The sequence below is a fragment of the Chiloscyllium punctatum genome, chromosome 39, assembly GCF_047496795.1.
Source record: "Chiloscyllium punctatum isolate Juve2018m chromosome 39, sChiPun1.3, whole genome shotgun sequence".
NCBI lineage: Eukaryota > Metazoa > Chordata > Chondrichthyes > Orectolobiformes > Hemiscylliidae > Chiloscyllium > Chiloscyllium punctatum.
The window spans coordinates 38,159,030-38,361,144 of record NC_092777.1 but is presented as its reverse complement, the minus strand read 5'-3'; the positions used below and the strand labels follow the sequence as shown (position 1 = coordinate 38,361,144).

Genomic DNA, 202,115 nt, shown 5'->3' with positions numbered 1-202,115 from the left:
GCTATGCTTTTCCAGCGCCACACGTTTGGACTCTGATCTCCAGCATCTGCAGTCCTCACTTTCTCCTAATCCTTATTTTAAAGCTCCATTCTGTTAATAAGGGCCATCAGTCTGTTTACCTTCCCTATTACCCTGCACATGAACATAATTGGAAGTTACCCATCTACCGCCTTGCTTCAAGAAATATTTTGAATTGTCGTTTCATGTACTGTTACAGGATAGTTCAACGCCAACTGATTGTTTTGACCTGATGTACCAAATTCACCACCTAGTGGGAGAGTTTGGTAATTAAAGAATTATGTCAGAACAGAATAAAACCAAGGAAGCATTATTTTATCCTATTTTTGTTCTTATCTTTATTTTCAATATTTGTAATTATATGATCTGATTGTTGGCTTTCAGTAGTAGTGATTGGGGGTGATCGGAACAAAAACATTGAAAATATGACGACAAATACTGTGCTATGAAACACAAAGTATTTAGTAAACTGTATTGCTAATTTGAAATCTGATTGTACTCATTTAAGGGAATGATAGTCTCAGCCTTTTAAGAATATCATTGTCTAAGATGAAAGCAAAATAAAGCAGATGCCAGAAATCAAATGAAATTGGGAAAGTGCTGTAAAGGCTCAGCAGCTCTGACAACATCTGTTCGTGAGAGAAAGACTGAAATGCTATGTTTTTGACTTTTGATTTATTTGTTTATCTAAACTACACAACATAGTACCATGCAAAAGACCATACACTGGTGAGCAACATATTCTGGAAGGATACAGTGCCTCATTTACATGCTTGCTGGCCACTGCCCTTTGGTTTGAGATTAGATTCCTTACAGTTCTTGTCCTGGTGTTTGGGAAATCTTTTTAGGTAATATAAAAGCAGCCTCTTTTCATCTCTACTCCCAGCTTCTATCCATCACACTTTTCCCCTCAACCACACAGACACTATCTTTTCTCTCGACTGTACCTTGCAAATCTTGTGAGCATTGCAGCAACAAATATTGATCAGAAGCTCTTAATTTATTCCAACATGAATGTCAATTCTAGTCTAATAAGAGCAGATGGGTGTTCCAATAAATATTCTTTTCTTATGATTCTCTACTTAATGCAATCATATTTCCTTTTGTGGAAACTAAGTCGCAAGGAAAACTTAGAACAAATTGAGAACATGCCTGAAAATGAATCTCTATCTAGTTTCTTAGCCCTCTCTAATGTGATGCCTTTTCATAAAACAGTGTTTTCTTGTTTGTCTCATGCAAGAGATTAATTTCTTTGAGAGTGTAAGGTAAAAATGCTATATGCTTTCTCCAAACATTTGTAAACAGAAATGAATGAAATTGCCCTGCCTGCATTGCAATCTAGATACATATTTGGTAATAAATTGGAATAAGCCAGCAAGTGTAAGAGAAAGGAATGTTTGAAGTGAAAAAAAAAGCTGGAAATTCAGAGTTCATAGTTTGAAAATAAAATTAAATATAGAAGAGACGAGACTGAAGATGGTTAAACAAGCAACGTGAAAGGATTGAGTGTCACAATGCATACTAAACAATATGTAGTGGCTGTAACATTTTATCTTGCACTCTGTTCTTTTACCCTGATACACTTGTGTTGTACAATCTGCCTGTAAAGCACATAAGACAGTCAGGACAACACTTTTCACGGTAGCTTGGTTCCCGTGACAGTAATAAATCAAAACAAATTAAATATGTTCATGTATTTTATTCCTGTGTTCTGAATGTTACTATATAATAAATTGATAAACTTCCACGATTCAAGAAATAATCGTCGAGATGAGCTCTTTATAAGCAGACTAATAAAGGAATCTTTAGAAAATGGATGAGATTTTCTATCCATGTCAATTTGACTGAAGATGTAATTCATGTATATCTCCTGACTAAACTTACCATTAATGTACTTGGTGTGTTTTTTTTTGTTGCATGGAAATTTATTGAAAAATTAAGGAGATGCAGAGATATCATTTTTTTAAAAAGTCTTTGCAGAGACACTGGGATCACTGCCAATTGGGGCAACCACTTTTCCCACTAAGAAATCTTCCATTTCCGGCTATATCAACATTGTATAAGCACCATTCATTGTTTCATTCCTTTAGTTTTGACTAGTCTCTGATGTCACAAAGCTGGTCCCTTTTTTCTAAAAGCTATTCCTTTCCTCAAGGATACTGTGTCCTTGATTTTTTTCAGAGGGGTTATAAACGGACTGGGCTCCAATTAGACTAGTTTGCTACAGAGATGAAAAGGATTTTGAGAGCCCTTTTGTTTGAGACTTAAGGCCAAAGTGGTCATGTTTTCAAAGTGACCTATATAATGGAAGGGGGGTGGTCAGCTCTCTAATCCAGAACTATTTGGGAGTTCAGCAGGGGACTGTGTGAACAGGCTGACTCTCTTTCTGGTAAAAACAATAACTGCAGATGCTGAAAAACTTTTTCCTGATGAAGGGCTTTTGCCCGAAACATCGATTTCGCTGCTCCTTGGATGCTGCCTGAACTGCTGTGCTCTTCCAGCACCACTAATCCAGTATTTGACTCTCTGCCCTTCTAACTTCAACATGGAAGCATCTGTTCCATTTATTTATACTGTGTTTTATGGGGGTTTGCTTAGTTGGACAGTTGTGTAGATTCAGAACAGCATAATTAAGTCTAGTTTGGATAAACTGAGTTCTATGCGGGTTCTTTATTCTGTTCTTTGTGTTTCATTATGTAGTTTTATGTTTTTTTTCTGTCTGTTTTAAATCTAGTAGTCAGCCTAGCAAACTTACTCTGGGTAATTGTCACCTGTACACTTACCGAAACAAATTGGAAAGTTATGGTCTAAACTGCCTGCTTAAGAATTTTTTAGTGGTCTGGCCTAGTCCATAACACTGATTATTCTGGGTGCAAGGCAATTAGTAAAAGCAGTAGTATTAAAAAATGGTACTTAAGTCTCAAAGAAAATACTTTCAATCTGGTCTTATGAGCATTTGTGGGGCCCACTGGTTGATTAGGACACTGTCTTCTGTTCTTGTTGCCAGACTATGGTCAACAGAAATAGGTTATATCCTCTTCTGATTGTAATTCTGATCATCACAAGACTTTTCTTACATTGAGTTCAGCCTTATACCATATTAGAGAAGTCAAAAGTTTATCCTTTCATAAAGTGAAAAGCCAACTTAGCTTCATTGATGGGTTTACTGTCATTTTATTATTGATTTGATTCATGTATTAATATTTCTTAATTGCCCATTACTGTTTTGGAAACTGATATGATCCTCATGTATGGCATTTTTGTTATTTGGCAAGATACCCTTTAGCGAACATATTTGCATGACATAGTTCTTTATCTTTACTGATGTCTTACTATAAAGCATGGTAGACTGAAGCGATTATCCAAGCTGCCACCATCATTCATAAGTGAAAATTTAAATTGACTAAATTATGTTTCACTCTTTGACATTTTCCAAATTCACGCTTTCGCACTAACGTACAAGTTTACCTTTGGTTTCAGTTAGCCTGTCATGTTCCTCAGTCTAATTTTTTTTGGGGCACTGTTCCATTGATATAGAAATGGCTGAACAATTTGAGTACAAAACATGGTGGTTTCATGAGTGGAGAGTGTGGATTCCAGATGAAAGGCATATGCCCCAAACGTCGATTCTCCTACTCCTCAGATGTTGCTGACCTGCTGTGCTTTTCCAGCACCACACTCTCAACTCTGATCTCCAGCATCTGCAGTCCTCACTTTCTCATATGGTAATTTCATGAGCATGAGAATAAATCAGATGGTTTTTATTTCAAAGTTGTAATTCTTTCCTGAGTGCATGGAACTTTGAATACTGCAGGGATGTACTCAAACATATATTTGCCTATATTTAAATGTAAGACCATAAGACATAGGAGTGGAAGTAAGGCTATTCGGCCCATGGAGTCCACTCTGCCCTTCAATCGTGACTGATGGGCATTTCAGTGCCACTTACCCGCACTCTGCCTGTAAGCCTTAATTCCTTGTGAGATTAAGAATTTATCAATTTCTGCCTTGTAGACATTTAACGTCCCGGCCTCCACTGTGCTCCGTGGCAACTAATTCCACAGGCCCACCGCCCTCTGGCGGAAGAAATGTCTCCTCTGTTTCCGTTCTAAATTGACCCCCTCTAATTCTAAGGCTGTGCCCACGGGTCCTAGTCTCCCTGCCTGACAGAAACAAATTTCCAGTGTCCACTCTTTTTAAGCCATGCATTATCTTGTAAGTTTCTATTAGATCTCCCCTCAACCTTCTAAACTCTAATGAATAAAATCCCAGGATCCTCAGCCATTCATCTTATGTTAAGCCTACCCTTTCAGGGATCATCAGTGTGAACCTCTGCTGGACATGCTCCAGTGCCAGTATGCCCTTCCTGAGGTGTGGGGCCCAAAACTGGACACCATATTCTAAATGGGGTCCATCCAGAGCTTTATAAAGTCTCAGTAGCACATCGCTGCTTTTACATTCCAACTCTCTTGAGAAAAATGACAACATTACATTTGCTTTCTTAACCACGGACTCAACCTGCAAGTCAACCTTTGTATGTCTCAATGTACTAAGTAGAACATTATCATAACATTAAGATAGTACCTAAGATTAGTAGAAAAGTAAGATTTGCATTTACAAATTGCCTTACATCACCTTTGGATGTACTTGAAGCATTTTACAGTCAATGAAATGTTTTTGAAGTGTAGTCATAACATAATTTTAGAAGACACAAATTCAAATGTGCATACATAAAGGTTCTACAACCCTGCTATAGGAATTTGTGAAGCTTGAAAAGATTCAGAAAAGATTTACAAGGATGTTGCCAGGATTGGAGGGTTTGAACCATAGGAAGAGACTGAATAGGCTGGGGCTATTTTCCCTGGAGCATTAGAGGTGGAGGTGTGGCCCTATAGAAGTTTATAAAATCATGAGGGGCATGAATAAGTGAGGTCTTTTCCCCAGGGTGGGGGAGTCCAAAACTAGAGGGCATGGATTTAAGGTGACAGGGGAAATATTTAACAGGAACCTGAGGGACAACTTTTCCACGCAGAGGAAGGTACGTGTATGGAATGAGCTGCCAGAGAGATCAGTGGAGGCTGGTACAATTTCAGCATTTGAAAGGCATCTGGATGAGTAGTTGAATAAGAAGGGTTTAGAGGGATATGGGAAAAATGTTGGCAAAGGGGACGCTGGTTGGCGTGGATGAGTTGAATTGAAGGGTCTGTTTCGATACTTTGTATGACTCTAAACAGCAATGTGATAATGACTCTGCTGCTCTTTGACCTCACGACATTGGATCTTATGTGATCATTTGAGATGGGGCATGAGATGTGTATTGGTTGGAGTAAGTCTGCTTAAAAAAATCGGAGTCCAAGGAAAGTGCCTCCAGTTACACTGAAGTTTCTACTTAGATTTTGTGGTCAAGACTCTGCAATGAGACATGAACCCCACAAACTTCAGATCCAGAACTGAGCCGTGACTGATGTCATTTTTACAGTCACATTCTGCAGTTTCATTCAATTAATCTTGCAGCTTGTACTATTGGACACCAGCAGCCAAGTGGTTGTCCTGCAGCTGGTGTTATATTTGGAACTGAGGAGCATTGACAATATTTGACCTGACTTTTGTGAGGCCATTTGTCTGTGAATTGCCACCTTTGTTTTCTTTGACTGCTGAAGCTGACTACAAATTCAGGATTCACAGTAAATGGAAACAAACATGAAAATCATGATGTTTAGATTACTTACAGTGTGGAAACAGGCCCTTCGGCCCAACAAGTCCACACTGCCCCGCCGAAGCGTAACCCACCCATACCCCTACATCTACATCTACCCCTTACCTAACACTACGGGCAATTTAGCATGGCCAATTCACCTGGCCTGCACATCTTTGGACTGTGGGAGGAAACCGGAGCACCCGGAGGAAACCCACGCAGACACAGGGAGAACGTGCAAACTCCACACAGTCAGTCACCTGAGGCGGGAGTTGAACCCGGGTCTCTGGCGCTGTGAGGCAGCAGTGCTAACCACTGTGCCACCGTGCCGCCCACAGACTGCCACTTGCTGCTTTGTGACAGCTGGTGGTTTTTACACTGTACTGTAGCCAATCCTTACCATCCACATCTCTTTCCTTTCCCCTCACCAAGTCACAACACCAACCAGAACCAGCATGAAATCAGTAGATGTTGTAAGAAATTATCCTCTTCCACTCTCGTGTTACTGGTAGAAACCACATATAGAGTCATTGCATTGTTCAATGAGAAGTAACCTCCAAATATGTTAGATTAAATGCATTCAATATTATTTGACATGGAACAATATGCAGGGTTGCAGGGTAAAGCTCGAGAATGTCACTGATTGAAATGCACATTTCAGGAGCAGTGCAGACATGATGGACTGAATTGTCTCTTTTCATGCTGTAAATGTTCTGTCGTTCTGCAAGATTTTAAAATAATTTCAAATTTATTACTTTTTAAATTTCCTGTTTGGGCTGCTGATGCGAATTATTTCATGTGATTAGCTATTTGGACTGTTCAAGATGACTGGAGCTCCACTCTGAATCCGCATCAAAAAAATGCTGCAGTCAATTTTGTTGTGAGATGAGTTAAGTTCCAGTCACAAAGATTGCAAGCCATTTCGAAAATGTTTTCTCTCATATCAATGATGAACATCTTTGTTTCACTAGGTGGAAGTGAGTACTGCAGATGCTGGAGATGAGAATCAAGAGTGTGCTGCTGGAAAAGCACAGCAGGTCAGACAGTATCCGAGGAGCAGGAAAATCTACGTTTTGGGCAAAAGCCCCTCATCAAGGATGTTTCACTGCCAGCCCAATTTGTCATGCTTTCCTCTGGCAGTAAAAGATATTGTTTGTACAGTACAGAGCAGCTGCACCTTCTAAATATCAATCCTTTATAGTCTCACATGTAAATATATACAATTAATACTAACTTGCTTCAGTATGTTGATACCATGAAGCAAATTGAAACTAACTTTTGATTCTTACTCATTTCAACTTTAGAGAATTTGTATGTCTGAAACTTTAAATGTTGCACAGTTGGTTCATTAATATCTATTTTACTCAAAATATCTTAAACAAATTGGATGTTTCTAAAATAGTTATTTGGTAAATTGCACACTTTACTGATTTTAGATTTGACAGTTTTTCTCCTGTAAACATTTCAGATCCATTCATGGGATTTTGGTGATGTTGGCTTGGCCAGCATTTATTGACCATCTCAACTGGCCCTGGAGAAGATGATACTGAAGCTGTTTTCTTGAGCACTGCAGCACACTGGAGAGGCCTGTATTCTATATTATATCAGGATACCCCACATTGCTGTTAGGAGGGGAGTTCCGAAGTTTTGACCCAGTGATGATGAAGGAATAGATGACATAACTGCAATGTGGTTGATTCTTAACTGCCCTCTGTGCAATTAGACATGGGTAATAAATACTGGTCTGTCCAGCAGCACCCACAATCCCATGAATGAATTAAATAAAGGTCAGGAGAATGTGTGGGTGAGAGGGAAACTTGGTAATTTTAGGTGTTGGAAACTTTCGAAATTTGTATTATCTACATAATTATCAAAAGTAGGAAATCATGATAATCCATTGAGTCAACTCTGATTTCCCATCTGTTTGTGCAGAAGCAAGAATGGTTGCTATGGATTTGAGGTCACTTACTTGGGCAGTTGATGGGAGGAAGAGGGTAAGGAGAGATGCGGCAGTGGTAACTGAAGGAGCAGGTGAGGGGAGGGAAGAAGAGGGGGAGAGAGGGGGAGGTGAGGGGGAGGGGGAAGAGGGAGGGGGAAGGGGAAGGGGAGGGAGCGGAGGGGGAAGGGGAAGGAGGAGGTGATGGGGATGGGGATGGGGAGGGGATGGAGGAAGAAGAGCGAGAAACTTCGCTCGGAACCAAAGTTCCGGGAAGTTGTGACACTCGGAGCCGAAATAGGAGACGGACAGAAACCAGGAAATAAAGAGCAACAACAAGAAGAGCGATGGCTCGAGAGCCCTGGTGAGGGTGAGGGTGAGGGTGAGGGTGAGGGTGAGGGTGATGGTGATGGTGATCGTGATCGTGATCGTGATCCTGATCCTTTAATGAGGAATCTTTGCAGCACCGGGTTTGTGAGATCTCTTTAATAAGGGGCACTGCTCGATACCTGTCTTCACTCAGAGTTAAGCCCTGCAGAGATTTAAAAATTCTCATCCTCTTCAAATGCTCATGTCACCCCCCCATCTCTACTATCACCTAATCCCTCCATCTCTGTAATTTATAGATCCCTGAACCACCTGCCGTGTTCCAGTTCTGACCTTTGCATATCCCTATTGTTTTAAATTATTGCCAAACCTTTGCCTGATGTACGTATTGCTGCCAAATTACGAAACTCTGAAATTCCATTCCTAAATTTTCTCTTACTTTAGTATTGCACATATCTCATTTAATTGCTGCTTAAAATCGCCCACCTTGATCCATCTTTTTGGTCATCTGTCTGTAATGTGCCCTTATGTATCTCCGTGTCATATTATTTTGGTGATCCAGAGATGTGCTTTGACAGTCTGTCACTTTAAAGAACACATTATCCCAGTGGTCATATCAGAATTGTCATTGCTAATTTAAATGCAGTAAGATCCCTTCAAGAGCAATGAACTGAATTATTTGTTTTGATCATGCCCTTATAATTAAGTCTGAATCGTTAACATCCACTTGAAACATGGGAACAGACAGACGGGGATTGGGTATGACATGTCAACTAAGTGACAGCATCCTGAATTTTGCAGCCACTTCTTTGTGCTGTCTGGAGTTGTTCAAATCTTTGTACATTCAAGAAAGGGACTTGGAACTCATTTTGTGGCACAGACAAAGGGGTAACCAAATATGTCATGGGAAAATGCTATTAAAATCTATTTCAGTGCTATTTAAATCCACAATGTGAGCATTTTAATCTGATCAATGTTTGGATATCTGTAATAGCCATTCCCTTGTTCTATAGGTTAGTGAAATATGATTCCACCTGCCATCTAGCACAGGAAATTGCTGAAAGTATTCATGAACGTAATAGACAGAAGAGGACAGGAGGTAATCCTTCAAAGGTAAGTTTAAATGTGGTTGCTATTAGTTTGTTGTTCCTTTTTATTTGAACATTGCCTGCACAGTTGATATCCTTTGCATTAAGTGAGAAAACACTACCTTTTAATTTAAATATAGTGGTTGATATGTGTATTTCTATTCACGTTATTTTTGGTTTCTGTGTTTCTCATTTTTAAAACTAAGCAATATGTGGCTATGATAATGTGGCACCCCTGAGGTATCCTAGTTAACAGATCTCACAACACCAGATTTTAGTCCAATAGGTTTATTTGGAAGTGCTAGCTTTTAGAGCGCTGCTCCTTCATCCGTGACTAGTTACCTGATGAAGGAGCAGTGCTCCGAAAGCTAGTACTTCCAAATAAACCTGTTGGACGAAAACCTGGTATTGTAATTTATAACTTTGTCCACCCCAGTCCATCACTGGCACCTCCACATCATGGGTTTTTCCTAGGTAGGGATGTAAACTAATTACTTTTACCTGTAAAACATCCAGTCACCGAGATCTACAGCACAACAGTCCACTGCATCCATGCTGGTCACAAACAACCACCTATCCATTCTAATCCCTTTGATTCTGGGATCTGCATTAATAATTTATAGCACCAGTGGAATCAACTGCAATTTGTCTGATTCACTGGCTCCATTCTGAAGTGAGAGGGGACCACCTATTGGTTAGTGGTTTCTCACTTCCAATTCTAGTCACTAAGGACACATGGACCCTAAAGATGTTGTTAAACTTGAAAGGTTTCAGAAAAGCTTTACAAGAATGTTGCCAGGGTTGGAATGGTTGCGCACCAGGCTGGTAGGCTGGGACTATTTTCATTGGCGAGTCAGAGATTGAGGGGTGACCTTTATAGAGGTTTATAAAATCATGAGTGGCATGGATACAGTGAATAGCTAAGGTCTCTTTTTCCAGGGTAGGGGAGTCCAAAACTAGACAACACAGGTTTAAGGTGAGAGGGCAAAGGTTTAAAAGGGACCTGAGGGAGAACCTTATTACGCAGAGGATGGTATGTGTATGGAATAAGCTGCCAGAGAAAGTGGTGGAGGCTGGTAAAATTACAACATTTAAAAGGCATCTGGATGGGTATATGAATAGGAAGGATTTAGAGGGATTTGGGCCAAATGCTGGTAAATGTGATTAGATTAATTTAGGATATCTGGTTGGTATGGACGAATTGGACTGAAGAGTGTTTCTGTGCTGTACATCTCTATGATCCTATCCTTGGAATTATCATTACCTTAGGGCTATTTACAAATTTCTCAAACCCAGGATTCAAGGCAATTTAATCTATCATTGACTACAGTTCAGCCTTCAATACTATTATCCCCTCGAGACTGATTATTAAATTTAGTGATCTCAGACTAAGCCCCATTCTCTGTGACTGGATCCTCAGCTTCCTGACCCACGGGCCACAATCAGTGAAGATTGGGGACAATATTTCATTGTCACTAACACTCAACGCTGGAGCCCCCCCCCAAGGCTGCATACTCAGCCCCTTACTGTATCACTGTATACCCCCGACTGCGTCACCAAATACCTGAACAATGCCATTTACAGGTTCACTGATGAAACCACCATAGTCAGTGGAATCTCAATGCCAGCAAAACCAAGGAATTCATTATTGACTTTCAGCGGGATGTTACTCATGCCCCCCCTACACGTTAACAACACAGAGGTGGAACGAGTGAAGAGTGTCAAGCTCCTGGGAGTGGTTATCCACAACGAGCTTCCTTGGATTGTGGACGCACTGGTCACAAAGGCCCAACAATGTCTCTTCTTCCTCAGGCAGCTGGGGAAATGTGGCATAATGGCGAATACCCTTGCCAACTTTTATAGGTGCCCCATCGAGAGCATTGCGTTTGGGTGTATCACTACCTGGTATGGCAACTGTGCCATTCAAGATGAGAGATGGTTACAGAGAGTGGTGAACTCGGCCCGGGCAATCACAAAGGCCAACCTCCCATGTATAGAATCCATCTACCAGGCCCGCTGTCAAGGAAAGACCGTCAGCATTCTTAAAAATCCATCCCACACTGGCAATGTCTTTCAACAACCTCTACCATTGGGGAGAAGGTACAGAAGCCTGAATACACACACCAGCTGGTTTTGTAACAGTTTCTACCCTACTGTTGTTAGAATACTGAATGAACTCACAAATTCTTAACATTCGCCTGTACTTATGTTTTGTTTTTGCTGCTGTTTACCTATTATTTACTATCTATGCTGCTTAACTCCGTGATCTGCCTGTTTTGCTAGCAAGACAAAGTTTTTCACTGTGCCTTGGTACACGTGACAATAAATTCAATTAAATTCACTCAATACCACAAGACTTTAATACCTGGGCCCTGGGATGGATGGATTCTGTGGGCCAAATAACGTTTTCCTTGTTTGAAATTTTCAGCATTTAATGGCCACAATGTTTCTTTCAGATCAACAATGAAGTTAATGGTGCTGAGCTTTCTTTATCTGCAAATGTTACAACAATTTTGGGTATGGTTAAACACCATTTTTTCACAAGTTACTGTCCAAATTGTTTGCAGTACAGTGGATAAGAACTAAATTTGTCTCAGAACTTTTGAAGTCTTTTAAAACTTTCTAGGAACTGCACTATGTAGTGACACCTTGTCCAACAAACCGAACACAGTAGGCAACTGACGGCAGAAAATGTTAGTGTAGAGAAGTATTGAAAGCAAAAGGAGTGAGAGCAGAATCTTTGCTAAGAACCCTCTCCGCCTCCCTCAACTCCCCACCCTGCCTCAGCCACTGCCTCATCTTCTGCCCTCCCATCTTCCACCCCCTCCCCTCATCTTCTGCCCCTCCTCCTCTATACTCAAAGGCCTGTGGCTCCAGGGTTGGTCAGTGAGTCATCTGAGGATCCACAAGCCTCAAAGTCAGGAACTGAAGATGGTAAATTGCACAATTTTGCAGTGTGCCTGCTTAAATAGTTGTGTTGTTGTCTGCCTGTTTATCCAGGTCCCAGGTGCTCAGTTTCTGTCACTATAGTTGGGTTAGCTCACAGTTTAAGTAAATTGCCATGCAAATCAACCTGAAGTATGCAAAGGCAATTTTAACAAATAGATGTCCTACTGCAGCAAATTAATAACTGATATGTTTGTATGCAAGTTTCATATCCTATTTTACCTCCATGGTTATTATACCTTTTACTGTAAAACAAGGCAGTGCTCAGCAATAACCAGTTCATCTGGAAGTCTTTTATTTTGATTTGAATGTTTCTTATATGGCTGAATACTAGGATGGTATGGAAGTGAGGAAAGTTTAATTTTCTGAGAATTCTATTCTCTTTTGTTTCCCCTACTCTGAGCAAAGGGTTTAATTACACGTGTCAGTTTCTGGGATTTCAGCCACAAATGTTTCTGGAAAATGATGGGTGAGATATTTATTGTTGCTTCCAGTATGTGCACAGTAATAGTTATTCCATTAAGTTGATGTTTGGGATATATTTCAATTCCTGGGGTCCTTTGAAATACAGCATGAGCTGTGCTGAGTCAAAGACCAATAAAAATATTCCAGTTTGAAGTTAACTGCTGATTTAAGGCTATTAATGATAATTGCTGCACACTGATTTCCATGTTCCTTTGTGCTGCCATATTATTGTTGAATCTCTGGCCTGAAAGCAACAGGAAAGTTGATAGTGGGTGTGAAAGATTTGCTTGTATGCATATTTTAAGCCTTTCTATGTTTTGGTTGATTTTCTTTAAGAAGTGGATAGTTGCCATATATTTAAAAATAAACCTCATCATATCTTTTCAGGTATGAAATTGTGATTTGAAAACTTCTAATCGGCAAATGCAGCTGGTTTTAGTTGACTGTAGAAATGTAATCCTTGGCAGAGAGCACAAGAATTATATTTTCACCCCTAATCATGCATACAGACTATATTTTTGCAAAAATATATTCAATTGTATGTCTATAGTTTAGAAGACAAAGAAAAGCGATGTACAGATTTTCAGTTCAATTCACATTACACAATTGACATCTTACACAAATACGTCCAGGTACAGAGTATGTTTAAAAAGAAACCACTGATTCTATTTGGTAGAAAATACAGACGGATGCTTTCCAGACACATCCATCTTGTACTAGACTTTGCAGCAGTGCTGCCAAATGTTAGAATAATTTCAACCTTAATTGCACAGGATTTTCATGAATGTAGCAACTGAGTGCTTCCAGCATTCATGCAGCACGTTGTGCGCATTGGCTGGCTGAAGTAAGTTAACTGATCAGAATGTTATTTGTTGAAGCAGTTTATTATTTAGTTATGTATCGTTAAGATGTATATGCTTTTATTTTAACGTAACATAATCCCCAAATGAAATGAGCATTAATCCAGGACTAGAGTTAAGTGCATGTGCAGATAGTGTTTGAGGTGAAATGCACATTTTTAAAGTAACCATATGCTGAGAAGTAGGTTAACTCTGTTGATACAGCTTCAATCAAAGCCAATTAAATCAAATTGTGTCGGAAACTTGAAGAAGAGTGACAAAGCATCAATTTAAAGTAAAAATCAGATGGAACTGCTAAGTCATCAGCATTCACAAATGGTAATGGTTATTGATCAGTCCAAATTCCTGTGGTTGACATCACTTCTTATTCAAAATATAGTGTCATTAATACTAGATTCTTGAAAGATACAGAAGACCAAAGCAGGTAGGTGTAGTGACATGACACTTTGAATATTTCAAAGCAGTCATTTCAATAGGCTGAGAAGTGCAGATGGAGTTTAATTCAGATAAATGTGAGGTGCTGCATTTTGGGAAAGCAAATCTTAGCAGGACTGATACACTTAATGATAAGTTCCTAGGGAGTGTTGCTGAACAAAGAGACCTTGGAGCGCAGGTTCATAGCTCATTGAAAGTTGAGTCGCAGCTAGATAGGATAGTGAAGAAGGCGTTTGGTATGCTTTCCTTCATTGGTCAGAGTATTGAGTACAGGAGTTGGGAGGTCATGTTGTGGCTGTACAGGACATTGGTTCAGCCACTGTTGGAATATTGCGTGCAATTCTGGTCTCCTTCCTATCGGAAAGATGTTGTGAAACTTGAAAGGGTTTCGAAAGATTTACAAGGATGTTGCCAGGATTGGAGGATTTGAGTTATAGGGAGAGGCTAAACAGGCTGGGGCTGTTTTCTCTGGAGTGTCTGAGGCTGAGGGGTGACCTTATACAGGTTACAAAATTATGAGGGGATTGGATAGGATAAATAGACAAAAGTCTTTTCCCTGGGGTGGGGGAGTCCAGAATTAGAGGGCATAGGTTTAGGGTGAGATGGGAAAGATATAAAAGGGAGGGGCAACTTTTTCCCACAGAGGGTGGTGCGTGTATGGAATATGCTGCCAGAGGATGTGATGGAGGCTGGTACAATTGCAACATTTAAGAGGCATTTGGATGGGTATATGAATAGGAAGGGTTTGGAGGGATATGGGCCGGGTGTTGGCAAGTAGGACTAGATTAGGTTGGGATAACTGGTCGGCATGGACGGGTTGGACCGAAGGGTCTGTTTCCATGCTGTACATCTCTGTGACTCTATTGACAGAATATGTCCAATTTATTCAGCTTTTCTTCAAATAAAAACCCTCTCATCCATGGGGCTAATTACATGTGTTTTACTGCACCACCTCGAATTCTTCCTTTGATACGAAGATGATAACTACACCAGATCTGGTTCCACCAGATATAGTTTCACCAAAACCCTTATTTTGTTGCAAGAGTTATTAATGCGTGTACTCCAATCTATTTGCAAGAAAGACGACCGTGACTTTTGCCTTCCTACTTGCTTGTTATATTCACATGCTAAAATTCTCTGCATCTACGCCTTTCTGAAAATCAACATTTAGAAGGTCAATGCCTTTGCAAAATGTTTTTCTTGCTCCTGATATGAAAGGGGCAGCGCTATGGCTCAGTGCTTAACACTGTTGCCAGACAGTACCATAGCCCTGGGTTCAATTCCACCCTCTGGCAACTGTGTGGAATTTGCATCATAGCAAGTTTTGAGAAGATTTATAGCTCAGGTTGAGGTTCTGAATGTAGATTTGCGTCACCATACTAAGTAACATCTTCAGTGAGCCTCTGGACGAAGCACTGCTGGTGCTTCCTGCCTTCTATTTATATGTTTGGGTTTCTTTTAAGTTGATGATGTCATTTCCTGTGGTTCAAATACCGTGCAAGAACCGTAGCAAACACTACACTGGACAAACAGGCAGAAAACTAGCCACCAGGATACATGAACATCAGCTAGCCACAAAATGACATGACCCTCTCTCATTATGTATCCTTACATAGAGATAAGGAAAGACACCACTTCGACTGGGAAAACACGTCCATCCTAGGACAAGCCAAACAGAGACATGCACGAGAATTCCTAGAAGCAATGGCATTCCAACCGGAACACTCTCAACAAACACATTGACTTGGATCCCATTTACCACCGCCTGAGAAAAAAACAGGAAATGACATCACGCTCCACGTTTTGTCATTTATATAAATTATTTGGATGCGAGCATAAGAGGTATAGTTAGTAAGTTAGCAGGTGACACCAAAATTTGGGGTATAGTAGACAGCGAAGAAGGTTACCTTAGATTACAACAGGATCTTTATCAGATGGGGCAATGGGCTGAGAAGTGGCAGATGGAGTTTAATTCAGATAAATGCGAGGTGCTGCACTTTGGGGAAGCAAATCTTAGCAGGATTTATACACTTAATGGTAAGGTCCTTGGAAGTGTTGCTAAACAAAGATACCTTGGAGTGCAGGTAGGTAGGATAGTGAAGGCGGCATTTGGTATGCTTTCTTTTATTGGTCAGAGTATTGAGTACAGAAGTAGGGAGGTCATGTTGCGGCTGTACAGGGCATTGGTTAGGCCACTGTTGGAATATTGCGTGCAATTCTGCTCTCCTTCCTATCGGAAAGATGTTGTGAAACTTGAGAGGGTTCAGAAAAGATTTACAAGGATTTTACCAGGGTTGGAGGATTTGAGCTATGGGGAGAGGCTGAACTGGAGTGTCGGAGGCTGTGGGGTGACCTTTATAGAGGTTTACAAAATTATGAGGGGCATGGATAGGATAAGTAGACAAAGTATTTTCCCTGAGGTGGGGGAGTCCAGAACTAGCGGGAATAGGTTTAGGGTGAGAGGAGAAAGATATAAAAGGAACCTAATGGGCAACTTTTTCATGTAGAGGGTGTATGGAATGAGCTGCCAGAAGAAGTGGTGGAGGCTAGTGCAATTGCAACATTTAAAAGGCATTTGGATGGGTATATGAATAGGAAGGGTTTGGAGGGATATGGGCTGGGTGCTGGCAAGTAAAGGACTAGATTGGGTTGGGATATCTGGTCGGCATAGACAAGTTGGACCGAAGGGTCTGTTTCCATGCTGTACATCTCTAACACTCTATGTCACCACAGGAAATGACATCAACCACCCAAGGAAACCCAAACATATAAAAAGCAGGAAACATCAGCAGTGCTTCGTCCGGAGGCTCACTGAAGATGTTACCTAATATGGTGATGAAACGTCTGAAAATGAAACCTCTAGCTCAGTGAGCAAACCTACATCCAGTTTGCATCTTCTCCCTGTGGGTTCCCTCTAGTATCCTCTCTCAGTCCAAATATCTGCGGGTTAAGTGAATTGGCCAATCTAAATTGCCTATAGTATCCAGGGATGTGCAGACTATATGGATTAGACATTGGAAATGCAGGGTTACAAAGTTAGGATAAGAGGTTAGGTCTGGGTGTGGTGCTCTTCAGAGGGTAAATGTATACCTGATGGGCCAAATAGTCTGCTTTCACACTCTAGGGATTCTCTGCTTCTATGGAAGTGAATGACTTACCCATACTGCACTCCATCTGCCATTTGTTAACTACTTACTTAACCTCTCTCTGTCTCATTGTAGCATTTTTATATCTTCCTCATTGTTCGCTGTCCTAATCAGTTTGTATCATGAGCAAGTCTGGATACATTACTGTTAGATATTTTTAGTCTGACTCATTAACATTTAATATAGATTGTAAATAGCTCAGGCCCAACATGACCCAATAGCTTTGCTAACTTGATAATTTCTGGTTTCTCCCAATCTGCTAATTCCTGTCCATTATCCTGTCCTCCCATGTTAATTCTTCACAAGCACTTCTATTTTCTGTATGAACGTTTTGAGCAATGCCTTATCAAATGTTATTTGCATGTCAAAGTATTCTACATTAACAGCCTTCCCTCAATCCACCTTTTGGTCCACCTTACCTAACTCCAAAAAAACCTAATAAATTTATTGAGAAATCTTTCTGTTTTGAAATGCCCAAAATACTATCATTTATTAGATGCATTGTTAAGACTTGCTGAAATTTTCTTCTGAGTAATGACAGGCCAGCTGGTTGAGTGCGGCCTGTGTATCTGTTATCTCTGCTGCTACTTCTTCTGGATCCGCAAGGTGTAGGTTATTAGATTCTTGAGGTTGTTAGCTTTTAGTCCCTTAAGTTTCTCCACCAATACTTTATCATTGTTTATAATTGCTTATTCTTATTAAACATTTGATTACTCTACATTTCCAATGGGTAGTTCATGTCTTCTACAGTGAAGATAGATACACAATAACTATTAACTGTAAACCGAAAGAACTGCGGATGCTGTCAATCAGAAACAAAAACAGAAGTTGCTGGAAAAGCTCAGCAGACCTGGAAGCAAATGTCTTTCCATTTAACGCCATACTCCCTGTCGCTTTCACTTTCCCTTCCCCCCCAACTCAGAAGTTTAAAGTCCTACTGACCACCCTATTTATCCTCTTCACTCGAACATTGGTACCTAATCGGTTCAGATGGAGACCATCCCAACTGTGCAGATCCCCCCTGTTCCAAAACTGATGCCAATGCCCCATGAAGTGGAATCCCTCTTTCCCACACCAATCCCTTAGCCAAGTGTTTACTTGCCTAATTTTCTTGACCCTATGCCAATTGGCACGTGGCTCGGGCAGTAAAGGTAAATAAAGGTAATTATGAGGGCATGAGAGAGGAACTGACAAAAATAGACTGGAAGCAGAGGCTTGCGGGGAAGACAGTAGAGCAAAAATGGCAGGAGTTTGTGGGTATAATTGAGGGCACTGTACAGAGGTTCATCCCCAAGAAAAAAAAGATTATCCAGGGATGGATTAGACAGCCATGGCTGACAAAGGAAGTCAGGAAATGTATTAAAGAAAAAGAGAGATCCTATAAAGTGGCCAAGAGCAGTGGGAAATCAGAAGATTGGGAAGGCTACAAAAACAAACAGAGGATAACAAAGAGAGTAATAAGAAAGGAGAGGATCAAATATGAAGGTAGGCTAGCCAGTAATATCAGAAATGATAGTAAAAGTTTCTTTCAATACATAAGAAACAAACGACAGACAAAACTAGACATTGGGCCACTTCAAACTGATGCTGGAAGCCTAGTAAGGAAATAGCAGGAGAACTTAACAAGTACTTTGCGTCAGTTTTCATAGTGGAAGACATCAGTAATATCCCAACAATTAAAGGGAGTCAGGAGGCTGAGTTGAGTATGGTTGTCATTACAAAAGAGAGTGTGCTAGAAAAGCTAAAAAATCTTAAAATGGATAAATCTCCTGGCCCCGATGGGATACATCCTAGAGTTCTGAGATAGGTGGCTGAGGAAATAGCGGAGGCATTGGTTGAGATCTTTCAAGAGTCACTGGAGTCACGAAAAGTCCCGGATGATTGGAAGATCGCGGTTGTAACCCCATTGTTCAAGAAAGGATCAAGACAAAAGATGGAAAATTATAGGCCAATTAGCCTAACCTTGGTTGTTGGTAAAATTCTAGAATCCATCATTAAGGATGAGGTTTCTAAATTCTTAGAAGAGCAGAGTCTGATTAGAACAAGTCAACATGGATTTAATAAGGGGAGGTCATGCCTTACAAACCTGTTGGTATTCTTTGAAGAGGTAACAAGTAGGTTAGACCAGGGAAACCCAGTGGATGTGGTCTATCTAGACTTCCAAAAGGCCTTTGATAAGGTGCCACACGGGAGGCTGCTGAGCAAGGTGAGGGCCCATGGTGTTCGAGGTGAACTACTGGGGTGGATTGAGGATTGGCTGTCTGACAGAAGGCAGAGAGTTGGGATAATTGGTTCTTTTTCAGAATGGCAGCCGGTGACGAGCGGTGTCCAGCAGTGTTCAGTGTTGGGGCAACAGCTGTTCGCATTATATATTAATGATCTGGATGAAGGGACTGGGGAAATTCTAGCAAAGTTTGCAGATGATGCGAAGTTAGGTGGACAGGCAGGTAGTACTGAGGAAGTGGGGAGGCTGCAGAAGGATCTAGACAGTTTGGGAGAGTGGTCCAGGAAATGGCTGATGGAATTCAACGTGAACAAATGCGAGGTCTTGCACTTTGGCAAAAAGAATAAAAGCACAGACTACTTTCTAAACGGTGAGAAAATTCGTAAAGCCAAAGTACAAAGGGATCTGGGAGTGCTAGTCGAGGATTCTCTAAAGGTCAACATACAGGTTGAGTCTGTGATTAAGAAAGCGAATGCAGTGTTGTCATTTATCTCAAGAGGGTTGGAATATAAAAGCACCATTGTGCTACTGAGACTTTATAAAGCTCTGGTTAGGCCCCATTTGAAGTACTGTGTCCAGTTTTGGTCCCCACACCTCAGGAAGGACATACTGGCACTGGAACGTGTCAGCGGAGATTCACACAGATGATCCCTGGAATGGTAGGTCTAACATATGAGGAACGGCTGAGGATCCTGGGATTGTATTCATTGGAGTTTAGAAGATTAAGGGGAGACTTAATAGAGACGTACAAGATAATACATGGCTTGGAAAGGGTAGATGCTAGGAAATTATGTCCGTTAGGTGAGGAGACTAGGACCAGTGGACACACCCTTAGAATTAGAGGGGGTAAATTCAGAACAGAAATGCAGAGACATTTCTTCAGCCAGAGAGTGGTGGGCCTGTGGAATTCATTGCCGCAGAGTGCAGTGGAGGCCGGGACGCTAAATGTCTTCAAGGCAGAGATTGATAGATTCTTGTTGTCTCGGGGAATTAAGGGCTACGGGTGAATGCGGGTAAGTGGAGTTGAGGTGCCCATCAGCCATGATTGAATGGCGGAGTGGACTCGATGGGCCGAGTGGCCTTACTTCCACTCCTATGTCTTCTGGTCTTATAAGACTAGATCCAAAATAGCTTTATTCTCTGTTGGTTCCACATTGTATTGTTCCAGGAAATGCCACTAAATCATTCTAAAGCCTTACTTTCCAGATTACCTTTGCCATTGGTTCTGTCCTTATACAAACTCCACGATAATTGATTACCTAACCTTTTCTGACCTGATGATTACTATCTCCACAAATACTCATTCTATTCCTAATCTTATAAGCCAAGGGCATTTTGATTGCTGTGTCATCCTTTTCAATCAGAATTATGTTGAAAAGGCAGGCAGAATGAAAAAGAAATGTAGAAAATGCGTATTTCCGAACCTTGGTGTATAATTTGGTCCAAGAGTCAGGGATAGCCCGAAAGGACATTTTGAAGTTGGAAGTGATTTTAAAGTAGCATATTGAGGAGCAATAGGTTAGATATGATCAAGATATGAACCTCCTCACAGATGAGAATAGTTTACTGGTCTTGGAGTGGACAGAAGAATGCTCATCAAATTGATTGATGTTGCAGACTTTTCAAAATAATCAAAATCCCAGCTTCGAGAAACAGGCAATCAAACTGATCTTTGTTGCTGGAGGTGGCAGCCTCTTTTGTTCTCAGTCTTGTTAAGGTAGCAAAAGATGTTTGCTATCATTTGCTAAATGTTGTACAACTCCATTTTGAAAAACTGCTCTCTAAAGTGATTTTTATTTCTCTTGAATTATCTAATTCCTAAGGGCTTGATTGTTGTCTCACACTAATCTCTTACCCACTTAGCCATTAACAAGGGACAGTTTCTAAGTAATCCCTACCTCTATCATGCAGTCGATGAAGGTACCTCATTGCTGGGATATTCTGTTTAATCTTTACATAGACAGTTGGTTTGTAATCATAAGATTCAGGTTTAGAAATGTCTTGTTGTAGAACCTGTGCTCAAGTCATACCCACGTCAGAAATAATAGACCCACATTGTCCTGTCTTTGTCAGCCCAGCAAGGTTCAATGGAATATTTCTTGAGGACAGAGAGAGCTATTTTTGTAATCAATAAGTTTCTTTAGACTTTAAAAGGTTATTATACACTCATTTCTTATTCTACAAAACCATGTCTCTAATAGATGAGTTGAGGGGTGGCACGGTGACTCAGTGGTTAGCACTATTCCCTCACAGCACCAGGACCTAGGTTCGATTCCAACCTTGGGCGACTGTCTGTGGAGTTTTCACATTCTCCCCGTGTCTGCATGAGTTTCCTCTGGGTGCTCCAGTTTCCTCTCACAGTGCAAAAAGGTGCAGGTCAGGTGAATTGGCCATGCTAAGTTGGCCATAGTGTTCGGTGTAGAGGGAAATGGGTCTGGGTGGCTTACTGTTTGGAGAGTCGCTGTAGACTTGTTGAGCCAAAGGGCCTGTTTCCACACTGTAGGGAATCTAATCTAATCTTATCTAAGCCACTATCTTAATTTGTGCCTTTGGTGTGTCTATTTGATTGCAAATTGTATGTACTTTAAGATAAAGAGCCTTCAATTCTGTTTTGTACTACTGTTTTTTGCAGAGACATTTCTTTTGTGAAGGAAAATTACTGTTAAATACTATCCTTCCTGTCTCATCAATTTTACCATATCGTTGCATTGGTCAAATGCCTAACTTTTCTTTTCAAATTTCTAAATCTTTCTTCACCTGAGCCCTCCCTGCCCCTTTCAGTTTTGAGGAGACAGGGAGGTCTGCAGGGAGATCAGAGTTGAGAGTGTGTTGCTGGAAAGATACAGCAGGTCAGGCAGCATCCGAGGAGCAGGAAAATCGACATTTCGGACCAGAGCCCTTCCTAACCTGTGCTTTTCCAACAACATACTCTCAACTCTTTAAGTTTTCAGTCTTCTCTGAGGCATCAGTGTCCTGGCAGTCACAGAACTAATTTCCATTCAAACTCTAAAACGTTGAACAAAATTACAGCTGGTGCAATGCTAGAAATACCAATTACTAACTTTTCCGTCAACTTTTTGTTTATACAGCATTCTGTTCCTTGATCATTCTGTGCTTCACACTCCCATATATTACAAATTGCTTTCAAATCTCACACCAAATGCTAATTTACTTATGTCGGTAAGGAAAGCATATTTCTATTATCTGTTGTGAAATATTTTATGTTGTTGAATTTTTGTTGTTTGGAAATGTGACAAAATTTCTCATGTAGTTATTTTAGATTTCAGTAACTTTTGTATTTCAAAAGTTCCACACAGTGAGCAATGAAGTGGCTAGGCCTGTAATACTCATACTTAGTGAAACACAATATGCTACTGATCATTTTAAAAAGATGCTGATGTGTGGGACACATTGAAATAATTTTGTATCCAGAATAAAGATGATGCCAGGTGAATGGTGTGGAAGATGCATGGTTTTTAACTCCCAGGTTTGCTTGACATTATAATCTTATGATAAGATTTGAATTATATACTTCTCTGGCATTGACTTGAAAGGCCAAAAGAACACTTTGTGTACTGTAGCCATGCTTTGACTTAATGTGCTTGTGATATGTTTGCTTTTGGTAAAAAGTGGGCCAGTCATTTTACTTAAATTGTAAAATATTCTAACATGAATTTGAGTCAGTGTGATTACGTTAAGGGAAGGTCATGCCTGACAGATATGTTAATTCTTTGAGAAGGTAACTGGTAAGACAATTGAGAACCAGTGAACCTGATCCATTTCGATTTCCAGAAGCCTTTGACAGGAGGCTGCTAGATATGATAAGAGCCCATGGTGTCAGGGGCAACCTACTGGCATGGACAGAGGATTGCTGACTGGCAGAAGGCAGATAGTGGGGATAAAAGGGTCCTTTTTAGGCAACCAGTGACAAGTGGAATTCTGAGGGGTTACTGTTAGGACCTCATTATATGTTTTCTGTGGTTGAAGGAACTGAGGGAATTGTTGCTCAATTTGCAGATAATGCAAAAGTTTGTGGAGGGACAGGTAGTGTTGAGGCTGCAGAAGGACTTAACAGGCTAGGAAAGTAGGCAGATAAATGACAGATGGAATACAATGTGGTCAAGTTTGATGTTTGTGCACGTTTTTTGGAAGAATAAAGACTATTTTCTAAATGGGGGGAAAGGCTTGGGATATCTTAAACAGAAAGGGATTTAGAAGTCCCAATTAATGATTCTTTAAATGTTAATATTCAGGTTCAGTGGGCAGTTGAAGGGTTTAGAATACAAAAACAGAGATCTATTGCTGAGGCTGTTTAAGGCTTTTGTCAGGCGGCTTTTGGAATATTGTGAGCAGTTTTGGGCCTGTGTCTAAGGAAGGATATGCTGGCCTTTGAGGAGTTCCAGAGGAGGTTTACAAAATGATTCAGGGGGTGAAGGGCTTGTCATAGGAGGAACAGTTGATGACTCTGGGCCTGTACTGTCTGGAGTTTGAAGGATGAGGGAGATCCAATTGAAACTTAGAAAATGCTGAGAGGCCCGGATAGAATGGACATGGAGAAGATGTTTCCACTGATAGGAGTGACCAGGACCCAAGGGCACAGTTTGAAGGGTCTGAGGTAAGGAGGAGTTTATCAGCCAGAGGGGTCATGAATCTATGGAATTCATTGCAACAGAAGGCTGTCATTGAGTGCATTTAAGACAGCGATAAGTTCTGTCTTATCTGATAAGGTGGTCAACAATTATGGGGAAAAGACATGATAGGCTGAATGACCTAATTCCGCTCCTATATTTTATGGTCTTATGTAGTTTCTGGAGCCTCTGGTAAAAAAGAATGCTTAACTCTAGTCCTGATTTGTATTATATTTAACTGAGATTAACTCTGTAGTAACTGCTCCTATGACCTACTCGAAACAATTACTCTCACTAGCTGTGAGACCAGGTTTCTGGTTTTGACTTTGCGTAGTCTGATCATTTCTTTCCCTTAGTCTTATCATATCTGCGTTCCTTGTCATGGACACTAGGTGTCCTCATTCACATCGATGCAAATCAAATGAGGCTACTTATTTTTGCAATTACTTAACTGAAAGGCATGTTCTACATTTGCAGCTTTCCATTCATCGAGTTTGGTGTTGTTAAATCTGGCTGTTCAGTAACATTATCACCCCGAATAATCTGCCTCAATTTTATAAATTATGTTCGCAGACATAGAATCATGAAATGGATCTTATGTCTTTTGGGCATTTTAAAAATGAAGTAATTTAATGACCAGTTCAAGTTGTGGTTTGGTTAACAAGGATTTGGTAAGAAAATGATCATTTCTTATTTGGAATAGGTGAAAAGTCTTTTTCTGATCTCCTCGGCAAGTGAGTTGTGGCTGTTGAATTGTCATCATTCTTATGGTTTTTGCATGCTTGTTTTTCTTGAATCGAATGCCTAAAACTGTTCCCAAAGTCAGCCCTTTCTCCCAGGACCCAGGCAATGTTTTTACCTGTCCAATATCCAGATTATTTGTAATGAGAACAAAAAGTCAACTTTTGTCATGGTATTTTGATGTATGGTTTATTTGAGGTGTCCTGACCCTTGACTTTGAAATCAATAGAATAAAAAAATCTTTGGTGGCTCGGGATATTAATTAGCACAGAATTAATTAAACAATAAACGAATAAGTGAATAGAAGTAATTGCATATTGTAGATTTGTAACAGATCCAAACTTAACTCATTCTTCAAAAGATTTTTAAAAAGTTGTGCATGCTTTGTGTTTGTGAAAGACACTTGTGGAGGACAACTGTTAAGTAGATAAACACTTTAGGAGAAAAGCTATGTTAAAATTATCCTGATAAAACATAATCAGTTAATTCTACAACAGAAGGAGGAAAAATGTTTCAACTGGGAAACTACTGATAAAGAACAGAAGACTGTATTCTGATTTCAGGAAATGCACAAGGGGTCAGTATAGCTTCATATCAAAAGGTGTAAGGACACCATTCATTGAAGACTTGAGAATGAGGAAAGTGTTAGTGTGTTAAGAGCTGTAAGTTATAATTTATGCAAAGATAAAGTTCAAAACCAAAGAAAGGCAGTTAATAATTGATTATTCATCTTTGATAATACTGAATAATCGAACTTCCTTCCAATTAAAGACCGCTTTAAGTGTAAACATAACTAGAAATATCAGTGGTCCAAAATGGTGTATTCATGCCACCTGTTTTTCCATGTTGTTCAGATTATCACACATATCATTTTCTACTATTTGAGATAAATGCATTGAGGCAATTTTTTTTTAGTTTTGTTTAAACACTTTAATAGCTTGCTGATTAAACATGTAACTTCCCCAGTTTAAATTTATTTTCTAAAATGAGATTTTGTTGTGCAAATTATGAGACCTAATTGTAACAAAATTTAATTCACAAATTGTGAAACTGCAAAAATTATTATTCCTCAAAATATTTCATCAAAGAAAAGAAACTATTTTGTGTATTGACTTTGAATGCATTAGTTTTCTTCAGGGGGTGCATTGTTGTAACATAATGTGATTTTTATACTGAATGTTGCTTTGCAATTAGGTGTCATAATGTTTTATATCTAAACATTTGCATAAATTCATTTATTTCTTTCAGTGGTAATATTCATACATTTGATTTGTTATCTGGCTTGCATTATTATTTTGTGGAAAACTGGAATGTAGGCACGTGAATAGTATTCTGCCTGAGAAAATATGTCATCTCTGCCCATTTGCACTTCTATTGTGAGTTAGTGGGAGTGTATGGGGGATGGGATATTAACCCAGTTTGTTGAGATCATTTGTTACTGATTGTTTTTGGCAATCTCAAAGAGTTGGAAGGTTGAGAATGCTTCAGCTGGTTGTTTGGGTTCTTTTAATTTTGAAAAGATTATTCAAATTTCTTATTTGTTTCATTTGGTCTCCTACTTGGTAGGTGCCAAATGGCAAAAATAATTCAAGATGGAATATATGCATTCAAAAGCCTGACTCTTTTCAGATTATTTTTACATGATCATATTTGTTGTAATATACATGAATGGTTTTCAAATGTGGAGTTGCAGACAATATTTTATTTTCTCCTCCTGCAGCTGAATGTGACAATTCGGACATCTCTACAGAGGCTCCAAGAGCAGATTAGCCAGTTGAAAGATTCTTTGTTGCGCAGTTTGTCGACACGCCAGATGTATCCTTTCCAGACCTGTTCTTTTACAGGGCTATGCAGGTCCACATTGTAACAAAATATAGATAATATCTATAAAATATTACATGCATAAAATGCACTATGTGACTGTCTCTTTGTTAAAGTAGCAAAAGATCATGACTGAATAATCTGTGTAGCTATTTTTCCACATAATTGCCTTCTAAATGGTTCAAAAGATAACAAAATAGGATGCAAAACTAGTGAATTGTCTCTGCCTTTGTAAAATATTTCAACTCAGGAATTGAAACAAATGCTTTCTAACAATAACTGTTGTTTTTTATTCTGGTAGTCAGCAAAGGAAAGTTAAAGTGAGTTAATATCTAATCTTTTCAACTTGTTTATATTCCAAAACTAGCTTTGTGGTTTGATGTTCAGAAGAAAAGTATATCTGAGAAGCACAGAATTTATGATTAATGAGAACATGCAACTGCTGTGTGCATTCATATGGTGTTTTCATTTAATTTTTAAAAATTGAATGTATACAGATCTTTTAAAATTTAAAAATAATTTTGAGTGTATTCCTTAAAGTGTGATGATTAGCTTAGGTAATTGAGCTCAAAATGGACATGCCCAGAGTAGAACTTGTGGTGAATTGAGCACAATTACAATCTGCTTTGAATGGTGTCCACAAGAATCCTGCTCATGCACTGTATTCAAATAGCCTGTACAGCAAAGAAAAATGTAGTGCATCGATAAAATTTTAAAGGAGCAGAACCTCTGTGGTATATAAATACACTTTGATGAAGGCAGGAGGACAAGTTGGGGAGACTTTTTTTATGCATGGCAATAGGATGTGTCTTTGTATTGATAAACAGAGGGAGAGATGATATAAGTATATTCATTCTTTAATAATTCATGTTCAGTACACAATTTGAAGCAGACAGACGTCAAAATTTGGTGGATGATTTGTTAACGAGAGAGCGACAACTTCAGACTTCGTTCAAGAATGATGGTACAGAGCCTAACGTAATGAGGTATGACTTGCATTGAGCTTTATTACATTTGAAAACTTCCTCTCCGTTTGGGTTTGCTGCAGTGTTAGCAAGTTCTTTTTTGAAAGCTTTTGCTATCCTAAAAATATTATGAAGTAGTTTTGTGTTTTTATTAAAATATTGAGTGATATTTTAATTAATATTTATCTGTCAAAAATTCACTTTGTCAGTGACTAGTGAACAGCTTAGTACTGAAAACTTAGTGGAATCAATACTCTGGTGCAGAATGGAAACAAAGGATTTTGAATGTAATCAATTCAGAGCAGCCAATGAATGTCATTATTGTTGTTTGCTGCGTTACTCTTAGTGTGGTTATGAGTAAAACTGAATCCTCTTTGATGCCATCGAGGTATATAGCAGGGATGGATTCAACAGGAAACTACATAATAAGGGACAAAGGAATTAGAAGCTTTGTTGGGAGTTTGGGATGAAATAAAATAGAAGAAGACTCGTTTGAGGTGAAAATATTGATGATGAGTTGGGCTGAATGGTACCTTTTTCTGCTGTTGATTCATGTTAATTATGTAAGCAAATGCACCACCCAGTTTGGCAAATCTAGGTCCACACATTAATTAATTATATAATCATAGAATCCAAACATGCAGAAGCTGTCTCTTCAGCCCATCAAGTCTGCACTGAAAAAAAGAACTTTAAGTGTATGCTAGTCCCACATTCCAGTATTTGGTCATAGCCTTGAATGGTATGACTTTTTAAAAGTTATCCTTCCTCAACTACTTCAGGCAGTGCATTACAGGTTTCTGCTATCCTTAAGTGAAAAATCTTTTCCACAAGTCCCCTCTAAATCTGCCTTTAAAATTACAGAACAATCTCGATTATCCAAACAAGATGGGCAGGGAGTATTTCATTCAGATAGCGTTTTCATGGGACCTTGAGATCTTGTTCAGATAATCCGGGATTCTGATAATTGACATTTGGTTCATCGAAGTTGTTCTGTATACCCTATTATTATTGATCTTTCAACTAAGAGGAACAGCTGCTTTCTATCCACCCTGACCATACACCTCATAATTATATACATCTCAATCAGCCTTCTCTGATCTCAAGCTAACAACCTGAGCTTTTCCAGCCTTTCTACATAGCTAAAAGGCTCCATCCCAAGCAATATCTTGATGAATCTGCTCTGCAACCCCTGCAGTGCAAACACATCCTTCTTATCGTGTGCACACACAACTGCACACAGTACTCCAGCCATGGCTTAATCGAGGTATGCAGGTCCTTGGCCTCCTCCATCGCCAGACCATGGCAACACGACGCCTGGAGGAAGAGCGCCTCATCTTCTGCCTAGGAACCCTCCAACCACAAGGGATGAATGCAGATTTCTCCAGCTTCCTCATTTCCCCTCCCCCCACCTTATCTCAGTCCCAACCCTCTGACTCAGCACCACCTTCTTGACCTGCAATCTTCTTCCCAACCTCTCTGCCCCCACCCCCTCTCCGGCCTATCACCCTCACCTTAACCTCCTTCCACCTATCGCATTCCCAATGCCCCTCCCCCAAGTCCCTCCTCCCTACCTTTTATCTTAGCCTGTTTGGCACACCCCCCCTCATTCCTGAAGAAGGGCTTATGCCCGAAACATCGATTCTCCTGCTCCTTGGATGCTGCCTGACCTGCTGCGCTTTTCCAGCAACACATTTTTCAGCTCTGATCTCCAGCATCTGCAGTCTTCACTTTCTCCTCCTTAACCAATGTATAGCTGTTAAACTCCAACATAACTTTGGTGCTCTTATAATCTGTGCCACCATTGATCAAGGAATCTTCATTCCTGAATTATCCTGTCCTCCCACCTTCAGGGATCTGTGGGCAAGCACTCCAAGATCCCTCATTTCCTCTGAGCTTCCGAGTGTGTTGCCATTCATTGAATACTCCCTTGTCTTCTTTCTTCTTCCAAAGTGCATCACCTAATTTATCAAGGTTAAATTCCATCTGGCATTGATCTGTCCATTTGACCAATCTGTTTCTATCTTCCTGTAATGTGAGCCATTCTTTGTTGTCAACTACCCGCCAGTCTTCTTTATACCTGCTAATCACACACTCTCAAGTACTCTCACACTCTTTCTTCTGTATTGTTTATATGTATTATGAGCAATAAGGGACCCAACACCAATTCCTGTGGTATGCAACTGGTCACAGGCCTCCAGGCACACAAACTGCCTTCAGTTTCCTACCACTAAGCCAATTTTGGATATAACTTGTCAAGTTACGCTGGATCCCATGTGTTTTTAACCCTCTTTATCAGACTTTGATGTGGGATTAGTGTAAGGCTTTGCTGAAATCCATAGAGAGTCATATAGCACGGAAACAGATCCTTTGGTCCAACTCATCTATGCTGATCAGGTTTGCCAAACTAAACCTATGTTTGGCCCATATCCCTTCAAATCTTTCCTAATCATGTACCTGCCTGAACATCTTTTAAATCTTTTAACTATATCCATCTCTACCACTTCCTCTGGCATTTCAGTCCATATATGCACCACCTCCTGTGTTGTGGAAAAAGTTGCTCCTCAGGTCCCTTTTAAATGTTTTCCCTCTCAGCTTAAACTTATGCCCTCTCATTTTGAAATATCCTACCCTATGGAAAAGGCCTTTGCTATTCACCTTATCTATGCCTCTTGTGATTTTATAAACCTCTTTTAGGTCACCCTTCAAACTCTTACCCCACAGAGTAAAAAGTCTCAGCATATTTAGCCTCTCCTTATAATTCTAACCCTCCAGTCTTGATAACATCCTTGTAAATCTCTTCTGAACCCTTTTCAATTTAATAACATCCTTCCTATAGCACGGCTACCAGAACTGCACTCAGTGCTCCAAAAGTAGTTTTACCAATGTCCTCGAGAACCTCAAAATGTGTCCCAAGTCCCATACTCGGTGCTCTGACCAAAGACGGCAAAAGACCAAAGACACCACTCTCACCACCCTGTCCACCTGTGATGCCACTTTCAAGCAGCTATGTACCTGAACCCCTAGGTTTCTTTGTTCCCCAACGCCCTACCATTAACTGTGCAAGTCTTGCTCTGGTTTGTCTGACCAAAATGCAACACCCCGCATTAAACTCTAAATCTGCCAATCCTCAGCCCATTGGCCCAGCTGATTAAGATCACATCATACTCTTAAATAACCTTCTTCGCTGTCCTCTATCCTACCAATTATGGTGTCAATTGCAAACTTACGAACCATGCTTCCCATATTCTTATTTGAATCATTTATATAAATGACAAACAACTGTGAACCCAGTACTGATCCTTGCAGAACACTGCTGCTCAGATGCATCTAATCCAAACAACAACTCTCTACCACCACCCTTTGTCTCCTACCATCAAGCCAATTTTGTATCCAATTGGCTAGCTCTCCCTGGATCCCATGTGGTATAACTTTACTAACCCGTCTATCATGCAGAACCTTGTTGAATGCCTTGTTAAAGTCCATGCAGACAACGTCTATGTCTCTGCCCTCATCTATTCCATTGGCCATGAAAACAAACCTTCCAGCTCAGCGAACAAACCTACATCCAGAACCTCAACCTGAGCTACAAATCTTCCCAAAACCTGCTCTTGGCCATGTCCTCAAAAAACTCAATCAAGTTTGTGAGATGTGATTTACCACGCTACCCTCACTACACACCTGATCAGCACCTTGAAAAATTAAGTCAGATTTGTTAGGGATAACTTCTGTATGACAAAGCTTTGCTGATTATCCTGATCAAACCTTGCCTGTCCAAATGAAGATTAATTCTATCCTTCAGAATTTTCTCCAATAGTTTCCCTACCACAGATGTGGTAAATAATGGGTTAATCTATTTTGAAGGAGATAGTAATTTTAGACAGGAGAACTGTTGCTAGCTTCAAATAGTGCCATGGGATCTTTAATATGAAAACCTCAGTTTTAACATCTTTGAAAGATAGTGCCTCATGCAATGTAATGCTCTCTCAGAGCTGTAATGAAGCATCCACGTATTGATTTAAAAAAAAAGCTTAGCTACTGCAGTGTTCCCAAGCAGAGTCTGAGAATTTTATGTACTGGTATGCGAATGGTCCAGATCCGTTTACACAACAGGACAGGCCGCACACGCTTAGACAAGTGACCTTGTTAAAATTTAGAGGGCATGCCATCCAGGGGATCAGAAGTGCACTGACCTGCCACGGAAAGCCAGGAGTCACAAGTGCAAGTACAGTATGGTCTTACAGTTGGGGAAGCCTAGGCCCCATGGAGGGTTCCAATGTTTTGGTGTCCCTGAGCCCCAGTGTTTTGGTGTCCTTGTGTTTTGTTGTTCCAGTATTGTGTGCCTTTAGTTGGTCAATAGCTGCTTCAAAAGCTGGCCCCAGGTGGTCAGAGGCAGTTGAAGAAGCACCTAAGGCATCTGAAACACAACTAAGAAACCAGAGGATTGTTTAAAAAATGGCCAAAGCCAATGTGAAGGGCTGAAGAAGGGCTCATGCCCGAAACGTCGATTTCCCCTGCTCCTTGGATGCTGCCTGACCTGCTGCGATTTTCCAGCAACACATTTTCAGCAAAGCCAATATGAACCAGGAAAAAAGAAGGAATCTCCTCAGATCTATGGCAACTGTCAACAGACAAAGAGGCACTGGGGGGTGAATTGATTCTGTGTGCAGGTTTCATGTAAGCAAAGCTATGAGAATCTCTGGCAGAACTGAGAAAGAGTACGTGGTCAGCCAGGGAGATGGATAACTGCCCAGGAGACACGACTGAATCACCAGGAGGTAAGCAATTGTTCAGACACTCCGAGTCAGAGTGAGGTTAGCAAGAGTTGAAAAGTGGGAACTTCTGAGAGTGGAATCCCTGTGGAGGATGATCCAAATGTTAACAGGACTTTTATGATTCGTATAATGACTGGTGTATGGGTCGGTTGCTGTGACATTCATGGGATTTTTCTTGGTCACATTTGCCATTAAATGTGCATGGTATTGTGCTTAACAATACTTTGTTGGTTAATTTATGTTAACCTTGTGTTAGTTTTTGCTGTTTGAAGTTAAGTTAAATAATTTATTGTTCATGACTTGCTGATTTTGGTTATTAGAGTGCAACAGATATTCTAAGCTATTTTACTTTTTTGATTTGGTGTAGTAAAGTTGGTGTCTGATTGTACAAACCCATGAAATCTAATGGCCTTTATTCTATTTGTAAAGATCTGGAATTCCCAAATGTATCTACTTCAAAAAAAAAGTTACTGGTCCCTTACTAAAACATAACTAGGAGAGGTCTGGTTTAGCATTTTAATAGTACATTATGTGATTAATTATGGAGTGGAAGCTTGACCGTACAACCTTTTTGCCTCAACCTATCTTTGAGGCAAACTAACATTTCATGGTTTTTTTTAGTAAAATGATGTGCTGTGGTTTTGCTTGACTGCAAAATTCTACAAAGTCAGAAGCTGAGAGTACTGAATATATGCTAAGTGGTTATAAAACTTATTTAAAAGCTATTTATACAAACAGATTTCAATATTCCACTGTCCATTTTGCCAAGTACGATGATATAAATATTTCAACAAATTTGGAACAGTAAACTGTTCGGATTTGATCCAGTAATACTTAGTATATTGGAAAGAGGCAAAGCGCAGAGTTTACTATTTAACCTCATTATCTTGCATTAACTTGTTGATTGGTAAGTGTGCAGTAAACCGAGACGTGAGATTCATGAGACTGATCACGTCTTTGTCTTTTGTGTTCAAAGCCAAGTCTAAAGTGAAAGTCGATGGAATTTGAGCAGCCTCGTTGTTATTTTCATAGGCTATTAATCAACAGAAGAATGCCTGTAAATAAATTTAAAAATTGACACTCAATATAAAGATCCATGAGAATGTTTGTGCAGAAATATGGGGCAACACATGTATAAATTGAAAGAAGAAGCAAGTGACCTTCATTTCACTTGTATTTGAAAGCCAAAGTACTGCAGATGCCAAAAATATTAAATACAAACAGAATAAATTTAAAATACTCAAAAGATCAGGCACCATCTGTAGAAAGAGAAAAAGATGCCATGACAGGGCAAACACCTTTCATTAGTTTGAATGACTTTTTCCAAAATTGAAAAATTCAAAATAATTTAATTTTTATCTATTGCTTTTCCGTTCCTGGTTTCTAAGATCTCTGATTAATTACTGCCCTTTCTCATTGAGAATCCGGTGATCTGACCAGCCTGATTCCACTACTGTGCCTTAATGGAAACCTCTCCCTGTCACTCTCAATGATGCCTATTGCACCTAATTCACTTCTAAATAGGATCCACAAAGGAAAAGCTCCTCTTCCACATTTAATGTTAGCTAATGAGACTTTTTAACCTGAGTAGAGTTTTCCTCAATGGGACAAAACTGGCCATTTATATACAGTTTATTTCCATTGAAAAATGCTTGTGTTCAGAACCTGATCATTTGGTTTAAACTTTAATTTTCATGGCTGAAAATCTTCACCATTTTGTTTTACAAGGTAATGTACACAGCATTGTGAGCATCATTCAAGGAGGAGAGAGAGTAGATGTGAGGATCACTGGGAGAAAGAGCCTTGGAACAGGGAATTCTATGTCTTGGAAACATGAGGAGTGCAGTCTTGGAAATTGTGAGCATTGTGAGAGCAGATCTAAAGCAGGAGCTTAACTGACACAGCTTGGAGCAAGGGGTATGTGGTTGAAAAAAAGCGAGAATCATGAGAGAAACTGGGAACTTAAATAGAGTGTGGATGGTGGCTAGTCTTGGAGTTCAGGCTCCAGCAACCTTAAGTAAACGGAGTTGAACACAATAAAAAATGTTCTGTTTGACCTGTTCTCAATCATCTTTAGCAAAAACCACTCTATCACCTTCACTTCCCTCTACAATCAAATAATGAACTTAAATTGCCATGAACACAAAAAAGCATTATACTTCACACCGCATGTTTGCAAGATTTCCAAAGATTTGTTTAAAACATTCCTTTAAATCCTAATTTTAGTTCATGTGTGAAGGAAATCTCCCATTGTGTGTCATGAAGTTTCAGTTTGTCTTTTCCCACTGTCTTCTAAGTGACAATGTAGCAGCTGAGTTGTTTCAGTTCTGCAGTTTAAAATGTTTTAGTATAGTGAACTGGCTTGTTTGAGTAACTTAAAGTATTAGTTGTACAGTAACTATGTGAAAACAGGTTATATTCTTGGCAGATTAGAATTTCTCTAAATTCTTGGCTATTAAATGCAAGTATTTTTGTGTTCACGTGAGTGAAATACTTACTTCCAATACTTAATTGTAGTATCAAAAACTCTCACATCAGATGAAATGCAGGTTAGATGGCAGAGTAAAGCTAGTCTGCCCCTATAATAGGCCCAAGTCCCTTAGTTAGATGAACAACAACTACTGTACTGAAGTGTTTTATCAATCATTGTGTGATGCTAATTTGCTAATTAACTTGAAATGTTGGACAGTTTTGTGAAATAAGTGCATGTGTATTGTGGACTGAATTAAGTTTCCAAACTTATTTTGCAGACTTATGCTTGCATAACTTGCATAGAGAGGCAACTTTTCCCATCATTCTGGGCTGAAGTTGAGCCCACACCCCAGAGGTGAAAGGTCTGGATCTAATCTATCGCACTACTTGCTCAATAGTTTTTACTGAGCTAGTTTCATGGTACATTAGTGAATTATTCATGTGCTCTAATCTTATTATTGTAATAGTGCCTTGCTAGGGTAGTCCCATATATCCTTACAGGCATACAATTAGTAAAGATCTCCTCTATTGAAAAATTACTTTTCTAAAACTAGAATTGGTGGAATATTTAATTTTCAAGCCCATATATTCCCTTGCCCCCTTGAAGTTTATTGTGTTCACTTATGGTAATGTCTAATCAATGCGAGATCCCTTCCAGATTATTATTGAGTATCCAGAAGTTACACAGCTGGCAACAACGTTAAATTATTTATTTAATGTGCTGTATAACTAACTTAAGTGGTAAAAGGCAACTGGAAAAACACAGCCAAATTTGGGTCAGCTAAACAGAGTGCACTTGTTTGAAGTCTGATCTGCAGTTTTTCCCCTGAATGTGATGTATGACTGGAGATTGTCAAAAGTTAAACTAATAAATTGAATTTCAGGAGATTAATTCATTCTTATTAAGATTGGCAAAAAGCTCAAATATTTCATTTAGTTTGAATGCTTTGTTCAGTTAATCACACATTTTGTATCAACTGTTATGAAAATGACTCATAGTTTACAGTTTACTACTGTTCACTGAGTTTACATCCGCTTTCTAAAACCTGTTGTTTGCAATTTTCATTTAAACTGGCTATGCACATTTTTCTATTGAATTCCATTTGGCAATTATGCCAAATATTGTCTTATGATTAGAAAATCCTGATGCAGCCTTACTTACTTATATCTAGTAAAGAAACAGTAAATCTTAATGTGTGGCCTCCGTAAGAAAAAAAGCTGCGGTTGAGTTATCATAGACACTTGGAAAGCTTTTTTTTCAGGGAAGATTTGCAGTGAAACAATACTTCATGCAAGATTAGCTGCTGGTTATTAAGCAGCGACACAGCTCTCTGATTCCATTCCTCTCGTCTTTTCTATTTGAGTAAATCTCAAAGCCTTATAATTAGTTAAAGCTGATCACAAAAAAAATTCTGAAATCATCTACACACTCCACTGCTCTGTGACCATTCCAACGATTTAAGTGATTAACATGGCAAAATCAGTGGGAGGCTAATTGGATAAGCTTTAATCTTTACACCACTAAAGAAAGCGTGGTAAGATCAGAGCATAAAAAGGAAGTACAATAGTGTTTACTGTAGAACAGTTACCAAACATGTCATAAGGATTACTGTTATCAAGTGATATTTGTCATTTATTTTTGATGGATTTGTAACAGGTTATTCAGAAATAGACAGTGATGCAGATTGCTGCTAATTGCTTTCCTTATCATGTAGACTCCTTAACTTGAAATTGGCAGTATATGGTTAGGATTTTGGGGAAAGTATAGCAAATTAAGGAACCATGCAAATGTTCCATTTTAAATTATTCATTGTTTATGCATTGTGTAGCTTTGCTTTTGGTTTTTTTGCTGGAACATCAAGAGGACAGGAAAGTACAGAAAATAGAAAAAGGTTTGTTTTTGGAAACAAGCTCTTTGCTCTGATGGAGACTGAACTCTCTATGCACTGACCAATGAATGGACTTCATTTTCAAATGTTGCCAGTGTATACAGCTGCTTTTAAGTATTAAACCTAAACCTGCTTGAAGTTCTGATGAATTGAATCACTGAGAAGCCATTTTTCACATTTTTCTTCAATGTATCAAACACTATCATATAACTAGCTACTGGAAGTACTATTTAATTTACTAGGCTCGGCTATAAAGTGCAATTTTTATGTGAGCACTAACAATTTTGCATTTAATAAATTGTAAGTGTCCACAAAGGTAATTAATTACTCAGTAGTATAGATGGTTCACCAATAATTGTCAGTATCCTTTGGATAATTTGGAACACATTTACTTTTGTGTGTTTTTCCACAATGTGTACCATACCTTGTCACTGACCCTCTATTCATTTTTTGACTACTCCGTAAGTTATAACTCTTAACATGATTGAACAGTTTAACCATATTAGCTTAATCCCTTCAATGAAATAAAAAATATGTTATATCTATCAGTTGACCACCTTGTGTATGATTTGCATATTTTTTGATATTTTACAGTTTGACTTCAACTTTTTGTCTCTTCTTTACTTGCATGCTATAAAGGTGATTTCTTGTGTAACTATAAATAGCATTCTTTTATAAACTCAAACACAACATTTAGGCAATTTCCTTTATAAACTTTTTTTTAATTTGTAACTTGCTATCCCATTGTTGTCATCCCCTGAGCAAAAGCTTATTTAAGCATACACTTCTGCATTTCAAATCCATTTCAAATACTTAATTTGAAAGTGAAATACCTTATACATTGTTTCCAGTTGTGAGGAAGATCTTAGAACGTTGACTGTGTTGGAAGCTGCCCATTTTGTTTTGCATGGAAATAATTATAAATATTTAAAATGCCTTAACTTTGATTTTTCATTTCATTTTTGCAGGCATAGTTAAAATGATCACTGAAGTTTTTATTAAAATTTTATGTAATTTTCAGGTCTAGCCTTATGAGTGGAGATCAAGGTACAGGTCCTATCAATCCTTGGTTAATGGAAGAGTCAGAGGAGACGAAGGACCTTGATTTTCATGAAATCAAGCATCAACAGCAGAGGATCATACAAGGTAAAACTCATCCTTGTTAAGAAACATGTTCCTACTTTTTGTGCTTTGTTTGGAAGAGTTCTAAAAATGTTGGCCTCTTTTGCAAGTTTGAGTATTGGTGATGTTATAGATATTTATAAGTTTGAACTTCCTCATTAATTTCAACAGCCTGAAAAGTGACATTTTTGCAGTTATAGAATTTTTAGTAAATGATAGCTGGGAAATAATTTAATATTATCTTTCTGTGAAAATAACACAAAAAAATTACAATAAAAATGAATTGTATACATTTAAAAATAAACTGTGTACCTTAAGTTAAATTATGAGCTACTGAAGCTCTCTAATGCTAGAAAATGATTTTAATTTAGGACTTATTTTGAGGTTTCTATAAAATCTAAAGCTTCAATGCTTGTGTGTTTATTGTTGTAACACTGATTACTACAAGGCAATGATCTTATTGTTGTATTTTATTAACTTAATCTTGTAGCATCTTGGCTGATATATTGTGATATCATGCATTATAAATATTTTTGAGCCACACATTGATTATGAGCTATAAACTTGTAAAAGTAACTTGTATATTTTGAATTGGCTTGAGTTCCAAATTCATTTAGTAGCCATGCCACTGTGTGACTATACAAAGCAAAATCTGTATGTGGCGCAAAGAATAAATGCTAATAACTAGCAGAGCTGATTTAGGTTTTATTCTAATCTGGGTAACCTAATTAGAGTTGAAAGAAACCATTTGGGAAATTAGTTTCCAGACTATTTGACTCATTTGCAAGAATAATAAAGTAATTCATGATGGTGAGCTTTTGCAGATCTTGAAATTGACATACTGTACTGGTTCTGTACTCAGTGGTAGATGGTTCCAAAGAAACTGACCAATTAGATGCCACAGCCTTAATGCATTTGGATTGAATTACTTGGAAGGTGCAAGTGTCTTGCATCTAGGTAGACAACTGTGTGGAACAACTGAGCTGGTGATGACCATTATAAGCAATTTATAGTGCACAGAAATATAACAAAACATAATGTGTAACTACAACATAATGCCATGTTGGATCATTTAACATTGGGTAAAAAACTATTTAAGGTAGCCTCAGTGTTCTGGTTCTATACCAATTGTAGCATAGCCTCAATCGATTTGAACACATCAAAATTTAACATGTTCAGGGACATTGCAGGACCATGTTTAAAGCTGTACTGTTGAAATTAATGGTATTTCCAAATAACTATTAGAAATATTATTCTGTGTTGGAGACTGTACAGTTCTGTACTTGTTTAACTGTGCATGTATAGAGCTATACTATTCTTGGACACCATGCCAGTGCGGAGCAGGTAATAAATTGATCGTTCAAATTGCACCAGATTCAAGCTCATGCTGATGTCATTCAAAAGAACTACACAATAATTCACAACCATACAGTTAATGACAGCCCTTAGTACCAAGTTTATTCTGTCAAAATTTTCACTTTGTCTCTTTTATAAAATGTTGTTTACATTTTTGAAAGAATTGTTGAAGGAGATAATCGTATGAGCATTTCCCAAAATGATATGGTGAATAAATTTGAAGAGTCTTAGTACAAAAGTAGTTTTCTTCAACAACTACGACAGCTGTATTTCACATGAAAATTTTAAGCCTGCTGTTAATATCAAATGGCAAATGTGCCGATACAGCCAAAATCTACACCAACGAGAACTTTTATTATGCAGTCCAAAGCACACGGGATGTGGAGAATTATGGAAGTTTTTAAAATTATTTTGTGGGAAATGGGAATCTTTTTGGCAAGGTGAGTATTTATTGCCTAATGCTGGTTACACTTCAGAAGATGGCAGTGAGCCACTTTCTTGAACTGCTGCAGCCCATCTAGTTTAGACATTACAAGGGTGCTGTAGAGAGATCCATATTTTTTGATCCAGCGACAGTGAAAGAGCAGTTATATACTATAATTTGCATTTAGCTTGGTGTGGAATTGCAGATGGTGATGTTCCTAGGCGTCTGCTACCCTTTTTCTTTTAAGTGTTAGAGGTCACAAAACACACTAACTGTATTGTTATCATTTGGGAGTTTGAATTTTAAATGAGAGCAAATGGGTTTTGCTTTTATATCTGAAAATTTGTTCTTTGAAAAGGTCAAAGTCATTGTTGAATAGTGAGTTTAAACATCATTTCCAAGTGAGTTCATGACTTAAGCAAAATGATCTGAAGGATCAGGTAAAGTTCTGGGTGGCACATGAGAGAATGACAGAGGTGCATGCTAGAGTTTTCAAAATCCTTGGTATGAGCATAAGCTAATAGTTGAAGTTGGACTAAGGGAGAAAGAAATTATGTCTAAAATAGAGTTAACAGGCATTAAAGTATGTAAGTTCATAGAGTATAGTGAATAACGTTGGTGAGTTACAGACTCAGACTCCACTGGTGGCAAAATGATGTTATGGCAATAGAAACCTTACTCCAGGAAGGGCAAGTCTGGGTGTTAAATATTGCTGCATATAGCTTTTTTTCTGGAAACTTAAAAAAGGAAGGAAAGGAAGAGGATTAGTAGGTCTAAAAGGTCATCTCCTTGAGTTTATTAATTGGGACATTGAGCAAGGAGGTGATGTTGAACTTGTAAAAGGCACTTGGTAGATCTCTGCTGCAGGATCAGGTAAAGTTCTGGGTTCCACATGATAGGAAAGATACGAATGCATTGGAAACAGTGCAGAAATGATTTACAAGAATGGTTCCAGGAATGAGAAACTTCATTTACGAGGATAGGTTGAAGTTGGGACTGTTCTCTTTGGAGAGAAGAAGGCTGAGGGGTGATTTGTTAGAGGTTTTCAAAATCGTGAGCAGACTGGATAGAGTAGATGGGTAGAAGTTGTTCCCATTTGTAAATGGAATAAGAACCGGAGGGCATAGATTTAAAGTAATGTGCAAAATCAGCAAGGGTGATATGGGAAAAAACATTTTCACTCGGTGAGGAGGTCGGATGTGGAATTCACTGCCTGAAAGTATGGTGAAAGTAAGTTCAATTGAGACATTCAAGAGGGCATTGGATGATCATCAGGATAGAAATACTGTGCAAGGGCATTAGGGGAAAAAGCAAGAGATTGGCGTCAGGTTATGATGCTTGTTTGAAGAGTCATAGAGGTCCACAGCACAGTGAAAGGCCTTTTGGCTCACTGCATCCACTCTGGTCAAAAACCACCACCTAACGACAGTACAGACGCAATATACTGAATGGTTGCCTTCTGTGCTGTAACAATTCTGTGATTCTGCTTGCACAACAAGAAGTATGTCTCCAATACTAGGCTTTTTAAAAAAATCACTATCATAACAGAAATATTTGCATCAACTTGGGCTGCTATTGAGCAGAAACTGAACTGGCTCAATCATATGAATTCTGTAGCTGCAACAGCAGGTCAGAAATTAGGAATTCTGCATTAAATACTGCACCTCCCAAAAGCCCAGCCAACCATCTACAAGGCATGAGTGTGATCGCAAATTCTCCATTTGTCCACATGAGTTGAGCTTATAACAGCATTTGGGAAGGTTGACATTTTGTGAGACAGTACAGCCTATTTGATTTTCACCCACCCATCACCTTCAATGTTCACTCCCTTCACCACTAACACAGAGCGGTAACAATGGCTAGCACCAACAAACAATCTTTGACAGCACCTTCCAAACCTATACTCTCTACCCCAAAGAAAGAGGGTAGATTATATATATGGGAACACTGCAAATTCCCTTCCAAGGCACATGCAATCCTGATTTGGAACCATATTGATATTCATTCACTGTCACTGGGTCAAAATCCTGAAACTCCTTCCTAACCGCAATGTAGGTACACCAACACCACATGAATTGCAGCAAATCAAAAAGGCAGCTCACCACCATGTTTTCCAGGGTAATTAAGGATGGGCATTAAATACAAGTTGAGTCAAATCGCTCTTCCCCCTGCAACCCTTCCCAACCCCCAATGTTTTGTGAAGAAAATAAAGTGTAGACTATATTTTTGTTTCTGTTTGAAATATTGGCTTTATGATGGTTGCACACCAGAGCTTGGATATTGTTTTAATTTTCTACCTCTCAATTAATTAAGACAGTGATTGTCTCGGGGCTTATGGAAAGCTGAGAGAGGATCTTGTCTTTCAAGAGTTGTCATTTTTTTTTTACAGATGGAGTTTTGTTGACACATGGTGAATCTGTAATGTGTACTGCCTTTATAGTTAAACATGTAGTGGGTCAACTGTGAATGAAAATTGAAATTGTGACTTTATACAAAACATTGATTAAGCATAAAAAAAACATATTGTCGGCAGAATCTTGGGTGAATAAAATGTTTAGCCAGTTTCCTTTTTGATCAGGTAATTTACTTGCCTTTATTGCACTTTTTTCAAAATTCAGAGCAAGATGCTGGCTTGGAGGCTCTGGTCACAGTGATAGCCAGGCAAAAGCAGATGGGTCAAGATATTGGAAATGAACTAGATGAACAAAATGGTGAGATTCTTCTTTTATTAAAGGTTATATTAATTCAAGTTCTTGTGTGATAAGTTTGGCTAGTTTGCCTTTCACAATTAGGTTATTCCTGTGTTGCACTGTTCATGATAACTGTTGCAAATATTTCAAAAACAAGAATGCAATATTGTTATTAAAGCTTCTGTTTATTATGTCTCTATGCCTATAATGTACCTTCTCTATGACGTTCACGAGAACAACCCGGGATTTCTTTTATACCTTTACTGATTTTCTTTCCTTTTATGGAATAGATTCCTGTCTCACATTTAAGGTCAATTTTGAAGCTTGCAATATTAAGAATTACAGACCTCTCTGAGGCATACCAATCAGTGATGTAGCATATTGGAGTTTTAGAATGTCGCAGTCACAGGCTTGATTGATCCTTTTCATGTGAAATCTTGAGGATACTGAAAGGAGTTTACAGTGGTGATCTTAATGTGAAGAACGTGGAATTTAAAAATGTAGGTGATTAAAATGTGTACATCTTAAATATTAAAAACAAATATTGAAAACGACATTTGGAATGTTTCCATAGACCCTGCCTTTTACAGTTCTGCATCTCACCTTTTACAACAACATGCCTCGGTGACAATCCTTATAAAGGTACTTCTCATAATCTATATAAAACACCCTGGCAAATTGTAGTACCCCATCAGGCATTCTACCACTAGGTGGCACTGTGTGGATCCTCAATAGTCCAGTTGGGAAAAGAAAATAAGATTTACATTTTTTTAGGATCTTTCTTGACCTTAGACCTTGTCAAGTTCATATATAGACAAATTTTTGTAGTGTAAATAGCTACTAATATGCCTGACATAACAGGAAAGGCAACGGAAATGGTATTTTGGCTGGACTGTTAATCCAGAGACCCAGGTAGATTAGATTAGATTACGTTACATTACAGTGTGGAAACAGGTCCTTCGGCCCAACAAGTCCACACCGACCCGCCGAAGCACAACCCACCCACACCCCTACATTTACCCCTTACCTAACACTACGGGCAATTTAGCATGGCCAATTCACCTGACCTGCACATCTTTGGACTGTGGGAGGAAACTGGAGCACCCGGAGGAAACCCAAGCAGACACGGGGAGAACGTGCAAACTCCACACAGTCAGTCACCTGAGGCGGGAATTGAACCCGGGTCTCTGGCACTGTGAGGCAGCAGTGCTAACCACTGTGCCACCATGCCGCCCACAAATGTTCTGGGGACCTGAGTTCGAATCCTAAAGTGGCAGATGATGGAATTTGAATTCAATAGAAAAAACTGGAATTAAGAATCTAATAGTGATGATAAAATCATTGTTGATTGTTGGAAAAACCCATCTGGTTCACTAATGTCCTTTTTGGGAAGGAAACTGCCATCTTTAATTGAATGTGACTCCAGACCCGTATCTGTGTGGTTGACTCTTAGCTGTCCTCTGGGCAATTAGGGATGGGCAAGAAATGCTGGCATCATCAGTAATGCCCTCATTATGAATAAAAACAAATTATGGACTTTCAAAAATTAAGAAGTACTTGTCACCTCTGCACTAAAACTCACTTCCTTATACTGGAAATCTATTGGGAAGGTGAAAACTATTTCGTAAATTTCCCATCTCTCTTTTCCTGCAAGATGGCCAGATTTCATCTTCCCTCCCCAAATACATTTCAATAGATTGAGAAGGGTAAACAATCTCCACAATTTCCCAGGGCATGTACAGCCTAATCTCTCTAAATATTCCAGTAGAGATTTATTCCAAAGTTTTCTTCCCTCCACTTTACCAGCTATGTTTGACTTTAGGATACTGTCCTCTGACTTCTCTCTAATTCTTTCCATTGATCCCAGACAACTGAGGCATGAGTCTCATTGCTCTCACTCTGTCACACCCTCTTTTGTTATTCTCATATCTCATAAAACAGAGGTGGGGAACCTTTTCATTTTGGAAGGCTGCATTATGTTAGTTGTAATCTAATAAAGCCGCATCCAAATCTTCAAAATTCACATTATTTTGTAAAAATCTAACTACTATGTGCTAACTAACTAAAAAAAATGAAAAAAAATGTTAATTCTAAAGTTAAATAACCTTTTAATGACTTTGTTGTGACTGCGTTTTGTAGGAAAGCATTTGAATATTTGGTTGCAGCGTGGAGGTCTGTAGTTTTAGCTGATCCTCTAGATGGGTATCCAGCGTCTTGATTTTGGTTAAGTAGGAGAATGTAGATTCGCAGCAATAAGTGGTTGAAGAGCAAGAAAGCATTTTTCGTGCATGTCGCCGAAGGCATGGGTATTCTATTGCATTTTACCATATTTCAATCAGATCTTTCTTAGCGTCAAATAAGGACTTTAAAATGTCATCTTCTGAGGCTCAATCAATTCCATCTGTAGTTCTTTAGGAGCCTTGGAGGCATCAACTAGGTGAGGTTGAAATGCTAATTTGAGTGTGATGTCATGATTCTCAAAGTCAGAGAACCTTTCATTGTATTCTCCAATTAATAAGTCTATAACAGCTGCATATTCTTAAAATGATTCGCAAGAATCCTCCTGTTCATCAATGACCTTTGCTAACTGGGGAAAATGTTCATCCGAAATTTCCTTTTTGAAGAAGAAGAGTTTTGAAAAAAGATAGCTTTTTTTTTGAAATGCTTGGATTTTTTTTTGCCACATATCATATATAAACCTAGTTTTAACTTGCAAAGAAATATTCAAATCATTTTGCTTTGACATGATATCACACAGAAATGCAGCATTTCTATAGAAATTTTCTTGCACTAATTCGCATTGCTGACTCTGTTCTTCATAAAATATAATTGTCTGTTCTCGCAAAGATAAAATTTATGCTAACACTTGTCCCTGCAGGTGTCGAAATAGCTCTTATGACTTACCAATTTTTTAATTGTGGCGGTCAGTCTGTGAGAATTATTTCGTTGAATTTTCTTTTACTCTCTGGTATTTTAAATACATTCATTTTAAGATTAAAATAAAAATAAAGGATGAAAAAAACATATTAATAAAAAATAAAAGATTTGTTCTGCAAAATTTGGATTCATTCAAAAGGCCACACACATTGGCCTAGAAGGTTGCAGGTTCCCCACCCCTGTCATAAAACAATCTCTCTCCCAATTCTTCCAGATTTCATAGTAGACATTTTAAATGATATTAAACCAAGTAACCTCCTCCTTGTTTTCTGGCATCTCAGTGCCATCTGATAATTGCCAGATCTCAACACAATCTGACTGCTGCCTCGCAGTTCCTGCAATGATGGTGACCAACACAATGAAACCAATTACTGCTCTCCTGGCAACCAGGTATTGCAAGATAACTCCTGTTTCACTACACCTACAGACTATTTACTACTATTTTGCTGTGTATCCTCGAAAATTCCTTAGAAGTAAGGAATACGATTGCCTTTATACAGTAATGCACAATGGTAAAAGGTCAGTGAATTGTATCTTTTAGAAAATCACCATAATTTTTTTTCATTTGAGCCTTTGAGATGCTGCTATTGTCACTTCCACAATACGTAATGTAATCAAAATTTAATTTGTTGTTAACTCATAAAAAGTCATGGACGAAGTAATATATCACCTTTTTATTTGGTTGTAGTTCTTGAGGCAAAAAAAATCTGCGAGTGCTTCTACTTATCAATGTCAGGAAGTGGCACAAAAGCCGTACCATCCACAAACCACGTCGATTCTGCTAAATGATGTATCCAAGATTCCCTACCAAATATGATTTTACGATTACTTCCTTGACCTATCTGCCAAAATAAACTTTTCTTCTGCTCTGTTATCCGGCTTATATATTTTGTATCTAATTGGAATCACCAAATGCTGAAGATCAGTAGGGTTTGGTGGTGCTAAATTAGTATCATTCCTTTTTCGTCAAATTATTTTCTTCATGCTTCTTGTTGTCGGTAAAGATGCTAGGACTGACTGAGGGACATCAGCTACACATTCATTAATAAGAACACTAGGTACTTCCTGCGATTCCTCTGCACAACGTTTTAAACTTGTTTTCATTTTCGCAACTTGGACACTTGCTGCGGAAGGAGAATGTGTGTGTCCATTAATTGTTTTTATCACAGTGCCACTCTTGGTGTGGATCTGTCCATTACATCGGCCCCTTTGTTCACATCGCCAAAACTTAATACTTGAATCACTCTTGGATACTTTATCCAAAATATATTAAAACCATTGTGGTAAAACTTCTTATTTCCACGTTTACTAATAATTTCTGTTTCCATACTAAAAATTCCTGTTCCAAAAATACAAGCTTTAAAAAAAACTCTCCTGTAACAAAAATAAGTTGTTACTGAAACAATGCAAACACTACCTTAACCAATATAATGACAATTTTATATGCCACCAATATTCACAATATACGACTTGCGGTGGCAAATCGTCTTTAGTGGCCAATGGGCGGTGGCTAAGCAGCCTCAGTGGTCAAAGGGCTGTGGCTAATCGTCGGCAGCAAACCTGCTGTGGCAAATGGTCCCATCCCAATGTGCATTGAGGAATCCATCCTTCCATTCTCTTAGTGAGTTCTGACACCATTTCACTATTATGTTTTAACAAAATGATTCAAAAATTGCACTATCATTCTCAGTTGAGAAGGGCCATTTTCAGAGTCAAAATTTGTTATAATCCAATCTGATGATAATATTCAACTAGTCAGATTTCAGAGTAAGACTTAGCTTGATATGCCTTGAGTTTTATTTTTGCTCTTTGTTTATTATGGTGGTCAGTCATTGAATGTATTCACAAGCGATTGCCAATGTACGTTTAACAAAATAACAGAAAAGAAATTGCACAAACAAGAGAAAAAAAATCTGTCATTCACGATACAAAGATTTGATCATTTTATTTTCAGCAACAACTTTATAGATACTGTCTTTAGTGAGCAGTCATCCTTTCTCAATTTAAATTTCCTTGTTTGTATGGATGTATTGGTTTCTTGCCAGCAAATTTCTGCATTCAGAAAACACTTTTTTTCAGTTAATATCTCTTTGAGACCCTTAAGCAAATTGCTAATACTATTCATTATTTCTTAACATAGAGTCATAGAGATGTACAGCATGGAAACAAACTCTTTGGTCCAATTCATCCACGCCATCCAGATAGACCCATTTCCCAGCACTTGGCCCATATCCCTCTAAACCCTTCCTATTCATATACCCACCCAGATGCCTTTGAAATGCTGCAATTATATCAACCTCCTTCACTTCCTCTGGCAGCTCATTCCATACATGTACACCCTTTGCGTGAAAATGTTGCCCTTTAGGTCCCTTTTAAAATTTTCTCCCCCTCACCCTTAACCTATGCCGTCTCGATCTGGATCCCCCACACCCCCCCCCCCCCCCCCCCCCCCCCCCCCCCCCCCCCCCCGGGAAAAGACCCTGCTTATTTGTCCTACCCACGCCCCTCATGATCTTATAAACCTCTATAAGGTCACCCCTCAGTACCAGCCTGTTCAGCCTCTCCTGATAGCTCAAATCCTCCAACCCTGGTAACATACTTGTAAATATTTTTCTGGACCCTTTCAAGTTTCACAACAGCCTTCCAATAGGGAGGAGATCAGAATTGCACACAATATTCCAAAAGTGGCAAAACCAATGTCCTGTACAGCTGCAACATGACCTCCCAACTCCAATACTCAATGCTCTGACCAGTAAAGGAAAGCATACCAAACACCACCTTCATGATACTATCCACCTGCGACTCCACTTTCAAAGAACTATGAACATGCACTCCAAGGTGTCTTTGTTCAGCAGCACTCCCCAGGACCTTGCAATTAAGTGTATAAGTCTTGCTCTGATTTGCTTTTCCAAAATGCAGCACCTCACATTTATCTAAATTAAATGCCATGTGCCACTCCTCAGCCAATTGGCCCATCTGATCCCATTGTACTCTGAGGTAACCTTCTTCGCTATCCATTGCATCTCCAGTTTTGGTGTCATCTGCAAACTTACTAACTGTGCCTCCTATGACCTCATCCAAATAATTTACATGAATGACGAAAAGCATTTACCCTCGTGGCAAACCACTGGTCACATGCCTCCAGTCTGAAAAGCAACCTTCTACCACCATCTTTTGCCCTCTATCTTTGAGCTAGTTCTGTATCCAAATGGCTAGTTTTCCCTGTATTCTATGAGATCTAACCTTGCTAACCAGTCTCCCATGAAGGACCTTGCTGAACGCCTTACTGAAGTCCACATAGATCATGTCCACCGCTCTGCCGTCATCAATTCTCTTTGTTACTTCTTCAAAAACATCAATCAGTTTAATGAGACATCTTTTCCCATGCACAAAGCCATGTTGACTATCTCTAATCAATCCTTGCCTTTCCAAATACATGTGAATCCTGTCCCTCAGGGTTCCCTCCAACAACTTGCCCACAACCAATGTCAGGCTCTCCAGTTTACAGTTTCTTGGCTTTTCCTTACCACCTTTTTTAAATAGTGGCACCATGTGAGCCAACCTCCAGTCTTGCAGAACTTCACCTGTGACTATCGGTGATACAAATATTTCAGCAAGGGGCTCAGCAATCACTTCCCTAGCTTCCCAAAGAGTTCTCGGGTACACCTGTTCGGGTCCTGGGGAGTTATCCACCTTTATACATTTTATGACATCCAGCACAACCTCCTCTGTAATATGGGCATTTTTCAAAATGTCACCATCTATTTCTCCACATTCTACAACTTCTATGTCCACACTAAACACTGGTGCAAAGTACTCATTTAATATCTCCCCCATCTCCTGTGGTTCCACACATAGGGCCCTTCAGAGATCAGCAAGGCAGCCCATTCTCTCCCTCGTTACCCTTTTGTCCTTAGTGTATTTATAGAATCCCTTTTGGATTTTCCTTAACCCTATTTGCCAAAGTTATCTCCTATCTCCTTTTTTCCCTCCTGATTTCCCTCTTTTTTTTTGTAAAAGAAATATTTTTATTGAAATATCTTTCTTTACAAAATTAGAAAGTTACAAAAATAAGAAAATTTAGCTACCTAACATCAAAAACAGCAATAAACAACAAAACAACTCTATAAAAGAAATCAACGCTACACTTATTACAAATCAATAAACAAATAAGTAACACCACTCAGCGCAACAAGACCATAGCTCTCAACCTTCAATTATTAAATCAACATTTGTTCAAAATTCTTCCTCTCATGGCAATAAGTTGATCAGGCCAAATCATCATGGCTCAACAAAAGCCCGAATCAAAATGGCGGACAGATCTGCTTCCAAGGGCTGCCATGTCTTGTAAATGTTGTCCGTTTTCTGGCACGCCATACTTGTAAAAAAGTCTAAATTATGTCACCCTAATACACCTGGAGGGGTTCTCAGACACTCAAAACATCAGAATGTCTTTCCTCACACAACAAGTAAGAATGTTAAAATGTTTTTCCTAAGTACATCTAAGGGAGATAAATTTGGCAAACCCGGGAGCAAAGAGGTTGGGCCCACTTTGATTGACTTTGTTCCCTAAGATTCTCTCAATTACTCCTGCCACAGCGCTCCGATATGCACGGACCACAGACAATGAGTGAGGGGACATTTGCATTTGGGGCACACTGAGGACGCTTCCTGCTTAAATTTTGCAAGACGATCTGGGGCCAGATCAGCCCTATGAAGAACCTTTAACTGCATAGTATGGGTCCTGTTACGTATCAAAATCTTCCCCTCAGTCTCATATATGTCCTCCCATGTTTTCAAAGTGATCTCAACTCCTAACTCTTTCTCCCACACCCCATGTAGACACTTGATGTCACCCAAGGAACTCCCCTTTAACAAATGATAGAGAGTACTCACCAAAAGAGTACTCTTAGCCTGAAGAACCCTCTTTTCCGTATCACATCTAGTAACACTCAGTCAAGAATGTGGTCGTCTTTTGCATAAAATCTCTAATCTGAAAGAAACTGAAGAGGTCCCTACGCAACAGTCCATATTTTCCAAGCTATTTGATCAAATGACATCAATGTTTCACCCTCAAACTGATCACCCAAACAAGAGACTCCCCTATCTGCCCAAAGTTAAAACCCGGGATCGATTGTCCTTGAACAGAAACCCGGCATGCCAACTATGGGAGTAAGAAAGTTTCAGACACATTACCCTCCATCTGCCACATTGTTCCCATGCTTTAAGCATGTTAGTAACTATTGGATTACGGTAATGTTCCACATCTGTTCTCATTTTGGCTAAAAACAATAGGTTGTGAAGAGGGAAAATCTCAGCAGGTCTGGCAGCATCTATAAGGAGAGAAAAGAGCTGATGTTTCGAGTCTAACTGACCCTTTGTCAAAGCTAAAAAAAAAGGAGAAATAGGGTGCTATTTATACTAGGCTGAGAGAAGGTGAGTCATGGCTCCAGAAGCAAAAGTAGCAATAAAGAGGTGATAATGACAGTGCATAGAGAGATTATAGGGAGATAGGAGCTGTGAATGACCAAGGCTGAAGCCAGTGCTGTGTCACAAAATATGTGGGGTTGGGGGATGGGTGAAGTAGAGGTAAGATGGAAAACAGGGAGAAGGGTAGCAAAGGTGGAAGCGGAGAGGAAATTACAGAGCAAAATGAAACAGCGGGGAAGATGGGATATTCATCTGAAGTTGTTGAATTCAGTGTTGAGACCGGCAGGCTGTAATGTGCCTAGTCGGAAGATGAGATGCTGTTCCTCCAGTTTGCGTTGAGCTTCACTGGAACATTGCAGCAGACCAAGGACAGACATGGGCGTGGGAGCAGGATTGTGTGTTGAAGTGGCAAGCCACAGGAAGGTCCGGGACCTGATTGCGTCAAGTATTCCTGATTTCCCCCTTAAGTATACTCCTACTGCCTTTATATTCTTCTAAGGATTCACTCGATCTCTCCTGTCTATACCTGACATATGCTTCCTTCTTTTTCTCAACGAAAACTTCAACTTCTCCAATCATCCAGCATTCCCTACACCTACCAACCTTGCCTTTCACCCTATCAGGGATATACTGTCTCTGGATTCTCGTTTATCTCATTTTTGAAGGCTTCCCTTTTTCCAGCTGTACCTTTAGCTGTGAACATCTGCCCTCAATCAGCTTTTGAAAGCTCTTGCCTAACACCATCAAAATTTGCCTTTCTCCCATTTAAAACATCAATGTTTAGATCCGGTCCATCCTTTTCCATCACTATTTTAAAACTAATAGGATTATGGTCACTGGCTCCAAAGTGCTCCCCCACTGATACCTCAGTTACCTGCTCTGCCTTATTTCCCAAGAGTAGGTCAAGTTTTGCACATCCACATACTGAATCAGAAAATTTTCTTGTACACGCTTAACAAATTCCTCTCCGTTTAAACCCGTAACACTATAGCAGTCACAGTCTATGTTTGCGAAGTTAAAATCCTGTACCATAACCACCCTATTGTTCTTACAGATAAGTGAGATCTCCTCACAAATTTGTTTCTCAATTTCCTACCCACCATTTCTCAATTTCCCACTCTATAATAAAATTCCAATAAGGTGATTATCCCTTTCTTTCTCAGTTCCACCCAAATAACTTCCCTGGATGTACTCCCAGGAGCATAGTCCCTAAGTACAGCAGTAATGCAATCCCTTCTTTAAAATGCCACTCCCCCTCCTCTCTTGACCCCCCCCCCCCTTTCTATCCTTCCTATGGCATTTGTATCTTGGATCACTAAGTTGCCAGTCCTGTCCATCCCTGAGCCAAGTCTCTGTAATTGCTATGATATCCCAGTTCCATGTTACAAACCATGCCCTGAATTCATCTGCCTTCCCTGTTAGACTTCTTGCATTAAAATAAATGTGGTTTACTTTATCAATCCTTCCTTGTTCTCTGCTTTTTCATGCCTGCCCTGACTGTTTGACTTGCTCCTTTTCCCAACTGTGCCAGTCTAAATTTTATCTCTTTCCACACTATTTCCCATCACCTCTTTCTTCCCCCCCCCCCACCCCACCACTTTACGAGTATAAATCCTCCCGACCAGCTCTAGCAAAGCTCCCAGCCAGTATATTAGACCCCTTCCAATTCAGGTCACTTCTACCACAGAAGAGATTACAATGATCCAAAAATACGAACCGTTTTCCTCTGCACCAGCTCCATAGCCATGCAGTTATCCTCTCTATCCTCCCATTCCTACTCTCACTGGCTCATAGCACAGGGAGTAATCCAGATATTACTACCCCTTGAAGGCCTCCTTTTTAAATTCCTGTCCAAGTTTTTTTTTGTTCTCCTTTCAGAATCTCATCCTTTTCCTTTCCTATTTGTCAGTTCCAATGTGTACAACAACCTCCTGCGGGTTCCTCTCCCCGTTGAGAACATTCTGCACCTTCTGTGAGATATTCATGATCCTGGCACCAAGGAGGCAAAACACCTTTCTGATTTTTTCACTGCCAGCTACAGAAAATGTTGTCTGTGCCTCTGACGAGAGAGTCCCCTATTACAGTCGATTGCTTGGAACCTGCCATACCCCTCATGACATTCAAGCCATATTCTGTGCCAGAAACTTGGCTGTTCATGCTACATTCCCCTAACAGTTCATCACCCCCTACATTTTTCAAAACAGCATACTTGTTTGATATGGGGATAGCCACTGGACACTCCTGCATGAGTAGTCTCACTCTCCTCCCTTTCCTGGAGTTAACCTATCTACCTGACTGTATCTGTGGTTTTTCTCCCTTGCTATAACTACCATCCATCACACTCCCTAGCTCCTGTAAATTTCTCATTGCCTCCAACTGCCACTCCTACCGATCTATGCAATCTGATAGGATTTGCAACCAAAGACACTTCCTGCAGACATAATCATCAGTAACATGGAAACTCTCCCTAAACTCCCATGTCCAACAGGAAGAGCACATCACTCTACTAAAGGCCTTTGCTCCTTCACAATCTCAGACCCAGAAAATAACACTGTCTTATTGTTCTTAAAAGAAACACTGCTCCAGGTTAACCTCATACTTATGGTTTATATTTTTAAAATTGAATCAAGAGACAGATATCAATGAAACATATAATCAAGAAAGAACCCAGTCTACTCACTGTTGTAGATTTACGGCAACGTTACACTTAAAAACTATACACCTATCTGCTCCTGTGCTGTGAGCTCTCCCACACAAGTTTCTCCACTGTGAATTTTGCTGTTTGTTAATTTTTCCGAGATGCACTCTGATGTCCAGAGATATTTGATCTCAAACAGCAAAGACAGTAACTGTACAGATTCACTGCTGTGTTAGACAGCAGGGTAGGTTTCATTCTCAGACCATGTGGTCCCTGTCTTTGTCTTCCTCTTTATTAAAATGCCGTTGTTTTGATCTTTCCCTCTCCAAGTTCCAAAACAATGCAACAGCATGTAAAACAGTAATTGCTGTTCCTAGGATTCGAGGAAATCACTTCCAACACCTAAAATACCTCAAAAAGAAAGCAGCTCTGACAGCCATAAGTTTTCCCTGTCCTCCACCTAGGATTAGAGTCGAAGACTGTGGTGCTGGAAAAGCACAGTCGGCCAGGCAGCATCTGATGAGCAAGCGAATCGACATTTAGAGCATAAGCCCTTCATCAGGAATGAAGGCAGAATTCTTCTGCTCCTGCTCCTCGGATGCTGCCAGACTGGCTGTGCTTTTCTAGCACCACACTCTTCGACTCTGATCTCCAGCATCTGTCGTACTCACTTTCTCCATCTTGGATTACCGATGGGTTCTTTAAATTCCTCTTCCACATCATAGAGTCATAGAGATGTACAGCATGGAAACAGACCCTTCGGTCCAACTCATCCATGCCATCCAGATATTCCAACCCAATCTAGTCCCACCTGCCAGCACCCGGCCCATATCCCTCCAAACCCTTCCTATTCATATACCCATCCAAATGCCTCTTAAATGTTGCAATTGTACCAGCCTCCACCACATTCTCTGGCAGCTCATTCCATACACGTACCACCCTCTGCGTGAAAAAGTTGCCCCTTAGATCTCTTTTATATCTTTCTCCTCTCACTTTAAACCTATGCCCTCGAGTTCTGGACTCCCCGAACCCAGGGAAAAGACTTGGCCTATTTATCCTATCCAATCCCCTCATAATTTTGTAAACCTCTGTAAGGTCACCTCTCAGCCTCTGGCGCTCCAGCCTGTTCAGCCTCTCCGTGTAGCTCAGATCCTCCAAACCTGGCAACATCCTTGTAAATCTTTTCTGAACCCTTTCAAGTTTCACAACATCTTTCCGATAGGAAGGAGACCAGAATTGCATGCAATATTCCAACAGTGGCTGAACCAATGTCCTGTACAGCCGCAACATGACCTCCCAACTCCTGTACTCAGTACTCTGACCAATAAAGGAAAGCATACCAAACACCTTCTTCACTATCCTATCTACCTGTGACTCCACTTTCAAGGAGCTATGAACTTGCACTCCAAGGTCTCTTTGTTCAGCAACACTCTCTAGGACCTTACCATTAAGTGTATCAGTCCTGCTAAGATTTGCTTTCCCAAAATGCAGCACCTTGCATTCCGCTGAATTAAACTCCATCTGCCACTTCTCAGCCCATTGGCCCATCTGGTCAAGATCCTGTTGTAATCTGAGGTAACCCTCTTCGCTGTCCACTGCACCTCCAATTTTGGTGTCATCTGCAAACTTACTAACTGTACCTCTTATGCTCGCATCCAAATCATTTATGTAAATGACAAGAAGTAGAGGGCCCAGCACCGATCCTTGTGGCACTCCACTGGTCACAGGCCTCCAGTCTGAAAAACAACCCTCCACCACCCTCTGTCTTCTACCTTTGAGCTAGTCCTGTATCCAAATGGCTAGTTCTCCCTGTATTCCATGAGATCTAACCTTGCTAATCATTCTCCCATGGGGAACCTTATCAAACGCCTTACTGAAGTCCATATAGATCACATCTACTGCTCTGCCCTCATCAATCTTCTTTGTTACTTCATCAAAAATCTCAATCAAGTTTGTGAGACATGATTTCCCACTCACAAAGCCATGTTGACTATCCCGAATCAGTCCTTGTTTTTCCAAATACATGTACAAACTGTCCCTCAGGATTCCCTCCAACAACTTGCCCACCACCGAGGTCAGGCTCACTGGTCTATAGTTCCCTGGCTTGTCCTTACCACCCTTCTTCAACAGTGGCACCATGTTTGCCAACCTCCAGTCTTCTGACACTTCACCTGTGACTATCGATGATACAAATATCTCAGCAAGAGGCCTAGCAATCACTTCTCTAGCTTCCCACAGAGTTCTCGGGTACACCTGATCAGGTCCTGGGGATTTATCCACCTTTAACCGTTCCAAGACATCCAGCACTTCCTCCTCTGTAATCTGGACATTTTGCAAGATGTCACCATCTATTTCCCTACAGTCTATATCTTCCATATCCTTTTCCACAGTAAATACTGATACAAAATATTCATTTAGTATCTCCCCCATTTTCTGTGGCTCCACACAAAGGCCGCCTTGCTGATCTTTGAGGGGCCTTATTCTCTCCCTAGTTACCCTTTTGTCCTTAATATATTTGTAAAAACCCTTTGGATTCTCCTTAATTCTATTTGCCAAAGCTGTCTCATGTCCCCGTTTTGCCCTCCTGATTTCCCTCTTGAGTATACTCCTACTTTCTTTATACTCTTCTAAGGATTCACTCGACCTACCCTGTCTATACCTGACATCTGCTTCCTTCTTTTTCTTAACCAAACCCTCAATTTCTTTAGTCATCCAGCATTCCCTATACCTACCAGTCTTCCCTTTCACCCTGACAGGAATATACTTTCTCTGGATTCTTGCTATCTCATTTCTGAAGGCTTCCCTTTTTCCAGCCGTCCCTTTACCTGCGAACATCTGCCTCCAATCAGCTTTTGAAAGTTCTTGCCTAATACCGTCAAAATTGACCTTTCTCCAGTTTAGAACTTCAACTTTTAGATCTGGTCTATCCTTTTCCATTACTATTTTAAAATGAATGGAATTATAGTCACTGGCCCCAAAGTGCTCCCCACTGACACCTCAGTCACCTGCCCTGCCTTATTTCCCAAGAGTAGGTCAAGATTTGCATCTTCTCTAGTAGGTACATCCTCATACTGAATCAGAAAATTGTCTTGTGCATACTTAAGAAATTCCTCTCCATCTAAACCTTTAACACTATGGCATCCCAGTCAATGTTTAGAAAGTTAAAATCCCCTACCATAACTACCCTATTATTCTTACAGATAGCTGAGATCTCTTTAGAAGTTTGTTTCTCAATTTGGGGGGGGGGGGGGGGTCTATAATACAATCCCAATAAGTTGATCATCCCTTTCTTATTTCTCAGTTCCCAAATAACTTCCCTGGATGTATTTCTGGGAATATCCTCCCTTAGCACAGCTGTAATGGTATCCCTTATCAAAAATGCCACTCCCCCTCCTCTCTCGCCTCCCTTTCTATCCCTCCTGTAGCATTTGTATCCTAGAACATTAAGCTGCCAGTCCTGCCCATCCCTGAGCCATGTTTCTGTAATTGCTATGATATCCCAGTCCCATGTTCCTAACCATGCCCTGAGTTCATCTACCTTCCCTGTTAGGCCCCTTGCATTGAAATAAATGCAGTTTAATTTATTAGTCCTACCGTGTCCCTGCCTGCCCTGACTGTTTGACTCACTTCTGTTCTCAGCTGTACCCGTCTCAGATCAATCTCTTTCCTCACTATATCCCTGGGTCCCACCCCACCCCTACCCCCACCTTACTAGTTTAAATCCTCCCATGCAGATATAGCAAATTTTCCTGCCAGTATATTAGTCCCCTTCCAATTTAGGTGCAATCCGTCCTTCTTGTACAGGTCACTTCTACCCCAAAAGAGATTCCAATGATCCAAAAATGTGAATCCTTCTCCCATACACCAACTCCTCAGCCATGCATTCATCTGCTCTATCCTCTTATTCCTGCCCTCACTAGCTCATAGCACTGGGAGTAATCCAGATATTACTACCCTTGAGGACCTCCTTTTTAAATTTCTGCCTAACTCTCTGTAATCTCCCTTCAGAGTCTCAACCTTTTCCCTTCCAATTTCGTTGGTTCCAATGTGGACAATGACCTCCTGTTGTGGGCATCCTTCTGAGACTTTTACTGACTTTTAAGCCACTCGAAACTTCGTTCAAACCCATTCTACTCTGGGAACAGCTAAGCTAATAGCATCTCTGCTACTGAAGACATTTTTTCTCTCACGGAAAGCTCCACATTGCCTGACTATTTCTGGATTTTTCTGTCTCTGTGTCACTAGGCTCAGTATTAGCAGTGTTCATTTTACTCTTTATTTTTTGATGCACTGAACTATTCACCTTGAGGATTAAATAATCTCAAACCAAATTTCAGACACTCCTTCATTACTGGCAGAACTAAAGAAATGAAACTTGACAGTGTCTCTTTAATGTACAATATAGAAATACAAATCCAGCTTAAAAGTCTATACGTTGTTTTTCCTTTTCATAATTCAAACTTCCAAATAGTAGTAATACATAATGAATCTTTGTCTTGAGATCAATTAAAAATGTCAATTCCTAGAAATATGGGAGTGTTTGTGTCCACTGCACATTAACTAGAATTGAAAGTTTCGCTTGTTTATTACCAGTGAGTTGAAGATGTGGCATTTCTTTTTGATTGACATAAACTTTTCTTCATGAGATTTCCTGTGTCATGGTACTTCTATTTGAACAAAACTTATGGCAAAAAAGTGAAAGTCAGTTTGAATCCAAATGACAACAATTGCACATTAATTATTAATTTTACTTATTGAATATATCAGTGTAGACTTTTTAACATCTTTATTTGGTTTCTGCCTGTGTTGCCTTTTAAACAAATTTGGAATCTTAATTTAGACAGATCCCTTGCAGTTGGTATTCGAGTTGAGTAAAACCTTTGAATATGTTCAAGATTGTTGTTTGCAGGCAAATGCAATGAATATAATGAAAGACAGACATTTGCATGTATAAGACTCTAATTGACATAGCCAGACATTTGCAAATGCCAAATCCGTTGAGACACTATGTAGAGATTAACTTTCAGGAAATAAATGAGTTGGTTTAGAATCTGGCAGAATCTTTGTTTCCTAGTATGATGTCATTGCCGATCACAAACACCCGGGGCTGGTGAACAGCTTCAATTTAGCAATAAACCTGATTTTGTTGCATTCTTGAAATTTCATATTGGCACAGCTTCATTAACCTATTTATGTGTTCTATTAGGGATTGAAGCATTGTACATTATTCATTATTGTTTCGTTGCTGAGCAACAGACCATCTGTGTTGTTTCTAATATTTGTAAGTAATGAGGTAATTTGCAAAGAAAATTTACTTTATAAAATTTTGGCCAAAAAATGTTTTTAAAAATTTCTTGTACTTCATTAACTCCGATGTAAAATTAGATTCACTTAATTATTGAAAAGCATAGGCCATTTCCTTTTTAGAGATATTTCATCAGACTTGTGCTCTCTGGTCTAATGAATTACAAATATGGAAAGCATTATAGAATAAAATAATACATAGCAAGTCATATTTTGAAATTACAAAAATATGACAAAATATATTCTAACATTCCTTTTTCACTGAGCCAAGATAAAGTCATACATAGTGTAGTATTAGGACTGCATAGAGAACTATTGATAATGCAATCAAGATCTTGAAGCACGAGAAATATTGCAGTCTTCATCTCACAAGTCACCTGCCTCTTTTCTTGTTTCTAATTGTGTAAAATCATCCTGATTTTCACTTTGTTTTTGCTATGGTTTTAGTTGAAACCTAGATTTAAATGGTTCCACTTTATTTTGTGAGCGGTCCACAAGTTGAGAGAGGTGACAGATGTGAGGAGTGTAATGTCTCTTGTTTGTGCCAGGATTGGAGGGCTTGTGCTATAGGGAGGGGCTGAATAGGCTGGGGCTTTTTTTCCCCTGGAGTGAGGGATGCTGAGGGGTCACCTTATAGAGAGGGGCATGGATAGGGTGAATAGCCAAGGTCTTTTTTTCACAGGGTATGAGAGTCCAAAACCAGATGGAATAGGTTTAAAGTGAGAGGGGAAAGATATGAAAGGGACCTAAGGGGCAATGTTTTCACACGGAGGGTGATGCATGTATGAAATGAGCTGCCAGAGGAGGTGGTGGAGGCTGGTTCAATTACAACATTTTAAAAGGCATCTGGATGGATATATGAATGGGATGGATTTTGCGGCACAGAGGCCAAATACTGGCAAATTGGTACGAGATTAGTTTAGGATATCTAGTCTGCATGGATGACTTGGACCGCAGAGTCTGTTTCCATGCTGTGCATCTTTTTGACTCTGAGTAGTCCAACGTCAGATAAAATTACTTGGTGCATTTCGGAGTCAATAAATTTCATTCCAATGTAAATTACTTTGGGATGAAGCGAAGTTGATCTGCTTTTCAAGTCTATGTATCTTGCCATTTGGTGATAATGTAGTCATGAAGAACTTTGCCACCAACACAGTAGAAACTACATTGTCAGCCTCAGAGCAGTTCACCTACTGCAGACAATGACACTGAGTTGGTTGAGGCTTGAGAAAGAATGTTCCATTTGGAACATTGACTGGAGTTCTGTGGAGGTGACAGAAACCATTGGTGACTCCTCAGATACTGAAGTAGTTTATATCCATATGCAGCAAGACCTGGACAACAAGCAAGTTTGGGCTGATGAGTGGCAAGTGGCTGTTGGGTCACAGAAGTGCCAGGAAATGACCATTTACAACAAACAAGAATTTAACACCCACCCCTTGATGTTCATTGGCATAACCATCACTGAATGCCTTACAACCAACATCTTGGGAATTACCATTGATTAGAATCTGAAATGGACCAGTTATATAAACGCAATGGGTAGGAATAATCGGAGGCTATCAATTCTGCAGTGAGTACTTTACTTCTTGTCTTCTTAATGGACGTATGTCATCTATAAAATATTTTCAGGGATAATAATGGAATAAGTTCTGCTTGCTTGAATTAGTGCAGCTTTGACAACATTCAAGAAAACATCCTTTGACAGTACCTTCCAGAACAGCAATCTCAACCATCTAGAAGGACAAGGGCAGCATAGGAATGGGATCAATTGCAAGTTACTTCAAAACCATGCACCATGCAAGTTTTCTTTGACAGTCGTTGGTTAAACTCCTAGAACTTTCTCCATAACGATACTGTGGGTGTAACTGCAAAACCTGGGCTGTGGTGGTTTAAGAAAGCGACTCACCACCATTTCCTAAATCAAGACTGCCCTAGTCACTGTCGCCGACATCCCATTAATGAAAATCCTGCCGCCAGGCAGAAAGTGTGTGGGTCGGTGGGACCAAAGCCATTTTTTGCTGGCAGCAGCCAATTAACTGGCTACCACAGAGTCTGCTATCCTTTAAAAGTTTGTGACCCATTCCCAAACATAGCTGGCTACAAGCACTGGTAGCTGCTACTTGGGAGATGAATGGGACCTCAAACTTCATGTAACTGAAGTCTCGGGTGTTAAGGTCAAGCAGACAGGCATGGATCCTGAGAATAGGCGGCAGCATTTGCCATTAAGGGTATTTCCATGAGTCCAAAAGTGCCCAAAAAAGAGGACCTCTCTCAGGAATCCACTGGGAAGCTACCAAGGTTTACCTATTGATCTTGCCAGATAGCCCTAGGCCAGTGCTTGCTGGTAAAATGACAGCTGAGGCAGGAAGAAATCCTAATTGTCCACTTAAATGACCCAAATATTTGCCAGACAGGCCATCTGTCAACTTTCCCTCTGCTGACAAAACACTATGGTGGGAAGAAGGAAGTCAGTTGTGCCACGTAGCTCCTTCCAGTGACATTTGCTCATTCTTCCTGCCTCCGAGCAGTTCCCCAAAGGGCTGATAAAATTCATCCAGTTACTCTTTGTCTGTCCACAGATTCTGTGTGAATGGATGATTATTTCCACATTTTCTGTTTTAAAATGTTAACTATGGCCAGTTTTGTTTCAATGACCCTGTAGTTGGTTGGCATTTATGCCCTCTAAAATGCAAAATGTTTTCCGTAATTCTGAAGTAAATGGGATTTGTTGGATAAATCTCAGAAAAACATTTGCTGCCTTTTACTGCTGTTCCAGTTGGAACAGTTCTCCTCTCTTTATAAGTTGCTCAACAACTGGCAGCAGATATTCATTCTTGCCACTTTTTATAAAGGCCATTGGGTTTTCATCAGTTGTTTCTTATAATGTGTAATCCGTGTACTAGGTGCCAGCATCCCTGCTGAATTCTTATTGAGAGTCTAGAGACCCTGATAGATTTGGTATGTCTCAGATTTAATAGGTGGAATGTGAAATGTGGTTCTGCATTTTCTATTTTCTGACATAACCTGCTGCTTTCAGTTAATACTTGGACTGTCATTCAGTGACTCTGCATATATCCTAATCCCTTCTTGTATATTCATTCTATTGCTAGCCTGTTTTTGTCTAAAATACATTTCAATATCCAGATTTTTGATAACTTATGTTATTATAAAAACTTGGATGGTGTCCCAAAACCCAGTCTTTTTTCTTTAATCAATCAGTAATGCGATACTTTCCAAAGTCACCTTGCATACTAATAGGTGCCAATAGCTTTACAGTGTTATTGGATGTACCTGGAAATAAATAACTAGTTCCACAAATATCAGCCATCAACTATGAACACATAGTGCCCAGTCCAGGCTTAGAGATACAATTCCAGAATAATCCTTTGTGATGTGAAGAAATAAACTCTGAAATTCCTTCAGAAAATAACTCTTGCAGTCAGTTTGGTTTCTTGTATTACTCTTGCTTTACTGGTGTATGTGTGAAAATCTTGTCTTTTAAAATGTCGTCCAAACAGCTATTGAAGTTGATCTTGGTACTTCATGGAGGATATTACTAATTTCCTTACAACTAGTAGAAAATAACAGCATTAATTTTAAAGATTCATTAGCCATCAGACTTTTTGATTTGAGGGGGGAGAAAGCGTTAGTGTTGTGTTCTGCTGCTATCATTGACATAGTACTTTTCCGTTTTACATTTTAATACATTTAAAGTCTTGTATAATTGCCCTTCCATCCAGGGTTTCAAACTTGTTTCTTTGTATCATCATTACCATTAGAGATTCTCTATTGACGTCGTTGTATAACTCTCAGAATTGTGTCTTTCTTTCTCATGTCCCAACTGAATATATTGAGACATTATAATTCTATTCCAGAAATCTGTTTGATGATACTTTTGCCAATCTTTACCTATTCTTACATTTTGTTTACAGAGTGAGCCATTAGAAACCTGCACCTTCTAACTTGACTACTGCATAGTTTCAGTGAGTGTTTCGTTACACGTATGCAACTGAACACCACCTGATAATTACCCTCCACCTGCATATTGGGTGCATTTGCTACACAATTTGTATCCTATTGTCTGCTAAAATTCAAGAAGTTTCAAATTAAATAACACCTCACAATGTATGTATTTTTAAGAATTGCATTCTGTGTGATAGTATTGGATAGATCATTCATGCATGATAATTGCTGAACATGAAGACCACCAATGACATTTTGTATTTGTCATTGCACAGTTTCAAATTTACTTAGTGTCATAATCCTTCGGCGAGAGGAATAGTAAAGATTTGTAAGTACTCTGTACTATCGTGTCAAAATATTTGCTACAAAATATTTTTTCTTGCAATGACTTGTTCTCATACATATTCCAAGAGATCACTTGCTTATTTCAAGAGATTTTCCAAAACACTGTATATATATTTATATTGCCAGAGGCAGTTTTATTAGCATTGTTCAGTTGTCCGGTTAATTGTGACTCCAAAAATGTGTATTTATATGGAATAATATTTTGGCTAGCTGTCAGTGTCTGGGAGGTAAAATCCCTGGAGCTGAATTGTCAAATTATGCTAAATGATTGTAAACCATACTTGTCCCTATTTCTTTTTTTCGTAATCACACACTTGAATGCATCATCATTTTAAAGTGCAATTTGCATAATAAAATAGAAAATGAAACCTTAGATTTATAGTTTTAAATTTGAAGTTGCAAATTTTTTTATCATATACATTTTTAATCTTCTTTTGGTTAGACTAGTTGAAGTTTGGTTACATTTCATGTACATTTACGAGAACAAATAAACTCTGCTGATGATTAGCCATGCCTTAGATATAAATATACTAGCAAGAAGGAATAATTCATTTTGGATGAGCTTTACAAACAGCTGTTTCCAATTGAGACAATATACATTGAACTGACTTATTTTATTGTGTATAATTTACAGTAATTATATAATAAATGATTTAGCAACTGTATGCCACTACCGAATCATAAAATGTGTAACCTTTCATAACATGATTGATTTTAACATCTTAATTGCGTAGCCAGTTAAATATGCTGCAATGACTGTTTCACCCATGGGAATTAGAAACCCTGTTCGTTAAAGGTTACACTGGATCTGGTTTATAGATTTGTCATTTGTAGTTTAAATATGTATTGCTTGTCAAGCAGAAAAAGAACATAGTTTTTCTATTTTTCGACTGTGTGAGCTATTTATTTACATTATTTTGAATAGACTAAGTTGTTTGCCTTGTACAGTTAATTAGAGATTGGAATCTCAGTTAAGTTCAAAGTGATGTATTTTTGCATATATTGCCAACATGAGTGGTTTTCAGTTGTGTAACTAGTAGAACATTGTAGAGCTTTTAACTAAAAGAATACACAAATCTAATTATTGAAAGTTCCTGTTGAAAATTCAGATTTTGGTGAAGAAGTCCTTGCAACATTTTCAAAGAAGCTATGTGTATCCAGTGGCTGGTAACTGCAGCTCTGGAGTTGTGTACTCTTTGTTTGTACCTTTTTATCTATAATCCAGATGTTGAATACATGAGTGAACATGATGGTATCATTCGCCTGTTGTCATCAAAGCTTTTCTCCGTGCATGTATTTTCTGCATGTCCACATGCCTCCAGCAGATTAGTATATATATATGTTGATTACAGCTGTTAGTTTATATCTCCATATTGTATAATTTTAGCACTTGGGTTAGGTATTTCTTTGAAAATTTCAAGAGACCTAGTCTACTTGAAAGTTCTGTAGGTGGTGGAGGAAAATCGACGTTTCGGGCAAAAGCCCTTCATGATGAAGGGCTTTTGCCCGAAACGTTGATTTTCCAGCTCCTCGGATGCTGCCTGACCTGCTGTGCTTTTCCAGTACCTCTCTAATCTGGACTCTGGTTTCCAGCATCTGCAGTCCTCACTTTTGCCTAGTTGATTTTAACTTTACTGCGAATCCTCTTGCAAGAATGCCTACCTTGAAGAAGTTCTCCTCCTCTCTCCACAAGAATCTCAGTGAGTCTTTCTCTCACTGCAACCCCCAGCTCATCTCCTCTGCCATTCCTGATGAAGGGCTTTTGTCCGAAATGCCGATTTTTCCTGCTCCTTGGATGCTGCCTGACCTTCTGTGCTTTTCCAGCATCTACAGTCCTCACGTTTGGCTAGTTCTGTAAGTGGCATTATAATCAGCAGTTGCAGTGTTTCAGGTCAGTTGCTGTAATTTAGATAGAAACATTTTGCTGCCAGTGCAAAATCTTGGTACCCCCTTTCCACAGAATTGTCTGTTTTTAAAATTAGAATCAATTTTTCCTGCACCAAGAGCTTTAGTTCCCAAGTCAGCTGAAAATAGCATTCACATAATTAAATCTTCTACAGCAGGATAATTCAAATGTATGAATGAATTGTAAAAATATTCAGTCAAGGTTTGATTCAAAGGACTCAGCCTTTCCTAAAAGCTTGGGCTTGAATTTTCTAATTTATTGTCGAGTTTTGAGGCAGTGAAGATTGCCTAATTTCATGGGTCCATTAGTACTGCTTCGTCAGTTCTACCGAGAGAATAGTTTCCTTTGGATTACAACAAATGTTACTTTGCTCTTTTTTGAAAAAAGGGAACAAATGTCAAAAGTTTTCCATATATTTGTCTCTTGCAAGAAAATGAGGAAAAATCTCTTTTGATTCAAGGCATTTCTGATCATGTGCCATGTTATATAAGTTATAAAGTATAATAAGACCATAAGACATAGGAGCAGAAATTAGGCCATACAGCCTATTGGGTCCTGCTCTGCCATTCAATCATGGCTGATAAGTTTCTCAAACCCATTCTCCCGCTTTCTCCTTGTAACCCTTGATCCTCTTGATACTCAAGAGTCCATCTATCTCAGCCTTAAATATACTCAGTAACCTAGCCTCCAAGGCCTTCTGTGGCAATCAATTCCAAAGATTTACCACTCTCTGGCTAAAGAACTTTCTCTTACAATATTGGCTAGGTGGCAAATGGATATAAAGGTTAGAAAGGAAGTTAGAAACAAAAAAGCAGGAGTTGACAGACGTTTTGGTAGGACTTTGATTGGCAAATGAGGGTGCAGGTATGTGGCAGATGGACATATAATTTTTCAGTGCCAGCTATCGTGCAGATTATCCACTGGTGTTCCAACTGTGAGTGTTTTTATGAAAGTAGGACTTGGCAACCTTCTGACAAATGATTAATTTTAAAAACTCCTGTTCATGAGTTGTCATCTCCTTAGAGGGTAATGTGTTATTTTGAAGAAGACTGCTGATCCACATTGGATGTGGAGTCATACAAGTGAAGGAGGCAGCATCACATTGGAAAGCCAGTCATAGCTGCATCATTTAGTGTGACCAGTTCATAAAGGGTGCATAGCTAAGAGGAATACTCATCCATCGGTACAAATTTGCTAATGGGTGAGCAGAGTAAGGGCGTGCATGTTGTCGGTTGCGGAGATATAAATCTCCGAGGACCATAGGGCCTGTTATGGGGTGTACTGTAAGCATTATGAGTGTCGCTAACCAAAAGCAAAGAAAGAGTGACATGGACTTATGTGACTAGAAATTAGGCTGATGATCAACATTCTCGGGAGCAGATGTGGAGATCTAGCATGAGAAGGTCAGAAGAGAGAAATGAAGGGCAGCAAGGCAGTAAAAGACCCTCAACATTAAGTGCACTGCTGATGAAATAGCCACCTGCACATTTCACTGAGTCCATGCCATAGGAGACTGCTCCCAACTAGGCAGATGGTCACTAAAATTTGGCCCCTCATTGAGGGAGATCACATAATTCACAGGATATCATGTGTAGTGTCTTTGCAAGCATCAGTACATTACTACATCTGACAAGTCATTGCTGTATTTGCAAAGCAGAGCAGTACAGTTTCAAATAAATTGGACCTCCGAGTTCCAAAGGTAGTGGGATTTGTCTCTGATGAACTCCCATGGCAGTAATGCATCATTAGTTGCAGCCATGAGGCCACTAAGGTGCTAAGTGAACAGACAATGACATTAAGTGGAATGGCTTAAATATTCAACTGGTATGTGACCACTCCAAGAGATTGATATATCTAGATATGCTTGATGCCTCCATGGCAAAAGAATAAGGGGCCAACATACCAATAGGTAAGTAGGGAAATCGTCTCTTTCCTCATTCTAATTTGTTTATTTGTTGAAGTTCATTTAATTACCAAATGCAGCCAATTGATATCCTTCTCATTTCCTGAGTTTAAAGTGATTTGTCCACCTGTAGAGTGGTGCAGGATTGTTTGTTTGTTTCTACAAGTGCATAAAATGTCAGACTCTCAGCACAAACATGACCCGAATCTTAATGCTTCAGTTTCACATCTTCGAGCTCGTAAATTGATAACTGTTTAGCGAGGACTACTCTCTTTCAGCAGGAGTTCATTCGACAGATGAGGTTTGTCGTGAGGGACATGTTAGTGACTGCTTGTGTTTCCCATTCCCTGATCCAAAGAATGTTTGCCGGTACGTTTTTTTGAGGAGCATTGTTTTTGCTCAAAGGATTACATTGCAGTGTTATGATTTTTGAAAAGGATAATTTGGGACAAAATTGGGCCACACTCCATAATGGTGTTCTTCTGTGCTCTCATTGTATGCTTAAGGAAGGAAAAGCCGAAAGAGTCAGTGAGCTTGTGTCACTAACCTTTGGCAGGGAGAGTGAGAGTTTTGCATTGAAGGAGGATTGAATGAGTTAAGTGAGAGTGGAAAAAGGATGGGATTCTGTCATGGTTGCATACTTTGTTGGAAGGATCTAAGATTTGAATGAGGAGATTGCAGGGAAGGGAAGATAAATTGCATAAGCAAAGGAGTGTGTAAGCAGTAGGGTTCTGAGGTTCAGAGTTAGCATATGTGATTACTGGAAATGACATCAAGGAAGCTTCTGAGGACCATGCATTCCTGTAACTTCATTTGAAATATGCTTTCAGCTGTACCTTCTCCTGCCACGTGGTCTTCCACCAAAAAGAAATGAAAAAAGCAGGGGCATGAGTTAATGAAGGGAAACAAAAAAAAAGAGACACAGAGAGACACATATCCACAAAACTTAAGAGTGGCCATATTCTCCATTTACCATGTGCATTGTTACAGGGGATTGACTAGTTGATACATGCATTGCTTATGGCACACTGACCAACAACATGCTCTCAGGTGAGGGCAGGAGATAATTAGACCAGGGTAAAGGCATAACTTGATCTACAAGTTGTACAGTTTTATCCTTTTTAATTATGTAATTTTATATTATATTTACAATTGAAAAGCATACAGCAATTTAGAAGAGATTTTGATGTATCAGTTAACAATCTGGAAGATGTAAAATCGAAGCATTACAATACAACTATTTTTTGAAGGACGTAACTAACAATGTGACAAAATGTTGCAGTTTCCAACATATTAGAAATTCGGACAGAGTTTATAATGAGCAAAATTAACAACAGAATGTTTTTTTTAAAATATCTGCGTCCTAGATGTTAACATTCAGGCATCTGTCTACAAATAAATGTCCTAAAGGCCGTGTTGTGCATAAAACATAGAATTATTGGCAGTTTTGTTGCATAAGTGCAATAACTATAGACAGATGGATTTTCAGGAACTTGTTGATTTGCTGAAAATGAGAGTATTTATAAACAGACCTTGAAGTCACTTATTTATGTAGCTGGTAATGAGAGTTTATACTATGTGTTAATGTAAGTATTGAAGAGCTGTTCTTAGTTTAATTTGTTGTGAAATAACATATTGCGATTGTTGAATCTACACATGAAAATAATCAAGAACAACAATGTCTATGGTGGATAAGAACATAAAATACTTCCAAAATGCATTACTTGGTATGTGAGCATTACAAAATAATAGCAGAAAGTTTATTGAGATATATTTAGCAGTTCCTGATTAACCAAAGAAATCAAGAGAATATTCAATTAACAGTTTTTATGATTCAATGCAATCTATGATGGGGTATTAAAAACTTCACATTTAACATGCAATGTATTCATTGAAATCAGTGACATAAACCACAAACACAAATTGTTCTTCAGATACCTTTTCTGAAAGTATTCTATTCTGGAAGAGCTGACTTTAAAAAGTTTTTGCAGAAGCATACAACAGATTCATGCTTAGTTGCAGAAATTGTTGGAAATATGCTTAAAATCAACAGTTTCCAGGTGGCTGCCATTTGGCATGATATTTTTGGAGAGATTAGGCATTTCTTGTTCCTTTGAATCAGTTATGTTTTCATAAATGGAATCCAGAGGCAATAAGAATCAGAGTAGTCTGTGATTCATGAGAATGTTCCAGTGATCACTAAATTGGAAGGTACCATGGACACTCCACATTTTATTTCCCCCCTCTCTTCCTGACAGCAACTTTAGAAAACCTCAATGTACATTTTAGCACAGAGTGAAAAGCATCAAGAAGGACTGTCTAGGAAACTTAAATGATGAAGCCATGATAGTTATTTTGGTCTTTGTTACGTAACTTAAAATTTGATTAATAGATCTGATATGTACTTTGAAGCTTCTACCGTGTAAGTCACTGTAAGAATCTACTATCTGTCAGGGTCAGCAACAAATTTTATGACTACAACAGTAAAGAAGGCATTGTCTTTTGAAACTTGGAGGTGAACAGGACAGATCTTCAAGAAACAAAAGAGTTTCGTTCCTCTATTGGACAAGGACAAATTACTGCTCGAACTTCAGTCATTCAGGCAGCAGCTGTTCATGTTTAGAAAGAAGCTCAAGTCGCAATTAGAACAGAAGAACATGTTGTCACTCTTCTGATGACAGGCAGGCTCCACATTTTACACTTCAAATCTATCCAAATGTTTCTTCATGGGTTGAGCTTGGCTACTGTCACTCCTTCTAACATCAACTCATCTGTAAAAGACAATACAATAGAGGAAATAAATTCTATGCCAATTATAGGTAGCATCAAAGGGGCTAACATGACCGGAGAACTTAAGTCATAAATACCTGCAGAGAAAAAAAATGAAGAAACCTAAGAGACTAGATGAAAAAAAATTGAAAGAACTACAGGTGCTGGAAATCGGAAACAAAAACCAAAATTGTGGAAAAACCGCACTGGGCCCGAAACATTAACATTGATTTCTCTTAACGAGTTTTGAGAAGATTTGTAGCTCAGGTTGAGGTTCTGGATGTAAGTTTGCTCACTGAGCTGGAAGGTGTGTTTTCAGATGTTTCATCACCATACTAGGTAATATCATCGATGAGCCTCTGGTGAAACACTGGTGTTACGCCCCGCTTTCTGTTTATGTGTTTAGGTTTCCTTGGGTTAGAAGAACCAAAGGCACATACATACACCAAACCCCACCAACTTCATCACCAAGGACAACATCGTCAAGCTAGTGGACCTCTGCCTTAACACCCACTTCATTTTTAATAACAAAACTTACAAACAAACCAACAGAACACCCATGGGATCTCCGATATCAGGGTTCTTAGCAGAGGCAGTAATGCAGAGACTCGAACAAACAACTCTGCCAACCATCCAGTCCAAACTTTGGGTCTGCTATGTGGATAACACTTTTATCAGCACTAAACAAAACCAATTAGATGAAACTTTTAAGACCATCAATAATATCCTTACTAATAAAATTCACAAAAGTGGAGGAAAACTACAATAAACTGCCATTCCTAGATATCGCAATAGAGCCACTAGCCAATGGGGAATTTCAAACAAGCATCTACATAAAAACAACACATACGGACCAACTACTGAACCACAGAAGCAATCATCCCAACATCCACAAACGAAGCTGCATCAGAACATTATTTCAACGCGTCACCACACATTGCAGCACAGAGGAACTATGAAGAGCAGAGGAAAATCACCTATACAGCGTACTCAAAAAGAACAGGTACCCAATGACCACAGTCTGCTGATCTCTCAGTAACAAACCCAAACAAGCAGACAAAACGTATCCAGAAACCCTAGCTACTCTCCCCTACATCTCGGAAATGACTGCAAGACTACTCAGACCCCTTGGCATTATGGTAGCCCACAAACGCGCCAGCACACTAAAACAGCAGCTAATGAACAGCAAAGACTGTATATGGACAACAAGCAAAACAAACGCCGTTTACAAAATACCTTGAAAGAACTGTGACAAACAGGCAGAAAACTAGCCACCAAGATACATGAATATCAACTAGCCACAAAAGGACCCACTCTCACTAGTATCCTTATATACAGATGAGGAAGAACACTACCTCGATTGGGACAGCACATCCATCCTAGGACAAGCAAAACAGAGATACACATGAGAATTCCTAGAAGTATGGCATTCCAACTGGAACTCTATCAACAAACACATTGACTTGGACCCCATTTACCACCCTCTGAGAAAAAGAACAGGAAATGGCACCAGAAACTCAGGGAAACCTGAAACATGCAAGTAGAAAGGGGGGCATAACACCAGCACTTCACCAGACGCTCACTGATGTTACCTAGCATGGTGATGAAACATCTGAAAATGAACCTTCCAACTCAGCAAGCAAACTTACATCCAGAACTGATTTCTCTCCACTGATGCTGCTGAGTTTTTCCAGAAATTTCTGTTTTTGTTTTTGTTTTTGTTCTGAAGCGACTAGAAGTTGACAAGTCACCAGGACCTGGTGGCTGACATCAGAAAATTACAAAACGTTATTACTGCACAGGATAAGGGTTTGTGGACTTGCATCCATATATTAATATGGATAGGGAGCAGAGAGTAAAGATTTTCAAGTTTGTTGGCTGTGACAAGCTAATGTTTCAAGAATCCGTGCTGGAGCCTCGCCTTTTCACAAGCTCGATGAATGACTGAGATGAAAAGGCAATGAGTGGTGTGTCTAGATGTGTTGGGAATGCAAGCTGTGAGGAGGACGCAAAGAGCTATAGCCAGGTTAAGCAAGTGGGCAACAAAATTGCAATTTGAAATAATGTAGGGAACTGTGAGGTTTTACATTTTGATAGGTTTGAAAAGCAAATTAAAAATATAAAATATTTAAGTACTATATTGATGTTTAGAGAGATGTGGGTATACATGTGTAAGGAAAACAAAGATAACCCACAAGGAGCTATTGTGAATCTTTGGTTAACCCAGAAGTTAATGGGTGCACCGTGCATGTATATTCAAGTGTGAGAGGGGTTTGATCTCACAGATAATTGAGGGAAGTGGGAGCAGGCAGAGAAGTGTGGTTGAGGCAGAAGATCAGTCATGACTGAAGTTGAATAGTGGGGCAGGCTTGAGGAGCCATATATTTTTCTATTTTGTTTTAATGCATTCATGTGCATAGTTAGAGAAGAAGACTGTTATTAGCCTGAAATAATTTTTTTAGATGGTGCAGAGGTCCAGATATATTTATTGATTTTCAAAATGGATATTCTTCTGGATAGATTCCAGAATTGGGAATGACATCTGAAAAGAAAGTCAGCAAATAATATGTAACAGAAGATGACTTGCAGGCTAACTCATTTTGAAGTTTATAATTATTTTTCAATAATTGCATCAATTTATTGAATTTTGATTCTTTTTTTTAAGATGTAGAATTAAAGAAAATTATAGAGTGGAAGTAGTGTATGAGCCTGAATTGTGATTTTTCTTCCTGAGAACCAGTTTTGCTGCATGCTTCAATGCTCTTAAATATTCTTCTCTCAAACGACTACCAACTTCCCTTTCAAAACTGCGGCTTCAACAGGTAACACCTTAAACCAAGGATCTGTTCACCTCTGGTAGATGTTAAAGATTTGATCAAGTCCAGCGTGGACCTTGAATGAGCCCTTCCTTTTCTGGGGCAAGCACAGGACCTGCCATCGGAACAGGCAGCTGCTATATTGGTGGAGGTAACGTTGGCAAGGTAGGCCCAGCAGCGAAAGATGGTGCCTGAGGATTGGCGACTTCATTGTTTGTTGGGTCAGATGCTGGCGGCAATGAAGTGGTGGCGGAAGGGCATCATAACGACATTGATGCGGGCCTAATGGCAAGTGAAGCGACTTTAATGTTGGTTGGTTAGGGGCAGGCAGTGGCGAGGTAGTGATGGAGGAGTATCGGTCCAGCAGTGAAAGATGGTGCCTGACGATCAGCAACTTCAAAGTTGGTTGGTTGCGGTGTGATAGTGGCAATGTGCTGGAGGAGGGTTGGCAGCGTAGGCGTGTTGATGGTGAAAAGTTGGCTCAGGATTGATGGATTCCCTTGAAGCTATATCTTTTTCTTTTATTTTTACTTGTTCTTAAATTATTCAAAATGGTGCTGAATTGTGGCAACAAATGAAAACTTATTATATTCTTACTGTAAAATAGATGGGACAACATAATCATTAATTCATTGAAGATTTCCCAGCACCATTCTAAGAGTGGGGAAAATGCTTCAGTGTCCTGAACACCATTTTTCTCTCAAGTCATAAACAGAAGATCTTGTCGCTATCTCATTGCTTGTTTGTTTACTGCACACAAGTTGGCTGTGTTGATGTACTACGTTACACTAGAGAATTGACTGGAAAAATACTTTACTTGGATATCAAATATTTGAAATGTCCCAGTGGTGCCATATAAATGTTCTTTATGTTTCTTTCTTTAACTGTGTACTGTCATTGGTATTTTTATGAATTTATTTGTTAATTTCTGTTGCTTCCATATACTTGTTTGAATGCATCACAGAGATTATGCGGCTCAGAAGTAGGCCTTTCAACCCAACTCGCCAAGCCTGATTCATACGCTTGGCCCAAGTTTCCAATATAAAGGAGCGGCAATAGGTCATTAAGCCTCTCGAACTGGTTCTAACATTCAGGAGGTAAAGGCTGATCTGATTTGGCCTTAACTCCACTTCCTACCTGCTACTGATCATGACCCACATTCCCTCTAATTTCCTTTCTGTCTGTGCTGGTCTCCGAGGTACATGCACGGCAGCAATTTCTGAAACTTGATGTCAGTGTTGTGATTGGCAAGCCAATGCCAATTTTCATGTGCAGACCTTGGACTAGCTGTGCATTTGTGCAGCTTAGAAGCAACATTGATGATAAGCGTTGATTACCTTATGAGATGTTCCAGTATTTTATGGAGCAGACATTTCAGATTCTCCGGCAACTCTCAAGAAATTTGAATCTCAAGGAAATATCAATTAAACATGCGTACTCACAGACATCTAAGGAATTCACGCATTTCATCTATCCCTTTGTTTAAAGATGGATCTTCAATAAGAGATGCTTAGCATTCCAGCTGATGTACCTTTATGTTTCTCTATGGACAAAAGAAACTCCATGTGTGTTGAATGAATATGACTGAGTCCCATTGACCTTTCAATTTTTAGGAGTATAGTATACTTTAAAAGGAAATTAACCCTTGAAATTCCCTCATCCAATCTAGACATCTGAAGGCATCAAACAACAAAACAGGATGTGCAGTCAACACAGCAATTTTTTTTGGAAAATGGCTTTGAACTTGCACATGTTATATAATGCCATTTTATTACCTGCTTTTTATATAAGAGTAGAAGCTGTCCTGCAGAGTTCCCATTACAAAGTCATTGAACTAACTGCAAGTCAACAAAGCAGACCAAGTTAAAACATAGGAATACGTTGAAACTGGTAGACTGTTCTCAAAACTATTCCAATTTCAAGTTCACACGAGAACTAAACTCTTGGGAATTCAACTATGAAAGACATCTCAACTTGCTGACCATCCTGAGCTTTACAAATGTTTCACTTCAACTAAGGCATCAACTCACCTAACAAAGTATAGGCCTGCTGAAATAAAAATGACTGAGACAGTGATACAAGCTTTATAATGTTGTTAGGGAGAATGACTGAAAGACTTAGCACATATAGAGTTTTGGAAGTCCATGTGCATAAATCACAAAAAGCTAGCAATAAGTTCAGCAGGTAATAGGGAAAGCTAATGGAATGTAGCTTGCTTCAAAAGGAATGGAGTATCAAAATAGGGAAGTCCTGCTCAATCGGACAAGGCACTAGTAAAACCAAACCTAGAATATTGTGAACAGTTTTGGGCCACTGATCTGAGGAACGTATGCTGGCATAGGAGTCAGCCCAGAGAAAGTTTACAGGTTGAATAGGTTGGGCCTGTGCTCATTGGAACTTAGAAGAATGAGAGGAGACCTAAAAACATAAAAGATTCTTGGGGATCTTGATAAGTTACATGCAGAGCAGTTGCTTTCCTTTGTGAGTGCGTCAAGGACCAGAGGGCATAATTTAAGACAGATGGAGAGGAACTACTCCCAGTGGATAGTGAATCTATGAAATCCTTTTTCACAGAGAGCTGTAGAGTCCTGGGGTCACTAGGTATATTCAAGGCAGAGATAGACAGGTTTTCAGTTAGTAAGGGATTCGATGGTTATGGTAAAAAGGCAAGAATGTACAGTAGAGGATTATTAGATCTGTCATGATCTTATAGAAACTAGGAACAGGACTCAGCCATTGGGCCCTTTGAGTCTGCTCCACCATTCAATGTGTTCATGGCTGACCTCATTTAATGGCAGAGCAGACTCAATGGGTGAATGGACTACTTATGGCCTGCATCTTCAGGTATAATAATCTTCCTTATTTTCAAACCTATATGGATCACTTTCCAGGACTCTTTTTGTAACCTTGTCACAATTAGCTTTCTAACCAATCTTCATGTTGTCAGCAAATGTGACTACAAACAATTAGTATTTTTGTAAAAGGTCAGAACAATACCACATACTTATTAAACTCCCAAAGTTATATTTTATCTCAAATTGCACTCAGTCATCAGCTGATATCTTTGTGTGCTTGACAAGACCACCTGTATTTATAGTAGCTGAAATTGTACAGAGCTGAGTCAAGCAGGCTAGGGAAGCAAATTTGAACTGACTACCTAATTAACGAAGAAACTACCTCTCCAGAAGGAGATTATTCATCCCTGACTAAGACAGAAAGGAATTTGACTTTAACAGTGAGTTGTACTTATATTTTAGAAGGAGATTAACCCTTTGAATTTCCAAGTTTGAGTTGCACTCAGTCACAAGCCCCTCTCTTTGTTTTGCTGTATGTGGTTTGCTAGACCTCCTGTATCTGTATGTTGCCATCTTAATTTTTTATCATAACTTTCTATGCCCTTTTCCTCCATATACATGTCTAGCTTCCCCTTAAAAAGATCCATTATATTCACTTCAAACATTTTTTGTAATTCTAAACTTCACATTCCCACTGCTGTTTTTGGAAAAGAAGTGTCTTCTGAATTCCCTATTTTCTTTTTTTTTGGGACTGTCTTATATTGAAGGCTGCTAGGTTATGCTCTTTCCCACAAGAGGAGACATTTTCGTTGTATCCGTTCGATCAAAAGCTTTCATAATTTCATCTTTCAACATTTTCTCAAGAGAACAGAGATCCAGTCTGTCAATCCTTTTCTGACATGTACTTTAAACATTTTTATATAATTCTAAAATGTGTTCCCTTCTTCAATTTTATCTCTTTTTGAGAAATAAAGCTGAGTGCTTGGTTTAGGTTTGTTATGGCCTTGATAAACAGTGGAGCAACTTTTCATAATTTGTGTATTTGTATTCCGAGATTCCTTTGTTCCTCTACCTCACTTGGACGTGCACCTTCCAGGTAATAAATATCCAAACCTTCCAGGGTATTTCTGCTGGAGGCCGATAAGCTTTTTGCAATAATTTAACACCACCATTCTTTTTAAATTTTAGAAATTACCTTTAGGGGCTTTATAGGTGTACAGAAACATACGCTCCTGGGCAGCCTAATATGTACAATATTAAATAGGTAACTTTGATGTCATGTGTTATTTGATTAATAATGTGATTTGTTTGTGACACATAAATGACACCTTGTTTGAACAAATTCAGAACACATTTGGAGATTTTCACCAACTGTAGCAAGTGGTTTGATTTTGCTAAAGTGTGTTGCTGCCAAAGCAGACTCAATATGAAGCATTGATAGGTTTAGCTGGGAGTTTGTAAATGTCCTGCTCTTGAATGAGAAACCACCTTCACAGTAGTTTTAAAGAACTTTCATTAAAATTTATTGAACTTAATTTAGTTTGTCATGCAAGGACTCCATTTTCTTATCGTGTTTCTTGAATTGTAACTGAGTTGCGTGATGATATTTCTTCCTAGTGGACATGGGTTAATTGCTGCAATCAAGAAATGATTTGATAATAATCAAATTGGGAGTATAATATTTTACAACTAGTAAAATATCAGCGTGGAAGTGATATATGGGATAGTCAAATGAATTTCCGTTACTCAATGTCATAACTGATAATTTGGCTAGTCGCTTCTCTCCTGCTGCCTACTGCAAATCTTCCTCACTGGTCAGTATACAAATTGGAATTTCTATACTTCAGTGCACTGTCAGATTGACTTTATCAGCAACTTCATTCCTGAAGAAGGGCTCATGCTCAAAACGTCGATTCTTCTGCTCCTTGGATGCTGCCTGACCTGCTGCGCTTTTCCAGCAACACATTTTCAGCTCTGATATATTTATTCACTGTGCAAGCTTAATGCTGGAAAAGTGCATATCAAAGCCATTCTGCAGAAGAACAACAACACTGGTCAGATCATTTCTTATTGTTTTTCATATACTCTTAGGACCAGTGGTGACCACTTTACAGTTTTCTGAAAGATGCCCCGACTGCCTTAGACTACCCCAGAATGGTGAGATATCTTGAAAGGTTGTACAACAGGTGAAGCTAGTTACAGTGCTGTAGCAACAAAAATGATGTTTGCCACTAACACGATGATACCTTCAAGCCAAAAAACCCTCTGGTAATCACATAAATTAGGAATGTGGTGCATGAATTTCATTTTGTGTGATACCAGGCATGGAGGACATACAGCCCAGAGACTGATGGATCGTATCAAAAATATATACTTTCAGCATTTTGCAACGAGCAAGACACTGATTGTATCCAATCACCCTGCACTTGCAAATTATGCAACACAGTTTCTAATATTCTGCTTTGGACAACATTTGCTGGATAATCCGGAATGTGCGGTGCACTTGCATGTACGAGAAGCTACGCATAGTAATACACTGTGTCTTGGTTTTTGCAGATGGAACAAGTTCAGCCTGTTTGAACTTGGTGAAGTAGGTACAGCCATTTAATGTCAAAGTGTGGCGCTGGAAAAGCACAGCAGGCCAGGCAGCATCCGAGGAACAGGAGATTCGACATTTCGGGCAGAAGCCCTTCAGCCCACATTCCTGACGAAGGGCTTATGCCTGAAATGTCATTCTCCTGCTCTTTGGATGCTACCTGACCTACTGTGCTTTTCAGCACCACACTTTTCAACTCTGATCTCTAGAATCTGCAGTCTTCACTTTCTCCCACAGCCATTTAATAGTCCATTTCTCAGGACAATGCTTTGACAATCACAGTCAGTCTGCCTGGTTTAAAATTTAAATAAAGCCTAGTTGTCAATCAGTATTAATGGGTGCATTTTCCATGGCAGTGCCTTTTCCAATCAGTGTCCACTTGCTAACCAGTCAGCACTCTCTCCTCATGCAGTATAAATGTTGAATTTCCCCTTGACAAGTGTCTTGATGAGTGCAAGACAAAAAAATTCAACAAAATGTGCCATTTTTCTACAATACCTAGTATATCACTGTCTGTTAGACTCACCTTCCTCAGCCGTAATTAAGAAATAGACTGCTTTTTGTATGTGCAAAGAGATTTATGGAAGCAAAGCAATAGGTAGAACTTAGTAGTATAGTGCTATTGTTTGTCCTGAGTATTAGAGCAGGAATAATTTAAACAGATGCTTAATCCGATCAATGAGGTGGGGGAACTGAAGGAGAATAAATCCAGCGTTTCATAATGTATTTTAGAATGCTTAAAAATTACTTCTAAATGTTTATACAAAAGCCTTTTATATGAATTTTTACTTTAACTTTTAATTTTGTTTCAGTAAATTTTGAGTTCATGAAGAGCATTGTTACTATTGCTAGTTCAGACAGTAATTAAAACAAAAATGACATGACAGGCTTTGCTATTTGTGGGTTTGGTCAGTAATCCCCCCTTTTTTTGTGCTCTTACTATTTAAGTTACAAAAATGAAAGAACTGAGAAAGCCCAAGTAACTGGAGCGGGGACATGGAGCAAACCGAATTTGATTACTATCAGTAAAGGGAGCAAAGTTTCAGACGTGAAATCAGCCCCAAGGTGAATAAAGGAAGCTGATTTCTTCAACTGCAGAATTTTTTCCACCATTCATTTTATAAATTGGCAACTCAGAAAATAAGAATGTAAAATCAATTTTGCACCTATATTTGTGAATCTACAAGTTTTTTTTCCAATTTAATTGAAATGTAAAAGCTGGAATACTTCTCACACAGTTATAGGGGTTTTGACTTTTACTCGCACTATTATGCCATGTAAATAGGGGTTTTATTTTGAAGAGTGAAGGATTAAAGTTGTCCTGTTATTTCTTTGCGTCCGCAACAAGCGCTGTTCCCTGACTGCCAACCAAAATGCTGTGAAATATTGCAAATGCTGGAGATCTGAAATGAAAACAGAATTTATGGCTGTTGACCTTTCATCAGATTTTTGATTTGCTTCCTTTTCCTGATGACTACAAGACCGAATTTATGCTTCCCAAATTTGGTGTCAGGTTTGACCACAGGATGAGTTTTTGACTAAACATCAGTGCTAGCCCAAAACCACCTAATTCCAGCTCTGTAACCTCACTGGGTCTTGCGATGCTGAAACCTGCATCCATGCCTTTAGTGATCTTTAGACTTGATGACGAGTGCACTCCTGGCCAGCCTTACATGTTGTATCCTTTGTAAACTTGATGTTATCCAAAATTTTGTTTAGTCCTAACTTCTACCATGACCTGCAGTTGCTCCTGGTTTAGAAAATGGTTTGAGTTCAACATTCTCATCCTTATTTTTGAATTCCTCCACAGTTTAACTCTCCTTAAATCTGTAATCTCCAACTATGCACTTAGCCAATAAATCAGCACTCTTCTAATTCCAACTTGTTGAGCATTCCTAGTTATAATTGCGCCATCATTGACAGCAGTGCCTTTAGTTGCTGCAGACCCAAGCTCTGGAAGCTTCTCTTGAAGTGGCTTCCCCTCTGCATCTCATCCTTTTTCCTTCAAGACTGTATTTTAATTTTGCTTCTTTTAATCTTGCTTTCACTGATACCGTTTAATATCTCCTTATGTGACAAATTTCCTTTGCATTTCCCATTTTCTTATGTTAAAGGTGCTTTCTAATTGGATGTTCTTGGTTGATGTTTGTTCTTTGAGGCCAGTGCCATCAAATGGCTTATACGAGCTGCACAATGAATACTGAGGACTCTTGACTGAGCTGTCTGTATTCTTTGTTACATTAATTTCGTAGATTTGTTTAGTACGAATTGAACATCAATGACTGATATGGTACTGATATTAGCATTGTTGGTGAAGGTACCACAGTCTTGGTTGAGCTTTAGTGATAACATTTATACCTGTAAACCAAATAGTGTGGGTTTAAATCTCATTCTGGGACTGAGCACATAATCAAGCTAACATTTCAGATGCAATACTGAGGGAATACTGGACTGTCTTTGGGATTCGTAGTTAAGCTGACTCCTCGGGTAAATGTAATGACCCCATTGTGCCATTTCAAAGAAGAGTACAGGAGATATTCCTCAGTTAACTTCACAAACAGTTTGTATGATCATTATCTGGATGCCTGAAACACACTGTCAGTGGAAGCAGGCACCTGAGCAGCATTTAAGGTATATCTTCATAGCAACGTGAACAGAGGGATACAAATCATGTTTGGGCTAAAGGGCCTGTTCCGTGCTGTATTATATTGTATTATTGTATCATTGTATTGCAGGTGGGAGGTAGATTACTTGCTACATGCAATTTGCCTGCTGTGTTTTCTGCGATAGAAATGAGATAATCAAAGGGTTGGTCCAAAAGCGTTTTGGGGTAGCTGAAGCTCATGAAAGGGATTATTTAAATGGAAGTCTTTATTTGAGTTTGTGAAAATTCTAATTTTCAACTGACTTAAGTATTACTAATCTTTTAGAGAGGAATATCTGTATCCTTAATAATGCCATACATTTGTTTTGTTGTTTGAAAATTTCAATTGGAAATAAAGGATATTAATTGCTTTTAACTTGTGGTATTGCTGTGTGTGAATACTTAAAGTTGCTAACTAATGAGAACCAGATATGTGTCCAAAGATACTGCGGGAAATCAGAATGGAAATCTCAGAGAGAGTGGCCATTCCTGCTCTGCTAAATTGACAGCTGCGATGAATAAGAGAATTGCTGTTGTTATATAGTTTTTCAAAAAGTGGTGTAAGGATAAACCCAGTAACTGTAGACTAATCAGTTTATCCTTGGTAGCAGGAGAACATTTAGAAATGATAACGTGGTGCAAAACCAACAAGTATATAAGTAAATACTATTTTGGACCCTGATTTCCCGAAGGCAAAATAACTAATTTAATTGGGAATTTTGTGAAGCTAACAGGCTGATGATGGTACGGTGGTTGAAGATATGCTTGTTTGAGCATGTTACCTGGATAGGTTACTCAGGGCATGTTAAAGACCAGAAAGTCTGTAGTCTCACTTGGATAACCGGCTCATGCCCGAAACGTCGATTCTCTTGCTCCTTGGATGCTGCCTGACCTGCTGCGCCTTTCCAGCAACACATTTTCAGCTCTTCACTTGGATAACTGTATGACTGACCCTTCTGACCACCATGGTGGCATTTTTTCCACTCTGACTGCTCCCCTCATCCCCAAGCTTAACCTGGCCTAACTCTCTATCAATCAATTACCTGGCCAAACCAACCTAACCACCATCCAACAGCTGAATACCTCATCCCAAACCAACCTGACCAATCCTTATCCCCCCAGTCTGATCTGATTAGCCTACATCACCTGACTAGCCTCCAACTGGGCAAAACCTCACAAACCAACCCAACTGACCTGACAATGTCCTCTCCACCCACCTGAAACTCTGCCCTGTATGTAGAAATGTGGGATCATCATGATAATCTAACTCTGCTGCTTTGCACGAGTTTGGGTCATTGTGAATCTAGACACACAGCAGTGTAGCTAACTTTCAACTGGCCCTATGGTGCACTTAATTGCCTCATGGCTGTTAGGGACCCAAAATCCCATTAAAGAATAAACACCTCCTTGTAACTTTGTAACTGCAAAAACCTGAGGTCCACATGTATGTTGATAACACAGTAAGGGGAGACAACGGCCGAGTGATATTATCCCTGGACTGTTAATCCAGAAACTAGGTAACATTCACTGGTTCGAATCCTGCCACAGCATTTGGTGGAATTTGAATTCAATAAAAATCTGGAATTAAGTCTCATGGTGACCATGAAACCCTTGTCAATTGTTGGAAAAACCTATCTGGTTCATTGATGCCCTTTTAAGAAATGAAACATGCCTGGTCTAGATTCCCAGCAACGTGGTTGACTCTTAACTGCACACTGGGCAACTAGTGATGAGCAATAAATGCTAGCCTAGCTAGTGACACCCATAATCCATAACTGATAGAAAATTTCATGTTCATATGCAGCAAGTGCATGCATAATTGGGTTGATAAGTGACTAGTAACTTCATGTACATAAGTACCAACATAAGTACCAATGATCATTTCCAACAGGAGAGAATCTGCCTATCTCTATTGTCAATCAGTGATATTACCATTGCTGAATCCTCCACCATCTACAACCTGCGATCTACTACTGACCAGAAACTGAATTGGTATAGCTGTATAAAGACTGTGGCCACAAGAGCAGGCTAGAGGCTAGGAATTCTGTGGTGAGTAATTCAAATCTTGACTCCCACAGTCTGTCTACTATCTGCAAGGTACTAGTCAGGAATGTGATGGAATACTCTCCACTTGCCAGCAAGCTTGATGTCATCCAGAACAAAGCTAGTGACTTGATTGATATACCATCCATCACTGATACAAAGCAGTAGCAGTGTGTATTGTATACATGATGCACTGTTATGATTTCATCTGATGTTATTACTGAACAAGTCAGATCTCAGGTTAAAATCTGGCTTGATAGTTTTGTTGTTTGAATGTGGTTGTCTTTGAAACACAAATGCAAAATGTTGCAGATTCAGATGTAGCAATAAAACAAGTTAATTATACAAAAGAAATATAAACCAAATAGAATAAACCAAATTATTTACATATACACATGTTTAAACATTTAATATTTAAATAATTGCACTAATCTCATGTATCCCATTACAGGACTGAAACGCCAGAGAGAATTACCTTCACAATAGGGTTTGATGTAGTTGTGGCTGCGGTTACCAGCCATGAGACCCTGATAGTCTTTTCATTCATTTGTTGTACGACTGAGTCAGACTTTCTCAGCTTCATATAATATCTTCATGGTTTTAACAAAACATTTCTGGTCTGCAACTTTTAACCTAAACTCCTTGAACAGGGGTAACCTCTTTCTTAACAGTCATAAGCTAACTCCCTTTCTCAGGAGCAGCTGTTTCAAATATCTAGCTTCAGCCAACACTTCTACAAAACTCCTCAAACTGAAACTAAGAAGCTTTGTTCTAAGCTATGATGTTTCCCTTAAACTTAAAAACAGTATTTCGGAATATTTTATCTGAAAGCCAATGCAATACACTGTTTACTTTGTTTCCTCGTAAACTCTCCCAATGTAAACAAAAGCCGGTTGCTATCCATGAAGTCTCTCTCTCGCTCTCTCTCTCTCAAATCCCACCTTTTAGAAAAGTCACTGTGGTTACAGAAATACGAGTTAATGATTAAGTCCCTTTGGGCACACAAATAACCCATATACTACTAATTCAAAAGTCCAAACGTTATATTGAAATGTATATAAGTCTCACACCTTAGAGCACACGGCTAACAAGGTACTTTTGGCAGTGTCTTACAAACCCATGACTGGTACCCCCCAAGAAGGTTCGACACGGCAGATGTATAGGAACACTACAATTTGCACGCAGCCATACACCATCACAGAATTTAATATCACTTTTACTTAAATATTGTATTTATTGTGGGCCTATTAACAAGTAAAAGTTAGTTGAAATGTCAATGGAAATAGCTGTAGTAGCTTGGAGTCTATGTTCAAAATGAAACACGTGTTATTTATTAGCTAATTTTGCACATAAAAGATATTTTTAAATATAGATAGATCATCTGTAGTACATCCATTGCAGCTGTTGTTAACAATAGCTTGCCTGGTGTTTTTTGTGACCTGTTGAAAACTCCTGATTGATGGTCAAGAGCTCCAGCTGAGATTCCTGTTAGGACAAGAAGCCAGGACAGATTTAGCAGATTATGGAATCTGTCAGGTCTCTATTCACTTTCTACAGAGACATTGTAGGGAGAATAATGGCTATTTCTCAATGAATTACAAGGCTGTAATCGAGGCTCAAATGATGTCATATAACGTAATTTTGAAGTTTCTGAAGTCGATGTTTGTTCTTAACTGTGAAATTAGTGTGATTCGTTAAATTTCATAAGATATCATTATTTTAAAACATACAGAAGCCTGGGAATTTGCTCAATGTTCTTTTCTCCTGAAGACGCTGGTTTTTCTTTTGTGAAAGGTTGTCATAGGTGTTGGCAGTTTTTGTAATCTTATCTTAGCCGTTCTTTGTTTGTGAACTTTTGTATCAGCAGGCTGTTCACTGAAAAACCCACTTTCATTCTTAATTTATATTCACAAATATATAGTTTCTAACATAGGCTGGATCTTAGATTGTTTTTTTTAGTCAGCCTCTGATTTTAAAGTCAATTGTAGCTACTGTAGTGAAACCAATAGTTTGGCACAGATTGGGAACTGAATCTCATACATTTGCACTTGCGTGGTTTAGCCTCACACTGAACATTCAGTCTTTGGGAAAGTAGTCAATTTGTTTTATTTATATTACTCCTGCAGTCAGTGTCTTAACTTGCAGTTGCAATTTTAATGAACACTTTGTAACAGAAGAGGTCGCACTTTCATGGTAGATCATGACTTCACTAGGTTAACATTTATTGTGAATTTTATGAATATCTGCTTAGAAATAAAGATATTCTGCATTATTAATGCTGACCATTGGCATTCCTGACTTTAAAAAATGAACCCCAAATAATGAGTGTCTTGTTGAATGTCAAATACCATTAAGCTTTGATTTCAGAAAAAATTGTTTGAATTCTGCAAAATATTTTTTCAAAATATACATTTATTCGTAACATTTCTAAGAGGGATTTATAAAATGTTTTTTTACTTGAGAGTTACAGAATTTGCTACAAGATTCAATTGTCCCCATGTAGCATGATCCAATTTTAGGAGCCTCGATGCAATTGCAATAGTCTGAGGATACATTTCATGTCGGGGGCTCAGCCTGCAGGCAAAACATTTCAAAGTTACAATTACTCAGTAGAATTCGCCTTTACTCCATGCACCACATTCTACCTTGAAGTGCCTCAATACTATGCAGCAGCTTTTGATATTAAGAATGTTCATTCAATGTCAGGTATATGCAGAGAGGTTTTAGATGCTTCTGAGTGTTACTTGCTTTACATTCCTAACTGTGTCATTGCAAGGGGAGAATTCTTAACGTACATGTTTTTACAAAAGTTGTATCATGATTAGTCAAATTCTGATAACCCAAAACTCCAGTTGTGATAAAATTGTCAGCCATTCCTGCCAGCACAATAGTAAATCTAATGAAATATTACTGATGAAAAGCTGAAGTTCCAAGCTGACAACTGCAGGTAAGTTAAATGGGTGCTTACTTGTTGTATAGGTAAAAACAATGACTGCAGATGCTGGAAACCAGATTCTGGATTAGTGGTGCTGGAAGAGCACAGCAGTTCAGGCAGCATCTGAGGAGCAGTAAAATTGATGTTTTGGGCAAAAGCCCTTCATCAGGAATAAAGGCAGAGAGCTTGAAGCGTGGAGAGATAAGCTAGAGGATGGTGGGGGTGGGGTGAAAGGAGCATAGAGTACAATAGGTGAGTGGGGGAGGGGATGAAGGTAATAGGTCGGGGCGGGTGGAGTGGATAGGTGGAAAAGAAGATAGGCAGGTAGGACAAGTCATGGGGACAGTGCTGAGCTGGAAATTTGGAACTGGGGTGAGGTGGGGGAGGGGGAAATGAGGAAACTGTTGAAGTCCACATTGATGCCCTGGGGTTGAAGTGTTCCGAGGAGGAAGATGAGGCGTTCTTCCTCCAGGTGTCTGGTGGTGAGGGAGCGGCGGTGAAGGAGGCCCAGGACCTTCATGTCCTCGGCAGAGTGGGAGGGGGATTGAAATGTTGGGCCACAGGGCACTGTCCCGGAGATGTTCCCGAAAGTGCTCTGCTAGGAGGCGTCCAGTCTCCCCAATGTAGAGGAGACCGCATCGAGAGCAACGGATACAATAAATGATATTAGTGGATGTGTAGGTAAAACTTTGATGGATGTGGAAGGCTCCTTTAGGGTCTTGGATGGAGGTGAGGGAGGAGGTGTGGACGCAGATTTTGCAGTTCCTGTGGTGGCAGGGGAAGGTGCCAGGATGGGAGGGTGGGTTGTAGGGGGGCGTGGACCTGACCAGGTAGTCACGGAGGGAACGGTCTTTGCGGAAGGCAGAAAGGGGTGGGGAGGGAAATATATCCCTGGTGGTGGGGTCTTTTTGGAGGTGGCGGAAATGTCGGTGGATGATTTGGTTTATGCGAAGGTTGGTAGGGTGGAAGGTGAGCACCAGGGACGTTCTGTCCTTGTTACGGTTGGAGAGGTGGGGTCTGAGGGCGGAGGTGCGGGATGTGGACGAGATGTGTTGGAGGGCATCTTTAACCACGTGGGAAGGGAAATTGTGGTCTCTAAAAAAGGAGGCCATCTGGTGTGTTCTGTGGTGGAACTGGTCCTCCTGGGAGCAGATATCGCGGAGGAATTGGGAATACGGGATGGCATTTTTGCAAGAGGTAGGGTGGGAAGAGGTGTAATCCAGGTAGCTGTGGGAGTCGATAGATTTGTAAAAAATGTCAGTGTCAAGTCGGTCGTCATTAATGGAGATGGAGAGGTCCAGGAAGGGGAGGGAGGTGTCAGAGATGGTCCTAGTATATTTAATGTCAGGTTGGAATGTGTTGGTGAAGTTGATGAATTGCTCAACCTCCTCGCGGGAGCACGAGGTGGCGTCAATGCAGTCATCAATGTAGCGCAGGAAGAGGTGGGGAGTGGTGCCGGTGTAATACAGAAGATCGACTGTTCTACATAGCCAACAAAGAGACAGGCATAGCTGGGGCCCATACGTATGCTCATGGCTACCCCTTTGGTCTGGAGGAAGTGGGAGGATTTGAAGGACAAATTGTAACGGGTGAGGACCAGTTTGGCCAAACGAGTGAGAGTGTCAGTGGAAGGGTACTGTTGGGGACGTCTGGAGAGGAAAAATCAGAGGGCTTGGAGGCCCTGGTCATTGCAGTTGGAGGTGTAGAGGGATTGGAGATCCATGGTGAAGATGAGGCGTTGGGGGCCGGGGAGCCAGAAGTCTTGGAGGAGGTGGAGGGCGTGGGTGGTATCGCGAATGTATGTGGGGAGTTCCTGGACTAGGGGGAATAGGACAGTGTCGAGGTAGGTAGAGATGAGTTCAGTGGGGCAGGAGCTTGCTGAGACAATGGGTTGGCCAGGGTGGTCAGGCTTGTGGACCTTGGGAAGGAGGTAGAACTGGGCAGTGCGGGGTTCCTGGACTATGAGGTTGGAAGCTGTGGGCGGGAGATCTCCTGAGGTGATGAGGTTCTGTATGGTCTGGGAGATGATGGTTTGGTGATGGGGGATGGGGTCATGGTCAAGGGGGTGGTAGGAAGAGATGTCCTCGAGTTGGCGTTTGGCTTCAGCAGTGTAGAGGTCAGTATGCCAGACTACCACTGCACCCCCTTTATCTGCTGGCTTGATGGTGAGGTTGGGATTGGAGCAGAGGGATTGGAGGGCTGCCCGTTGTGAGGGTGAGAGGTTGGAGTGGGGGAGGGGGATGGACAGGTTGAGGCAGTTAATATCCCAGCGGCAGTTGGAAATGAAGAGGTCGAGGGCAGGAAATAGGCCAGCGCGGGGTGTCCAGGTGGATGCAGTGTGTTGGAGGTGGGCGAAGGGGTCCTCGGAAGGTGGGCGGGAGTCCTGATTGTGAAAGTAAGCTCGGAGGCGGAGGCGACGGAAGAAGTGTTCGACGTCACGGCGTGTATTAAATTCATTGATGCGTGGACGGAGGGTAATGAAGGTGAATCATTTGCTGAGGACTGATCATTCGTTCTCAGTGAGTGGAAGGTCTGGAGGGGTGGTGAAAACTCGGCAGGGCTGGGAGCTGGGATCTGGTGTAGGTGTGGAGCTGGGAGTAGGGGCGGAGCCAGTAACTGGAGTGGGTGTGATGGTGGGGGGAATGGGGGTGGAGTCATGAGCAGGGGTGGTGTTCCCCTCAGGGTTCTGGGGGCTGGGAATGGTGACAGTGGGATCTGTGGGGGGCGTGTTAGCAGAATGCAGGTGAGTGGCGTTGGTGGGGGCGGAAGTGGTGGCAGACACGGCAGTAGGGGTGGTGTTGTATGTTATGTAATCAGAGCAGACTTTGGCCATGCTAGAACAAGCCATCATTTGACATCAAGATCTCAAGCTCTGCAAAATTTGCTAATTCTTTGAAAAGTTAATCTTCAATTAGAGACAAAGTAAAGTTGATACAGCAAGTGGAAAGCTGTGGTGCAAAACAAAAAGTGGACAATGCAAAGGAGCAGAGATTTGGCCATCAGTTTGTCTACCATTCTGAAGCAGAAGGTGAACATCTTCGAACAGATGAGCATGCATTCTCTACATCAAAAAGGAAGAGCAGACCAGCTTAGTACTGGATGGTTGAAGAAGTTGTGCCAAGGTGGTTCGAGGTAACTGGTGTAGAGATTGATCCAATCCAGTGTGAAAATGAAGTCATTTCCTAACAAAGAAGCTGGGCCACAAGGAATTCACCTGCAGTGTTGGATGGCTGAACTTATTCAATGGCAGCTTATCCGCTCAACTGGTCTCCCCCACCTCCTGAATGAGTATGCACCAAGAGACCTTTTAAATGTGGACTAAACTGGATTGTCTTACCACCTTTTACCAAATTGTGCTCCAGTGTTTAAAGGTGAAACATGATGATGACTTACAAAGAAATGAACATGCTAATGTTGTGGTCTGCTGTAGTCGCCGACTGCTTCTGCCTTGCTGGGCTATAAATGGACTATTAATGCGAGATGTGCCAAGAGTGAGATGGGGTGGGTGAGGCAAACTAACCTGATAATGAGGCTCTTCTCACTTGCCTGCAGTGGACTGGCTTGGAAATTCCAGCAGTGGGAACCCTGGAAACAAACACAATAGTCAACAAATGAGTTGACAGATGAGGCAGTTGTGGGATGTAGTGCATTCTTGAAGCAAGGAGCATGAGCAGGCCAAGATCCCTGAAGTGTTCAATGATTACCTTGCTAGCTGAAGCCAGCAGAGGCCATAGATATACTCTGGATTTCACACAGCAGCACGAAAATATGGAAAAGGTGTTTGAATACATTCAGTACGTGACAGACTGTATCACGCTCATCTGGGGACAACATGCTAAGCAATAAAATATTTAATGAGTTTTTCCAGAGCTAATCACCAACATTTTTTCAATGTCTTTTACTTTACAAGGTCAGGTCAGTGTAATGTGAACAATTTGAAAATAAAGTTAATTTTCACTGTCACGTCTTTTTGAACATCAAGCACGCTTGTAGGCAAGTTGAGTTCCATCGGGGCTTCTTTGGCTCTCAAACCTTCCTTTTAACAGGTTTGTGGGCGGTCATCTATGATTTGACAGTGTGATTTTGCTGTGCAACTAGAACTCCTCAGTTATTTTTTGATGTCTACACAGCAAAAGCATTAACATCAGTTTAGTCATAAGACCAACGTCATTTTGAAAGCCATTTTATTGATAAATTTTACTTCAAAACACAAGTTTAGTATAGATCACATATTACAGATGTTAAGTTTTGTTTCGTTAAGTGTTTGAGAATCATTGAACTACCATGACTTTTAATCAGTTGTACTCTACTCAGTGAGCTTTAGCAGCAGTAGATGTATGTGGTCACCCAATTCATTTCAGCACACAAGGCTGGTGGATCAAAACATTATACTGCTACCTTTACATTGATACATCACAGCTTTTAGCAGTTACTGACCATGGATAATGGTTCTGTTTTCTATCATGTAAGTGTTTGAATTATTTCAATGGCATTAATTATTCTAAAATTAAGTTTCTCTTGAAATCTCACATTCAATACACTTCATTAAATATGCTGGTATAGAACTGATTGGAATCATTTTTTTAAAGTGTTGGCTTTTCAAATTGGTTATCATTTTAAATGCCACTTTGTATGTGGTATTTCTTCTACTTTTTCAGACCAATCCAGATAATTGCTCATTTGTAAAATATTTCTAACAATAAACATTTGAGTGTTTTATGATACAGCCAAGTAAAATACTGTGCAAAAATAAGTTGGTGGATAAAAGGAAACCAAAGATGTGGTTGAACTTTCTAACCTAGGCAAATTGGCAAATAAAATTGGTATTGAAAGATTTGGGTTTAATAGCTTTGACAGCACTTTTCACATCTATCATCTCTTCACCTGAAATGCCAAGGGGAACAATTGCATGGGAATGCTATCACTTGCAAGTTCATTTCTGAGATTCTCTCTGTGATTTGGAACTGTTGGAATTTCTTCACTATTTCTGTATCAAAACCGTGGAACCCACTCCCTCATCATATTGAGTGCACATCGCAACGATGCACTGGCTAACACCTTCCCAAAGGCAGTTGGGAATGGGCAATAAATGCTGACCTGATCTGTGAACTGACATCCCATAAATTAATTAAGAACTGCAACATTTGGGACAAAGTGTTTATTTCGCAGAGTTGGTACAAATAGGGGTGGACTTAATAAATTGTTTGAATTGGAAGGGTATCGAGGTTAAACTCTACACATTCATGATTGAAGCCATTGGGGAAGACATATAATTTATACTTCTGAACAAAATCTGAGAGTGTTTGAACAAAGAGTCGTATTGATAGAGATTGATGAAGAAAACAATTGATTCCACGACCCCCCCTTGCAATGTTGGAGTATGTTGGGTCAAGTGATGGTAGAAACTAAGAAAAATAAATAAGTGGTCTCAACTGTACATGATGTTTTGGCCTTGCTTTCCACCAATTCACTTCTAATCACCTTCTCTATCACTCTTTTATAGTTCATGACTCCAACATTTTACCAATAGGTGCCACAGTGGTTCAATATAATATGGAAGTTTGATTCCAAATGCTTGGGCTTTTAAAAGCAATGTAAAGGAGTATAATAATTGTTGAAAATTCTCTTGTTTCTCAGTTCTGAGATACTTTGATAAATAGATTCATTAGTTAATAGCAATCATATTTACTCCAGTAATATGTTGAATTTAATTCCATCTCACATCAATTCAACAATATAGTGACAAATGTGATCTGAAATTTAAAGGAATATGTGTTTGACAGTATTTTAGATTTTTAAAAAAATATTCCTCCTTTACAGCTGAATTAAAGTTCACTATGTTATATGTTGAACTGATGTTCCCAGTAACATTAATTGTAAATGGGAGTTACTGATATTTCTCAAACAGGGCTGACAATTGTACACACAATATTAAGAAACCAAAGATATGAAGTTGGATGATTAGGACCATCTGAATTGGTTGACAGAATTAGCTTGTTGCTTATCTTCCATCTTGACAAACCAAAAAGAAAAAAAAATGTAAAAACGGTTCGCAAATAAGTAGCTGCAACTGAATAATGCATAAATTCTGTATGTACCCTCAGCATAAATGAATACAATGCTACCAGTTAGTTTTAGTTGCAAGTTAAATCAGAAGTTTGGACTAAACTTCAGGCCAACATATTGCACTGTGCATTTGGATGAAATGCTGCATAGTTGTATCTTCTCAAAACAAATTCTATAAACTTTGTTATATTGTGTTCATAATTACAACAAAATGTTTTCTTTGGTTATTCTTTTGGTTGTGAGGGAAAAGAATGCCCAATTTAAATGTTCTACATGAAATGAGTGATACTACTTCAGATGTAAATATCGTGCTTCTGATTTTATATTTCAATCACTATCTGGATTAGCTTTAAATGTTAACTTTTCCAAGGTCAAGGACTTGAAATATAGAGTTTAACCTGAAACACATGAGTTATCTCTGATTTGAGTAGTCGCCCACTAATTCAAATTGTATAACCCTTGTTTGGCATCGTAAAATTGGTAGAAGGAGTCTTTGTCCTGTTGTTAGCAAAGGGATTTTGAATAGTTTGTCTAGATTGTATAATGTGTCCTTCATATCAGATAATCCTGACTCTGCAAATAGGGTTCTCAGCAGGCTTGTTATCCATGTCTTTGGACATCTATAATGCAATGGTGAATGAAAATGCAACAGTCTAAACAAAATCTTGTTTCCCCAAATTAATTTATCTGACTTAGTTAAAATGCAGTGTGCAAAACGTGCTTGAAACAATCTTGTTGGCTACAGAGGGTGAATAAAGCTTTTTTGTTGCATGTCAGCAATTGATGGAGGATGCTCTTCATATTATTGAAGTGACCAGTTGCACAGCAGGAACTCATTAGTAGCTATTCATTATGCATGACACTGGAGATAATCCTTCTTGTTAATGTTTCAATGGAGTTATGTGGTTTTACAGTGGCTGTAGTTAATGGGAGACCCTGGAATGAAGAGTTATTAGCACCAAGAAACAGGTTTTATTTTTTTTTAAAAGGAATCTTTACTGAAGCGTTTTATGTTAAACTTTGTACTGTGCTGCGCTTCTTTGTGAGTGCTAATTGTCTGTAATTAAACACTGGTCGTGACTGTTTTTGAGTACTTGTTGTAAAAGGTGAGGAACAAAAAGTTTTCACTGTATTAAATATGCATGCAATCTTAGCTCAATATATTAGCGGTTTTGCATACATTGCTGAAGCAGATTAATCCTTGGAAGGCACCAGAAGCATATACAGCATCAATGAAAAGTAGTGTTGCTGATAGTCTGTGCATCTGGCTGCCCATCTATAGCAAATGATCAAAAGAAAACACATGAACAAAACTTCACGGATCATTTCAAATTTTTACTGTCCTCTTTGTTTACTAACATCCTTTAGCTTTATCCAAGCTCCTAAATGTGCCAACTTTTGCTGAGGGATAGTCTTACAGACACTGGCAATCTTCTGGTATCTCACAAAACTAATCATTCCTGTGTACCACTCCATGAGGAATTCTTTATTTTTACATTTTCAACTGTATGGATATCAGTTTTCAATACATTATATTTTCTTGGGCTTTGACTGGAACATAGAATGAGTAGTAGGAAACTGATCAAATCTGATGTGTATAATTAGTGTTTTAGTCAACAAGATAAGTTTGTGCTTAGTAAGGCTGTTTTCTCTTTCAACACTTCTGGAATTATAAACATTCCTATCTTTTTTTGCCTGCAGGTAATGTACTAATGATTCTGTGATTTTGATCATCAGTGAATCTCAGTGCTTAGCCTTTCTGGTAATGGTGTTGCTTCTGTTTCTCTAGTTGCTGAAAATAATAAAATTATAATTCACAGAGGGCAAATAGGGAGTTTCAAGTGGAGTCATTAAATGCTGCATCAGATGATAATGGCGCTTACTTTATTCAAAGGTTTTACTGTTGATGTAATTGGCACATATCAGTACATAGCACATTTAGACAGGGAGTGACAGCTGATAAAGAAATTGAAAATCAAAAGAAAGCCACGAATAACTTAGCATTGTTTAGGAAGTAAAGTTTTCCACATAGTTGTGAACGCTGCTTATATTGTTACAACACAGGGATAGCAAACCAAACCAAATCAACCTCACTGTCACTGGAATCAAAACACTGAAATTGAAATATTCATTAATCCTCAAAATTGACCAATTGTTCTTAACCAGAGTTCACAATAACAAATCGTGAACACTAAACTTATTGCTTAAAATTCACAATCTATTATTAATAATGTAACTTTATGAGAACACAGATAAAGAGCAAGATAATCAAGTTTATATCCTTGATCCAGCAATCATAACCCAACACACAGTCTGACACATTTAAGGGTTAATTTAATAAAAAAGAAAATAAAGTAATTGTAATATGTCACTTCAGTGAACCATTTCAAATGATGGACACTAGGCCAATGTGAAATTCTTGAACAATGGTTCCTTCACAGGCAAGTAGAACTGTGCTTCCTGCTTGAATTCTGAAGACAACAATCATTGCAAGCAGCTTCAGCAAATTTCCTGAAATGTTTCCCCATTTCCTGGGATTCTTTTCCCAGAACATTCAGCAACTAATAACTCAGTAGAACACAAGAGAGCAAGAGCAAAAACAGCTGCAGTATCTGGAGCTTCCACAAATCACTCTCTTACCAAAACCCAGACCCAACTGTGCTTTTCTTGCTTTCAAATCCACGTTCTCTGTGAGTTGCTGGTTAGCATAGGTCCTCCCTTAATTGACCAATTTGACATCCAACTGCCATCCCTGAACATAGCAACAGCTTAGTGCCAGTTTGCCTACAGTAGCTTTCAAACAGTAATTAAATTGCATTATTTTCTAGACCAGTTCTCAAAAGCAAACATTGGTCTTTGTTCTCTTCTCCTTTAAAACAAGCTGCTGTTCAGAGTTCAACTTTTGCCCTCCATCCTTCGTTTCAAACCAAAGGAAAATAAGAAAGTGAGGATCTCAACAATATGCTATCTGCTAGAAAACATATTGCAAAATAAAACGCACCTTCATTAGCTGACAATTTACAAATTTTGAAAATATATTTATACAGCACATTGCACAACCTAAGGCCGTCAAAGTGTTTATCGGTTGTCGTCGCTTACAGTCAGACCACCATTTACTGTGAAGGGACAAAAATAGAACTTACTGGCAAAACTCAGCAGAGTCACTGAACTTGAAATGTTAACTCTGCTTTCTTTCCGTAGATGCTGCCAGACCTGCTGAGTTTTGCCAGCAATTTCTGATTTTGTTTCAGATCTCCAGCATCCGCAGTTCGTAGAATTAGAGACTGCTTTCAGTGCAGGAAGAGACCATTCAGCCTATCGAGTATACACCAACCCTCCAACCAGAAAGTCCCACCCAGACCCAGGCCCTCACCCTGCCTTCGAAACCCCACATTTACCATGGCTAACCCACCTAACCTGCACATCTGTTGACTGAGAGGAAACTGGAGCACCCAGAGTAACTCATGACAACACAGAGAGAATGTACAAACTTCACACAGACAGTCGCATGAGGGTAGAATGGAACCCAGGTCCAAATTCTTTATTTTGTTTACTATGAAAAGGATTGGGACCTGAGCATACTTTTTTCTTAGGAGCTGCATCTGATGGAAATCAATTTTGTCATTGGAAGATAGCAGCTCTGACAATGCAGCATTGCCTCCATGCTACATTCAAGTGTTAGCCTAGAATATGTGCTCAGATCTAATTGAAAGTTGAATCCACAATCTTCTCCCTCAGAACATTATATATCCTATTATATCCTGTTATATCCTATTCATGCATTGGATGTAGGTGTCACTGGGTAGTCCAGCATTCATCGCCCATCCCTCATTACACAGAGGGTAGTTAAAGATTGTGGGGCTGGAGTCACACAGATGTAACAAGGGCCACCATGGTGGCTCAGTGGTTAGCACTGATGCCTCACAGTGCCAGTGACCCGGGTTCGATTCCCACCTCAGGTTGCTGTCTGTTTGGAATTTGCACATTCTCCCCATGTCTGTCTGGGTTTCCTCCAGGTGCTCTGGTTTCCTCCCACAATCCAAAGATGTGCAGGTCAGGTGAATTGGCAATGCTAAATTGCCCATAGTGCTACGTGAATAGTCAGAGGGAAATGGGCCTGGATGGGTTACTGTTCAGAGGGTCGTTGCGGACTTGTGGGCCAAGTGGCCTGTTTCCATACTGTAGGGATCTAATCTAATCACTGATTCAAATCCAATACCTTAAAATAGACACTTTCTACTACTCACATGTGAGGCTTGTGGTCCTTTGCAGGTGAGCTGGTAGGCATGTGATGGTATAAAATCACCACTTTGCTGTAAGCCTCCAACTTCACCACTTTTAAATGGGTGGAAGAGAAAGCATTAGGTGGCCCATCCACCTCTGGGCCAATTCATATCCTTCAATGACATGTTAAGAACCATACTAGACCTGTTCCTGCCTTGTTGCAATATTTCACAAGGTGGGTGGACATGGAGGCCCAATTCAGAGCATACTAGGACCCACAACTGGAATTCCTGGCAAAACTGGCAGGAAGAGTACCTCCTTTAGATCCATTAGTGCTCTCCCAATCCCACACAAGGCCTCATGTCAGCTCTGTGTTTTATTTTCAATACTGTATCACTGATCCTGCACCGTGGCCTCCACAACCTTTGGAAAAGCTTCTAATCCTGGCCTTGGTGAAAGCTGTGGTGACTCCCCAACTAACCTGTCAAGTTGACACTGATCATTACTGGAGGCTGGATGTATTCCCAGCAATGACTGCTACTACACATTTCCTCCCCTATCATCAATAACGTTTCAACCTCTTGCTCAGTAAGAATATATCTACCTCTACCTTACAAATACTTAAAGACTGTTCTTCCATTGCCTTTTATTGAAGAAGTTCCAAATATTCATGATCATCTGCGAGAGAATTTTTTTTAAAAACTGCTTTCAGTTTTATTTTTGAACAGTCACCGCCTAGTTCTAGATCTTTCCACATGAGGAGACATCCTTTCCATTTTACCCCGTCAAAATCTCTCAGGATCTTGTATGTTTCATTGAAATTGTCTCTTATTCTTCTAAATTCCAAAGGTTACAATATAAGTCTATCAGAACTTTTCTCACGTGGCAACATGGCCGTTCTATTCTAGTCAACTTACTCTGGTCTGCTTCCAATGTTGTTAAACACATGTCATGAGCCCAGCTGATGTCATTACTGGACAGGCCAAATCCTGACTTGACAGATCATACTTTGATTTATTTTGGTTTTAATAAAGTTGTCTTTTGTTGAAGGATAAACATACAATACTGCACGTTTTTGTATCATTAACAAAAGACAAGAAGACTGCAACTTTTCACTTTAATGTCCTAGATGAAGGAACTGAGCGTATTCTGGCAGACTCTACAAAGATAGTTGGAGGGCAGGTAGCATTGCAGAGGTGGAGAGGCTCCTGAAGGATTTGGAGGTTAGGAGAGTAGGCAAAGAAGTGGCAAATGGAGTACCACGTGGGAAAGTGTAAGGCCGTGCACTTTGGTAGGAAGAATGGAGACATGGACTATTTTCTGAATAGGGAGAAAATTCAGTCTGAAGTGCAGAGAGACTGGGAGTTCTCTCAGGATAAACGTGTAGGTTGAGTCAGTGGTTAGGAATGCAATGATGGCATTTATTTTGAGACAACTTCAATGTAAAAGCAAGTACCTACTTCTGAGGCTCTATAAGGCTCTGGTCAGACCACATTTGGAGTATTATGTGCAGTTTTGGGTTCCATACCTCAGGAAGGATGTATTGGCCTTGGAGTGTATTCAGGGGAGATTCACAAGAATGATCCAGGAATGCAAAGCTTAACATATGAGGAACATTTGGAGTTTAGAAGATTGAGCGGATATCTAATTGAAATGTACAAAATACTGAATGGCCTGGACAGAGTAGATGTTGGGAAGATGTTTCCATTGGTAGGCGAGACGAGGACCCGAGGGTATAGTCTTAGAGTAAAGGGAAGACCTTTTCAAAGGGAGATGAGGAGAAACTTCTTCAGCCATGGATGTTCAACTATGGAATTCATTGCCACAGAAGGCTGTGGAGGTCAGGTCATTGAATGTATTTAAGGCTGAGATAGATAGGGTCTTTGAGTATCAAGGGGTAGGGGGAGAAAGCAGGAGAATGAGGATGAGAAACTTATCAGGCATGATTAAATGATGGAGCAGACTCGATGGGCTGAATGGCCTAATTTCTGCTCCTATGTCATTATGGTCTTGAGATAAAATAGAATAAAACAATGTATCTACTTTTAAAACCAACTCAAAAGTATTTTTAAACACACAGTAAAAGTATAATCCCATTAATCCAAAAGACCACTTCATAATTTGAAAAAATGCAAACAAAGCAGCCTTTGTATGATTTCCCAAAAAAAACACTTCTGATACAGTATGCGAAACATGACTGGTACAATACTCCAGAGTCCCTGTATCTGACACCTCATTATCTTTAAGACGCTTGTGATCTCAATATTTAGGCAGAGGTATAGGTAGTGTCTTCCTGGTGCACAACAGGTTCAATATACTCCACTTAATGTGATAAGACCCTTAAGATAAAGGAACAGAACTAGGCCATTTAGCCCATTGAGTCTACTCTGCTATTCAATCATGGCTAATATGTTTCTCATTGTGACCTCTGATCCCCTTACTAATCAAGAACCTATCTATCTCTGTCTTAAATAAACTCAATGATTTTGCCACAGAAGGTAATGGAGGCCATGAGTTCCATAGATTAATCACTCTCTGGCTGAAGAAATTCCACCTCATTTCAGTTATAAAGAGTTGTCCCTTCTCTCTGAGGCTGTGCCCTCAGGTCCTCGTCTATCCTTCCGGTGAAAACCTCTTCTCCATGTCCACTCTTTCCAGGCTATACATTTCAGTGCAATTCCCCCTCATCCTTCTAAGCTCCATTGAAAACAAACCCAGAGGCCTCAACCATTCCTCATGACAAGACCTTCACCCCAGATTCATTCTTGTAAATCACCTCTGGGCTCCCTCCAATCCCATCATTCCTTAGATACAGGGCCCAAAACTCAAGATAAAATCTCTTCAGGGTTTTATCAGAACATGTCTATTCTTGGGCTAACATTAACTCTTTATTCCAAGGCAATCTAATTCATTATATCTTTACCCTCTCAGGAGTATCAGTGTTCGCACTTCTCTTATTCCAAGAATTTCAAAGAACTGGCCAAAGCTCAAGTCAAACTGAAACCCAAGTCTCTTTTCCTAAGCTATGGATTGTTCCTTTGAACTGAAAGTAAAAGTTTCAGACTTTTCTAACAAACTTTGAGACCCTATTATTTATTTTGATGTATTACAAAACAATCAAGACAAAAAAAAATCCCATTCACTTAAAACCAGGCTTCAAAAACTGTTTTAAAAAAGAAATTGCCATGGCTACAAAAATAGTTGCAAATTAATTGCAAGTAACCCACAAGTCAGTAACTTAAAAACCAGAAACTCAAACTTGCAATAAATGATATTAAACACCCAGTTTACATACTTAAATAAGATGACCAATATGATAAATATACTCCAGGTGTGGTTTCACCGATGTCTTTTATGACTGAAATGTAACCTCCCTAGTTTTGTATTCACTTCCACATGCAACAAATTGTAACATTCTATTAGCTTTCCTCATTACTTCCTGTGCATGTCTGCCAGCGTATCGTCAATCGTGCACTAGGACACCCAGATCTCTCTGCATCTCAGAACTCTGCTCTTCCACCATTTAGATCATATGCTTTTCTTATTCTTCCTTCCAAAGTTTCTTTCCTCACATTCTCTTCCATTTTCCAGACCTTTGCTCACTCATTTTTCTATCTTTTTTTTGTAACCTCTACTAGTGCTTCTTGCATTTTAATATCTGTCTTTGTATTATAAGCAAATTTAGCTCCTGTAGTGATCCCTGTGGTGCACCATTTGTTATTTTTGACTAACCTGAAAAGTATCCATCAATCCTCCACTCTTGTTTCCTGTTAGCCAACCAATCCCCTATACAGTCCATTTTTCCATAATAACCTTTGCTGTGACACTCTTATCAGCCTTTCTGGAAATCTAAATATAGTAGATCCACTAGTTTCCCATTAATCAAAACACATGTTACCTTCCCTGCTGTAAACTCCTTCATAAAAGCTTCTGACATTTACTCTACAACAGATGCTGATTTCTGTTTCTTACCTTTTTGAAAGAAGTCTCAAACATTCACTATTTTCCAATCTAACGGAAATTTCCCAATAGGAATTTTGGAAAGATTGAAACCAATACATCAACTATCTCACTAGCCACTCAGATCCTGGTATGAAGTACAGTGGGGCCCAAGACTTGACAGCCTGCAACTTGAACAGTTTGCACAGTACTGCATCCCCAGTGATTGTAATGTTCTTGAATTCCTCTGTTACCTGAAATAAGGATATTTTTCGGATGTTATCTATATCCTGTCTTGTAAAGATCTTTGTAAAAGTAAATTTCATGAATGGCTCAATGATTAGCACTGCTGCTTCACAGCGCTAGGACCTCAGGTTCGATTCTATCTTTGGGTGACTGTCTGTGTGGAGTTTGTACGTTCTTCTAGTGCCTGTGTGGATTTCCTCTCACAGTCCAAAGATGTGTAGGTTAGATGGATTGGCCATGCTAAATTGCATGGTGGCGTCCAGGGATGTGCAAGCTAGGTACATTAGTTATGGGGTAGATGCGGGAGCATCACAGGAATATGGTGGGGTCTTGGGTCTGGGTGGAATGCTCTTTTGGAGGGTCAATGCAGACTCAGTGGGCTAAGTGTTGATTATCTCTACCGTGAGGATTATATGATTCTGTGAGAGTAAAGTGCCTGTTTACTTCATTAGCTATTTTCTTGTTTTCCATTACTTTTCCCCAGACTCACTGACAATAGGACCAACACTCATTTTTAATTTTTTTTAAAGTTTTCTGCACAAACTCATTTTTAAAGTGCATATATATGTCTACTTAGAGACCATTTGGAATCATAGGTACAGCAGATTCCATGGAAATCGCCTGGTGAATTGAAGATTCCAGTGGACAATTCCCCTCCATCTGGAATCCTCTGAGAATGCAGAAGGTTTCACTTCCATTAAGCTAATGAATACCCAAAGAACTTAGGCACCTTAAAACCCAGTCTCATTCCTGGATGACTACTCAGTTGGTCCTCGTAGTTGTCACTCTCCTCCCACTAACTTCATCTTCCCCATCAATCCTTTACACCCTTCCTCTGAGATTCTCATGTTCTGACAAATTCATCCCTGACCCTGAAATTCAGACATGCTGGGGATAACATTGCCATGACATCAAAGAAAAATGGCATAGGATCTTTTTCATCTACTTACAGGAATTGATGTTTGCTCATCATCCAAAAGTTTACTCATCTGACAGTGCAGCATTGTCTCTGTACTGTGCAGGAAGGTTAGTCTGGGTTGAAAGGGACTCATTTGGCTCCTTCTCACACTTCTTGGTGGGTGGCATAAATTAGCATTGTTAGAGGCCTGGAAGCAAACCTTCTCTTAGCTGGAGAAGGTGCATGAACTGAATAAGACTTGAGGAAAGAAATGGGACTTTAAGAAGCATATAGCTCTTTGAAGCTTCCACTAATGCATATATTTCTGCTGCACTTGTCCAGATATTGAATTTAAATTCTGGACTTCAAAAACCTTTTGTAGTATGTTGCATAGAATCGTTTTGTTATTATTGTTATTTTGTTCTGATATTTTATTCTATGAAAATTGAGTGGGTGGGAACACGAAGGTGGTCTTATGAAATGTGGAACATGTGCAGAGTTCACATTGAAGCAATTATGCTCTAAATTGGGGCAGCTACAATATGAAGTTAGTCCATTAGTGTAATGTTCTAAGCATTGCCAATGTAATTTGAAATTTATATAAACAAAAACATGTGTCTTATCCATGCTGTTGATAATACCACAAAAGTGGCTTAGTATACGCAAACCTATGCAATTACAATTTATTTATTTTGTCTATCTGTCAGGTGATAGAAAAAAATGGACAGTTTGACCTGTGACACCGACTACTTGTATGCATTTATTTTTATTCAATTTCATCCGTGTGTGTGTGTGTGTGTGTGTGTGTGTGTGTGTGTGTGTGTGTGTACATATATATGTTCTATTTTGCGTTCTAAATAAAATAAACATTTTGCCCAGCATATTTCATGTTCCAATTGATATCAATGCAAACATGGATAATGTAACTTGCCTGCTGAATATAATGGTGTATCTGCTCATCTATAGGAACCCTTAGATTGTAGATTTTGTTTGTTATTTCCCTTTGTCTGATTGTCTCTTGTTCTGTGCTTCACTTTAAAAATCTCTATCTCTATCTTTTGCTTTAATTCAGTGTTTTAGATTTAGGGAAATCTCATTTCCGTCAGCAATGACTAGACCAACCACTTCGGTTACAGATTTAGCTCACTTCACCTCTTGTGCACATGGCAGTGTTACTGGTTCAAAGAGCATTAACAGAGATTGGGAACAGGGCACCTGTACTGCCATTTAGTATGCCATTTGGTGAACAGAGCTTGCCTAATGAAAATGAATGGTATTTAAATTGTTATTTTTTAATGGTTTCTTAAATGTTAACTTGCTGCTTTTGTTTACTGGTTTAGTTATAGGTGAATTTATTTGTAACTGAACGCTAAGATCTGGCTGAAGAAGTACAAAGCTTTTGCACAGCTGATGTCACCAGTAACATTATGTGATAAATAGTTATCTCATACATATTTGACCTTATTGTATATTTGTGAAATTGCAGCCTTACTGGAATAACTTTCTGAGAAACCAACAATAATTGGAATGCTAAAGTAAAATTCCACAGACCAAGAATTGAAACCAGAGAAACTAATAACTGATAAACTTAAAAACAAACTCAATGTAGATCACAAAATCTGCAAATTTACTTCTTAAAAATTTAATAAAAGTATTTGAAACCGGAGCTCTGACCTTTTGCAAGTAGAATATTGCATAGGAAGTTGTTGCTTATTACATTGCTTCAAGAATGAGATTCTAAAAATTTTAATTATGACTGTCATGTGAGTTTAATAGTATTATAAAATAAACTTCTTTATAACAGCTCCTCTGTTTATTCTATTTTGTGTTTATTAATATATTTGTCATGTAGACCTGTTTGAATACTGTATTCTATTTATGAATATGTTCCTCATTGCAACCATGAAGTAATGTAGAATTTTAAGGTATGCAAGAAAGAGGGTGCCATCCCATTGAAAATGTGGATATTTGATAGATATGCTGATTCTATAACGATCTAAATAAATTTACATTTTTCAATGAGATAAATTGATCTGATTCACCAAGTAGATTCTAACATCGAAGTTATGGTCCTTGCGGCTCTCAAAGTAAATTCCTTAAACAAAAAGCACATGGATTTTTGATCCTTCACATTGTTGCTAAATTTCTAGTAACAAAAAACAGCTGAAAGTAGAGCTATGTCATGGGCTTTGAACTTAACAGAATAAATTCGCCAGTCTGAAATATTATGGCTACTCTACTGGTAACAGACAAAGCTTTACAAAAGCTGTATACATGTTTGTGTGGGTTAGATTTTGGACATAGGCAAGGCTAAAGTTCATGTAAATATTGTTTAATAACAGTTTAAGAAATCAAGAAAAAGCTTTAATTATCAAAGCTGAATAGTGAGCCTAACATAGCAGCAGCCAGAGTAAAATGTTATCATATGGGAAGAGCTTTGAAATGTATCGACGGAGTTGTTAAAATGGTTGCAAAAGCAATTTGCTAAAATATCACATGTATTTTCTGAAACCACAATATCCAATGTATTCAAAGAGATCTAGAGATGCACATGACTTTGATGGGTCGCGCTTCTTGAAGAGTGTTTCAAGGCTGAGAACAGTTGTTGACTAATGTCATTGGAGCACTTGACTTGAAACATGAGATGTTGCTATAAATTTCCACTTTTGGTAAGTGGTCTGTGTTATGTGGTGAGCAGTAATTTTGCAAGAATTGCAAAGCAAAAACTTGGCACTCCACAATCTTAATCAAAAATTTTACTTTCTAAAAGCATGACAAGGTGATATTAAATCGAGGTCCTCTCTTTTTAATATAAGTCTGAAATTGTTGTTTGTTTACAACATCAATAGTAGACTTTTTGAGCTGAAGCATTTTATTTATGATTATTTTTCAATAAATATATACATCAGTTTTCTCATTATGTTACTCACTCGTATTCTGAGACTTATAGTATTTTTCTACGTTCACTGCAGTTTTCACTGAAACCTATAGACTGCAGTAGTTCACTGGAATGCAGCGAATGCATGGATTCAGTTGACAACTGAAAAATATACCTTAGATTTTCAAAGGTACAAGCCTCTTAAATCCTTCCATCTGACATTATAAGATTCACAACTTTGTTTTCTCAAAAATCTCTTGTTCCCAAGATTTCTCTTATAAACTGTTTACCCAGTTTCTGTTGAGGCTGACATTAACATTGTTGTGCTTGCTCGAAGTTTTCCAATTTTGATGCTCTTGATATTGGCAGTTTTGTTGACTCCACCTGCGGTATCCAAGATCAGTAACAAAGCACTGAACATGTAACTCTCTGGCTTTGGTGCAAACATCTTCCCCTTCCTTTCCTTTCTTCTCTTCTCTCTAACGCCTCCCCCCTCCCCCATCCCCCAAAATAAAAGAAAAACTTGCGCAAGATAGATCAGCAAATATTTCAAACAACTGACCATGTTACATTGTCTTCATTTTACGACATTTTTTTCAATTACTGTCTGTTTCTGATCCCGCATGCCTGACTTCGGATATTTCTTCCTTGGAAGCAAATACATTCATCAACCTTTTCCCAATGGGTGTATTGAACTGCTGCCATCCAGTTCTAACTTTATTATCTATACTTTTTACATTATAGTAAAGGTCTCCACAACATACTAGCAAAATTCATGCTGAGACCATTTCTTACATCTAAGGTTAGGCCTAAAGGGACTTAGGAAAGTGGGTATGCCAGTTGACAGACTATTTCATCTGATGAGTTCCAAACTACTTCTTGTCTGTGAAAGCATTCTGCGTTGTTTCTGGGACCTTAGATCATTTGTGTTTGCTTCCAGAATTTTTTTTCTAAAACATCCTCTAAAACAGCTGAAAAAATCTTTGGATCTGTCACTGTGTGGTATTTTCATTTTGTTGAGATAGAATAAATTAAATATTTTTCTTGTTATTTTGGCTCAATTTTAGTTGCCTTGCTACCGAGTCTGTAGGCTTTAGTTCGATGTCATTGGTAACAACATTGTGCATTTATTTCTTGCCTTCATACAGTGAAATGTTCCAAGCAAATACGTGAGCACACAGGCTGGCAAATGAATTTGCTGCTGAAGACCACCAAAATGTCTGGAAATGCAGCAACCAATCTGAGCAAAGTGATCCCTGTAAGAACTGTGGGATCTTTGAAGAGCTGCTCTTCCAGTTTTGAGTTGGTTGTTTCTCACGTAGACTGAGATTATGAGCAGCCAGTGTGGAAGACAGGCAGTCTTTCATTAGAAAAGCAATGAGAAGGTGAGTGGCAGCAGTCAGCAAAGTTCAACCCTTGGAAGAGAGGAGGTGGGGATTGAGAGAGATCTGAAATCGCACATTGGAAATGCAGACGGTGCTAAGGAAAGAACAGTTTTTTCACATTTTAACAAAGAAATACACAGCTAACTGGTGACCAGCTTTAATTTTTTGGAATGGTGATGACTATTGAGGATATTATTGTTGAATTCTTCTAATATTGCTTCAATATGAGTTGAAATGCCCGATGTGCCAACACAAATATGGAACATATTATTACTATATCTCCGCATCACTTAATAAACAAGATGACAAAATGAAGGATCCTGTGACAGGCAGTCAACATCATTGAGAAGAATAGATGAGGGGAAGACCCGTGAAAAGGGATGAGGTCAGGTCCTCGCTATATATTTACTTTTCTTTAACTTAGAGGAAATAATGGAAACGTGAGCAATTAAAGGTAAGTTATGGTAAAGTAGTTTAGCTTTGTGAAATGCATCTCTTGTGCAATATGGCAAGTCAGGGAAACCTCTGGTATTCAGGGTGACCATATGTACAGGACCTGTATCCAACTGCAGCTGCTGGAAATCTGTATTTCAGATCTGGAATAGCAGCTGATGTCATTGCAATATCTGCAAAGTCTTTGTTTATATCGAGGTATATAATGAGATTGTCACCCCACAGGTAAAATTGTACAGATGAAAATGACATGAATGACCACCAGACAAATCAAAAGCACCAGGCAGGTTGTGCAGAAGTCCTCTGGGGCCATCTCTGGATACTGCCTGGGGAAATTAATTTGCAGGGAAATGTAGTGAGAACCAAATCTGCAGTACTCAGCTGCACAGGCTGGAGAGAAAAAAAGTAAAAGTAATAGTGATCAGTGATTCTGCTGAAAGTGGAACAGAGAGACACTTTTGCAGCTGCCAGGATGGTATAATGCCTCCCTGGTGCCAGGGTCAAGGATAATATTGAGTGGCTGCAGGACCAGGGAATGAGTTGGGACTAAAGTAGCAATTTGTGTGTGGAGTTGGCTGAAGTTTCAAATGAATACTTTGCATTCATATTCATGATAGAGAAGCATGATGTAGGCATAGAAATCAGGAAGGGAGACTGAAATACACTTGGAGCAAGTTAGCATTGAGAGGAAGGAGATATTAGTGGTTTTATCAGGCTTGAAAGTGGATAGGTCCCCAGGCTGAAATTAGAGGCCTTCCAGACTGCTGTGGGAGTCAAGTGGGGGAGATTGCAGGGACTCTGACATTAATTTCTTCTGGGCACAGAAGGGGTGTCAGATGACTGGAGGACAGCTAATGTATCATATTCAAGAAGGGAGATAGGAGTAAACCAGTAAACTATAGGCCGGTTGTAGGGAGACTATTGGAACGAATTCTGATGTGCAGATCTTAGCAGGACTTATACATGTATTGTTAAGGTCCTAGGGAGTGTTGCTGAATAAAGAGTCCTTGGAGTGCAGGTTCATAGCTCCTTGAAAGTGGAGTCGTAGGTAGATAGGATAGTGAAGAAGGCGTTTGGTATGCTTTCCTTTCATAGTCAGAGTACTGAGTACAGGAGTTGGGAGGTCATGTTGCAGCTGTACAGGACATTGGTTAAGCCACTGTTGGAATATTGCGTGCAATTCTGGTCGTCTTCCTATTGGAAAGATGTTGTGAAACTTGAAAAGGTTCAGGAAAGGTTTACAAGGCTGTTGCCAGGGTTGGAAGATCTAACCTGCAGGAAGAGGCTGAACAGGCTGGGGCTGTTTTCCCCGGAGTGTCGGAGCTAAGGGGTGACCTTATGAAGGTTTACAAAATTATGAGGGGCATGGATAGGATAAATAGACAAAGTTTTTTCCTTGGGGTGGGGGAGTCCAGAACTAGAGAGCATAGGTTTAGGGTGAGAGGGGAAAGATATAAAAGAGATCTGAGGGGCAACTTTTTCACACAGAGGGTGATACGTGTATGGAATGAGCTGCAACAGGAAGTGGCGGAGGCTGGTACAATTGCAATATTTGGATGGGTATATGAATAGGAAGGGTTTGGAGCGATATGGGCCGGGTGCTGGCAAGTGGGACTAAATTGGGTTGGGAGACCTGGTTGACATGGGCAGGTTGGACCAAAGGGTCTGTTTCCATGCTGTACATCTCTATGACTCTGAGAAGCATGGATTAATTAAAGATAGTCGCGTGGTTTTGTCATGAGAGGTCATGTGTAAAAAATTGGATTGATGTTTTCAAGGACTAGATGTCTAGATAAGGGTAGTGCAGTTGATGTAGTCTAGAGGACTTCAGTAAGGCTTTTGACAAGGTCCAGCATGGCAGGCTTGTTCAGAAGCAAAGAGCCCATGGGATCCAGGCCAGTTGGGCAAATTGGTTCCAAAGTTGGCTTTGTGAAGGGTGGCAGAGGATAATAGTCGAAGGGTGAGTGTGTGACTGGAAGCCTGTGCCCAGTGGTATACCACAGGGTTCGGGGCTAAGTCCCTTGCTGTTTAATTTTGCAGATGACATGAAAATTGGTAAGTAGTAAGGAGGAAAGCCTTAGCTGACAGGGCGATATAGACCTGCTGGTTATATTATAAATTAATCCCGAAAGATATGAATGAATGCAATTTAGAGGCCGAGCAAGGCAAGGAAATGTAGGAGTGGTAGGACCCTAAGTAATACAGTGGATCAGAGGCAGTATGTATAGCCATAGATTCTTGAAGGCAGCAGGACAAGTTGATAAGGTGGTTAAGAAGGCATTTGGGGTACTTGCCTTTATTATTCAAGGCACTGAAGGCAACAGCAGGGAGCATGAACATTAGCTAGGTCACAGCTAGAATATTATGTAAGTTCTGCTTGCAAAACTGCAAGAAGGATAAGGTTACACTGGAGAGGGTGCAAAGGAGATTCATTCGGATGTTGCCTAGTCTGGTGTGGTTCAGCTATGAAGAGAGATTAGATAAACTGGGATTGTTTGCCTTGGAGGAGAGAGGCTGAGGGAGGTTTTGATTGAGCAGTACAAAGTAGAGGGGAAATAGATAAACCTTAGTAGAGGAATCATCAACTAGAGGGCACAGTTTTAAGATGAGGACCAGGAGATTCAGAGGTAGTTTAATGGAAATGGTTTTCACCCGGAGGATGATACATGTCTGGCACTCACTCACTAAAAGGTTGGCAGTGGCAGGAAGCATCAAGGTACTTAAGAGCTATTTAGATGAGCACTTGAAACACCGTAGCATATAAGGCTGTGGACCAAATGCTGGAAAACTAGAATATAGATACTTCATGATTGGCAATGATGTTATAGGCCTTGGGGCTGTTTTCCATGTTGTCAAAATTCTCTAATTCTCTTAGCGAGTTTTGAGAAGATTTCTGGCTCAGGTTGAGGTTCTGGGGGTAGGCTTGCTCGCTGAGCTGGAAGGTTCATTTCCAGACGTTTCATCACTCTAATGTCTTCAATGGTCCTCCGGGCGAAGCATTGCTGATGATTCCTGCTTTCTATATAGATTACATTAGATTACTTACAGTGCGGAAACAGGCCATATATATATGTTTGGGTTTCTTTGGGTTGATGATGTCATTTCCGGTGGTGATGTCATTTCCTGTTCTTTTTCTCACAGGATAGTAGATGGGGTCTAACTTGTTGTGTTTGTTGACGGAGTTCTGGTTGGAATGTCATGCTTCTAGGAATTCTCATGCATGTCTCTGTTTGGCTTGTCATAGGATGGATGTGTTGTCCCTGTCGAAGTGGTGCCCTTCCTTATCTGTCTGTAAGGATACTCGTGAGAGAGCGTCATGTCATTTTGTGGCTAGTTGATGTTAATGTATCCTGATAGCTAGTTTTCTGCCTGTTTGCCCAATGTAGTGTTTGTTACAAACCTATGACTGCCAGACTACTCAGACCCCTTGGCATCATGGTAGCCCACAAACGCACCAACACACTAAATCTTGAAAGACCCCATACAGCCAACAAGCAAAACTAATGTCATTTCCAAAATACCGTGCAAGAACTGTAACAAACACTACATTGGGCAAACAGGCAGAAAACTAGCCACCAGGATACATGAACATCAACTAGCCACAAAACAACATGAACCTCTCTCACTAGTATCCTTTCATACAGATAAGGAAGGACACCACTTTGACTGAGACAATACATCCATCCTAGGACAAGCCAAGCAGAAACATACATGAGAATTCATAGAGGCATGGCATTCCAACCAGAACATTATCAACAAATGCATCAAGTTAGACCCCATCTACCATCCCCTGAGAAGAAGAACAGGAAATGACATCACCACAGGAAACGACATCATCAACCCAAAGCAACCTAAGCATATAAATAGAAAGCAAGAATTATCAGCAGTTCTTCGCTCAGAGGCCCACTGAAGATATTACCTAGTAGGGTGACGAAATGTCTGGAAATGAACCTTTCAGCTCAGCGAGCAAACTGACATCTGTAATTCTCTATTTTGAACGTGAGGGGGGAGTGGGGGCTCCATTTTGGTTAAAAAAAGATGGATAAAAGGAGGATTGAGGTCCTCCTAGCTGGGAAATAAATTTAAAAGCATGACCTCAAAGGTAGAAGTCTCAGGATTGCTACCAATTACCACGTGCCTCTGAGATCAGGAACTGGAGAACAGACTGAATGGCTAAGTGTCTGGAAGGTTGGTGTATGGGAGGGAGATTTCAATTCTTGAGGGTTTGGGACTGATTCTGGAGATAATGGGATCTGTTCACACTGAAAGAGTTGCACTCCAGCGGGACTGGAACCAATATCCTTGTAAGAGTGTTTGATCATACAGCGACTGGGGGTTTAAACTAGATTAACAGGCGGATGGGAGCTTGAATGGGGAGATGAGTGAGAGTAGAAAAGATGGAAAATAAAAGATTGAAATGTAGAAAGAAAAATATAAGGCAAAGCAAACAAAGAATGCACCAAATTGGGCTGGATGAGAAAAGAAATGTGTGAAAGTATCAGAAGGACAAGTCTGAAAGTGATATATCTGAATGTACAGAGCATTCGCAGTGAAGTAGATGAACAAACAGCATGATAGTTGTAGTTACCCAAATATTCATTCGGTAGGAAGGACAGGCAAAACTTGAATGTGGAAAGTAATCATTGTTACTGAAAGATGAAATCATTGCAATAGCGAGACATGATATTGGTATAGGAAGTCTAAATGTGGAATCACTCTAGATGGAGCTAAGCAGCAACAATTGGCAGAGGACATAGAAGAAGCGTTAGCAAACTTATGGATGACACTCAGGTCGGTGGAGTTATGTATCGTGCTGAAGGATGTTGCAGGTTACAGAGGGACATAGATAAGCTGCAGAGCTGGGCTGAGAGGTAGCAAATGGACTTTAATGCGGAAGGTGTGTGGTGATTCACTTTGGAAGGAGCAACAGGAATAAAGAGTACTGGGCTAAATGTAAAATTCTTGGTAGTGTAGATGCTCAGAGAGATCTCAGTGTCCATAGATCCCTGAAAGTTGTCACCCAAAGTGATAGTGTTGTTAAGAAGGTGTGTTAGCTTTTATTGGTTAGAAGGATTGTGTTTCGGCCTCGCGAGGTCATGTTGCAGCTGTACAAAACTCTGATGTGGTCACACTTGGAGTATTGCATACAGTTCTGGTCACCACATTATAGGAAGGATGTGGAGGCTTTGGAGAGGGCTCAGACGAGGTTTACCAGGATTTTGCCTGGTATGGAGGGAAGGTCTTGTGAGGAAAGGCTGAAAGACCTGAGGTTGTTTCGTTAAAGCGAAGACAATTGAGAGGTGACTTAATTGAGACATACAAGATGATCAGAGGTTTAGATAGAGTGGATAGTGAGAACCTTTTTCCTCTGATGGTGATGGCTGGCATGAGAGGACATAGTTTTAAATTGAGGGGTGATAGATATAGGACAGGTGTCAGAGGTAGTTTCTTTACTTCAAGTAGGGGTGTGGAACGCACTGCCTGCAACAGTAGTAGACCAGCCAACTTAGAGGGCATTTAAATGATCATTGAGTAAACATATGGATGAAAATGGAATAGTGCAGGATAGATATGCTTTAGATTGGTTCCACAGGTCAGCGCAACATCGAGGGCCAAGGGGCCTGTACTGCGTTGTAATGTTCTATGTTCTGAAACATAAGTATGTTGTCTATAGGCATCCAGAGGGTAGCAGTGAGGTAGGGAATGGTATTAAACGGGAAATTAGAGATGACTGCTACAGTAGTCATGACTGATTAAAAAGTCCCACGTGAAAGACAATTGCACAAAATAAAAACATATGGAATTGTGTTAATATACTGATAGATTGCAAATTGCTTAGCAAATGGAAAATGGAGAATCAGAATACATGAGTAATTTTGGGAGTAAATGGCAGTGACAAGTGGGGTACCACAGGGACGAGTGCTTATCTCCAGCTATTCACATTATCTATCACCAATATGAAGGAAGTAAGCAAGTGTAATACTTCCAGGTTTGCTCATGACACAAAACTAAGTGGGAATGAGAGTGATGAGGGTGACTTCAGGAAGATTTATATATGTTAAATTAGTGGGCAATATCATAGCAGGTACAGTCTAATATGATAAATGTGCAATTCCCTACTTTAGTAGGGAAAGCAAAATGGCAGAGTATTATTTAAATTACTTATATGTTGGGAAAGGCTGATATACTCAGGAAGCTGCGTAGCCTTGTACACCAGCAAGCCGTTAAGAAGGCAAATATTATGTTGACCTTCATTGTAAAGGGTTTGAGTACAGGAACAAGGAACTCTTACTACAGGTGTATGGGGCCTTGGTGAGACCACACATGGAGTATTGTGTACAGTTGAGGTTCCCTTCGGTAAGAAAATATATACTTGCTATCAAAGAATTGCAGTAAAGGATCACCTGAGCTGGTAGCTTTGCTGAATGAGAAGAGATTAGATTGACTGGGCCTGTATTCACTGGAGGTTTAGAAGAATGCGAGGAGATCTCATTGAAATGTATGAAATTCTGACAGGATTTGGACAGGATACACGGATGCTATGTCTGTGGCCAGAAGGGGTCGCAGTCTCAAGATATGCAGTAGGCAATTTTGGACTCAGAAGAGAAGAAATTTCTTCACTCAAAGAGTTCTGAACCTCTGGAATTCTCTAAATGTTCTGGTGACGAAGTCACTAAAAGTACTTGAGAGAGTAACAGATTTTTAGAAGTTGAAGATGCCAAGACATATGGGGTGAAAGTGTGGGAGCATTGTATTGAGATCAATGATCAGCCATAATTACATTGAATGCTGGAGCCGGCTTGATGGGCAGAATGGCCTACTTCTACTCCTATTTTCTACCTTTCTTGGTGAGCATGAGAAAAGAGTATTTGAAATCCAAGAAGTAGTCCCCAAGAATCAAAGAGTAGATGCCAAGAGCATTTCAAGAAGAACCATTAATACAGTGCAGGGGTGAGGGAAGTGGTGTGTTTTATTTCAACTTTTCAAACAAACTCAGGGACTTCAGCAAACAACCTAGATGACCATTTCATTGCATTGTTGGAGATGCCATGATTCCAATACCCTATCCACCAGTTCATGTCCTGTTAAAAGAAAGTAAACTGATGTTTGAAGAACAGCAAGGAATTCTTCGAGTCAGAGTCCTCCTTCAACAGACACCATCAAAAAAATAATTGATTATTTCATTTATTGTAGGATCCAGCTGTTTACAAACAGCTTTTCTTTGCATATGTAATTGTAAGATATAAGCAGTCCTTTGATCATGAAGTACATCTGAGAAATCATAATAACATCATAGAATGCTATATCATTACAATTTGTTTTTGTTCACTGATCTGCATTGAAGCCTGTATCTGACCTGAGAACAGTTGATGCTGACAAGGTGGGAAAGTAAGAACATTTATGAACGTGCAAAAGAAATATAGTTTTAAAACATACAATTGTTTTATCCTGTATGTGACAGCTTCTTGCATGTTTTCTTCTTTGTCTTTATTTTGTACTTTTAGTGGTTTAGATACTGTGCTGACGTGTGATGCTAATTTACTTTATGAACCATGAAATGGGACTTGAATCATTTCATGTTTTGCAGGGTGACACTTTGATAATGTAAAATCTCTTTAGGACAAAAGAAAGGAAGATAGCTTAGGTCTCATTGCTATTTTGTGACTCATTTCCACCTATCATTACCACATACCAGATTCTCAGGTACTGTCAAAAGAAAGTGGGTGGTTCAATTGATCTTACTATTCGAGACGTACAATGACCGTGCAATAAAACCATCCAATATAGAGCAGAATTAGGCCATAATTAATTAATATGTAAATATTTTTCAGAAATTTCCAATAATTAAGTTAGATCATCCATGCATATTCACTTTTATGTAATCTATCACTTAATCAAGTACTTGTGTGCTTTATATCTAAAACGCATAAGAATAATAAGCCCAGATGGGAAATAGTTTGAGAGTCTAGATTATTCCTAATAGAAACAACATGTGTTCTTAGTTTACACTTTCTTTTCCCAACTGCTTTAACTTTTCTGCAGCTTTTGCAGATCAATGGAAGCAAAATTATTTCTAATTACTTTGCTGAAAGATGTGCATTAATACCATAATGAAAGGTTATTTTTACCCAGCATGGAATAGATGAATATGTTTGCGACCTTTGGTGAAGCTGTTAATGCTCATTCATACTAATGCATTGTGACTAAGAGATTCAACCTAATTACTGTTAACTGTTATTTAAAACACTAAAAGAATGTTCATGTAAATAGTTAGAACTGTGGGATATCAGGCTATGGAAATCATGCTGAAGTTCAACAATACATCAAGGCCAGACCATACCCAGAAAGGGTTGAGCACAAATCAAAAATGCTGTTCCTTATATTAAAGGTGACTTATAAGGAAAGACCTGGAGATGTTGAAGTTTCACATTCCAGAAAAGTGGTTCTCAAATTTTATTGGGGCATTTCTGAGGATATGGTCACCAGAATGTCTTGCATGAATCTTTCTTTAAACTGCTAATGACCAGATTTTATAGTGGTAGTGGCGATGAAACTGCAGTCATGGGCTGTCATTATTCTACTGAAACCAGCAGCACATTTGAGAGTTTTTGATAATGCAGAAATACAGAAGTTGATGTGGGAGACTCTTGGTCTGTTCCCCTGTGAGTGCGATTTTGTTTTGCTTGACCGTACTGCCGTCCATGGGAAATCTTTGAATTTCCAATGTTGTACGTTAGTTTCTCTGCAACAACCCTTGAAAAAGTAAAAGCCAGTTGAATCAGGTATAAGTTGGCTTTTAAAAGCATAATAATTTAATTACTTGGCATGAATACATTACCTCACCTCCCATATCTGGAAGGAGAAGAAAAAGCCAGTGGATCTCTGAGACCCCACAATCATGACCACCTTCACGAAAGGACCGATTACAGTAATAACAGGGGTATTCCTGATGTCTGCTACAAGGAAAGTTATTGCAAGAATCCTCCACAAACACCGCCTCCCAATCACTGAAGAACTTCACTAAGAATCACAATGTGGATTCCATGTATCATGAGGTGAGATGAACATGAGCTTCATAGCAAGAAAACAAAGCTAAGTGTGGAGAGCAGCAGCAACCTCGATACAAGCCTTCTTTGACCTCACAAAGATCTTTGACAATATCAACTGGGAGGGATTATAGATCATCCTTCTCAAATGTGACTGCTGGTCAGAAATTTGTCACCATCCTCCACCTGCAGCGCAATGGCATCCAAGTCCTGATGCTCACTGATGATACACACAAGCCCAACCTGAGTACAGACTGTGTGTTCAAGCAAGGTTGTGTCTCTGTTTTAATCCATTTTTCCATCTTTCTCTGTGCGCCATTTGATTAAATGAAAAAATGATTTTATTGTCACATGTATTTTGTGAGAAAAACAGTAAAATATTGTGCAAAGCTTTTCCATTATCACCACGATCCTGCACCATTTTGAATGGCTTTAAGAATAAGAAAATACAAAGATCTTGTTTGAAGAGAGTCCATCAGTCCTGAGCCGGCTCATCATCAATGTTGCCTGCGCCACCATTCTTCCTCCACTGCCCAACCAACATTGAAGTTGCCATTTCATTCCATCTCCATGAAGTTTTCTGTTGGACTGGAGCTAATCTACAGGATGTGTGGAAAATGTTTCAACCAAAATTGCATCTAGTCCAGAACTGAGAGGACTTCTGTCATTGAGGTACAGCATACCATGTGCACACTCGAGCTGAGCTCCAAAACACTGTTGATGAATTCACTAAAGCATATGAGCCACTTGGTCTTGGACTAAATGTCCAGAAGACCACGATTCTCAATTAGCCTGCTCCTGCCATGCAGCACTGCTGCCTGATTATCAAGATTCATAAACAATGTGGATAAATTCTTAGAAACCTTGGGAGTCTCCTCTCAGTGAGGGCAGGCATCAGTGGCCATCCGAGAGCAAGAGTATTTGATATCAAAGACTTCAAACCCAGCACCACGTTTGTGGTCCATGGGTCAACAGTATTAATTGCCCTCCTATGTGCATCAGACAATTGAATTATGTACAGCAGACGCTTTAAATCCCAAGAAGAACATCACCAGTAAAATCACCTTTGTAAGATGCTGCAAATCCACTGGCAAGAAAGGCACTGCAGTTTCATTGTCTCCTATCAGGCCAACACCAAGACACTGGTTTAGGTCAGTTGGATGAGTTGGTTGGGCCACATTGTTGCATACCCATCACAAAAATCTTAAAACAACTCTCTAAGATTTGTCATGGCATGGGGGGAACGTTGCCAAGAGGGGAGAAGAAATACTTCGAAGATGTCGTCAAAGCTTACCTGAAAACTTCAGTATCACCACCAACTCCTGGGAATCTTTTCTCCAAGGCAGCTCAAACTGGAGAAGAAGCATCTGAGAAGCTGTGAACCATGTTTACCGTCTCCAAAAAGGTGAAGGCCAAATGTAGACAGCTGAAAGAGCATGTAACAATTCAAACATTACACCCATCCATCACATGAGACATCAGCCACCTCATCTGTAATAGGCTGCGTGGATCTAGTGTTGGACTATTTAGTCACCTTAAGGCCCACAGCACCACAGTGGAAGTATTCCTCGAACCCGAGGGACTGCCAAAGAGGAAGAATTTAATGATTACTACTAAACCGATCTCTGATAGTTAATTTTATATTTGTCAAAGTCAAATTCGACAATAATAAGAAAAATGTCCACACTTCGTTATGTTTTTTACAAAGTTGGTTCAACTTTTATTTCATTGTTTGTCTCAAGCCGGCCAAGATCAGTTATTTTGAAATTTTACGTTAAAAATGAGGGAATTAAATGCTTTGAACTTCCTGGTTTGCTGTTTCTGAGAATATTTTATTGTGATTAGATGTTTACCTTGTTTAATGACTTAACTGCTATTGCACGCTGAGCAGGAGCAGACACTGGACGGCTGAGTCAGTGAAGTAATATATTTGGTTGTTTGTGAGACCTGAAACACTCCTTAGGTCGTGTTTCCCACCCACCTTACTCCTCTAACCAAAAAAAAAGCTTCTGTACCAGATTGGTAAGGTAACTTTTTAATGATTTTCTTAATTTTACTGCAGTCTCTTTGGAGATTTAGAACAGTGGGGATGGCAGTTAGGGCAGTTGAGTGTTCCTCCTGCAGAATGTGGGAGACAAGGGTCACCACTAGTGTCCCTGCTGACTTTATCTGTGGGCAGTGCACTCAACTCCAGCTCATCAAACTGTATTAGAGAGCTGGAGCTGGATGAGCTTTGGAGCATTCAGGAGGTGGTGGGGGGGTTATTGAGAGGAGTTACAGGGAGGTAATCATATCTCAGGTACGAGAAAAAGGCAGATGGGTTATTGTCAGAGGACGGAAAAGAAACCAGCAGGCAGTGAAGGGAACCCCTGTGACCGTTCCCACAATAACAAGTATGCCATTTTGGACATTGTGGGGTGGCTGGTGGTGGTGCGGCTTACCGGAGTAAATCATGGGGTACAGGTCTCTGGCACAGCATCTGTCCCTATTGCTCAGGGAACAGGGGAGGTGAGCAGAGCATTAGTCATTGAGGACTCCATAGTTAAGGGGACAGGTTCTGTAGGAACAAGAGAGATTCCCAATTGGTGTGTTGCTTCCAGGTGTCAGGGTTTGTGCTGTCTCACATTGTGTTTTCGGGATCCTTTGGGTGGGGGGGGAGTGGGGGGAAAAGAGAAGCAGCCCCAAGTCGTGGTCCACATGGGTACTAACGACATAGGAAGGAAAAAGGGATGGGGATTTAAGGCAGAAATTCAGGCAGCTAGCGTGGAAGCTTAGTGCTAGAACAAATAGAGTAGTTATCTCTAGTTTGCTGCCCGTGCCATGTGCTAGCGAGGTGAGGAATAGGGACAGAGGGGAGTTAAACACGTGGCTACAGGGAGGTGCAGGAGGGAGGGTTTTGGATACCTGGATAATTGGGACTCATTTTGGGATACGTTGGACCTCCACAAACAAGATGGTCTACACCTGGACCAGAGGGGTACCAGTATCCTGGGAGTGGGGCGGTCGAGAAGAATTTGCTAATGCTATTCAGGACAGTTTAAACTGATACAGCAGGGGGATGGGAACCTAAATTATACTTCTAGTGTCCAGGACGTTGAGAGTAGTGAGGTCAGAACTAAGTTTTCAAGGTCATAAGAGTTCACCAGCAAGCAGGAAGGTGATTTGAAGTATGTTTACTTCAATGCTAGGAGCATCTGGAATAAGGTGGGGGAGCTTGCAACCCGGTTTGGTACCGGGGACTTTAATGTTGTGGCCATTTCGGAGACATGGATAGAGCAGTGACAGGAATGGTTTTTGCAAGTTCCGGGATTTAGATGTTTCAGTAAGATCGAAGAAGATGGTAAGAGAAGGGGATTTTGGCTTTGTTAGTCAAGGACAGTATTCTGGTAGCAGAAAGGATGTTTGAGGATTGGTCTGCCAAGGTTAGAAAAGGAAAGGAGAGGTCACCCTGTTGGGAGTTTTCTATCGGCCTCCAAATAGTTCCAGAGATGTAGAGGAAAGGATAGCAAAGATAATTCTGGATATATGGGAGAGTAACCGGTATGTTGTTATAATGGGACTTTAACTTCCCAAATATTGACTGGAAATACTATAGTTCGAGTACTTGAGATGGGTCAGTTTTTGTCCAATATGTGCAAGAAGGTTTCCTGACAAAGTATGCAGACAAGCCAACAAGGGGTGAGGCCAGATTGGATTTTGTACTGTCCAATGAACCTGGCCAGGTGTTAGATTTGGAAGTAGGGGAGCACTTTGGTGATAGTGACCAAACTTCAGTTATGTTTACTTTAGCGATGGAAAAGGATAGGTATATACCACAGGGGAAGAGTTATTTTGCCGTGAGGCAAGATTTAAGAACAGCTACTGCATGTCCTTGATAAGTATGTACCTGTCAGGCAGGGACGAAGTGGTCCAGCAAGGGAGCCGTGGTTTACTAAAGAAGTTGGATCTCTTGTCAAGAGAAAGAAGAAGGTTTATGTTAGGATGAGATGCGAATGCTCAATTAGGGTGCTTGAGAGTTACAAGTTAGCCAGGAAAGACCTAAAGAGGGAGCTAAGAAGAGCCAGGACGGGACATGAGAAGTAATTGGCAGGTACGATCAAGGAAAACCCTAAGTCGGTATATCAGGAATAAAAGAATGACTAGAGAAAGATTCGGGCCAATAAAGGATAGTAATGGAAAGTTGTGCATGGAATCAGAGGAGATGGGGAAGTGCTAAATGAATATTTTTCGTCAGTATTCACACTGGAAAAAGAGAAGACTGAGATACAGGCAACTAGACTAGACAGGATTGACATTAGTAAAGAGGAGTGTTAGCAGTTCTGGAAAGTGTGAAAATAGATAAGTCCCCTTGGCTAGATGGGAGTTATCCTCGGATTCTCTGGGAAGCCAGGGAGGAGATAGCAAAGCCTTTGGCTTTGATCTTTGTAGTCATTGTCTTCAGGAATAGTGCCAGAAGACTGGAGGATAGCAAATGTTGTCCCCTTGTTCAAGGAGAGTAACCTTGGTAATTATAGACCAGTGAGCCTTACGTCAGTTGTGGGTAAAGTGTTGGACAAGGTTATAAGCGATAGGATTTATAATCATCCAGAGAGGAATAAATTGATTAGGGATAGTCAACACGGTTTTGTGAAGGGTGGGTTGTGCCTTGAGTTCTTTGAGATGGTGACCAAACAGGTGAATGAGGGTAAAACGGTTGGTGTGGTGTATCTGGATTTCGATAAGACATTTGACAAGCTTCCCCAGGGTTGGCTTTTACACAAAATACGGAGGCATGGGATTGAGATTGATTTAGCGGTTTGGATCAGAAGTTGCTGAGCTGAAAGAAGACAGAGAGTGGTGGTTGATTGGAAATATTCATCCTGGAGTTCAGTTACTATTTACGGTGTACCCCAAGGATTTGTTTTGGGGCCATGCTGTTTGTCACTTTTATAAATGACCTAAATGAGGGCGTAGAAGGATGGATTAGTAAATTTGCTGGTGACACTAAGGTCGGTGGAGTTATGGATAGTGCTGAAGGATGTTGCAGGTTACAGAGTAGATAAACTTCAGAGCTGGGCTGAGAGGTGGAAAATGGAGTTTAATGCAGAAAAGTGTGAGGCAACTCATTTTGGAAGGTGCACCCGGGCTAATGGTAAGATTCTTGGCAGTGCAGATGAGTAGAGAGATCTCTGTGCCCATGTAAATAGATCCCTGAAAGTTGCTACCCAGGTTGATAGTGTTGTTAAAAAGGCATAATGTGTGTTTAGCTTTCATTGGTAGAAGGATGGAGTTTCAGAGCCACAAGGTCATGCTGCAGCTGTTCAAAACTCTGGTGTGACTGCACTTGGAGTATTGCGTCACCACATTACAGGAAGGATGTGGAAACTTTGGAGCAGGTTTAGAGGAGATTTACTAGGATATTGCCTGGTATGGAGGGAAGGTCTTTTGAGGAAAGGCTGAGGGACTTGAGGCTGTTTTCATTAGAGAGAAGAAGGTTGAGAGGTGACTTAATTGAGACAAATAAGATGATCAGAGGGTTAGATAGGGTGGACAGTGAGAACCTTTTTCCTGTGATGGTGATGACTAGCATGAGAGGACATAGCTATAAATTGAGAGGTGATGGATGTAGGATAGATGGCAGAGGTAGTTTCTTTACTCAGTAGTAGGGGTGTGGACTGCCTGCAACAGTCGTAGACTTGCCAACTTAAAGGGCATTTAGATGGTTATTGGATAGACTTGTGGATGAAAATGGAATAGTGTTGGATAGATATGCTTCAGATTGGTTCTACAGGTCGGGGCAACATCGAGGGCTGAAGGACCTTTACTGCACTGTAATGTTCTATGTTCTATATCTAGGAGAAAGTGAGGACTGCAGATGCTGGAGATCAGAGCTTAAAAATGTGTTGCTGGAAAAGCACAGCAGGTTAGGCAGCATCAAAGGAGCAGGAGAATCGATGTTTCGGGCATAAGCCCTTCTTCAGGAATGAGGAGGGTGTGCCAAGCAGGCTAAGATAAAAGGTAGGGAGGAGGGACTTGGGGGAGGAGCGTTGGGAATACGATAGGTGGAAGGAGGTTAAGGTGAGGGTGATAGGCCGGAGAGGGGGTGGGGGCAGAGAGGTCGGGAAGATGATTGCAGGTCAAAAAGGCGGTGCTGAGTCTGAGGGTTGGGACTGAGAAAAGGTGAGGGGAGGGGAAATGAGAAAGCTGGAGAAATCTTGAGTTAAAGTGTTCAGCCATGGGGCGGTTGGGTTGGTTGGTGCGGGTGTCCCAGAGGTGTTCTCTGAAACATTCTGCAAGTAGGCAGCCTGTCTCCCCAATGTATAGGAGGCCACATCGGGTGCAGCGGATGCAGTAAATGATATGTGTGGAGGTGCAGGTGACTTTCTGACTGATATGGAAGGATTCATTAGGGCCTTGAAGGGAAGTGAGGGGGGGAGGTGTGGGCGCAACATTTGCATTTCTTGCGGTTGCAGGGGAAGGTGCCAGGAGTGGAGCTTGGGTTGGTGGGGGGTGTGGATCTGACGAGGGAATCGCGGAGGGAGTGGTCTTTCCGGAATGCTGATAGGGGTGGGAAGGGAAGTATATCCTTAGTGGTGGGATCTGTTTGGAGGTGGCGGAAATGATTCCCGGCACTGTTTTTCATCACTGACTGCAAAATCTAGACTGTTCTGGTACAGCATTTTGGAATGGCATAATTTTTGCAACATTCATTACTTATGCTCATTCAGTTAAATAATATGTTTGTTTATACATTTAGCATCTTTATGCTTGCCTGGAAACCTCATACCTTTCTTACCCCATTATTCATCTGCAATCTGCTTCAATCCTGTAGTTCCGGCTACATATTTTCTTTCTGATTCTGTCTTTCCATTCAAATCTCACATCCTTCACCCATTATTAATCACGGAAGTCACACCTTCTGAGCTAACCAGAGGGCACATATGTAATTTAATTGACCAAAAAAAACTGCTCAGTAGATGAGGGAAAATGTTATTCCACAGCATGTTGTTATGGTTTAGAATCAACTTCCTGATAGTGTGGTGGAAGCAGTGGTAATTTTCAAAAGGAAATTGGTCATACACTGGAAAACGAAAATGTTGCAGTATTACTAGGAAAGAGCAACTTTAACGAGCTTTCTCTACCATTCGCCAAACAAGTTTAGTGTCAATTTAGAGTAGTTGGTGAAGAAGATTGAGTAAAAGGCAACAATAACAGATAAGGAGGTGGCAAATCTGGAAACTGGCCTCTCTATGCTCCCAATAATTTAAGGGATGATCTCATTATAATTTTTAAAATGTAATAGTTAAATGACATAAAAATGAAATAAACCAATGCCAATTTGTTTTTCAAATGCATTGAATGAACCCAGAAGGATTGGTCAAGGTTAGTTTAAATACTGATTATGAAGCACCTAATACCACAAAATTTGTTTAAATCAAAGACTAAGGGCTAGACTTGCATTTTCAATTCAGGGTTCCATCCCTCCCAAAATAAAACACACCAACAAAAAAAGCCTCAGAATGATGGCATCTGGTTAGCGCCTCAATGTCAACATGCCAGTCTCTGATCAGCAAAATTGGCAGCTGACCTGTAATGTCTTTTACATTAATTTTGTTTATTTGTTCATGGTTTGTGGATGTCACTGGCTGAGCTAGCATTTATTACCCATTTCTAATTGCCCAAAGCATAGTTACGGGTCAGCCACATTGCTCTTTAAGTGAAGTCCCTCCCCAAAGGACATTAATGAACCAAATGGATTTTAATGACACACATGAATGATCAGTGGTCATTGAATCCATACAACTTTGCATGTCATGAAATGGTTCATTTTATAAAAACATGCTTGTCTTTGTGTATAATGCATATTCATCAGATGGAGCCAGTAATTGACAGTATACAATATAATACATCTATTACTAAGGTTCATAATGATCCTGCAGTTTTTGTACTTTAGCATCAGATTGTGAGTGAGTTTATTTTTTTCTCAAAATGAAATCCAACTTAATTGACGACATCTGTGTTCTGATTATATTGAGATTATATTTAGAAATATTGAAGTGATTCAGTGAACAAATAAAGGAAAGATGGGAGGTCATCATGAAGTATTGTGATTCAACAGATGGAAATAACATTCGAACGACAAAAGAAGCCATTACAATTTGAGTGTCCAACCCATCACCAAAATCACAAACCTCCCAGCTCAGGTAAAAGTCATGGTTCATTGAGGGTTGCGCTCAAACATTATGACCAGTTGGTCTGTTTGTTTTGTTGACAATTAGTACCATTTTACAATTAAAAACCCATCTTATTTTGCTGAATAAAAGATGTGGTTCACAAATGAATTATGTGGAGATTAATAAACTAGAGCCATTTAATTATAGCTTCGGATAATATCCAGTATAAAGCTTATCGGTAGTGATCATCATAACCATAATTTGATGTGGTTCTCTTGAAACTGAGATACACCAATAAACACTGAAGATTTTATTGATATTCATGTAATTTTGCGGATGTAAGTTTGCTCGCTGAGCTGGAAGGTTCATTATCAGATGTTTTGTCATCATACTAGGTAACATCTTCAGTGAGCCTCCGGACGAAGCACTGCTGATGATTCCTGCTTTCTATTTATCTGTTTGTGTTTTTTGAGTTGGTGATGCCATTTCCTGTGGTGATGTCATTTCCTGTTCCATTTGGTAAATGGGGTCAAGGGGTCATGAGTAGTCTGGCAATCATTTCCGAGATGTCTTTGATGTAGGGGAGGTTGGCTAGGGTTTCTGGACCCATTTTGTCTGCTTGTTTGGGTTTGTTGCTGAGAGATCAGCGGTCTGTGTTCATTGGGTACCCTTTCTTTTTGAATACACTGTATAGCTGATTTTCCTCTGGTTTGCGTAGTCCCTCTGTGCTGCAGTGTGTGTTGGCTCATTGAAATAATGTTCTGATGCAGTTTAGTTTGTGGATGTTGGGATGATTGCTTCTGTTGTTCAATATTTGGTCTGTATGTTTTGTTTTCCTGTAGATGCTGGGTTTAAGTTGCCATTGGCTGTTTGCTTTACTGTGACATCTAGGAATGGCAGTTTGTCGTTTTCCTCCTCTTTATTGAATGTTATGCCAGTAAGGGTATTATTGTATGGTCTTGAACATTTCCTCTAATTTGTGTTGTTTAGTGATGACAAAAATGGCGAACCCAAAGTTTGGGTTGGATGTTTGGCAGAGCTGTTTGTTCGAGTCTCTGCATTACTGTCTCTGCTAAGAACCCTGATATTGGAGATCCCATGGGTGTTCCATTGGTTGGTTGACCCTATACAAACAATGAGCAAAACTAATGTCATTTCCAAAATACCGTGCAAGAACTGTAACAAACACTACATTGGAAAAACAGGCAGAAAACTAACCACCAGATACCCAAACATCAACTAGCCACAAAATGACATGATCCTCTCTCACTAGTATCCTTACGTACAGACAAAGAAGAATACTACTTCAACTGGGACAACACATCCATCCTTGGACAAGCCAAACGGAGACACGCACGTGAGTTCCTAGAAGCATGGCATTCCAACCAGAAATCTATCAACAAGCACATTGACTTGGACCTCATTTACCACTGCCTGAGAAAAAGAACAGGAAATGTCATCACCAACCCAAAGAAACCCAAACAGATAAATAGAAAGTAGGAATCATCAGCAGTGCTTCATCTGGAGGCTCACTGAAGATGTTACCTCGTATGGTGACGAAATGTCTGAAAATGAACCTTCCAGCTCAGCGAGCAAACCTACATCCAGAACTTCATCTTGAGCTACAAATGTAATTTTGTATTTTAGCTTATTTTGACATGAAGTATTATTCTTTGCTAACACTGATAAAAAGTGTACTTCTGTTATATGTGTATGGTGACATCCTAATTGATGGGTTGCCAATGGTTAAGGAAATTTGAAACTCACATTAATAACCAGAAACAACAGACTTTCTTTAATTTTCAATCTTGCTTATTTCCAGCACTTCCTTAAGTTTTTGAAAAGTCAAGGCTCAGTCTTTTTTTCCTGATCTGCGTCATAGAGATGGGGGTAATATCAATTAGATCAAGAGGTTCAATTAAACAGCAAGGAGTTTTTTTTAATGCCAGCTATTTTATCAAAGATCTAAAGAATAGGTCTTTTGAATGCCTTGACTGCTTGACAGCTCCCGTTTACAGTCCTTTTGACATCTTTGACAAGATCTCTTGGCAGGTTCTTTTGACAGTTGGTATTGACAGGTCCATTCATAGTCCTATTGAGTTTTACAGTAATACATTTGTGAAATTTGATAAACATTTTCACCCAATTTTAAAACTCCAAAGAGCACCAAACTTCCACAAAAGGGCACCTTGTCTTCTCCAGAGATGACCTGGGACCAGATCAAAGGCATACTCTAGCTATCTGAACGTGTCCACAAAATTCAAACTTGCTTTTACAAGGTCTGTCCTGCACTTTTTGGTTTCGCACTTCCAAAACCTCACTTCATTGATAGCAACTGATGACTAAAGTGGCCAGCTGCCTCTGTGAACCTTGCATACTTGAATTCTGATGCATCCTCAATCCAGTCTCTACAAAATTGGGAAATGCCATGATAAGATTTCTGTTTTGGCAAAAATCCAGGCCTAATTTTCTGCTTTGTTTTCACATTTTTTGCTCAACAGAAATCATTAAAATGAATCACTTCGTGGTTTCAAAATGTAGTCCTTTGAATTATTTTCATAAGTACTTATAGGGCACCTTGTAAATGTTTTTCTGTGCTTGAGATTTAATATAATTATCTAGTATGAAATAGTAATTGCAAAAGGAGGCCATTAGTTTGTAATCACTCTTTTAAAGTTAGTTTCACCCCTCCGCTCCTTCCATATTGCCTTGAAATTCTCTTTCCTTCAAATATTTATCCAATTCTCATTTGAAAGCTATGATTGGTTCACACCTCATCACATTGAATTATCACAAGTAACGTGCAATCAACTTGTAGCCATCCTCTAAATGTGGAAACTTTTTAGTGTATCCCTAGTATCTATATTTTGAATTTTAAGAAAAATGTTAATATTCCATGATGGTTTGTTTTGTTAATAGTCTGTTTTATGTGGAAAATCCAGCTGTTGGTGCAAGCACCAGCTGTCAGTATACTTCATTTCTTCAGTGACGGATGATCATGCAGGAGGATAAGCGATTATGACTTCATTGTAAGTTTATTGAGAAAATATCTGCAGCTGGTTATTGGGAAATCCTATATGTAGCGTACATATTATGTACTATAAAACAGGTTGGGTCAGCTTCCACTTTATTTTGGGGATCATCACATTTGGTGCATAAATAGAATTTATGGAAATTTGCACCATTTTTGCACTGGTTTGCAGTTTGTAGCACACATTAATGTTAATTTAATGTGCCGATATTCAAGTACACGCAATTGCCTGAAGCTCTCAGCAGCAACCAGTACCAGTACACTTACATTGTTATGTTGATTAACTGTTGAAGTAATTTGAGAGGCAGAAATCACTTTCTTGGAATAAGCAGTCATTACTGTGCATAATATTTCCAGTGCTCAGATGCTGACAGTTTTGCTTTGTAGCTACACAGTGTTGACTGCATGTAAATGTCTTTATAATACTTTGAGTTTTCTTTATTCCACTGTGGCCTGTTGAAAAAATTCTAAGTTATAGACAAGTGCATTATATGTGAAAATTGTATTAAGGAGAAATTTGGAGAATCCACGCTAACCTCTGGACGAAAAGGTTTGCATGTGTTTGTGATTATACTAATGCTGTAGGTCACATTTTATAGCTAGTTTGTGCTATTGCCGTTTTGGACCCAGTGGCCATTGACCATCTGCTTTTGAAATCCATGAAAGTGGATCTACATGTGTGAAAGCTTTTCGTTTTTTAAAAAAAGTACCTTTTACTTGTATGCGTGCCAGCAAAATCTTCTCATGCTTTAATAAATCTTGCACATATTTGGTAAACTGGATCTGTTTTTTTGTGCAGTTCCTTCACTAAATGACTCACAGATGTAAAGTTGTGTTGATTGTTGAAAAAAAAAGTCATGAAGACTGAAACATAGTTTCACATCCAAGAGACTGTTTCTTAAAACTCCAGATTCCTGTGTGTCATAATTGAACACTGATTTTGTGAAAATTTGTGTTTAATAATGCACGTTACCCTCCAAACCCAGTCCCAATGTGAATGAAAATCAATTTTGTTTTTCTTGTTACACTTCAGACATTATGATATTCCATTTTTCAAATGAATGGACGTCTGAATGAAGAAATGTAACATAATTTGATTCTAATTTTATTATTTGAGATGTTAAAGACTATTTACATTCTACAACCTTCAGATAATGTAAAGTTGAACATGAAACTGAGTATTTTAACTTTATTGATAGAATGTTTAGGAACAAGTGGATATTGTTGAGTTTCTTGCAGTAATGCATTATGTTTTTAGAGAGAGGTATCAGAATGCAATTCCTTTTTAAAATGTTTCAGAAGAGTTTAAATTTTACTTTCTTATATACAGAAAAAAACTTGCTGAATGTCTAAATGGACAGCTCCGTATATACTAAGGCATATAGACCAGGAGGTTTCCAGACTGAATTTTTTTTGCTGAGTTTGCTGATCTCAGTCAGGACAATAATTGGCTTCAGTGTCCCTAGGCAATAGTAGAGGAGTGGGATATTATTCGACTTTGCTATCCAATAATTCTTATTCAAAAGGGCCTGTAAGGCTAAGGAGGTAATTAACTTTAGCTGTGATGATCAAATAGTGGAACGTTCTGCTGATATTGCATAGATTCACACATTTGAGGAATACAAACTTGAGATACCAGAAAAATACTGCAGCTCACAGAACTACCCCTCAGTATGAATCAGATTGAAAAAAGCGCCATTATGAATGCGAGAACTGCCTATATTAAATCTTTAGTTATGTAGAAGTTTGTAAACTCCTACTAAGAGACCATTAGGAATGAATTTTACAATTGTTGCGAATTTAAGAAAATGTAATTGTTGAGATTAAGTGTGTTTTCTGTGAATTATTTGTTATGTTTTGGAATTTCTAATGTGCTAAACTAAATAATTGCCACCCATGAAGTACAACTCAGCCTTGTATAATTCCAGCTGAAACTAATCCATTCTACCAGCTAATTATTCAATTATTTATTGAAACTTTGTGGTTCTATAGAGTTTACGATTTCTCACAATTTAAGGTTGCAATTACATTGCAATTTTTTAAGGGTCAGTGCCAAGTGGTTTTGCTGCAAATGTGGTATGAGTCAAACAGTTCTCTCAGAGGCCATTTCACAGACCTTGGTTTCCAGAACAGGTGGAGTACAACGCCAATCTTTCAGTATTGCTGAACTAGTTTCAGTAATCTTACAAGGGAGGGAGAAAGAGCAGGAAGCAATGAAAGTAGCCAGTGGTAACGTTACTTTAAGAAAGGGTTTCTAGTCTTAAAGTGATAGTTCTAACTAAATTGTTCAATAATGTGAAGTAAAGCAATCCCCATAATTACCTAAACAGTTTATCCTCTTAAAGTTGATTTTCTTTTGTCTGAAAATATTCAAATGGCCAACTATTTTAACAGTACTAATGTTTTTATATGATTCTAATCCTAGAACCTTTGATTTAAGAAAATTATGTGCTGTATTTTGAGAAGCAATTAATACATTTAAACATCTGTGCTTTAAGATTTAATTGTCAGATAAAGAATTTTATTTAATCATCATCCATGCAGGCATACTTTTAAGAGGCTTAATATTTACTATAGATCCCCATTTTGCTTCAATTTTTCCCTTTTGACTTTGAATCTGAACAAATCTCCAAGCTGATCATGAGGTGCCATTAATTTTCCACCAACTGTCTTTTCTTTCTGGAATTGAGGACCTAGTTGTGACACACAATATTTCTTTATCCTTTGGTTTGGTTCGAAGGAACAAAGTCTCTTTGATAAATTTACACCAATGGTTGTGATTCCTTCCATGACATGAAATGCTTGGGAACATATTCTTGTCTTCATTTTCTACTTTGATGTGCGTGTGAGAATGTGGAAAAACTACAGAACATTGTCTGTTAAAAAGGAAATGTTATCAATTATCAAATCAAAGTAGGACATATTGACTCAGGGTAATTTCTCCCAGGGGACTGTAGAGCATGAGTCTTGTAATACTGATTTAAATCTCTCATCGCTGGAACTAACAGACTACCCCAATCCATCTGAGTTCCTACAAATTGGACCGTGTAAGGTGGTTAGGAATTCATTCTGCATATCCCAAGTGGAAAGGCCTTTGCCATCTGGAAGTAGGTTGGCTTCTTCAGGTTGTTTAGCAAGATAGTGCGAACATTATTTGATGCTAACAGGTCAAAGGGAAAAGTTCATGTCTTTGCCTAAGAGCCCTTTAATCCTGATTGACAGGCCTTTCATCATCACCATGCGGTTAAAATGCAGTTATATTGAGCTGTAATACAGATTTATCAGGCGCTGTTGATCCGCCTGTCAGTTGAGTGTCACGTATTTATTGACATTTGAGTACTTTAAGTTTATAATATTTTGGTTTATTGCTGCTTTGGTCTTATTTGATTGAATGTGCTGTTGAAGTGGTTAATGATTGTCTTCACCCCTCAAATACTTAGATATCTTTGAGTAGCATTTTTGCATTAAGCAGCACCTTATACTGACACTTTTGTTTTGTGGGCATGTTTAATATTATTAACACATTATAATTAATGTTTTGCATTTAAAGTTTACACATTGAGCTCCTTCTCGTTTTAAAAAGCAGCATGGAAACCCCCACAACTTATACAAATTGGTCTGTAACTTATCAGAATTTTAATTCCATTGCACTGACTATAACTTGAAATGAAGCCCTCTTTTGTTAGCTTATCAGGATATCAAGAATCATAAACTAGCAGCTTCTAATTGGATGAAAAGTTGTGAAAAGTAACAGAGTTATTCATAGTATTTACTTTGTCTTATCGCATGCTTAAAGACCTCCTGAGACAAGCATGAGAGGTCATTCTTCCGTACTAGCATTTGCCACTAAGAATAAATGTTCTGGTTGTTAAGCAATATATTCTCACAGCAATAAAATGAAAATAATTTTTGAAAAAAGGCTTGCATGATAAACGTGGTATCAAGTTTCAGCATCAAAGAATTAAATTGATAAGGACATACTTGTTGCAGCTATGTATTTATTTATTTAATTACTAATTACTTACTTACCTCTGCTTGCGTTTTATATTTTGTTTCATATATTAATTCAAAGTTAATAAATTAGCCTTCTGTACAACACAGTGTGCTTCTGTTGATTTTTAATATGACAGAGAATTTAGATTAGATTAGATTTCATTACAGCGTGGAAACAGGCCCTTCGGCCCAACAGGTCCACACCGACCTGCCGAAGCGCAACCCACCCATACCCCTACATTTACCCCTTCACCTAACACCACGGGTGGTTTAGCATGGCCAATTCACCTGACCTGCACATCTTTGTGACTGTGGGAGGAAACCGGAACACCCAGAGGAAACCCATGCAGACACTGGGAGAATGTGCAAACTCCTGAGGTGGGAATTGAACTCAGGTCTCTGGCGCTGTGAGGCAGCAGTGCTAACCACTGTGCCACCGTGCCGCCCACCTTTACAAAGGTGTCGAATCCTGTGTTAGGGAACCTGGGAGCATGGCCCAATGCCCTGTTGCATTCTATTCACTCTTCTTGAAGACCAGTCAAACCTCTCCAGCAACTTCCAGTGCCTGCTACAGCCCAGAATGTGCGTTCATTGAGAGATTCAGGCAATCTTTAAATGTGTTTTGCTTCTGTCAACTTGGGTCTTTTTCTCTATGTGTGTGTTTAGTGGTGGACTGCAAACTGTTAACATTTAAATTAACATGGAATTTGCATTGGAAGAAATTGTGTGGGTTAATCCTGCATTGCAGTCACAAGGTCTGTTTTTGAGAGCTTTTCAATATTTTCTCCTAGATCTTGTTTTAAATACTTGGAACTGATTCATTTGTTTCTTAATACATATTCTGTTAAGCAATCTCATTTCAACTTTACTGGATTAAAATTTTATAACATTTAATATTAAAACTTTTGTAAATACTGCAAATTAACTTGCAACCTTAAAAATGACAGAAGTTCGGCTGTCATGACTGATTGGTGTACTTTGCTGGAAATCAAGCCTGATTCTATTTCTGAGGTTGTCACAAATGTTAAAGATTTTAAAATAAGTCTGCAAAATGTCTTTGTTTACCTAATTTCCAGACTCAGGTTGATATAAAGAATGGAACAGGTTCTTGTGCTTAACAAGAATCACTCTTTTTGTTAGAAGTCATTAGACTCTAGCTACAGGTAAACTATTAAAAACTATTGGCAAAGAACACTACAAATTAAGACCCCTTATAAACTCCCTATTACACACGTACATGCACAGATATAGACAGGGGAAAAAATGGATCGAAGCAAAACTGGGAAACTATTCAGTAGTCTTCATTCTGTTCACAAGATCTGTTAAGTTGGATCAGGCCACTTCTTCTCAACTTCCCTTTTTCAAATGCTTACACTGGTTTGTCAGAGGCATTGGTTCCTGGTTAACTGATAAAATGCCTCTGGCATATCAGCTGAACATCACAATTTACAGAAACTACTAAAAGAAAGATGAACTTTAATCAGGTTTAAAGTGGCTTTGACTTGCAATGTTAAAAGATTAATGTCCAGAGAGATAGTACAGTTTAATGTAATATTAAAGGGTTAAACTGTACTGTTTTTCTCCAAGAAACTGAACATACTGGAAGTGGGTGGGGATGACATACTGTGTCACAGACAGCATGCAGGAATTTAGATGACTATCCAATCCACACTTCATTTGGGCAGCCATTTACTCCTACTCTACTGGTGTTATTAAACACTCGTTCCGTCCCTTCATGCCATTGTACCTGGGATAACATGGGGAGGGGGGTGTTGGGGTGAAGGGGGGGCATGGGGCGTTGGGGAGAAGGGGGGGTGGCATGGGGTGTTGGGGTGAAGGAGGGGGGGAGTGGCCGGAGTACCTGTGAGCATTACCAATTGACCTGTATAAAGGGGAGCTTCTACAGGCTTTAATAAACTTGAACTCTTTGCAGAAGTTGGTGTGCGCAAATTGCATCTTGTGTGCGAAACCTCAGGAAAATAACCTAACAGACTGCAGAGAACAGATTGATGGCTCCAAAGTTGGTGGAGATATCATCACTTCTCATTGTATTTTATTCGCAGCCCCAAACTGTTCATGTAGCTGAGAACCAATTAGTGTTGGGAGGCAAAAGACCTTTGTCATCAATAACTGGTTACAAGTCCATAACCAATAACTTCTTGTTGCCACCCAAAACTCAGTTGTAACCAAACCCTCAACTCCAGTTTGTCTGCACATGTTGCTGTAACCCACAGTGATAGAAACATGTTCACAATGAATATCAAAGTATGTGCTTATAAGCTATGTAACAATATTTGGAAACATGGATTTTAAAACAGTTCTTTATCATTTAAGCCCACAATTTTAAAAAGAATAAAAATAAAAAGACATGGTCTTTATATAGCTCACCTTTGAAAGTTTTGAAGGGAACGTAAAATGCCAATTTTGCCAAAAGTTATATCAGGAATGGACAAAAAATACTTCCGGTCACAATGAAACCTAGACAAGCCACTGTCATTTTACTGTACTACCTTCTTGAGTAAAAGCAAAGTAAAATTTTGGCATTGTGGCAGAATTCCCATGCTGGATTCTGAAGGTGAAGGGCTCAAACCTGGCTTTAGTGTTCCAGACAATGGGAGACCAAAAGTGTCACTCTGGATTCTGGGTTTATAAACAGAGAGATAGTTCTATGGTGGATCTAGAACTAACCACCCTAGCATCTGGTGTAAGTGTGATTACAACTATGAGGGAGGGAGGCATTAACTCTGTTAATCAGCTTGTGACTCTTTCACTACATCATACTGATTTCTCCAAGTCTCCTTGATTTGACTTCTTTAAAATTTGGATTAGGTTTTTATAGGCTTCTGTTTCTTATGGCATACTTCCATATTAAAACATGATATGTAAATCTTTGTAGTAAGCTAAATATTCTGGTCTAAGACTAATTTGTTTCCAGCATGAGAATACAATTAATGCTACATTTCTAACTCATCAATAGTACCCATATTTAAACAGACTTTAAATACTAATCATTCCAAGTGGATCAATATATTTAAACCATAAGATTCATTGCCAGACGTACAAATGTTATTTGCTGGACATAAGAAATACATTTGGTGCACATATGTAAAGAAAAACTACACTTAATCATTTACATGATACATGACAACGCAGCATTTGAAGCATTTTCTTTGCGTAGGGTATTTGTTGTCATGTGGTGTTGCTGCTTGGACTGTTTGCAGAGGCAAGAGCTAATTTTGGCTTAATGATAAGACACCAGATGTACAAGGACTTAACTTGTCCAACCTTTCAGGCATCTGTTACAGAGCTGCTGTTCCATGGTTGATGCATGATTATGGCAATGTCACTATTTCACTATCACCTCCTCCCTTTCATATGCATGTTACGGCAGCTATTAAGCTATTCAATATTATGGTATTTTATAATTGAACCAGTCTTCTACAAAGCTTACCGTACCAGGAATGCTGATCTTTTCGTCCCAGCCCAGGCTGAGATGCTTTAACTGAGTTCAGATAATGCAGATGGGGCAGCTGACCTATCTTGTTCTGAACAGTAGTCCTCTGTTACATTCACCCATTAAGCTGTGGCAGAAGTAGCAGAGAATTTGGTAATTTACTGTTCTGCCGTTTATAATATTCAATTATTCATCGTGTTCTTTCAAAGGCTGGTCCTAATTAAAGGCTGAAAGACCTTTGTTTTACATAGAGAATTAACTTTAACTTAATGGGAAATATGTGTTACTGGAAAATATTTTGAGATTTGCAGAAATAATTCCGTGAAATTTAAATTTCCTGTGACTAGCATTTCTTCATTTTTTTTCTAACTAAATGGTTATTAGTTAGTCTTAATGGTAAAGTGAAAAGGCATGTTTTTGGTGTTTTCAGAGCTCTCTGGATTTTCTGCAATTAAATTTAAGTTTCTCTATTCCTGAATGACACCTTGGGGATTTGGAAGTTTCTTTGGGGTGTGACCAAGTACTCTGGAAAATGCAACAGTTGGGTCTTATTTTAATGCTTTGCATAGCTTTGGAGAGAAATTCCACATCAGAAGCTAGTAAAGAAATACTTTTAAGAGCAGTGATAGTTAATGGAAAACATTATAGCTATGACATTCATAGCTATTAAAAGCAATTTTTTTGTGGTGAGACAATTGTTTTATTGTGGTGGAAGTGTGTTTTAAGATAAAATTTCCAATTTTTCCAACCTTATGGGTGGTCTAACTCATTTGTTCATAAAAACTGATAAATGTGGAAGAACTGAAGAACATCAACTTCTACATCAGAACATAGATTTCAAAATCCTAATTCCACTCTTTTTATTGTTTTGGCCATCCTGGGCAGGGACTTCCTTATGGGCTGTTGGTCGTTGTCTTCAAACTGAAATGTGGATTAGAAGGAATGTGCATGGAAAGCATTCCCTTAAGTGTAATTTTCTCTGTGCTAGCCAATTAATTCCTTGTGATCCAATTAAGAAAGTGGTCAGCTATTGAGTGGTAAGTCCATTCAAAGGCTTTTCAATTCGAAAGGAGCAATAGGCTGCAATGAAAGTTAGTGAGGCAGAGGGAATTTTCAAATAGAGGTGCCCTGTCTCCAACATTGTTTAATTAAAAATAAGTTTACTTCTCATCCAGGCCACTGCTGTAGATGGGGAGAAGCTGAGCACAAAGGCCAGGAGGGATGAACTTCCAACCCATTCTCAGCAGTCTGCTGATGGGAGGCAATATCCAGACAGTTAAACTAGCTCCCACTTTCAAAAGTGTTTTCAGTCCATCAGGGAATATGAACCTCAGTGAATATCCTAGTGTTCTTCGTCCTATTTGCCTTTAAATTACAATGATAATTACAGTTAAGGAGACTGTTTGTTTGTTTGGTCCATCTAGCCATTGTTTCCATGAAAATTTACACTGTCTACCTTGGAGTATTTCCTTTATTTTTCTAACTCAGAAGAACATTAAGTGCTTTGTCCTGAAGTTGCCTGATGAGAAAATTAGTACACATGTTTCATGATGTGGAAATGTGCAAAATATCCCTAGTAGCTCAATGTGCTGGCCAGTATGACACTCAAACAGATCAGATAGGACAAAACTCCATTACTTGGGTCTTCGCAGAATTATCTATTATAACATCTATAAGCTTCTTCAGTGCCTCACTTGCTAAACACAATGCATAATGTGCGAGAAGAATGTTATAGGTTGAGCTACTTCATCTCACCCATGGGAGCAATAGGAGTGATAGTTGCTTTTCCCAAGTCTAAAAACATAAATTGCAGTGATTCCTTCTTCAAAGAGTACTTAAATGGATCAAAAACAACAAACTTAATTTACTTAGCAATTTAACATTCAGCAAAGGTCATCAATCCTATCTAGTAAGGACGTATTACCCATTATAAAATGATTGGGTGGATGACCCTGATGGATTTGGAGAAAAGAGGAAGAACTGCATGAGATCCCATGGAATGTTTCCTTGGTGTGGGTTGGCTCCATGTTCCATTGAGAGGGCCTTAAACATGGAAGGCTACAATGGTGCCAATGTTAATCTAGTAGAGGGATTTCCCTGCATCCTGATGGATGTCAACCTCTATTTTGCTGATTTCTGTGCTAACCTCAACAAAAACAAGCTGCCTCAGCAGCACCCAGTTTTCATGCTGGAGCCACTAGTGCTCCAGAGTTGTTGGCCTTATAATTGGTCTAGCAGCATCAAGACCTGTAGTGAGCATAGAGGCTGGCAATTAGGAGAAGGCCCTCATGAAAGATTGCTGAGTCAAGCCTATTGTCGGCAAGTGCAGGCTCAGGACTCTGTTACTGACATCAGAGACCCGAAGCCCATTATCTGTGTCTGCTATTGTGACATATTTTTCTGTCAAAAAATAAAGGTAACTACATCTAAATTTTCATTGGGAATAGCCTGGTTTCAAATGTCAGAGTTTTGTACTTTTTTTGCAATTTGATTTCCACTGTTTCTCCTGAAGATGGCGAATTGTGCTGTGGTCTGTGTTTGTGGACAGCAGCTATGCACCATTACATTTAGCTGTTAAGGGAAGGGGAGGTTGCAGTCCTTTCCACAGCCAATAACTAACTGACCCTGGCTGATTTCCACCTGAACCAAGGGCCACTGAGACCAATTATGACATCCTATCCTCAAAGCTGACTCATTACAAACAAGGAAATAAGCTTTCAACTTTGCGGTAATGTCGAATAATGTGATATTTTCTCATTTCTTTTAAAGTATCAGATATATGAAAAATCTCAGATAAGGAGACGAGCTTTCATTTCATTAACACTTCAACTGCTGGGCAGCTTTGAAATTCATGCATGGCTTCTCTGAAACCTCTCCATTGGATCTCGGCCAAATTCCCATATTAAATGTTTTAAAAAAAAATTGGAACACATCTTACTCATTGTATTTTCTGAACAAATTGTAATTTTGTTTTGGGGGAAACTGCTATTTAGTGTTCAAAAGATTAAATGCTCCAGAGTAGCTCTCCCAACAGAATAATTCTACTTATATTAAATGCTACTAACAATAAAGCAATTGCATTCTAATTTTTGTCATTGAAAATTTAAAAGCAGTCTTGGGATTATTTTCTTCTGTAATGCATTTTTGATGGATGTGTCTTATAATTTATGTGATGTTTGCTAATACAGTAAACATTTTGAATGCATTCGAGCTCCTATGTTCAAATTTAAGCTTGAATATGAAGGAACTTTTGGCCTACTCCACCTTTCAGTTGTAGGTTATGTTAATCTATGCATTCTAGTTGCAATTTGCGGTGCCATCTTTCAATCTGTCCCAGAAGCGGAATTAAATTTACTACATCTTTTTTCATTGTCATTCATCAGCAGTTAAAAGCTCCTGGACCGATGATAGATTCCATGTTTTTATGCATTCTAAATCCTGAAGTTTTGTGGCAATACATGAGAGAGAAGAGATACTAATTGAACTACTGTTTCATCTGTGTATGTGAAAGCCGTTTAGCCATGGTAGCTTATGACACTGTTGCATTATTCAAAGCTTTCTTTTTGTTTTGTGACTGTACCCACTGTCCAATGTGCTTTCTTCATATGTTTTATATTTTACACTTCCATTCCGTAGAGTCATCAGAAAAAAATCTTATCAATCAATGATTCCATCAGATTGACACAGCTCAGAAATAACAATGTTTATATTCTCTTTTGGAGACATTAAGAAATATATGCATGCAGTGTTGAAGGAAGGGAGTAGATTTTTTTCAAACGGACTGGTGTGCTGACAGTGGAATCCATCACTGAGTGATAAGACAGACATTGTGTCCATCATTTCACATGTCTTGAAATAAGGTAGAGAGTGATCCCCTACTGTATTTAGCCAGTTTATGAACGTTCTCCAATGTTAAAAGCACTATTCTAAATACTTGCTAATTGTGGTTGATGTTGCCAGATGTTTATCACTTTAAGTTGCCACACATGGATATAATTGAGGCCAAAAAGAAATTGAGTCATATTTTTAAAGTTATCTTTCCAAAGTATTTTTTTCTCCTTCTGTTCAACAGATTTGGCCTTTTTGGGCCATGCAGCACTCCATTATCTGATGAAATAATGGACAAATCTGTCCTTTAACCAATGTCTAACAGAGCTTCATATGCAAAAATGTAATCATTGGCCAGTTGGTCATTCTTTCTTTTGAGGGGAATTGGTACAATTTTCCTCTCTTCTTCCTATGATACTTATGACAGTATAAATGACCAAGAATGTTGGTATGATTTATTTATTTGCAATACAGTGGGTTTCAATAAAAGACTTTTTTGTGTTTGATCGTTATGGCAGCTGCATAAGTTGCATCAAGTCTTTTAACCATCTTCAAAGGCTCAGTTTCAATGCTGTATGTTATGTATATTTTAAATGTATACAGTGGCTGATGAAAATTGTGGCTCCAGTAGAAGCATCCATTATCTCTCTAATCCATTGCAGGTTTTGTACTATTTGTATGTGTATAATGTGTGGCCAATTTTTCTGTCAGACCATCACCACATTACAGAAGTATGTCAAGGTTGTCCTAACATTTTCTTTCAGAAGTTTCTTCTTTCTTCATAATGCAGAACAAAATTACAATCCTTAATCTAATATTTACTGCAAACTGCTATCTTGAAGCATCTGCGTTATGTTTCCTGAGGTTGCCTGTTTAATACGATACGGCACTGTTTCTCAAAAGAAAAGTTAGGACCTTGTTCTAATGTACACAACTGACAACAAAGATTTTTTTTAAAACTGAGCTCTTTGCAAGCTGGAATCATTTTCTTCTTATCTCTTTATAATGAAGCATGATAAAAGACTAACTTTAACAGATACTGTGATAGGGAATGTTGCACCTTCCCGTGATCTCTTATAACTCTTATTGAATGTTTATGCTTCTTTATTTATTTAACGTGTGACCTGCTTATTGCATCTTTTCTGGAATTAGTGGATCATGTGGACATCTAAGGTGAAGGGGCAACCTCCTTCCTGGCCAGCATCACTGTTGCTTTTGAACCACTTGCTGAGAGAAGTGTGAGAGTTGTCTGGCGAGAGGTTTCCTTGTTCCAAGCTGTACCCCTGGTTGTCTCCATATTGCCAGTCTGCTAAGTGCAAGAACACAACACAAGGAGTAGAAGCAGGAGAAATTTATTCATGCTTTTGTGCCCTTCTACTACTTTGGGAGATCCTGGCTGATCTTCTGTATTCAGACCATTTACTGCACTAACCTATATTCTTTGATGTTTGAGACAAGTAAAATCTTTTTTATTTTATTTTGCATGGTTAGTAAAATTCTTCAACAGAAAATGAGAAATTTCACAGATTGTAATGAATATTTATTGTCCTTTTACTTAATTTTGTTACTGCAAAAAATCTTGAACATCTGTCATTTATTTTATTTTTTTTAGTGTCAGGTTGTTTATGAGAAAATACTTATTATTTTGGTGGTAACCATATGACCCATAAGCATTGTGCATAGGTAATGCTGAAAACTTTTCATTTGTAGCTTTTCCATAGAACTCAATTGCATTTTACAAAATGTGATAATTTTGAAGTAAACATTCCTTCATTAGTGCTTTACCTTATTTTCTAGTATCAATGACATAGAACAAAAATAGGACCTCTCATTTATTAGTGAAAGCTTTTACTTCCATTCCTTTAGGAGTAAATAATTTTCAATTTAATTTTTTCAAATTTTGCAATTTATTTTGTAGTCAAGGCTCACTATTTAATTGACTCCATTGTTTGTAAGCTGACTGAAACACGTTATATTCATTTGTATTTAATTTGAAAGTGAAAATGGCAAGCAACATTGAAACAGGCAGGAAAGTGGCAGTATGACTCTCACCAGCTTTAATAGAATGACAGTGTGTGAAATTGAAGAATTGTTTCTTTTGTTTATGTTTTCTGTTCACTCTTCATCATTACTTGCTTGATTGAGTCCTGTCCATAATTAGTGCAGTGTTTTCACATGGGCACTTGCAGAAAATTGGGGAATAAGCTATTTTGGTTTTGTTCTGCCAACTAGTCCATACTAGTAACTCTGAAGATGGACGAGGGAGATCCAGTAGATGTAGTGTACCTGGACTTTCAAAAAGCTTTTGATAAAGTCCCACATAGGAGGTTAGTGAGCAAAATTAGGGCGCAAGATATTGGGGGCAAAGTACTAACTTGGATTGAAAGTTGGTTGGCTGATAGGAAACAAAGAGTAGTGATAAACGGCTCCATTTCAGAATGGCAGGCAGTGACCAGTGGGGTACTGCAGGGATCAGTACTGGGACCGCAGCTTTTTACAATATATGTTAATGATATAGAAGATGGAATTAGTAATAACATTAGCAAATTTGCTGATGATACTAAGCTGGGTGGCAGGGTGAAATGTGATGAGGATGTTAGGAGATTACAGGCTGACCTGGACAAGTTAGGTGAGTGGTCAGATCATGGCAGATGCAGTTTAATGTGGATAAATGTATGGTTATCCACTTTGGTGGCAAGAACAGGAAGGCAGATTACTACCTAAATGGAATCAGTTTCGGTAAAGGGGCAGTACAGAGAGATCTGGGTGTTCTTGTACACCAGTCAATGAAGGTAAGCATGCAGGTACAGCAGGTAGTGAAGAAGGCTAATAGCGTGCTGGCCTTCATAACAAGAGGGATTGAGTATAGAAGTAAAGAGGTTCTTCTGCAGCTGTACAGGGCACTGGTGAGACCACACCTGGAGTACTGTGTGCAGTTCTGGTCTCCAAGTTTGAGGAAAGACATTCTGGCTATTGAGGGAGTGCAGCGTAGGTTCACGAGGTCAATTCCTGGAATGGCGGGATTACCTTACACTGAAAGACTGGAGCAACTGGGCTTGTATACCCTTGCGTTTAGAAGACTGAGAGGGGATCTGATTGAGACTTATAAGATTATTAAAAGATTGGACACTCTGGAGGCAGGAAACATGTTTCCGCTGATGGGTGAGTGCCGAACCAGAGGACACAGCTTCAAAATACGGGGTAGACCATTTAGGACAGAGATGAGGAGCAATGTCTTCACCCAGAGAGTGGTGGCTGTGTGGAATGCTCTGCCCCAGAGGGCAGTGGAGGCTGAGTCTCTGGATTCATTTAAGAAAGAGTTGGATAGAGCTCTCAAAGATTGTGGAATCATGGGTTATGGAGATAAGGCAGGAACAGGATGCTGATTAAGGATGATCAGCCATGATCACATTGAATGGTGGTGCAGACTCGAAGGGCAGAATGGCCTACTCCTGCACCTATCGTCTATTGTCTATATGTATTTACTTGTCATCTTATTGATTTGATTAAATGATACTTGTGATCTACTCATTCATCAGTTGATGTATAGGAGTCTCTGCATCATATTGCTTGTCCCTGCTGCTTCTGCTACTTTCAAGGACATGGGGAATTTGCCCTGTGCCATTATTTCCCTGGTATATTTCTCATATCATACTTTGTTCCGCATTCCTTTTAAACTCAACAGACATTAAACTCAATGACAACAAAGAAGAATGAGCAGATTAGTTAGTATATGCATTGTTTTCAACAAATCATATTACAATTTTTATTTATTGATAATCTAAAATGAAAGAATTCCGATATATGACCCATATGAATAGCACCAATGAACAAGATTGCACATTTTAAAATTTCTACTGTAACAGTCAAATCCATAATTGGCATAAAATTAAGTATGAGTTAATAGGAAAAAAAGTTTTTTTAATATAAACTAGAAATTTTACTTCAAATACTCTCTACTACAAAAATAATTCTCAGCATCAGTCCAGGCTTTTACGTGGAACCAAGTGCACTCTCAAAGTATTTTGAATCTTGTCTCAGGAATGTAGGATCTCTCATCATTTTTCACTAGCAGCTTTATTCCATCTAAGGTCCTCAAATACGATTGTAACTGACAACTCCTTTCTCCTGTTGGGCATGACAGTCCTGATGGCTTAGGTTTCCAGCATTCCTTTTCAACTAACCAAACAACCATATTTCAGTTCACTGTCTCATCACTTAGTATGCACACTGATGTCTTTTGCTGCCTGAGCTATTCACACCTATTCAAGCTCACACTTTGCTTTACCAAGATATCCAGGAGTTCTGTATGTTCTTCTCAGAGCCAAACAGAAAATTGACGTATGCCTTGGAGAACTGTCCTTCTCCTGAACATCCAAGATTCTATGTTTCTTGTGCTATGTATACACCACAAGCTGGAACTTCAGCCCTCCCTAAATAGCCTCAACTTATCTTTTTTGATAACCCAGCTCTCAACTCCATAGCAACTACAAGTTACCAGGTCACTTCTCAGAAATGACTTCACAGCTAGGAATTCCAATACAAATTCCTTTCCAGAACTAGCTTAGTTTCAGTTTGGGTTAACAGGATGTCTCTCAAATTCAAACTTGTTTGAACTGCAGAGTGAAAGAACAGGAAAGCACATTAGCAATAAAACAGCAGAACAAGACACTGTGGATCAGAGGTTAGCATTGCTGCTTCACAATGCCAGGGACCCGAGTTCGATTTCAGCTTTGGGTGACTGTCTTTGTGGAGTTTGCATGTTCTCCCCATGTCTGCTTGAGTTTACTCTGTGTGCTCAGGTTTTCCCTCAGTCCAAAGATCTGCAGGTTAGGTGGATTAGCCAAGACAAGTGGGGGAGTTATAGGAATAGGTTGGAGGGAGACTGGGTGTGGATGGGATGCTCTTTGGAGGGCTGGTGTGGACTCGATGGGCCGAATGGCCTCTTTCCATCATAATTCTGTTTAATTAGTAAGCATATAAAGGGAGCTAAATGGTTTCTTTGCAGAGTATAATTGAAACATTAGTTGGAAAATTATTTGATTTAATAAAATTTAATGATATCAGACGTGCGTATTGATAGAGAACGACTTGTAGTTTATAGAGCACTATACAATGCACTTCAAATGCAGAAATAACTAAATAGTGCACCATGGTGGGTGAAGGTTCTGGGGAGGTTATTAAATAAGGTGGAAGGTAGCAAGGTATGAGGAATTTAACTAATGACCAAGTCAGATAGAGGAGTAGAGGATGAAAGTGAGGTTAGATTAAGAAGAACAGAGACCGTGTCCTGAAATCTGGAACTGAAAGAGTTTGAAGTTAGAAGAGACCAAGACCATGGACGAACATGATGAAGCCATGATTTTAAAGATAATGCATTAACAAAAGGTAACTAATGAGGCAAAGCAAGGACATGACTGATAGAGTAGCTACCTTTAATGAGGAGCGTTGCTTGCATAAATTTGAACTACAGCTTATGGAAGAGTAGAATCCAATGATGAGTAAGGGGAGCTTTAATATAATTAAGTATGGATACAGTTTTTGTGTCAATGAAGTGATTCAGGGCAAATATGAAAAAAATGGTCTTTGTCGTGATCAGAAAGAAAATTAAATCCTTTGTCTGGAACCAGCAGGATATGGCGTTCTACACAGTCAGGTTTTGCCTGAGTGGGCATCCTAGGGACATTCCAGAAGCTGATCTGTGTAATTTGATTAGAGCCAGATCACAAGGCATTGGTGTCGCCGGTCATAATGAAGCAGTCATATTGTGCTCCTGCATTATTTTGTATGTAAACAGTGAAAGTTAATCAACATATTGTCAGAGGCCATTTGCTGAAAAATGTGGAGGTTTAAAATAGGAAAACCTCAACTTTATTAATTTGGAATAAATTGAGTACTTATTCATGTTACGTCTGTCACCTTAATGAACAAAACATGCTATTATTAAAATTGCAAAAATGTGAAACCAAGGTTAAAAGATCACATGGTGGATTTGAACTAGATATGATTTTAATTAAAATAACAAATGTATTCTGATATTGGGTAAGTTTTTCCAATAGTGCTTTACATATCTTACTGCTATACCACTGTGGTGAAGCACTTTCTTTCTCCCAAGTTGCTGTGTTGGGACAGTGTGTTCCAGAAAAGCTTTTCTGTGATGGTCCACAAATTCAGCAACCCGTTATTCTGTGTCACTGTCAATATAGCACAGGGAGGAAGTGCTTTGTGCAAGAACACTGAGCTGGAGTTATTCAAGGGAACCATTGATTTGCCTGTCAGGTTGTTGAAGTGAGTTTTAGTGTTGCTGACCAAAATTGTGTCGAATGAACTGGAGCATTATATGTTTGAAAAGAAAGAAATTCCAAACATGGTTACTGCCTCATTTCATTTTTCTCCCCAAAATTTAAATTAAAAGGAATTAATGGTGATAGCAATCCAGTGTTTTTATTAAACATTATGTGTGAATTTTAATAGGCTGCTCATTATGATAGTTAACCCAGAGGGTTTATTTAGATATTTAGAATCATAGTCATGGAGATGCACAGGACCGAAACAGACCTTTCAGTCCAATTCTGTCATGCCAACCAGAGATCCTAACCTAATCTAGTCCCATTTGCCAGCACTTGGCCCATATCCCTCGAAACCCTTCCTATTCATATACCCATCCAGATGCCTTTTAAATGCTGCAATTGTACCAGCCTCCACCACTTCCTCTGGCACCTTATTCCATACACAAGCCACCCTCTCTGTGAAAAAGTTGATCCTTAAGTCCCTTTTATATCTTTCCCCCTGTCACCCTAAACCTATACCCTCCAGTTCTAGACTCCCCCACCCTACGGAAAATACCTTGTCTGTTTATCCTATTCACGCCCCTCATGATTTTATAAATCTCTATAAGATCACCCCTCAACCTCCAATGCTCCAGAGAAAATAGCTCCAGCCTTTTCAGCCTCTCCCTGTAACTCAAATCCTCCAACCCTGACAACATCCTTGTAAATCTTTTCTGAACCCTTTCAAGTTTCACAACATCTTTCCGATAGGAAGGAGACCAGAATTGTGCACAATATTCCAAAAATGGCCTAACCAATGTTCCGTACAGCCGCAACATGACCTCCCAACTCCTTTACTCAATGCTCTGACCAATAAAGGAAAGCATATCAAATGTCTTCTTCACTATTTCTGTATATTCAAAATGGAATGAATGGAAAAGCAAGAGAAGCGGAGTGACAACAAACTAATTTACAGAAATTTTAAGAAGTATAAGAGCTGGAAAGAGAAGAGCTTTGGCAGCGACTGTGTGTCTCTTAGCTAGAAATGATCAGTCGTGGTCTTCTAGGTAAAAACAATGACTGCAGATGCTGGAAACCAGATTCTGGATTAGTGGTGCTGGAAGAGCGCAGCAGGTCAGGCAGCATCCAAGGAGCTTCAAAATCGACGTTTCGGGCAAAAGCCCTTCATCAGGAATCTTCCTGATGAAGGGATTTTGCCCGAAACGTCGATTTTGAAGTTCCTTGGATGCTGCCTGAACTGCTGTGCTCTTCCAGCACCACTAATCCACAGTCGTGGTCTTCTGCCTAGCTGTACGTCATGGTAACAATAGGGAAAGAAGTCCCCACCCTAGAGTTAAGAATATACAGTTAATTCAGCTATGATTGGCTTCATGCCTTGGAGGAGATGTGCACCGGAGTTTGGCAGAAGTTATTTCCTGATTCCTGATAAAGGGCTTATGCCCGAAATGTTGACTCTCCTGCTCCTCAGATGCTGCCTGACTGGCTGTGCTTTTACAGCACCACATTCTTTGGCTCTGATCTCCAACATCTGCAGTCCTAACTTTCTCCTATAAGTTATTGTAAGCCTTGATATATGTCACCCAAACATTAAATAAACCCAACATCTTCCCTGCTTTGTAAATTTTAGCTTCCTGTTAGGAATGATCATTTTTTATATATTAAATGTTTTTTAAACTCTCCCTGAGTATCATTGATTTGAGGACTGTTCCATCATTTGTTAATGCACATTGAGGCAGTCATTGTGATGACAATGAGTAGATATTCCTGAGTACTTCCAGTTGGTACATTACACAACCACAATATAGACTTTCTTACTTCCAAGTCACGCTTTTTGAAGAAATATAATTTGCTTCATCTGCATTTTTTTCCATTGAGAAAACAGAACAATTTTGGCTCGATAACGATGCAGTAATTCCAAAGCAGTATTTGTAAGGCAGTGGTTAACTCCTGAGAGCTCCTATAACATTTTTAGAGAATCTGGATACTATTCGCAAAATGAAATAAGCTGTTTCAAAATAAAATAAACTGTTTTCCAAGCATGCTTACATTCTTTGTCCTTGACAACGAAAAGAAACTGAATTTTGATGGAAGCATTTAGCACATTTTTTTCTGATGCAAACATGGGATGACTAGAGCTTCCACTAGCTAGGGCATTGTGTGACTTGCTGTGCATCCAAGCACATAAGAGTGATGGGGCCTCACAAGTCGTCAGCTCCTTGTCATTAGACCTCCTGTGTAATCCAAAACTGAGTTGATACTGTGAAGGGGTGGGGGGACAGTAGTCATTGAGATTTTCTTTTGAACAATTTTGAACAATCTTCAGATAGAAAATTGTGTAATTCTTGTGGACCATAAAAGCTGTTGTAAGGAAGGGAAACAAAACAAATAAGTTTATAGAGTGTAACAAGCAACATGTAATGAAAATTAATAATTCTTAAGTTTAAACATATCTGGATTTTGATCAGCAATCTTGATTAAAATTGCATGTCTCCTAGATGTTTCTACTTCAGCAAGAGAAGAAAATATAGTTTCATTCATTCACTCATTTTTAGATGCAAATGGCTAGTAGAGTTTTGTAATCTTGCTCTTACATTTTAGTTTAGTCATGCTACATATTTTGCAGTCTTTCAGATTTTTTAAAAATTGCTGCTTTGCCAAAAACCTCAATCCTTTCAGATCAGTAAGCTGGAGTTTTTCCAGATCTATAGGAAAGCAGAGATTTAATGAGATTTGAATGTATATCCAGTCAAGCAAGGCATTTTATTAAACTCCTGTATTTCTTTTGTCAATGTACTATGTTTTATAGCAATAGACAATAGTTTGGCATGACATTTAGGGTAAACTAAGAGTCTGCCTTAAGATTTTCTGTTTTTCAAAGAATTTAGGCTGCTCTGTGAGTCTGAAACTAGTTGGTGCAGACAGGACATAGGAGCATTACCAACAGAAGCAGGTGTTGTAAATCATATGCCCCCTCGAATCTGTTCTGCAATTCAATAAGACCCTGGCTACTTTGATCTTGGCCTCAACTCCATTTTCCTGCCAGTTCCCCATAAGCCTTTTCGAAGTTCCAGTATCTCTTTATCTCAACCTAGAATAGATTCAGTGACTGACCCGTGACACCTCTCTGGGGAAGAACATTTCTCTCAAAAGGCTATTATTCTTTGAAGATATTCCTGTTATCTTGTCTGAAATTTGGGAACACTTATTCTGAAACCATACTTCCTAGTTCTAGAAAGCCCTTATGACAAAAATCTCTTTCTGCATTTAATGTTGTCAAGCCTACCCAAAATGTCTCAATAAAGATCACTTATAGAGATGTAGAGTTATCGAGATGTACAGCATGGAAACAGACCCTTCGGTCCAACCTGTCCATGCCGACCAGATATCCCAACCCAATCTAGCCCCACCTGCCAGCACCCGGCCCATATCTCTCCAAACCTTTCCTAGTCATAAACCCATCCAAAAGCCTCTTAAAAGTTGCAATTGTACCAGCCTCCACCACTTCCTCTGGCAGCTCATTCTATACACGTACCACCCTCTGTGTGAAAAAGTTGCCACTTAGGTCTCTTTTATATCTTTCCCGTCTCATCCTAAACCTATGCTCTCTAGTTCTGGACTCCCCCACCCTAGGGAAAAGACTTTGCCTATTAACCCATCCATGCTCCTCATAATGTTGTGAACCTCTATAAGGTCACCCCTCAGTCTCCGACACTCCAGGGAAAACAGTCCCAGCCTGTTCAGCCTCTCCCTATAGCTCAATTCCTCCAACCCTGGCAACATCCTTGTAAATCTTTTCTGCACCCTTTCAAGTTTCACATTCTTGTTCTTCTAAGCTTTTTTTTTCAAGAACAAACTTATGAGTTTACTCTGAACTGGTTCCAATGCAGATTTATCCCTCCTTTAAAAAGGAAACCAAAGCTAGTTGCAGTACAGCTTTTCCAGAAAGTCAATTGCAAGATGGTATTTCTCTCTGAGAGAACTAAGCACCATGTTGCATCCTATGTTTGCAGAACTCAGCTCCTGGAGTTAAGTTTTTTTTTAGAAAATGATATTCTGAGACCACTTGCAAGTTTCTTGTTTTATCAAGAGTTCTAAAAAACAGCTTAAAGTAGTTGTGACCCCTGGTGAACGGTCAGAGAGATTAGGGACTGGGTGTGAAAAAGAGGAGACCTGTGAGAGCAGGCGGAGGGGAGTCAGCAATTGTTGACCTGGAGCTTGTGACTCTAGAATGTCATCTTGCATGCGCACTTGCATCTGGACCTCCATGTTAGAAAGTCCAGGCAGGGGGAGTCAAGATGGTGGTGATCCAATAGGTCTGCCTTGCTGTGCTCTGCACCATTACCCTGACAAAGTGTGCTATTACCCTCCAAATTTGATCTGTTCTGGGAAAAATCACGATTAGAATTGTGATATATCCTTTTTAGTGAACTTGGAGGATGACTAAAGGCAAAGGGCCATGTGGATCACTACAAGCAGGGCACTCTCCTGCAGCAACGGATGCACCCGCAGCCACAGCGTCGACCTCTGTGGAAGCCCCGTTGGACTTACTTGCTCAGCAAGGCCTAGCTTTGGAGTTTGTTAAACTGCGAGAAAAGATCAAGTCAGCGATGGAGGAGATCCGGACCAGGCTGGAAACGATCTCTGCCAAGTTGCAAATGCGTGAGCTGGAGATGCAATGTCTTGGGCAGCGTATGGAGGAGGTTGAGCAATGGACCCCGGCAATGGCGGCCGCAACCAAATCCTTGACGGGCCAGATCCAGGTTCTGGAGGAGCAGGTACCGCCTTAGTGGAGCAGGTCGAAGAAAGAATATTTGTATTATTGGGATGCCGGAGGGAGAAGAAGGGGATCAGCCAGTCAGCTTTTTTGAGCAATGGCTGCTGCAATTTCTGGGATGGGAAGCCAAGGCGGGCTGGATATGGAGTTGTGAGTAGTGTTCTTCCTCTCAGGGGTTCACTGGCTTTTGCAGATGGCTACGGCTAGTTGCTTGTTTAAGTGGTGCACCTGGAACATCAAGGGGAGTCGCTCACCGACTAAGAGAAAGAAAGTACTTTCAAGTCTTAGGAAAGAGAGGGTGGATGTCGCTCTGTTACAAGAAATCCACTTGATGACATGCAGCACCTAAAGTTGCAGCAGGGGTAGGGTTTGACCGGGTGTTTTTTCATCCTTTAACACGAAAAGCAGGGGTGTGGCTCTACTTGTTCAGAAGAATCTCCCACTCCAGTTGTTAGATCAAATTAAGAATGAATATGGGCAGTTTGTGATTCTGAAAGCTTCAATACATGGTGAGGAGTATGGTACTTTGAATGCTTACTGTCCCTCGGCACACCCCCTTAAATTTCTGACAGATGCGCTCTCTAGGCTGATTGCCCTTGGAACACGCCATACTATTATAGGGGGAGACTTTAATTGCCTCATGGATCCCACAGTGGATAAGATGCCCAGGGATCTCCCAGGCACCTCCCCACCATCTAAACAATTGGTGGATTTGTGTGTAGAATTGAGATTGGTGGATGTGGGCGGCACGGTGGCACAGTGGTTAGCACTGCTGCCTCACAGCGCCAGAGACCCGGGTTCAATTCCCGCCTCAGGCGACTCTCTGTGTGGAGTTTGCACATTCTCCCCGTGTCTGCGTGGGTTTCCTCCGGGTGCTCCGGTTTCCTCCCACAGTCCAAAGATGTGCAGGTCAGGTGAATTGGCCATGCTAAATTGCCCGTAGTGTTAGGTAAGGGGTAGATGTAAATGTAGGGGTATGGGTGGGTTGCGCTTCGGCGGGGCGGTGTGGACTTGTTGGGCCGAAGGGCCTGTTTCCCCACTGTAAGTAATCTAATCTAATCTAATCTAATATCTAATGTGTGGGGATGTCTTCACCTGGTGGGTACGGACTTTACCTTTTTCACTAATCCGCACAAGTATTACACAAGGATTGATTTGTTTCTTGTTCCATCGTTTTTTATTTACTTTGGTGCTGTCCTGTAAAATTGGGAACATAGCTATTTCTGATCAGGCGGCAGTGTATTTCGAGTTTAAGGCCGGGGTATTGGGGTAGGTTCACGGCATTGGCGCATGGACCATTTTCTCCTCAAGCATAGTAAGTTTATCGATTACTTTTTGTGGGAGTTTAAAGCATTCTTGGATATCAACTCAAGCACAGCCAGTAACTCATCTGTGCTTTGGGAGACTGCCAAGGCCTACACAAGGGGTATAATCATCTCTTTTTCAGCTAGTCAGAAATGACAAAGGGGAGAGCAGCAACGTCTGCTCAAGGCCCAGCTGAAAGCAGCCAAGACCACATACTTTGGTGGGTCACCAGTGATTAAGTTATAGCGAATCACAGCTCTCCAGGCTGCTCTATATTCCTCAAACAGCAAAGAGAGAGATGCCTTTCTCAAAACAAAGGTTATTTGAGTATGAGGATAGGCCAGGTAAATACCTGGCTTATTTGGGTGGGGGGAAGAGTGCGCCCCACCACCACTCCCACAATCTATCATATCTATTAGAGAGGACACTGGGGCTCTTACTCGTGACTCCAAAAAGATTAGTATGGTTTTCAGGAAATTTCACTCTTAGCTATGTCGGTCAGAGGGCTCTGAGGGCAGGTTGGTGAAAGATGGAGTCCTCCTTTATGAATCTGGACCTTCCAGGTGTGACTCTGGAGCGGGCATCCCTTTTGAGTGCTCCCTTGACAGATCTAGAGATACAGGAGGTGGTAAGACAGCTCCAAAGTGGTAAGGCACCCGGCCCAGATGGCTTTCCAAGTGAGTTTTATAAGGAATTTATGAATATGTTGGTCGGGCCAATGCTGGGCATGTACAATTATTCATACAGTCAGGACTGCTTCCGGCCTTCTCTGAGAGAAGCTAATATTTCTCTCATCCTTGAGAGGACTGTGCTTCGTAAAGGCCAGTTTCGCTGCTAAACTCAGACTTAAAAATTTTATCCAAGGCACTTGCGTTGAAGTTGGAAAAGGTGTTGCCCTTCGTTGTAAAGGAGGATCAAACAGGTTTTATTAAAGGCCGTTGGTCCTCTAGTAACATTAGAAGAGTACTGCACATGGTCCAGTTGTGCCAGCAGAGGTCGATTCCGGGCTTTATGGTCTCCCTTGATGCAGAGGAGGCATTTGACCGGGTGGAGTGGTCGTATCTCTTTCATGTCCTGGAGTGGTTTGGTCTTGGTGGGGTCTTTACCAGATGGGTGGTAGTGCTATATACTGATCACATGGCTGCGGCCCTTACTAATGGCATAAGATCTAATCATTTTAGTATCGGTAGAGGCAGCCAACGAGGCTGTCCCCTCTCACCACTGTTGTTCATGCTGATGATTGAGCTGTTGGCAGAGGCTATCTGGAGGGACCCCAATATAATTGCCCTGGAGATGGGATCAGAGCGCATAAGATCACACTCTACGCAGATGATGTACTGCTTTTTCTATCAAACCCCACAGTGCCCGTGCCTCATTTAACACAATGTGTCAACTTATTTGGCTCTTTCTCAGGATATAAGATTAATTTTATGAATTCAGAGGCCATGCCCGTGGGGAGGTCTTAGGGGAAATACCGGATCTTGACGGTGAAATTCAATTCCCTTTCAGTTGGTCACAGGGAGGGATTCTGTACCTAGCCATTTTCATTATTCCTGCCTTTGACCAGTTATATGAGGCTAACTTTGTGCATTTGCTCGACAAGATAAGGCAGGATCTTCAGCATTGGGAGGTTCTTCCAGTATCTTGGTTCGGCCAAATCGCTCTTCTTAAAATGAATGTTCTTCCTCACTTATTATCCGATTTGAATGCTCCCTCTGATGATGCCAAGCCAAACATTAAAGAGACTCAATGGTTGGCTCGGTTCTTTTATTTGGCGTTTCAGACGGCCTCTCATTAAGCCAACAAAATTGCAGCTTCCCCCAGGGAAAGGGCGGAGCTGTAGAGTTTCCAGATAGTAAGAGGTATCAAATCAGCTCCTTGCTATCCTTTGTGAATGATTGGGCTTGTGAGGAGCCAAGGTCAATATGGCTGGATATCCCAGGTGAAGTGCCCCCTTATTAATCTGTTATTCATGGCTAAGATGAGGATAGTCATGGACTATTGTCGGAACCCAATTGTCATCAGTATGGTTAAAGCATGGACAGCAATACAACAAAGCAAAGGCTAAAACCCTCTTTCTCACTCCGACAGCAGGAATGCCGGGATTTTGTCCAGGGTTAATAGAGTCTGGTTTTAAGTTAAAGGCATCCAGGGAAGTCTCTTGTCTGGGAGAGTTACTTGAGATGGAGGTCATGACGTCCTTCGATCAGATGAGTGTGAATTGCCCAGCATGGACCTCTTTCGTTACTTTTAGGTCAGGGACTTTATCCAGAAAAGGACTGCATTTCTGATTGATCCTTATAGGTCTGACGTAGAGAGGAGAGTGCTTCAGATCACAGGTACTCTCCCGGTTAGCATCCTTTACCATTTACTGGGAGGTGGCACCTCAAAAGATATCAAGCGGCTCCATGGGGTCTGGGAGCAAGAGTTGGGAGCAGAGATTTCGTCAGAGGTATAAGAGGACATTTGGGAGAATGTGATAAGGATTTCGATCTGCAACAGAACGCATGCTATGCTGCTGAAGGTCCTTCTCATGGTTTATCTGGCCCCAGAGCGGCTTGCAAAATTCAAAAAGGGAGCATCTCCATTGTGCCCCAAATGTAAAATAGATATTGGCACTCTTACCCATTGTTTGTGATCATGCCACAAGCTTTGTAAGTATTGGGGCACTATAGTGAGTGTGATGGAAGGGGCTGCTGGGGACTGAGGTCATGGTAGATCCGGTGTCTCCACCTGGGCCTGTAAAATTTGCCTTCCTTATCTGAGCAAAGGGAAAAGCTGTTTAATATTCTTACATATTGTGCAAGGAAGAACATTCTGATGAGGTGGGCCTTGGAAAGCCCTCTGGGCCTGCTGGGATGGCGTAGATCAGTTATTGAACACATCCCTGTGGACTTCCTTCCAAGTATGGTGCACCAGAAAACAGAACTTTTCTGCAAGACATGGTGGTGGCCCTTTCTGAACCACCTAGAAGCAGATTTGTAGGCCATATTAACTAGGGCCTTTGTTGAGCCATGAGGCCTGGGGTCTGATGGGCCGGGTGTCCTGAGAGGAAGATCCCAAATAAATATGGGTATTCTAACTGACATTCTTGGTGATGGGGAGCTTTGGTGGGGTTGCGCTGAGTAGAGTAATTTAATTTAATTTAATTTAATTTATTATGTCCAATTATTTATTGTATTGTAGTATGGATAGTTTTTGTTTTAATTATTTGGTATGTAGAGTAGTAGTTAATTTATTGTAATTGTTGTTATACTCTCAGATTGTTATACTTGTTGTAATTTTATAATTTTGTAAAGAATATAAATCTTTTTCAATTTAAAAAAAGACAGGACATTTATGAATTCTTCCTTAACGCAACAGTAGAGATTTCAGCAGCACACAATATTGAACCCAAATCATGTGATAAGTTTACCCATGGACTCACTTTTACAAAGCATTGGCATGATGATATTATCAGATTGATGAAATTACATTTGAGAAAATATTCAAGCCAAAACATAATATTTTGTTCAGCTTAATGCACATGAAACATGTGAGAAGGATGATCTCCTGTAAAGACAAAGGTGAAATGACAGGTATCTGAATAAGTGGATTGAACCTTTGCTCGCAGGTCAGAAGCATTAAGTTGGGATAGTTCCCTGGCCCTCAAACATGACCGGGCTGAAAGTGCTGTGGAAGCTTTGATTTTTGTTCCAGAGTGGCCAGGTTTTCTGGGAGCAGTGATGGATAACTGGAAGTATTCCAGAGGTGGGTTAGACAGAACACTGGCCTCACTGCTCTGGCACCTTGCTGAAGAGTCTTAAAAAGAAAAAGAACTAAAAACAACCTCCAGCCTTCAAACTCGTCACCATCAACACAATCCATGTTCACACATACGTCTGACTCATCACATGACCCCTCATATCTTCCATGCCCCTGTACCCAACCCTGACTCCTCATGCCCTCCATGCCATTGTCTGCCTTTCACCCATCTCCATTTCCACTTGTAGTCCATATGCCAGATTATTGCTAACCCATGACCCCCCACTATACCAACTCCACAATGGAAAGGCACTAGTACATTTGCTCAACAGTGATAAAATAATTTTAAAGTGGCTAGTGACTAATTCATTTAAAAAAATGAATAACTCAATGTAGTTAACTTCTTTCAATACCTTACATTAAAAAGGATTGGAATACATAGTCCCATTTCAGAGTGTCTACAATTGCATGGAGCTGTCAATTGACTGTGAACTCAGAGGCTTCCTTTATTCACCATTCTGATAAAAGAAGGTTGTAAAATTAATCATGTAGTATTAGCCTTCCGATGTTAACCACATCAAACTTATGTCAACAGACAGAATAAAATAACAAGTATTTGCTTTACCACTACAGTTCTTTCCAACTGTTCAATGAATATATTCTTTAAAAATAGTTGGACAGCTCCATTTGACATCTATGTTAACAGTTCCAATGAGCTTGACCATTCTAATGAATTTGTGCACTCTTTACACACATTCATATCTACTTTTAACAATCCCAAGGGCACTCCCAAAGCTGTCCCAGGACCATATCCAAAATGATGCTTCTCTTTAAGCATATCCTCTCTATCTCAGCAACACTACAACATTTAGAACAACTATCAAGTCTAATCTGCTCACTTTATGTTTCCCATTCCTAGCTGACAAAAATCTGACTTAGTTGGGCAGTTTCTTCTGTGAACTACAGATGCCCAATTTGGAATACACCCTTATTTCACTATTCTTGTGCAAAAATGTTAGATACTGTGTTCAAAGGCAGGTTTTCTGGATTAAATCCTAGAGACTAATTTGTGCCAAGACAGATTAAGTTATTGAATAACTAGTTATAAAATTTCATACCATTGTGCATTTTTTAGACTATGTAATGATAAAATTTGAATCAGTGGACAGCAGTGCAGATCATTACAAAAGAACCAGGATGGATGTGAAGGAGATTTTGTCAATATGCGTTTAATTACCTTGAAAAGATTCTTCAGGACCAGGCTTAAACTTCTTCAGGATTTTGTATTACATGACTTTTTACAATTTGTTCTTTCGTGTATTGTGAATGTCACCAACAATTCAAGCATGTGTTAGCCTATCAGCTCTCGATAAAGTTACAAGAAAAGGAGGATCTCTTCAAACTCGGATGTGTACGCAACTATAGTTGTTACCATCTTTCTGTATGAAGGACCCATGCTGAATCTGGATACCATAACACTGACACATATATCTTTTGGAGGGTTTCCACTGCACACCCTCCACAGCATCTTCAAGATCACTGACAATGTCTCATCCCAAACATTGAAGGTCTGATACAGCCAACATTTGTTGGGTGCATCACGTTGCATCAATGCAATTGTGTGTCGAAGCTTGTGTCGCATGGAGAGCTGACCATTGGTCAGTGAAACAGAAGCACCATCCCAAAGCCTTTCAAGGATTTCCTGAAGAGTTCTGTCTCTACCACATTGACCATTAACCATTGACCATTCCCAGTAGGAATTGCATGTTGTAGATTGTGATGCCTGGAGATACTTCTTCAGGAATACTGCTAAGAGTGAGCAAAGATCCAGCTAGATGGAGCAAAGAAGGAGAAGAATAAATTGAATTCTCCCCAGCAGCAACTATGCACCTGCTGTGGGACAATCTGTTGATCATGGATTGGCCTGACTAACCACTATCGGATCTGCAACCAAATGAGTGCAACCTTCCTAAAATCTTCTTCAAAAAGAACTGTCAAGAGTTGTTTGACCTCAATAACTCTTGAATTCAGTGCCTTACTAAGCCATTTCAGAGGACAGTTAAAAGTCACTCACATTGTTGTGGAGTCACATGAAGGCCAGACTGGGTGGGAATGGTAGATTTCTTTCCCTGAAGGACATTGATGAAGCAGATGCCAATCATTGATAGTTTTACAGTCACAATGACAGACTACACTAATATTTCAGTTTTTTCAATTAATAAATTGTATTTAAATTCCAATGAGTGTTGTAGTGGATTTATTCTCCAGTGCCATCTTTCACAGGAATAAAAACTGAATTTCTGAATGGGTCAATCTTTCCTGGAACTTAGACAATTGCTCCTTAGAAAACCAATTGTTAGGAAGCTGAATGTAGTTAGATTTTGCAATTTTGCGTGATAAGTGCCTACAATCCTTCCTGTCATACAGTTACACGTGAAGGCCACAGTTGAATACATACAATTTGAAAAGGTTGGATGTCTGGGGGATATTATTTCACTTCTATGTAGTAACATAAGTATCAAAAATCTTTCTAAATAGCAGTAGTCAGCAAGAACTAGCCATCTCTTACTGAAAGATTACTAGAAATGTAATACCGCAGAAACACAAGACCTATAATTCTGTATCTGTTACAAATTAAACATCCTTGGTAAGTGAAGAAATCTTTGCTGAATTGTCACTATCTGAGCAGCGAGTTAACTTCAGAATCCTTTCCATCATAAACCTTTCTTCCTAATGCTGATGTGCATTAGAAGAATTTTGTTTCTTTTTGTTCAAGATTTTTTTCCCAGGTATTGTTTCACTCAAAGTTATTTTATAGAATAACTTATATATGTGTATCAAAGGTTTCTACAAGAATCGTTTTTAAACAAATGTAAAACCCTAGCAATTAGGCCACATTTCATTGTGGAATTGTCTCGTCAATCTGCTCCCTGGAGGGGGAAAATATCCACAAGTGTCTTTAAGAAAGCATGCTGCAAACAGCTGGTTAGCCTGTATGTTTAGCACACTGGTTGTTTGCAGGTAGGTTTGGTTCACCCTAGAGTGATTTGTGATCAAATATTTTCATGACCTTCCTGAATCATTTGAGAAATGTTGACACTTGCTGTTGGTCTTCAAATACTTAGTGAAGCAAGCTCCCACAAGACACTCATTTCAGAGTAAATAGTGGAAACGAGGAATGTAGAACAAGTTATTTCAGGTGACAATCATTGTAAAGAATTTTATTTTTGACATTTGTAGACAAATTCTTAAAATTATTTGTCAAATAGTGAATTGACTGCACATTCACATATACAATGCTGTTTTTCTACTCTGGATAAGATCTTTTCATTTCAAAGTTTGCCTCGATGATCATATTTAGTTCACTCCACTTTAAGCACGGAAACTATCCATCTTTAAGTATTACCATATGCCATAGATTTTAGATGGAAATAATGTGCCTCATTGCATTGTTAATGCAGATTTCAGTTGGTTATTACATTAAAATTATCAGATGTTCTGTTAATAATTTTGATATTATGTTAAAAGGTAGATAAACAAAAAACATTCAAATTTAGCACAGCTCTGAACAACCTCATCTTTCTTAATTTTTCACTGATTGTACACTCCACTGACAGGGTATGGATATGAGAAGAGAATCATAGGTGCTCAGTCTTTGTAAGATTATAGCTGACTAGCTTGGCTGGTGTCGTAGTCTGGAAGTAAAAGCTCATGCTGATGTCTTTGTAATGAGTCGAAGTAACATAAATAGATGAATACTGACCTTAATGCAAACCGAGCTGCATACTCGAAGACACTGATCATTTCCAGAATGTATGCAGAAAGTGTAACTGGAGAATATTATTGAAACCCCATGTTCCTCTTGATGCTTCTCTGGTGGTGTGTGGGTATTCCGCCGAGCATTGCTATACTATTTCCCTCAAAAACATTGTAGCTATATTGTATTTCACAGTTCTTATCATAATTGTATTTAATTGATTCTAATTGATCTGAAACTATGAGTTAACAGCGACTCATATTCTGTATGTTTTTCGCTTTTTCTTTTCACGCAGAGATCATTGATGACCTGACGCACTTAGTGGATAAAACTGATTCCAGAATTCAGCGTGAAACAAGACAAGTCAAATTGGTTGATAAGAAGTCAGCCTCTTGTGGTATGTGGATATATTTAATATAGTCCCCTCAATCCACCAGATGGCATTACGATGTCATTGTTTTTAGTAGTTTCCCCTTGAACATGGCCTACTTAACCCTTTTCCCGCTTGTCCACCAAAAGAAGTATTTAGGAGTTGGTCATGTTTGTGAATGTACTGTTGTTCACAGTCCTTTGTCTGACAAAACAAAAAAACCAAGGTTTTATGATGATATTTGCATATGCAGCTGTTCAAACACTAAGTGAGGATTCATTGATAGTAATTCTCACCTCTTTGCCCTCTGCAAGAGCTCTCAGCAGCTGTTACCAGTAAGCAAGCAAATGATCTGCATCCTAGCAGTGTAACATCGCAAAAGCACCAGGCTTCTGTCAATCAATCCATCATTTCAGGGTGCTGTAATTCGATGTTTTCCCAACTTTCCTTTGCATTCCTCCCTCAGTAGCTTTTATTTAGATTTACAGAAAACGATTTTAGCATACTACTTTGTTTACAGTTTAGACATCATTTGGACTTTGAATTGGTCTTGAAAATAATGTCCCTTTTAGTAATGGACTTTTTTAAGAGCTAATGAATTGATGTAATCTATGTTACCATGTTTCAGTGTTACATCTTTCACCTTCATTCATTAGCAACTTATAGTTATAGCCTTTTACATTTTGTTTGTTAATTAACAATTTTCACGATAACTGTCCTTTCTGCTGCAAAAATGCAGATCACTATTGCTATTCTGTTGAATTTGCATTATTAAGACTTGCAATTCAACATGTCGTGGCTGAAAAGTAAAAGCTTATTGTTCTCTCTGCGACACAACACTGTGTTGATAGTGTAGTCTCTCTTTTGTAGAATGTGCTCCTATTTCAGGAGAAAACATTAACCTCAGCATTGTTTTGACAACCGTGTTAGAAAACCAAATGAAAATTGGAGCAGCATGATAATGTCAAAAATATTACTTCAAGATTGGTTTATTTGCTTATCAAACCTGCTGTTGAATTGCCTGGGAAATGCTTACATTTTTTTCAGAAGGAAGCCTAGTAACCACCAAGCAGTGAACAGCAGTCAGATTTGATGAAATAACAAAATGAAGGTCAGCTAATATTGCACTAATTCTGCTTCCTGGTGGCCATGACAGCCTGCAAGGTTTATTTGAAGATCCCAGACTCTGATTCAGTGTGCGCTTTGTTACCGTAAAACTGTTTTAGGCTGTGCCAACAGTTTAGGATATTAATGAATCCTTTAGAGAAGTGAATGGAGAATTCCTTCCCCCTTTTTTTCCACTCTTCTCTTTGTTTGACACACACATCTTTGTCTGCTGAATCTTGTTGGGCATAACTAATGAGTAGGCACAAAAAAGCCAAGAATTATCAAGAGTAAAAAGAAATTGGTGCACACACAAGGTTAAAACAGCAAAAGGTGAGATTGTTGCCCGTTGGCAAGGTACTTTCGATTTTATGAACTCCCTCTTGAGCAAAAAGGTTGTCAAGGTGAATGGAGGGAAATTTTTAGAAGGCAACATTTGTGACACCAGGCGACTGTGAAACGCCAGCTCTCTGACCGCCAGGCCTCGGAGCCTATTTAGTGTCCCTCTGCCTCATTATTACAAGCACCTTGTGGCCCACCCTGCACAGCTGCTGAATAGGAAAAATTAAAGCAATTCACACTCTGTGACTTAACGCTGAGAAACAATTGGTCCTTGTTTGGCAGAACTATAATTATGAAGGAGCTAAAGTAGAAGAGGGATTGTGGTTATTGAGAGTGTCACAAGATTTATAGAATGCTATATCAGTTGAAATAAAGGGTGGCTTGTTGAGAGACAATCATCTGATAGTTAAATTGGTCGAGGAAGGTATTTCAGCAGTTTTTTTAAATGAAATTGTTCTCTTCTGAATCTTGCTGTGGTGTTAGTACTTGGATATGTTTTCATATACTGTTTGGTTTTTAATAGATATGTTAATATGATGAATCTCACGAAGCAGCTCTCTAGAGACTATGCTATTTTGCAGTGCAAACGAATGAAGTTCTGCTCTACTGGTAGGTTTCCGTGACACACAAGAAGAGCCTTTGTTTCTTGTTTATAAACCAGAAACATGTCTAAAATCACTGAAACAGTGAGAGAGCTGAAGAGGCTCCACTGAGCATGAGGCACAATAAATAAAGATTTGTGCACTTGATTTTAATGCTTTGATTTGATGATCACTACTCTTTCGGGGTTAAGGGATCTGAGAGGAAGACTGCTAAGACTGTCTTTCAGCTGACTTAATTAAGAAACTTCAATCTTGTTCTACAAGGCACTCTGTGTGTGAAGCTTCTTCCTACCATGAATAGGCGTTCAGCCTGTAAAGTGTATACATACATGATGCCATTGTGTTTTGTTGCCAAACTGCAGACAGTGGCAAGTACAATCTGGGATTTGTCAAGGGTTACCCTTTAGAGATTTTGCTTTCTGTGAAATCAAATACAGGTTTTTCTTCTATTAACTTTTATCAGCCTGAGAAAGTTTAACTGAAATGTTAGTTTCAACACCTTGACTCAAGGGCTCCCAACACATTTTCAACTGCAGATTACCCAAAGGTGAGAAACAAATGAATACCAGTGCCCTGGTATTTTGTGGATGAATTTCCCAGGGCTTAATCATCTCAGAGCTTGCTGCATCCAGTTCCTCCAGTGATAATCTACTTATCAAGTAATTTAGCTGCCTCTTCAGAATCAGTCTTGCAAATTTTGAGTAGTTTTAAACTGATTCAATTTTGAAGGGAGAACCATTAAATCAGTTATTAAAGCTTGAAATAATAATAGTTCCTGAATTTATTAGCCGGTTATTGTAGATGAAACCAAGACATTTTATTTTACAAAGACTGCTTTCCAAAGGTTGCTTGATGAACTGTTATGGCACTTGAAAAATGCTATAGTAGTAATTAGAATAGATGATAGAAAATATTTTATCAGCTAAGCTGGAAAATAGGAGTTATTTATTGAATTACCCCCTCCCCCCCCAAAAAAAAGATTAGCATTTCAGGTCAGTATTTGGTGCTGTTGTGTTTTCCTGACAATTTACATTAACAGATGTTACATTGAAGCACTAATAGCTGGACAATTAATTGTACTACAAAATATTGTCAGTGTAGCTCCAACTTAACAGAAAGTGCTTGTAATTTTAAGGATGCAAGTTGATTGTTTTCCTGTTACAAAATTATATTCAGTGATTACTTTTCATGAGACTTTCTTGTAATGAAGGAAGAGAGGAGAGGTTTCATTTACTGGAGTAATCTCTTCTCACAGTGCAAAAAAATTAGGTTGTTTAGTACAGGCTAGTTACAGAGGAAAGTACTGGGTGGTCGGTTAAAGATGGCAACAAAAGGGGTCGTTGCTTACATTTGGAAATTAGACTTTGATCTGTTTGGTCGGCAAACGTGGCTGTTATACACTGACCTGAAAAGTCAAACAGGACTTTAACAACGGAGACACTCGAGTTAATTAGTGTGAAGGTGACAGTTTCCAAACTTGAATGAAAGAACTTTAATCCTCTTTTTAGAAATTAAATTTTGCAATTGTAAACTGCTGTCAAGTGCTGAAATTTGCCTTCAGACATGCTGGAAGATTTGAAGGCGAATCAGATAGGAAATGAAGGGGGAGGAATCATGATGGTTTAATTTGGTGTTTCCAAAGGCATTGAAATACTGTTATGATAGATATAATTATTGAGCAATCTTCAGTGCTTTATAAACTACAGTACATGAGCAAACCTAATATCTCCCAATGTGAACAACTGAAGGTTTTATTATTTATATTATCTTCCATTGATACCAGTATTTTTCATCTGCCTGATTCATTTTCATTTTTGTATGACTGTGCTTTGTTGGTCTTTAAAACTGCATAACTAACTGTATTTTAGGGAGTATTGAGGAAGGTTCAGTTGTTCTTATGAATTGGTGTGTTTCTTTTTCTCCATGTCTTTCTCAGTCCATGCAGTACATTTCCCTGACTGAAGTCATGAGGAGATACAAAATACTGGTTTTGCATGGTTTGAAAATGAAAAGAATTGGAAATAAGTCCTTCTGAACAAGTTTAGTTTCTTAGTATTTTAGGTTCTTGTGTATAATTGTCCTGTCAACGGACATAATAAGTTATTCAATTTCAACCTGATCATAAATATACATTGTTTGTGCAAAACGTTTCAACTTTGAGATATCTGCTCATCAATCCTATATGTATTTACGTCTTTAGTCTGCTATGATATTTAATAACTTGGTAACCTGCGGAATTTGTTTCTGGCTTCTTTTCCCTCTTTCATGCCTCCTCCATCCTGACCTCCAGCAAAAAGTCTGAAAAGCTTGTTGATTTCTTTGTCACCCTTTGAGACCATCCAATCAACTCTTTCAGCCATTTTTCTCTCTTCCCAAGCTTAACAGTTGAACCTCCTCGAGGGCTTCGGTCCTGACTTTGTGTCTTCTGTGGTTTCTGCCGAGCTTTTTGTGCACTCTGAGCTCCTCATCTCCATGACACCTAACTCTTGCTTTCTTGATTCTATTCCTACTAAATTACTGATTGCTCATCCTCCCTTTCTAGCTACTATGATCACTGGCATATGTTATGATTCTCTCTCCTCATTTTCTGTCCTTTACTTCTTCAAATCTGCCAATATTACCTGTCTTGCCAACCCTTGACACTCCATGCTTGCATGCTGTTTCTCCATCTCCAACTTCCTTTTCGTCTTCAAAGTCTGGAACTTATTAATGGAAATGTGTTGTTACAATCCAGAATTTGTGACCATTTTCCAGGCACTCCCTGTTTGAATCCCCTTATTCAGGCTTCTGTACCTGTCACAATTCCAAACAGCAGTTCTCAGAGTTACAAATGACATCCTCTTTAACTGTTGACAAAGGCAAACCATTCCTTCTCAGCCTATATGTGCACAGCCTTTGACACAGTTGATCACCCCATCCTCCTCCAAAGCCACACCTCCATCAATCAGCTATCTGGGACTGTACTTGTCCGGTTCTATCAATTATCCGATCGGTATAAGGATTGGTATTTGGAAAGTTCTCTTGCTTTTCACCTTCCTATTGTCCTTCACTGGCATCATCTGGAGACACATCAGTTTCTGCATGTATGCTGATGCCAACCTGCACTACTTCACCACTTTAACTCTTAAACTATTCCACTCTTTCCAAATTGTCAAACTGCTTTTCCCATTGCTCGACCAACGCTTTTTCCAATTCCAAAATCTTCCAATTGGGAAAATTGAAGCCATTGTCTTAGACCTCACGACAAATTCTGCTTTTATTTTGCTAACTCTTTGCCTGGCAACTGTCTACATTTGAATTAGATCATTTGAGCTCAAGTTGAGCTTTAAACCACAAGTATGTGCTTTCATATAGACTGCCTAACCCACCTTCTTCACATCATTCGTCTCTGCCTCAGTCTTTCTGCTGCATAAAATCTCATCCATTTCTTCGTGACCCCAGACTTGATTTGTCTAGCGAATTATTGGCCAGCTACTTGCATTCCATCCCCCTGTAAACTTGATGTTGTCTAAAACTCTACGTTCTATTGTGTTCTAACTTGCACAAAATCCTGTTCACCATCATCTTTGTGTTAGTTGACCTACCCTGACCTCCAGTTAAGCAGAGCCAATGCTCAGTCCCTTCCTGTCTCTGTAATCCCCTTCAACTCTACAGTCTCCAAGATATCTGTACTCTTCTAATGTCAGCTTCATGAATAGCTTTCCATTTTAATTGTGCCACCATTGATGGTGAATGCCTTGGTGCTAATCCCAGGAATTCTCTCCCTAAACCTCACCACCTCTCTCCATCACTTTCATTCTTTAACACACACCTTAAAACCTATATCTCATTGTGACCCATTAGCATAGTTTGGTTCAGAATGCTTCAATAAAGAGACTGGTACTAAAAGGTACAAAAACTTGCAAGTTGTCATTGTTGAGTGAAGGGAAAATGGACTTTGGTCAAGATAGCAATTGTATGCTTTTGAATTTCCCATGAGGTCTGTAAACCCAACTAAAGGAACTACTGCCAATAAAGACCCTCCTGTATTAAAAACTGCATCCAATATTTTTGAGACATCTAAATTGGTAGTTAAAAGGGGAAACACAAAAACATAATCCTTCATTCAGCTGGAGTGTGTAAAGTGCTTGCACACAATTCTGTTATTTTAACCTTTTTTTCTGCAGGTTTAGCTGCAGATTTCTGCCAAGGTGAGTCTAGTATTGCGAGAAGTGAGAAATAAGCCAGTGGATATTTTCTTGCTTATTAATGAATTTTGGTACTTGTGCATCAATGTCTAAAGACAGAAACAAATAAGCTTGAAAAAATTCAACAACACATAGAAACCATGTTTACCCTGTTCAAAAGTAAATTGCTATTTGTTACAAATAAGCCTGATCATAGTACTGTCTGAGAGCAGACTTGAGAGTTTGCATCAGTGCTGTAGATTCCCATACATTCAGTAACGAAACCTTCACTCAATCCCCCAGTGTCGACGTCCTGGGTTAGCATTGGCAAGAAACTGAGCTGGAATAGCTACATAAATTCCAACTAGGTCAGAGGCTGGGAATTCTCCATTGAGTAAGCCACTTTCTGATTCCCTGAAGTCTGTCCACCACGTACAAGATACAAGTCAGGATTTTGTTGGAATATTCTCTGTTTGCCTGCAAGTGCAGCTCCAGCAACACTTAAAAAAGCTCAACATTATCCAGCACAAAGCAGCCCACATAATTTGCACTGCATCCACCAACTTGAACATGTGATTCCTGTGCCACCATTGCACAATGATAGTAGCGTGATTGTTAAATGCAAGATGCATTGCAACAACTCAAAGATTCCTCTTTGGTACTTTCGAAACCAACAGTCTCTACCACCTAGAAGGGCATTGGTGGAAGATGCATGGGAACACCCTTACCTGCATGTTCCCCTCCAAGCCATGCATCAGTTTGAGTTGGAACTATATCCTTCACTGTCATGAAACATTCTTCCTAACAGGATTGTGGGTGCACCTACTCCACATGGATTTCAGTTCAATAAGGCAGTTTACTATTACCCTTAAAAGGACAATTTGGGATAGATAAGAAATACTGGCATTGCCAGTGACACCAGTGTTCCAGAAATAAAATTATTCTAAGTATTTTGGAACTCTTCTCCTTATATACTTCAGAGACCAAACATAGGGCCATGGAACAACCATCAAAAGCATAAATATGATCTGGGGCAAAAATAACTTCCATTTTTGTTTACATAATTTAGTTTGCTTTCTCAAAACTTTCCAAAGTACTGCACATTCAATTAATTATCTTATTATTGAGGAAAAGTGGTCATTGTTATTACACAGACAAGCATGGCAGCCAGTTCACAAATAGCAAAGTTCCATACTCTGGAGTGAGATAAATAATCAGTTAATTTTTTTTTGTTGATTGAAGGGGAGTTCTTGACTAGGACATTTGAAGAATTTTCCATTTGCACTTTGGAATTCCCCTTTTTCAAGTAGTTCCAGTGGATCTTTTATATCCAGTGAAATGGGCAGATTGTGTCTCATTAACATGTTTTATGAAAATCTGTAAACATCTGAGAATTACGAGCTTGTTATGTTTCAGGACTATGGTCTGAATTTGCTAAAATCTGCTAAATGTTCAAGTAGTTTCTTAGAAAGTTCCTTTCTGTGAATCTGAGTGGGTTATCTCATGCAATTCTCCATAGCTCAGCTCATTATTTGCACTTCATGCCTCTATTGTGCTCCTGGTTTGTTATTGTCATCTCAGCAATGGCAGAAGTACTCGCAACTGCCAGTTTCTCCCAGAGTTCCCAGGGCTGGTGCCATATTTGAAGGCCAGCTGTGCATCAAGTCAAGCGCTGCCAGCCAAGAGTTGTCCTTCATAATATGCCATGGAGGGAATGCAACATAGGTTTAGAAATGATACCTGGACTTCAAGGGGTAAGTTATGATTAGAAATTTTTTTTAAAAAAGGTCGATTTTAGCATGAATTTAGATGGTTAAAAGATGATCTGATCAAAGTCATCAAGACATTAATAAGATAAACTTTCCACTGGTTGGGAGGAAAACAAAAAAGAAACTTCTAGGTGCACTTCTGGTGGTACAGGGACTCTCTATTGCAAATACAAGCTCGCATTTGTAAATGTATTGCTTTTTAACATAATCTTTTCTGATCAGTTGTCATTGTACCTAAACTACAAAACTCACGCTACACAGGTGACTTATGCTTTGTGTCATAACATTTTAAAAACCCTATCTAACTTTTTTCCCCAGTGCCTAATGTAGCATAACATCATCTCATTGTTCTATTGGGAGCGACTCATGTTTCAAAACCTTCAAGCACTTGAAAACAGTAAGTTTTATTCAACAACAGCAAAAGAGAAGAAAAGCAATTTTTAAAAATCTGCATTTTCTTCTGATGATAAACAAGAACCACCTGCCTTTTGATTTATAGTCAGTGACTCATTATTGCACCCAACTCACGTCTATTGGAACTGTTTCAATTAAGTGCTAATTGGTTTGTTGTCCCTGTCACTGCATCACTCAGTCATGCTGAAGGTGATGTTTCTCCTGATCAGCATCCTCATCTTCCTCCACAGAACACTGCTGTCACTCTCTAAGCTGTTCAGAGTCCACCATATCTCTTCTTTGTCTGCTCCAATTGTGCAGAGTGCACATGCTAGGATTAGATAGCACAGTCTGGACTGTACCACTCCCTAGTCTGATCTAAGCATTGAAACCTCATCTTCAGGAGATCTATCATCTACTTCATGATGGCCCTGGTTGAAGAAAGCACTGATGAAGGGCTTTTGCCCGAAACATCGATTTTCCTGCTTCTCGGATGCTGCCTGACCTGCTGTACTTTTCCAGCACCACTAATCTTGACTCTGATCTCCAGCATTTGCAGTCCTCACTTTTGTCTTTGAAGAAAGGACTGTGTTTTATCTAAGCTCAGCCTCAGTCAGGAGGGTTGCGTTACAGAGTCTTCAATCAGGGTCGCAGTTGACCATCCTTGTAAAACATTTTAGCCCTTGAAATGAAGGAGTGTGAGAGTTCTCAGAAGTGTAGGTATTATGATCGATCCCAGGACATTTAATGTGGACTCCTAAGGTGTGATTTCAATGCTCACAGATGATTTGTATATTAATGGAATGGAAACCATTTCAGTTGTTGAAATCTGTTGTGTTACACTCAACTTCCAAGATACAAGAAAGGCAAGGTCTTGGGATAGCTACACAGCATTTCTATATGCACATAATGGATATAATGCTTATATTATTCATGTTGCCATGGAAAGGTTTGTAAGGTATTCTTGATCACTGTTGGACAAGTTAGCCTGTCAGGATCCAGGAGAGAAGGAGCAGGTAAATGCTGAAAGACTCTACAGTTCTCTGCGCAGGTGTTCAGATGGAAGTCCATGTCCAGGTTGCAAAGATCAAATTTGTGAATATTTGAATCACGGCTGTAAAATTCACCAAACTTCTGCTAAGGGAGTATCTCCAGGAAGAATCACCGCCATGAATGACAGTTTCAGGGTTAAAACCTACAACACTGGGAAGGAAATGACAGATAGTAGGCCCTTAGAGGTGACGAAACATGTTTGGAGTCTATCCAGAGAAATTAAATGATAACTTAAGGAACAGAATAAAGTATAGCTTTTAAGTGGAATTTCAGTTATGTTCTGCTGTGACAAATAAAATATGCCTCCAAAGTAGCATTTAATGGTATTTTTAGTCAATTTGTTACATTAAATGATTTAAAATATGAAATCATCTTATGTCACCCTTTTGACTATAAGCTGGAAGTTTGTATTCTGTTTTAGAGAAAGTTTTGGACTGGAATTTTAACAATTGCACCCTCTGTTAAGCATTCTTATGAAATGTGAATCTATTGAGAGGATCTGATGCAAAATTATTAAACTTATTCTAAAATAAAGGCTCTGAATAATAATTAATTTTGGCAGGACAATCTTGTTTATTGGAAAGTGTTAAACATGGAGGTAACGTAGTTTCCATTCTTCTGCTGTTTCTCACTTGCTGAATCTTATTATCTAATTTCTGATTAAACTTTACCTGTGCAGAGTTGGGAACAAAGCATGAACCCTGTTTGCAAAATTCAAATAAACAGAAAATTCCAATTGTACAAAGACCTTAATTGATGCTCCATACATTAAAAAAGTGGATTTTATTGAATGAGAAGGAAATAGGCGATCAAATTTGGTATTTAAAATTAGTGTGGAGTCTGTGTTATTTGTACTTATCAGAAGATCGATAGTGATGCATTTGGTATTGTTTTTTTTGGAAATTTTGCACTTAAAAATGTATTTCAGGTGTTTAAAAAGTTACATGTAAGTTTACCTAATATATGCACATATACTTTTCAGTTTTGCTTTTAATTATCAAATTTGCTGCTGGGTGGGGAATGAGCATGATACACTTCACAAGCATGGACAAGAACAACAAATTGTCCTAAATTTTACTATTTGGTTGTACATCAACAAACATACGACCTATTCAATGTGTGAGGGCTTCACGACTGACCTTTGTTTCACCCTCATTGTCTTTTGGACAAACGCTTCCATCTGATGAGGTGACTGAGCTTGAGAATTCAGTGGTGAACATCTATGGTAGTTTGAATATTGTTAACAAGAATAGGATTATTTTGGACTGGCAGGATTTCCGTTGAACTTTCTTATTTACCAAGGATGCACAAATAATGTCACTGAACATCAAGTTTCATGAAATTCACCAACAATTTCTTTGAGTGTTAGTAATTTTTAAAAATGACATTAGAATGGGACAGTGTTCATTGTTTGTTTTATTAGTGAATATAAAAGATATCATTAGAAAAGGGAGGAGGAAATAGCAAGCTTGCTCATGTGTATAAAATGCATCAGTTTGGCACAGAAGGACCAGAATATTAAATTTATCTTGGTAAAGGGCTACATTTTTAACAAAGTTGTGGTGTTGTGAAAACAAATCTCCTGAATGATGCCATTAACAATCACTTCATACAATTAATTGTTACAGAATTTGTCCAGAGCGTCATTATAAGTGTTGATAAATGAATTATAACATTTTATGTACAATATTTATGCATTATTTCAGATTTTAAATGTATTCAGCATTGAATGACTTCTTATTGAAATAACCTTGAGCAGTTTAGTATTTAATAACCTAAAACCAGAGGATTTATAGAAACCATTAATTTTACTGAGGTTATCAATGACATTCAGGGATATTAAATTTCAGTACAGGCAAAACACGCATTAAAACTTGGCAAGTATTGCATTTTCATATCAGCCTCATTTCTAGTGAAGTAATAGTCATCAAAAATACAGTTATCAGATGCTTTTTAAGTATAGATAGCATAAGTGTCTATAAGTATAGACTCCATTTAGGGGTGGCGTAGTGGCTCAGTGGTTAGCACTGTTGCCTCACAGCGTCAAGGACCTGGGTTCAATTCCACCCTGGGGCGACTGTCTGTAGGAGTTTGCACATTCTTCCTGTGTATGCATGGGTTTCTTCTGGTTTCCTCCCACAGTCCAAAGATGGGCAGGTCAGATGAATTGGCCATGTTAAATTGCCTATAGTCTTAGGTGCATTAGTCAGATGGAAAATAGGTCTATGTGGGTTACTTTTCGGAGAGTCTGTGTGGACTTGTTGGGCTAAAAGGGCCTGTTTCCGTACTCTAGGGAATCTAAAAGTCCACGTAGTATATTCTGGATGTAAACAGTCTTTTGTTAGAATAGTTGCTAATGTCTTTTCCTGCTGTAATTCGTGTACTTTATACTTAGTCAATCATGAACAGAAACCTTTAGGATTTTTAAGTATTGTCAGGGTTGTATATTGATAAACATGCTGTTTCCTGCTATGCTGGTTTTTTATGGCCATTCACACTTTCTGCTCAGATGAAGATAGGTAGTAAATGTTTGCAAAGGAATGGGGATGTAAAGAGATTAAAATGTAAAGCTTACATATGAGTGTAAAAATTATTTGTGAACATTGTAAATCATTCATGAGTATATATTATTCTTTAGAAGGGTGCAAAAATACTTGGCAAAGTAAATGCAAAAGTATACTGCAAAAAAGATTTCATGATTTTCATTTGTGAAATTGTTTCAAGCTTTTTAAAAAATGTTCATGTCAAATATAAAGCAGTCAGAAACCAGAAGGGTTTAACTGCTGCAAGAACATCTGAGCGGTCACCATAATTCTGATCTTTAATTTTTCTTGAACAAAAACTGAAATTGCTGGTGAAATTCAGCAGGTCTGGCAGCATCTGCTGAGAGAGAAATAGCGTTAACGTTTTAAATCTGATGACTCTTCAACAAAACTCAGAAACATTAACCCTTCTTTCCCACAGAGGCTGCCAGACCTGCTGTGTTTCATCAGCAATTTCTGTTTTTGTTTCAAGTTTCCAGCATCCGCAGTTCTTTGTTTTAATATAATTTTACCTATAGCTTTGCAGTTACTTTTAAATAAAGTCTTTATGTGGCTGTTTGTGTGGGAGTGTTGATGACCTGCTTTGTTTTTGCCCAGAAAACCTTAAGCTGCCCTTGGGCTAGTTCTTTAGAATTGGCCAGATTTCATGTTCCTAGTTGATATCCAGAGGCATCCTTCTATAAAGTTATCGCCCATCAGATATGAACAGAGTTTGGCACTGATTTGATACCCTTCAACAATATGACAAGCTATCAGTAGTGATCGTCTGAAATCTCAAATCAGAAAAGCTCACTTGAATGAAGTCCAGGAGATGAACCAGGGCCAGTGGAGTAATACCCATTGGAGCTTCTAGACAAGAGAAAGGAAAAACTAATAAATGCCACAAATAAGTAAAAGTAATTTGGAAATTAAGGGACGAATTTTCCCCAGCTCCGGTACAATGTTGGCATTGGAGTGTCTGTTCAAGAAAGACAGTGATTACTGCAGAAATGAGATTCTTGATGTCAAGAGAAAAGGCCAATTCTCCATTCAAGTTGTGAATGATGAGACAAGAATCTCACAAGAGTGTGGCAAGAGGCCTATGTGTATTCATTTTCATGAGTAAGCGTGCCATTTTTACCTAATCGCTGTTCTTTGATGTGCAGTTACCCATTCTCCCACCTGCTGAAACAACTGGACAGTGACAGTTTCCAACATGACAGAACAGGTAGCCAGCAATGCTAGCTCCATCTTGTACAGCAGTTTCCACTATCTCAGGATATGCTGTAAAGACAGGGACAACCCACACTACCCCGTCCATAGTGGTTAGCATCACACCCTCACGCACTGCATCTGCACTTCAGTGCTGTACTTTAGAGTGCACTAGCACCTTTCACTGAAGTGCTACTGCCAGGACTCTTTGCTCACATATTTTCTGCTTACTTTCATGTTCATAGCATCTCTGCCTTGCCTTTAAGTGCTTTGCCCTCTCAGCCAGACAGTAAAGGCTCAGAGTATTTCTGTGTTGCGCTACTTTTCCCCGCAGACATAAAGCCAGTCAACTTGTCATGGTTGTAAGCAGTGATCAGTCAAGCGGCTGGACTTGTTGCTGTATGGAACCATGCTGTGTCCGTCTCACGCCTATGGCATGTGCTAGCACAGCAAACACGCTGCACATGCATCAACCAAATGGCCATGTCTCAAAATCTAAGAGCAGTAATCCTCAGTCAAGTCATAGAAGACAACCTTCAATCAAGGATTCCTTGCACAGTAACTAAAAGGCAGTCATCTGCTTGGATGTGGTCAGTCATCTGCTTGTGATGGTCAGGATCAAGGAGCTGGTTTCACTGCAGCCCAGGATTGGGCCATAGTCAGTTCTCCAGTTTCAGTGCAACCAATCTGGCGCGAAGTGGTAAGTCAGTTGGGGAGGTGCACAGGGATCAGTCAGGGGTCCAGTCACTCAACAGTCATGCTGTCGGCCCAATGCGGTCAGGAGTGGACCGTGGTGACTCCCAGGGACCAGCTCAATGACAGTCAAGTTATCGGGGCAACTGCTAGGGTAGGGAAGTTGGGGAAGTCAATTGTGGGGATTGGAGGCAGCAGGATGAAATGCAGAGAGGACAATAATTGTAACAATTAGTGTGAGAGGATGGTGCATTGGCAGATCATTGGTCACATGTACCCTGGCTTCAGTTTGGGGGGGGGGGGGGGGAGCGGGGTGCAGCACAATGGATGTCTGATCTGGAGTGCAGGGCTCAAGGGATAATGTTAGGATATAATGTTGCAATTCAGAGAGGTACATAGGAATACGTGGAAGCTCAGTACTGATGGATTAGTCGGCAGAGCAAAGAAGAAAGGCATATGGAGGTGTGGTGTGGAAGTAAATCCTTGATTGTGAGGCTGAGCCCACAATTCACTGCACCTACTGTGGTCTGTGTGGTCTTCCATAATCATGCAATTTGTAAATATGCACTGGAAATGGAAAATGGCAATAGCCATTCCAAGACACAGCAGAATAAGTTTTTTTTTGTCTGAGCACATGAGCTCTACAAGGGAAAATTGCATTAATCATGCATTTACACAGTGCAGGTTGAAGTTATCTATGATCATAGTACCCTGCATGTCAAGCAGTAGGATACAAATGCTAATCACAAGCAATCGTGACCATGTCATCAATCATCCCAGATTGATCATCATCATCTCGAAAAAGAAGTAGTAATCACAGGCAATCTTAAAAGTGGAACCTTTGGGCCACAAATCACAATGACAGTCCAAAATGTTATAGACTGCACAAAAGCATGGCACAGATTCTCTCTCACCATTTGGATACAGAACTGGCTCAAAGGTAGAAGATAGAGGGTGGTGGTGGAGGTTGTTTTTCAGACTGGAGGCCTGTGACCAGTGGAGTGCCACAAGGATCGGTGTTGGGTCCACTGCATTTTATCATTTACATTAAATGATTTGGATGCAAGCATAACAGGTACAGTTAGTAAGTTTGCAGATGACCCAAAATTGGAGGTGTAATGGCCAGCGAAGAAAGTTACCTCAGATTACAACAGGATCTTGATCAGATGGGCCAATGGGCTGAGAAGTGGCAGATGGAGTTTAATTCAGATGAATGCGAGATGCTGCATTTTGGGAAAGCAAATCTTAGCAGGACTTATACACTTAGTGGTAAGGTCCTTGGAAGTGTTAATGGACAAAGACCCCTTGGGGTGCAAGTTCATAGCTCTTGAAAGTGGAGTCGCAAGTAGGTAGGATAGTGAAGGCGGCGTTTGGTATGCTTTCCTTTATTGGTCAGAGTATTGAGTAGAGGAGTTAGAAGGTCATGCTGCGGCTGTACAGGACATTGGTTAGGCCACTGTTGGAATATCGCGTGCAATTCTGGTCTCCTTCCTCTCGGAAAGATGTTGTGAAACTTGAAAGGGTTCAGAAAAGATTTACAAGGATGTTGCCAGGGTTGGAAGATTTGTGCTATGGAGAGGATGAACAGGCTGGGGCTGTTTTTCCTGGAACGTTGGAGACTGAGGGGTGACCTTTAAAGAGGTTTACAAAATAATGAGGGGCACGGATAGGATAAGTAGGTAAAATCTTTTCCCTGGTGGAGAGGGGGGTGGAGAGGGGGGTGGGGAGTCCAGAAGTAGAGGGCATAGGTTTAGGGTGAGAGGGGAAAAGATATAAAAGGGACCTAGGGGCAACAGTTTCATGCAGAGTGTATGAAATTAGTTGCCAGAGGAAGTGGTGAAGGCTGGTGCAATTGCAACATTTAAAAGGCATTTGGATAGGTATATGAATAGGGTTTGGAGGGATATGGGCCCGGTGCTGGCAGGTGAGACTAGATTGGGTTGGGATATCTGGTCGGCATGGATGGGTTGAACAGAAGGGTCTGTTTCCATGCTATACATCTCTGTGACTCTGGGACATGGTATCGGTAATCCTACAATACTTAAAATCTCCCACTATCATTGCATGACATTATTTGTGTAGCATTCATCTGAGTAAGGTACCTCTACCAGAAATCTGCATGACTTTCTTTGTTAGAGTCGTCCATGTCCCAGTATATGGAGGAGTAGGTTAAACTGTCAAAGACTGGATGTCTCACAAGGAGACAGGTAGGCAGGTCCAGTGCAGCTTGTAGAGCAGACAGTAGTTGAATATGAGGTTCTGATGTTTGGATTTCTCTGAGGGCTCCTTGCATTACAGTTCAGACAGTGTGTGCCACATGATCCTGTGGATGCTGAAGAGCTGGCAGGATAACTGCATTCTTGAGGAGGATATTCAACAGGAGGAACGTCACCTTCAGTATGGCAGAGCACTGTTGGGCTCAACAAACTGTACAGGTCATAACTAACCCCTCCTTCCAATAGACTAACAAGCAGTCTCTTTTTGTTCACAGAAGTAAATGCAGCTTTTGAATGTTTTATTCTTCCCTTTTGCTAGCATGACCAAAAAGTGAATATTTTCAACTGTTTCAAGGCTTTCCAGTATTGATAGTAACAAGTTGAACAATATGTTGAAACTCTACATTGGGAGTTATGGAAAGAGTAATCCTGTAAGATGGGTTGACAATAAAGATGGTAACCTATATAGCTTAGTTCATAAATAGCAATACAGTTAAAAGTGTGCACTTGTATTTACAATGTAGAGACAGCCATACCACCTATGTCGGAAGTCACATGGCATCAGGTTAAAGTCCAATCGGTTTATTTGAAATCACAAGCTTTCGGAGCAATGCTTCCTCCTCAGGTGAAGTCACCTGAGGAAGGAGCAGTGTCCTGAAAGCTTGTGATATCAAGTAAACCTGTTGGATTAGAACAAGGTGTCATGTGACTTCTGACTTTGTCCACCTCTGGCCAACACTAGCACCTCCTCGTTGTCCCATCTCTGTGACCTCAGAAGCTTTTCATTTTGGTTCCTTTCCCTCTATGTACACTGTGAAGGGCTCCTGGCTGACAATACTTGACCTGGTGCACAGCTATTCTTCAAAGGGGCACTGGCACCAGCAATCGCAGGAGGTCCCTGCTATGCTGAGAGGGAAGATGGGACAAACAGGTCACCAAATTCAAGTGTTGCACATCTAATGAGGTAAATTGTGGCGAGTAGCATGAGAAAACATGCTTGGGCTCGCGGGGAGAAATGCTCCATGAAACTCAACAAACTTGGCACCAACTTTTATTAGAGTTCAATGCTATATTTCCAGAACTGTTGTCTTCACAACCGAATCTTATGTTGGATTTGGAAGGATATCTGCACAGTTCCAATATCAGTAGTTACATTTTTCCCCTCTGACCACTAATTTGGAAGATTCATTTAATTTATACTTTGCTTAATTTTCTTTTACCAAAAGAAGTCGCTGATGTGGCAGTTAGATTAATATGCGTGAATATGTTAATTAGTTTGGTGGATATTTTAATAAAAGTTTCCTGAGCATCTCCCTGTTTTTATTCAACTGCTTTCTTTGATTAATGTTCCCCTTAAATAACTGCTTCTCTTATTGTGCTTGTACTCTAAGAAGCCTGAACCTTTCCACTTATTACATTGTGCAGAAAAATAGCATTGTTTCTTGTAATCAATCCTAGTTTTGTTGCATTTTGGCTGAAGATAGAGGGAAGGAAATTACAACTCACTCCCTGTGAGTTCGCAAATCTATTGACACTTGTGTTATGAAATGATGACTGGAGGAGAAGAGATTATTCCACAATGAACATTGGGGTTGCAGAGGAAAGCTCAAGATGCTTTAAAATTGGCCTGAAAGTAATGCTTGAATTGCTGTTTTCTGACTCATGAAGTTTTTGCACTCTGCAACAGCTCAGTATAAAAATTGAATTATGCCGGCAGCAAGTTTCAACAAAAGTAACTGGGAATGAGCAGCTGAGGCATGTTTCTAAGGTTGGCACCAAAGCGACTTTAAAATGGGGAAAATGCAGTTTAGCCTAACCTGTTTCTTGTTAGTTGACCTGAATGCTACCTTTATACTTTATACCTCAAATCCCATCTTTCTGTTGAAATGCACCTGATTTTCTGTGAAACCATTATGTGCTTCAGTTTTTTTTAGATTAGATTACTTACAGTGTGGAAACAGGCCCTTTGGCCCAACAAGTCCACACCAACCCTCCAAAGAGCAACCCACCCAGACCCTTCACCTAACACAACGGGCAATTTAGCATAGCCAATTCACCTAACCTGCACAACCTTGGACTGTGGGAGGAAACCGGAGCACCCAGAGGAAACCCACGCAGACACGGGGAGAATGTGCAAACTCCACACAGACAGTTGTCCGAGGCGGGAACTGAACCCAGGTCTCAGGCGCTTTGAGGCAGCAGCAGTTGCTTCCTTTAATTAACTTACATATAGCAAAATTTGCTGAGGAATAGAGTCTACAATGTGACAGGCTATTAAAGATATAAGTAGTGAGAAATTTGTGCTAATTTCATGCAACAGGATTTGTGAATATCTGAAAGCTACCTTTACAGAATGATTAGGGCTCATCACTCTGATGATTCCTAATCAGACTTGAGCAGACCAAAACATTTGTTGGCGGTCGCTGGGCTGGATCCTCAGGGGAAGGTCTCGGACTTAAACATCTGAGGAAGACAAATTAGTGCTGCTTCACTGAACTGAATGCATAATATGTTTGAAGTGCTGTTATTGAAAGAAACATTACACCTAGAATGTTATTTTCTTATCAAAAAGTACTCCTCAGCAAGTTTTAGAATTCTGAAAATCTTAAACTAAATTGATTTGATTTTAAATGCAAATTTATATTTGGGTACCGTCTGTTGATATCAAGTTATAATTCAGCTTTCTTCTAATGACATTGCATATATTTCTGGTGACAGCAGATCTTTGCACCATTCACATGCTGAAGGTCTCCTTTAGATCAACAAAATACTCATCTGAATAGAATGAGCAATGAGAAAAGCATGACAAGCATACATTTTGCAGTCTGTTGAGGAGATACTGCATTGAAGTAAACATAGAGCAGAATGGTATATAGATACGGCCAACTCCCGATAATACTCCAAAATACACAGGCTTAAAAAAGGCCATTGGCATAAATGGACATCTGTGAAAAGTAAATTTTAAATTGCAGGCAGAACTTTTTTTAACTCACTGTAATAGCTGTTTAGAAAAATCTATCATGTTAGATAGTAGGGAGAAAAAAATGTTGAAATTTACAATTTGGACTTGCACTGAAGGGATAGGTTTTGATGGATCTTTCATTAGTTTTGTCGAGTTTAAAATTATGCCTAAAATGCACACGGGCAGTGGCTGGAAAGTTCCCAAATCACCTCAGAAAACTGACCACCTGTGTGACCAATCAAAGAAAAGTCACTCCCATAAATAGAATTAGTGAGAAATTGCTCCTACAATCACAAGTTGGTTTTTGTCCCATGCTTGCTGCTGATAGAACCACAGCAAACCCAGTGGAGAGTCCAGTTTCTGATTGGAGATACAATGAACTATTAGCTATATCAGTGCTGGTGTTGAGGGAGGAGCTAGGGTCCAGGAGAGCAAGACCTGGGCCTGGAGATGTGTAAGAACTATGTCGATGGCTGTAGCAGACAGGGTAGACTGAGAGCCAAGGGGTTGTCACTAAGAGCCACCTTTTGTAGTGTCTGGGAGTTCTGTTTGTGGGTGCCACAAATTATGGGGTAATAGGCAGACTGGTTTAGTGGTGGGAGCTAGATGCATTTGCAGAAGAATTTTCAGAGGGCAAATGATGCTTTGTGCTCTCAGAAGAGATAAGAAGCAGAAGGAGGCTACAAGAGATGTGAAAAGGAGGATTTTGCAAGAGGTGTGAAGTGAGGAGTGGGAGACATGCGAGAGGTCTGAGTGGGAGAAGGAAGTTCCAATCTATCTGGAAGGAGAGAGATGTCATCGGTATCAGCCTGTGGTGTGGGAGGATGGTGTGAGTCAGCAGTGGTAGGGAGGGGACAGGAACCTACAAAGGAGAAATAACACTTTTAAACCTATCAACAAAGCAATACTCAGCTAAGTGGAATCTAAGAAAACTTCAAATCACCGAGGTACTGTATTCCTTGCAAATGTCTGCAGAGTGTACAATTCAGAAGCTGTTATATTTGGAAAAATTGCAGTGGATGCTACTGTAATTAACATAATAAATAATTAAATTTAACTCTGATTGAGATCTGCAACGTATGGTGTTGTTACTACCGGGTCAAAATGTTCCACTTCTGTGCGTTTGATGGAAATGCATTAGCTGTTCATCAGTCTGCAGGAAAGTGTGTTTCAAATGATGGCTTTGAATGTATGGAAGTTTGTATTAGTTATTTGATTTAGATTTAGATTTAGATTACTTACAGTGTGGAAACAGGCCCTTCGGCCCAACAAGTCCACACCGCCCCGCCGAAGCGCAACCCACCCATACCCCCACATCTACCCCTTACCTAACACTATGGGCAATTTAGGATGGCCAATTCATCTGACCTGCACATCTTTGGACTGTGGGAGGAAACCGGAGCGCCCGGAGGAAACCCACGCAGACACGGGGAGAATGTGCAAACTCCACACAGTCAGTCACCTGAGGCGGGAATTGAACCCGGGTCTCTGGCGCTGTGAGGCAGCAGTGCTAACCACTGTGCCACCGTGCTGCCCACAAAGGGGCAAAGTCTTGTGGTAATTTATGATTGTCATACTTTACCAATTAAATAATATTGTGTGTCTGAAATTAATGTTTTGGCTTCAGGTTTAATGGAAAGTTGATTGTTATTGACGATATTGATCAATTTATAAGTGAGTTAATGAAAAAGCAACTCCCAAAAATCAAAGTAGTCCTTGGGAAAATCTCAAGAAAGTCCTCAGAAAACATTAGTTATTCTGCACCCTGGTCATGAGGTAACAAAAGTATAGATGAGAGTTTCAGCACTTGCAGAACTGAGGCATTGGTGAAGTTTAAGGATGTAATAAAAGTGGAAATAGGTGGCTCAGTAATCTTTCAGATAGTCCAAAGATGTGCAAGTTAGATGGATTGGCCATGCTAAATTACCCTATAGTGTCTAGGGTTGTGCAAGCTGGGTGGGCTGACCATGTACAATTACTGGGATAGGAGATATGTGCTGGGTCTGGGTGGGATGCTCTTCAGAAGGTTGATGTAGACTCGAAAGGCTAAATGACCTCTTTCTGCACTGTAGGGATTCTTTGATTTGAGAAGAAAATGATAAAAATCATCATAAGATTTGTGGTTACTTTAATATTCCCAACAATTAAGGAGAGTCAGGGGGCAGAGTTGAGTATGGTAGCCATTACAAAAAGAAAGAGCTAGAAAAACTACAAGGTCTAAAACTCAATAAATCTCCTGGCCCCGATGGGCTACATCCTAAAGTTCTGAGAGAGGTGGCAGAGAAAATAGCGGAGGCACTGACTGTGATTTTTCAAAAATCTCAAGTCAGGGAAAGTCCCAGATGATTGGAAAATTGCTGTTGTAAGCCCCTTGTTCAAGAAAGGATCAAGACAAAAGATGGACGATTATAGGCTGATTAGCCTAACCTCGGTTGTAGGTAAAATTCTAGAATCCATTGTTAAGGATGAAATTTCTAAATTCTTGGAAGTGCAGGGTCAGATTAGAACAAGTCAGCATGGATTTAGTAGGGGGAGGTTGTGCCTGGCAAACCTGTTAGAATTCTTTGAAGAGATAACAAGTAGATTAGACCAGGAAAACCCAGTGGATGTCATCCATCTAGACTTCCAAAAGGCCTTTGATAAGGTGCCGCACTGGAGGCTGCTGAGTAAGGTAAGGGCCCATGATGTTCGAGGTGAGCTACTGGCACGGATTGGGGAATGGCTGTCTGACAGAAGGGAGAGAGTTGGGACAAAAGGTTCTTTTTCGGAATGGCAGCTGGTGACAAGTGGGGTTCAGTGTTGGGGCCGCAGCTGTTCACTTTATACATTAATGATCTGAATGAAGGGACAGGGGGCATTCTGGCGAAGTTTGCCGATGATACAAAGTTAGGCGGACAGACAGGTAGTACTGAGGAGGTGGGGAGGCTGTAGAAAGATTTAGTCAGTTTAGGAGAGTGGTCCAGGAAATGACTGATGGAAATCAACATGAGCAAGTGCGAGGTCCTGCACTTCAGAAAAAAGAATACAGGCGTGGACTATTTTTTTAAACTGTGAGAAAATTCATAAAGCCGAAGTACAAAGGGATCTGGGAGTGCTAGTCCAGAATTCGCTAAAGGTTGATTTGCAGGTTGAATCCGTGATAAAGAAAGCAAATATAATGTTGTCATTTATCTCAAGAGGGTTGGAATAGAAGTGTGAGTGGCACGGTAGCACAGAGGTTAGCACTGCTGCCTGAGACCCGGGTTCAATTCCTGCCTCAGGCGACTGACTGTGTGGAGTTTGCACGTTCTCCCCGTGTCTGCGTGGGTTTCCTCCCTCAGTCCAAAGATGTGCAAGTCAGGTGAATTGGCCATGCTAAATTGCCTGTAGTGTTAGGTAAGGAGTAAATGTAGGGGTATGGGTGGGTTGTGCTTCGGCGGGTCGGTATGGACTTGTTGGGCCGAAGGGCCTGTTTCCACACACTAATGTAATCTAATCTAAAATCTAATCTAATAAAAGTAGCAATGTGCTTCTGATACTTTATTAAGCTCTAGATAGGCCCCATTTAGAATACAGTGTCCAATTTTGAGCCCCACACCTCAGGAAGGACATGCAGGCCCTGGAGCGTGTCCAGCAGAGATTCACCTGGATAATCCCTGGAATGATAGGCCTGACATATGATGATCGGCTGAGGATCCTGGAATTGTGTTCATTAGAGTCGAAAAGGTTGAGGGGAGATCTAATAGAAACTTACAAGCTGATGCATGGCTTTAGAAAGGTTGGACGCTAGGGAGTTGTTTCCGTTAGGCGAGGTTACTAGGACCCGTAGGCATAGCCTTAAAATTAGACGGGGTCAGTCTACAATGGAAATGAGGAGACATTTCTTCAGCCAGAGAATGGTGGGCCTGTGGACTTCATTGCCATGGAGCACAGTGGAGGCTGGATCATTAGGTGTCTTCAAGGCAGGGATTGATAAATTCTCGCTCTCGCAAGGAATTAAAGGCTACAGATGAAACACCCATCAGCCATGATTAAATTGTGGAGTGGGCTCGATGGGCTGAATGGCCTTACTTCCACTCTGAGTCTTATGGTCTAAAGAAGTCCATGAACCGAGAGTTTTACCTTGCCTCGTTGAAGTCCTTTCTTTTAGTTAGATGAGGAAATTTGCAGTGGAGACTTATGCTCAAGGAATCTACCTAACAAAGCGCAAATGTTGTGCAACTATCTAATTTGCCGCTGCTCAAATCCTCTGAGTTTTTTTTAAAGAAGTAAAGCATCTTCTCTGATCTCATTGAATATTGAATAAATTATGGTTTTGTAAAATTATGAGTTCTCCATAATTTATACAGTGGATATAATGGACCAGAATTGTTAATTGTCACATAATGGTGCCTACTGTTAGCTGCATGTGTCTCACAAACAATCTTTTTGAAGTTGTCTCAAGTGTCAACTGATAACAGTGAGAACAAAGTGACATTTGGAGTTCAAGTGAACAGGGCGATGAACTTAAATCTTCTTAAGCAAATAGGGTTATAGGAAAGATGGAAAAAGTGAATTAAATTACAATTTAGGGACAGGTAAAGAAATAGAGCACAAAAAGATGTAGTATGAGGCAAAGAGAGAGGATAGTAAACAAAAAGTTGACATTTATAAAATGGCTTCAAAACACTTAAAAATTTGAAGGAATGAGTCTCCACACTGGTAATTTAAATGCCAGAGAGGTAATGGGCAGCCATGAATATTTAACATGAATTATCACTTTTGCTTATGATTTAAAGAACAAAATAGTTTTTTTTTGTGTGGTGCATTTGATTGACAATTTTTGGTCAAATACAACAAGTTCTTTAAGAAAAGGAGAGGCCAATGATGAGTTGTCAGTTTTACATAGTTGAAAGTAGGGTGGTGGAACTTGCCAACAGCTGTTGGATTGTCTCATTTAATTATGCATCTGCTCATTTAAAAGGTCTGTACCATTTGTGTATAAATAATGACAACTGACATTAGCCTTGTGATTATTTAGACATCAGATTTTGGAACAATATTGAGTACAGACAGATTATTCTTCTAAGTTTGATTCTTCAGAAATCATCCAGCTTTGCTCATTATTGTAGTTTGTACTCCAAGTGCAGAATGCTTAATTGTTTCATTCCTCAGCACTGTTAAGGCTTATTGCTGCAAATATTGAAAGTATTTATTGGAATGAGGTAGTTTGAACACTATGAAATGCGGTAGAGTCTAATTGTCATCAAACGCTGCCTTGATATTGAAGTATCACAGTGTTACTTCTCATAGAAAATTCAAAACCTGGTTATATTCAGATCAAGTGTTAACACATTATGAAGTTCAATCAGATGAACAGTACATTGGTAATATTTGAAGAAAAATTGTCTAGGTTGAGGCAGTGTGTGGCTTGAACTTAGAGCAGCAAACTTCTGATTTGGTTGTAATGAACCGTGAATTCATTATTGAAGTGAAAATGGAGCTCTCATGAATGTAAAAAGAAATTATGTTAACTGTGCTGTATGTAGTACTCCAGTAACTTACCACTTAAGTGTTCATGGTCTTTTATGATCAGTGAAGTGCATTTTTGGGTCTTTGATTAGATTTTAAAGACCAGAAAATAAAAAGGATGTTTTCATGTTTTTTTCAATGTATGCAGTCTAATGTACTGTTCATTTATTTAATGTCATTTCTGAAATTTTTTGTGATCATTATGTATGTTTATTATTGTGTGGTCGATCATACTGCACCACGTATCAATTTAATTTGCTGTCAACATCCCAACTCAGGGTCATTTCAGTTTTGTAGTAATAGCAGAACAAACAAACTGTAGTGCAGTTGGCCCAATGTGCCATTTCATAGAACATAGAACAGTATAGCACAGAACAGGGCCTTCAGCCCACGATGTTGTTCCGACAATTGATCCTCATGTAAGGTAAACCCTAATGTACAAACCCTCAAATTTCTGTGACCATATGCATGTCCAGCAGTCTCTTAAATATCCCCAATGACCTCGCTTCCACAACTGCTGCTGGCAATACATTCCATGCTCTCTCAATTCTCTGCGTAAAGAACCCGCCTCTGACATCCCCTCTATACTTTCTGCGAAACAGCTTAAAACTATGACCCTCATGTTAACAATTTCTGCCCTGGGAAAAAGTCTCTGGCTATCAACTCTATCTATGCCTCTCATTATCTTGTACACCTCAATTAGGTCCCCTCTCTTCCTTTTTTTCCAATGATACAGTTACATTGATACAGTTCCTAGTATTTACTAATGTCTATTGTATTATTTCCCATATGCAGTGGGTGGTACCAAATGAAGGAAACCCCAAGCAAAATAAATTGGGCATTCTTCTAAATCCATGGAAACTGAGCTGGTTTATGATAGCTCTTGCACAGAGTGTAATGTATTATTCATTCTAGCTTAAGTAGGGACAGAAATTGGCATACATGTTACAGTTTCCACATCTAAAGCAGGCACCATGAAATCAAACTCTTCAACTTGACATTCTGCGTTGGAAGTGTGCTCAATGCCATATTGGCTCATATGCTTATTAGGTGTCCCCAATAGCTATCTAGACCTATTAAATATTTAAATGTGCTAATGAGTGTTCTGAATCAGAGAACCTTTTGTGAAATGGGGATCAATGTACCTCTGAAATATCAACGTCTTAAACTGCACAGTAAACCATAACTTGAACAGTCAGGTAGGGTCTTGTGTTTTTTATTATCTCTAATGGCACTCTTCAGAATTGTTTCTGCAGCAGCTACATCTTGCAAAGTAGAAGGCTATTGAATTTCCTCAGGGCCTCTTTAGATGGCTGTTTTGGGTAACCTTGAGCTATGGCCTTTGAGGACCTGGCTATAGACTGTTGGATCTCATCCTCAAGTTGGGCAGTCTGGAACAGCTGTATAGAATCAGCAAAGTCTCCTCAGGGCATGCACAACAAATAATGAATGCTCTCCTTCAAGCTTTAAAGACCAAAGGAGATTGTTGACCTGAAAGCCAAAATGACAGTAATCTGAATTTCTATCACAGCCGTCAGAATTTGACTATTTGTTCCACAGACACTGATATTGATGTTATGTGCAAAGTCGGCAGCCAAGCTGGTCTGTTTTAATCTGTGCACAAGTGAAATGACAGGTAGGCAGTATGTGTCATCATTTGTTATATTCGTTGGTGATAAGGTCTCAACGTTGTCATCTGTACTGGTTCCCTCTAATCAGCTGCTTTCTGGATATCATGACCCCTTGCTCCTTTGTCTGGAAGTGTAATGTCTATGGTCTTGTCTTCTTCAGTAGTGCTCCCTTATTATTTTTCTTTCGGGCGATATGGAGTTTCTGAACTTGAAATAAAAGAAAGGACAAGTATCAGTGTTTAGTGCCATGAATAAACAATGAAAATGAACACCTATGAAGGCATCAGCATTTAGTTATTTGTATGAGGGCAGCAATTAAATGAGGAGGCAATTGTTTAAAATCTTGTAAGACTAAATCTCTAGCCTTATCAGGTACCGCACTATGTTGCTGCCTCTCTGATGATGATCATCTGTTTTTCAAGTGGGATAGCGCATGGATGAACTCCAGTGCTCTTCCTATGGTTACCTATTCTTTGTTTTTGTGTGGCTGCATGCCCAGAAAGAAAGGAGGATTGTCACTGTTGAGTAGTGAAATATTTTGAGGGCTGTCATTATTAGGATAGAATACTCTTGCTGAAGTGTGAGGAGGTGAACTTATTGAAACACACAAGATCCTGACAGAACTTAACAGCGTGGATACTGAGAGGCCACTTCCCCTTTTGGAGGAGATTAGAATAAAGGCACATGATTTAAAACTGGGGTCTCTCATTTCTGTGCCGTTAGTCTGTAGAATTCTCCTCCTTAGCAAGCAGCGGAGGCTAATTCATTGAATATCATCACAGCTGAGTATGGTGGATTTTAATCAATTTGGCAATAAAGAGTTCTGAAAAATGGATAGGAAAGTAAAGGCGACTATCAGATCAGTCATGATGTTAGGGATTGCTTGAGCAGGATTGAGGGCTAAATCACCTACTTTAGCTCCCAGGTCTTGTGTTGCCTGTGTTCTTGAGGTGAAGAAAGTCATTGCCAGGGAAGCAACTGATAGATATCACTGCAGGCCTGTTAGGAAGGTTCTGTTAACTGGGGGAGAAAAGCCTTGTAGATGCTTAGACAGCAAGTCGTGCAAAGCTGAGCACAATGTCATAGAGATGTACAGCATGGAAACAGACCTTTCAGTTCAACTCGTCCATGCTGACTAAATATCCTAAATTAATCTAGTCCCATTTGCCAATACTTAGCCATATCCCTCTAAATCTATCCTATTCATATCCAGAGTGGTGAGAGATGTGGGTTAGGACCCATGTACCTTCACCATCCTATGATGTGATTATACTATTAGTTGCATTGCAGTAGTATCTGGAGTTTATTGGCTTGATACTTCTAGACAGATCTGCTATCTCACACTTGAGCTAGTTAGCTTGTCTTGATATCTTTTGAACATCCGTGGATAGGAAATGTCCATCTTTCAGCTAACCTGCTTCACTAATATATCCAGTGCAAGCTCAAAATAATGGAAGTTCTTCAGGTTATTCTGTGACTTCCATTAACTGTATTCTTCAGTTACTTTCTTCAGCTGCCAAAGTACGTTGTCCCTTTAAGTAGTTCTGATGACTTTTAAATGGGGTCATCTTAGATTAGATTAGATTTCTTAGTGTGGAAACAGGCCCTTCGGCCCAACAAGTCCACACCGACCCGCCGAAGCGCAACCCACCCAAACACATTGCTTACATTTACTTCTTAACCTATGTATTATGTGAGCTTGCAATGAAAGGTGGGAGTTGTTCTGATAGCTAACAGTTGTGATAAATTGATCAGAGGAACCAATTCGTATGCATATGGTTGGGATTGAGTTTAAGCCAGCTTTTAACATTTCGACTTTGTGTGTAAGTATGTCTATGTTCCATTTGTCAAATTGTTATTAAAGAATAATGCATTGAGAAAGAGTTATTGGTTACATTAAATCAGTAGATTGGATATGAAAGTGAAAACTGTACAGTTTTAAATGCACATGTATATCATACACTAATGGTTGCACGGGGTGTTGTGGTGCAGTTGTCATGTCCCTACCTCTGAGCCAGGATGCCTGGGTTCAAAGTCTCACCTGCTTCGGAGATTAGTAATAGCATCTCTGAACAGGATGATTAGAAAATGCCATTACTATGATTCTTCTAATGGCTTCATGTTTATTATTTGTTCTCTTTTTCTTTTCTCTTTTGTTCTATGATGTCCATTTATATTTAAGATACAGAATCTTGAGTAGCTGATTGCTTTTTCTGGGGTTTCCCCCAGTATTAACAGTAATGACACTTCCACTAATCCAGCTTTTCCTATTCTGCAATTCCCCGTTAAGACAATCATTAATTTCTCCAGGTAATCAGAGTTGAGGTTCTGGACCTCTGCATTTAATTGTGTAAGTGTTTGGGAAAATGTATGATTTGTGTATTTGCTTTTTCATTTTACATTTTATGTACATTTATCACTGCCTTCATGGCAGTTGTTCCTTAATAAAGTCTGTCGGATTAAAATATAACGCACTTGTTATATTTAGATATTTTGTGATTACAGTTTAAAGGATGGAAATGCACTTGGTTTGTTGAAACATGTTTTTCCTTAGTATTTTTTAATCCTTTACATATACATATGATTAACTTCTCATTTTAAAATAACTTTAGGTACAAACATAGTTAATTTGCATTAAAATTGACTGACAGCCACCTTTTTAGTTTGTGATTCTATTCATCATGCCAATATTCTTTTCCAAAAATACAGCTGCAGTTAGGTTGATAAGAGAACAGTGTCCATGAGGACAAAGTGACTATTAAAAGGCTGATGTCGAAAACAATTGTGAATTACCTCATTCAGTATCACTGGGAGCAAATATTGCAGACAGGAAACTGTGTGAACCCTGCGGAGCCAATGAGGTGTAGTCAAGGATTGTTTTTTGATTTAATAAAGTGATTTTAAAACAACAATGAATTAGTAGCAAATCATGTTATTTAGTTACTTGATGCCATTGATTTGTAACATGGGGATGGGGACCAGTAAGGAAGAAATGGTAAGCCAAATGGAGAAATTCTGAAAATTGTATGACTTTCTGGTGATATTATTTTGTGGAAGCTACAGGAATCTATATAAAGAGAGCACATTTTAATAGCCCATAAAGCCTTGCTGTTCTTTGCATTAGCAATTAACACACTAGTACATTTTCCGAGGATATGTCTTTCTGAAAATGTGTATCACTTACTAAAGATGTGCTTTTGGGATCACCTGGCAGAACCTGCCTGCAGTTATCAAGCTTGTCAACAGTTCTAATGAATATGAACAATATAGTTGATTGTTAAAGTGGTTATTAATCTCTTCTACAATACAGAAGTGAGGGGGAGGGGCAGGTTACAGTTATTTCTACCGTGTTATTACTGCAGATGACTGTATTTCACAAGCTGAACTCTTTCCTTCTTTAACATTTTCTCACCAAATTAGCCCCTGATTAATGTCAACACAGTCCAAAAAGAAAAAAGGTCCAATGAATATAGTAAATATCATTCTGCAGTATGATTTAAGAATTGCTGAAAAAACCCAACATATTTATTTACATATGCACAAATATATATGTGTACACATAATCATTGTATCACTGAATTATGACTTCACAATTAAATTTGTGAATTAGACTTTCGTCAAATTTTGTCAAACTCCAAGATTTTTTCACAGATCCCAAGTGAAACCTGATTTCATAGATTATAAACTGAATTTTTGCAGTTTGTTACCATAGTTGTTTACTTGGTGTAAACATATGCACGTAAGACTACAATCATTCATTAACAAATGTTCTCGCAAACAAAAAGAACTGTAAAAGTTTCTTTCGATGTGTAAAGCAGAAACATTGTTTTAAATGAATATGGGTCTATTACAGGGAGAGTCAAAAGAATTTGTGATGGGAAATAGAGAAATGGCAGAGAAACTAAGTGATTACTTTGTGTTGATTTTCACTGATGAAGATATAAAAAATCTCCCAGAAGTACAAATGTAAGTGAATAGTGTTATAGATCAAACCAAACCCCTTCAATACATTTCAAGAAGATAACCTCAACCCTAACTGTTATCTTATTTAAAGGCAAGCATAAGGTGCTGAGTTCCAGATAGGAATCATTTGGTCAAACAACTAGGCCGTAAGCAAAACACTCTTTATTCTTACACCACAGTTAAGTGCAAACAAAAAAGAATTGGTATAACTTTAACTCTTTCAAAATACTTAACAAAATAATATATTATTTAACTACTCCTCATCAACAGGGTAGTCCGGTGGCTCAGTGGTTAGCACTGCTGCCTCACAGTGCCAGGGACCTGGGTTCAATTCCTGGCTCGGAGTCTGTGTGGAGTTTGCACATTCTCCCCATGTCTGCATGGGTTTCCTCCAGGTGCTCCGGTTTCCTCCCACAGTCCAAAGATGTGCAGGTCAGGTGCATTGGGCATACTAAATTGTCCATAGTGTTAGGTGGATTAGTCATGGGTAAATGTTGGGGAATGGGTGGGTTGCTCTTCGGCGGGTTGGCGTGGACTTGTTGGGCCGAAGGGCCTGTTTCCACACTGTAGGGAATCTAATCTAATAGAAAACTGTTCCAATCTAGCAGCGTACCATAAAAGCCCTAGCAAAGGCAAATTCAGCAGACTGGATTTTCCTAACTTGCTATCTTCTCCAGTCTTGGAGATGGAACACCAACAGAATGAATCTAGCAATATAGAGACATCTCGGGCTTTTTGTAGCAGCAGAAAGAGAACTGTAACCAACAGCTTCAACTCCAAAAACCCCACCTTCAACAACTGAAAGCAAAACTAATCCTCCGGGTCTGTGTGTGAGCCTGACACCACCCAATCATGCTTCTTATTTATGCTGCTTTCTCTATGGAGTAGACACCTTGGCACCAAGTTCACAACACCCTTCTTCAAGAGAATCAGGGTAGAACATCTCTTAAAGGCACATCTTATCCCACTAGGGTGAACAGGAAGATGAAGGAAATTAATCATTATAAGATTATGCTGGAAAAATTAATTGGACAGAAGTTCATAAATCTCTCGGGCCTGATGTTCTACATTTAAGAATGTTAAGGTACATGGCTACATTGGTCATTACCTTCAAAATTCTATGGATTCTGGAATGATTCCTATGATTGGAAGGAAGCAAATGTGACCCCACTATTTAAGAAAGGAGTGTGAGAAAAAAATACAGGGAAGTACAGACTTGTTAGCTTTACATAAGTAATAGGGGAAAATCCTAGAATCTGTTATGAAGGATGTGATAAATAAATACTTGGATACTATTGACTTGCTTGGGCATAGCATGGGTTTTAAATGGGAAATTGTGTTTGAATTTGTTGAGCCTTTTGAGGATGTTACGAACAAAATTTATCAAGAAAAGTTGATGGACATAGTATGCTTAGATTTTCAAAAGGCTTTGGATAAAGTCAACCACAGGAGGCTGGTTTGAAAAAAAATTAAAGCACATAGGATAGGAGGTAATGTGCTGCCACAGATTAATAATTGACAAACACATAGAAAGTAGTGAGTAGGAATAAATAGATCATACTCATGTTAACAGCTGTGACTAGTGAGCTATCATAGGGGTCAGTACTTGGGCCCCAGTTGGTGACTAAATATATCAGTGATATGGAGGTGGGGACCAAATGTAATATTTTGACATTGGCAGACTATACAAAGCTAAGTGGGAATATGTGTTGTGAGGAAGATGTAAAGCAGCTTCAGGCAGATTTGGGCAGGATTAATGAATGGGCAAAAACATGCAGGTAGATAAAATATGGAAAAATGTAGGGTTATCCACTTTTGTAAGAGGATCAGATGTACAGAGTATTTTTTAAATGATAAGTTGGAAAGTGTAGGTGTACAAAGGGAAATGGGTATCTCATCTATTAGACACTTAAGGCTAACATGCAGTTGCAGCAAGCTGTCAGGAAGACTAATGGAATGTTACCCTTTATTACAAGATGATAGAGTGCTGGAGTAGTTGCGTCTTGCTTCAATTATGTAGTAGCTTGGTCAGATTGAATCTGGAGAACTGTGTGCAGGTTTGGTTTCCTTAAATCATGAAAGGTATCATTGGCAGTGAGAAAGTGCAATGAAGATTCAAAAGGCTCGTTCCTGGGATGGTGGGACAGTCCTTTAAGAGAGATCACGCAAACTGGACCTTTATTCTTTATAGTTTCAAAGAATGAGAGGTGATTTCATTGTAACAAGATACTTAAAGGGATAGACACGGTAGATGCAGGTAAGATGCTTCCTCTGGTTGGGGAGAGTAAAATCAGGAAGCATATTTTAAAAATAAGGGGGTGCGACTTAGGTCTGAGATGGGAGAATTGTTTTTACTCAGAAGTTTGTGAATCGTTGGATTCTCTGTCACAGTTGGCTGTGGTAGCTCAGCCTAAGTATAGTTAAGGTAGAAATTGATGGATTTCTGATAACCAATAGCATACAAAGTTATGGCAAGAAGTATGAAGTGTTTGATCATTCATAATCATATTGAATGATGGGCCCCATCAACAGACAATAGGTGCAGGAATAGGTCATTCTGCCCTTCGAGCCAACACCACCATTCATTATGATCATGGCTGATCATCCTCAATCAGTATCCTGTTTCTGCCTTATCCCCATAACCCTTGATTCCACTATCCTTAAGAGCTCTATCCAACTCTTTCTTGAAAATATCCAGAGACTTGTCCTCCACAGCCTTCTGGGGCAGAGCATTCCATACACCCACCACTCTCTGGGTGAAGACGTTTCTCCTCAACTCTGTTCTAGGTGGCCTACCCTTTATTTTTAAACTGTGTCCTCTGGTTCAGGACTCACCCATCAGCAGAAACATGCTTTCTATCTCCAGAGTGTCCAATCCTTTAATAATCTTATACGTCTCAATCAGATCCCCCTCAGCCTTCTAAACTCCAGTGTATACAAGCCAAGTCACTCCAATCTTTCAGTGTAAGATAGTCCCGCCATTCCAGGAATTGACCTCGTGAACCTACGCTGCACTTCCTCAATAGCCAGAATGTCTTTCCTCAAATTTGGAAACCAAAACTGTGCACAGTATTCTAGGTGCGGTCTCACCAGGGCCTTGTACAGCTGCAAAAGGACCTCTTTGCTTCTATACTCAATCCCTCTTGTTATGAAGGCCAGCATGCTATTAGCTTTCTTCACTACCTGCTGTACCTGCAAGCTTGCTTTCATTGACTGATGTACAAGAACACCTAGATTTCGTTGTACTGCCCCCTTACCTAACTTGACTCCACTTAGGTGGTAATCTGCCTTCCTGTTCTTGCCACCAAAGTGGATAACCACACATTTATCCACATTAAACTGCATCTGCCATGCATCTATCCACTCACCTAGCCTGTCCAGGTCACCCTGTATTCTCCTAACATCCTTCTCACATTTCACCCTGCCACCCAGCTTTGTGTCATCAGCAAATTTGCTAATATTACTTTTAATACTTCATCTATATCATTAGTGTACATTGTAAAAAGCTGCAGTCCCTGCACTGATCCCTGCGGCACACCACTGGTCACCACCTGCCATTCTGAACGGGAGCCGTTTATCACTACGTTTTGTTTCCTGTCAGCCAACTAATTTTCAATCCATGTCAGTATTTTGCCCCTAATACCATGTGCCCTAATTTTGCTCACTAACCTCCTATGTGGGACTTTATCAAAGGCTTTCTGAAAGTCCAGGTATACTACATCCACTGGATCATCCTTGTCCATCTTCAGTTACATCCTCAAAAAATTCCAGAAGATTAGTCAAGCATGATTTCCCCTTCATAAATCCATGCTGACTCTGACCTATTCTGTTACTGCTATCCAGATGTGTCGTAATTTCATCCTTTATAATTGACTCCAGCATTTTTCCCACCACTGAGGTCAGACTAACTGGTCTATAATTCTTGGTTTTCTCTCTCTCTCCTTTCTTAAAAAGTAGGACAACATTAGCCACCTTCCAATCTGCAGGAATTGATCCTGAATCTATAGAACATTGGAAAATGATCACCACGATTTCTACAGCCACCTCCTTCAGTACCCTGGGATTCAGACCATCAGGTCTCAGGGACTTATCAGCCTTCAGACCTAACAGTCTCTCCAACACTATTTCTTACCTAATATACATTCCCTTCTGTTCAGGTCCTTCAGCCACTATTACATCTGGGAGATTGCTTGTGTCTTCCCCAGTGAAGACCGATCTAAAGTACCAATTCAACTCTTCTGCCATTTCTTTGTTCCCATAATAAATTCACCCATTTCTGTCTTCAAGGGCCCAATTTTAGTCTTAACCAATTTTTTTCTTTTCACAGACCTAAAAAAGCCTTCACTATCCTCCTTTATATTTTTGGCCAGTTTACCTTCATACCTTATTTTTTTCTTTGTATATTACCTTTTTAGTTATCCTCTGTTGTTCTTTAAAAGCTTCCCAGTCCTCCGATTTCCCACTCATCTTTGACTTTATATGGTCCTTAACTTCCCTCGTCAGCCATGACCACCCCTGCCTCCCCTTAGGATCTTTCCTCCTTTTTGGAATGAACTGATCCTGCATCTTCTGCATTATACCCAGAAATACCTGCCATTGTTGTTCCACTTCCATCCCTACCAGGGTATTGCACCATTGAACTTTGGCCAGCTCCTTCCTCATAGCTCCATAGTTCCCCTTATTCAACTGAAATATTGTCACTTCCGACTCTACCCTCTCCCTTTCAAACTGCAGATTAAAACTTATTGTATTGTGGTACTACCTCCTAATGGCTCCTTTACTTCGAGGTCCCTGATCAAATCTGGATCAGATTGACTTACTCCTGTTACTCATACAAATTTAGTATAAAGAAGAAAAGACAAAGCTATGCATAATTAAAGATAGCTTAGAAATTTTTCTTAAATCTCTCCCTTAAGAATTGAACTCCTGTTTCTTCTGAACTAATATCTAAAGATAAGTTAATGGCCTCTGGTCTGTTTTTCTTTTCTCTGTCTGACATAAGCTCAACAGTACAAACATTCCGTCCATTAACAGCATAGATGTCCTGCGAGGCAATTGACTGAATTGCATGCATTTCTGGAAATTATGTCTTTAGTTCACTGTTCAAAATGATCACCTAATTTCTTCAAAAAGATAGTTACCATCGCAGAACTGAAACCAGACATCTGCCTTTATTTTAAAAGTCCAAATCGCAATTAATAATGCATTATTCCCGTTTATGACAGTGAGAATGTCAGTTGCATTACTCTAGCTGCCTCGAGTTTGTATTTGGACAATCTTATATACTTTTTTCTAAATGACAATATTCAAGATTAAACTGAAATCGCACACAACTTTTAGATCAGCAATATCAGGTTTACATCATAAATTGCATGCATTCTAGCAATAAGTAATGTGCAATACTATGAACTCGCACAAAGTTTAAAGTTGTGATCATTCTCTTATCACCACTATTGAAGATGAGCAGAAGTGATTATTTTGCCTGTTAATCAGTTTACCTGTTAATCGATTTCCTTGTTAGTAATGTGTCTCAAAAACTAATGCGTGGTTTTCAACATAGTACACTAACTTGTTATGGCCCAAGGAGCATCAGATACATTTTTAGTGATGATCCTTTCTGGATCATGGATTTTTAAATAAGAAATATTAATATTTGAAAAAACTCCCAAAAAAAGGCTCGCTATGCAGTGATAACGTGATAAGTGCTACTGGTGAAGTAAACATGCTGAAATGGAAACTTGTACTTCTCAATGCGAGAAAGTACTGCACTCGAGAGCTGGTGTTCTTGCAGACCTGGCAGCATTAACTGAGTCATGAGAATTGCTGGAAAAACAAACATCTTTACAAGGAAGAGAAAATCATTGCCAGAAGCTAGTTAAGTTTGCATTGTTGGGTGGTTAAGGACCAGGCAGCTGGGGAGAGTAGATGGGTTCTGGATGTCTAGTAGGGCAGAGCAAAGTGGGAAGGCTAACATCTCAGGTAAGGATCTTCCCAAATGCTGTGCTTTTCCTTCCTTCATCCTTTACAAAAAAAACTTCTGAGAAGTTGGGCTCCCCATTGCCATGATAATTGTTTTGTGAGCAATTTTAAATATAGTGACACATTCAACAACCCTTTAATTATTTATTTTAAAATGGCAGGTGGGCTGCTGATTTTGGCACCTTCCAACTGTTCTTTGGAGACTGGCTTGGGATGGGCAGGAAGGTGTGGTCCTGACACTGCTCGCAGTCAGATGGAATCCCCTCAATTGCCAAATGCAACCAGTGTCTGTGGAGTCTGTGCTGCCTTCAACAATTTTGCTGACAAAAACAATTTTGGGTGGTGAGGTAGGGGTTGGGTTGGCCAGGCACATTATAACTACCTCCTGTCTTGTTCTGCCCTGCATATCTCTGACCACTTTTTGCATAGAAAGAAATCAAGATTTACATTTGTATAGTACTTTTCCTACCCTCAGCACATCCCAAGTGGTTTACACCACATAAAAGTACTTTTCTAAAATGTAGCCACTGAGGAAATGTAGGAAAGATGATAACCAGTTTTTAGTCTAAGTTCCCTTAAACACAATGATGACTGGATACTGTGTTTCAATGGCATTAGGTTAGGGTCATACCTTGACCATAAATGCAAAGAAGAATGCTGTTCTTCAAAATAGTGTCTTGAGATATCTTATATGACATGAGAGAGTAGATAGGGCATTGGTTTAACGGAGAACATCATCCAGATTGTAGCCTAGATATCAATGCTCAAACTTTGAATGAGACTTGAACTCTGAGTCTTGTGAATTTGAGGTGAGAGTGCAACAAACACCCAGCTCTGAGTGTTCCGTGTCAAGATTTGTAGACAATAGATAACAAGTTACTCACTTAAATGCGAATTCCCAATTGCAGTTGTGATAGGATTGTGATCCAGGCAAGTACGGTAATCTGGTGTTGGAGGATAGTGTTCTCCCAGTGCTACGCTAAAATGTCCAGTTCTGGAGTTTAATCCCTATTTATTCTTCAACCTCAGCTCCATTGCTTACAAGAGGCTTGGGGTTTGCCTCGCATTCAGCCAATTTCGACCTTTTCTTTTGAGTTTTCTGTGAGGCTTTATTTTCTTTAAAGTATTTTGGAGGAGTGGGAGGTGGGCATCTAGATTGTTTCCCAAATTTTGTCCATAAATAACATATAATGTTTTTGTCATTATATTAGAGCAGTTGTCAATTTAAAGTTGTTGGTGCAATTTAGATAGCATTACTGGATACTTTCTACAGATCATTATCCTTACACTAATGGATAAAACATAGCTCTAAAAATTAAAATGTTCTAAGTTCATTTAGTATTCATAATTGCAAATATGTGTACTTTTACATTCAAGCACATTTTAAAATTATTTGTAATTTAAATCAAATGATTTTCCACATTCTAAGTGGTATCTCAAAAACCTACACCTAGTTTCTGTATTTTATGCTATAAAATCTGTTAATGTTACATTGAGCTCTGAGCTCAGCATAATGATTGACAAACCTGTGTTATTTTGTACCAGTACGAATACTAAACTAGCACTTGGCTTCAGAGCTCCAGTAAACTGTACTTGGAAAGATACAGGCTCTAACCTGCAATTCCTATAATGTGCGTCCCAATTTCTACCTTGCTGCTACTTAGAGACCAGGTGCTATCCCATAGTCAGGGGCCAGGGGGCATTTTAATCAATGACATATAACATAACAGCTGGCTAAAGAGCAAAATTGCTTGAAGCCTTGAACCAAGTCCGAAAGCCATGAAAGTGCATTTTACATAGTGTAGTTAAGAATGCGACTTGCATTTTTGGATCTGCTGTACTGCTCTCTGGTGGTAAAATTCAGCTTTTATGTTTTGAATATATGCATTAATTGCATGATAAGAATTTTAGTTGGATTTTTTTCATAAATGAAAACTTTAGTACCAAACATGGTGATTTTAGGGAAAAGGAATTGAAAACACGAGCATGGTTTATGATGCGGAAAAATGGTATTGATAGATTGTACAGGGAGATAAAATGTAGGAGAAGGATTGTGTCCATCCTCCATTTACTTTGCCATAATATTGGACAACACTTTAAATTGCAATCTTTGTAACATGCATAGATCAGCATAAATTTAATGCATTGATATATAGGAAGTTGTAATTTACTGGGATCTTTGGCGCCAACATGACTGAAACACACTTGCTATTATGTCATTATGCATTCACTGTGGTAAGTGTTGATGTGCCATTAACTTATATTAAATATTTACTTCGCAGCTAACACGGGTTTAAGTATTTGTGTGACTCGCTGTGAATGCTATTATACTTCATAACAAAAGTAAGGTTTTTTTGCAGGATTGCACATTCAGGTTCATCAAATTCATGGATTATTAACCAGAGATCAACCTGTGTCAAAGGTGTTAATCTCTTACTTTAAGAAATATGGTACTGAAGATTTGAGAGAATGGAAGTTGAGGGGGTGCAAGGAAGCAAACAATAATAAATAATGATGGAGTCAAAATGAGGGGACGTGGTTGTCTATAATGCTTTAGTACAAGTTCAGGATATTTCAGAATAGAAGGTTAAAAGGGTCCCTCTTGAAAATTAATTAATTAAAATGACTAAGACTTTCTAGCTAATGTTTTCAAGCTAATTCAGTGTGATTTGTTTTAAGAGCTTTGATGCATTGATTTTTAAAAAATAAATAGTTGTCCCGTCAAATACTTATTTGGTTCTATGTATAGCCATACTTGTAAACAGTCTGCTCTAATGGAGTGTGGAGCCCAAGGATTATAATCTAGGAGGAGTGTCTTGTTTTTGTAATCCCAAGACAAAATGTAAATAGAGATAAATATATAATTACGGTTATTGCACTGAAGTGAAATACCAAAAGCCTTTTGAATTTCCAGAAAAAGCTGACCCACTTAATACTTTGTAAGTCCTACTTTTCTGTGGGAAATTGCGTAGCCCATGAAAGTCTGTCCAAAACTGATTCAGTTGACTTGAAATAACAGTTTGGTTTCTTACTCTATGTAAATAAAACAAATTTTCATTTTTATTCAAGCTGCATAATTTGTTTTCCCTTAGTAAAAAGGCTATTTTTATTTTAATGTATGTTATAAAACGGAGCTCAGTTTTGAAATTTTTCTGATGAGGAGTTACATGTTGTCTTTGAAAGTAAAAAATTGTAGAGTTGGCGGCTATTAGAAACTATGAATGCTTTCAACTATATTTGTGAATTAACTCCACAAATTCATTAGAATCTTACAATAGTAGCTAATGCAAAATGTTTTATTCTATGTATTATAGGCCTTAGGGACTGTTTCTGGTGATTTTGAGAGAGCAAATGATGTGTGTTAAGTACACCACATCTCAGTGGGCAGATCTGCTTATTTTGCTGGTCAGTGTGACACGATGTGTATTGGGACGATAATAAGGAATATATAATATATAACATGTTATGATGCAATCTTTGGTACTGCAGAAGAATGTAAATTGTGCTCCAATCTTCAGCACTAAACATAACTTACAAACTGTTGTTTCTAAAAATTTTTGAAAAATGATTTTACATCTTTATCAATTCTTATTTAATTGCTAAGCACAGAATCAATCAGCATATTAATAGAATATAGCATAGTATGAAAAAAAAGCCATTAAAAATTATAAAGCTATTTGACAGACTTTGAAGGCTGTTGTGGAAATGCTGTGAAGAGTTAGTAGGATCTGAATTGTAGAAACAGTCTGGAGGGACTAAAGAGAAGCTGAAAAGCTGACACTTTATTGGTAAGCATATCTAGGTGTAGTGAATGACCCGACTTCATACCTGATATTGGAATTTTCTTAAGCAGGTGGCAGAACCCATAAAATCTTTCAACTAGAGAACAACATATTAATCATGCTATAACCTGTTGAACAAGTTCAGTGCCATAATAAACTGGGAATAAAATGTTATTCCTAATCATCAGTATTTTAGATTGTACCTCACACCCTTTTCCTGCCCTGGGTGTCTCTGCTCAAAGTACTTTTTTCTGATATTAGGGCTGACAGGTGATTTGTTCGTGGCTCTCTGCCAATTGATTTGAAGTCACTGAGATGGACGGAGCAAATGTCTAACGAGCATTACACTTATAACTTGGCAACGTGAGAACGCAATTTGTAATGGAGAATAATGCCACTGGAGGGTAACGAAATGTTGAATACTGCATTTTGCTTCATGCAGTTCTCGGTAATACAGTGTATTTTTTGATAAAAGTTTGCAGCTATGTGCTGAATACATTATTCTGCGAAAACAAAAGCCCTGCAGCACAGTCCACCACTGCTTCATACCTTACTGCTAGAGTGCCTCATGTCTTCTTATCCTGATGCTGGTTTGACCCACCAACAGTAGCTCTTTGTTTGCTGGGCATACAGCATGGGTGAGCTGCAATTCAATCGTCCTCCATCACTGAACCCTAGTCTCATTGATAGCCTATACAGCTAGTATTTTCAATGCCTGCGCTATTTGTTTTCTGCACATTTTGTCCCCTTTGATTGTTTAACTTATCAGCAGTCTGGCTGCGGGTCACAAAATAAGCAAATCATGGCGTAAAAGATAGTTCTTCCAGTCACCTTTATGTTTTTGGCATCCATTCTTGCACACTCAGTCACTGTTTTTGTGCAGTCAACCTATTGCTTCCAACATTGTCTTCCATCTTTTCAGTATCTAAGTTTATTTAGAGAGACCAGGTGTGCCTTTATTTTCATCAGCAATTTTCGTTTCTTTCAGAAGAATGATGAGCCTTTGTGTCCTTTAGGTTTTAGCTTGCTTGTTTGAATGCCTGCCTTCAAAATACTTTAAGCAGTCATTCTTCTGCTAACACCTTTTTTGTAGTTTTGCACACATTTTACTAAGGTCACCTCATAGACATGCTTATTGATTCATGTCAGCAAAACAGAAATTGAGCAAATTTGAAGCATTTTTTCGAGATCCTGTCAACTGTAATTTGGATTCTCTTCATTTTTGCACTCCAACCCCTTGGCCTGACCTGACAACTCCCACCCACTACCCTCCCCTAAGCTGACTACCTCCTCATCTCTATGTATTTAACCCACTGATTTAATCAACTGATTCACTTTTTGAAAAATTTGTTTGTTAAGAGAGGGCATCTCTGGCTGGACCAGTACTTATTGATTTATTGTCCATTCCTAATTGCCCTTAAACTGAGTGGCTTGCTAAGTCATTTCAGGGAGCAATTAAGAACCAACAATGCTGACATGGGTCTGGAGTTACATGTAGGCCACACCAGGTGAGGGTAGTATATTTTCTTCCCTCAAGGATACTAGTGAACCAGATGGGTTTTTCTGACAATTGACAATGAATTGTACCATCTGCACTCATGGAATTTGAACACATATCCCCAGCATTAGATAGGGACTCTGGATTATTAGTCTAGTGATGTTACCACCACATCATTACTTGCTCATAAACCTCACCCACCCACCCATTCTCCTTTTTACCAACCTTTAAAGATGGAGTCATTAATCCTGACAGAAAGCAGCTATTGCTATAAAAAGGTGCTGTGTTGTCTGTGCTGATTCTCTTAACAGATCTCTGAGTGGATTCCTCCACTGAGGGAGTTCCCCAAGATGCTGCATTGGACACTCTGAAATGGAACTAGGAAAGTGGGGCAGTTTTCTGACTCACTGGTGCTGGACACAGCAGCACCAACACAAATTGGAAGATCTAGCCATTATAAGTTTAAGGAGCAAATTGAGGAGTAAAGTTAAGAAAGTGTTTGCACACTAATTAAGTTTGTCAATTTTTTTTTGGTTTTCTTTTCATTGATGATCAATAACATGGAAAGGAGTGAGAGAAGACCTGGTCTCTCTGCATTTTAACTGAGAAGTGCAAATAATTAAATCTGATAGATTTCCCCTATGAGTATTGTACTTTTACTTCTGTTTGTTTCCCACTTTGTCATTCTTATTCATTTATTGATGGTGTGACAAAGATGTGAAAGAACATTTTATACTTTTAGTAGCTATCCGTTCATTTTCTCTCCATTTATGGGCAGTGGTTCCTCATGAAGAGCATATCATCATGGTGACCCATCGGCGACTAGTTGCAATGTCTACAGTTTGCTTTGTGATACTTATTTCTACCTCAGTTAGCTTTCTAGAACACTTTTAATCTCTTGCAAATGTACATTTCTGTTGGTGATTATTAATTCTCCTTGAATCTTAAAATGTTCTTTGTAGTGACATTCTAATATTGACTACAATTACCATCACAAAAGTTTGTGAAGATAGTCAAATAGTTAAATTTAATTCCATCATATAAAGTATCATATTTTGAGTATCAATATTTATAACTGTTGCAACAACTATAAAGCATATTTACACAATTCCAGAAGAATAATAAACAGAAATCTCTGCATAAATATTGGTTTAATGAATAGCAATCTAAGTGAAATAAGCACAGATATAATGACTTTTTCTGAGTTTATGTTGTGAGGGTATCTGCTTATGACATGATTATGTTGTTTGTTGCTCTCAATCTTACAATACTCATTTTGCGTAACTTGAAAATATCAAACTTGATTAGTTTACCCAGCTTTATTATGTTCATGTGATGGATTGTCAAGAGGGAATCACTGAGAAAAGTAAAATTTGTAAAAAGTAAGTAATTGGGACTCAAGATTGAACTTGCCAGTTGAAACAATTCCTGTTCACTTTGACCATCTTTTTAATTGTTGTCTTTAATGTTCCTGGTATGGAAACATTGGCATTAAAATTATTTACTAAATGTGTAAACTAAATATTAACTTAGTTTAAGTTTATAAGTCAATTTATATAGTTTTTTCATCAAAGGCTTGTTATATGTTTGTATAAAATTGCAAATTGGTTTATAGATTGTAATAATGTCACAATGAACTCAACCAGTTGTTTTGCAATGCCATATTATACTGCCAGCAACGATTAGCCCTTATTTCATAATGGTTGGAGTATAAAAGTGAGAAAAACTTGCTGCAACTGTACAAGCTGCTGGTGCAACCACATTTGGAGTACTATGAGCAATTTTGGTTCCCTTATTTAAACAAAGGTATCACTTCATTGATGGCAGTTCAGAGAAGATTCATTGGGGAAATCCCTGGTGTGGGCAGATTGTCTTATGAGTCAACTGCTAAATGGATTGGGACTGTACTCACTGGAATTTAGAAGAATGAGGGGTAACCTCATTAAAAGATATGGGATTCTTAAGGAGCATAATAGGGTCAATGTTGAGAGGGTGTTACCACTCTTGGGAGAATCTAGGACCAGATGGCACCATCTCAGAATAAAAGTTGAAGAGTGAGATGGGGAGGAATTTCTTCTGTGAGAGTTGAGAGTCTTTGCACCACCTTGCCGCAGAGTCCTTGTGTATATTTAAGGCTGGTTTTGATCCTTGATTCTTAATCAAGGGTTACAGGGAAAACACAAAGTGAACATGAGGAATGTCAGATCAGCCATGATTCTATTGAATGGCGGAGCAGGCTCAAGGGGCCAAACGGCTACTCCTGTTCCTATTTCTTATGGTCTCACGGACAGTCGTGATGAGGTGCAACCACTTTCATATAGATTCAATAAAATGTATGCTTTTCTTAAACTGTAAAATAATGTCTTTTGTTAATCATTATGAATGAGTATTATTTTATTTTATTGTAGGAATGCTGGTGGTTATTGTGTTGTTGCTGATTGCCATTGTTGTCGTTGCTGTCTGGCCAACAAGCTAATGAAGGAATACTGGCATCAAACTGACTGGTGAATATGGATTGGATGCTGAAACTGAAAACTGAGCAACTTGTTCTTCATGAAATCCTGGGATAACATTTGGGATAGGAATCCCTAAACAAGCAATAGAATATTTAAATGTGTTTATGATATTATTGTCTTGCTATTTGAGGTTCATGAAAAAATGGATTGATCAAGATCAAAAGAAAACTCACACAGTAGAATTCCCTTCCTGATTTAATTTCTGACTTAAATTCAGAGATGCGGGTTGAACTCTTAAGTCACTAGGATAATGCAGCAGCTAAGGCCTGTAATTAATATACAGTTTTGAGCATTTGCCTCTCAAAGGTTCTTCAGTCTGCACGTACATATATTTTTTTCTTTACAAAGATTGAGGGATGCTCCAAATTTAAGTAGTTTTTTTCTTTGTTTCCCTTATTGAAACAGAATCATTGTATACAAGTTGAATGCAGATAAATGTTTAAATTAAATATATTTTAGACTTGTTCTAAATAATTAACCAATGGCATGCTTAAAGCTATTCTAACTTGCTTTATTAATTTGTTTTTCCCTTCATTTTGCTCTGTTTCTGATTATAATTTTACTCTTGTTTAAAGGAGGTGGACATGATCATTTTAAATCCTCAAGCAATCTTGTTAAATAAGGCAGTTTCTATTGGCTCACGCTATTACCGTGCTTTCCCAGGGAAAAAGCTTTTCTCATTGCTTGTGGGGTCACTGAAGGGGCTCTCAGTAGGGCACAGGGAGTGTGTGCTGTCTCACTGCCTGTAAACAGTGTTACTGTTCACACGCCTTCATGAAATTGAAACTTAGAACAAATTGTTTTCAGTGGGGAAATTCCAATCTAACAGAACATTAATTACAAATGATTTTCTTATAATTCACTAACTTTATTGTCTTCACTTACATTATGCATTCAGTTTTTATAAGCATTTGTTCAAAGTATTTGCAATATTGGTCTATGAATAAATATTTTTCAACTCTTTTTACTCAGTGTCTTTTATGTGTAGTTGCTAACTTTCTTTGCTGCAATATGCAAATTCAACATTTGCAGAACACTAATTTAAAGATTTTGGTTAAAATTCTCATTCTCTTCCTATACATTGTTAAAGACAAAATTTTATCAGTGTGTGTTTGAAAACACTGAGGCCACTCCATTCTTTATACATAAGTTTTGGGATTATTAGGCTCTGTCTTGGATGCATAATTTTTGAAATAAGGATTTTGGCAAAATTTGACATAACTCTTTTTCTTCAAAGCAATACAGTGTTCAAACGCTTCAAGGCTAAAGCAAAATAAAAACTTTTCCTGGGTCAAGAGGTTTTAGAGTTGCAGCAAGAGTTTAAGGTGGTCTCAGAAATC

The 202,115-nt window shown here is 39.4% G+C and overlaps 1 protein-coding gene across 1 annotated transcript; it reads left to right on the top strand.

Annotated features, from left to right (window-relative positions):
• The first annotated feature begins 7,897 nt into the window (after nucleotides 1–7,897).
• Nucleotides 7,898–201,738, top strand: stx8 (syntaxin 8). The gene is made up of 8 exons (XM_072558472.1): nucleotides 7,898–8,013; nucleotides 8,990–9,089; nucleotides 26,230–26,324; nucleotides 27,206–27,316; nucleotides 37,450–37,574; nucleotides 41,949–42,041; nucleotides 156,808–156,909; nucleotides 200,668–201,738. The coding sequence occupies exons 1-8, from the start codon at nucleotides 7,997–7,999 to the stop codon at nucleotides 200,733–200,735; spliced, it is 711 nt and encodes a 236-aa protein (XP_072414573.1). The 5' UTR covers nucleotides 7,898–7,996; the 3' UTR covers nucleotides 200,736–201,738.
• The last annotated feature ends 377 nt before the right edge of the window (nucleotides 201,739–202,115 follow it).

What these genes read in the sequence shown, in the direction of transcription:
- stx8 (XM_072558472.1), top strand. An exon ending in AGTTTGTCGACACGCCAGAT is followed by an intron (nt 26,325 to 27,205) that starts GTATCCTTTCCA and finishes ATTCATGTTCAG; the next exon opens with TACACAATTTGAAGCAGACA. An exon ending in TAAGAAGTCAGCCTCTTGTG is followed by an intron (nt 156,910 to 200,667) that starts GTATGTGGATAT and finishes ATTTTATTGTAG; the next exon opens with GAATGCTGGTGGTTATTGTG.